We start from the raw sequence: 286,165 nt of genomic DNA, 5'->3' as shown, positions 1-286,165 counted from the left end.
ACTGAGTGTGTCTGCATCAGCGCAGACATGTCTGGGGGGTTTCTTTCTGTTTGCCCGGGTGTGTCTGTGAGCATTTTTCTTGGTGTGTATGTGTGGGTGCCTTTGTGTACTGACATCTGTGTATCCTGTGTGTGTTTGTGTCTCACTGTCTTAATGAGTATTTGGCTGTTTACCCCCACATTTCTGTAACACATGTCCTATAGGCATGTGCGTGGGGGGGGGGGGGATGTGTGACATTTCCATCAACTCCAGACCTGTAGATCTAATCAGATACTCAATGCGCCATCTTGGATGTCTGATGAACATGTCAAATCCAATGTGTCCAAAACACATCGAAGGCAATGAGCTCTTCATTGCCTCCTGCTCCAGAACTGGTCCTCCCTCTGGCTTTCAGATCTGGGGCACGGCAACTGTATCTTTCCAGATGCTCAGAGTAAAAACTTCATTGCCATCCTTGACTCCTTTTATTTCTTCCTGAATGCAACTGGTTGGCGTATTCTGTCCAATTTACTTTTCAGTGTACCCCGGAGCCACCACTTCTCATCACCACTATCACCATGGTGGGCCCAGCTACCACTGTCTCTCCCTCCACTGTACCGTCCCCTCACTAGCTTCCATCCTAACCCCCCAAAGTCTTATCTTACCACAGAAACTAAGGGATCCTCTTAGACCATCTCATTCTCCTGCTGAAAACACCCAGTGGTTCCCCTCTCTTTTCCAAGTCAGAGTCCTCGCAATGGCCTCTCCTCTGTGACCTCTCTGTGGTACATCTCCTGTTCCTCCCAAATCTCACTCTTCTGTAGCCACACTCCCCTCCTTGATTTTTATTTTTCAGAAACTGTGGAAACATGGAAATGTCCCCCAAAGTAACGAATCCCTGGAACCTGTGTGCCTTATATGGCAAAATAGATTTTGCCAATGTGATTAAATTTTTTTTAAAGATTCTATTTATTTATTTGACAGACAGAGATCACAAGTAGGCAGAGAGGCAGGCAGAGAGAGAGGAGGAAGCAGGCTCCCTGCTGAGCAGAGAGCCCGATTCGGGGCTCGATCCCAGGACGCTGAGATCATGACCTGAACCGAAGGCAGAGGCTTTAACCCACTGAGCCACCCAGGCGCCCCACCAATGTGATTAAATTTTTGAGATTGAAAGATTACCCCAGATTATCTGAGTGGGCCCTAAATGCAACTGCAAGTGTCCTTATAAGATAGAGATAGAAACAGGTCACAGAAAGGAAGGAGAAGACAATGTGACCATGGAGAAGAAATTGAAATGATGTGGCCAAAGCCAAGGAATTCCCACAGCCACCAGCAGCTGGAAGGAATGAAAACCAGATTGTCCCCTTCCTCAGGAGGGAGCACAGCCCTGAAAACACCTTGATTTCAGGCCAGTGAATATGATTTTAGACTCCTGGCCTCCAGAATTTTGAGATTAAATGTGCATTTTCAGCCAGCAGGTTTGTGGTGATTTGTTTCATGGCCTCAGAAATGAGTAGGGACCCCAGTCACACCCCACCTCAGGGCCTTTGTTCATGCTGCTCACTCTGCCTGTGTCCCCGTCCCTCCAAACATCTCTGCCAGTTCCACCACTTCCCAGGTCCTCACTCAAATCCCTGCAGCCATGCCATTCAGATCACCATGTTCCCACACATACCTGTCTTCCTTACACTCTACTTTTTTCCTTAGCACTTACAATGTGATTTACTATGAATCTCTTCTTGTTCACTTGTTTTTAGTCTGCCTCCCATTTCTGGAATGTGAGCTCTATAAGGCAGGATTTTAGCCTCATCTTTCCATCTTTAATTGTCCATTGCTTCAGACTGTGTCTGGCACTTAGCAATGGTAATGTCAAGAGTCTTTACTATAAGACAGTCGATTTTCAGAAGGGGAAACCGAGACACAGAGAAATTAAATAATTTGATCGAGGTCAGTCAGGAAACCCAGGCCGTGGGGCTGTACCATTTCACCCCCACTGCCCAAGCAAGTAACTTAGCATCCTGTCTCTAGTGCAGGATAATCTCTCTGCCTTCACAGCTGTACCCTCTGCCATGCCCTGAGACTGTGCCACACCAGGCACATGCATGCCCCTAAATTCTATTGTGTCTTTGGGGGGTACAAGAGCTGGACTCCAGGAAGTCTTCAGGAGCCACTGATCATGAAGAAACTGGGGACTGTCCACCATACCTTGAAGGGACAGTTGATAGAAACATGGATATCAAGAGCGTTTTGGACGAAGTCTCCGATGGGAATGAGGAACAGCTATTGAAAATTGGAGGAAAGTTTATCCTTGATATGAAGTGGCAAAGAACTTGCTCAAATTGTGTTTTAGTGTTTTGCAAAAAGTAGAACTTGTAATTGATGCACCTGAACGTTTGGTTGAGATTTCTAAGCAAAGTGCTAAAGGCACGGCTGTCTTTCTCCTTTTGCTGCTTTTGATAAAACGCAGGAGAGAGAGAAACTAAAAAAGGAATTGGTAAGCAAAATGTAATCAGAACTGAAGATCTGGGAAAAATCTGAGCCTGTCCATTTTGCAGAAAATAAGAGGGAAATAAGTCAACAAGATGGCAGACGGGAATCTCCAGGCCCTCACTCCCCCATGGAGACACTGAGCGAGCAAATCCGTGAATCTAGAGAAGTCTAGAGACCAGTTATGAACCTGCCACCGTGCTTCCTGAATCTACTGGTTCCTTTTTTAGCACTTCTGGAGAGCCTTTATCCATTTTCTTGTTGAATGTTGCCTCTCTTCTATTCTCTCAGTTCTTTCTTCGCAGAAACTCAATTTTGCCAGACTGTGACATTTTAGCTTTCACATCACTTTTCTGTTTGACTTAATTTTTCCTTTCCTCTGTGCATTAAATGCAATGCTGATGACTGGAACCTTAAGAAGCAGTCACAGCCCAACCCGGCCCCCACCGGAAAAAGACTACCCCGAAGAAGTGACACATACAGGCTGTTCAAGGACCACAGGTTTCTGGAGGACTTGGGAAATTCATGCTGGAGCTTTCTCACCGATAAAGCAGAATCCTTTCCCCTGCCCTTCCCTCCCCTTCCAAATTTCCTAGGCTGCACATGGTGGTGGTGCTTGTTTTTAAAAACTCTCATCCACAAAAACTTAGATGTTGCAAAAAAAAAAAATTAAAAAGTAAAATGGGCCAAGGACTTGAATAGACATGTTTCCAGAGAAGATACACAAATAACCAATAATCACAGTAAAAGATACTCAGTGTCCTTAATCATTAGGGAAATGCAAATCAAAACCATGAGATTTCCCTTCACAATTCATAACACTAGAATAGTATAAAAGAAAAAATGGAAAATAATAAGTATTGGTAAGGTTGTAGAGAAATGGGTACCCTCATACATTGCTGCTGGTAGCTAATGAGGAAAACAGTTTGACCACTCCTCAAACGTTAAACACAGAATTACCATAGGACCTAGTGGTTCCTTTTCTGAGAGTACACCCAAAAGGATTCAAAACAGATGTCCAAAAATAAAATTAAAAAACAGGTGTGGGGGCGCCTGGGTGGCTCAGTGGGTTAAAGCCTCTGCCTTTGGCTCAGGTCATGATCCCAGAGTCCTGGGATCGAGCCCCAAATCGGGCTCTCTGCTCAGCAGGGAGCCTGCTTCCTCCTCTCTCTCTGCCTGCCTCTCTCCCTACTTGTGATCTCTGTCAAATAAATAAAATATTTTTTTAAAAATAAAAATAAAAAACAGGTGTCCAAGCTAGAATGTTCACACAAATGTTCATAGCAGTACTGTTCCCCATGGCCAAAAGCTGAAGACAACCCAAATGTATATCAGCTGATGAAGGAATAAGCAAATGGTCCTATATCCATAAAATGGAATATTATTAAGCCATAAAAGAGAGTTGTTATATATCCTAGAAAATAGATCAACCTTGAAAAAATGCTAGTGAGAGAAGCAGACATAAAAGGGTACATACTGTATGATATCCAGAATAGGCAAACCCATCAGGACAGAAAGCATATTAGTAGTTTCCAGGCACTGGGGGGTGGGAATGATGGGGAAGAAGTGCCAAATGGGTGGTGGGTTTTATTCTGTGGGTAATGTCAATGTTCTGGAACTAGGTGGTGGTGATGGGGGCACAGCATTGTGAATGCATCAAATACCACTGATTGTACACCTTAAAATGGTTAACATAGATTCCTAGGATCAATGGCAGAGTAGGGAGATCCTAAGCGCACCTTGTCCCACGACACACCTAGACAACCACCACGTAAGTATAACACAGAAGAGAGCTGAAGACGGGCAAAACAGACTTTCCACAATTAATCACAGACAGGAGACCACCTCAAAAAGGAGATATGGTCAGGAGCCACAAACAAGAGGGACACTACAGAGTAGGGTGAGTGAGAGAGACCCCACGGCAGGTAACCCCCAGACACCACAGACCTGCACTGGGAAGAGAAGTACCCACAACATTTGACTTTGAAACCCAGTGGGGCTTAACTTTACTAAGGGTTTTTTTTTTTTTTTAAGATTTTTTATTTTATTTATTTGACAGAGAGAGAGATCACAAGTAGGCAGAGAGGCAGGCAGAGAGAGAGGAGGAAGCAGGCTCCCATGCGGGGCTCGATCCCAGGACCACTGAGCCGAAGGCAGCGGCTTAATCCACTGAGCCACCCAGGCGCCCCTACTAAGGGTTTTTATAATCAGCAGGGCTTAACTCCTGGTACTTTAAAAATCAGCAGACTGGGCTTTGGGAGGGCTGGAGGGCATAGGAAACAGTCCCTACCCTTAAAGAGACGCATAACAAACAACGCCTCTGAGATAAAGCAGTTAGTAAAGGGCCTGGGGTATAATTGGAGGAGTTTTGTACAAATCCCAGAATGTGTGCTGGAGAGGCAGGGATCTGTAGGAGACTTCTCAAAGAACAAAAGGGCTGGCAGTCGCCTTTTCTTTGCCAGTTACCTTTTCTCCGCCTCTTCTCTCAGGGTAGGTAGGCAGACACCTGCAGGAACCAGCAGGAAGACTTTGCTAACACTGTGCGCCCCGCCCCACATTCTCCTCTGAATCTGCCCCCATCCAGCCCATGCCACTTGGCTGCAGTGCCTCCGAAATGGCTCCTGCCACATCACCGCCTGCAAGCAGTTGGGGAAAGGAGCAGCACCACTCCAGAGTGACTCCTGCCCTGGGGAGAGGGGAAGGTGTGTAGTTACACGCCGGTTTAATTATAGCCCCAACATACAGACTGAAGGCGGACATCTGACCCACCAGCCCTGCCCACCGGTGAAAACCTCTCAGGGGCAGCACAGATGGGCTGAGGGCAGGCATAGAGTCTGACTGCTTATATCACCAAATTTCAAACCATGGCCTGAGACGGGACACTTAACAGCACGGGGACCAAACCTGGCCACAACAGGCAAAGTGGAAACTGTAGGCAGCTGGACTGAAGGCAAATGCAGCTCAGCCACAGTGAACACAATGGACATAGGAGATACCCCTGAAGTGCCAGGTTCTAGTGGACAGGAAACATTGCACCCCAGAGCACTGGAAGATGACTTCTTCATAAGCCCACTACTTCCAAGATCAGAAGACACAGTTGACTTTCCTGATACCCATAGACAAACACAACATTGGACAAAATGAAAAGACAGAGAAATACGTCCCAAATGAAAGAACAGGGCAAACCACAGCAAAAGACCCAAATGAAATGGACATGAATAATATAAAGTAAATAAATAAATAAAATCAGTCAAGAAATTCACAAAATAAAAGGATGAAATTATGCATTCATACACATAAAATATTGAGGGTAAATTTAGTGTTTTTAGAATAGGTTCAAACTTAAGCGACCATCAACTTAATATAGACTGTTACATGCATAAGATATTATATAAAATCTAATCATATACAAACCTAATTATATACAACCTAATAGTAACCATAAATCAACAAACTGTAATAGGTAAGCACAAAAATTAGAAGAAAGAATTCCAAGCAGATCACTAAAGAAAGTCATAAAAACACAAGGGAAGAGAGCAAGAGAAGAAAGAAACAGAAGAACTACAAACACAATGATAAAACAAGTAACAAAGTGGTACCAAGCACATACTTCTCAATAATCAGTTTGAGCGACAGTGGACTAAATGCTCCGATCAACACGTATAATGTGACTGAACGGATGAAGAAGCAAGATGCGTCCATACACTGTCTAATAAGAAACTCCCTGTAGACCTAAAGACACAGGCCTGTGAAAGTGAAGGGATGGAGAAGATTTACCACACCATTAAAAGTGAAAAGAAAACTGAAGTAGCAATACTTAGATAAAATAGACTTTAAAACAAAGACCGTGACAAGAGACAAAGAAGGACACTACACAATGACAAAGGGAACAATCCAGCAAGAGAATATAACAATTGTAAATATTTAGGCATCCAACAGGGAAGCACCTAAATGCATAAACCAGCTATTATCAGACACAAAGGAAGAAACTGACAATATTGCGTTACTAGCAGAGGACTTTAGCACCCCACCTACATTAACAGATAGATCATGCAGACAGAAAGTCAACAAGGAAACAGTGGATTTGAATGATACCTTGGGCCAGATGGATCTAATATATATTCATAATATTCCATCCAAAGAGAGCAGAATACACCTGCTGAGGGCAGCTACCCTAGACACCGGCTTTTTGCTGTGCTTTACTCTAAACTCCAAGCTCCTGTGCCTTGGTGTGACCACCCTTCTGGGACAAAACTCCACCAGCCCCAGTGTGGCAAGACACCGCCACCCCCTGCAGTGGATAAGTGCAAGTCTGCACCATGCCACATCCCTAAAGATTGGAGTTTTGAGGGGTGCCTGGGTGGCTCAGTCATTAAATGTCTGCCTTTGGCTCAGGTCATGATCCCAGGATCTTGGAATCAAGCCCCACACTGGGCTCCCTGCTCTGTGAGAAGCCACTTCTCCTTCTCCCACTCCTTGTGCTTGTGTTCCCCCTCTTGTAGTCTCTCTCTGTCAAATAAATAAAATCATATATATATATATATATATATATATATATATATATAACGAGCAACTATACACCAGCAAATTTGACAATCTGAAAGAAATTTATGTGTTCCTAGAGACATATAAACTACCAAAACTGAACCAGGAAGAAAGCATGAACAGTCCCATAACCAGTAAGGAGTTTGAAGCAGTCATCAAAAATCTCCCAAAAAACAGGAGCCTAGGGCCAGATGGCCTCTTAGAGGAATTCTACCAAACATTTAAAGAAGAATTAGTACGTATTCTCCTGAAATAGAAATGGAAGGAAAACTTCCAAACTCATTTTATGAGGCCAGTATTACCTGATCCCAAAACCAGACAAAGACCCAATCAAAAAGGAGAATTACAGACCAATATCCCTGATGAACATGGATGCAAAAATTCTCACCAAAATATAAGCCAATAGGACCCAACACTATATTAAAAGTATTATTCACCATGACCAAGTGGGATTTATTGCTGTGCTGCAAGTTTGGTTCAACATCCACAAATCAATCAATGTGATCCAATACATTAATAGAAGAAAGAACATGGGGCACCTCAGTGGCTCAGATGTTAAACCTTCAGCTCGGGTCATGATTGCAGGCTCCTGGGATTGAGTCCTGCATCGGGATCCCTGCTCAGTGGGAAGCCTGCTTCTCTCTCTCCCTCTCCTACTCTCCCTGCTTCTGTTCCCTCTCGTGCTGTGTCTCTGTCACATAAATAAATAAAATATTTAAAAAGAAAAGAACAAAGAACAAGAACCATATGATACTCTCAATAGATGCTAAAACATTTGACAAAGTACAGCATCCTTTCTTGATCAAAACTCTTCACAGTGTAGGGATAGAGGGTACATACCTCAATATCATCAAAGCCATCTATGAAAATCCCACAGTGAATATCATTCTCAATGGGGAAAAACTGAGAGCTTTTCTGCTAAGGTCGGGAACACAGCAAGGATGTCCATTATCACCACTGCTACTCAACATAGTACTAGAAGTCCTAGCCTCAGCAACCAGACAACAAAAAGAAATAAAAGGCGTCCGAATCAGCAAAGAAGAAATCAAACTCTCACTCTTTCCAGATGATATGATACTCTATGTGGAAAACCCAGAAGACTCCATTCCAAAACTGCTAGAACTCATCCAGGAATTCAATAAAGTGTCAGGATATAAAATCAATGCACAGAAATCAGTTGCATTTCTATACACCAACAGCAAGACAGGAGAAAGAAATTAAGGAGTCAATCAAATTTACAATTACACCCAAAACCATAAGATACCTAGGAATAAACCTAACCAAAGAGGCAAAGAATATGGACTCAGAAAACTATAAAGTACTCATGGAAGAAATTGAGGAAGACACAAAGAAATGGAAAAACGTTCCATGCTCATGGATTGGAAAAACAATTGTGAAAATGTCTATGCTACCTAGAGAAATCTATATGTTTAATGCAATCCTTATCAAAATACCATCAACTTTTTTCAAAGAAATGGAACAAATAATCTTAAAATTTATATGGAACCAGAAAAGACCCCAAATAGCCAGAGGAATGTTGAAAAAGAAAACCAAAGTTGGTGGCTTCACAATTCCAGACTTAAAGCTCTATTACAATGCTGTAATCGTCAAGACAGTATGTTACTGGCACAAAAACAGACACACAGATCAAGGGAACAGAATAGAGAGTCCAGAAATGGACCCTCAACTCTATGATCAACTAATCTTTGATAAAGCAGGAAAGAATGTCCAATGGAAAAAAGACAGTCTCTTCGACAAATGGTGTTGGGAAAATTGGACAGCCACATGCAGAAGGTAGAAACTGAACCATTTCCTTACACCACACAAAAAATAGACTCAAAATGGGTGAAAGACCTCAGTGTGAGACAGGAATCTATCAAAAATCCTTGAGGAGAACGCAGGCAGCAACCTTTTTGACCTCAGCCACAACAACTTCCTAGAAACATCACCAAAGGCAAGGGAAGTAAGGGCAAAAAGGAACTATTGGGACTTCATCAAAATCAAAAGCTTTTTGCACACCAAAGGAAACAGTCAACAAAACCAAAAGACAGCTGACAGAATCGGAAAAGATATTTATTTGCAAATGACTTATCAGATAAAGGGTTAGTGTCCAAAACCTATAAAGAACTTATCAAACTCGGGGCACCTGGGTGGCTCAGTTGGTTAAGCGACAGCCTCCAGCTCAGGTCATGATCCTGGAGTCCTGGGATCAAGTCCTGCATCAGGCTCCCAGCTCCACCGGGAGTCTGCTTCTCCCTCTGACCTTCTCCTCACTCATGTTCTCTCTCTCTCTCTCTCGCTGTCTCTCTCTCAAATAAATAAAATATTAAAAAAATAAAATATCTAAAAAAAAAAGAACTTATCAAACTCAACACCCAAAGAACAAATAATCCAATCAAGAAATGGACAGAAGAGGGGCGCCTGGGTGGCTCAGTGGGTTAAAGCCTCTGCTTTCAGCTCAGGTCATGATCTCAGGGTTCTGGGATCGAGCCCCGCATCGGGCTCTCTGCTCTGCGGACAGCCTGCTTCCTCCTCTCTCTCTCTGCTTGCCTCTCTGCCTCCTTGTGATCTCTGTCTGTCAAATAAATAAATTAAATCTTTAAAAAAAAAAAAAGAAATGGACAGAAGACATGAACAGACATTTCTGCAAAAAAGACATCCAAATGGCCAAAAGACACATGAAAAAGTGCTTCGCATCAGGGAAATACAAATCAAAACCACAGTGAGATACCACCTCACACCAGTCAGAATGGCTAAAATTAACAAGTCAGGAAACAACAGATGCTGGTGATGATGCAGAGAAAGGGGAACCCTCCTACACTGTTGGTGGGAGTGCAAGCTGGTCCAGCCACTCTGGAAAACAGCACGGAGGTTCCTCAAAAAGTTGAAAATAGAGCTACCCCACGACCCAGCAATCGCACTACTGGGTATTTACCCTAAAGATACAAATGTAGTGATCCGAAGGGACACGTGCACCCGAATGTTTCTAGCAGCAATGTCCACAATAGCCAAACCATGGAAAGAACCTAGATGTCCATCAACATATGAATGGATAAAGAAGATGTGTTTTATATATATACAATTCCATTAAAAAACACACACACAGATTCTTGCCGTTTGCAACAGTGTGGATGGAACTAGAGTGCATTATGCTGAGTGAAATAAGTCAATCAAAGGAAAACAATTATCATATGATATCTCTGATATGAGGAATTTGAGAGGCAAGGTGGGGGTGGGGGGAAGGGAGGGAAAAAAATGAAACAAGATGGGACCAGGGAGGGAGACAAACCATAAGAGACTCTTAATCTCAGGAAACAAACTGAGGGCTGCTGGGGCAGGGGAGGGTAATAGGGTGGCTGTGAAAATGATGGACGTGGGGGAGGGTCTGTGCTATGGTGAGTGCTGTGAAGTGTGTAAGCCTGACGATTCACAGACCTGTGCCCCTGAAATAAATAATACATTATATGTTGTTAAAAAATAAAACAAACACTTAAAAGGCAACCTACCCAAAGAGAAAAAAAATATCTTCAAATCGTGTGAGAAGAGGCTCATCTCCAAAATATACAAAACACTCTTTCAAATCCAAACAAAAACTCAACAAAAACAAGGGAGAATATGTGAATAGATACGTTCCAAAGGTGGCAACCATCTGGCCAACAGACACAGAAAAAGCTGTTCAACATTACTAATCGTCATTAGGGAAACATAAAACCATAATCAGCTACCACCTCGCAGCTGTTGGAACAGCAATCATCCCAGAAACAGACACCAGGTGTGGTCAAAGGCATGCAGACGTTGGGACCCTGTGCACTGTTGGTGGGAATGGAAACTGGAGCAGCCACTGCAACGAACACTATGGAGGTTCCTAAAAAAATAAATACAACTACCACATGACCCAGTAATTGCTCTACTGAGTATTTATTTGGAGAACACAAAAACACTCCCTCAAAAAGAGAGATGCACTCCCACGTTCACGGCAGCATTATTCACAATAACCAGACTGGAAACACAGACCTCGGGAGCATCACGCTAAGTCACTTAGTGGTGGGGCGCCTGGGTGGCTCAGTGGGTTAAGCCGCTGCCTTCGGCTCAGGTCATGATCCCAGGGTCCTGGGATCAAGCTCCACATCAGGCTCTCTGCTCCGTGGGGAGCCTGCTTCCCCCTCCTTTCTCTGCCTGCCTCTCTGCCTACTGTGATCTCTCTCTGTCAAATTAATTAATTAATTAATTAATTAATTCTTTAAAAAAAAGAATACTGACATGGTCACATAGAGGTCTGGGTCTCCATAACCAGACACACTGGTTCAGAGGAGGATGAACACAACCTTTTCCCAGGAAGCAAAGCCCAGACCCTCAGGGATCCTGACACACCTCATGGGGGATGAGCTCCTTTGCTCCGTGGAGCTGTCCGAGGGCAGAGGGTGCAGGCACCCTCCGGGCCCATTCTGTTTCTTCACGAATTCCCCAGTTCAAGTCACAAGTGATTCACCCGGTCAGGTTTCAGAGCCCAGGATGGGCCGCCAGGTGAGCGCCCCCTCATGGAAGGCTAACGGGCTCGTGGGGCTTGTGCTCCACCTCGAGCACAATAAGCCACTCCCCGAGCTCCTGAACAACCCACACTCCCCCTCAGCTTCCCCCTCACAAAGGGCACCACCCCGTTACAGCTCTGAGCCTGTGCTTCACTTTAAAAATAATTTCTTTTTTTAAGGTTTTATTTATTTATTTGACAGAGAGAGACACCGTGAGAGAGGGAACACAGCAGGGGGAGTGGGAGAGGGAGAAGCAGGCTCCCGGCTGAGCAGAGAGCCCCACGTGGGGCTCGATCCCAGGAGCCTGGGATCATGACCTGAGCCAAAGGCAGATGCTGAACAACTTAGCCACCCAGGCGCACCTCAAAAATAATTTCTAATATCAGAAAGCGGTTCATGGAAGAGAAAAGCATGAACACCCACAAAGGATTCTTGGACTATTTCAGAAGACTGTTTTCCCATTGTTTAATTAAAACAGGGAAGAAAAGCTTTGCGCAGTGGCAGTATTGTAGCCAATGAGGTTTATCCGAGGCGTGATTATTGCTAATTGAAAACAGGGAAGAAAAACACACAGATCGCCCCTTCCACTAGCAGGTCTGATTCACTCCAGTGATTGAAAAAGAGCAGGAAGTAAAAGAGGAACAGATGTTCTGACGACCCGTCATTCCCACCATCTAACTTTTGAAATGTCACCCACACGCAAGCACAAACCAGCGTCTCAGGCTGGCAGCTCGGAGAGGTCTGAACCAGAGTGACAGGGACAGATGATGAGATTGTGTATGTTGGGTGAGGCTGGTGGCCCAGAAGAAGGTGCTCTGGCAGCTCTCCACCTGTGCCTCACCTGTCCTCAGCCAGGAACTACCTGTCACAACTGTCACACGGGGGACACACAGCCACCCCTGGGGCCAGCCCTGCCCAAAGCCTCCCGCAGAATGCACTCTGCTCTCCTCTCCTCAGGCACCCCTGCCAGCTCTCCCCAGACCTGGAGCTCCCCTGTCTGCCGCAAAGCTCCAGGATCCACCCCTTCCAAAATTACACTGGCCCAAGGCTTTCATGAGCGGCGGAAGGCTCCCTCCTGAATGGTGAACGCATCCTTTCCTCTTCTGCCCTATTTCTCTGCACTCACCTTCCTCCCTGGGCAAATTGCAAGCGGCTCATCAATGGAGCGCGAACGTGCTCTGAGATCTGAACCTCTCACTGCAGCTCTCCGAGGACTCCTCGTGCAATCAGAAACCAGCGCAGCCCACCCCGGGGTGTTTGAAAACTATCATCTACAGAACAGGAAAGTGGAAAACGCTCCCTTTCTACCTCGCTCTTCATGAAGCACAACATGGTCTTTTCTTCATGGACTTCAATTCCGGTTCGTTTCCACGCAGTGTTCATTCCTTTGCTTCAGGGGAAGGATTTTGTGATTCCTCCCCTGCAGACAACAGGCAGGGCTCATCGCAAGTGCCCTCCCCGCAGCCGCCACCCAGTTACCCTTCCCCCCATGCACCTGCCCTCCAGCAACCCTCGGTTTGTGCTCTAAGGTTCAGTCTACCTCCTCATGTGCCTGTCGTCCTTCCCCCACTATGTTCATCTGTGTTCTCTCTGAAGCTCCAGCGGAGGGAAGTCAGTGGGTTTTTGTCTTTCCTTACAGATTTTGCTTAGTTTAACCACTCTAGGTCCATCTGCATCCTTGCAGAGGGTAAGGTTTCATTCTTTGGGAATCTGGGTCCTGTTCCGTTGTGTATCCGTCTCCCACATCTTTCTCCATTCACCAGTGAACGGACACTGGGACTCCCTCCACAGTTTCACTATTGTTGTTCATGCTGCTATAAACACCGTGGTGCTGGGACCCCACTGAATGTGCATTTTTGTGTCCTTTGGGTAAATACCTAGGAGTGCGATTGCTGGATCCTAGGGTTGTTCGATTCTTAGCTTTTGGGGGAACCACCACACTCGGTTCCAGGGCGGCTGCAGCAGCCGACAGGCCCGCCAACAGTGCAGGAGGGTTCCGCTTTATGCACAACATTACCTGCCAGCAATTCCCTAAGGAGGGAGTGGAAAAACCTGTGGGGTAACCTGACTCATGCAGCGACAGGCAAGCAGTTCCAGAAATTCACCCCAGGGTTCCTGAGGCCAAGCCTCTTAAAGCCACCGGCATGTTTCTATCCAGGAAAATTCCCAAACACTCTCCTGACTTCACCACCCATGAAACTACAGAATAAATACAGCATGTCCAGATATCTAGATGATCCACTGAGTGAAACTAGAAAGTTAAGCTTAACTTTTAAATCATAAAATGTTCCTTGGAATTATTTTGAATTTCCCCTCTGCCCTCATTGTAACTGTCTGGACGAAAAGACTGATCAGTTAGGAAAATCACCTCTGACAAATGACAAGACACCATCCAAGTCTCTATCTGACCACAAACAGCCACCTAACTCTAGATGCCCGCCACGCCACCACAGCCTCAGTCCAATGGAATAAACACTGTTAGATGAGGAACACATTCTATGTTAAAAACATACGCACGGTAAATCTCATCTTCTCCTTCTAATCAAAGTGATTGCCTAGGAAAGAGATGATCCAAGTACCTTTGTAAGCCAGAAGTGAACAGAGAAAATGGGATCCCCTGCCATGTGCTCCCTGCAGGGAAACTCAGGAACTCCGACATTGCTCTAGATTGCTGACAGCTGCTTCAGCTGTCTTTGTGGCTCCACTAGAGACAAGAGAAAAGCCCACGAGGTTTGGGGTTAAAGAGAAGTTTTACCTCCCGTCCTGACATGGATGTGACATTGCACCCAACATACCTGCTGCTTCTCTGAAGGCTGACGTCCTGGGACAAGCTGCATGACTGACTCAGAGGCTGATTTCAAAACCGGGTCTCGTGGAGCCAGAGTGGGGAAGTGTTGTCAGGCGGGGATAAGAAGGCACCTTCGACCTAAGGCCGGCACACCCGCTCCAGCTCCGGGGAGAAGGGGAGACACGTGCTGGTTTCTTAAGTACTAATTAGCTTCATTCTAAAGTCCACCATTGTCCTCTTTGGAGAAGCGAAGTTACTCTTCCAAATGACCACCTGAACTCATCTGTTCCTCATGCAACTAGAGTGGGGTCTGCTTTCCTCCAGCTTCCAGGCCCCCACTTGGAGGACGCTCCTGCAGGTTCCTGACGGCCCATTAACACCATCCCAGCGGACAAGGGGCAGGACGCTAAAATTGGGGCTTGTTAGCGCCACACCTGTGCCTGGGGGACAGGAACCAGGAAGACCCTAGGCACGACCCTGACAGCCCATTACCACCAACCCCGAGGACAGGACGCAAAGTGCTGAAGCTGGGGAACTACTCTGGGGCTTGTTAGTGCCACACCTGTGCGGGGGTGTGGGGGAACAGGAGACACCCAGCTGAGCTCAGGGTGCCGAGGTCCATTACCTGCACTGTGCCAGGGGACAGGAGGCACCCCACTGAAGTTGGGGACTGTGTGCTGTCTTTACATGCACTCTTCCTAGGGAACACGGGAAACTCTGAAATGTCCGCAGCCCATCCCACAAGAACTTGGGTGAGCCGGGGCCCTGGAGCTCACGGGTCTGGGAGATACCGCCAGTTGACGGACATGGGGCAGAAGAGGGGGACAAAGGGAAAAAGAAAACCCATCTGGGTCCCCACGATGAACTCGCTTCATGCGCCCTTTGCGGACCCTACACTCAGGAGCCCCACCTGGGTGCACAGCCAGAACTTACCAACTTAGGATCTCCGCCCAGGATCTCTCCCACAGCCCCATCACCTGCCCCACCTCTGCATCCTGGGGCGCTCCGGGTCCGCCCACAGAGGACGTAACTCCACCCCCATGTGCTGAATCCCTCGGGGAGGGTGGTGCCCTGAGCCCATCGGATGCCGCGCCTGCCTGTGGGCGATCCGCCCTTACACCTGCACCTCCCTGCTTTTGCCCGGACTCCCGGAGGCTGCGCCTCTTCCTCCCTCGAACACCTGGCTCAGCGGGGCAGGCATGGGCCGGTCGTGGGCAGGGCCCCTCTCCCCCAGACATCTGGCTCCTTCCGGGACCCGTCTGGCTGCAGACCACCCGCAGAGCCCTGCCCCGTCCCTTCTTGCACCAGCCTTGCCTCCGGAGCTGTTCCTGGCTCCTGGCAAGGTCCGCTGCTCTCAGACCTTCCCAGGCTTGAGCTTTAGGAAATGCAATGGTTTCCCACATTTTCAAGGCAATTTTAAGATCCAAAAAGTAATGCTCTAAGGGGGAGGAGCTTCACCTTCTCGTCTCACCTATGGAGTGAATAGTGTTTCTCAGACCTTCTGAGCATCCTTCTAGGATGAGCCCATTTGTGCTGGAACATATACACACAGGCTTGGTTCTGCAGAGGAGCTCCAGGATGAATCAGAACAACCGCCCTTCCGTGCTGTTCGAGGTGTGAACCAGGAATATTGATTTTTCACTTAAAAAGAAAACATATTGCTATTGTCAACACTAAAGGAAAAAACCCTTTTAAACATTTTAGAGAGAAAGGAAGAGAGTTTTATTCAAACCCACATCAAGACAGCTGCCTGGGGGGCTCAATGGGTTAAGCCTCTGCCTTCAGCTCAGGTCATGATCTCAGGGTCCTGAAATCCCAGCCCCGCATCCGGCTCTCTGATCAGCAGGGAGCCTGCTTCCTCCTCTCTCTCCCTCTGCTTGCCTCTCTGCTTACTTGTGATCTCTCTCTGTCAAATAAATAAATAAAATCTTAAAAGAATAAAAATAAAGAAAAATACTACCAAGAAATCAAAATGATGCCTACAGAAGGTTACCTATTCTGTGGTCAGTGAGGTAACAGGTGTTCACAGAAGCTGGATTCCTCCCTTTCTCCTGCCCAAATCTCTGAAACACACAGATAATTTACATTCAGAATTTTAAGGGGCGTCTGGGTGGCTCAGTGGGTTAAAGCCTCTGCCTTTCAGCTCGGGTCATGATCTCAGGGTCCTGGGATCGAGCCCCGCATCGGGCTCTCTGCTCAGCAGGGAGCCTGCTTCTCTGCCTGCTTGTGATCTCTGACTGTCAAATATAAATAAATAAATAAATAAAATCTTTAAAAAAAGAAAAATAAATTTTAAAAAATTCAGAATTTTAGAACTTCCTGACATCTTAGAGATGTCTGGCACCATTCCCTTGGACTAAAGAATAAAACAGTAGCTCATTGTCACAACACTAATTGAAACATGAAGCCGCTCTAAAGCTTGGATATACTGTCTTAGATCTTTCCCTGCAGATTTTGACTAATATAAGTCAGAGCCATACCATTTAAACACTATGATGGTTGGGAAGTAAGTAATCATAGGTAAGGGAATGTTTAGCAATATTTACAAGCATTGTCTCACTTTGTAAAAGAGACTGAGCTGAGTGGTTTGTTTTTTTTTTTTTAAGATTTTATTTATTTGCCCGAGAGAGTACACACAAACCGGCAGAGAGGCAGGCAGAGGCAGCGAGAGAAACAGGCTCCCTGCCAAGCAAGAAGCCCAATGCGGGACTCGATCCCAGGACCCTGGGATCATGACCTGAGCCAAAGGCAGCAGCTTAACCAACTGAGCCACCCAGGCATCCCTGAGCTGAGTGTTTTTAAATACTATTTCAGACCTGTTTTACAGCACACTCTGAACATGCCAGAGCCTGAACCAACTTTTAAAAGATAGTTCTTTCAGTAATTTAATATCAGAAAAATATTATAATGTCTCTATTCCTAGGGATCTTTGCGTATCTTACTTGGAGTTCCTCCACTCCTAATGATCATGAGGGCAGAGGTAAAAAGGCAGGCTGAATTCATTCCATTTGGCCACACGAGAAAGTCTGAGACTTGAGATATTTCCAGACTGAGAAGACCAGAGATGAGAGGGAAATAGTACCGTGTATGGAACAGCAGGGATTTGGAGCCAGCTTGGGGATCCCACTTGGGTTTCTGACACTCAAATCCTCTGTGACTCAAATCATCTCTGAGCCCCTGTCTAGCCATCTAGAAAATGTGACTCATAATATCTACATCGTAGTTTGGACATTTAAGAGGGAGAATTCCACAAAGAACCGGTGTGATGGCTCTCAGGAGCAGGTGCTCAGGAAGCCATGATTACTATGGGATCCACTTCTTTTCCAGAACAAAGAACACATGTTGAATCTATATTTCTAATAGATGACTCACAAGATGATTTTTTAAACCTTAAGGAAGGTCAAGAAGCTGTAATTGTGTCATATTTCACTCAGAAATCATGCTGTTGGACTGGTGAAGACAATACAATAGCACCGTCATCACTAGGAGTGGGGAGCTTCCAATTTCAAAATAGCCATGTTGTCCCTCTTAGCTCAGGGCCACCAAAAAGGGCAGCCGCAGCTGGGGGAGACCACAGGCCAAGGCTGCCAGGTGGAGCTTTTCCTCTATGGTCAGGAACAAGACAAGAATGTCCACCATCACCATTGTTATTTAACACAGTACTGGAAGTCCTAGCTCAGCATCATACAACAAAAAGAAATTAAAGGCATCTGAATCAGCAAGGAAGCAGTCAAATTTTCACTATTCACAGATGACAAGATACTCTGTATAGAAAACCCAAAAGACTGCACCAAAAAATTAGTAGAACTGATACGTGAATTCAGTAAAGTTGCCAGATACAAAATAAATGTATAGAATCTGTTGCCTCCCTATACACCAATAATGAAGAAGCAAAAAGAGAAATCAAAGAATCAAACCCGTTTACAACTGCACTAAAAACCAAAGATACATGGGAATAAACCTAACCAATGAGGCAAAGGTTCTGTACTCAGAAAGCTACAGAACACTCATGAAAGAAACTGAGGAAGACACCAAGAAATGGAAAAATGTTCCAAGCTCATGGATGGAAGAACAAATATTGTGAAAATGTCTATGCTACCTAAAGCATTCGACACATTCAGTGCAATCCCTATCAAAATACCATCAACTCTTTTCACAGAGCTGGAACAAATAATCCTAAAATTCGTATGGAACTAGAAAAGACCCCGAATAGCCAAAGGAATGTTGAAAAAGAAAACCAAAGCTGATGGCATCACAATTCCGGACTTCAAGCTCTATTACAAAGCTGTCATCATCAAGACCGCATGGAACTGGCACAGAAACAGACACATAGATCAATGGAACAGAATAGAGAGCCCAGAAATGGGCCCTCAACTCTTGGGTCAACTAATCTTCGACAAAGCAGCAAAGAATATCCAGTGGAAAAAAAGACAGTCTCTTCAACAAATGGTGTTGAGAAAACTAGACAGCCACACCCAGAAGAATAAAACCAGACTGCTTTCTTACACCATTCAGAAAAGAAAATTCAAAATGAATGAAAGATGTAAACATGAGACAGGAATCCATCAAAATCCTAGAGGAGGACTCAAGCCGCAACCTCTGTGACCTTGGCCACAGCAACTTCTTGCTAGACGCATCACCAAAGGCAAGGGAAACAAAGGCAAAAATGAACTACTGGGACTTCATCAAGATAAAAAGCTTTTGCCCTGCAAAGGAGACAGTCAACAAAACCAAAAGACAACACATGGAATGGGAGAAGATATTTGCAAATGTCTTATCACATAAAGGTCTAGTATCCAAATTCTGTAAAGAACTTATCAAATTCAACACCCAAAGAACAAATAATTCAGTCAAGAAGTGGGCAGAAGACATGAACATTTTTCTCAAAGAAGATATACAGAAGTCCAATAGACACATGAAAAAATGCTCAGCATCACTCAGGAAAATACAAATCAAAACCACAATGAGATACCACCTCACCCCAGTCAGAATGGCTACAATTAACAAGTCAGAAAATGACAGATGTTGGCAAGAATGTGGAGAAAGGGGAACATGCTTACGCTGTTGGTGGGAATGCAAGCTGGTGCAGCCACTCTGGAAAACAGTATGGAGGTTCCTCAAAAAGATGAAAATAGAGCTATCCTATGACCCAGCAATTGCACTACTGGGTATTTACCCCAAAGTTACAAATGCAGTGATCCAAGGGGGCACCTGCACCCCAATGTTTATAACAGCAGTGTCCACAATAGCCAAACTATGGAAAGAGTCCAGATGTCCATCAACAGATGAATAGATAAAGAAGATGTGGTGTGTGTGTGTGTGTATAATATACATAAATAAATATTATAATTATAAATTATATATTATAATTTATATATAATTTATAATTATATACTATAATTTATATATTAGATATAAATTATAAATAAATATATAATATATAAATAATATATTATATATATAATGGAATACTACTCAGCCATCAAAAAATGAAAGCTTGCCATTTGCAATGACATGGATGGAACGAGAGGGTATTATGCTAAGCAACATAAGTTAATCAGAGAAAGACAATTATCATATGATCTCATTCATATGTGGAATTTAAGAAACAAAACAGGATCATAGGGTAAGAGAGGAAAAAAATAAAACAAGACAAAAATCAGAGAGGGAGACAAACCATAAGAGACTCTTATCACAGGAAACAAACTGAGGGTTGCTGGAGGGGTGGGGGTGGGTAACTGGGTGATGGACATTAAGGAGGACATGTGATGTAATGAGCACTAATGAATTACTGACCTCCCCCTCTGAAACCAAAATACATTATATGTTAGGTAATTAAATTTAAATTGAAAAAAATAAAAAAGTAATAAAAATAATAAAAACTAAAAAGCCAGCACTTAGAAAAAGAGGAATTCAGTAAAATTTCAGGATACAAAGTGAACATACATAAAACAAATATGTTTCTATACACTTACAACAAAACAAACAAAAAATAAAGAAAACAGTCCCATTTACAACATCAAAAACAATGAAAAAGTTAGAAATAAATCTAACCAAGGAAGTGAAAGATCTGTATGCTGAAAACTGTAAGACTGTGATGAAAGAAACTGAAGAAGACAGGAACAAATGGAAAGATAGCCCATGTTCATAGATTGGAAGAATTAATACTGTTCAGTTATTTATATGAACCAAAGCCATCTCCAGATTCAATGCAATCCCTGCCAAAATTTCACTGGCATTTTCACAGAAATAGGAAAAAACAATTCTAAAATTTGAAGTCACAAAAGACCTAAAGAGTCATAGCAATCCTGAGAATGAAGACTAAAATCAGGGGCACCATGCTTTTTTATCTCAAACTATGCTAAAAACTACTGTAATCAAAATGGTATGGCACTGGCATGAAAACAGACACATAGACAACAAAACAGAACTGAAAGCCCAGAAATAAATCCTTATATATATGACCAACTAATATTTGACAAGGAACCAAGAATATACCTTGGGGAAAAGAGAGTCTCTTCAATAAATGGTGCTAAAAAACTGGACATCCGCAATGTAAAAGAATGAAACTGAACCCCTGTCTTACACCACTCACTATTTGAACCATTTATATTTAAAGTGATTACTGATAGGATTGAGTTTAAATCTATAGCTTTGCTATTTATTTCCCATTTGTCCCATCCCTTTTTTATTTCTTTATTCCTTTTTCTGCCTAATTTTGAATTATTTTTACAATTCGGTTTTTTGTCCCATATTCATTTAATTTTTAATGACTTTGAAGTGGTTTTATTTAGGGGCACCTGGGTGGCTCAGTCAGTTAAGTGTCCAACTCTTGATTTTGGCTCTGGTCATAATCTCCGTATCATGAGACAGAGCCCTGAGTGGAGCATGGAGTCTACTTAAGATTCTCTCTCTCCCTCTCCCTCTGCCTTCCCCCCATATGCATGTGCACATGCTCTCTCTCTCTCAAAAAGAAATTAAAATTAAAAATAATAAAGTGGTTTTATTTATAATATACATCTTTAACTTATCACAATCAACATTCATGTAATATTATATCCCTTCATATATAAGATCTAAAAATACCATAAGAACAGTGGCATCTATTTCTTCTCCCCCTTGACATCTGTGCTCTGTCTGATACATTCTATTTCTACATGTGTTATCCATCCCAATATTAATTATTATTCTATTCTTTTAAAGAGTCAATTCTATTCTAAATAGAATTTAATGTAAGAAAAATTTTAATGTATTAAAACATATAATGTTTTAATGTAAGAAAAACTATTATAGAAGTATTATACTCTGGGGCGCCTGGGTGGCTCAGTGGGTTAAAGCCTCTGCCTTTCACTCAGGTCATGATCCCAGGGTCCTGGGATCAAGCCCCGCATCGGGCTCTCTGCTTGGCAGGGAGCCTGCTTCCTCCTCTCTCTCTCTCTCTCTGCCTGCCTCTCTCCATACTTGTGATCTCTATCTGTCAAATAAATAAATAAAATCTTCCAAAAAAAATTAAAAAAAAAGAAGTATTATACTCTGTGTGTATATATGATATATAACAACAGATTATATATAATTATATATATTATAAATATACAGAAATAAACATATCTTTTGGAAAGTCTTCTTTACTCTGAGGTTATAGAAATATTCTTCTATAATTTTCCTAAGACTTTTTCTAAGACTTAGAATTTATCTGAGAGAGAGAGAGAGAAAGAGTGAGCATAAGCAAGGGGAAGGGCAGAGGGAGAGGGGAAGCAGACTCCCCATAAGCAGGGAACCCGACATGGGACTCAATCCCAGGACCCTGGGATCATGACCTGAGCAGAAGGGAGACACAACCAACTAAGCCACCAAGGTGCCCCTTTTCTAAGACCTCGATGGGATTTTTCTGTCTCACCTTTTAAATATGTAAGTCTTTCAGTTATCTAAACTTAATTTTGAAGAAAGTTAAAAGAGATCCAACAGTTCTATTTCCCCAAATATTCAATCAATTGATCCAACACCATTTCATTTCTGAAATAATCCTGATTTCATTTATTTGCAAGTTACCTTCATCATAAAACCCATGCTTATGTCTGGCCTTCCTTTGAGAGTCCATTTATCTGCCTGTGATGTGTATTCTATAGGGCTTGCCACCCCTAATTGCTCTACTTTTTAAAAATTTTGTTCAGCTAGTCTTGTTTATTTTTCCAAATAAAAATGCCATCTAAATAAGCAACTTAACTGTAGTTTTTGAGCTCAGCTTCTCTTATTCAACATAATACCCTCGAGATTCTTCCATACCGTTGCACACACCAATAGTCTGCGCCCTTTGTTGCTGACTAGTATTCAATGTGTGCGTGTGGCACACTTTATCTATTCCCCAGTTGAAGGACACTTAGATTGTTTCCGATTTTGATAAACTGAAATCTGAACAAAGCTACTACCAACATTTCAGGTTTTTATGTAAAGATAAAGTTTATTTTTCTTGAGTGTACACTTGGAGAGAAGTTTCCAGATCATATGGCAAACGTAAGGTCAATTTTATAAGAATAAAGTACTCTTTGGTTTGCCTCCCTCTATGATAAGGTAGGTAAAACATTATAGACCTTATGTCAATGATACCTCAGTAAAAAAGAATTTTTAAAAAATACTTTTTTTCTTCAAAAAGTATCCTCTTGGTATTTTCATTAAGATTACAATAAACTGGGGAGCCTGGGTGGCTCAGTGGATTAAAGCCTCTGCCTTCGGCTCAGGTCATGATCCCAAGGTCCTGGGGTTGAGCCCCACATCGGGCTCTCTGCTCAGCAGGGAGCCTGCTTCCCCCTCTCTCTGTCTACTTGTGATCTCTGTCAAATAAATAAATAAAACAAAATAAAATAAAAAAGATTACAATAAACTGCGGTGCCTGAGGTGCCTGGGTGGCTCAGTGTGTTAAGCCTCTGCCTTTGGCTCAGGTCATGATCTCAGGGTCCTGGGATCGAGTCCCGCATCGGGCTCTCTGCTCAGCCGGGAGCCTGCTTCCTCCTCTCTCTCTCTCTCTGCCTGCCTCTCTGCCTACTTGTGATCTCTCTCTGTGAGTCAAATAAATAAATAAAATCTTTTTTTAAAAAGATATGCATTAAATTGACTGCTGTTTTTAGGGAGAAATGACATTTTTATGCTGTTGAACATTCCCATTCAATAGTCTTTTCATTTATTTAAATTCTGTGTATATTGGTCCCTTAGGAGGAACTTAGAGTTTTTCCTTCCTTCTTTTCTTTTCTTTCTTTCTTTCTTTCAGGGTTTTATTTATTTGACAGAGAGAGAGAGAGACAGCAAGAGAGGGAACACAAGCAGGGGGAGTGGGACAGGGAGAAGCAGAACTCCCACTGAGCAGGGAGCCTGATGCAGGGCTCAATCCCAGGACCCTGGGATCATGACCCGAGCTGAAGGCAGATGCCTAATGACTGAGCCACCCAGGCACCCCTACAGTTTTTTCAATATTCATTAATTCAACAAATATTTAGTGAGACCCAATTCTGTGCCTTGAAAATTAGTACTGGGTTTCAAGATTTAAATTTGGAAATTGTAGATATCACTAAGAAAGAAACTTAGCTTGTCCCGAGTTCATACACTAAGAAAGTGTATGTAGAAAAGAGATACAAAGAAAGTGATCCCTAATATAAGACACAAATAACCAAAAAAGAAGCTGAGAAAGATCCCCCAGTAGGGTAGAGAAAAACCAACAGACTATGACATCATGAAAGTCAAAAGAGAGTGGTGAGAGGGAGGGAGAGGGAGAGAGAGAGAGAGATCAGTCATGACAAACGGATAACTAACTTTTGAAACTACAGCAATTGAATCATTAGTCCACATTAATCCACAGAGAAAGGCTTGGCAGGCCCATCTTCATTTCCTAAATATTTGGTCATTTTGTTCAATGCCACTTAAAAAAAAAATCCATTCTTTCTCCATGATTCAATAAGCTGTCACTATCATATCTTAAACTATCTTTGAGTCTATTTATTTAAAAAAAAAAAGATTTTATTTGAGAGAGAGAGAAAGCACAAGACGGGGGAGGGTCAGAGGGAGAAGGAGACTGCCTGCTGAGTGGGGAGCCCTATGCAGAGTTCAATCCTGGAACTCCAGGATCATAACCTGAGCCAAAGGCAGACACTTAACTGACTGAGCCACCCAGGTGCCCCTCTTTGAGTCTATCTATGTGTTTTCTATCAAATGACCATCTATTTCTCTACTAAAAACTAGACTATTTATTTCTGCTTTATGCATAAATTTATTTCTGCATCAGTCATAAATATATACCTATGTTATAAGACCTAGTGAGAAAGGTCCTGCTTATAATTCTTATTTTTCTAAATTTCCTTGCTTGATTTCAATTCAAGAATGTATTCTTTTAAATTGATCTTCATTAGAATACAGATTAATTTAGATGAATTTGGGACTAGTTGACATTCTATTATTACTATTATTATTATTCTGTTCAATTAGCCAACATGTAGTACATCATTAATTTTTTGTTTTGTTTTGTTTTAAGATTTTATCTATTTGACAGAGAGAGTGTGAGCACAAGCAGGGGGAGCCGCAGGCAGAGGGAGAGGAAGAAGCAGGATCCCTCCTCAGCGCGGAGACCTGCACGGGGCTCCCCACTGCCCCAGATTAGGACCTAAGCCAAAGGCAGAGGCTTAGTAGACTGAGCCACCTAGCGCCCCCATCATTAGTTTTGGATGTAGTGCTCAACAATTCATTAGTTGCATATAACACCCAGTGCTCATCATCAGCACACGTGCCTTCCTTAATACCCATCACCCGGTTACTCCCTCCCCCCACCCCCTCCCTACTGTAACCCTCAGTTTGGTTCCCGGAGCCCAGAGTCTCATGGTTTGCCTCCCTCTCTGATTTCTTCCCATTCAGTTTTCCCTCCCTCCCCCTATGGTCCTCCACTCTATTCCTTATGTCCCACATACGAGTAAAACCATATGATAATGGTCTTTCTCTGCTCAACTTATTTCACTTAACATAATCCCCTCCAGTTTCATTTCTACAGTGTTGATTCATCCCATATAAATATATGATTTAGCCCTCTATCAATTCAAATTTTATTTTGTACTTATCAATAAAATTTTAGATCTTTACTATCACCTGAACCCTTAATAGTGAGTCTGGTGGACTTGGTAGGCATAAAATCCGGGTGTAAAATGAGCCAACAAGTAAATTAAGATGCTTAAGTTCAACCATTAGGCCAGAGACAAGCCAGAACTCAAACCCTTGGCCTCTTAGCATGTCCCAAGTTCAACACCGTCAGTGTGACCTTACGGTGCTTGCACGGCCCAGGAAGGCAGAGAGAGGTCACCTGCTATGCTGCTGTTTTGTGAGTCTCGCTGGATCCGAGCACTGCTCTAGTCTCCAGGAAATAAAGGTAAAACCTATCCTTTGCCTTATAGCTTCCTAAATATAATTATAATTAATTAATATATATATAATATATATTATATATTATATTATATTATTTATATTATATTATATTATTATATATATTATATATATTAATATATATATATAATAAATATAATTGCTGGTTCGATGCTTTTGGGGCTCAGAAGGTTCATGACACTTGCCCCAGGTGACATCCTGCAAGTAATATTTAAGAGCCTGAGCTCACCACGACGGCAGCATTCCCTCCAGGTTAGTTTCTTTCATCCACTCCCTTTCTCCCTTCCTCCTGAGCAGGATTGCATGGGGGGCCCTCGTTCCACTGGCAGAACCCAGGAGCAGCAGTGGAACTGGGTGTTTCAACAGAAAAGCTGGCCTCGGGGCGCCTGGGTGGCTCAGTGGGTTAAGCCTTTGCCTTCAGTTAGGGTCATGATCTCGGGGTCCTGGGATCGAGCCCCGCATCGGGCTCTCTGCTCAGCAGGGAGCCTGCTTCCCTTCCTCTCTCTGCCTGCCTCTGCCTACTTGTGATCTCTCTCTCTCTCTCTCTGTCAAATAAATAAATTAAATATTTAAAAAAAAAAAAAGGCCGGGTTCCTCAGAAGACATCCACCTAAGAAGCATAAAAGGGCAGCTGCCCCTCTGAGACAGAGAGGCTTGTGATAAGCCTCCTCGGGTTATGATGTTCGAGTCCACCCTCTAGTGACCAAGGTGAAATTTAAGGGGCTAAACACTCTGAGACTGGGCAAGCACCGGACTCAGCCACAGGCTACGTGGGCAACATTCTGACCCATCCAGAGTGGTGAATCCTGGGGTTACATACGTGTCATTTAGTCTGCACACAGAATCCCCTTTACAGATGACAGACTCGCTGGAGAAAGACGAATCCACTCACACCCACTCCTGATTCGGCCCAACTCCAGTCCCCACGCTCTCGATGACCGTGTGTGTCACCCGCCTCAGCCATGTCCCGGGACCCCCTGCCAGGCCTCACATGCTCTCGGCAGAGCACACACACATGGGGCACGCCGAGCTAAGCTGCAGTTACTTTATTACAGCGAGCCTGAGAGAGACTGCCAGAGGTGAGGACCGGTGTCGGGATTCCAGCTTCACGTGTGAAGAACAGAGCAGGGGACAGAGCCCAGACTGGGCATCCGGGGCAAAGATTCATCTCCCCAAAGAGGCCACGGCATCCTTCAGCGGGGCCACAGCATTCTTCAGTGGGGCCATGGCTTCCGAGAGGCACTGCTTGCTGGTGGTAATGGTAGCCTGGGAGAGAGTAAGACGAGGGGGGACGGAAGACCTGAGCACCAGGCAGAGTGATCCGCCCCCCCAGGATCACCCCGCTGTCCCTCCTGGTGACTCAGCTCCAGCCCCAGCAAGAGCATCCGGCCCCCAGACCGACGGCTGGAGAGGGAACTGCTATCTGTCAGAACGCGATGAAGAGGACTCCCCTGTCGCCCACACACAGATGTCAGGAGGGAGTCTGAACCCCCGGTGGGGGCTCAGAGAGGCCAGAGGTTCAGGAGGCTGTGATGGAGGCTGGGCCTGAGCGAGGAGCAAGGGGGCTGAGGCTGGGTTGATGTCTCCTGCCCCTGATGCGCATCTGGCAGGTGTGGGGGGGTGGCGGGTGGGGGTGCGGATGTCGCGGTGAGCGGTCTGCTGGGCCCTGTGTGCCTCTGCGAGCCCAACACACTCTGCTTCTTCACAAACCTCGCCTTTGACAATCGGCACTTTGGGGAAGACCGAGTAAGACACAGACTGATCCAAATCTACCTAACGGTGCAACCAGAACAATGACAGGGAAAGACCGCTCTCCGGGGCTGCGCTGACCAGCCCTGGGGAGCGGCTGCCTCAGGGGCCCAGGCACCAAAGAACGAGGGCCCCTCCCAGCTTCAGGCCCCGAGATGATGCAGATGGAAGCGGGACTCGGAGCCAAAGAGCAGCCATCAAGGAGGGCAGTAAACCGGGCCAAAAACCAGAAGCCTCCCAAGGCCAGGGGGCCCCTTCCTGAGAGGAGAGTCTAAGGGCAGGCTTGGGTTTCAACATTCCAGGAACAGAGCTGAGCGCGCTCCCACCGCTGCGGGAGCTGAAGGAAGGACCTTTACCTTCCTGCCTGGGGTGGCTCAGACCTTAATCGGCGTCACTGGGTTCGAGCCCCGCATCCAGCTCTCTGCTCAGCGGGAAGCCTGCTTCTCCCTCTCCTACTCCCCCTGCTTGTGTTCCCTCTCTGGCTGTCTCTCTCTCTGTCAAATAAATAAAGAAAATCTTCAAAAAATCAAATCAAATCACATCCAATCCTACTCCTGTAGTGCTGGCTCCTGTAAAGCAGGAAAAAAAAAAATCACATGCGTCGACACACTTTCTGTGTCACACGGATATCAGTGCCTGATTTTCCAGCTGCGTGTGAATTGGCGCGAAGGTGACACGTGTGGCAGAAGAGGCTGGTGTGCAGGCGGCAGGCGGCTGCGTGTTCTGTGTGCCGTAGGGCGGAGCAGCGTTTCAAGCATCATAGCTCTTGTCCATCCTGCGGCCCCTGACTGCGCCGTCTGTCTGTCTGTGCGACTGTGCGCTGTTAAAATACGTTGCTGCTGTCACGGGTGGGGGTGGGGGTGGGGAAGGGCCGGTAAATTACCATGACAATCAAATCCAAGAACTTGGCCTCCGGTCCCTTCTCATTGTAGCAATCCTGGATTTTTTCTAAGGCTTTTTTTTCTGGTTCAGTAGCACCGACTGGATCAAGGCTCAAGTCCAGCAGAGTCTTCTCTCCAAGGGCCAGGGCACCAAAGGCAGTATAAAAAATGGGGCAAGATTTCACTGAAGACACAAACAGAAAACACCTCAATGAAAGAATCACCAGGGTAGGAAGCTCCTGTTTCCCCACTCCCAGGACTGCTTACATCCCAGATGGAGAAACCAAGACAGTCTCAGCAGAAGGGAACAGCGTTAGGGGCCCTGACTGTAGCCTCGAGATGTACCAGCCCACCTGCTTCTGACCTCCCATAAGCCCCACTACCCCCAACGAACTATCCCCTACTTTGTGCACAACTAAGGACCTAAGGACCCCTCCATCTCCAAACCTCTCCCTCCACTCTGTGACTAGAAACCTCAGGGGGGCTTATGCAGGACTCCTGGGCAATGACCTCCCAGCTGCCCCCTCACTTTGTCCCTAGAAGCTACTTGGAAATCACCATAGGGGGTGAAGGAGTGAGATAGAGCGGGACAAGGATCAGGAAGGCCATCTGTCCCTCTTTCCTACTCTCACCCATCTTGATGCCCAGCTCCTGGGTCACCAGCAAGGCCAGCACAAGCAGCGTCCCCTTCATAGTGTCAGCCGCCAGAATGTTCTGCTCAGGGCAGCGTTTCTGAGGCTTTATAAACTACTAGCTCCCTGAGCCTCGCCCAGATCCCTCCTAGGTGTTCCAAGGGCCTGTGGGCAGGACCTGGCACGTGTGGCTCCCTCAGCCCTTGGGCTGAAAGCCTCCTGGAGAGGATGTGGTTTTTTCCTTTGCCAAAGACCAACTAGAGCTGACATTTCCAAGTGACTCCATCCCGAGCCAACTGCTCTGTTGTCCCAACCCCAACATAGACCCTTGTAGCCTGCAACTTGTTCCCCCAACCTATCCTGGCTTCGGGTGCAGTACACTCCCAATCACATGAGGTGTCAAGGACAAGTCTATGCCACTACAGGTTGACAAAAGATCAGCCAGCCTGACCTGTGCCTACATCGAAGTCCTGCAGATATGTATGGGGTGCTGAGCCCAACCAGACCCTCTTGACCACCTTCAGTGCTGCAGGCTCTGGACCGAGCCCCCAGGCTGCATGGGCACCATTCTTGGGCCCTGAAGTACTCCCTACCAGGGAAGTCTCAGGACTCCTGGCCATGCAGGGCTCCTCAAGGGCTGATAACACTCCCAACGTCTCCCAATGTCTCCTGTTCCGTTCTTGCCCTTAAAGGAGCAAATTCCTGGGCACCTTCTGGACTCCCAGTGGGTCCAGCCTTGGCCCTGTCTCATCCCCTTCATAGGTGAACCTGGTCCCAAGAGGAGCTTGGGCTTAATAGCCCATCCAGAAACATCGGTGAGTAGTTTTGGAGGTGTGCAGCTTGTCGCCCGTACCCACTGCAGGCTGGAGCTCTACAACCAGAGGGGGCGCACCATCGGCTTAAACTCCCTCAAGAGTTAAACTCAACCTTCTACTCTAGCAAAGGGGTTTATTGGCACAAACAAGGCGAGACAGTCCATGAAAATTCTAGAAGGAAAGCTCCCAGGGACCAAATCTGGAACAATTTAAGCAATCACAGAAATGACATAGTATTAGATGAAAACCCAAAGTATAAAATCGTATCTGTGAGTCCGTACTGATATAAATAAATGATTTAATAAACAAGTAATGAAGAAGACATAGATATTCCTCACCGAAGCATTCCAAATAGTACACATAGATACTCTCTCTCCAGGAACCAGAGCTCATTGCCCCGTCCTCCTTGTGAGCGGGCTAGACTTAGTTACTCACTTCTAGAGAGTAGGGAAAGGAGGAAACCATGCAGAAACCTAGCAAACCCAACATGCGTCAAACGATCAAGGCCAACACCACCAGCGGTGAGACATACTGATGTCACATAGCCACATGTGATGTGACATATGGCCCTTGCCCTCCTTGATGTCTCCTTCAAAACCCCAGGTCTGAACCCCAATCCAAATTAGAAGAAATACAGCAGCCAAGTCAGTTTGGTGGACATTCTCTAACACCTGGCCCGTCTTCAAGACCATCACGGCCACGACAAACAAGGGAAGACTGAGAAATTGTCACAGATCAGGAGAGAGTGGGGAGACATGACAATCAATGCTGTGTTTAGGATGTGGGTTGGATTCTAGAACACAGAGAGGACATTAATGGACAAACTGGTGGAATCCAAATAAAGTTGGGAGTTTAGTCAGTAGTGGTATGCCAATGTCACCTTCTTGGTTTCGACCAATCTTTGCAGCTTTTCTGTAAGTCTAGAATTACTCCGGATAAAAATGAATAATAAACAAAGTTTAATGAGAAAAAAAAAATGAATAATAAAATAAAAAAAACCACTTGCATTAGTAAGGGATGGCATATACTGCAAGACCTTGTCCAGAAAGTTCCCCCAACCTCAGCAAATGTCCCTGCCTCCGGAGAGATCTCAGATGGTTTTGTGGCACCCGGTGGGCTTGGACAGACATCAGCATCCTGTGTTACTCCAGCACCCCAAACTCGCTTCATCGTCTCCCAGAGCTGGGGAGAACTTGAAGGAAGCACGTAGTGAAGGACAGAAGACCCTGCCCGGGTGTCCCCACCACACTGAAATTCGGTCCGGCAAGCATGTCCGCTCGGGGGCCTGTGGTGCTCACCTTCCCAGACGGGTGCCCAAGAACCTGAGGGACATCTGCAATGGCCTGAGCCTCTCGTGAGATGCCCTCACGAGAGCATCTCGTGCATGGCCTCTGGACATCGGGACTGGAGCGGTTCCATGGCAGCCACCTGACAGGGGGAGCTCGGGACTCAACACCCTCTTCGCCAAGAGCGGTTGCCGGATGTGAATCCTGTTTGGCATAAGGCTCTGACTGGGTCAAAAAACGCGTGCTCTCCCTTCAGCTCTGGGCTCTAGTAACCCTCTTCTGACCGGATGACTCAGAGTAAAGAAAGGCCAGGCAGGCACTGCCAGCAAGCGAGCCCAAGGAAAACCGTTCTTGGTGGTCAGCTCTGCAGAAATAGGGGATTCCTTGAGTTCCGCTAGCGAACATTCGTTAAACACCCGCTATGTGTCCCTGTCCGGGGGACGCAGCACCACACGCAGCTGAGCGCCCCCTTTCCCGGAGCTCGTTATACATCGGAGAGGAAGTGAAAGACAATTGATGAGTGCCAGGGAGAGCCAGGGAGAGAGATGAAGTCGGGGAGGGCAGCGGGGCAGGGGCCGGGCTCTAAGGGGTCAGGCCCGTGGCAAAGTCTCGCTGATATGGTGGCATTTGAAGAGACCTGAGCCATCAGGCCACGCATCATGTTCTTGGAGGAGGAGCCTTGCAGGCAGCGGGGGCAGCTCGAGCCAAGGCCCTGCTGCGGGGGTACAATCTAGAACACAAAGCAGCCAGCCACGGGCCCCGTCCAGAAGCAGCAGGGCGACCAGGGAGCGGGGAGAAGGGCAGGGAAAGGCCGGGGCCTACAAGTCACACAGGGACTGTAGGCCGGAGAAGCAGCCTGGCTTTTCCTCGCTTGCACCTCTGGAGACAGAGCGGTGTGGACCGTGTGGAGAAGTTCAAGAGAAAAGGCTGGTGGGGGGATGCTGTTTCTGAGGCAGACTGAGGCGCTGCCAGAGAAACCAGGTGACAGGGCTTGGTCAGCATGGAGGGGAGGATTGGGGGCTCCAGATACAGACTCCAAGGACTGGCTCAGGGGAGACTACTGAGCAGGTCAAGGACAGAGACGATGCTGCAGGCAGGGCTTCCTCGCTGTGAGACCATTAGCTAAGCACTGGGCTTCCTGAAGAATCCCTCGGCTCTGACCAAACTGTCTCTAAGGTCACAGGTAATGAGAGGCTGACATCGGCCATCAATCCGGAGGCCCGATTTGGGAGACTTCTGCTCCTTTTCCCAGTCAACCTAGGAAATTGCAATTCTGAAACCCCTGGTGTCAGCTGACATTTGGACAGAACCCTCAGATGGGGAAGGGAGGCCAAGTTCTTGTCCTTTGTTGACTCAGGGACTTAGGATGTCGCCTACACATACATCTTCTCCCTCCATGGCCCCCGGGCAAGTCCACGCTGCAGCCAGGAGAGGCCTAGCAGGGCCTCCTGGGAGAGGACGGCCCTGCTCCTCCGTGGACATAAAAGGGCTCCAGGCGGGGGAGGGAGCAGCTGCCACCCACACCATGAAGCCGGCTGGTGCTCTCCTGCTTCTCTGCGCTGCCTTGCTCCTGACCTCCGGCGGAGGTGGGCGCCTAGGGCCCCAGGTTCTCCAGGGGTTCTGATACCTTCCCAGGGCAGTTCTGAGCCTGCTGGGGGAGGCAAGGAGGAATGTGCCAGGGAAGGCCTTTCAACAGAGTGTCAGCTTGTCTTTGTGTTCCAGATTGTAACATTTGCTCGTCTGTGGAGCACGATGTCACCCTGTTCATCACGGGCACCCCTGACGAGTATGTCCAGCAAGTGGCCCAGTACCAAAATGATTCTGCAATTTTGGAAAATGCCAGAAGCCTGAAGGAGTGCGTGGACGCGAAGTTCACAGAAGAGGACAAGATGAATACTATCAGTGTGCTGGTGGGTCCAGCTCTATGTGTCCGTCTCCCTGGCGCCTATCTGGGGGTCTGCTCAGGGTGGCGGGGGGCACCCAGTTTTCTTCTCCACCATGGCCCTTCCCTGGGAATCCAGAAAGAGAAAAGCTTCATGAATGGGGAAGCGGAGAGGATGGTATGGGAAAGAGTCAGCCCAGCCCTGGGGCTTTCCGGCCCGCCTTGGCTGCTCAGTGCTGCCCAGCCACCAGTCCGGGAGCTGGCAGGCCCTCCCGTGTCCTTGGCATTGCCCGGCCTCGGTGTCAGGCCCTCAGGGCTGGCCTCCCTGACTCCAGTCTCTCCAGCCTGTGAGCCTGGACCTTTAAACTGTTAGCACGGGGTCCTTCCTGTCTCCCAACATGGGTTCCTTTACTTAAACTCCTCAAGTTCCCTATTCCTTCCCCCCTAAAACCTTCATATTTCCTCGTTCCCGGGGTCCCAGAGTGCCATTCCATGCCTCACATGCCAGGAGAGCAGGGGGAGGGGGCGAGGAGGGGAGGGAAGGGGGAGACGGAAGGGGAGAAGACAGCTCCAAAAGCCCCCTCCGGCCCTTCCCAGGTGAGAGGCCCCAAGTGGAAAATCACAGTGAATCCTCTCTCCGCTGTCCCAAGAGGGGGAAAAAGCTTCGAGCCACAAGGGTCCCGGGGCAGAAGGTGGAAGCAGAACTGGAGACCCCCAGGGGCCCGTAGGTGCACCTGAGCCTGCCAGGACCTTCTCAGCTGCCTCTTCCCATTCCATCCCACCCCAGATCCCTCTGCTTCACTCTGCTCCACTGGAGGAAGCTTCTAGGCACACCTGGGGTTCTCTCGTGGTGCAGGAGGTGGGGGGAATCCACCTTGGCCTGCCCGGGTCGAAGCCGTCCTCCAAACAACGCCGCAGGCTGCTGCCTGGGGAGTGTCCAGTGCACCTCCGGGAGGGCTCCGGGGCTCTCGTACCCCTTGAGGCCTCACCAGGTTTCCTGCCTTTCTCTCTGCAGAATAAAATATACTCCAGTCCTTTGTGTTAACGGAGCCATCTCTGCCAGGAGCCCCACGGATGTCCCTTAACTGATCACCGACTCAGTAACCTCAGCGGCCCGCCCCGTCCAGGGGTCTGATTAGAGGATTCCAGCAATAAAAGCCTTGCAATTTACGGCAGCACTTGCTCCTTGGGCTGGGCTTTGGGGATGGAGGGCTGTCACCTCGGGGACCTCCAGGGCGCCTTCCAGCTGCGACTAGATTGGAACGCTGCCCACGTTCTTCCCCTACGGAATGCCACAGGTGGGGGCGCGGGTAACAGTAACTGGGACAGCCAGAGAGTCTGAGCACTTCTGTGCCCCAAGACGCACAGGTGGCAGAGGCCACCTTGCCCCGAGTGACCCCGGCTCCTGGTCTACAGCCCGCCCCTCTGACCCCCAGGGTCTGGCTGGGGGCTGCTTCTGAGATGGAAAACTGTCCCTGTGCTCGCAAGCAGAGCCTAGGGGACACCAGCAGGTTGCGGGACACAGACTCTTCCCGTCACCCTCGCACCGGTGACTCAGGCTGCGTATCCCACCCCTCCGCCATTCTACACATGTCAAAGCTCTTGGGCTTTCCTCAGGAGAGCTGGGCTCTGCGGGAGAGGAGCTGGAGGGGGCTCCCAGTGTTAGGGACAGAGATTCACCCTGGCCGCAGCGAGGGCAGGGGGTGACGGCGCCCCCTCCACAGGTGAGACGATGACGAGTGATGGGCACTTTGCTCTCACTGAGACACAATCAGTGTCTCGACTGTCGCTGCGTCACAGAAGCCCCTGGGCATGGCTGCCCCACGAAGCATCTCGATGCTGCCCGTGTGCCCTACCTTCTCCCAGCCTGGGGAACCTTCTCTAATCTGAGACCAGGGTCAAGACTCAAGTGCAGGGGCGCCTGGGTGGTTCAGTGGGTGAAGCGTCTGCCTTCAGCTCAGGGTCCTGGGATGAGTCCCACCTCGGGCTCCCCGCTCAGCGGGGAGTCTGCTTCTCCCCCTGCCCCTCCGCTCACTTGTGCGCGCACATGCTCTCTCTCTCTCATATAAATAAATAAAATCTTTAAAAAAGTCAAGTTCGGGTGCCCTTCGAAATCCTGTTCTGTCTGACAACCAAATCTCAGTGGCTTGAAGGGTAAATGTCAGAAACTGGAGTTTCTCAATCTCTGACTCTCAGATCATAAACCTTGACTCTGAGATCATAAAAGCCCCACTTTTGCAGAGTCTGACCGAAATTCACCTTAAACTGAGGCAGATCACCGGCTCCCGGACACCTCTTCCCTCCGCAAGCACCTGCGCCCTCCCTCACCCGGCGCCGGCCGGTCCCACCCCCAGGAGCTGCTGACCCTCCCCAGGCCCGCTCTGAGAGCATGAAGGAGTTTATGCCCACAGGGCGACCCTCACACAACAACGACCCCAGCCTCCTTGACATCTGGGGGGTCAGCGCTGGGGTGAACCCCACCCCTCTGATAAGGTGCCCGGTGGTCTCGAGTCCCAGCTGCCCACGCAGGTGGCTTTTCTCACTTTCCTTTTGGACTTCCCTGAGCTCCTCCCTGAGATCACCTCCCAGATAAACCGCCCGCCCCCAAGTCCTTGCGTCTGGGTCTCCTTCGGTGGCAACACAAACTGACACAGAGCGGCCTACACCCAGCTTCCTGATGGAGAAGGAAAGGCGACCAAGTACAAGAGTGGAAGACGTTTGGTGAAGGCGGCAAGAGGAAAAGACTGGAAAGGAGCGTCTTCCTTACCGAGGCCGTGAGGGGCCAGGCCAGACTACAGTCTTTCAAGAGAGACGCCGAAGGCACAAGAACAAATCAGAAGGCCATCTAACCCGTTGTGGTCGAGGTGCCCAGGAAAAAAATTAAAGCAAGGCCCGAGGTTCCCGGGGAAGGCCCAGACTAAGACAGACCCTGAAAGCAGGCCCGGAGGAAGAAGGTAAAAGGGGCTGCAGGCTGGTCATTGACGTCCAGGGAGACACTGCACGACTGTGCGGTGCGGGGCACGGCGTGCTCACCGCACAAGCACAGGCTCACAAAACCCCGCACCTCTCAGTAAACGCCGTGAAGTGGGGGGGAAAAACAGTGAAAAATACATTTCTGGTTCTCTTTCCCTTCTCAAAATGCCATGAGAAAGATAGTAAAAGTATTTAAAAGTATAAGGCCAGGTGGACAAAAGGCACCATACAGGGCATATCGCCAGGAGGTTGAACGTAGCCTGTTTTCAGAGAATCCGGTGCCTGGGGGGCTCAGTCGGTTAAACGTCTGACTTTTGATTTTGGCTCAGGTCATGACCTTCGCGTCGTGAGATCGAGCCCCGTGTCAGGCTCCGTGTGGGGCATGGAGCCTGCTTAGATTCTCTCTCTCCTGCTGCCCCTCTCCACCCCCACATGTTTTCTCTCTCTCTTAAAAAAAAAATTTTTTTAATTAAAAATAACATGTTTTCAGAGAACAGAAAGCAGAGAAGATATGCTAACTCCAGGCAGAGAAAGTCACATCTACTAAGTAAAGGAAAAGCCAGTTTTTCCTACAGAATTCCAAAGAGGTTTGGGCTTCCGAGGCACTGGACAGAGCAGTGGGTAAGAGTAAATAAAGCTGCAAAACCAGAAGGAGGCCAGGGGTGGGAAATTTCTATGTGGAACCACTGAAATCTCTAATCTCACGCCCCCATCTGTTTCATGCACAGAACACCTGCATCGAGGTATACAGTGTCCAAGAAGGAAGCTGGAGAGACAGTATGATGTCATGGTTAAGAGTGTGGACACTGGAGCCACACTTCACCTGTTCAAAATTGCTTGCATTCGAAAGATCAGTTAGAAAAGGACCACCAGGGGCGCCTGGGTGGCTCAGTGGGTTAAAGCCTCTGCCTTTGGCTCAGGTCATGATCTCAGAGTCCTGGGATCGAGCCCCACATCGGGCTCTCTGCTCAGCAGGGAGCCTGCTTCTTCCTCTTTCTCTCTGCCTACTTGTGATCTCTCTCTGTCAAATAAATAAAATCTTGGGGGAAAAAAAACCAGAAACAGACTTATAGATACAGAAAAGAAAACTGAAGTGTTACCAGAGGAAAGGGGGTTGTGAAGACGGATGAAATAGGTGAGGGAGACTGAGAGGTACAATCTTCCAGTTATAAAATAGATAAGACATGGGGATATGATGTACAGCGTAGGAATACAGTCAGTAACATTATAACTTTGTCTGGTGACAGAGTGACTAGATTCGTCGTGGTGGCCATTTTGGAATGTAAATCAGTACTGAATCACTACATTGTACACCAGCAGGTAATACGATATTGGGTGTCAATTATTCTTCAATTTTAAAAAATGGAGGGGAATAAAAGGATAGATTTTCATGTGTGATCAAAATTAAGTTGTTATCAGTTTATTTTTTTTTAAAGATTTTATTTATTTGACATAGAGAGAGACAACCAGAAAGGGAACACAAGGAGGGGGAGTGGGAGAGGGAGAAGCAGGGAACTCGATGTGGGGCTTGATCCCAGGACCCTGGGATCATATGATCTGAGCCAAAGGCAGATGCTTAATGACTGAGCCACCCAGGCGCCCTGAGTTGTTATCAGTTTAAAACAGACTCTTATATCATTAAGAAGTTTTATGTAATTCTCATGGGGACCACTAAGCAAAAATCTACAGTAGTTACATGAATGAGAGACAGAAAGGGATCAAAGCATACCACTGCGAAAAATCGTCAGTTCACATAGGAAAACAGTAAAAGAGGAAGAAAGGAAAGGAACAAAGAACTACAAAACAGACAAAACAACTAATAAGGGGCGACTGGGTGGCTCAGTTGGTTAAATGTCTGACTCTTGTTTTCAGCACAGGTCACGGTCTCTCGGGTCCTGAGATGGAGCCCTGCAACAGGCTCCATGCTCAGCCAGGAGTCTGCCTGAGATGCTCTCTCTCCCCTCCCCCCACTTGCACACATGCACACATGCATGCTCTTTCTCTCTAAAATAAAATAACTTAAAAAAAAAACAATAAGATGGCATCAGTAAATCTTGACTTACTCATAATTACTTCAAATGTAAGTAAGTTAAATTCTCTAATCAAAAGGCATTCGGTGGCTGAATGAATTTTTTAAAAAAAGGTACAACTAGAGGAGCACCTGGGAGGCTTAGTCCGCTAAGTGTCTGACTTCAGCTCAAGTCATGATCCCAGGATCCTGAGATCGAGGCCCACCTCAGGCTCCTTGGTCAGCAGAGAGCTGCTTCTCCACTCTGCCTGCCTCTCCCCCTGCTTGTGCTCTCTTGCTCTCTCTCTCTCTCTGATAAATAAAATCTTTTTTAAAGATTTTTTAAAAAATTTATTTGACAAAGAGAGAGAGAGATCACAAGTAGGCAGAGAGGCAGGCAGAGAGAGAGGGGGAAGCAGGCTCCCCGCTGAGCAGAGAGCACGATTCGGGGCTCAATTCCAGGACCCTGAGATCATGACCTGAGCTGAAGTCAGAGTTTAACCCACTGAGCCACCCAGGTGCCCCAGATAAATAAAATCTTAAAAAAAAAACAAAACTGTCATTAAGAGACAAAGAAGGCCAGCATATAATGATAAAAGTGTCAATTTTATCAGGAAGATTTAACAATTGTAAATACATATGCACCCAACATCAGAGCATCTAAATGTATTAAGCAGATACTAGCAGCTCTGAAAAGAGAAATAAGCAACAATACCATAATAGCAGGGAACTTCAATACTCAACTAGATCATCTAGGTAGAAAATCAATAAAGGAACATTGGACTTGAACCGTACTTTAGACCAAATGGACCTAACAGGCAATATAGGACATTCCATCCAACCAGAAGAATACACATTCTTCCCAAGCACACACAGAACATTCTCCAAGATAGATCATACGTTAGGTCACACAATAAATCTTTGCAAATTTAAGAAAACTGAAATCATACCAAGTATCTTTTCTAACCACAACTGTATGAAACCAGAAATTGATAACAGGAGGAAAGCTGGAAAATTCACAGTTATGTATGTGTAAATTACATAACCACTTCTGAACAACCAAAGGGCCAAGGATGAAATCATAAGGAAAGTAAAAAGGTATCTTGAAACAAGTGAAAATAGAAACCCAACACACCAAAACGTGAGATACAGCAAAAGCAGTTCTAAGTGAGAAGTGTATAGCAATAAACACTTACATTAAGGAAAAAGAAAGATCTTGGGGTTCCTGGGTAACTCAGTCGGTCAAGCATCTGCCTTTGGCTCAGGTCACGATCCCGGGGTCCTGGGATCAAGCTCTGAATTTGGGGGGGGTGTCCCTCCTGAGCAGGGAGTTTGCTTCTCCCTCTCTCTGCCCCTCCCCCCTGTTCCTGCTCGTTCTCTCTCTCTCTCTCTCTCTCTCTCTCTCCCTCAAATAAATGCCAGAGGGAGAAGCAGGCTCCCTGCTAAATAGGGAGCCCAATGCAGGACTCGACCCCAGGACCCTGGGATCATGACCTGAACAAAAGGCAGATACTTAACCCACTGAGCCACCCAGGTGTCCTAAATAAATAAAATCTTAAAAAAGAAAGATCTCAAACGATCTAACTTTACACCTAAAGGAATTAGAAAAAGAACTACTGATGTCTTTGATAACCTTGATATCAAAGTGAGCAGAAGGAAGGAAATAAAGATCAGAGCAGAAATAAATGAACTAGGAACCAAAGAGAAAAAAAAAAAAATCCATGAAAGTAAGAGCTGGACTTCTGAAACCGTAAACAAAGCTGACACACCTTCGGCTCGAGCAGCACCAGGTCTCCTGTGCTGAACTGGTCCGCAGACCAGGTTGAAGCCGAGCCCGGGCGATCAGGACGGTCCCGGGCAACAGGCCACCTTTGCCAGCACGCTGGGAGTGTTGCTCTCCTGCTTATCTTTCCTTATTGCCAGGTGGCCATCAACTGAGAAGCAGGATTGGAAGTGGGGCTTCTCCATCCCAGGGTTCCATTACATAACCTGAAACAAGATGGAGGGTGTGAGGGGCTGTCCCACTTCACTTCCCCGCCCCCCCATCCCTAACAACACACAAAGCGACTACGCCTGGATTTTTCCAACTTTTCTTTCCTCAAAGTCTTTCTCCGCCCTATGACACAAAAGTTGCCACTGAGTAGCATTCCAGCAGAGGGGCTGTTTTCTTTCCTACTCCCTCTCCCCCAGCATAAAGATATATTTTAAACCTTAAACTAAAGCAAATAAGAAAAAAAGAGAAAGACTCAAAATCAGAAATAAAAGAAACAAACTCTTAATATCATATTCAACGGTGAAAAGCTAAGTGCTTTTCTTCTGAGATCCGGAACGAGACAAGGATGCCCCCTCTTGTCACTTTTATTCAACATGGTATTTAAAGTCCCAGCTGGAGTGATCAGGCAAGAAAAAGGAGTAATAGGCATCCAAAGAAGAAAGAAGTCTTTCTTTCTTCCTTGGATAGTCTGTCACTATTTGCAGAAGACATATTACATACAGGAAACCCTATACAGTCCAGCAAAACACACAAAAAGTTGCAGGATACAAAAGAAATGTACCAAATCTGTTGTGTTTCTAATTAAATTAGGAAATTCATTTATAATCGTATCCAAAGGAATAAGATACTTAGGAATAAAGTTGACCAAAGTAATGAAAGACCTGCACACTGAAAACCAAAAGAAATTAAAGAAAACACAAGCAAGGGGCACCTGGGTGGCTCAGTGGGTTAAAGCCTCTGCCTTTGGCTCAGGTCATGACCCAGGGGCCTGGAATGGAGTCCCACGTCGGGCTCTCTGCTCAGCAGGGAGCCTGCTTCCTCCTCTCTCTCTCGGCCCGCCTCTCTGCCTATTTGTGATCTCTGTCTGTCAAATAAATAAATAAAATCTTAAAAAATAAAAAAGACTGGCCACAAGTTGGTATCTAGTCATTAAAAAAAAAGAAAAAGAAAGAAAGAAAACACAAGTAAATGGAAAGCTACCCTATGTTCAGAAGAATATCGTGAAAATGTCCATTCTACCCAACACTGTCAACATACATTCAGTCCTGGACTGGCAGCTGTGGCATGGCCTTGGGGGCTGATGAGGCAACAGAGGTCACAGTGTCGGCTCAACCTGGCCTTTTGGGGAGCAGCTGCCCCCCCAGAGCAAAGTCCCTCCATGTGTTTTATTTTCAGGTGCCATGAGCTCCACGGTGTACCCAGGTGAACAATGGAACAGCCGAGTTAGCTGGAAAACAACCCCAAGTGACGTCCGTTAATTTGGAAGTTAAAGCTATTCCTGACATATCTAAAAAATATGAAATCAGTTCCCACCTTTCTATTTTTCAAGAATTCTCAGAAAATTGACCGATTCAATGATGCACATATCCCAGAGTTGGCAAAAAAAAGTTCAGGGACATGCATCTAGGAGGTTTCCTTTTTTTTCCCCTAATTTTTTAAAAAAGATTTTATTTATTTGACAGAGACAGAGAGAGAAAGAGAGAGAGCACACAAGCAGGGGCGCAGGAGGCAGAGGGAGAGGCAGACTCCCTGCTGAGCAGGAAGCCTAATGCGGGGCTCGACCCCAGGACCCAGAGATCATGACCTGAGCCAGAGACAGACACATAACTGACTGAGCCATCCAGGTGCCCCGACGTGGTTCCTTTCCACCCAGTAGTAATGAGCATCCTATGGACCTCAACCTGTGCCTGGAGAAATTCACCCCTACTGCTCCTCACATGTTTGTTTGTTTTTTAAAGACTTTATTTATTTATTTGACAGGCAGAAATCACAAGCCGGCAGAGCGGCAGGCAGAGAAAGAGGGGAAAGCAGGCTCCCTGCTGAGCAGAGAGCCGGATTCGGGGCTCGATAATGACCTGAGCGGAAGGCAGAGGCTTAACCCACTGAGCCACCCAGGCGCCCCTCACATGTTGTTTACGAAAGGAACTCTTCAAGGATCCATGCTCTGGTTTCAGCAAGCAGATGGGAGAAATTCTCAACAAGCATAATTTTTGGTTTAGCAGTTTTGATATCATCTCAGATGAAGAAGTTCATCGGGGCCTCAAAACTTATTCCAACGGGCACACCTGCCCCCACCTCTGTTTCTGAAAAGCTCATAGGAGGACTTGATTGAATTAAGGAGCTAGAAGCATCTGGAGAACTAGATACAATTTGCCCCCAAGCCACCAAATTAGAGGAAAGGCTCAAAGTACTAACAAATACAGCTTTTTTTTTTTTGTAAAGATTTTATTTATTTATTTGACAGAGAGAGACACATCGAGAGAGGGAACAGAGCAGAGGGAGTGGGAGAGGGAGAAGCAGGATCCCCGCGGAGCAGGGATGTGGGTGCCACTTACAAATTCTGGAAATACTAAATAGTATGGGTGTCTGATATGAGGTATTTGCTATATTGGAGGATGAAGAATTTCGACAATTCAAAGCTCGCTCAAATTGGCCAATAGCCCCTCAGCTGTGGAAGGGGAGCTTGTCAAATTGTCAAAAACAAACAAACAGACAAACCTGAAAGAAGATGGTGCATTGCTGCCTATACGGAAAGAAGAAAATTAGTCGATATTAAACTTGGCCCCCAACTGTTACAAAAAATATTTAATTACGGTGGAACCATTCGTGACTTAGTCTTCAGAAACGGACTAGCAGTAGAAAAATGCTTCTCACCATTACACTTAGTGTAGTTCCAAAAGTTGCACTAAATAAATGTAGGGTTTTTTTTTTTTAAAGATTTTATTTATTTGACAGACAGAGATCACAAGTAGGCAGAAAGGCAGGCAGAGAAGGGGGGCGGGGAGCAGGCTCCCCGCGGAGCAGAGAGCCCGATGCGGGGCTGGATCCCAGAACCCCGGGATCATGACCTGAGCCAAAGGCAGAGGCTTTAACCCACTGAACCACCCAGGCGCCCCTAGGTTTCTTTTTTCACCAAAACCAGAATGCAATAAACATCTTCAAATTCAATGTAATTAATAAGTAATTAAATCCTAGCCCCTATCAAAATTCCAATGGTTTGTTTCACAAAAATAGAGAAAGCAATCCTAAAATTCAATCAGAAGCACAAGGGACCTGAGCAGCCAAAGCAATCGTGAGAAAGAAGAAAGCTGGAGGTCGCACGGCCTGATTGATTTCAAACTGTACTACAAAGCTGTAGGGATCAAAACAGTACGGCACCGGCGTATATGCAGACATATAGATCAGTGGGGCCGGACTGAAGGCCGAGAAATAAACCCATGCACATTCAGTCAACTAACACTTAACAAGGGAGCTGTGAACACTCAGTGGGGAAAAGACAGTCTCCTCAATCAGTAGTCTTGGAAAAACTGGATATTTACATGCAAAAGAATGAAACTGGGTGCCTATTACACCACTCACAAAAATTAACTCGAAATGCATTAAAGACTTAAATGTAAGACCTGAGAGCATAAAACTTCTAGAAGAAAACACAGATGTTACAGAACACTCAATGCGCAATGCAGGAGAGAGAGAAAAGAAAAAAAGAAAAAGAAAAGTGCTGTAGTCCCGAATTTGAGTTGGAAGTATCGGTACAGGGACGTCTGGGTGGCTCGGTCGGTTAAGTGTCTGCTTTCAGCTCAGGTTGTGATCCCCGAAGTGTTCTGGGATGGAGCCCCGTGTGCCCCCTCTACCTGCCGCTCCCCTTGCTTGTGCTCTCTCTCTCTTGCTCTCTCTCTGACAAATAAATAAATAAAATCTTTAATAAAAAAGGAAGTATCAGTATAAACTCATGATGTATTTTATCCTTTAAAATATGTGACATATGGGGCGCCTGGGTGGCTCAGTGGGTTAAGCCGCTGCCTTCGGCTCAGGTCATGATCTCAGGGTCTTGGGATCGAGTCCCGCATCGGGCTCTCTTCTCAGCAGGGAGCCTGCTTCCTCCTCCCTCTCTGCCTGCCTCTCTGCCTACTTGTGATCTCTGTCAAATAAATAAATAAAATCTTTGAAAAAAAATACGTGACATAGGGGCACCTGGGTGGCTCAGTCATTAACTGTCTGCCTTTAGCTCAGGTCATGATCCCAGGGTCCTGGGATCGAGCCCCACATTGGGTTCCCTGCTCTGGGGGAAGCCTGCTTCTCCCTCTCTCATTCCCCCTGCTTGTGTTCCCTCTCTCACTGTCTCTCTCCCTTTGTCAAATTAATAAATAAAATCTTTTTAAAAAAGATTATATTTATTTGATAGAGAGTGAGAGATCACAAGTAAGCAGAGAGGCAGGCAGGGGTGGGGTGGGGCTGGGAAGTGGGCTCCCCGCTGAGCAGAGAGCCTGATGTAGGGCTCAATCCCACTACCGCAAGATCACGACCCGAGCCGAAGACAGAGGCTTAACCCAGTGAGCCACCCAGGCACCCCAATAAATAAAACTTTTAAACAAAAATACGTGACACAGATGAATTCATATACAATATAGATTAGATGTAACACGTTAGAGGCAAAACAGAAGGTGAGTAAAAGTGCAAGACGATAGTCTTGAATCTGGATTAGATGTAAATTGTTACAACTACTTTGGAAAATGATTCCACAATATCTAGGAACAGGGAATATCACACATACCATATGACTCACTGGCATATGTGCTAGAGAAATTCTTAAATAGATAAAGCAAGATCAGAGTTATAATAATGCACACGGATATGCTCTCTACAGGATCTATCAACTAGAAACGACCCAAATAGCCACCAGCGGTATGATGTGCGGTGTCCGTCAGTGGAAGATTATCCAGCAATCCGCATGAATGACTCCAGCCACACACAAACACATGAATGAATCTTTAAAATGTAAGACTGGGGTTGCCTGAGTGGCTCAGCGGGTTAAAGCCTCTGGCTTCAGCTCAGGTCATGATCCCAGAGTCCTAGCATCGAGCCCCACTTCAGGCTCTCTGCTCAGCAGGGAGCCTGCTTCCCTTCCTCTCTCTCTGCCTGCCTCTCTGCCTGCTTGTGATCTCTGTCTGTCAAATAAATAAATAAAATCTTAATAAATAAATAAAATAAAATGTAAGACTGAGCGGAATTAAGCACAGAAAACAGCACAGAGGCTGACTGGATTAATATAAGACCGTCCCCAAGCATTCAGTGCCAGACAATAATTTAAGGACACCTGGTGGCAAAACGATATGGAAAAGTACAGGGGTAAGGAACACATGAGTCAGACGTGTGGCTATACCTGAGAGCATTACAGGGGGATGTCTGGAGCGGGGCGCGGGGCGCAGGCGGGAGTCAAACCATTCTATTTCTCAAGCTAGAAAATACATCCATGGGCATGTTCTTTTCTTTACATTGTACATATATGTTTTCTAGCCTCAGTGTACATGATCTATTTCTCAATATGAAATGGAAAAAGATATGGAAAATATGACTCCAAGTTAAACCTTGAGAGCAGCACAGAATGAGGGAGACTGGCAAACATGCTCAAACAAGGGGGATCTCGAACATGCTTAGGGGCCCCTCTCTCGGTGACAGTGGCCAGGACACATGGACTAGGGCAGACCAGTGAGTTTCTGTTCGAGGAGGAGAGAATGTGAGACCACATTTGCTCTTGATGAAGACCTGGGGAAGGATCCTGCCCCTGCCCTGAGCAGGATGGAGAAGGAAGAGGACCAGGACCAGACAAAGGGGGCTCAGCGCTGCCCCGAGGCCAGCCCCTGCAGTGCAAAAGGAGGGGTAGAGATGCAGAATGGAGACTCGAGAGGACTTGCACGGAGGGCTGCTCCGAGGGCCCTGGCCCTGGAGACCCACCTCCCACATGGACATGGTCCCGGCAGTGAGGGGCAGAAGGTCCGCAGCCGGCTCGGCGGTTCCTGCCAAGGAAGGAGCTGACTTGAGTCAGGAACCCTGCTGTGACCTCAGAGCCAGACACTGTCTCCTGGAACAGCAAATCAGGAGCCTAGGGGTCTTTGCACTTCCTGATGTTTCCGGGTCTCCAGGTGGTGGGTCCTCTCCCCGGCAGGCGGTCCCAGCTGTGCAGGGGCAGGTCTCAAGGACACAAGGTGGGCCCACGCGTGCAAAGTCACACCCAGCGTCACTGAAGGGACACGGACATTGTCCCACATAGGGACCCACATACAAACCGCAGGCATGCCTTACCCTGCAGTTCGCTCAGCTAAGTGGGACCAGTAACTCGCCTTTTTCTCAGGCTGTTGGCACCTTCCCCACGTGTCATGGTGGCTAGGGGATGATGACTCTTCGAGACACACCATCCTGGCGAGGACCAATAAATAACTCGTCTCCTTAATGAGCCCCTTCCTCAGGGGTCTCTCCTGGCTCCCCCTGGAGCTGGCAGCTCCCAGGTGGTGGTGATGCGATCCGCTCCCGGGACTGGCGGCACACGGACTCCCAAAGCTGGCTTGCTCAGTGCTGTGGGGACCTCCAGCCCCTGCATCCTTCAGGACCCAGAGCCACTACCATGGTCCAGTCTGCCCCGGGGGCACCCCAGCCTCTAGGACTGCCGCCTCCCCGTCTTTGGCTACTGCCCCATCCGCCAGACAGCGCTCACTCACGCTTACTGAGCACTTATTAAGCACCTATTAGTGTTCTCAGCTTTATGTGTACTGCCCCATTCACTTCACCAGTATCTCGGGAGTCAGATGCCGGACACGGGGCTGGCGACCACAGTCTCAGACCCTGTCGCTTTGGAGAGTGAGGTCTGGGGGTAAGACGACCTGGGAATGCCCTTGGTGGGGGGGAGGTGGGTACAGGCTTTTACAGACACGGGCAGGGAGCTTCAGACAAGCCCTCGCATACTTCAAGAACTCTCCCTGCCCGGAGCCTCCTTCACCTGCCGCACCTCTTCCCAACATCCCAACACACCTGCGAGAGCTGGCTGCTTTGGATGCTTCCCCTTGCTTCCAGCCTCAGCTCAATGGGCTCTGACCTACTTGTGCCCCATGGCTGCCCTGCAACAGCTTTATCCAGGTCACGGCGATCTCCATCTTTCCAAAGCCCCCGCTGCAGACCCTGCCCTTTCTGCAAGGCTTCTGCGGTGCCACCCTCCCTCCCTAGCCCGCCAGCCCCCCTCAACTAGCCAGCGCTGCTCCATCCCCCTCGCCAGGAGTCAGATGTGGGCCCTTCCCTTTTCTGTCTCACCCTCCCTCCCTCCCTGTGATCTCAGCTTTCGAACCCCTCTCAGTCACCAGCCCTGACTTCCTCCCTGAGCTCCAAACTTAGATATCCAACCGCCTGCTCCACGCGACAGAGTGAGGTCTGTCCTCTGCCTCCATATGGCAAAGCAGAATTTTCCATTTACACGCCCACACGGAACCTGTTCTACCACATCTTCCCCCTCCACGGAAGGGGTACCGACCCAGGTGTTCAGTCCAAAACCCAGTGAGTCATTCTTTCTTTCCCCATTCAGACCAAATATGACCGTCTTTAAATAAGTTTTTGTTATTTTGTTTTTTAAAGAAGACAGAGGGGCATCCGGCTGGCTCAGGCAGGAGACCACACAGCTCTTGATCTCTCGGGGTCGTGAGTTTGAGCCCCACGTTGAGTGTAGAGATGACTTAAAAATATAGTCTTTAGGGCGCCTGGATGGCTGTCAGTTAAGCCTCTGCCTTCGGCCCAGGTCATGCTCCCAGGGTCCTGGGATCGAGCCCCACATCAGGCTCTCTGCTCAGCTCTCCTCTTCTTCCTCTCCCTCTGCCTGCCACCCTGCCTACTTGCTATCTCTCTGTCAAATTTAAAAAAAAAAACAAACAACAAAAAAAACTTAAAAAAAATACAATCTTTATAAGTAAATAAATAAAAAAGAAGAGAAAGAAGGAAAAAGAAGGGGACAGGGAGGAAGGGAGGAAAGGGGGCTCCCCCTCACAGCTAAATGCAACCTTTCCCCCCTGACCCCTAGCCTCAAGATCCCGTCATCCCCACCCCGGGCTCCCCTAGGACCCCAGGACCCCTCATCCACACAAGTGGTTCCTGACCCCCATCCATGACAGGGTGGACCCCCCCTGCTCCCAGTCCACGTGGTACTGGCCTGGTCAGTCTGTGTCCTCCCAGACACAGCCTTCTTGGCCAGCGGGCCTCCCTCCACTCCCCACAAGGTCTGTTCCCCACATCGGAGGAAGACCCCCTCCCCAGGGTCATGGTCCACCGCCAGCGTGGTGGGGGTGGCAGGAGAGAGACCCCCTCTGGCGACATGGACAGCAGCTTGGGGCTGAAACCTACCCCAGGCCGAGGGCCTGGTGGAAGAGGCCGGCCAATCCTCCCAGCGCTGCTGGCCCCGGGTGGAAGAGGTTGTTTCCCAGACAATCTTGGACTGAAGGAGGCTGAGTAAACCCTGCGCCTGGGGAAAAGCCCCTCCTGGGCTCCAGCCCCAGCCTGAGGGTCCACAAGGCTGACCGAGGATGGGCACGGGTGGCCCGGGCGCCGTCCCAGACAAGTGAGCTGGCTGCATCACACCGGTGCCTGGGCCAGATGCGCGGCTGGTAGGTTCGGGCCCGTAAGACAGTCACGCGCTCCGTGGGCCGGGCAGGTGTGTGTGGCAGGCGGGTGTGGAGAGGATGTGCCTGGGCGTGGGACAGCAGGAGTGACAGGCGAGCGTGGGGCAGGCATGCCCGCAGTGCTGCTGGCCGCTTCCCTGCCAAGTCCAGATGTTTCAGGACCACAGTCCTTCCAGCCCAAAGGGGTCGGGGGGCCCATGTCCTCTGCAGGACAGGAAAAGGCCAACTGTGACACCCCCCACCCCCACCCCCAGGCTCCAGGAGGGCAGCCCAGCAGTGTGCTCAGGGCCAGAAAAAAAAGATGGGCAGGGAAAAGGCACCTGCCCCATCCAGCTGCGTCCCTCTCAGGTTCTCCAGGTTCCCTGGGACCCCACACCCTTCCTGGGCTCCGTCTCCAGGAACCAGGCACCTGGCCAGTACCCATTGCCTCAGGATGATCCTGCGACCCCCTAGGAGACACCGTCACACACAATCCCTCCCCAGACGGTTCTGGAGGAGCCCCCCACCTCTCCCAGGCCCCATCGGCCCCTTCTTTCTCTGAGCCCCCCACCTCGGCCCAAGCATGCACTGGGGTCTCCCAGCCAGGGACCCCACACACACACCCACTCAGGGTGCGCAAAGCCTTAACACTCACACACCCTGAAGGGAGATGTCCTCCAGGGCAGCTCTGGGTGGAAGGTCACTGGCGAACCCCCAGACCTGCCCTCAGATCCCAACCCACAGCCCTGCTGGAGCTCCTGCAGGTCGAGCCTCCTCCTACCCCCACAGCTGCCGCAGCCCTCTCCTCTCCTGGGGAGCACCTGCTAACTAGAGGGGAGGGGGGGTTGGTGTGGGAGCAGCTGGTGGTGAGCAGAGCCCCACACATCTCTGCTTCTCCCCGTTAGCGCCGCAGACTGGCCCACGGACCCCACATCGTTGCTTGTCCCACGTTTCTCTCCAGAATTCTGCTCCTGTGGGTTCCCATGCCCTGCCCCTCCCAGGTCCTGTGAACACTGCTCCAGCTGCCCACCCCTTCTAGCCCCTCCAGAGCAAGAACACAGAAGGCACTCAAGTTCATTTGCAGCTCAGCCCACTCTCATCTTTGTTTCCTGGCCAGAGAGCGGCAGGAAGCACTGCCCAGGAGGGCTCAGCACCATCCCCTGCTACCCTAGGACTGGGAAGGCACCCCTAGCCCACAACCCACTCCCAGAGCCCTCCTAGAATCCACCATCCCAGACGCACACACACCCCAGAGCCTACAGCCAAATACAGGACTTAGGCCTTTTCTGTTTGTGAGCTGGGCCTCCACGGGGTCTCCGAGGCTGAGAACCCATGAAATCACCTGGCTCTGGGGGCACCCCACTTTGTAGGAAGGGTGGGGAAAGGACACCAGGTTCTGTTGTCCTTAATTCAATCTCCCTCCCTTTCTATCTCTGCCTCTTGCTCATTGTCTCTCAATATCTCAATATCTCTCCCTACCATTCTCTCCCTCTGTCATACGATGTCTCTCTCTCACCATCTGTCCTGATCAGTCTCTCAGGCTCTCTCTCAAATGTGCACTCGCTCACGTCTTTCTCAGTATCTCAAGGACTCTCTCTCTCACACACACACACACACACACAGACACACATACACGCACGCACACAGAGCAGGGGACCCAGCACTCAAAGGTCTGCTCTAGGCATGAGGACTGAACCGGGGCCCCAGCACAGAGGCACACGTGGGAGTGTACCCCCGGGACACCCCTGCACACACGTGATGTGCAGCGTGTACAGCATCAGTGTGAACCCCCACTCTTGGGTCTTTACATCCCACCTGTGGCTCCTCCACTGGGCAACTAAGGCTGCCCTTGGCCTTGCAAACCAATGGGTAGTGGGGTCCTGAGTTGAGACCCTAAAGGCCAGAGCAGCATGGAGACAAGAGTGAACGGCCAGATCCCAGCCTGGAGAGCTCACTGTCTAGTGAGGGGACAGACATCAACATGACACATAAAGTACAACGGTGGCCAAAGGCACAGTTGGTGCCACCAGGTGCCAACATCCGGGGAGACATCCTAGGGGCAGGTGGGTCTGGCACCCAGGGCTGGATGGTCATGGGCCATCTGCCTAGGTCAGAGTCTGGCTCTCATACTGCTCCCTCAGTCTCAACAACCATCAGGTCTGCACAACTCCTGAAAACAGACTGGAAGATGCTGCTTTTGGAAAATAAGCTTGGAGAGCAGGGACCCCAAATTCTGGGTTTTCAGTGACGTGTAATGCTTGGAAGCCTGGTTTATTCCTGTGGCTGAGAGCTGAAGGAGTTAACCAGAAAGGAAAGTGTTGAGCAGAGAGTGGATCCAGGTAGAGGGAACAGCCTGTGCAAAGGCTCTGTGGTAAGGGACAGTGGCGGTCACAAGTCCTGACTGAGGCAATACAGAGCCCTGGAGCCCACAGTGGTGGTCACGAGTCCTGACTGAGGCGATACAGAACCCTGGAGCCCAGAGAAAAAGAGCCAAATATGGCCAGAGATGAGGCCACTGCCCCCTAGGGTCACGCATTCCCTTGCTCCTGACTTGCCACAAGGCACAGCCTATGAACTCAGAGTGGGGCTCCTCACTGTAATGACTCAGGCCGGCTGGATAAGGGAAGCATGGTACCCAGGCTGCAGAGGTGTGCGAAACAATGGCCACCTCCACAGCACACACAAAGGAAGAGAAAGGAGCAGGGCTGAGTTTACAGCAAGGAGAAAGCAAGGGCAAAGCAGCTCTGACATCAGAAGCAAAAAAGAGGGCAACCACAAGAAAGCTTTGCAGTAACTGGGCTGGAAAGCAAGAGTCCAGCTCAAGAGTCAGAGAAAGCTAGAAACGTTCCTGAAATGTACTCTCTCTTGCCCCGTTGAGATCACCGCCTCCGAGAAGGCACCCCATCTTGTCGAAGTCCCCTTCTCAGAAAACACCCACTTCCCCCATCCCAGGACAACCTCTGCGTTGAAATAAATACTTGGTCAATGCCAAACTACCCGCGTATTTGCCGCCTCCGCCCACCAGGGGGCCCCCCAGCTCCAGGCCTCAGCCCAGCTGGCCCCCAGGGGCCGCCGCTTCCTCTTCAAAGAATCCCAAAAGGCAATCTGAAGCAAAGACAACGTTCTGATTCCTACAGCCTTGCTTCCAGGGCTGTGACCCTACAAGCAAAGAGACCATATATAATAGGAGAGGCCAAGAGCAGTAGCCAGGAGCAGGTCATTCCGGGTCTCACCCGAACCTCGCTGGCATTTCAGGCACAAATGGACTTAAGTCAAAATATCCCACTGATGGTTTATCATGACTCAGGGTCTCTTGCCGCAGGGACCACCCACGGGTGCAAATCCAACATTAGTCACCGCTGAGAGGTCCCAGCTTCCCAGTGCTGATGTGTCTTTCAGAGAAAGAAAATCAATCTGCATTTTCCCAAACCACATTTCATTAGGTCCCTGCCCTTCAGACATGGACACAGACAAAACGCCACATTATTCCGAATTCTGAAAAGCAAAAAATATTTTGAGATTTTAGAAGGATTTATACAAAAATAGTTAAAATACGACGTTTTTACCGCCTGAAAACTAGCTGTCTGATCTCCAAATAGACACTTGTGCGTTTCTTGTCATTTTTCTAAGAAATAACAACCGTGGGCCAAGTTTTTAGAAGAAAACTATATTCTTTTAAAGAAAATGAAAACATTCTCAGAGGAAAAACTTAATTTAAGTCAAATCATACGCTTTTGTCGTGGAGCCTGATACGCAGCGCTTTCCTGCAACAGGTGTTCGCCCCTGCCACGCGGACAGGGCGCCCCCTCGTGGTCTCTCTTGACCCAGAGCCCTGCGGCTGGAATTTGCGTGAGAAGGTTCTTTTCCCAAGGCTGAAGGAGGGCGAGCGGAGGGGGTCGGAGGGAGGGGCGGTCCACAAGCCAGGAGCCAGGGATGCGGAGACCCGGGCGGGATGGTGGCTGAAATCACCCATAGAATCCCGGTGACCAAATGCCACTGTGGCCAAAGGCAGGGCTCCTTTGCAGCCCCCACTCACCAAAGGTGTCATTCTTCACCCCCTCCTGTGACCCCACCCGCAGAGGACAGCCTTCCCACCCACCAAAGGCTCTTACGAGACACGCAAACACGCGGGCCCCCCGCCAAACCCCGCCTGCCAGCCCACCCCTGCCCCCCAGGGGCGGTCTGAGCTGGGGACCCCCTTCTGAACCCGGAAACGGGGAGGGGCGGTCCTGCGCCCCGCGCCCCTGCACTTGGTCTGGGAGCCTGCCCGAGGCCACGGGGCTCAGGGGCCTGGGAACGGAAAGCTGGCGTGGGGTGTGGGGGGGGGGGGGGCGGGCCGGGCAGGAAGAAAGGAAGCGGCCAGAGGAGGCACAGACGGTGAATAAATAGAAGCAGCTCCGCCGCGGGGCCGGCCCCTCGACGGCAGCTCGGGGGGGGGCTCGGGGGTGGGGGTAGGGCGGCAGCCGCGCGCGGGGACGCGGAGCTCGTACACTGACCTGGTCACCCATCCCGCCCGGGCGCGCGCTCTCACACACGCACGCACACGCACACGCACGCACGCGCGGCCCCCGCGGGGCTCCCCCACCCCCTCAGAGCTCCGTGACGTGCACGGCAGGTGAGGGAAGGGGGCCGGGCCGGAGGCGCCGCAGGTGGCAGCGGCGGCACAGCAGGTGGCCCTCCAGGGGGTAGCAGCGGCGTCCGTCCTCCCCGCTCAGCTGCAGCCCGCAGTCCTAGGGAAGAACACAGCCCCGATCCCGGAGTAAGTAAGCGGGGCACGGGAGGGCACAGGAGGGTAACGGGGCGGGGCGGATCTCTGGGGCCCCCGTGCGACTTCCGAAGGACTTGGGCTTTGATTGAGTTGGGGGATCTGGGGCCGTGTCGGCCCCAGCCGACCGGAGATGCCTCTCAGTCTTCCAAAGGAGGCAGCGAGGAGGGCGGTTGCCAGACATCCCTCTGGAATCTGCTGGATTCTGCGGGAGGGCTGGGCCGTCCACGCGGGTATCAGCCCAGAAATGTGATGATGGCTTTTAACAACAACCAACCGATTGGGGCGCTGGGGAGGCTCGGTCGGTTGAGCCTCTGACTTGATTTTCGCTGAGGTCCTGATCTCAGGGTGGTTAGATCCAGCCCAACATCTGCTCGTCCCTCTCCCTCTGCTCCCCAACCTCCTGCTCACTCTCTCTCTAAAATAAATAAAATCTTAAAAACAACAAACAACCGGTTATGTCTCCCAGGCAGTGCAGATAACTGGAAAAGAGAAGGGGACCCAGAGCTGAGCCACAGAGGCTCCCACACCAAGCGGAAAGAGGAGGAAGACTCGAGCCGAAGGGATTTGAGGGGAAAATAAAAGGAAAGCCAAAATTAGATGGTCCCAAGGGCACAGTGAAGAGAGTCAGGGAGGGAGGGTCGGCATGCAGAAAGCCACTGAGAGGTCAGGACAATGACAACTGAGAAGTGTCTCCTGGATCCCACCACATAGGGCTCATTGGTGACTGGGGGGTCGGGGACAGGGGCCAGGTATCCGACCGCAGCACCCTAAGAGATGGAGGAGAAAAATCAGGAGAGATCCAGTACACAAGGAGTTGTGCTTTCTGTCCCATGCCTTACCATTTGACCTCTATGGTATACTTTATAGGCGAACTGCCTCTGTTTAGCAAGTTGTGAGATTCTTACTGGACCGCCATAAATTTAGGCTGGCAGGAAGCAGAAATGGTAGCGTGGGGAGTGCGCTGTCAGGACTGGGGCAGGGCCGACTGCCCAGCTTCTTCCTTCCTCTGCCCCCAGCCCACGGAGACCCCTTCCATCACACTCTCATCACATCCAGGGCTAACCTGCTTTGACACTTGTTCCCTGAAGGCCCTGAGACCAACACCTGCTGTCCTGCTCCACACGAGTCACATCCCAGGAATCGCCCTGTCCTGCCATCAGGCCCTGCTGCTAACTGCCACATGCCGGAGAGGGGCCAGGCAAGAGGGCCCCGACACCCTTGCTCCTGGCCAAGGGTCTCCCTGGGGGCAGTAGCCCCGAGGCTCTGGCTGCATATCACCTGCCACTCGCCTTGTTCGTTGGCTCTCAGCATCGACCCTCCCTGTGCTTAGTGGTCCCAGCGGGATCCCATGGTCCTCAGGAAGCAGACTGGATCCCCTGGTACTGTCAGAGAGGACACCGAGGCCCTTCTGTAGGCCATGCCTGCTCCTGCTCCTCCTTCCCTGGTCCCCCAGCAGGATTCTAGTTCCCATTGGGCCAGCCACCCCAACCAAGGCCACCTGGGTCCAAGCAGACCCCTGACAGCTACTGAAGATTTCTCACAGACACACCCTCCTGCTTTGCACTGGGGCCCTAAACCCAACATGCTTTTCTCGGTTTTTCTCCTACCTCCGTTCACTCATTCTCAGCCTCTCCGTATGGCTGCTTTGCCTCCATGCACCCCCTAAATGTTGGTGTTCCTTAGGCTATCCTGAACCCCCACTCCTACCCCCACGCCTCTCCCTAGAAAACTTCATTCACTCCCCTGGCTTCAGCTTCAAGTTCATGATGGGACTCAGGCATCCAGCCATGACAGTAACAAGGACTGACTCTCCCATCCTACCTTTAACAATGAAAAACCAGGTCAAAGATAAGGAACACTGATTGTCAGACCTAGGATGACTGACAAGGGAGGTGAGTGATCTCTGAGAGAAGGCAGATTCATGAGGTGAAGCCTACAACTGCCCCAAGTTACTACCTGAAGAAACTGTCCATGCTGCCCAAAGAGGGCCCACTGGTCTCCTTGCCCTGGGAGTCTGGGGATGCCAAGGCAATGAGAAACCACAGGGCAGAGTATCAGAGAGGAAAGAGAGCGATGTGTGCTCATGACTCCCAAATTCCTGCGCCTACAGCCAGAGTCTTTGAACTCCAGCACGTCTAGCTGCCCCAAAGGACATCTCCACTCAGGTGTCCCCAGTGTACTAAGAGAGCAACTCTCCCTTCCACCTCCCACCCTCGCTCTCTCCTGGGGTCCTCATGGACACCTCCTAACCCCTAGACTGGCACGTCCAGTCATGGCCCAAGTCCAGTCCCTTCTAAAGCCTGACCATCACACAACTCAGTGCTCTACCCTGAACCCAGGACCACAGCCTTGACACCACCAGCCTCTGTCCTCCCCACAGAACCCCAGCCCCACGCCTTCTTCCTCAATTCATTCTCTGCCCAGCATAGAGAACCCTTTTCAAAGTGCTCACACCACTGTGTCATCCTTCTCGAGCATTCTCCACCTCGGGATAAGTCCACACACCTTAGCCAGCATAGCCCTATGTCCCCCGCTCCTGCCAACTTCTCGTGACTCCTTCACCCATAAGCACGTTCCACTTCCACTGCCTGGAAGCCTCGCGGACTCCTTGGATAACTCATTCATTCTGCAAACCTTAGCTCGGGCCTCACTTTCTCCAGAATGCCTTCCCTGATTCTCCAAGGCCTCCTATGCCCTCCGACCAGTCACCCCGATGGCAATACTGACCCTATCCGGATACTGCCCGAGCCCTCACCGCCGCCCTAAGAGTGGAGACACCTGATTTTTACTCTCTGCACAACCCCAGCATCCCCCATACCGCAAATCTTCAGTAAATATGTGACTGGATGGGAAACAGGGGCTGAGAACATATTGGGGAGAAGGGAGAGGGCTCCCTGGGGAGGGCAGGGCGAAGGGAGCGGAACCATAGAGGAGGAGGCCGCCCACAGAACCTGAGTGACAAGGAGCTCCAGGTGGAGAGGGGGGCCGCCCCAGCCACCAGCATTCCTGGGGGGCGGGGAGGGGGGGCTGTGCTCACCTCACAGTGGTAACACTCCACGTGGTAGTCTCTGTCCATGGACACCACCCGGATGGTGGTCTCACAGCCCTGAAGGATGAGACAGGGTTTGCACGCAATCAGCGCCCCAGGGTTTGAGGGGCGCACGCCTACCCAACGCGGGCCAGCCCAGCAGACGTGTGTCCGCACCCACGTGAGCCCTGACTGCTGTTTCCGTGGGCAGGACCGAGGCAGCGGGGACACACGTCCAGACATCCTGGTGCAGCTCTGCCCACAACACGCACATGTGTCCACGAGGGCGGTCACAGGGGCAGTCACAGGGGCGTCAGGGTGCACACATGCGTCCTTCTCTGTTCTTTGCGGTCAGGGAGGACCGTGGCCCAGCCTACTGCTCCGGGCACAGTGGCCTGGGGCAGAACCAGCAGGCGTGGGAGCCACAAGGCCAAGAGAGCACTTCCCCACCCAGGACTACGTCCTCCTCGCGCCTGCTATGCCCGCCGCTTCGGCCTGCACAGCTAACAGACCCCGGGAGCCTTCTGTCATGGGCCATGGAGCCCAGGGTCACCATTCCTCTCTGACTCGTGTAGGGACACCTGGGCACTGGTGGGCACAGCACAGCCCTAGGCCCTGAGGGATGTGGGGCAGGGGCATCTGCTCATCCCTCCCAAGATCGGGGCCAACCCCAGCGGAACCAGGCCAAGGCCGGACTGGGCCAGGCACCTGGTCGTCACCCCATGAGTGGCTCCTACCTGTGCAGGAAGGATAGGACGAGCGCAGGAGGCACATTTTGGCGCAAAAACCCTGGAGGGATAAAGGAAACCAGAAGGGACCAGCTGAGTGGCCAAAGGCCAAGGTCACTGAGGCAGACCTACCCAGAGCATCAGGACCCCTTTCCTTGTGTGGACACACTGGGCTGGGCGCGGCCTCTCTGGTGACTTCTTGGCCTTTTATCTGGCTCCCCAACTCACATCTGCCCATCACCTCCTCCAGGATGGCTTCAGGTTCTCCCTACCCTCTTCCTCATGCTCCCTGTGAGTTCCCTGTCCCCTCATGTCCAGGTTTGGGCCTCCCCTCGCTAGGACCCCTGTGAAGCCTGGCTCCATACTGAGTCCAAGGGATCTGCACAGGGCACCCACCCAGTGCAAGGCAGTAGCACGGGACCAGAGCTCAGAGGGCTGAGCTCAGAGGGCTGGGCCTGGAGCCCCAGCAGGGGACAATGGATTGGCTGCTCATGTGGATACCCCCGACAGGCAGGGAAAGGACAGCCGCAGAGAATCCAAGCCCCTATCCGGAGCAGAAGGGGCCTCGCCTGCCCCTGGGAGTGGAGGGACAGATGTGGGCGGGGCAACCAAGGAGTCCCACCCCCTTCTAGGGGGAGAGGGAACAGGCAGGCAAAGGCCGAGAGAGCAGAGAGAGGAAAGAGACGGGGAAAGAGAAGGCTGGTAGCGGGGTCATCCCGGAGAGGGCTCGAGGCAGAGATCCAAGCCTTGCCCCAGCCACTGCGTGCACAAAGGGAAGCTGCAAGTGGCCAGGCCAAGAATGGAGGGCATACGGACAGGCCAGTTGGAAAACTGCTTCTGGGGTGGCAGGAGACACAGCGAGAGTCCCACCTGCCCCCCCAGCGCTGGCTACTCACGTATGATAGTCCCTGACGCAGTAGATGTTGTTCTCCACGTCCACGGTGAAGGGCACCCCGTCCAGGCACTCGTTGCACACCGAGCACCGGAAACAGCCTGGGTGGTAGGACTTCCCCAGGGCCTGCAGGATCTGGGGGTGGGAGGCACTGAAGGGTCAGTGCAGACGGAAGGCTCAGCACAGCCCCCGGAAGAGGCTCCGGCTCTGAGCCCTTGGCAGGTCTGCAACGGGGCATGGGTGGGTCCTAAGACCACCCGTGGCAGAGGGGCTCCAGGAGGCTGGGGGAGGTTCTCACCATCTCCATGATGAGGTGTCCGCACACGCTACACTTGTCAGCTGTTTGCTGGAACCCCGAGTACTGAGAGGGGACAGAGGATCCAGAATGTCCCGTGACAAAGGGGCCCTCGCCGCCCAGCCAGCACCTGCCTCCTGGCCCCAGGTCTCCACATGGAGCAGGAGGGTCACCTCCCCTGCTCTCACCCACGGCGGCCGGGACCGGCTCTGACTCACCAGGAAGTCCTCCTGGCAGTAGACTTTCTCACCCACGTTGTAGAACGCCTTCCCTCGAAGTCGTCTGCCTGCAAGGACAAGGATCGAGAAGGGCGTCCCTGGGCCGCTGGAACCCGGGGAGGGAGCCCCTGCTTCCATTTCTCAGGATTCTTCTCCGACCGATGAGAAGCAGATTATGGACAAATTTTAACATTTCCTTTTAATATTAGGTTACTACTGTGCTAATAATAAATATTTTTTAAACAATTAAACATAACAGATTGACAAGATTATGATGAGGGTGTCTGAGCAAATATATGAAGGGAGTGTTTTTCAAATGTAAACTGTTCAGGTTAATTTTTAAAAATACATTTGTTTCAGGGATGCCTGGGCAGTGCAGTTGTGGACTCCTGGGTTTGGCTCAGGTCGTGAGATCGAGCCCCAGGTCAGGCTCCATGTTCAGCAGAGTCTGCTTGAGAGTCTCTCTGCCCTTTCCCCGGGGTCTCTGTCTTTGTCTCCGTCTCTCTCTCCCTCTCTAAAATAAATCAATAAATCTCGTGAAAAATGTAAAAAAAAAAGATTCACTTTAGTGGGACTGGAGCAGATGTTCCAGAATGCTGTGTCATCGTCTGTGAACATCAAGACAACTCTTACCAGGTACGAAGGCCCTAGTGAAAGAGGGGTCCTGTCAAAGCAGGGGCCCTAACAGACCTGGCAATGCCGTTAGAGGCATCCCATCAGAGTCGGGAGAAAGACCACAGTGCCTGACCAGGAACAGGAGCGAGCCTCCTCGCCTGAAAAAGGGCACCTGAGAGAAACCGTCAGCGGACACCAGACATCAGGGTCGAACATGACATGCTCTTCCCCTGGGGATTCAGCACTGGACTAGAGGCCTAAGCAGTGCAATAAGGCAAGGCAAAAAAATTTTTTAAAAATTGGGGTGCCTGGGTGGCTCAGTGGATTAAAGCCCCTGCCTTCGGCTCCGGTCATGATCCCAGGGTCCTGGGATCAAACCCTGCATCAGGCTCTCTGCTCAGCAGGAAGCCTGCTTCCCCCTCTCTCTCTGCCTGCCTCTCTGCCTACTGGTGATCTCTGTCTGTCAAATAAATAAATAAATAAATAATAAAATAAAAATAAAAATTTAAAAAATAAAAAATTGGAAAGGAAAAAGTAAAACTGTCTTTAATCAGGATATGATTATGTTACATAGAAAATTGTAAGGAATCGACCCAAAAAAACCCCACTAGAGGATACCTGGGTGGCCCAGTCGGTTAAGTGTCTGTCTGCCTTCAGCTCAGGTCATGCTCCTGAGATTCTGGGATCGAGTCCCAGCACTGGGCTCCTTGTTCAGCATAGAGCCTGCTTCTCTCCCTGCTTGTGCTCGCTCTCCCTCTCTCTCTCTGACAAACAAATAAAATCTTAAAAAACAAAAAACCCTACTAGAACAAATAAATGAGTGTATCAGGGTTCTAGGATAGGTAGTCAGAAGGTGAAAACCAACTATCTTTGTATATTTGGCTAACAAATGACTGGAAAATGAAGTTTTAAAACTGCATTCATAATAGCAACCCCAAACCCTGAAAAATACTGAGGGGGTACATTTAATAAAAGACGGCTGTGACCCTCACCACGCCACACCAGACTTGGCTGAGAGAAATTCGGAAGATCTCTGTAAAGAGCATGCTGTACCACTGCGGGAGGGCCGCTCCCCGCTGGGGCTCTCGCATTTCTGCCCACCGTACAGGGGACCGGCAGCATTCATTCTGAATTACCTCCCCGAGGACATCTGTGAAACACACTGCTTAGAAGCCAGATAGCTTCTTGCCCTCTGCAGTGGAAAGCAGGTGTGTCTGCTGTCCAGTGCAATACCCATAATGTGCTCCTCGGAAGCAAGGGTCTGAGAGCTTTGCTGAAAGCCCATTATAAAACATCGGGTTCCCTCAGTTCAGGGTTCCCTAGCCTTGACGTACCCACGTGGGCCCCTCTGCATCACCCCTGTGGGCCTCGAGGGCATACGCAAAAGGATTCAAACGTGAAGCTCATTCCGTCTGCGGGGCTGCGAGCCTCTGCCCCAGGAGGCTCTGTCTTCAGTCAGCATCAGCCCAACAGTGGCCGATGAACATGTCAGCTTGCAAGTGGGGAGAAAAATCTCAGTCCCTGACAATCTTCATGGCTTCGGATGTTCTGCTATCATTCTCCCCAAACTGACCTAGACATGCAATGCCCCTCAATCAAGATCCCAGTACTGTTACTTGTTTTGTGGAAACTGACATGCCGATTCTATTCCGTTTGTTTTTCTTCGTACAAACCCTTGTGCTGAGGGCTGACTTCCAATTCTAAAATTTATATAAAGACACAAAGAACCTAGGATAATAGCCCAATAATCGTTCAAAAGATCAAGAGGCCTGGAAGACTGACACTACCTATCTTAAGACTTCAAGTCATCAGGACAGCATAACACAGGGGTTAGGAAAGACGGAAAAATCAGCAAAACAGAACAGAGTGCAAAAATAGTCCCATAAATATTTCAGCAAACACACATGTGGGAAAGCGAAGTCTTTTCAGCAGATAGTGCTGTGACAACTGGAGGAAAAAAATGAAATATGGAACAAAAATGAAACTCAATTCCTAACCTCACACTATACACAAAAGTATAGTATGGGGGGGCGCCTGGGTGGCTTAGTCAGGTAAGATCTCGGGGTCTTCTTTTTTTTAATTAAAGATTTTATTTATTTATTTATTTAACAGAGAAATCACAAGTAGGCAGAGAGGCAGGCAGGGGAGGTGGGGGGAGGAGAAGCAGACCCCCAACCGAGCAGAGAGACCAAAGCCAGGCTCGATTCCAGGACCCTGAGGTCATGACCTGAGCCGAAGGCAGAGGCTTTAACCCACTGAGCCACCCAGGCGCCCCATGATCTTGGGGTCTTGAGAACGAGCACCACGCCAGGCTCTGCTCAGCGGAGTCTGCTTCTCCCTCTCCCTCTGCCACATCCTCCTCCCCAGCTCTCTCTCTCTCACACACACTCTTTCTTGCTCTCAAATGAATAAATAAAATCTTTAAAAAAAAAAAAAAGTATAGGGGCACCTGGGTGGTTCAGTCAGTTAAGCATCTGCCTTCAGCTCAGGTCATGATTCCAAGGTCCTGGGTTCAAGCCCCACATCAGGCTCCTTGCTCAGTGGGGGGCCTGCCTCTCCCTCTGCCTGTCGCTCCCCTTCTTTGTGCGCTCTCTCTCACAAATGAATAAATAAAATCTTTTTAAAATAAAAAAATAAAAAGGAAGAAAATAGGGTGGTGCCTGGGTGGCTCAGTCAGTTGTGTCCGACTCTTTTTTTTTCTTTTGAAGATTTTATTTATTTATTTAACACAGAGAGACACAGCGAGTGAGAGAGAACACAAGCAGGCAAGTCAGGGAGGGAGAAGCTGAGCAGGGAGCCCGATATGGGGCTTGATCCCACGACCCTGAGACCATAATCTGAGCTGAAGACAGGTGCTTACTGACTGAGCCACCCAGGCGCCCCTGTGTCTGACTCTTAATCTCAGCTCAGGTCTTTCTCTCAGGGTCGTGAGTTCAACCCCCACACTGGGCTCCATGTTGGGTCTGGAGCCTACATAAAAAAAAAAAAGTACTATGAGAAAATATTCACAAAACATACATCTGAAAAGAACTTGTACTCAGGATATACATATTCTTTTTTTTTTTTTTAATATTTTTATTTATTTGACAGACAGAGGTCACAAGTAGGCAGACAGAGAGAGAAGGAGGGGAAGCAGGCTCCCCACTGAGCAGAGAGCCCGATGCAGGACTCGATCCCAGGACCCTGGGATCATGACCTGAGCCGAAGGCAGAGGCTTTAACCCACTGAGCCACCCAGGTGCCCCAGGATATACATATTCTTACAACTAAGTAATAAAAGACTTAAAGTAACTTTCAATTCAATAGCTGAGCCAAAGACCTGAACAGACTTCATAAAAGAAGATATAAATGGCCAAGAAGCAGACAAAGAGCTCCTCAACCTTATTTGTCATCAGGGAAACACAAATTAAAACCACAAGATATCACTTCACATCCATCGGAATGGCTAAAATTAAAAAGACAAAAATACCAATTGTTGGCAAACATGTAGAATAACCAAGTCTCTAACATTTCTAGTGGGAGTATGAAAATGGCACAACCCCTCTGGAAAACGTTGGCAGTCTCTTATGAAGTTAAACATACACTTAGCCTCTGACCCAGAAATTCCACTCCTTGGAATTTACCCGAGAGAGAAATGAAAACATTTGTCCACAAATGACCTGTACGGGAATGTTCAGAGCACAATCTGTCAGTGTGCGAATGTACCACAAGTTACATACACAAGAAAATCCTATTCAGCAGTAGAAAGGAGTGAGCTAATATGTGGGTTAGGGGCGCCTGGCTGGCGACTCTTGATCTTGGGGTTGTAAGTTTAAGCCCCACGTTGGGTGTAGAGATTACTTAAAAATAAAATAAAATCTGGAGGGGCGCCTGGGTGTCTCAGTCGTTAACCATCTGCCTTCGGCTCAGGTCCTCATTCCAGGGTCCTTCTCCCTCTCCCTGCTGCTCCCCCTAATTGGGCTCTCTGTCTGTCCAATAAATAAATAAAATCTTTAAAATAAACAAATAAATAAAATCTTTGAAAAATGACATGGTGGGGGGTGGGGCGCCTGGATGGCTCAATCGGTTAAGCGTCTGCTTTCAGCTCAGGTTAGGATCCCAGGCTCCTGGGATCGAGCCCCACATTGGGCTCCCTGGTCAGCGGAGAGCCTGCTTCTCCTTCTCCCTCTGCCTGCCACTCTGCCTACTTGTGCCCTATCTCTCTGTCAAATAAATAAAATCTTTAGAAAAAAAAAAAAAAAAAGACAGGGATTTTTTAAAAATAATTAAATGTTTAGCAAAAAATAAAAAAAATCAGCCATAAAATAGTATATAATATATGACTTCATTTATATGAAGTTCTAGAAGAGACAAAACTAATCCGTGGTGGTAGAAATCAGAACACTGATCAGGCAGGTGTGATGGGAAACACTGGGCATCAGCTAAAAAAGGGCAGGACTAGAGTTTCCAGGGTGTTCAAATTTCTCTGTATCCTTGTTAGGGGTGTGAGATACAAAAAGTACACACGAATCCAAAGTCTTTGAACTACACACTTTAGATCTGTAAATGGAACCCAGTTACACACACACACAAAGATAAACCGGAAACATCGTGCCAGAGTAAAGAAGTGCTCCAAGACCGATGGAGGCTTGCCAAAAGGGCACACAGACCAACTTGAAGGAACCTCTTCTGGCCAAATTTGAGCATCAAAGAGAGTGAGGGCTGTATTGCAAAACATGGTGTATGTGAATAAAAGTCCGTGAGTAAAAAAATGCTCGTAAAAGAAAAACAATTTTCCCCCTCTTCAAGTTTAAAACTTCCCTTACTAAAGTTTTAAAATACTCCTTGGAGAGGCACCTGGGTGGCTCAGTGAGTTAAGCTTCTGCCTTTGGCTCAGGTCATGATCTCAGGTCCTGGGATCGAGCCCTGCATCGGGCTCTCTGCTCAGCAGGGAGCCTGCTTCTCCTCTCTCTCTGCCTGCCTCTCTGTCTACTTGTGATCTCTCTCTGTCCAATAAATAAATAAAACCTTAAAAAATAAATAAATAAATAAAATAAAATTCTCCTTGGGGAAATCCTCCTCCACACAGCCCTCAACCGATTCCCACGGACACACTTCCACAATCAAAAATGATGCAAACATGGGAAGAGACAAGGTATCATGACCAAGAGTGAGAAGAAACAATGAATAATTGAAGTAGGACTTCAAAGACATCAGACATTGGGATTATTAGATACAGAATATGTGTATTTAACATACTTGCAAAATAAAAACAGATGTCCAAAACCCGAGACTACAAAGACTTCTTGGACAGGATGTTAGAAGCGATAACTGAAAACAAACAAAGATAAATTGGACTTCCCTAAGAATCGCTCTTCAGCAGAAGATGTCATTAAGAAGGTAATAAAGCAAGAATAGGTTAGGAAGGGGTGCCTGGGTGGCTCAGTGGGTTAAGCCTCTGCTCAGGTCATGATCTCAGGGTCCTGGGATCGAGCCCCGCATCGGGCTCTCTGCTCAGCCGGGAGCCTGTTTCTCTTCCCCCTCTCTCTCTGCCTGCCTCTCTGCCTGTTTGTGATCACTCTCTGTCAAATAAAAAAATTAAATAAATAAAATAAAATACCACACCACCCTCACTAGAATGGCTGAAGACTGGTGACGCTACATGCTGGCAGGAATAAGGAAAAACTGGAATTCTAATACATTGCCAATGGCATAAAAAATTGCTTCGTCTACTATGGTAAACTGCTTAGTAGCATATATTAACGTAACTCCAGGACCCAGAAACTCCATTGCTAGAAAAATAAGTACAGGACCGGTTGGCTGGCTCAGTCAGTAGAGCATGTGGCTCTTGATGTCAGGGTTGTGAGTTCGAGCCCCATGTTGGGTGTAGAGATAGCTTAAAAATAAAATCCTTGAAAGAAAGAAAAAGAAAGAAAAAAAGAATATAAAGATCCATCAATGGACATAGACACAATACGACAGTTTTATTTACAATCACCAAATTATGGGAACAGCTTAAAAGTCACGTGCTGATGCCTGGAAGGGGCATAAGGTAATCTTCTGGAGTGATGGAAATGTTCTACACTTGACCCGAATGGTGATTACACGGGCACACAGGCAGGTACAAATGTATCAAGCTGTAACACACTCAAGATTAATATGTTTTACACTCTTCATGTATTTTCAATCTTGATAAAAAGCAAGACACTATCAAAGTTGAGGCAGATTTGAAAAAAGGACCAAAGAAGATTTCTAGAAATTAAAAAAAAAAAATCCAATCAATGAAATGAAAAACTCAAACAAAGAGTTCAACAGGAGAATTAACACAGCTGAAGAGAAAAAAAAAAATGAGTGATCTGGATTCTAGCTTCCAAAAGACGGATCTGAGGAAATTAAACAGAATGGGAGACAGAGAAATGGATGATATGAGAGGAAGAAATTAAGAGACACAATAGAGGGTGCCTGGGTGCCTCAGTCGGTTAAGCATCTGCCTTCAGCTCCCTGCATTGGGTTCCCTGCTTTCCCTCTGCGCCCGCCCACCCTCACTGCTCAAGCTGGCTCTCTCTCAAATAAATACACAAAATCTTTAAAAATGGGACACTTGGGTGGCTCAGTTGGTTAAGCGTCTGCCCTCAGCTCAGGTCATGACTCCAGGATCCTGGGATCAAGTCCCACATCAGGCTTTTTGCTCAGCAGAGTGTCTGATTCTCCCTCTGCCTGACGCCCGCCCACTCTCTCTCTCTCTCTGACAAATAAATAATAAAATCTTAAAAAAAAAAAAGACACAATAGAATGAGAAAGTCTAATATTCTCCATTTGAATTCTAGAAGTAAATAATAAAGAGAATGGGAGAGAAGCAATTTTTGAAAATGAAATAGCTGAGATTTTCCCCAAATTGATAAAAGACCTGAATCTTCAGGGACACCTAGGTGGCTTAGACAGTAAAGCCTCTGCCTTTGGCTCGGGTCATGATCTCAGGGTCCTGGGACTGAACCCCAAGTCAGGCTCCCTGCTCAGTGGGGAGTCTGCTTCTCCCTCTTCCTCTGCCTCTCTCCCTCTGTCCATCTCCCCAACTCATGCCCCCCCTCAAATACATACATACATACATATATACCGGAATCTTCAGATCTGGTAGTCAAAATGAATCCCAAAGAGGACAAATAAAAGAAAACCCACACTTAGACACATCAGAGTCAAACTATAAAAGAACACTTTAAATTATCAGTACTTTTTTTCTAATTGATATGAGAAAGTATTTTAAATATCCTGGAAGGTATGCATGTTTTACCACATGCTTCATGGTATCTTTTTATTTTTTTAAGTTTTTTTTTTAAATTTTATTTATCCATTTGACAGAGAGAGATCACAAGTAGGCAGAGAAGCAGGCAGAGAGAGGAGGAAGCAGGCTCCCTGCTGAGCAGAGAGCCCAATGCGGGGCTCGATCCCAGGACCCTGGGATCATGACCTGAGCTGAAGGCAGAGGCTTTGACCCACTGAACCACCCAGGTGCCCCATTTCATGGTATCTTTTAATAAACAGGGTTTTTTAATTCTGATGTAGTCAAATTTTTCAATCCCTTCCTTTACATTTGGCTTTTTTTCTATGAAAAAAAAAAAAAGAACAAAAACTTCCTTACCAGAAGGCTAGTAAAAATAAGCTATCTTTTCTTAAAACTGTCAAGTTTTTCTTTATACATTTAAGTCTCTGATCCAGCTGGATTTGATTTGATTTTTTCAGATGGATCACCAACTTTCCCAAAACCATCTACAATGCCATCTATATCACCTATCAAGTGTTCACACAGATATGGGTCTGTTTCTGGACTCTCCATTTGGTTCCCCTGGTCTGACTATCCCTGCACCAATACCATATGAAATTAATCAGTATGGGTGCCTGGATAGCTCAGTTGGTTAAGCAACTGCCTTCAACTCAAGTTATGATCCTGGAGTCCTAGGATGGAGTCCCACGTCAGGCTCCCTAATTGATGGGGAGCCTGCTTCTCTCTCTGATCCTCCCCCTTCTCATGTTCTCCCTCTCTCGCTCACTCTATCTCTCAAATAAATAAATAAAATCTTAAAAAAGAAAGAAAGAAATCAATGACAACACATACTGAGACCTGACAGTGGAAGTTTCCCCAACTTGCTCTCTTTCAAAATCATCTTGACTATTCTTAGCCTTTTTGCTCTTCCATTTGAATTTTAGAATTAGCTTGTCAAATTCATAAAAGCCTGATTAACTGTAACTGCAATGCATTATAGATCAATTTGGAAAAAACCAACATCTCTACACTATTGAATACTCATCCATGAATATGGTATATTTTATTTTTCTTGTCTTATTGCAATGACTAGGACCTCTAGTACAACGCTGAATAGAAGACATGACTGCGGGTAGTCTTTTCCTCATTTAAAGGTCTTTTCCTCATTTAAAGGTCCATTTTTCTCTAATTTCACCATTGAGTATGATATTTGCATAGACTTTTTTTTTTTTAGATTTTATTTATTTATTTGACAGAGAGAGAGATCACAAGTAGGCAGAGAGGCAGGCAGAGAGAAGGGGGGAAGCAGGCTCCCTGCTGAGCAGAGAGCCCGATGCGGGACTCGATCCCAGGACCCTGGGATCATGACCTGAGCTGAAGGCAGAGGCTTTAACCCACTGAACCACCCAGGCGCCCTGCATAGACTTTTTTTTAAAGATTTTATTTATTTATTTATTTGACAGAGAAAGATCACAAGTAGGCAGAGAGGCAGGCAGAGACAGAGGGGGAAGCAGGCTCCCTGATAAGCAGAGAGCCCAATGTGGGGCTTGATCCCAGGACCCTGGGATCATGACCTGAGCCGAAGGCAGAGGCTTAACCCACTGAGCCACCCAGGCGCCCCTGCATAGATTTTTAGTAAACAACTTTTGTCAGGTTTAGAAAGTTCCCTTTTATTCCTAGTTTGCTAAGGATTTGCATCATGAATCAATGTTAAATTTTACCAATTGCTTTTTCTATACCTAGTGAAATGAATGTTCAGCTTTTCTCCTTTAATTAACAAAGTGAATTACATAATGAATTTTTATAAAGTAGACTCTACACCCAGTGTAGGGCTTAAACTCATGACCCTGAGATCAAGAAGCACATACTCCAGGTGCCTGGGTGGCTTCAGCTCATTACGTGAGCTGAAGACTGATGCCAGTCTTCAGGAAATGATTCCAGGGTCCTAAGATTAAGCCCTGCATTGGGCTCCCGGCTCAATAGGGAGTCTGCTTCTCCCTCTTCCTCCCCCTGCTCATGCTCTCTCTTACTTGCTTTCTCTTTCTCAAATAAGTAAAATCTTAAAAAAAAAAAAAAAAAAAAAAAGAGTTGTGTGCTCTACTGACTAAACCAACCAGGCGCCCCTACATTAATGATTTTTTTAATATGAATCCACCCTAGTATTCTTCAAATAAACTCACCTTGGACATAATGTATTATCTTGATTATACACTGGTGAATTCAGTTCTGGAGGAAATAAGAGGGGGATAAAATAAATAGTACCAAAAAAAAAAAAGAAAAGAAAGAAATTCCCAGAACTGAAGGGGCAAATGTCTAGTCCAAGAGGGCTCTGTGTGTGCCCAGCACAACCACAATAGTTAAAACCCTGTAACAAATATAAATAAAATGTCCCAAGTCAGGCTGCTGCTGTCTTGTACAAGTTCAGAAGCACCACTGCATTGCATCTACGTAAATGGTGTCCCTGGAACCATGCAGTACATGGCTGTTTCCAGACACCATTATAGCTGGGTTTTGTGCAACACGACATTCTTCCTCCGCAGAGCTTCTCAAAGGAAACCTGGATTGATCTCTCTCTCTCTCTCTCTCTCTCTCTCACACACACACACACACACACACACACACACACACACACGAATCCGGATGGCATCAAAATGTAGAAGCAACAGCGGCTGTTGGAAGATAAAACCATGACTTCAAAATGCTGAGTGAGGAGTGCCTGGCTGGCTCCGTCCTCGGGGAGTAGGACTCTTGATCTAAGGGTTGTAGGCTCAAGCCCCATGTTGGATGTAGAAATTACTTAAAAATAAAATCTTAAAAAAAAAAAAACGCTGAGTGAAAATTGTTTCAAATTTGGAAATCTGTTCCCAATCTAGAAAGTATGAGGGTAGAGTAAAGGCATTTTAGACACAGCAGAATTCAGAACGGTCCTCCCAGGTGCCTTTTCTTAGGTAACGATAGAAAATCTTGGTAGGCAATGTTTTACGCTTTGATTCCTTGCTTCTCCAAGTTTTTCAGTCTCCAACCTTACCTCAGACAACCTGGTTCACTTAAGGGAAACCCAGATCACTCCCATTATCCATGGATGGTCTTGATTAGCATAAAAACAACTCCTCTTCCCTTATTACGGTCTTATTCAGAGACTCAGGCATGTCGGTCAATCAATCATAGCCCTCCCACCACCCAAGAACTCGGTTCAGGAATGGATGTGTGAGATGCTTTGGACAATGACATACAAGGAAATATTTGCTATGCTCGCTTGTTCTTTCTTTCTTTCTCTCCTTCCTTCCTTTCTTTATTTTTCTCTTTCTCTCTCGCTTTCTCTTTCTTTCTCTCTCTCTTTCTCTTTCTCTCTCTCTTCCTCTCTCTCTTTCTCTCTTTCTCTCTCTCTCTCTTTCTCTCCTTTCTCTCCTTTCTTTCTTTCTTTCTTTCAAGATTTTATTTGTCAGCGAGACAGCACACAAGCAAAGCAAGGGGAGAGGCAGGCGGAGGGAGAAGCAGGCTCCCTGCTGAGCAAGGAGCAAGATCCCAGGACCCCAGGATCATGAGCTGAGCTGAAGGCAGATGCTTAACCAACTAAGCCACTCAGGCATCCCTGCTATGTACTTTCTGGAAAAGAGGTTTCCAAAAGCATGACCGGAAGAGATGCCCCTTCTTCCTCCAGATTAGTGGGGTGCCAATGGATGTCTCAAGCTGCCTCAGACATCTCACCACCATAAGAGAAGTTGCCCCAAGGAAAAAGCCAAACCCAAGGAAAACCCAGCAAAGCTACTCAAAGGGCTTGAGCCACCAGATCAATCCCAACCTGAAGCTAGCTCTACTGAGCCAAAAAATATTCTTTGAGTTTAAGCCTTCTCAGCAGCTTCTCTGTCATCCCCAGCTAAAAGCTTCCAGAAAAGAGTGGATTCAATGCAGAGTATACATGGGAAGACACGGAGTGGGGAATCTACAGGGGTCCAGAGGGCAACCAATTCAGACAGACAAGACTCCCCATGGAAATTCAGTAGGATGCCTTATATAATGGAGCCTCCAGGGAGAGGGGCAGAAAGTGAAGATATGATGAAACAAACTAATACGGGGGGGGGGGGGGAGGTTAAAAAGGGAAAAAAAAAAACCCAGGAAAAGTAAAAGACTGGGGGGGGGGGGGCGGGAAGAGAGATGTAATCACAGTATAATTCTAGGCTCTGCAGTGAATTTTTAAACAAAGTAACATAAACCTGGTTTACTGACTTAACCGCAGTGTCTGATGGGAGGACACTGAGAAAACGGAAGGAAGAAAAACGGACAGTGTTCTTCATCTGTCATAGCAAAAGTAAGGCTAAAAAGAACACATCCCTGCTTGCGTTAAATAAGTAAATAAATAAATAAATAAATAAATAAATAAATAAAATCTTTAAAATTAAAAAAAAAAGGACAGTGTATGCTTGTTACAGATACGAAGGTGTCTACTAGATTCTAAACATTGCTAAAACAAACACCATGGGGAATGGGACCAGGAGTGGAAAGGTGACTGGTTTTTTTGCTCTTGCAAAAATAGCTTCTCAGGACTAGCTACTTAACACTGTGCATGTATCACACCTCTATAAAATAAAATATTAAAATGCTTCCTGTAAATAAATGAGAGACATTTGCTTGGGGGCTAAGCCTGAAGGAACGGTAGGAGAATTCTGAGGGCGGCTTTATTAGGTTGGTTGGATGATAGCCATTTTTTTTTTCCTTTTTGAACTTTGTCTTGGTTAAATTTTAACATTTATATTTACACTGTGTGTCAAATTGGGGGAAAAAATATATGACAGGAAAAGAAATTTCAGCCCCACACCCAGGCAGCCAGGAGAAGTCAATAGCCTGGCATGGGACGGAGACCCCAAGGCCAAGGTAGGGGGCGGGGGGCTGCAGCTTTCCCTGCGGTCAGCAAAAGGCTCTCCTGCCTGGTTCCACACCTCACCCCCTGACCCCCGCCCGGCAGAGGCCTGGAGGTAAGGAGGTTACAACTCAGCCTCCTCCACACCCCACTGGGGCCAGGGCTGAACAGTCCACGTGCAGGGGACTCAGGCGCCAGGGGGCCCGCGGCACAGGAGGGCCGAGGAAGAGGTCACCTACCACAGGAGTCGCAGGTGAAGCAGTCCGTGTGATACAAGCTGCCCATTGCCTGGCAAGCCTGCCTTGCTCCGTAGATGCCCAGCCCACACTTGATGCAAATGCCTGTGGGAAGAGAGGCAGGAGAGAGCCGAGGTTAGCACCGGCACGGTCCTGATGCTGCCTGACCTCGGGTGAATGCACTTCCCAAGGCCTCCGTCGCTCAGTTATTAATGGCTGACGTGGGAACCATATGGAGCATCCTGGGGTTTGCGCCTGGGGTTGTCTGAGGATTCAAAGAGGCAAGCAGAGAAACTGGCACCAAGTCAGGGCTCCCCAACACCGTCCTTGCCAGTAAGATGTTAATGACACGCCGGACGCTTGGGCGGCCCGGTCGCTTCAGTGTCTGACTCCTGGTTTTGGTTCAAGTCGAGATCTCAGGGTGGTGAGATCGAGCCCCACCTTGGGCTCCAGGCTCGGTGCAGAGTCTGCTGGAGATTCTCCCTCAGCCTCTGCCCCTGCCTCTGTCCCGCCCCCCAACTCGCAGTGCGCATGCGCTCCAGCTCTCTCAAGAAACAATCTTTAAAAAAATATTGACAAAAAATATATATTAATGACATTTTTTTTATAAACAGACTTTATTTATTTATCTGGGAGAGAGAGAGGGAGCACTAGCAGCGGGGAGGGGAGCAGCAGAGGGAAAGGGAGAAGCAGGCTCCCCGCGGAGCAGGGAGCCGGACGCAGGGCTGGCTCGATCCCAGCACCCTGGGATCATGGGGGATCTGAAGGCAGATGCTTCACCGACTGAGCCACCCAGGCGCCCCTGTTAATGACATGTTTATACCAGAAAGTCATTCTGAGCCTCCTCACCAGTGAGCTGTTCCTGGACTGACAGAAAATCCTTTCTGCCATCTCTGGGCCAGAAAGAATAAAGCGCACTTGGGCACAACCAGGGCAGGGTCGCTGAGCCTCCCCAGCCACGCTTTCCTCCTCCGGAGCAGAAGGGGCGTCTGTTCTCTTGTTCGACCAGCACGTGGACACTGCTGGCTGCCCCCATGCCCCACCGCTGAGGTTCTAGAGATTCTGCCACGCACCAAGGAAGTCCCCAGCCTCGGAGCCTCTGAGCCCACAGAGGGGTCAGCCGACAGCAGGTAAATAAGTGCTATGGAGGAAAACACGGCTGGCTAAGTATCTGTCAGTGTGTGTCTTAAATAGGATGACGACGGAGAAGGCCCCAGTGCCAGGGTGACAACTGAGCTAAGTCTAGCAGAAAGTGGGAGGAAGGTGCCGTGCAGGCATCTGGGATCACTGGGTGGAATCCGGACGACCCCCAGCAGGACAGCGCCCAGCAGGTGGGGAAGGGGAGGTAAGGGAAAGGGTGACCAGCAATGCCAGGGACTCAGAACGCAAGGGGGGGGGGAGCCCAGAAACCCCCTTCAGTTACCCAGGGTCTCCCATACCCCTCAGGACAGGAAGATGGGCTCCACTGGCCCTCTGGACCCTATGTCTGCTGGCTGCTCCAGGACATTCTGCCCTCCCCCTCTCCCTCCTGCCTTCTTCCAGATCTCTCTCATCAGCATTTAACCGTGGGGGAGCCTCTCCCCCATCAGCACTACATGTCAAGAAAGCTCAGTCCACACTCAGCGGGCTCCTGACTGTGCAGACCTCCAGGCTTCCCGTCTTGATCCTGCTATCGAGGTGGACCAGCTCCTCCTTTTCCATTTCCAGGATCGGACCCACACCCACATCTCCCGTCCCAGCCCTAGTGGGAGCGCCCTGCCTCAGCCTCCCCAGGGGAGGGAAGGCCAGCTCTGATGCCCTCAAAACCAGGCAGGAACGCCAAGGCGGCGGATGGGGACCCAGGTGAATGGAGAACAGAGCCTCGGCTGTGGATGGCTACTGGGTGGGAACGCAGGGCCAGAGCTGCTAAAGAGGCCAAATTTTCAAAAGAAGCTAGAAATCTACATTTGTATGTGACATCTTTCCACACTGAAGTGAATTACTAACTTACATGTTTTGAAAATGCGGATGTCAAACACACTAGGCCCGCAAGGTTTCCGCACACAGCGGTTCCTGGGCTCCCTGGGGTCCTACCCACCGCAACACCTCACCCCTCCCGAGGGCTCCGGGTGCTCTGTCCCAGCCCTGACCTCTCTCCTGAGTCATGGATCCACCTCCCAGCTGGTCCCAGACTACTATGGAGCTGGTGGATTTCTCGTAAAACCGGTCTCGCCTCTGGGTCCCCGCTGGGGAAACAGCACTGGCACGCGGCTGGGTTTCGGGGTGACATCCAGGTGTCCCCTCCCTTTGTCATCCCCCAACGCTGAATCTCAGCTCCTCTGCTACCTAATTTCCACTTCATTCCTTCCTCTCACTGCCACTAGCCTGATTCAGCATCACCAATTCTCATCCCAAAGGCCATTTCAAAAGCGTCCTCAAGACCTGGCCCCCAACGGTCCCTCCCGCAAACCGCTGCTAGACTCCTCTTTCTAAAGTGAAAATGACCCACGACTCCCCCTTACTCTTGAGTCCATCAAGTTCGAACACCTGACCTTGTCCCCCTCCTAAGTGACCAGAATCCACAGTGAAGAGTGAAAGTCAGTTGCCCATGGGAACCAGGACCCGAGGCGGGGCAACAGGGGAGGCTAATGACTTTGAACGATTCATTTTTACTTCCGTTTGCTTTGTTTTCTAAATATGTGCTTGCATCACTTCAATAAAAAGACACTGAAGAAAGAGAACCAGGAGCACGGAGTCCACACAAAATTCAGGGGGTACAGCATTTCGGAGAGTGGACTCCACCTCTGGGATGAACAGGGAGAGGCCAAGGCCTGGCAAACAGCGGCTGGGCTGGGGCGTCACAGGGTCCTCCTGTGCAAGAGTCGGCTCAGTCCCGTGATGGGGGGACAGACAGCGGAGGGGCGACGGCAGGCGGGTGAGCAAAGGCGATGCTGAGCAGATGCTGGGATGGGAAGAGGTGGGAGTGCCAGAGGGTCTGCGACCAAACTGGGGTGGGTGGGTGGGCTTCTTCCTTGCCTCTTTTCTTTCATTTTCCTTTCTTTTCTTTTTCACGGAAGACCCTTGTATATACTTATTAACCAAAGCAAAAGGGCCAGTGGAAAGAGGAAAGCCAAAGATGGAGGAGGTGGGGGTTGGAGGTGAAATGACCATGGTCCTCAGATCTGGACGTGGACTTGACACCCTGAGGGTAACAGGCAGCCTCCAACTGCTGACCTCAATTTTCACAGCAAAGTCAAAAGCGAGCCCAGGAACCGGAGGGACAGGAACGTTGTTGAAGGAATCAAAGAGGGAACAGACCAAGGCTTAGGAAGACGGGTGGTGCCCAGAAGATCACAGGAGTTCAAGACCATCACCCCACCCCACCCCTTATAGCAGCAAAAAAGGGTGCTGTGGCATGGACTCAGAGTCAAGGTTCTGCAGGGCAGAGGGGGTCCGGAACCCGAGGTACTAGTGAGACCAGGTGGCAGTGAGCACTGAAGACCGCCAAAACCAAGCAAAAACAGGGTGGGGCCCTGGGAGGAGGGGGCTCGAGAGAAGGGAGAGAAGTCACCAAAGTTAGAAGTTCTGGGGGGGGGGGAAGGTTCCAGAAGCCTGAGGCTGTTGGCCGGTTAAGGGCAGAGGAACTTGGTGAGGAGAGATGGGAGCGTTCCAAAGATGTCAATGAACGGAGAGAGGGACCAGGAGGTCAGCAATTGTCAGGGCCAAGGGGGGGTGGGGGGGAGATAGCCCAGAAAGGAACAAGCACACTGAGGTTGTGGAATATCGGACATCTCTTGGAGCTCATGCTACCTGCCGACTTCCTTTTGCAGAACTTTGCATTATTCGAGCTCAACTGTATGAAACTGCTACTTTTTATAGCTCCAAGAACTCAAATTTATTAGCACTAAGTTATCAGCAATATGTATGCGGCAGTATGCAGTAGCTGCCCAAATTCTTATAAATTAGGAAAATGTTACCTGGATCTGGCTTCTCTTGGGGGAAAAAAAAGATCTACCATCCCTCACCTCCCACTCCTCGGCCGCTCGGTGGCTCCTTTAGCAAGGATGACCTACCAGCTTCAGCCCTTCCTTCCCTCTCCCATTACGAGCTTGGGGCCGGCCACCTCAGCTTCACACAAAGACCCCTCCAGCAGCCGCCCTGGGCCCTGTAGTGCAGGGGGACAGGAGACAAGCAGTCCTCCAGCAGAGAGCACTGGAGTCGTCCTCTTCAGAACACCACCGCACCTTTGGCTCCTGGCATCTGCCTGGCAGGAGAGGCAACAGCTTCCCAACCCATCTCTGCGCTCCCAGGCCACCAGACGGCAGCCGCAAGACCTACCTACCAACCCACACATTTCTCACCCCAACGCTCCCGGATGAGCCTGCAACCCTCCCGCGGGAGCCCCCTCGCAAAGACAGACAGACCCTGTGGCGCAGACATTCCCCTGAACACCTGAGCCCTCCCCGGAGGCAGCCCCGGGCGCAGAGTGGAACAATGCCCATTCTCACTCGCCTCCCTTGGCCCGCATTCTTCTGTCCGCCTGGAATGCCCCCATCTAGCCTGTCACAAACAGCTTCCTCCTCCCTCAAGATCCAGTTCCGGGCGGTCCTGAGCTGCTGGCTGGAATGAATGCACGAAAGATACAAACCCACGGGCAGCCTCTGTCCCGCTCCGCGTGATAACCACTCCCACCCCCGCCAAAGCCAGGGGCCTCCGCCTTCCCGCTTACTTATCAGTAAGGCGGGGAGGGATCTCGAACCTAAAGAAGAGACCTACAAGTTATCTAAAGAACTAGGTAGGCAGGGAGGGGCCAGGGTCAGACTGGGAATGCAGGCTGTCAGAGACTGGTGGGCTTTGCAAACGCAGCGCAGCAGGATTCCCAGCCCATACACGCAGCACAGCCCAGAGCGAAGACAGCCCAGTGTCACCGGCTTGGTCCCCTTACACCTCGGGGTGGGCTTCCCCTCCCTCACACACTCTGCCCCCAGTCACTGCCATTACCAAAGCTTCGGGTCAGGAGGGTCCGGTGGTACCTGGCTCAGCCCACCTCCTTGCTCCTGTCCACTCCCCACACTGCTGGGAGCTACGGGAACACCAGTACCGCGGGCTCCTACACGGCCCGGGCTGCCCAGCCGGTCACAAAGCACCGCGAGCAGAGGCAAGCGCTGAGGATGAAGAAATGATCCGAAAACGGCTTATTCCGCCTACTGACCTGACTTACTCTCCAAGTGAAGAACAGTGAGGGCATCAACTCACTTTGCTAGAACCCCTTCCCCGGCCGGAGATCCACGGGCGAAGTCGCTGCTCTAAGTAAACCTCGGACCCCGCGGGGCGCACTCACACCCCCTGTTGCCCAGCACCACCACCGCCGCCCCGCCACGGGAGCCACGCTTCTCCCGGCGCTGCGCACCCCGACGACCGCGGGGGGCTCGGGACCGCGCGGCCGAGCTCGCTCACCGAAGTAGTCCCGCGCCGTGCGCGCCTCCAGCGCCCGCTCCAGCTCGCGGGTCAGCGCCTCCAGCCGCCGCTCCGCCGCGCTCGGGCCGCCCTCTCGGGCCGCGGGCAGCGGCAGCGAAGGCAGAGGGAAGGGGGCCGGCCCCGCGGGCTCCGGGGAACGAGCCGGCGCGGGGCCGGCGGCGGGCAGCAGCAGGTCGGCGTAGGCGCCGGCCGAGCCGCGGGAGCCGAGACTGGACACGCTGGAGCGGGCGCTGCCCACCGACGGCGGCCCGGGGCCGGGGCGCGGGTCCGAGCGGCCGGAGCGCGGGCTACCGTGGCGCTGATCGTAGCCCAGGCTGATGCCGCTGGAGCGGGCGCTGCCGCCGCCGCCGCCGTCGGAGCCCGCCAGGCTGGCCCGCGGGCTGCCCGCGGGCTGCGCGCTGAGCTCGGGGGCCGCCGCGCGCCGCGGGCCTCGCTCCCCACGGCTCAGTCCGTCCGCCCCGGCCTCGGGGCCGCCGCCGCCGCCCTTCCCTCTGCGGCCCAGCGCCTGCGCCGCCTCGTCTCCCGGCCCGGGCCGCGGCCCCCGCCGACCCCGGCCTGGAGAGTCGCCGCCCGGCTCCAGCTCCCGCAGGGCCAGCCCGGCCAGGAGCAGGGCCGCCTCGTCCGCGGCCGCCCGGGAGCGCTGCATGGCCCGGCCCGCCGGCCCTGGCGCGTCACCTCCGCCTCCGCTTCCCGCCGCCGCTCCGGCCGCGCCGCCGCATCGTCCGCCCCAAGCCCGGAGCCCGCCCCGGGACCCCTGGGCGCGGGGCGGGGCTGGGCCGGCGCCGGGCCGGGGTCGCTCGGCCGGCCACGCGCGGTCCGGGGGCCGCGGCGCTCCGCTGAGTGGCGCGCGCGGCGGAGGAATGCGCGCTCCGAGGCGCCGGGCCGCGCCCCCTCCTCCCGGCGGGCGCGCGGGGGGCGGAGGGACTCCTTTGTGGGGGCAGGAATGCGAGGAAGGAGACGGCGCTGCGGCCTCTGGAATGCGGGGGGAGTGGCGGCGGCGGCGGCGGAGCGGCGGGGGCGCTCTTGCTCGGAGCTTGGAGGGGTGCGGAGGCCGGGCTGGGACGCCGGGGCGTGCAGCCGGGAGCTGGCCGCGGGGGCCGGAGCGGCGGCTGTGGCGCCGCGGACAGAGGCGGGCGCGGCCGGGCGCCGGGGCCGTCGGGCCTCTGGAAAGGCCCGGGATTCCCACGGGCTGAGCTGGAGGCAGCTCCCCCAGCCCCGGGCCGGAGTAAGAAATACGAGCAGTCGACACACGGTTCCCACATCCTCCCATCTTACTAACCAGCGCCGCCAGCGTTTCGGGCGCAGGGCCGGCCTAGTTCAGCCCGGGCCAGAAGTGCTGCTCCCGCTTCAGGACCCAGGAGGACCCTGCGCGTCTCGTGCGGATGCGCCCCCCAGGACCTCGAGTGACCCCTCGACCACCACCACCTGCCCCCGCCACAGCCCGTCTGGGAGCCATGTGGGTGCGCATCGGTCCGCAGGGGTGGACTGGTGGGGAAGGCGCCAAGAGCTGGAAGCTGGGGTTGGTTGGCGACTGGTCCTCCCGCCCGGTCGCTGTGCGCAGGCCAGGCCGGAAGCAGGCCTCAGGCTAAGCCAGCGGACCGGTGAGCCCCAGATGTGGCCACCCCGACAGGCAATCAGGAAGAGCTGCGAGGACACCCCCTTTTTCCAGCACCTGCCTTCAGCGGCTTGGGTGAGGCATCAGGGAGGCTCCAGAAAGCCCTTACCTTCCCCCAGGTATTGGGACACCATGGTGGGGCCTTGGGGACCACACTGGGAGAGAGGGGCGGCGGGGAGGTAACTAGGGCTTTGTCTCCCCAAAACGCAAGCAATAAAGTCCGTGCGTATTTCACACAGCCTGTTGGGAAAAGCAAACCATTATCTGTCATGACCTGGCGGATTCAGGAAAACGACTTGCGTGGAAGAGTTTCCTCTTTTGCAGGCACCTCCTTTCTGCTCAAAGAATTTCAGGACACGTTGACAGTGTCTCAGGGCGCAGGGATCCTGAATAGGGGGAGGACCTGTGGCCTCAACATTGCTGAGGAGGCCGCAGTGGCCCATTCTCAGTTAGCCTTGGAGCGGTGTCTCACCAGGAAACTCCTTCCCAGCGCCTCTCAGATCTCGCAGAATTCCAACCCACCACCCAGCGGAGCTCAGAGTGCGGGGGGCAGGCACAGGTGGATGCAAGCGTTTGGGGGAAGCAAATACCCAGAGGAGCCATCCCCTGAGAAATGATCTCCACTCGGAGAGAAGAAAAGCAAATGAAGATCAACAATGAAATATCACATTTCACTGACCACATTATCTAATATTTTAAAATGGAAATATTGGCAAGACCGTGGTGAAACTGGCACATGTTTTGCTGGTTCGAGTGTAAATGGGTATGTCCTGTCAGGAAGAGCAGTTTGGGGGTATTAACAGCGTCAGAAACAGACAAAAACACTCTGACTACACGGCAGTGTTCTGGAGAAGTAATCCAAACTGCAGATAATGAGGCGAGTACGAATGTGTTTATTGTATTATTTCTGTAATCTCTACAGTCCTAGAATGTCTAGCCTCCTGAAGAGGACCTCTCTGCCCTCCAAGGTAGTTCTTAAATAACTGTTTCATCCCCACCTGCCCAATTAGAACCTTGAACAACCAGGGTCTGTTGGAGTCAGCTATGTAACAATATATAGGGTCAGCTAAAACACATTGCTTACCCTAGTGGTAATTAACTAGTTACTCACAAAGACCCCCCAACAGAAAAAACCCAAAAGATTTGCTTTCTCACTCCCCAACCTCTGCTGATGCCTTCTCGCTCCTCCACTGGCGGAGGGATGTTCTCTGTGTTCACCTCTCTCCCTGGGTTTTTTCTTCCTCCATCCAGTGGGGTGCAGATAGGTGTTTAACAACCAGTGCTCATGGGGGGAGAACTGTACCAAGCAGGAGTCCTGATTTATAGCATTTAGCAATCCTACCATGGTGGATTTCAAACCACCAACATGGATTACTGCAGACAGTGGGAAAGAGAGAGGTACGACCAGCTCTCGGAAGCCAGTGTGAGCTGGCTCTAGCTACTGTGGGTTATGCTGCTGAAGTTTCACAACGGAATTGTGGGGACTCTAGTGCTAGCATCCTTTCAGCCACAATCTTCCCATTGCCTGGGGAGAGGGACACACTCAGGAGGCTGGAACGGGACACAGTCAGTCTAGTCTCACACCAAGTCCTAAATCATAGCCTTTTCCTTCTAATTCTCTAGAGGCCAATGCTACCCAGACAGTCTACATTAATGGTGATTCAAAGATTTCCCCTCCTCTCTCTCCTTGTGATCTGGCTTTCATCAGACCCCCTTACCTGTCTGTAGTTTCTTTATTGTCTGGACCCCAATTACTGATACGAGTCAGGAGTTTTCCTAGTCTTGGGACACGCCCATGCCAATCAAGTGTGGCTGTTTAACTTGCGTTCCTAGGGAAGAGGGATGGCAATCAGCCTAATGCCATGTCGTGGAGTTTCTGGGACCCACTCTTCTTTCTCTCCCTCAACCTGCAGCAATCTTTACCCCTATAAAATAGTACTTCCTGGGGAGAGCAGCGCGAAGTCTTTCACCTGAAGCCCACTGGTACATCTCCCAGTCCAGCTCCTAAGGGCCAGTCTCCCCACACCCAGCACCAGACCCAAGGTGTGTTCTCTCTGATGGTCCTCTACTGGCAGGACATCCAGGAGCTGTGCCCAAAGGGATTTTTCCATCTTCTTTGAGGCCCAACTCTTTCATCCAGATTGAGTCTACCAAACTCCCCTGGTCCTGGTATCCCCCTTTGCCCTCTTCAGGGGCACAGAAGGGTCAAAGCATCGACAGCTAAAGCCATGGACAGGCTTGGTTCCCCAATCTAAGAATTAGGGTTAAGACCAGATAATTACAGCTTGCTTCCTTCATAAGGATGGGCACCTTAAAAGGACCTTCACTTTCTTCCCCTGAAACCTTATCCTGCATCCAGGAAAGGGAATTTATACACAACCTTTGTATGTGGCAAACACCCCAGCAGTTCCATGGGGTGGGATGTTTGGGAATGCTGATTTCTACAATTTTGTTACCACATTTTTGAGCAGGAGGTTGGTGTTCATGACTTTTAGTGCTGTTGGAAGCTGACACTGGGACCAACTGGGAAGCTGGGCGACACACAGGATACCCAATCCCACCACCTCTTGCTGCCGTAGGTAAGAAGTTTCTGTGAACACCAGCCCTTAGTGTCTTATTGCTTTCAAAGGTTTCTTCCCAGGCTGACAAGGTTGGCACGGTTAAGAAGTGTAGTAGCATGGTGCAGAGTAGGGATGCAACACACGTCTACAGAACAAGTGAATGACAGTGTACACAATGCCTACGTTTTTTTGAGATTGACCTGAGAATCAATGTGAATTGTTGGTGGATTTTCAAAAAAGATTTAATTATTCATTTGAGAAACAGCACAAGCAGGGGGAGAGGCACAGGGCGAGGGAGCAGCAGACTCCCCACTGAGCTGGGACCCCAATGTGGGACCCAATCCCAGGACCTGGAGATCATGACCTGAGCTGAAGGCAGACACTCAACATTCTGAGCCACCCAGGTGCCAGGTGCCCAGGTGGATTTCTTTTTAAGATTGATCGATTGATTGATTGATGAGAGAGAAAGCACAAGCAGGCAGAAGCAGAGGGAAAAACAGGCTGCCCGCTGAGCAAGGAGCCCAATGCAGGACTCAGTCCCAGGATACTGGGATCATGACCTGAGCCAAAGGCAGGCGCTTAACCGACTAAGCTACCTAGGTGTCCCGCCTGGGTGAATTTCTAAAGTAAAAGCCTGAGGAACTTCTTGGAGCATCTGAACAGTCTAGTAAAAAATTTCTCAGTCTTTCCTTATATGTCATCCCTTGTGAAGATTTAAATTTTTAAAAAAATTTTATTTGACAGAGAGAGATCACAAGGAGGCAGAGCAGCAGGCAGAGAGAGAGGGGGAAGCAGGCTCCCTGCTGAGCAGAGAGCCTGATGTGGGGCTCGATCCCAGGACCCTGGAATCATGACCTGAGCCGAAAACAGAGGCTTAACCCACTGAGCCACCCAGGTGCCCCAAGATTTAAATTTTTTAAAGCTGAAATCAGTTAGCATAACCCTCAAAATATTATTTTACCAGGAAAACATATCTTCGGCATATAGTCAAACTCCAGAGCATCACTGTAGTCCTCTAGTTCAACTCAGATGATCTTTTTATTGAGGACAGTTAAAAAATTTCTCAAACTTTTGGCTGGAATTTATTTTAAATTAGATGCGGGGGGGGGGGGGAGTTCCCTGTGTGCAGGATGCAAATAATGTATTCCCAGTATGAAAGGGTCTATAAAAATACTTCTCTAAATATATCCTCCTGCAAATGGTCAAATGGAGATTCCAGGAGGCCTTCACCCCCTCCCCAAGTCACAGTGACTAGAAACATCTGTCATTTTTTCTTCCCTGACTTCTTTGGGTTTTCTTTTACTTACTTTGTAAGTTTCTATTTTCTGTGCATTACAAAAGGCTAGTAGGAAGCTTAAATTTGCCCATGTCCCTTGGCCACAGAGCAAGTCCACTTAGACATGTGTGCCACCCATGGGCAATTTCCAGGAAGAGGAACATCCATTATGAACCAAATGTTTTCTGGAACTTCTAAGTGAACCATGAATCTACTGGGAGCAACTTGGCTCTCTTCTTAGTTCTCTGGAGGCTCAAATGAAAGAGAATTCTTCCTAAGTCACAGCCTAGCAACAAGGATGAACAAAGCCAACTTCATCCATGTTAGACCCAGGAATCACTGCAACACTTTTTCATGCCAACTTACATTTTTAATAATCTTTATTGCCTTTCTGATTTAAATCATAGCATATATTCATTACAAAACTTGAAAGTCACATAGGCACAGAGGGAAAATACAAGACTATATCTGTATCTATCTCCACTATTATGAAAGTTTTCAGAGAAAAGTTGGATCATACAATGAACAACATATATGGGCTCCACCTAGATTCAATTAATGTTAATTTTATCTTTTTCTTCCTGTATTGTGTGTTTTGCTGAGTCATTTAAAAATTGTTGTGAAGCTTCATCCCTAATATTCTAAGAGTAAAGACACTGGCATACCTAAGTACAAGGACATTATCATACCTAAGAAAATACTTCCGTTATCACTTTATCCCATTTCCCAGTTTCCAATTACCTCAAGAACTGCCAGTCATGTTTTACACTTGAGAACATCCCACACTCTGTACTTGTCTGTTTCCCCCTAATGTTGCTTAGCTTGTTCCTTTACGCACCCACCCCCCCTTCCTGTCAGCTAGAGATTGGGTCTAGCTGCTGCATTAGACATTGTGGTGAACATGTTTTTTCCTTGGTGCTGTAAGTCTTCATCTCATCTCATTCGGAAACACACATCAGGTTGTCGCTGATGCCAGGTTTGAGTGCGTGATTAGTGGTGACAGATCAGTCCATTATCAAAGGTTGATTTTTTTTTCCTTCTGCGAGTTATCTGTACACAACATTTAAGCACTGTCAAGATTCTGTTCCTTAGGGTGCCTGGGTGGCTCAGTGGGTTAAGCCGCTGCCTTCGGCTCAGGTCATGATCTCAGGGTCCTCGGATGGAGTCCCACATCCGGCTCTCTGCTCAGCAGGGAGCCTGCTTCCCTCTCTCTCTGCTTGCCTCTCTACCTGTGATCTCTGTCAAATAAATAAATAAAATCTTAAAAGAAAAAAAGATTCTGTTCCTCAACAGCCTTTTTCTGAAGGTTCTGGCATCCACTGATGTCTGCCTGATTGATGACTTAAGTGGTCAGGCTCTATATTAAAACACTGAATCCTCTCTTACAGGCCAAGGGTATGCAGACTCATCTTTGGGACAACAGACAGGTAAACTTGAGTCAGCAGACTGTTCCCATTAAGGCAGGAAGACGGTTTGTCAGACTGTATTTCAGGGTAGAGCTGCTGGGCAAAGGCTCCTGATGAGCTCTGCATGTGGCTCCACAACTGAGAAGACAACTCACACTGGAAAACCACAAATACCAGCCCGCATTTAAAAAGTGTGTCCACGCTCCAGGAGTGTGCAGGCTGCTTGGATCGGCTTAGTCTACTTGGGCAAGACCCACGTATCAGACCTGACTTGCTGATAAACCCGGATTTTATAAAAGCAGGTAGAAAATGGACAGAACCTGCTGGAAAAGGTAGTAATAGAGTTGTTGCAGAGATAAAAACCATTGGTCTGCCAAAACAGAAATCTATCTCTGCAGATCAAATTGGCACTTACTCCCATAAATGGAAAAAAATAAACATACAAAATGCTGGAAATGACTGACAATTGAGTCTAAAAGGGTAGGGTGAGGTTTTAGGAATGGAATTTCTAAACTGAACATGATCACCAGTGACCAACCAATTAACTGCAACATTTCTGAGGTGGAATTCCAGAATAATTCATTATTGTCTGTTACATGGTTTTGTAATTTTGAGATCTTTTTTCTGGAAGAAAATGGGAACATCTAAAAATCTAAAGGCAAAGTGAACCTCATAGGCTCATATAGTTGTAGGTGGGGATTCAGCTCCCTCAGTGCTGTATTGGAGGCTGGAAGTCAGTCCATCCTGCAGATATCAGGCGGCATGCTCCTGAGGGCTGAGTCTTGTTCAACATGATTTTTCTGAAGGCTTTGCTTACATGCTGAATTTACAAATGATACAAAACAAGAAGCAAAAGTTAATAAGCTAGGTGGCAGAGTAAGAATGAAACAGAATGGAGCAAAATTTAATGAGTTGACAATTTGGAATTTAATTGACTATAGCCCAAACCACCAAAGGATGAGGGTATCAAATGGGGGTTAAACAGCTTCAGGGGTTTCTGTTATCTGAAAACTCAAGGCACATCTGTGTGAGGAGAGTACCCTAAGGGCCAAGGCCCTCTGAGGTCCAAGGCAGAGACATGGGTGCTGATCCATCCAGGACTGTTCTGGCCACTTCTGTAGGCTGGAGTTGGGCCCTAAATGGTACACTCGAGAAGGGACTCTGATGCACCGGGGGTGGGGGTGGGGAGGGGCAACCCAGAGAAGACTGCAGAATGAAGACTCCCCCCTGCTCCGGAATCTCAAATCCAAGGTTCTAAGTTCCTGGGGCTGGGCAAAGATCACTTACTGTTCTCAACAGAAGGCCTGTTGTTTACAACCAAACTTAAAAAGTAACAATGCCATGAAAAGTTTTATTTTAGAAAGTACTTATCTGTGGCAAACAGTGGAGATCATTTAACCTTCACATCCACTATGAGTGAACTCTTTAGAAGGAAAGGGTTTAGCATGACCGCAGTAATATATAACCCGGGATGGCCGCAGAAACGTGAACTTTGCAGGCGTGTGTAACAAGTATGCAGATGCCATTTATTTGGTCCATAAGTACAGTATAGTCGTATTTGAGTTCTACAAAACATCAAATATAAATAACCTGAAACTGTAACAATACACAAAAACTGGCTTCTTACACAGACATACCAGGCGGTACAAGCTGAAAACTTGAGTAAATTAACATTGTTTTACATTAATATACATAGTGCCAGTTAACATTTAAAAACACATTTCAATGCATAGCACTTGATACTTCTTTGAATCTGTTTCAGTCAGTTAAGAGTATGAAAATGGTTAGATCTAGGCTAAAAATAATTCTTCTTCTAACCAAAAATAAAGGCGTAGTATTTATAACCAGGTATCAACTTTACTAAACCACAATATTTTAAAACTGGTAAATGATACCTAAGGGTATTTACATTAAAAAGGCAACATGCACTGTGTTGTTTCATCTGATGACTGGTTATGCACACACTTTGTTCAAAGGGCTTTAAAACTATATTCCTACTTTCAATACAGCATACCGCAATGTTTCTAATTGTTCTAGCAAAATGAATGCTTTCAAAGGGAGAAGAATCATCTTCAAGTCACTGGTGTCGATTTTTCCCTTTGGAACAAAGGACATAACAAATAACCTGGTTCTGCCCAGATGACCTACTGCAGTAAGAGGGTTCTGTTTAGAGGCATTTCTGTTCAATCTAATGCTATAACATCATCGAGCTCTTCTGTCTGTTCTGTGCGGGACCTCTTTGCACTGATATTCTCCTTTTCATCTAATTTCCTCTTGCGACTTCTCTCTTCTTCACTGATGTCAGCATTATTTGAAGGACCTTCTTCATCTGAATCAACTATGAGCACATCATCTTGCTCTTGCGCTTATTTCAGGAAAAAAAAAAAGGAAAAAAATGGTTAAAAGTGTGGGAGTTACTAGTGATTCACTAATATTTTATGAAAGTGAAGAGCTGGCATTTCTAATATATACCAAACTTAAGAATGTTAGGCTACCTTCATGGAACCTTCACTTTATACATTACACATTTCTGTAGTCTTGTGGGTTTTTAAAAAGATTTTATTTATTTGACACAGAGAGAGATCACAAGTAGGCAAGGGGGGGGAGGGGGAAGCAGGCTCCCTGCTAAGCAGAGAGCCCAATGTGGGACTCAATCCGAGGACCCTGGGATCATGACCTGTGCTGAAGGCAGAGGCTTAACCCACTGAGCCACCCAGGCGCCCCCACATTACTGTAGTTTTAATGTTTTCTGTAACAAGCACCAATCTGTTTTCTAATTGAAACAAAAAACTGTAACAAGCATTATAGAACTCAAATTCTTATAGCTCTTTGTTTCTATTTCTCCAACAGAAAAGGGGAGGGTGCATATCCTAATACTGGTAGTGATGGTAATAATAATAAAACAACGACAACAACAACATATATATAGCACTTACAATGTGCCAGGAACTGTTCTGAGCATTTTGCATATAACAACTCATTTAATCATCACAACAACCCTATAAAGAAGATAACATTATTATCCGTTTTCCAGAAAAGGAAACTGACCTACAGAGATTGACTTGCCCAAGGTCACACAATAGCAGAGGATAAGGCCGGGATTCAAATCCACGCAGTGGGCTCTACCATACATGCTCATAACCTTACACCACAGCTGGTTTCATGTACCACCCCCAACGCACCCATCATGCCCACGCCAAAGCAAAGGCAGAGTACCTACCTATCTTACTCGTTGCTAAAAAGCCTCCCAAACCGACCCACAGTAAGGGATCAAACAATACACATTTTGAATTATGACTTTTTAAAAACTACCATAGTCCCTTTCTCTTTTCTATTTTGGGGGGGGGGAGGTCATGAACCCATGGCTCATAAGTGGACCACACTCTAGCTAGTCTCAAAGTCCATCTTTAAAATTCTCTGAAAATTTAAGAATCAAGAACAATCATATTCCAAAGAATATCAAAGACACATGGTTAAAGAAATGGAAACATAGTAAAAAAGTTGGTAACTTTTAGTTTCCTAAGTAAAGAATGAAGGAAGGGGGGCTGTTTTGGGACATGGGTAGGCAGGAAACATCCGAATCTGAGCACACAGTAAAGCATCAAGCACTAGCACAGAAACCCAGGGAAACAGAGCCTCTGATGCACTTTACCAAAGTTATAATGGTTCCGAGAAAACTGTGAAATGCTAAAATCCTATACTTTTTTTAAAAATGATTTTATTTATATATTTGACAGAGAAAGATCACAAGTAGGCAGAGAGGCAGGCAGAGAGAGAGGGGGAAGCAGGCTCCCTGCTGAGCAGAGAGCCTGATGCAGGGCTCAATCCTAGGACCCTGAGATCATAACCTGAGCCAAAGGCAGAGGCTTAACCCAGTGAGCCACCCAGGCGCCCGAAAAATCCTATACTTAGAGCATCTGTTCACTCCAAATAGGTGCATTGATTTGTTTCCCCTAAATACAACAGGCACCCCAAATCCAAAACTACTGCTACAAAGAATGAAGCGTCCTCATGAACTAGCAAATTCATTGACATTTCCAATTGTAAAAACCCACTAACAAAAAAGAACAGTTCCTATTTTCCATAGAATTTCCCATTCTTAAATGTCTTCAGGGTTCCCATATTCAGAGCTCCGTTAAAACAATGCCAAATCAATACACACCTCCAAGAGTCCTATGGATTTCTGTTTTATGGTCAAATTCATCAAATTAACCACAGTTCATTTCTACGTAGCAGCTTGCTCGGTGGGTAATTAACAAAGCGCTGGCTGACTGTGACCATGACTCACCAGTGGACGTGGAAGGCTGAGCTCCATCATCACTGCCATTGGTTATGCTCTTGGCAGCATCTTCAGCTTGTTTGGGCCCCACTTTTTCTGGGGCATCACCAACAACTTCAAATTCAACATCCTTCCCTAGGTCCTCACTGTAAAAGAACACCACACTGTAAAACTGTACCACATGACTATTTACAATAGCAAAGGCACACCAGAGAGACACTGCTCCCCAGAGCTCTAAGTGCATGTACTATGTACACAGCAAATAGATCCTGATTTTCAAAGAGCTAATAAAATTAAAATAAGACTGCACATAAATTTTTGTGATAATTCAAATGGTCAATACCACTACCCCTTCAAATCAAGGAAAAGGTCTTTAAAAAAATTATCAAAAAAAGTATGACACAACTTTCACTGCTAGAGCAGAAAATGGACTTCAAAACTCTGACCCAATCTAGCTCTTAGGCATTATTTCTTCAGCTACCATGTTTAAAGATTCTACACACTCTGCTCTTGACCAGAGCCATCTGGTGTTTTAGGAATAGGATGGTTCCTATGGACTCTGGGTTTCCCCCAGTCTTTACCAGCAGCACCCTGCTTTTGTAATGAGGTCCCAAAAACATGTATGAAAGTTTAATGCATGAAAGTCAAGCAAAAGACTTACATGTTATAAGGGGGTTTCTGTTCCCAGAGAGCTAAAAAATATGATAAAAAAACCCTAATTATGCCTCCTCTTCAGATACCATCTGATGCATTTCCATTTTATTGTACATGTCCTTCCATTGTCTTCTCTTCTACAACGGAACACAAGCACACCACTGGCATCCAATGGTGTCTGAAGCCAAAGATGACTCCCTAGCAATACCTATCTTTGACTCAATTGTCTAACTCTGGGAAACGCGTACTTATTACTAAGTCACATTCAGTCTTTCCTGTCATTCTATGCTTTTTATAAACCAACCAAGTACTACAATGTGATATTCTCCCAAAAAACTACATAAGCTTCAAGTTCACAGAGAGATGGCAATATTGGCAAAACAACTGGATGCTGATGGCAACTCCCTTCACGTTTGTTTGCTGGGATGGTACCCGAAAGTCCCAAGTCAGGGTGTAGCTGAGGTGTATCGGTGGAAGCAGTGCACCAAAATGCCCCTGACTCAACAGCTAATCATACCCAGGTGGAGGACCATCTGTCCTCTGTTATATACGTGCAAATACTCCGTAACGCAAGCACAAGAATGCTTTTTATAAAAATGGGCAGGACATTAAATCAAATAAAAAGAAAAAAATACATGATTCAAAAATCTCTATAGGATAATTTTTAAATGTCTTGGTATTGTTATACATCACAAATGAAATATTTGTCTACTGGGAGAAAGAGTTTTCTTTCTTCTAATGAATCTTTTAAACATTGAAGTTTTTATTTTAGTTCAGTTATCAAAAAGAATTCACCCTCATTTCTAACTCTTTAAATGCCTGGATTTCTACCTTTTCTAGATCTTTCTGATCAGACACTATGGTGAGTTACCCTTAAATATTTTTTGCCTATTCCTTTTGTTTCTGAATTCCCAAATTCTTCTGTAGGTGAAGCCTCAGGGAACTTAGTAGCCAACTCAAGTAAATACACTTCATGGCTTCAAATGAACAGTAGGGCTTAAGGTAAGAAAATATTTTTTCTCCAATTCAAGTTTTTATATTCACATAATATCTTAGACTTAAAATATTAATAGTTCCTACCTATGAAGGATGTTGATCAATAAAGTGTAGTCCTGAAGGAAGTCGTCTGCTTGAAGCCGGCTCCCATTTCTAATTCCAAATTCTGACAGCTTTTTGTGATTATTAGCTAAGAAATTGGAAAGGAATTTAGATACTTCAGTTATATATTCCACGGAGCAGTCATAGTAGTTTAAAAAAGATTAAACCCCTACTATAAGCTGAATCAGGTCACTCCCTCAAAGTCATATGTTGGAGCCCTAACCCCAGCATACGTCACTGTACTTGGAGACAGTACTTTTTAAAGAGGTGATTAAGATATAATGAGGCTGTTAGGGTAGGTTCTAAATCAACCTAACCAGAATCCTTGTAATAAGCCTCTCAAGAGAAAACGAGCCTGTGGACATTTTGAATGACTCACAGCTGCCAGAATTATGAGAAAACAAATGTTTTTCTTTCTTTTTTTCTTTAAGATTTTATTTGATGAAGAGGGAGATCACAAGTAGGCAGAGAGAGGCAGGCGGAGAGAGAGGAGGAAGCAGACTCCCTCATTGAGCAGAGAGCCCGATGCGGGGCTCGATCCCAGGACTCTGAGAACATGACCTGAGCTGAAAGCAAAGGCTTAACCTACTGAACCACCCAGGCACCCCAAGAAAATAAATTTCTGTTACTTAAGTCACCCTGTGTATTCTGGAATGGTGGACCTACCAAACTAATCCACTAAAATATTCGGCACTTAAGAAATTCAACTCTGAATGAAGAATATTCAACTACTAAAACTGGTTAAAAAGAACCAAACTGTGAGAAGTTCTGGCAACATTCTCCCATTCACAGCAAATTAATTTAGAATCCTGGCGGGGCTAAAGAACAAATTACAGTTGTTCAAAATATGTTTTACTTGCAAAGAGGTTATTCAGGCCAACTTCAACAAACTACTTTTCAGCAAATTCTATAATTCAGAAAATGAGAAAACTTTGTTGATTTGAAAGATTTTCCATTTTCAACTTTTCTCAATGACGAGCCTCTGGGACCTCCCAGAAATAATCCCTCCAATCTAGCTTTAGCTTCCATGTGTCACTTCTGCTTCATGCAGCACAGTGGCTAACATCCAATGGCACTCAATAAGCCTTTGCCACATGGACTGTAAATACTCCGACGAAGAACAATTCCTCCAACCAAACTTCTGATGTCACCACCACCTCCTCCCTATTTCTGAGTCTTTCTGCCTTAATTATCCTCGCTCTCCTGCACATTCAAATGCTCTTCTCTTGACCTGAAAAAGCACTCAAGTATCACTTACAAAACCAAGTGCTTCCTCACTTGGCTCCCAGTTTCACCCCGTCTTCATGACAGATTGCGCTTTATTGAGTATTTGCTCCACGAGGGGCACAGAATGCATAAACCCTATTGACCTATGTAGTGCCTGGCACATACTAACTAAAGTCCATTTTATTTATTTATTTAACATTTATTTATTTACTTATTTGACAGAGAGGTCACAAATAGGCAGAGAGAGGATGGGAAGCAGGCTCGCCACTGAGCAGAGAGCCCGATGAGGGGCTCGATCCCAGGACCCTGAGACCAGGACCCAAGCCGATGGCAGAGACTTAACCCACTGAGCAACCAGGCGCCCCAGTAGATTCCATTTTAAATTCTAGTTATTGGGCGCCTGGGTGGCTCAGTAGGTTGAGAGACTGCCTTTGGCTTGGTTCATGATCCTGGAGTTCCGGGATCGAGTCCCACATCAGGCTCCCTGCTCAGCAGGGAGTCTGCTTCGCCCACTGACCTTTCTCCTCTCATGCTCTCTCAAATAAATAAATAAAATCTAAAATAAATAAATAAATTCTAACTATAATTAAATTTATGTGACTTTTCTATATTATCTAATTATAGCTATTTCTTTGTTGGGTTTTTATGATTTCTTTTGTTGCTTATGAGGAAAATGGGTAGAAAGGATCCTCCCAGGGTGCCTGGATGGTTCAATTAGTTAAAAGCAACTGCCTCCAGCTCCGGTCATGGTCCTGGAGTCCTGGGATCGAGTCCCATATTGGGTTCTCTGCTCAGCAGGGAGTCTGCTTCTCCTGCTGACCTCTCTCCTCTCATGCTCTCTCTCAAATAAATAAATAAAATCTTAAAAAAAAAAAAAAAACAAAAAAAAAGAAAGGATCCTCCCTTCTTGACCCTGAAACCCAGAAACTACAGACAGTTTCTAATTCTCTTACAGATTTCTTCCTTTCTTTCTTTTTTTAAGTAAACTCTATGTCCTATGTGGGGCTCAAACTCACAACCCAGAAATTGAGAGCTGCATGTTCTACTGACTAAGCCACCGGGATGCCCCTATAGATTTCTTATTTTAACTTTTTAGTCTAGCTGGAATGCCTTTACAGAATGATAGTTCTTACCCAGACTTCCATCCTTAAGCCCTTTCACACATTGTCCACTCACTACAAACTCCTCAGACCCAACATGTTTGAAAGAGAAATAGTTACCGTGCATTCATTCTATCCTGGCCAATTAGCATCATCTCTAATTCAGACTCCTGGGGACAATCCTGTATCACCCCAACAATGCTACTTTTCCTCACCTGGCCCATGAGCTCTGACTCCCAACCTCAACTACGTCATCTGCTAATGCCTCAGTAAACATCCTTCACTACCCCATTTTTTTCTTCCTAAAGAGCTCCCTGCTTCCTCTTTCACATGCTTAACTCCCCCTCTGCAGACTATGACAGAAAGTAATGTATTACTTCCTTGATTATAATCCCTGGTGAGAGCAGGGCTCTGGAGGAAGAGGACGACAAACACATGTTTGTCGCATGTATGGCACAGAAATCCCTCTTGCTGTGCCAGCATTGGCAACCCCGCAGAATACCACTTTCCAGTGAAACAAGTAACTGGCCGTGCCAAAAGCCTTTTATGTTTGTAAAGGCTGCTGATTCTGCCCAAGGACAGATACTGCCTTCTCTACCCAGAGGACCTTTCCATCTTTAAGACTCGGCCCAGAAGTCCTCTCTCCCGTGACCCTTCTCTCTTCACAAGGCTGTAACTCCTACTTTACACACTCTGTTCCTATCATTATTTCTCAGGTTATAGTAAATTCACTTGTTGATCACCTCTCCTCTCCTTCCAGGCTGTCAAGTACTGCAAAACAGGGACCGCTGCCTTACTTACTCTTGAATTATAAATACCTAAGACTATACCTGTAACACAGGACTCCGAACAAATGCTCGCACCCTTAACAGCACATATATTTTGCAGAAAAGGGCCAGAGATTTAAGCCACAGAGATTCTTGACCACTTTCCATTTTTAAAGTCCTAGCATTTGAAAGAGCTGGCCAGAACCACAGAACCAAGGAGAGAATGTATAGTCATGGATAAACTGTGTGTGTTATGAAGATAACTGGCTAAAATGGGGCTTAAATATTCAACTAGGTTCTTAAAATAGACTACCTATCCAAAACATAGCCTTGAATTATTCATGACTTAGTAGCGCAAACATTTTCTTGACAAAAAACAATAGTCAAGAATCCCGACACTAGGTTTTAATGTAAAGGCTTGACATTTGGGGCACCTGGGTGGCTCAGATGGTTGGACGTCTACCTTCGGCTCAGGTCACGATCCCGGGGTTCGGGGATCAAGCCCCGCATTGGGCTCCCTGCTCAGCAGAGAGCCTGCTTCACCCTTTCCCTTGGCTGCTCCCCCTGCTTGTGCTCTATCGCTCTCCTCTGTCCAATGAATAAATAAAATCTTAAAAAAAAAAAAGAGCTTGACTTTTTTTTTTTCCTTAAGATTTTATTTATTTATTTGACAGAGATCACAAGTAGGCAGAGAGGCAGGCAGAGAGAGAGGAGGAAATCAGGCTCCCTGCTGAGCAGAGAGCCCAATGCGGGTCTCGATTCCAGGACCCCGGGATCATGACCTGAGTCGAAGGCAGAGGCTTTAACCCACTGAGCCACCCAAGGCGCCCCAGAGCTTGATATTTGAATAACCTCATCAAGATCTGGCAAAGTGTCCTATATAAGTGAGTGGCCAATGAAAAAATGTGTGAATAAATGTCAAGTATTTGGTGAAAAGAGTGACTCCAGATTTTGAAAGTAATGGTATACTGACAAAAGTAGGGATGTGGCAAAATCAACTAAAATGGAAGCCCAAAGAGATGAGCTGCCAAAGTGACCAAAGAGGTATGGGAACATTTAAGTCTAACCAGACTGACTACTGCAGTCTGAAGGGAACATAACCATAGCCAATTCTAAGAAAGCTTAAAAAGAATCACATGTGGGGCGCCTGGGTGGCTCAGTCGTTAAGCGTCTGCCTTCAGCTCAGGTTATGATCCCAGGATCCTGGAATCGAGCCCCACATTGGGCTCTCTGCTTGGCAGGAAGCCTGCTTCTCCCTCTCCCACTCCCCATTTGTGTTCCCTTTCTCGCTGTGTCTCTCTCCGTCAAATAAATAAAATCTTAAAAAAAAAAAAAAGAATCAAATGCATTGTACTTTGTACAACAAATATATCAACAAAAAAGATGACATGCTTGAACTTCTTAAAAAGATTCATTTCGGGGTGCCTGGGTGGCTCAGTGGGTTAAAGCCTCTGCCTTCAGCTCAGATCATGATCCCAGGGTCCTGGGATCGAGCCCCGCATCAGGCTCTCTGCTCAGCAGGGAGCCTGCTTCCCCATCTCTCTCTCTCTGCCTGCATCTCTGCCTACTTGTGATCTCTCTCTGTCAAATAAATAAATAAAATCTTTTAAAAAAAAAAGATTCATTTTGTTTATTTTAGAGGGAGACACAGTGTACAAGTGGGAGGGGCAGAGGGAGAGAAAATCCCAGTGGACTCTGTGCTGAGCACACAGGCTGAGGCGGAGCTCAAACCCACAAACCTCGATCATGGCCTAAGCCCAAACCAATGGTTGGATGGTTAACCAACTGTACCACCCAAGCGCTCTGACCTGCTTGAACTTTTGAAAAGGAAAGCCTAGAAAGCCAAAAGTGGGCGCTGATTTTTTCAGCACTACTTTCTGCTCTACAGCAGGCTATCAAGGCTTCTTTCTCTACTCCTGGATGAAACACTTCATAGCCTTAAATTACCCTTCCTACCCTAACAGTCAGGGCAATCTTCTCATTACTACTTTAACTCCCAGGATCCATGATACAGGCAAGGTGGTTCCTTGTTAGTGGACAAGAGCATCAGGGTCACTATAAACCCAACTATTCACTGGGTTCTTGAGAAACAGCCCCTGAGATACCCTGACAACATGGGAGCCCCAAACCTGGAACTGTGGTGATCCCAGCAAGGCAGTGCCACCTAGGGAGCACACTTCCACGACCAAATATTGCCCCTTCAGCTGTGATACTGAATAACATGTATGGTAAATGGGCAAACTAATGTTATGTTTTCATGGATATAGTTTCCACCCAAACGAGGGAGTGAATAAACACGATGTATGATACCTTCTGTCTCTCCTTCTTCTGAAGATATTAGGATTGTTCCTTTCCCATCTTCAATTTGGACATCTGGTGCTACCATAGCAAATTTTTCTTTCACTATCTATAAGAAAAAAAGATTCAAAATATTAATATATATAGCTAAAGACCATTAAAAAAAAAAACCCAGACATTTTTCCATAAAGGCTCTTATTTTCCCTTCCATTGGAAAGGAGCAAAGCTGTTCTTTAAGAAATGTCAGGGTATGCAGGAAAGCACTGGAAATTCACCAAATTACTCCATACCCATGTTGCCCACCTTCCACCCCCATGTAGAACCACTGATAAAGTTCAGATAGAACTTCCTCCAAACGGGAGACTGACAACTCTTGATTGGCTCTTAGTACTTTGTCCTTCCCTACAGATCAGACTGAGCTAGACACTTGGAATATTTCATCTTAGTCTCTACACCAATCCTGTATTTGCAGATGTTTTGTAGATGGAAAACTTATCATAAAACTGATTCTCGGATAGTTTTCCTCTTCCCAAGTTCCATCTCTTTTTCAATTCCAAGATGGATCAGGAGTAACAGTAATCTGTCAAACCCTAGCTGCTCTTAAACATAACAGAGGAATTCTTTAAAAGTCTCATTATCCTACAAATAGTGGGCTTGCCTTTAAGCTCAAGAATGACTACATACCAACTATAATTATTTCCTAAGAAAGCAGGCGGGGCAATCACCCTCTGCTGGCCAGTATACCAAACCCTGCTGCTCCTCCATCGAAACATAAGCTCAAATCAGTGTGCCCTATGCAATCAGTTCTGGGAGAAAATCTATTTCTCCCTCTTAAGCAGTCTGGGCCACAAGAATCTATCACCCCCATGTCATATAAATATGAAACATGACGATGGGGATTAACAGAGAGCCATCTGAAGTGATCCCAAAAGTGAGAAGTGGAACCCATGTGGGCCATTTATAGAGAAACTAATCTAAACTAATTTAGAAGGAACCTAAGGACCAGACCACATCCTAAACCTCCATTTCCTTCACTCCAGAGATCTATTACTGGTGAATCCAAATCCACAAATGCAGCATGTCGTAAGAGGTCAACTGAACACACTAGAATCAGGACCATCACCAGACCGTTTAAGGATACTGACTGTCAGGAAACACAAAAATTACACACTATCTGGGAACAAACTGATACAGCTTGCCAACAAACTATCGCCTCTGTAACCACCTGTGGTGCATATTCCATCCAAATTCATCTATTCCTTTCTGGGATGTGAGGCACATACTCTGGAACCACAGACTGAAAAACCAGTAGGAACCCAGATAGTAAAGCAACCTAGAGTATCAGAGCAACGCACTTTAGTAGTCACAATCTTTCAGAATCATTACGTGGCTTTTAGTTTGTTAACACACTAATACTATCAAGCAGAAGGGAACCTAGGTTACAAACCCTGTGGAAGAGAACCAGCCCCAGCACTTACCTTATCCTGTAATGTGAGAACAGTCACTTTGTGGACGTTCAGCCGAACAGTCACCTCTGGTTTGCTGGCACATACATAACAATTAGGGTTAGGACGATCCAGTGCACAAGGCACAAGAAGCTTCTTTCTTGGGTTTGGTTGTTTATTCAAAAAAATCTTTGGAAGAGAAAAAATACAAGCAGAATACACAAATCTGAGTTATGATTTTATATACCATACAACCTAACATCTACCATCTTCTTTACTGTACAGTCAATAAAAAAAACGACTTAAATATTCCCTTTTAGATCGGAAAAAATGGAAGAAAAATCATGGCCTTTAAAAAAAAAGACTTTATTTATTTGACAGAGAGAGATCACAAGTAGACAGAGAGGCAGGCGGGGTGGGGGGGGGCGGCGGGGAGAAGCAGACTCCCTGCTGAGCAGAGAGCCCGATGCTGGGACTCATCCCAGGACCCTGAGATCATGACCTGAGCTGAAGGCAGAGGCTTTGACCTACTCAGGCACCCCAAATCATGGCCTTCTTAATAAGAGCCTGATCTTTCAACTTTCTTTTCTAACTGGCTACCATGTGAAAGGCTGTGCTTACTGAAAAGAAATCTTGTACTAACAACTAAACTATTCTGCAAACTAATTTAGCAAAAGTAAGGGCCTAGCTGTACTCATCCCTGGTATCACTAAAACAGTTTTTGGGTGTCTTCCTAGTGATTGTTCTTATCAATAATGAAGCCAACTTCTCAAAAGCAACACACTTATTTCTCCAATTAAGGATAATGCTTTCACAGATGTACGGAAGCAACATGCTGCCTTTCTTTTCAAGTTGTCTATGATTACGACATAAACATTTATTAATTACGAGAAAAAATAATGTACTTCAGGCAGTATTAGCACCTATTTACCATTTCCCTGGTACCCACACAAAAACTAAAAGCCAATGCAAATTTTTTAAAACAGCACTATAAAAGAAAAAAAAAAAGAATGAAATTTTTAAAAAGGAACCAACCTCATATTACTACATAGTTTGGCAAACACTAGCAAGATTAATACAAAGAAATGTCAGATGGATGCTGGAAGCAAATACACAAATTCTCATTTCTTGATGACCTTGTTAAGTGTGGTTCTGCTAAGATGACTTAATTCTAAAGAGGAACCCTACGGAGTCCCCAGTTTTAATGAAGTAAATCCTGTGCGAGGAAGTAAGTGCTGGGGGGAGGGCTCCTGTACCAGTACTGCTAGTAGTTACTGCTAGCAGAGCCAGAGGCAGGGTTCAATGGGAGAACAGATTTGATCTGAGGTTTCCCTGGGAAGGTAACTGTGCTAAGGGAAATCAACAGTCAGGAAAACAAATGCTAACACCATTAACATGCAGGCTAAATTGTTACTCCATCCTAAAATCCACTATATAAGTGGGAACCAAAAAAACCATACATAAACGTCATTAACCCAAGAGAAGGACAAAGCTAAGTAAGCAAACAAGAAGGATGCTACAGGAAACAAACATTTTAATAAATTTGACAAACAATACTGTTTGTGAGCTCAAAGGGATGCATACTGTAGCCAAGGACAACTCAGGCTACTATAAATTAGAAATCAGAAAGAAGTTTAAAAAAAAAAAAAAATGACAGCCGAGGCACCTGAGTGGCTCAGTGGGTTAAAGCCTCTGCTTTTGGCTCAGGTCATGATCTCAGGGTCCTAGGATCGAGCCCCGCATTGGGCTCTCTGCTCAGCAGGGAGCCTGCTTCCTCCTCTCTCTCTCTCTGCCTACTTGCGATCTCTGTCAAATAAATAAAATCTTTTAAAAAAATGAAAGCCAAAAAAAAATTTAAACAGCAAATCAAATGAAGATGACAGACTGGCAATGATTCTATAGTCCTTCACCCCAAAATTTCATGAAAACAAAAGGGTTTTGTTGTTTAAAGTAGGCTCCAAGCCCAGCATCAAGCCCAATGTGGGGCTTGAACTCACAACCCTAAGATCAAGACCTGAGCCAAGCCACCCACAGATGCCCCAACAATGTTAAGATATAAGATAGTTTCAGAGTTTATCAATAATGGCACTGAAAAGTAGGAGTACCATTGCAGAGGAGGTAGTTACTGGTCATTTCAACATTGTAGTACAAAGGAGAACCTAAACAAGACTAAAAGTAGTGGCTACAATTTTTCTAAGAAAGTTTTTTGAATTACTAAGCTGGCAAGAATTCAGTAAAACTGCAAATGTTAGAAGCAAACTAGCTTGACTAGCTTGACTAACTCACACAAAAATGAGAGGCAAATGTTTTCCTTTTTGCTGTAATTTCCAGGAAGCTTACTTACACATAAACTTACAAGGTAACTGGAACAATGGTTTTCCCACTGCTTTAATCAATTTTATTGCTTTAACTTTTTAAATGATGTTTGTTTTTTAAAGATTTTATTTTACACAGAGAGAGAGAGCGCACTTAAGTGCTTAAGCAGGAAGTAATGGCAGAGGAAGAGGGAGAAGCAGGCTCCTCACTGACCAAGGAGCTCGATCCCAGGACTCTAGGATCATGACCTGAGGTGAAGGCAGAGGCTTAACCAACTGAGCCACTCAGGTTCCCCTTAAATGATCTGTTTAATGTGCCTTTTGTAAGTTACTTTTCTCCCCCCCCTTGAAGTATAGTCTATTTTTTTTTGTTTTTAAAGATTTTATTTATTTGACAGAGCGAGAGATCACAAGTAGGGAAAGAGGCAGGCAGAGGGGAGGAAGCAGGCTCCCCGCGGAGCAGAGAGCCCAATGCGGGGCTCGATCCCAGGACCCTGAGATCATGACCTGAGCCGAAGGCAGCGGCTTAATCCACTGAGCCACCCAGGTGCCCCAGACTACTATTTTTAAAAATATTTTATTTATTCATTTGAGAGAGAGCATGAGACAGAGAGTATAAGTGGGGGTGGGGGCAGGTGGGGTGCAGAGGCAGGGGGAGAAGCAGGCTTCCTGCTGAGCAGGGAGCCGATGTGGAACTCGATCCCAGGATCCTGGGATCATGACCTGAGCTGCAGACAGATGCTCAACCTACTAAGCCACCCAGGTACCCTAGACTACTATTAAAAAGAGGCTAAAGAGGGGCCCCTGGCTGACTCAGTTGGCAGAACATGTGACTCTTGACCTCACGGTCAAGAATTCAAGGCCCACACTGAGCACAGAACTTACTTAAATAATAATAATAGTTAAAAAAAAAAAAAAGAGGTTGCATAGAAAAGCAAATAGAATACTCACTGTTCTACATTGGTCTATTTTTCCTGATAAAATCTTCAATCCTTCCAATACTATTAACCCAGCAATCACTGCATTAGTGGTAGCGATAGCAGGAATAATGTTGCCTGCCATTGCTGAAAAACAAAGATGAATATGTTTAACTGTTAAAAAAGAGTAACTTAGAATTTTAGGTAGTACAACTAAAGTATATATTGACTCACATTTTATATCAAATCTGCTCTTCATATTCATACTGAAAATATGCATCCTGAGGTTCGCAGCAGAGGTGACAAAGTCCATTGCAGATGGGTCATCCTGCCAACAATTCAAGCAATTTAAAAAGTCTTCCCACAAACTTACTAATTTACTTAGTGTCACCTTCAGAACAGTACTTTCACATGTTTTGTAACACTGCAGACAGTAATCAGAACAAGAAATGGCCTTGAGGAAGAAGCCAAGGTCTCATTATCAACTTCCTGGATCCAGGACTGTAGCCTGACAAGAATGCCAAGACCCAACAGGCCTCTAGGAACTCACTCCTGCTTAAACAAATGCAGTGGACACTAAGTGTATAGACCGGAACACCAATTCCATTCACGGACGGTGGCAACCCTCTCCTGGGCCCATGTGTCTGTAATGGAGGTTGTTTGCTAACAGCAAAGAGATAAAGGCTTTTTAGAGAAAAGGGCTTCATTAAAGACTCAAACATTTGGACTACACCTTTTGGTCTTCCTTCTCCAAATTCCCTTCAGATACACCACGCTTCTGTACTTGCAGTTTCTTCTCACATGTGGCAATACAACAGAAGTCTTCCCTGACCATTTCTATTCTTCCTGAGATTATCTCTTGGTTGCTTTAGATTTCAGCAACGTTTCCTGCTTCACTAAGAACATACTATTCTAGCCTGTAATTCAAAAGCACCAAAGTACAGAAGAAAAAGCACTGACAGGATGTGAGTTCTCTATATACTTACTGGCTGGGTGGCTAGCCTAAGACAAATGAAATTCCTTAAATCTGTAATTCCTTAACTAGTAAGTAGGGAAAACCATATAAATATTTCACAATGTTGTGACGAGGATTAAGTATGAATATTTAACAGTACCCAACAGTGTACATCAGGTACTTCCCTAGGCAACTGGTTCACCATATCCATTAGATGTAGATTTTAATCAGAGGATAACAACTCCCAGTTTCAGTTTCATTATCTAGCCCCTGTGTATGAATGAAAACATACCAAATCACTATTATAACAACAATGAAAATATGTATTTATTAAGTAATCTTTATACAACATAAACCCAAAGGCTGTTTACAAGAATCCCCACCCCAAAATATAAATTTACTCACTCTATTTTTTATTAAAAAAAAAATTTTTTTTCTTTATTAGATATTTAATTTATTCATTTGAGAGAGAGAGAGAGAGAGCAGAAGCAGGGGGAGAGGCAGAGAGAGAAACAGACTCTCCACTGAGTGGAGAGCCCAATGCGCGACTCAATCCCTGGACCCTGAGACCATGACCCGAGCCAAAGGCAGACGCTTAACCGTCTGAGCCACCCAGGCATCCCCTCACTCTATTTTAGATGTCTAATTCAATCACAGTTTCAAAATTATCAGCTTAGTAAAACTGACCAAACTCTTCCCCTTACATCTCATGGCAAATTCCCCTTACATCTCATGGCAAATCTCTACCATCATAGGAACATATAAACTTTATCACAGCTAAATCACTTGTAGACATAGAAAACACTGATTACAATTAAAAATAAGATTAATTCATTAAATTTCAAAATATGACATCTAACCACAAAATACTATTAAATATTATTTTAACTTGTAAGAATAATTACATTTTTGTATTTAGAGGTCTCAGGCCTTTCACTATTTCAATAAATGGGCAATTTTATTACTTTCAAGGTTAAATCAGGCCAATGAGCTGTTGTCTCCAAAAGGATTTTATGACTTCTATTAACAAATCTGTATTACACAAGAAAGTTTTTTAAGGCAGTGAAACATTTTCTCCAATAAATTCACAGTATTTCTCTAGTCCAATTATATTCTCCAAACATAATTATAAACCACAAATCCATACCCAGAATCTAAAATGAAGTTCTATATTACTTGAATTCACGAACAGAAAATTCATAGTTCAATGTAGTAATGAGAAGTGAGAACATCTAAGCAAAATCAACCTTATGTCTTCAAATTCTGGTAGAATAAAATTCACGTACAGAAAATTCATAGTTCAATGTAGTAATGAGAAGTGAGATCATCCAAGCAAAATCAACCTTATGTCCTCAAATTCTCGTAGAATAAATGATATCCAAAAAATTACTAGTTTCTGGTTATAGTTCAAGAACAAAAATATGCATGTGATATAGAATTGCCACAAATTTTCAAAACAAACCTTGTCCCATATGAGCTCAGCTCCATCCCCTTTTTCTGCTAAATTAACTCTCAAAGTCTCAATGCTCTTGGAAAAAAGACATGCATAGCTCTTTACATCTAGAACCTGCTGGTCTTTCAGACCTAACTGCGGTTCATTTTGTTGATCTGATGCATTGGTTTCTTCTCCTAAGGGAAAAAAAATATTAGAAATTTCACTATTAAACATCATTTCTCTATTTTACTTTAAAACTCAATGCTTAATAAGAAAATAAAAATGAAAAAAATTCCATTAAAATAATTATCAGGAAACTACAAATATTTGTGCAAGAAAATTGCTAATAGTGACGAAGGTCATAAAATCATTGGAGAATTCAAAGATACAATGTCAGTAAGATGATAAGCATTATGGCCAGCACACAGCACTCAGTAAGTGGAAGCTATAAGAACCATACCTAAATTTAGTCCATGAAGTCAAATACTCTTTATTGTAGAGAACTGCTCCAAACTGATACTTGTAATCTCCTGGGACCCTTTAAGTTTCAATGGGCTGACCACATTGAACTGAATGTGCTGTGCATATATTAATTACAATGTAACATAGATAAGGCACAGACAATGTGTGGAAGGGACAGTAGGATAAGGATAAGGAAGAATTTACTACTACAATAGTTTTTCTCACATTTAAAATTATAAGTATGTCCCTAACTTAAATCTTTTTTTTTTTTTTTTTAAGATTTTATTTTATTTATTTGACAGAGAGAGAGATCACAAGTAGGCAGAGAGGCAGGCAGAGAGAGAGAGGAGGAAGCAGGCTCCCTGCTGAGCAGAGAGCCCGATGCGGGGCTCAGTCCCAGGACCCTGGGATCATGACCTGAGCCGAAGGCAGCGGCTTTAACCCCCTGAGCCACCCAGGCGCCCCTATGTGCATGTATTCTTATCACAACACTATTTGAGGGAAAATATGAAACAAAGGATAACCAGTAAGGGACTAATTAAATAATACTGACTGGAAAGAGCAAGTAAGATTATATAAATGTGTATGATTCCATTGATGTAATTGATGTAAAGTGCATAAATAACTGCCCTTTTTTCTGTGCATAGCTGATTATCAAGACATTCCCTAAATGTTAATAGTGGCTATTTCTCTAGGTGACAAGATTTCTAGCACCTTCCTTCTCCACATGTTTATGAAATTCTTACCATGAAATTCAGGGTTATTTAAAGATTTTTGGTGAGAGAATTTCCAATTTAGGTATCCAAAAGACTAAAATGTATTTAAGTTTATTTATTTATTTAAGCAATCTCTACACTGAAAGTAGGCCTTGAACTCACGACCCTGAGGTCAACAGCCATATGCTCTTCTAACAAATCCAGCCAGGCACCCCATAAAATGTTTTCTTTACCTTGACTTTGTACTTCAGCCCAGTCCAACGGAACTGGAGGTTTCCTTTTCCGCCACAGTTTGTCCATTGTCAACAGATACCGGATATCATCTTTAAAAAGCTTAAAAAAGTAAAAACAAAAAAAATAAACAAAAAGATAAAATCCCACAAATCCTACAGTCCCTATGCTGATAAAACATAAAATTTCACTGCTGATTTACTATAAATATTACACCATAAAATCTTCTGATTTAAAGACATGTCCTGTACCAGTAGACTAACAATCTCTAAAAGAATAACCCACAAAACGTAAACCTTTTATTAAAAATGTTACACAGAACATCTGTATCTGAAACAGTGAAAGTAGAAATGCTGAGAAAAACGGAGTAAAGGATCCCTGAATAGTGCTCATGGTCCCTGCCCTTCTAAGTCACCACCCCAAAGCATACCTAAAGTTCCAAAGATCAATCTGAACCAAAATCATGCCAATCAAGAAGGTAAGTAAGCATATATCAGTTCCACAAGAATTGAGTAAAATCAGAGCCTAGAGATACCAGTTAGCAATATCGTCAAGTTCATGGGTATAGCAATAAAGCATAAACATTTTATTTTATTTATCTGAGAGAGCATGAGAGAGAGAGCATGAGCAAGGAGGAGGGGCAGAGGGAGAAGCAGGCTTCCCGAGCTGGGAGCCCGACACGGGACGTGATTCCAGGACTCTGGGATCATGAAGGCAGATGCTTAACCAACTGAACCATCCAGGCACCACAAGCATACACCCGTTAAAAGTACTGCTCTCAAAACCAGGATTTAACCACCTGTAACATCTTTGAAATGTGGTCTGCCCCCTCAAAAAGCCCAAAACCAAAACAATTTCTTTTTCAAAAGCGTTATGGGGTGGCTGGGTGGCTCAGTCAGTTAAATGTCCAACTCTTGATTTCAGTTCAGGTCATGATCTCAGGGTCATGAGATCGAGCCCCAAGTCAAGCTCTGTTCTGGAGTGGAGCCTGCTCAAGATAAAAACATGTTGTAAGCATTATTATATGTAGCTGAGAAAATCAAGTGCACTATCCTATTATAGAATTTCAGATGATTTTAGTATATTTTCTTCGTCCTCAGCTGTATTTTCTACTGTCGGTTTATGTAGTCAATACACTTATTTTATGTATCAGCTATGAACCTAAATTTTGCTTAATAAAAAAATTCAGGACCATTTTTTTTATTTTTATTAAAGATTTTTATTTATTTATTTATTTGACAGACAGAGATCACAAGTAGGCAGAGACTCGGGCAGAGAGAGAGAGAGGAGGAAGCAGGCTCCCCGCAGAGCAGACAGCCCAATGTGGGGCTTGATCCCAGGACCATGACCTGAGCTGAACGCAGAGACTTTAACCCACTGAGCCACCCAGGCGCCCAGTACCTTTTATTTACCTTCTTTTTTAAAAAGATTTTGTTTGTTTTAAAAAGAGAGTGAGAGTCTCGAGCATGAGTGGGGGAGGGGTAGAAAGAGAGAGAAAATCTCAAGCAGATACCCCAAGGAGCCCAGTGCCCAATGCAGGGCTCAATACCACGATCCAGAGATCATGACCTGAGCTGAAATCAAGAGTCAGCTTCTTAATCGACTGAGCCACCCAGGTGTCCCCAAAATTCGAACTATTTCTAATCAAAATATATTCAATTCAATCAATATTTATGAAGCATCCTTAAATATTTGGAAAACCAGTCAAATATACAAATAGAATATAAGTTTAGTGTGAATATCATATAGCTTTGAGTACTAACAGGAACTTTGTTCTGAGGAATACGGAAAAAGTTCAAGGAGAGGGTAACATCTGAAATGGATACATAGGTAAAGAAATGACTTCAGTATGATTTGGGCAACAAATGCAGTTAGACATATTTTACAGAGGATCTTAAGCGCCTGGCTAAAAAGTCCACCAGGCAATGGAGAATTAGTGTGGTTTTTGATGCACAAGCTCCATGCCCTTTATCCAATTATTAAATACTGGGAATCCCTCAGAGCTCTGTACTAAACAAACCATCTTCATGCTCTTTTCTCTTAGGCCTACAAATTCATCTAAACTTCTCTGCTTGCCTTTAGGATTACCTGTCCTTACTCTAATATCCTACAGGAATCTCAAATTGATTCTATTGCCTTATTCCATCCTCTAATCCCTACACAACACACCTGCTTCCTCTTACCTACCTCAGAGAATGGTACCTTGCTCATTTCTTGCCCAGCAGAAAACCAGATATTGTTCCTGCTCCTCACCATAAACATCCTAAGTCTTTCTTTCTTTCTTTTTTTTTTTTTAAGATTTTATTTATTTGCCAGAGAGAGATCACAAACAGGCAGAGAGGCAGGCAGAGAGAGAGAGAGGGAAGGAAGCAGGCTCCCTGCCAAGCAGAGAGCCCAATGTGGGACTAGAGCCCAGGACCCCGAGATCATGACCTGACCTGAAGGCAGAGGCATAATCCACTGAGCCACCCAGGCACCCAGTTTTTCTTTTTAAAAAAGATTTTATTTGCTTACTTCAGAGAGAGAGAGAGAGCAAGCACACCTGAGCATGGAGGGGCAGGGGAGATCAGATCTTACACAGATTCCCCACTGAGCATGGAGCCAAATGTGGGGCTCAATCTCACAACCCTGAGAACATGACCTGAGCCAAAATCAAGAGTTGGACACTTGGGGTTCCTGGGTGGCTTAGGTGGTTAGGCAGCTGCCTTTGGCCCAGGTCGTGATCCCAAGGTGCTGGGATCAAGCCCCGCATCGTGCTCCTTGCTCAGCAGGAGCCTCCTTCTCTCTCTCTCCCTCCCTCTGCCTTCAGCTACTCCTGCCTGTTCTGTCAAATAAATAAATTAAAAATCTTAAAAAAAAAAAGGGAGGGGAGAATGCCTGGGTAGCTCAGTTGGTTAAGTATCTGCCTCAAGCTCAGGTCATGATCCCAGTATCCTGGGATCAAGTCTACATCAGGCTCCCTTCTCAATGGGGAGCCTGCCTCGCCCTCTGACTGCTGCTTCCCCTGCTTCTGCGCTTTTTCACAAATGATTTTTTTTCTTAAAAAAAAAAAAAAAAAAAGAAGAGTAAGAGTTGGACACTTAATCAACTGAGCTACCCAGTGCCTTAAACGCATCTACTTTTTCTCTACCCTACACTGGGCATGCAGATAGGTTGTATTTCAGATTATTCTAGCATTGTACAACTTCAGAAGGCACCATCCCATACTGATTACAACAGGAATATTAGGTTCTAGAATGGTGTACAGCATACCCTCTATATCTGATTCTACAGACCATCTTTTAATGGATTTCCATTGCCTTGGTATAGCATCTTTGTCATGACCTAAAAAGTCTTGCCTGATGTAGCCTCAGGTTGTGTTTCTAGTCCTCTTCCCACTCTCCCCTTTGATGGGAATTATTTCAGTTTTCTGACCTGAGACCTTCTTTGTATATGCAGCATTCTTATCCCCACCCCAATTCTTTAAAGTCTTTGGTTGAAATGTCATTTCCTCTAGAACGAGGTTCTTTTGAACCCTCATACTAGATCCAATAACAATGTCTAATAACAATGTTAAGTCTACTTAGTATTAAAATCCTAATCTTGATCTTAATGCCGTAACACTCTGAATTTGATATTACTTGTTCCATGTTTGACTTTTCCTCTAAACTACGAGTCACCTACAAAGAGCTGGGACCCTATTTTCTATCTTATTCATTGCTATATCTCCTGTCAGAGTGGTGACCAGCACATAGCAGATGCTTAGGTCTACTGAACAGACTGGAGATGTGCTTCAGATAATGCTGGCATTCAAATGTTGCTCAGATTAGAATGGGAAGAGGAATATGGACACAAGTTTGGAAAATACTTTCACTATCCATAACAGAACTAAGTACATTTTTTTTTTAAAAGATTTTATTTATTTATTTGACAGAGAGATCACAAGTAGGCAGAGAGGCAGGCAGAGAGAGAGAGAGGGAAGCAGGCTCCCCGCTGAGCAGAGAGCCCGATGCGGGACTCGATCCCAGGACCCTGAGATCATGACCTGGGCCGTAGGCAGCGGCTTAACCCACTGAGCCACCCAGGCGCCCCCAGAACTAAGTACATTTTAAGCATAACCAAAATCTGTTTTCTAAAGAAAAGACTATAACAAGGCAATAAATGCAACAGGTTTTAAGAGTCAACCTGTGACATCTCCTTCACTAAGGAAAAGAGAGGAAACATAAACTGGAGGGAGTAGTAGGCCATTTGCTTAGGACATTGGGACCTATGCATGTTGGAAAGCAGACAGGAGCCACACAAAAAAAATCAAGAGAGCAGAGAGAAAATACTGTTTGAAAACTAAGGTATAAAAAAATTAAGTTGGCTGGGGCGCCTGGGTGGCTCAGTGGGTTAAAGCCTCTGCCTTCGGCTCGGGTGTGATCCCAAGGTCCTGGGATCCAGCCCCATGTCGGGCTCTCTGCTCAGCAGGGAGCCTGCTTCCCCTCCTCTCTCTCTGCCTGCCTCTCTGCCTACTTGTGATCTCTCTCTGCCAAATAAATAAATAAAATCTTTAAAAAAAATTAAATTGGTAAAATATGGTGATAAAGAAAAAAATTTAAAAGCAGCAAGAAAAAAAGATAGTAGCTTACAAAGGAAACCCTTTAAGGCCAGCAGGAGATTTTTCAGGAGAAACTTTTCAAGCCAGAAGGCAATTACATGATATATTCCAAGAGCTGAATGGGAGAAACCTGTGGCCAAGAATACTTTATCCAGCAAAGCTATTATTTGGAATAGGAGATTAAAAACTTTCCCAAATAAAAAAAAGTTCATGACCATTAAACAAGCCCTGCAAGAAATATTACAGGTAACTCCATGAGTGGAAAGGAGAGACCAAAAGTGGCAGTAGGAAAGTAGTAAACACAAAAGCAGTAAGAATGAATATTTCTGTAAACAGTCAGTCAAGGAACTCACAAAATAAAAGGATGTAAAGCATGACAACAGGTTATACTTTTGGAGGTGTGGAGGCATAAAGAATGGGTTCAAACGTTAACAACCATCAACTTAATACAGACTGTTATATGGAGAAGAGGTTATAATACAAACTTAACGGCAAGTACATACCAAAACCACTAGTAAATATCCAAAGAATAATGAGACAGAAATCCAAATGTATTACTAAAGAAAACCAGCAAGCCATGAATGAGAGAAAGACAAAAACGGATTGGAGAAAATCGTTAGCAACAACCACAAAAAATGAGAAACACACTTGATGGAATGAGCGGCAGGATGGAAGAAGCAGAGGAATGAATTAGAGACCTAAAAGACAGGGTAATGGAAAGTATTCAAGTTGAACAAAAAAGAGAAAAAAGAATTATGCAAAATGGGACAGACTTAGGGAACTGAGTGACTCTACCAAACATAACTAAAATTAGTATTACCAGGAGAAGAGAAAGGGGGACAGAAAACTGATTTGAAGAAATAGCTGAAAACTTCTCTAATCTGGGGAAGGAAACAAATATTCAGGATCCAGCGGGCACAGAGACCCCATTAAAATTAACAAAAGCAGGGCCCCTGGGCGGCTCAGTAGGTCAAAGCCTCTGCCTTCAGCTCAGGTCATGATCCCAGCGTCTTGGGATCGAGTCCCGCATCAGGCTCTCTGCTTGGCAGGGAACCTGCTTCCCCACTCCCCCTACTTGTGATCTCTGTCAAAAAAAATTTTAAAAATTACAAAATTAAAAAATAAAATTAAAAAAAAATCAACAAAAGCAGACAATCACCAAAACATACTATAATTAAACTGGCAAAACAGAGTGATAAAGAAAAAATTTTTAAAAGGTACAGGGGGCACCTGGCTGGCTCAGTCAGTACAGCATGTGACTCTCAATTTTAGTTTTGAGTTCAAGCCCCACATTCAGCATGGAGCCTACTAAGAAAGAGTAAGGTACAAGGGGAAAGAAAAAGTAGAATTGACCTTTACTTAAAAAGATTTCTCTCGGGGCGCCTGGGTGGCTCTGTGGGTTAAAGCCTCTGCCTTCGGCTCAGGTCATGATCCCAGCGTCCTGGGATCCAGCCCCACATCGGGCTCTCTGCTCAGCAGGGAGCCTGCTTCCTCCTCTCTCTGCATGCCTCTCTGCCTACTTGCGATCTCTATCAAATAAATAAATAAAATCTTTAAAAAAAAAAAAAAAGATTTCTCTCAAATAGCAGGGGGGAGTCTGCACAAAGTGCAACCTTCTCTTGACAGGTACATTTTGTCCAATGGTTTCACACCTGTTTAATAAATCCTTAAGGTCATCTGCTCAATCAGGCAGTTCAAGTAAAGCTGAGAAATCTTCAAGTGTCCAATTACGATAAACTTACTAGGGAGTAAGGCAAAAGAAGTTAAAAAGACTTTTAAACATAGAAGTGAAGACATAGCTGGACTGTAATTAGATAGAGCCCATTAATACAATCTTGTAGATTTCTCTAGAAATATTCAGCATGCAAGTAATACATACATACAGAATGCATATTAATGAAGAGGGATTCAACCAAGAATGAGAGGATTAGGAATTCAAGAGTAATTCAGTACATGTCAAACTCCCAAGAGATCTGAGCAGGAAAGGGATATAAGAGAAGACGAGAAACAGCAGGAACCAAAGGAAAACCAAGAAGTTCAGTGTAAGTGAGGGAGGGAAGGAAAGCCAACCAAGAGTGTATAAGTGGGCCCCTCTATTTTAATTCCTATGAAGATGCTATATTGATTTAGCCTGAGTGCTAGAATTCTAAAACCTAGGGGCGCCTGCACAGCTCAGCTGGTTAGTAAGCCACTGCCTTGGCCCTGGGATCAAGTCCCACATGGGCTCCCTGCTTAAGAGGGAAGTCTGCTTCTCCCCATCCCCTGGCTCATGCTCTCTCTCCTCCTCATTCTCTCTTTCAAATCTTTAAAATTCCAAAACCTGCTTATCCTGATGACATTAATCAACTTATTAAGACAGGATTAGACATAAAAAGCATGTGTTTCATGTACTATTTAAAAAAAAACAGAATAATCAATCTATCCATAATTATAAAGAAAGTAAATATAACCTTGGTAAAAAGTTTAACTGGATCATATCCAGTTGATTTAGCCCATTCCTTAGTGGAAATACGTTTAATGTCACCATCTTCATTAGATGCTCTGGCTCTGGCTTCAGCTTCCATTGGTTCCCCTACAAAACAAACACCATTTCATTCTCAGCTATAATAAATGTAGAACTAAGCTCTCATCTACCTTCAGGGGGAAAAAAGAGTCATTCATGGAAGTCACCTGCACAAGACACATTCAGAGTTCAAAAATAAATAATAATATGCTCATCATCTTTTTCTACCTCAGTTTCTGAAGGCCATGTGTAAAACAGTTCAAAATATGGACCTATAATCAGATCTGGAAACAACTCTCTGCTCTATTTAGTATATCTGTGAAATTTCTGCATCTTGTCCTCACCAGTAAATGGAACCACTCACTTTTTTAAAACATTGTTTTAAAGATGAAATAACCCATCTTAAACACATAATATATTGTCTAACACAAAACAGCAATTATTTTTTTCTCCTCTTATGCTACTAATATTAAGTTAGCAAAATAAAGGCAGTCCTCATTAAATAAGAGAACAGATCCCAGTCTACTCACAGGAAGCTTCAGGGTCAGCTCTGTCAGGGGACACTTCTTGATCAGCATCTTCTTCCCCAAACAACTGGCTACAATATAAGTAATAAATATTTATGTTCAACAAAATATTCTGAACAAATACTTACTTTTCCTACTTTCCCTCAAAACAACTAATTTAGAATATTCCAAATCCTTAGGAGGAATGAGGAATAAACAATTGGCAGGCTAAATTTCTGTATACCTATATTCATTCCTATCATCTAGGCTCTGAAATTCCTATGTTAAAATCTTTGATCAAGACAGGTGAGGGGTGTCTGCGTGGCTCAGTGGGTTAAAAAGCCTCTGCCTTCGGCTCGGGTCATGATCTCTGGGTCCTGGGGTTGAGCCCCACATCGGGCTCTCTGCTTGGCAGGGAGCCTGCTCCCTCCCACCCCCTGCCCGCCTCTCTGCCTACTTGTGATCTCTGTCAAATAAATAAATAAAATCTTTAAAAAAAAAAAAAAAAAAAAAAAAAAGACATAGGTGAGCAGCTTTTTCATTTTACTTGGACAACATTCTAATGCCAGAACGACACTTGTGAAGTACACCTGCAGCTAGCTCTTAAAAAAACATTATTATACATCTGCTATGTGCTGGATGCTCATCTAGGTTTAAGAATAAGCAGTGAGAGGCGCTTGGGTGGCTCAGTGGGTTAAAGCCTCTGCCTTCGGCTCAGGTCATGATACCAGGGTCCTGGGATCGAGCCCCACATTTGGCTCTCTGCTCAGCGGGAAGCCTGTTTCCTCCTCTCTCTCTCTCTCTCTGCTTGCCTCTCTGCCTACTTGTGATCTCTATCTGTCAAAATAAATAAATAATAAAATCTTTAAAAAAAAAAAAAAGAATAAGCAGTGAGTTAAGATGTTTTTTCCATGGTAATGTATCTCTTCACTACTAAAAGGCCTTCAGAAACAATGTATTAAGCAGGAATTCTCTTTTGTTAATCCAGTCATCCTAAAAACTATTTAATAACACTTATAGGAATATAATGTTCCACCTTTCCTAAAGTACTTGACATACAAGTACTTTTAAGTACTTTTCAAAGGAATCCTTTGAAGTTTAAAAAAAAAAAAAAGGAAAAGCTATCATCTCAAAGCTTCTCAAAACTCCTAATATACCGTACAAGAAAATGCCCACTTGTTTCCCAAAGTCACTGTACCATTTTTCACCCCCCACAAAGGCATGTAAGAGCTCCTATCCATTCACTTCCTCTCCAGACCTAACGTTTGGCCAAATTACTGAGTATAAAACAGTATCTTGTGATTTTATTATTAACTTTCCATGTTAGTCATGAAGTTAAACATTTCTTCATTTGCTTATTACCTACATGGGTTTCCCTCTAAGTGAAAAAATGCCTGTTCATATTATTTTGTCAGGCTATTTTTTTTTTAATTTTATTTATTTATTTGACAGAGAGAGAGGTCACAAGTAGGCAGGGAGGCAGGCAAAGAGAGAGGGAGAAACAGGCTCCCCACTGAGCAGAGAGCCCGACGTGGGGCTCGATCCCAGGATCCCGAGATCATGACCCGAGCCGAAGGCAGAGGCTTAAACCAATGAGCCACCCAGGCGCCCCAAGCTGTCTATTTTTTTTTAAAGGTTTTATTTATTTGACAAAGAGAGAGAGAAAGAGAGAGAGATATCACAAGTAGACAGAGAAGCAGGCAGAGAGAGGAGGATGCAGGCTCCCTGCCGAGCAGAGAGCCTGATGCGGGGCTCAATCCCAGGACCCTGAGATCATGACCTGAGCCGAAGGCAGGGGCTTAACCCACTGAGCCACCCAGGTGCCCCCAGGCTATTTCTTGATGAATATATTCTAAGATCATAATTTATTTCATTTTTTAAAGATTTTATGTATTTATTTGACAGAGAGGGTCACAGCGAGAGAGGAACAGAAGCAGGGGGAGTGGGAGAAGGACAAACAGGCTTCCCGCAGAGGAGGGAGCCCGATAAGGGGGCTTGATCCCAGGACCCTGGGATCATGACCTGAACCAAAAGCTGAGGCTTAACGTATGAGTCACCCAGGCACCCCTAAGATCAAAATTTTTTAGTTGACTTTATGTTGCAAATATTTTCTCATAATGTCTTTTGACAAAAGTATATAATTAATTTGAATGCATCAACCCTTTCTTTTACGGTTAGCACTCAGATCTTGGTTTCCAATGCCATCCTTCAATAAAAGGTATCAGGGCTCCTTGGAGAACGGTCTGATTCTATGGCAGGAAATAACATAATGAGCCTGGAACATCTAGTACCAGAAAGCAAGGAACTGCTCCCCAAACACCTCCACCCACGTTGATGGCAGCATGACTAAAAGCATAGAGCTAACATGTCTAAAAGCATAGAGCTAACAGAAAGAGCTCCCAGTGGCCAAAGCTAGAACAATCTAAGCAACAAAATATACTACTGGACTTAACCCAAAGTATAAAATATATTCAATATGAATGCATGCGGATATAAATGATGACTATGTCAACAGATGGGTGAGAAGAGACAAACCTTCTAGGCAGAAAACTCTTAATACTCAGCCCTCAAGGAAATAGAACACAGCTCCCATTCCTTAGGTGTGAGTTGCACAATGACTTCCCTGCAAAGTGCATGGTACAGTATAGAAGCGGGAAGGTGCGGAGAGTAACTATCCTGAAGAAACCTGACAAGCACTACCTTAGTTAAGTGACCAAGGCCAACACTAACAGTTATAAATCATGTCAGTAACATATTTACTCTTCATATGATGTGATGAAAATGGCAATTTATCAACCTCTGTGATTTCCCTCCTAATAGCTCATAATAACAGCGTTAACATGTATTATCATCTCAGTATTTCTATAAATTTGAAACTGTAACTGTTAAAAAAAAAAAGTTTGCCAAATAATCTGCAAAGTGTATTTTTCTTCCCTAAAGATTTTATTTATTCATTTGACAGAGATCACAAGTAGGCAGAGAGGAAGGCAAAGAGAGAGGAGGAAGCAGGCTCTCCGCTGAGCAGAGAGCCTGATGCGAGGCTCAATCCCAGGACCCTGAGATCATGACCTGAGCCAAAGGCAGAGGCTTAACCCACTGAGCCACCTATGCGCCCCCAAAGTATATATTTTTTAAAAAAAGATGTTTTATTTATTTGAAAGAGAGAGATTAGAAGTAGGCAGAGAGGCAGGCAGAGTGAGAGGGGGAAGCAGGCTCTCCACTAAGCAGAGCCTGATGCGGGGATAGATCCCAGGACCGAGACCATGACCTGAGCTGAGCACAGAGGCTTAACCCACTGAGCCACACAGGTGCCCTACAAAGTGTATTTTTTATGAAATTTCATTGTTATACCATTGTATGTGTACTTTTCTGAGTGCATGTACATTATATCTTAATCAAAAAATAAAGAAAACCAATGTTTGTTGCAGGTTTTTAAATATCTTTTGCCAGGTTGATAAAATGTTCCTATTTTATTAAGAATTTTTGGGACATCTTGGTGGCACAATTAGTTGGGTGTCTGCCTTCGGCTTGGGTCCTGATCCCAGGGTCCTGGGATCAAGTCCCACATCCAGCTCCTTGCTCTGTGGGGATCCTGCTTTTCCCTCCCTTTGTCACTATCCCTGCTTGTGCTCTCTCTCGCCAGCAATTAAAAAAAAAAAGAAGAATTTTTGTCATGAGGGGTGCCTGGGTGGCTCAATCGGTTATATGTCCGACTCTTGATTTCCACTCAGGGTCATAATCTCAGAGTCATGAGACTGAGCCACTCGGGCTCTGAAAAACCATGGGGAATCTGTTTCTCTCCTTTTACCCCTCTGCTCCTTCCCACATTCTAACAGGGCTAAGCATGCACATGTGTGCTCTCTCAAATAAATAAATTATTTTTAAAAAATTTTTAAAAAAGTCTTGAAATTCTCCTTTTATCCCGTAACGGCCTTAAGTGGTTCGTGATAAGAGACACAACAGCACCAAAAGAAGTACAACCTAAGACGTATTCAGGTTTTAAAAAATGTCTCCAGGACAATTTACTTAACATTATAATGATACAGTACTTGCAAGTTTAGTAGAAATCACCAGTAAATTCACATGGTACATGATTCAGAATTTAAACCACTTATTAAATTCCCCTAAGATATAGTACTATTCAGGCTTTCTTACTTCTTTTTAAGTCAGGTTTTTTTCCCCCCCAAAATGAATTTACCCAGAAGCGTCTGGGTGACACAGTCAGTTAAGGATCCAACTCTTGAGTTTCAATTCAGGTTGTGATTTCATGAGTCATGAGATCAGCCCCTTATCTAGCTCTGCATTACAGCACAGAGTCTGCTTGAGATTCTCTCCCTCTCCCTGTATTCTCTCTAAAATAAAGTAAATATAAAAAGAATTTATCCAGATCATTAAAAATTTCTGTATACAGGAACCATCTTTTTATTATCATCCTTTTGTTCTTTACTATCATTTAAATCTGTGCTGAGATTACATTCCCCATTTAGTTATTTCTCTCTCCTTTTCATGACTGAACTCAACGAAGTACTTTTTTCTTCTTATCTCATTACATCCTTCCCATTTATTTCCTGAGTTTATCCTCTTTCTATTTAAGTTGGGTCCTTAGCTTGTTAATGCCCATCTTTCTTCATGTGTGTAAGCCTACAACTTTTCTTCCAACTGCCACATTCCATGCATCCAAGTTTCACATGCAATATTTTCATTATCATTACAAAGTATTTTTAACTTTCATGATTTACTTTTTAACCAATGAATTACTTCTAAGTATGTTTTTATAGTTCCAAATGCACAGATTTGAATTCACTTAGTTATATGTCTATCTCCAGTATCAGGCTTCCTAAATCTAAGTAGTCCATGGAATATAACAGACATGTATACAATGCTGGCAGACTTGAGCCCAAGAAATATTACAAGATGGGCGCCTGGGTGGCTCAGTGGGTTAAGCCTCTGCCCGAGGCTAAGGTCATGGGATCGTGGTCTGCATTGGGCTCTCTGCTCAGCAAGGAACCTGCTTCCCTGTGTCTCTCTCTGCCTGCCTCTCTCCCTATTATTTCTTTGTCAAATAAATAAATAAATCTTTAAAAAAATATATTACAAGAAAGTTAACGGAAAGTCTCTTTGCCATATTTAAAAAAATATTCCTCGGGGCGCCTGGTGGCTCAGTGGGTTGCGCCTCTGCCTTCAGCTCAGGTCATGATCTCAGGGTCCTGGGATCGAGCCCCGCCTCGGGCTCTCTGCTCAGCAGGGAGCCTGCCTCCCTGCCCTTCTCTGCCTGCCTCTCTGCCTACTTGTGATCTCTCTCTCTGTCAAATAAATAAATAAAATCTTTTTTTAAATAAATAAAATAAAAAATATTGCTTCTAAGTATACTCTAAGATATATAAATGAAAATGACCTCATTTCCCATCATGAGTACTGAAAAAAACACCAGGAAATATATACACTCTTACTTGAACAAATACTTTGCCCAAACGATGCAATGAATAGGTTCAGAAGGTGTGTTACGAATTGTACAGCCAGGAAAAGTTCTTTGGGTAGGTTTGGGATGACATTCATAACACTCAGTTACACCCTGCAAAGTCAGAATACGAGAGAAGTATTTATCCCATGATGGTGGTTTCTCAACATTATAAAATAATATCATCATAAATATTCATTCTCCTACATTCTAACTGTCAAGGAAATTTTATAATATCAGTGACTCCAAAATCCTTACATTATAAACAAGGAACTATAACAAAAGTGAACTCAATCTATCACACTGACAGCTAATTCTAAGCCAGGATTCCTGACTCCTGGCCCAGTAAACAACACTTACAACAAGCCAAAAACAAAAAACAAAACCAAACCACACTGCACGTGAGTATCAAATACAAGAAGTTTACCTTATAATCACACTAAACAAAAGAAAAACTACTAGATAAACAACAGCTTTCTAACCAATTCTCTCAAAGGTGTGGACCCCAGTTATTTAATTATCATTCATAGTCTTACCTTATAATCCCCTAAAAATTAAGAAAACTAAAAGTAGTAATTTCAAGAACCACCTAGATACACAGAAAAATCCTAGATATTACCAAACAAAATACTCTTCATTTTGTTGAGCTAGGGTTACATTTTAATTTGCAACATAAGAAATCCTTGAGGCACCTAAGAAAATTTTTCAAAACCATCAAATGAACATTCCTCATTTCAGCAATTCTTAACCTCAGTCTTAATACATGCTAGTACCTTAGGATCAGGTTAACGAATGTCTTTCTAATAATGGCTAAAGAACCAAAACCTGCCAATTGTTTTAATATAAATGGCAGGAGATCCAGGATTTTCTCCACAATACCATTTCTGGTGTCCTTTCAGTAAACCTTCTTGGGGGCAGCCATCCCTCAAATCACAGTGAAAAAGAAAACTACTGCTGTGACCTATGAACAGACTCTGCAGGACTCCACTGATCTAACTGAATTTAATACACATATTTGTAACAGTCTTTATAAAAGGATACTAAATAATCTTCCAAGAGTACTATTTATCAGCTAAAACAAAAGCAGCAGAGCCACAATTTCCAACATGGGTAAACTGCCAAATAACGGACAAAAGTCGCAAATTTTAAGTGGAGTTTAATTCGACTTTTGGTTTCAAAACCTGCAAAATGACTCTTCAAATGTATCTGGTTTAATTTCCTGAAGAACCAAAAGAATAAAGATCACAATGCTGAATATTATGAAACTGGGTTATGAGTCCACAGGTCCTCATTTGCTCTATTATTCTCTAGTTTCTTCTAACCACTTAAAGTATTTCACAACTACACCAAAAATTTTCAAAGTATTCTTCAGGTCTATTAAGTCCATACTTTAGATAATAAGTAGCGTTGCAAAAGGCTGTTTTATCATCCATCAACTACAGCATGACATGTAGTCTCATCGCTATAAAGAATTTAAAAAGGCAATGTTATTATGCTTACCATTCTAGTAATTTTAATATATAAGCTATAGAAGCCAAGTAGCACAGAGTTAAAAACAAAAATAAAAAAACACTATATTCTTTGTATTACCTTTATAGTATCTAAGTTTTATCAGAGCATAAAAATCCCCACATTTTGGATGCTGACCAGACCGTATCATATAAATTCGAAGTTTATGTCTTCCCTCCTTAAGGTCCCAAATAAATATCTGGGAAGTAAAAAAAAAAAAAACAAAAAAAAACTTACTTTACCTTTTTGATGGTAGTTACTTGCCCAAGGTAACCAGCAGTTCCACTCTCAATAAGAGGTACATCAGCTGCCAGACACATCCTATTAACATGGTTGCGGGCAGCTGGAAGAAAAATACTAGTTAGCAGGCGTTTATGGTGGGGGGGGGGGATCAGTTACTTCAATTAGGATAACATTTACCCAAACTATTTTTTTAAATTTGTTATGCAATTTTCTTATAGCTATGACCAGAGTAATAAAACTGTTACCCTTAAGAGACATTCACTAGCAACATTCCAAACATAAGGAATTTATAACACAAATTTACTCTATTGATGTGCCTACTCTATTAATCTTGGTTACAACATTGTTTCGATGTGTTCTGAGTCCTTACTATTATTCTAATAAAATATCAGGTAACAGGGGTGCCTGGGTGGCTCAGTGGGTTAAAGCCTCTGCCTTCAGCTCAGTTCATGATCCCAGGGTCCTGGGATCGAGCCCCGCATCAGGCTCTCTGCTCAGCAGGGAGCTTGCTTCCCTTCCTCTCTCTGCCTGCCTCTTTGCCTACCTGTGATCTCTGTCTGTCAAATAAATAAATAAAATCTTAAAAAAAAAAAATATCAGGTAACACATGGAAGTGGATGGAGAATGTGGAATATCAACTTTGAACTGTTAAGGCAGTTTAAGGCAAGGGAAATAAAGAGTCTAGTTAAAAGTCATTCTGGGGCGCCTGGGTAGCTCAGCCGGTTGAGTACCCGACTCTTGACTTTGGCTCAGGTGATCTCAGCCTCGTGTGAGTAGACTCTTTGGGCTCCATGCTCAGCGCAGGGACGCTTGAGATTTTCTCTTTCTCTGGCCCTCCCCCCTCATTCATGTGCACTCTCTCAAATAAATAAAATCTTACCCAAAAAAAGTAATTCTGACCATTTCTCATGCTACTTTGTGTTTTTTTGGTATTTCTGGCTCAAAATGGTTACAAACCACCCCACAAATGTTTTACATGTAGCACAATGACTGGCTATAAAACACTTGACTAAAGAAACATTACCTCCTATTGTGGAAAGCTTTAAATGGTCTAAAATATGTACATCTAAACAGAATCCAGTCTGTTCTCTTATAGTACCACCTATACCTAAAATCAGGATCCACGGCATCTATACTAACTTTGACATCCTCTTGCCCCAGTCTTAAAACAGTGGTTTTACAGCCTTGATCACACTTTAGAATCATGTGGGAAACTGAAAAAATGTGATGATCAGGCGCCATTCTGAGAGTCTGACTTAACTGGTCTTGAGATGAGATGAGATGTAAGATACAGGCACTGATATTTCTTAGATCTCCATGTAAACGAAGGAAGTCACACTGTGCTTAAGTGATGGGATACTCTGAAACAAGCACACACCCACATACCATATGTAGTCACCCTCTTTAGCGATTTTAACAACTTCTATGTTCACACGTTTTGATGGAACAGCCGCGTATATGATAGCTAAATTCCTGCCTGAAACCAGTTCTAGTTAGAATTACAATCAACTGGCAAATTTTAAACCTAACCTTATTTCCCTCTAGATGTAACTCATAAGGAATACTTTAAACACTAAAAGTGGAAATGGCCTTATTGGGGGGGAAGGGGAATACTTAGGAATTAAATGTATTAAAATAATCTCACCTCTGTTATCTAAAGCATTCATAACCAATATAAATTGTCGAAAAAATTCCACATTATAGTCAGGGCTACAAAACAAAACAAAACAAGTGTCACCAAAACAACTGGCCTTACACCTGATCTTCACAGCAGAATACAGGGTCCTAAAAAGTATATTAAAATAACAGTGCAAAAATAATTGATGTTAGGGGTCTGTATCATATAATAGGTTTGACTTCTTCAAAACTCTATAGCAGATTTCAAAGAAATCATTTCCCCTTAATCCCTGTGACTAGACATGCTTTTTGCTCAGCAATCTAGGGCCCAAGACCAAGATCTCACACTGGCAGGAAGATGGCATGACTTCACCAGTCCCACCAGGCCTAACCCAGGCAGTCTGGGAATATACAAAAAACACATTCCCAGGATCTGCCTGGCCTCTAGCTTCACCTCACATGGTCAGGATCAGGCAGGGTTCAGGCCTCTAGGGTCCCTGCTTTTAGCAGCACTGGGAAAGCAACACAGGGTAAGGGGGTTATAGAACCACAGGAAGGTTTGCAGAGCAAACATCCAGAAATTTAAAAAACAAACAAACAAACAAACAAACAAAACTGGAGATACAAATTTCTTGGAAAAGTCTAAGACTTTCTCTAACTCCAGACTTTAAACAATAAGTTATTATTTCTAATATCATTTACTTATAAGTTAGAAAACTATAAAGGGTAATTTAGACCCAGGTTTCCTTTGTTTCAACACTTCCAAAATTACATATTTACTCTAGCTTTACTGAGATCAGGGCATATTTATGAACGGTGAAAACTATGGCCCTGTCACAATTCCTAGTCTTATATTACAGAAGTCACAGTCCAAATAAACAAATTATTTTGGGAAGGAACCTTTTAAACTGAAAAAGCCCAGAGCTGAAATCAATCAGAATGAGACCAATATATTTAGAAGTCTGAATCATCACATATAAAGATTTTTCATAGTTTATCTTTATTTAAAGCAAAAATATAAGGCCTTTATAAGTTTCCAAGTAACTTATTTAAAGTATTAAAATATCTTACCTCTTACCTAACTCATTTAAATCACATATATAATCTGTTAATAAAACTCAACTTATTATGTGGGCACAACTACCACATTTTAATTTTTTCAGAAAAATCATTTTTCTTTTCTAAGTTTTTATGTAAATTTCAGTTAGTTAGCATACAGTATAATATTAGTTATGCAGTGATTCAACACTTATATACAACACCTGGTGCTCATCGCAAGTGCCCTCCTTAATCCCCATCACGTATTTTACCCACCCACACTCAAGGAACCTCCCCTCTGATAACCATCAGTTTGTTCTCTATAGTTAGGAGGGGAAAATCATTTTTAAAAAGCAGAAAGATGGGGTGCCTGGGTGGCTCAGTCGTTAAGCGTCTGCCTTTGGCTCAGGCCATGTTCCCAGGGTCCTGGGCATAGAGCCCCACATTGGGTTCCCCTGCTTCTCCCTCTCCCACTTCCTCTGCTTGTGTTTCCTCTCTCCCTGTCTCTCTCTTCCAAATAAGTAAAATCTTAAAAAAAAAAAAAAAGCAGAATGACTTCAAACTCCTGTATCTGGCTAATAAAAATACCTAATGCTCTCAAAGTTTAATTCACAACAAACACAATTTTGCAACATAATAATTAGAACATACTTCATGATGCTGTCATGGTAGGCTATGATATTAGCTTTTGGGTAAAACTGCAGTACACTTTCTTTGGCAACCTGGAAAAACAAACAACACTAAATTATTAATCTACTAAATAGCTACAACATTTCTCTCTGTATTTCAAGTTTATTTATGGCACACAACACTTTCATTTCACCTACTTAATATCCTATTTATATTAAAAACTAAAGAAATATAAAAATGTGACAAAACTTCATTAAGATTAAGATACACACATAATTATAAAATAACAGGAGAGCTGGCCCCTTCCTTTATACACATCTACATGAATGGCAAGCTTCAACAAAAATATAAAATGCAGTAACTAAGTGTGATTCATTCATTCATTCAACATTTACTGAGTATCTTCTATGTGCCAGGATCTGCATGAAGCACTTGGTGAGCCAAAGTGACACTAATCAATGTGGATAAACAAAACTACAAACTATGATAAATCACACCTAGAAAAAGTAGAAGCTATAGGGTGCCTTGCTGGCTCAGTCGGAAGAGCATGCTACTCTTGATCTCACCTCGTGGTTGTGAGTTTGAGCTCTGCACTGGGTGTGGAGATTACTTTTAAATAAGTTAAAAAAAAATTTTTAAAGACAAGAAAAAGCAGAAGTTGTTTTAAGAGGAAGGTCTGACTTAGTCTACAAGGTTTATTCAGATTGTATCCCTAGAGAAGAAGGCCAAAATTTGAAAACTAAAAGGAGAAAAGGGGGGGAGTTTGCCAAAAAGGTTGGGAGAAAAGCAAAGTGAAAAGATGCTTTAGGACCCTGAATCAAGATAGAACATTCAAGGAACTAAAGAAAGGTCAAGGTGGCTAGAACCTCAGGGAAGGCCACCCTTTTAGAAAAAGAGTAACAAGAGCATATAGGCTGTAGCTTCTCTCACCCTCATATATATAGGGCAGTCAACCTCTAGGGAACACTGGAACAATGCTCATCCTAAGAAACAATCAGAAACTTAAATATGAATGGGACACCATTTACAGTATTGGGTAGAGCACATCTATTTATTTCCTCAGCAGACCAAAACAGGAGGGTTTAGTCTTTCATCTTTTACATCTTTATTCTTCACAATCTCTCAAATATTGGGTATATTCTCCTCCTACTGAATATATTGAGAATGTGTGTGTATAGAGTGTATTCTCCCGCCTACTGAAGAGTCCCAATTAATCTGATATCATAAAAAAAAATCCCTCAAAGTGCAGAAATATTAATGAATAAACAGAAACAGCATAAGAAAAATAAAGTTACCTGGGCCTTTGATCTTCCAACATGTTTCTTTTGAAACAAAAACTGCCTGTTGAGGTTGCTGACATCGATAGTATCCAGATCAATCTACAAGTGCATAAACTCCAGATAAACCACAAGTTTTCTGGTATGTTTGAGCAATATCATTATCCTCAGTATCCATAACCCAAAACTTTTGCTATTTGTTACATTAGCAGAAAAAAATGTTTTTCATTTTCAACCAGTAATACCAAAATTATTAAGCTAATAAAAATAATTTAACACATATTTTAAAAAACTTGGGATTTAATTTCAGAGATTAGTTTCTCAAAAATATTTTAGAAAGGGGGCGCCTGGGTGGCTCAGTGGGTTAAGACTCTCTGCCGCTCAGGTCATGATCTCAGGGTCCTGGGATCAAGCCCCAAATTGGGCTCTCAGCCCCGCGGGGAGCCTGCTTCCCCCCTCTGCCTGCCTCCCTCCCTGTCAAATAAATAAAATCTTTAAAAAAATTTTTTTTAGGAAGGACCCATTTTTTGTTGTTGTTTAATCATCCTGAGAAGTATGTCTGGAAATTCCTTAGATGGCATAAAATTATGTGTCTGTTGAAAATACATACATAATTCATTTATCTACCAATCTAATTATTCTTTCAAGTCCATTACATTAGATTCAACTGTGACTTGTTTTTCTTAAAGATACCTGGCAGCGTTACTGAATTTTTGCTACTTTAGTTCAAGTCTTCATCTACATACAACTCCATTTACAATTATTATTACCTAAGGGCCGTTAAAGGAAATGTCTACATGAGGTTTAAAAAGTGTCACATTTTAAGTTTTATCTAATTGCTGCTTTAAAATAAACATAAGGGAAGAAAATAATAATGACTTTCATTCCATTTCAATACACTTATATGATGAGTAATTGAACATTCTAATTGTGAAACATCTTAACAGTTTTGATTATAATTCTGGAAAATATTATGTAACCACCTAAACAGTTTCTATTTGTACTTTCCACATTTATTACAAAAACTGAATCAAATAAAAAAGAGTCAGCATTTATTTTTCAGGTGCCCAATCCACTGTCTCCTCTATCACAAAACTGTTCTTTTAAACATGCAGCAGTAGTTACCAGCTAAGGCACAATCACATCCTGGATCTGCAGTACAGACCTGGATGGGAAGACTAACCTTTTAACAGTCAAAAAAAAAAAAAAAAAAAAAAAAAGTGTGAATTTTCCCCTCTCCTCAGTCACTCATTTATTAGCTCAGTCTGCCACTTCCACTTTTTTTCCATTTCGTGCTTCCATTATGCTTTAAGACAATTTAAACTCACATCCACACTCCAAACATCCTCAATCTCTAAAGTTTAACAGAAATGATTTAAAATTACAGCCACTGTACGTGAGTGCAAAAGTTAAAATCCTCACCGACATCTTTAACGACATGAGTGAGGGTGTCTATGGAGATAACAATGACAGTCACGCAGATCGTACCCACAACAGAGGAGCGCGAGTCCCAAAGGAGTCCTGCCACTTGCTTCGTGACCCAAATAAGTTACTAAAACCCTTCTAAACCTCACTCTTCTTCTCATCTGTTAAAAAAAAGTGGGATGAAAATGGCGTTTGCAACCTTATGGAGATAGCGAAGATTAGATGCGTTAATGCAAGTTAACCGCTCAAAACTGCGCCGGGCTCGGGACAAGCGCTCACGACGTATTGGCTCCTATTACCGCCACCCTCTGCTCTGGACCAGTATTTCTGAGTTAAGGGAGACCGCCGAAATGAAGTCACAACATCCACGAGACTCAAACAATCACGTCCTGCCTCCTACTACAGCTGGGGAACTGCTCTGAAGCGAAAACACACGAGGCCGCTTCCACAGCTCAGAGCCGCCACAAATTGGCGCTGCCAGGGAGGCAGGGGGCGGCCGCGCGGCGCGACGCCCGGAAGACCCCAACCCGCGGCCTCTCTGGCGTCCGGAGCGGACCGGGCGTGCAGCGAGGCCGGCTCAGGCCCCGCCGAGGAGCGCCCTCTCCGCAGGCAGCCACAACCCTGGGTCTTCCCGGCCTGCTGCCGCCTCCCCCGCCCCCTCAACTCTGGTCCCGACCTGCGGAGCCCGAGACCCCGGCCCCGGCAAGACCGCCCGCCATTCAGCCCGCGCGCACGCCTGGCCCTCACCAGGTCGATGTGGGAGAAGCCGGTGAGCACAAGGTTCTTGAGGAGCTCGCAGCCGATGCCGCCTGCGCCCACCACCAGGACCCGGCCCCCGGCCACGGCCTCGGCCAGCTCCCGAGGCAGTCCCCGCGACAGTGCCATGGCGGGACGACCACGAGCAGCGGCGGAGGCGGAGGCGCGAGAACTGAGCCGCGGCCGGAAGCAGGTGGGGGAAGGGCGGCCCAGCTTCCGTTCCTGCGCACTACGGCCGCCAGTTGGCGCCGAGCGGGCGACGCCCGGGACCTGAGTAGTGGACGTTCTGGGCCCGGTGGGGCTTTGCGCGAAGGATCTCGCACACCTCCCGCTCTACTCCAGTCCCGTCGTGTTTTTCACAGACGCGCAGAAGCGCGGTCTGGCTTTAGGAAACCTGAGGGCCACCTTTTAGCCTGGGGTTTGAACTAACGCCTTAGAAGACACACGCCCCAGTATGTAAAGAGCTCTTACAGATTAAGAAGAAAACAAATGTCACCCGAACAACAAATATAGGCCAAGGATGTGAAGAGGCACTCACAGAGAAAATGAACAATATGATCAATAAATATAAAATTTAATCGAAGAAATGTAAAATAGTACTTAAAAATTTTTCACTTATGAAGCCAGCGAAAGAAAAAGTGTCACATTCCCTGTGGTCAAGACATAGGAAATCAAACACTCCTCATAGCTAGAAGTAAGGATTCTAAAGCAAAGCTTTTCTAGAGGGTGCTAAAATAACAGAAGCATATTTTTAAAATTTTATTTGGGCAAAAATTGATTCGAATTGGGCAGCATTCAATCTAGGTGATGAAAATCTCTGAGGAGCTGTTTAAAATGAAAGACTTTCATGGCTAGAAGGGAGAAGCAGCAAGGAAATCATATAGAAGTGTGTTGGTTATTGCAAGGTTACTTTCCTTTAGGGGATTATCAGGTAGATTACCTTTTTAAATGTTTTAATTTAAATTTTAACTTAAAAGTTTAAATACTTATTTAAGTAATCTCTGCACACAACGTGGGGCTCAAACTCACAACCTTGAGATCAAGAGTCGCACACTCTCCTGAATGAGCCAGTCAGGCACCCCTGATCAGGCAATTCCTGACTGACTGGTTTAAGAGTCCATTTCTGGGACAGCCCTAACTGTAATTAAGTCTCTGCTTGGTGACGTGAGGCTTAGCCTAAGCAACTGCATTTTGGGCTTGTCCTTTTTATTTTTTTAAACAAGTGTTAATTTGGAAATAATCAAAAGTTGTATTAATAATATATAACAATATATTAACAATATAATGTTAAAAGATACAAAACTATTTGTATGACTAAATTTTATAAAAACAAAAATATATTAAAAAGCAGGAAGAAAACCACAGTTAATATTTTTGTGTATCTATGTGTGATGAAATTGTGGATAATTTTTCTTTTTTAGGCTTTTCTGTATTTCCAGATGCTCATGCTCCTCAAAGAAAATGCTAATTCTAAAATGAGAAAAAATTATTCCAAATACTAAAAAGAAAGATTATTATGTAGTGTGATAGAGGTGCTTGAAAAAAGAAACAAAAGGCTAAAAATGGAGTCACTTGTGCTAAACCGAGTTAATAGCTAACCTAGCTGCAGTTTCAGCCTTTCCCAGGAGTGGAATTTTGAACCAATCAGTCTGGAATTTCCGGTCTGGACTAGTGATATAATCTGCCGATAAGACCCTTCTAAGCATAGGTAACCTTGCCTGAAATAATCTCTTCTAACTTCCTGTCCCACCATCCTTCGGCTAATAAATACCTCCCATTTTGAACACCTCAGAACTCCTTTCTACCTGCTAGACCGATGTGGTCAGAATCATGAATCGTTGAATAAAGCCAGTTAGATCTTCAAACTCAATCAGTTGAATTTCGTTTTTTAACATGCTAAATATTGCTACAACAGCAATCATATTACAGTATGTAAATGTGTGAAGGTAACATACTGCACACTTTAAATTTACACAATGTTTTATGTCAGATATATTCAGTAAGAAAAAAATTTAAGAGCGAAAAGGTAAAGATAGAAAAACCGAGGAAAATGGTTTTGACATCTGTGGTCTTTCTCATCTGCTTGGTTCACCAACCACACACCAAGCTGGTCGGGTTTCTGAGGAATACTCAGGACGTGCGCTGTCCTGAGGTATGAGTGCAGGAGGTGCCAGAGTGCTCCCTGGTGGGGGGATGAGGTGGGGGGTAAGCACCCCTGCACAGTGGGCTGCTGATGCTCTTTCCCCACCTAGGGCTGACTTTTACACAGACCCCATCCTGGCAGTTAAATCTAAAGGCGGCCTTTTCCAGGATGCTGACTTTAATTATCCCTCTGGACACTCACCCAATCGGAGGCACCTTCCTTGGCTTCTCTCCTGCCTCCCTCCTCTTCCCCTAGGCGGGGCTGGGTTTATTTACCTAATCCTGAGGGCCTTCACTTTTCTTTGTGGATTTGCCCGCATGAGTGTGAATATACAGTGTAAAATGCTTGCCCACCTTAACAAATTCAAATAGGATCCCACTGCAGGAAGTGAAAGCTCAAAGCCCCATTCATACCTAATCCTACTCCTGGGCCCTTGATGGCCTGTGTGTGTGTGTGTGTGTGTGTGCGCGCGTGTTTAGTAATCTCTACGCCCAAGGTGGGTGCAACTCACAACCCCAAGACTCACACACCCAAGTGCACTCCTTTGTCTTTTTTTTTGTTTTTAAGATTTTATTTATTTATCCGACAGACAGAGATCACAAGTAGGCAGAGAGGCAGACAGAGAGAGAGGGGGAAGCAGGCTCCCCGCTGAGCAGAAAGCCCAATGCTGGGCTCAGTCCCAGGACCCCGAGATCATGACCTGAGCCAAAGGCAGAGACTTAACCCACGGAGCCACCCAGGCGCCCTTCCCCTTTGTCTTTCTTGATCTATGTCTCCTACATAACAATATGCAGTTTTTCATTCATTCATTCATGCACTCAATTCTTTCCTTTGTATTTAAGTACTCTCTATACCCTAGGTGGGGCTTGACCTCAAGTTCTTCTGACTGAGCCAGCCAGAGGCCCCTGCAGCTTTACATCTGAAGGGTTTCACACTGGACTTTTCTCATTATCCTGTTTCCCTGACAATATGTTACAACCTTACCTGTCTTTGCCTGATAACTTCCTGTGACTGGTTCCGTGCACCCCACAACATCTATCTTCAGCTGAAGGTGGTATTTGAGGTAATAGTTTGGGCCATTTCAAGTTTTACTCAGTTTTGCTGGGTATCTCCCATCTATACAGGAGGTATACCTCTACTTCTGTTTGTCTCCTGTCAATCTGTCTTTTCTTACGGGGGGGGGGGGTGTCAGCTAAGTATCTAAAGGGTAAAGAGAAAATTGCTCCCCTACATCCCTAAAGCCTCACTGACCAGCAAGTTCGGGTTGTACACAGTCACTTTCCCCCAGGTGCTCCTGGAGGCATGATCACATGGTGTTCCCACCAGTGTTATTTGCCAGAGTAGCAGATCAAACTGTTTATAGCAGGTCCCTCACCAATGCAGGTAAGCAGGAAGTCTGTACACAGCTAGTGGGCATGTGTTCATACTGCTGTCAAAGTGTAGCAGAATAGAAGGAGTTGACACAAAAACCAAAAGGAGAAAGGGGAGATTGGAAAAGTGACCACCTGGAAGGAGGGACAATGTCCAGAACAGAGGAAGGGCCCCTTTTCTGTGATACTGCAGGGGCAGAAGGTGGGATGGGGTTAGAGTGGGATCGTGGGTAGGGAGAACACCGGACAGGTCTGAACAGCTAGTGTGGCAGGGTGGGAGCCTTAAGAAGCTGGGGTCAGTCGAGTGATTCAATCAGCATCCAGGGACTGCAACAGAGCACAGCCAAGTACAGCTGCCCCTGGCTCTTCCGTGGCTCTCCCTCCTATAAAGCCCCCTAGATTGCCTGTGCAGGGAACACCCACCTTCGGGGCTGGAGAGGAGCCACATTCTGAGCTGTCACTGTGGAGACAAGCACCTGACCCTGGAAAGGTAGACCAGCCCACAGCCAGAAGTTTCTAAATCTCACCGCAGCCCCAGCACAGGTGCCATAAAGCACAAAGGACCGCCCCTACAACAAAGAGTTAATAATCTGTGAGTCGAAATGAAGCAAAAGTACACAAACCTGGAGACATTAAAATTTGTTTTAATTTATATAAATAAAAGGAAATGCTCTACTTAAATAATGATTCATCTGGGTCTTCTTGTATAATACAAAGTTCTTCCATGGGAGTCTGATGATTTTGAGGCCAGCAACTCTTCTCACATGTGTAAATCAGAACTGTTCCAAATTCTACAGAAAGACCTGAAAGACAAAACATATTCAGGATTCTAACAAAGAGGAAATGTTAGAAGATACACTCAGTATTTGAAGGTTTGCTTACTCTAGAGCAAGACTACCTGAGTTTAAATCCCAGCTCTACCACCTGAGTATGGGACTTCACCGATCTGTAATGACGACTGTATTCATCATGATGATTAGACTGTTGTGAAGAGGGGCTTCTGGGTGACTCAGCTGGGTGTCTGCCTTCAGCTCAGGTCATGACCCCAGGGTCCTGCGACCAAGCCCCACATCTGGCTCCCTGCCCAGCAGGGAGTCCGCTTCTCCTTCTCTCTCTGCCCTTGTCCCTACTTGTGCTTGCGCTCTCTCTCTTTCAAATAAATGAATAAAATCTTTTTTTTTTTTTTATTTTATTTATTTGACAGACAGAGATCACAAGTAGGCAGAGAGGCAGACAGAGAGAAAGGAAGGGAAGCAGACTCCCTGCCAAGCAGAGAGCCCGATGCGGGGCTCGATCCCAGGACCCTGGGATCATGACCTGAGCCGAAGGCAGAGGCTTTAACCCACTGAGCCACCCAGGTGCCCCGATAAATGAATAAAATCTTAAAAAAGAAAAAGATTGGGGGTGCCTGGGTGGCTCAGTGGGTTAAGCCTCTGCCTTTGGCTCAGGTCATGATCTCAGGGTCCTGGGATCCAGCCCCACATTGGGTTCTCTGCTCAGCAGGGAGCCTGCTTCCCCCTCTCTGCCTGCCTCTGCCTACTTGTGATCTCTCTGTCAAATAAATAAATAAAATCTTAAAAAAAAAAAAAAAAGATTGTTGTGAGGAGGATTAAATAAAGTAGTGCACATAAGATACTTGGAACAGAGCCCAGCACATCTTAAGTGCTCAATGTAAAACAAAGAGGTTAAGCAACGAGAAGATAATAGAAGGAAAGAGAATGATGATGCAATATCAGTGTAGCTGGTGTTGCTACAGGAGTGATTTTACCCGATAAGCTGAAAAAATAATTAGGAACAGCAAAACCTGTGTTCACTACCTTCCAGCCACATTCTTCCCCACAGAAAGTGACCACCGATGACGAAAAGCAGATTTAACGGGAAGATATACTTTAAAGTCTTTATTATAACTGTCTACGATACTGTACACTGAAAATCAGGTTTGTTTGTTTTTTTTTTTTCTTTTTTTATTTGACAGAGAGAGCACACAGGCAGGGGGAGCAGCAGGCAGAAGGGGAAGCAGGATCCCCACAGAGCAGGGAGTCTGAAGCGGGACTCCCTCCCAGGACCCTGGAATCATGACCAGAGCCAAAGGCAGGCACTTGCTTAATAAACTGAGCCACCCAGGTACCCCTCACTGAAAATCTGTGATGGGGTTGGGGGACCACCTGGGTGACTCAGTTGGTTAAGCATCTAACTCTTGATATCAGCTCAGGTCTTGATTACAGGATTGCTGAGTTCAAGCCCCTTGTTGGATCGATGCTGGGCATTGAGCCTACTTAAAAAATAATGGGGGGGATACCTGGGTGACTCACTCAGTTAAGCACCCAACTCTTGATTTGAGCTCAAGTCATAATCTCAGGGTCCTGAGATCAAGCCCTGTATCAGGCCCCAAGCTTGGCTCGGAGTCTGCTTGAGGTTTTCCCCCTGCTTACATTCTCTCTCTAAAATAAACAAACAAGGGGCGCCTGGGTGGCTCAGTGGGTTAAGTCGCTGCCTTCGGCTCGGGCCCTGATCTCAGGGTCCTGGGATCGAGTCCCGCATCGGGCTCTCTGCTCAGCAGGGAGCCTGCTTTCCTCTCTCTCTCTCTCTGCCTGCCTCTCTATCTACTTGTGATCTCTCTCTGTCAAATAAATAAATAAAATCTTTAAAAAATAATAATAAAAAAAATAAAATAAACAAACAAAATCTTTTTTTTAAATAATTTTTTAAAAGATTTTATTTATTTATTTGACAGACAAATCATAAGGAGGCAGAGAGGCAGGCATAGAGACGGAAGCAGACTCCCTGCTGAGCAGAGAGCCCAGTCTGGGGCTCGATCCCAGGACCCTGAGACCATGACCTGAGCCGAAGGCAGAGGCATTAACCCACTGAGCCACCCAGGTGCCCCAGGTAAACAAAATCTTAAAAGAAAAAAATTTCACGGGGCTCCTGGCTGGCTCCGTCAGTGGGTCGGGCATGTGACTCTTGACCTCGGGATCATGAGTTCGAGCCCCAAGTTGGGTGTAGAGCTTGCTTACTTACTTACATACATAAGTACTCCACTAAGAGAACACACTACATCCAAAAAGGATTCTCTCTCTCTCTCACACACACACACAGTCCTAAGAGCTTACAGAAATTTGTCAATGGACAGAGCTGTGAAGAATAACACCAAGAAAACATGCTCAACAAGAACTGCTGATTTCAGGGATGCCTGGGTTTCTCAGTTGGTTGGATGACTGCCTTCGGCTCAGGTCATGATCCTGGAGTCCCGGGATCGAGTCCCGCATCGGGCTCCCAGCTCCACGGGAAGTCTGCTTCTCCCTCTGACCTTCTCCTAGCTCGTGCTCTCTCTCACTGTCTCTCTCCCAAATAAATAAATAAAATCTTTAAAAAGAAAAGAACTGCTGATTTCAGAATGGGAAAACGGGAGTCAACAGGAGGGGCTGGAGAACTGGTTTGGAGCCCAAAGGAAAAAACCCTTTGAAAGGAAAATGCAGGCAGGGATAATGGAAAGAAAAGCATCAAAGACAGAACTAACAAAGCCAAATTAGAGCTGATTTGGGAGAGATAAGAAGGCTGGAGTCTGGGAGCTGGTAGCCACCAGGGTAGGAAAAAAGGAAGGGGCGAGAAATCAGATGGAACAAAATACCAAGTAGCAGAGTCCGTGCTGCCTGAGCCCAGGGGCCTGGCACAGCAGAAGGGCAAAGGAGGGGTAGGACAAAGAAGAAGCCATGTGGAGGTCAAAACAGCCCCAATACGCATCTAAGGAAAAACATCAGAAGCCACAAGGAACAGAAAAGAAAGGTGAAACCTAATTACAGGCAGAAAGGAAAGGCTCGAGAGAATCGCCCTGAACAGAGGGAAAGAGGAAAGATGTGAGCACAGGAGAGGAGAAAGGTGACCAAAGCAACTGCTACTGCTCCCGTAGAAAAGCTACAAACGCAACAGAAAAAAATATTCAGAAATTTGAAGGGAAAAAAAAAATAAAGCAAAACTAAATGGAGGTCCGAAAATCCACCCTGTCCCAGGATGAAAGGATTATGGAACAATGCAAGGGCAAGACATATTAATTCAAAGACTGGACTTCACGAATAAAGAGAAATCTACAGGTGCTAGCATAAATGTTAGTTATAAAGTGGGGAGGTGGGGAGGTGGGGAGGTGGAATCAGGCCACCCTCAGATTTCATTCAAAGTCTAAAGATATCAATATAAAGGATCTTAGGGATTTGGAGAAAAACGTACTTCTCTGTGAGACAGGGCCACTGGGAGAGGACAGGAGAGCCAGAAGGACTCTCACTGTGAGGCCATGATAGCACTGGGGCTACCACCGTTGGGAGGAAAGAAAATGGGATCTCAGGATTTTATACACGGGTTGTTCTTCAATGCAAAAGCAGACATTCTGAAGTAAGAATAACAGCTATAAACCCTCCTTAAGGCTATCACTTGACAAACTGTAGCTACCAGACAAGAATCAAAATAAAAGATTCAGGAATGGAAAAGCTCACGGAAAAGAATGGTGTGTGCATGCAAACCATTGAAACAGGGAAAAAAAGCTTATTAGCTGTGACAATCACGGTGAAAGAGTACAGACTTATAACCTCAAAGCAGTACAAATATAAAAATAGGGCACATGGCTGACCCCTAATCTTGGGGTTAAAAATTCAAACCCTACAATGGGCGCAGAGATTACTTGAAGAAATAAAAAAAATCTTTTTTTGTTTTTAAGATTTTATTTATTTATTTGACAGATAGAGATCACAAGTAGGCAGAGAGGCAGGCACAGAGAGAGGAGGAGGCAGGCTCCCTGCGGAGCAGAGAGCCCGATGCAGGTCTGCATCCCAAGACCCAGCGATCACAACCTGAGCTGAAGGCAGAGGCCTAACCCACTGAGCCACCCAGGTGCCCCAATTAAAAAAATCTTAAAAAAAAAACTAAAATATTTGGAGGTGGAGCAGGGCATAAGCTTCCTTATTATAGAAAAAAGCCAAATACATATGATCTAAAATTGAAAAATGGAATGAGGGGCGCCTGCGTGGCTCAGTCATTAAGCGTCTGCCTTGGGCTCAGGTCATGATCCCAGAGTCCTGGGATCAAGCCCCACATCAGGCTCCCTGCTCCGGAAGCCTGCTTCTCCCTCCCCCACTCCCCCTGCTAGTGTTCCCTTTCTTGCTGTATCTGTCTCTATCAAATAAATAAATAAAACCTAAAAAAAAAAAAAAAAAAGAAAGAGAAATGGAATGAGTGTAATGCTCTTAGCTTCAGAAGGATCTTTTAGCAACTAGGTAAAAGAACCCATTGCCTACAGTACAGCAACTGCTTCACATACATTTTTCTTTATGTTGAATTTGCACACATTTCTTCCAATATTCTTAATTAGAACATACTGAATTTTCCTGTTGGTAGAAATTTTTTTCCTAGGGGCGCCAGGGTGCCTCAGTCAGTTAAGCGTCTGCCTTCGCTCACATTATGATCTCAGGGTCCTGGGATCGCGCCCACATGGGGCTCCCTGCTCTGTGGGGACCCTGCTTCTCCATCTCTCTCTGCCTACAGTTCCCCCTGCTTGTGCTCACTCACTCTTTGTCAAGTAAATAAGTAAAATCTTTAAAAAAAAAAAATTTTTTTTCCCAGCTATCTATCTAAACGTTCTGTCTGTATTAATGTCAAGAATGATGACTAGAATGATGTCGACAAATGGTGATTTCCAGGATTCACCAGACATTTATACAAAATCTCCAACATGACATTTGGGGATCAGAAAAATTACAGGAGAGGTGCCTGGCTGACTCAGTCTAATGGAGGATGCAACTCTTTTTTTTTTAAGATTGTATTTATTTCATTGACACAGAGAGAGAAAGATCACAAGAGGGCAGAGAGGCAGGCGGGGGTGGGGGGGTGGGGGGGGAAGGAGGCTCCCTGCTGAGCAGAGAGCCCGATATGGGGCTCGATCCCAGGACCCTGAGATTATGACCTCAGCCCAAGGCAGAGGCTTAACCCACTGTGCCACCAAGGTGCTCCAAGAGCATGTAACTCTTGATCTTGGGTTGTAGGTTCAAGTTCCACGCTGGGTTTAGAGATTACTTAAAAATAAAATCTTAAAAAAAAAAAATTGCAGAAAATAGACACAAGAGTAACAAGTGAAAACTTAAAAAAAAAAACAAACACCAAAAAACAGACCACTTTTTCTTCCTTTTTTTTTTGTAAGTAGGCTCCATGCCCAGCATGGAGCCCAAGGTAGGACTTGTACTCACGACCCTGAGATCAAGACCGGAGCTAAGATCAAGAGTAGAACCCTTAACTAACTGAGCTATCCAGATATCCCTAAACCACTTCTTAAAGATTATAAAAGAACTCATCAAACAAAATGAAACAAAAAGGTGGTATGGAAAAGTTCCAGAGAACAAGGAAGAGCTTTTAGAAACTAAAAATAGAACAGCCAAACCAAATTCAAAAGAAGGGTTAGAAGACAGAACTAACAAAGATGTCAAGTTAAACAGAAGCACTCTATGCTTCATACACTGTATGATTCCATTTTTTTTTTTTTTCTGTATGATTCCATTTGTGTGAAGTTCCAGAGCAGGCAAAATTCTTTTTTTTTTTTTTTTTTTTTTAAAGATTTTATTTATTTATTTGACAGAGAGAGATCACAAGTAGGCAGAGAGGCAAGCAGAGAGAGTGAGAGGGAAGCAGGCTCCCTGCCGAGCAGAGAGGCCGATGCGGGACTCGATCCCAGGACCCTGAGACCATGACCTGAGCCGAAGGCAGTGGCCCAAACCACTGAGCCACCCAGGCGCCCCAAAATTCTTTTTTTTTTTAAGATTTTATTTATTTGACAGATGGAGATCACAGAGAAGCAGGCAGAGAGAGAGGAGGAAGCAGGCTCCACACTAAGCAGAGAGAGAGCCCAATGCGCGGCTCGATCCCAGCACCCTGGGATCATGACCTGAGCCAAAGGCAGAGGCTTTAACCCACTGAGCCACCCAGGCGCCCTGAGCAGGCAAAATTCTTAAGGGGACAGGGGAGAGTGATAAGCCTAGAGAGGGAAGGAGGCCCAAGGGACTTTCTGACCATGCGAACACTCCCCATCTTACTCTGGGAGGTGATTACAAGAGTGTATTTATGTAAAAGTTCATCAAGCTGTAGGCTTCAGACTGGTGTACTTTACTGTGTGCTTTCTTTTTACTTTTTTTAAAAAAGATTTTATTTATTTACTTGGCAGAGAGAGAGACAGCAAGAGAGGGAACACAAGCAGAGAGAGTGGAGAGGGAGAAGCAGGAGGCCCGACATGGGACTCGATCCCAGGACTTTGGGATCATGACCAGAGCTGAATGCAGACGCCCAACGACTGAGCCACCCAGGCGCCCCTGTGCGCTTCCTTTTTAAAAAGGAAGTAGATGGCAAGGATTTCCTGAATATGAAACGAAAAGCACAGGCAACAGAAGTAAAAATAGACAAATTGGACTGTATCAAAATTAAAAACTTCGGTGCACCAAAGGACACAATTAATAGTAAAAAGGCAACCTACAAAACGGAAGAAAACATTTGTAAAAATCACACCTAAAGAGGGGTTCATATCTAGAATATAAAAAGAACTCTTACAACTCAACAACAAGTCAAATAACCTGACTATAAAATGAACAGTAAGACTTGAGCAGACACTTCTCCTAAAATGATATGTAAAATGGCTAACAAGCCATTCATATGAAAAATGCTCAACATCATTAATCATTAGGGAAATGCAAATCGTAATGGATACCATGTCACATCCATTAGGATGGTTACTATTAAAAACAAAAACCGGGGCACTTGGGTGGCTCAGTGGGTTAAATCTCTGCCTTCGGCTCGGGTCATGATCTCAGGGTCCTGGGATTGAGCCCCGCATCAGGCTCTCTGCTCAGTGTGGAGGCTGCTTCCCCCCATCTCTCTCTGTCTGCCTCTCTAACTACTTGTGATCTCTGTCAAATAAATAAATAAAATCTTTAAAAAAAAATAAAAACAAAAAACAAAACAAAACCAAAAAACAAGTGTTGGTGAAGATGTGGAGAAATTGAAATTCTTGTGCACTGTTGATTGGGAATATAAAATGGTGCAGCCACTATGAAAAATGTTACGGTGGCTCCTCAAAGAACTAAAAATAGAATTACTATAAGATCTAGCAATTCTGCTTCGGGTATACATAGTCACAAGAACAGAAAGCAGGATCTTAAAGAAAGATTTGTGCACCCATAATCATAGCAATAATATTCACAATGGCCCAAGAAGCAGGAGCAACCCAAGTATTCAATAAATGAACAAAATGTGATAGATCCATACTACAGAGTATTAGCTTTAAAAGGAAGGAAATTCTGACACACGGTACGACATGGATGAACTTCACTTATGCTAAGTGAAATAAGGCAGTCTCAAAGGACAAATACTATGATTCCACTTCTATGAGGTATCTAAAGTAGTCAAATTCATAGAACCAGAAAGTATAACTGGTCCCCAGGGGTTGAGGAGAGGGGGACATGGCGAGTTGTTAATGGTTATAGAGTTGCAGTTTTGCAAGAGGAAGAAGTTCTGGAGAATGGCTGCATAACAACGTAAATAAGCTAAACGTTACTAAATTGCACTTACAAATGGTTAAGCCGTTAAATTTTATGTTATATATATTTACCACAACTAAAAAGACAAAGTACAAAGTTGAAGAAAACTGGAAAGTGAAATAAAAATCAGAACAAAAAAGAACAGAACCAAAGCAAGTTCCCATAAAGGCACTACAAAAAAAAAAAAAAAAAAGGGAAGAAAATCATCAAAGTTGAAGGACATGAGTTTCTGAACTCAAAACACCTACCAAGTACTCAGCACAATATATACAATTTCAAAATAACAAGGATAAAGTGAAGATTCTGAAAGTGACCTGGAAGTAAGAGTTCCCATTCAAAGGACTAACAGTCAGAATGGGACTGCTTTCTATAGCAACACTGGATGCTAAAAGAATGAGGTAGTATCAGGGCCTCTCGCTGGCTTAGTAGGTGGAGCATGTGATTTCTGATCCTGGGGTTCTAAGTTCAAACCCCATGTTGGGTGTAGAGAATACTTAAATATAAAACCTAAAAATGAATGAATGAATGAAGTAATATCTTTAAAATTTTGAAAAAAATTATTAATGTCTTAGGATTCCATATCTGACTAGTATTGTGAACATAAACATACAAGTATATTTTAGGACCCATAAGACACTTTAGTCTCTATATCCCATGATCCCATCTCAGGAAATTACTAGAGAAAGTGCTATATCAAAACTGAAGGATAGGGGAGCGCCTGGGCGCAGAGGGTTAAGCCTCTGCCTTTGAATCAGGTCATATCCCAGGGTCCTGGGATTGAGCCCCCCATCTGGCTCTCTGCTCAGCAGGGAGCCTGCTTCCCCCTCCCTCTGCCTGCCTCTCTGCCTACTTGTGATCTCTGTCAAATAAATAGATAAAAACTTTAAAAGAGGGGCGCCTGGGTGGCTCAGTGGATTAAGCCGCTGCCTTCGGCTCAGGTCATGATCTCAGGGTCCTGGGATCGAGCCCCGCATCGGGCTCTCTGCTCCGCAGGGAGCCTGCTTCCTCCTCTCTCTCTGCCTGCCTCTCTGCCTACTTGTGATCTCTCTCTCTGTCAAATAAATAAATAAAATCTTAAAAAAAAAAAAAAACTTTAAAAGAAAAAAAAAACTGAAAGGATAAACTGAGAAAGAAGATAAGAGTTCTAGTTAACAGGGGGACCCACTCGGAAGACGGGCAGGGGATACTCAAATAAAGGTGACCCAGGATGACAGCAATGCTAGAAGTATGGAAGGCCTAGAGCTCAGACTAGCTCAGGAGAACTAGGCACACGGGACAGGTCTTCAGGGAAACATGGAGCCAGGTAATCTGGAGTTCAATTTGTGAGGAAAATAACACTGAGAACCTTCAGGAGGGTGTGAAGAGAACTGGCCATAATAATGAAACAGGTAAGGGCGCCTGGGTGGCTCAGTAGGTTAAAGCCTCTTCCTTCGGCCCAGGTCATGATCCCAGGGTCCTGGGATCGAGCCCCTCATCGGGCTCTCTGCTCAGCGGGGAGCCTGCTTCCTCCTCTATCTCTCTCTGCCTGCCTGTCTGCCTACCTGCGATCTCTGTCAAATTAAAAAAAAAAAAAATCTTTAAAAAGAAAAAAAAAAGGTATCTAAATGAATGTTACACTACCACACACACAAAAATCACCTAAATACAAAAAAGAAAGAAAACAGTCACTCATGGAAGAATTAATTGAGAAACAAAAATATCATAAGATATACAGGAAATAAATAGCTATATGGCAGAAGCAAATCCTTCTTTATCACTAACCACATTAAATGTAAATGGATTAAGTCCTATTAAAAAAAGGTACTGGCAGGGCGCCTGGATGGCTCAGTGGGTTGAGCCGCTGCCTTCGGCTCAGGTCATGATCTCAGGGTCCTGGGATTGAGTCCTGCATCCGGCTCTCTGCTCGGCAGGGAGCCTGCTTCCTCCTCTCTCTCTGCCTGCCTCTCTGCCTGCTTGTGATCTTTCTCTGTCAAATAAATAAATAAAATCTTTAAAAAAAAAAAAAAGGTACTGGCAAAAAAAAAAGGGTACTGGCAGATTGGATATAACAAAAATAAAACAAGATCCACCTAGACACCATCTACTAGAGATTCTCTAGATACAGGGACAAAACAGGAATGAAACAAAAGAATAGAAATATATATTCTAAGAAAATACTATAACAATTATAAACATGTATATTTCTACATGTAGAGGCCCAAAATGTATGAAGCAAAAACTGACACAACTGAAGGGAGAAACAGACAGTGCTACAATAATAGCTGACTTCATACCCCACTTATAGTAACCACACACAACCACACACAAGATCAATAAGGAAACAAAGGACTTGACGAGCCTATAAATCAATTAGCACCAACAAGCACATACCAAAAAAAGAAGAAGAGGCACATAGAGAACACTGCACTTAACTATAGCAGTAAACACACTCTTCTCAAGTGCACATAGAATACTGTCTGGGAGACACCATACGTTAGGCAATAGAGTGAGCCTCAGTAAATTAGAAAGACTGAAATCATACGAAGTTATCTTTTCCAATCACAATGATATGAAACTAGAAGTAAGTAATAAAAAGAAAACTGGAGGGGCGCCTGGGTGGCTCAGTGGGTTGGGGCCTCTGCCTTCGGCTCAGGTCATGATTCCCGGGTCCTGGGATCAAGCCCCGCATCGGGCTCTCTGCTTGGTGGGGAGCCTGCTTCCCTTCCTCTCTCTCTGCCTGCCTCTCTGCGTACGTGTGATCTCTGTCTGTCATATAAATAAATTAAATCTTAAAAAAAAAAAAAAGATTTACCCTGAAAAGAAATAAAATAAAGGGCGCCTAGGTGGCTCAGTGGGTTAAAACCCCTGCCTTCAGCTCAGGTCATGATCCCAGGGTCCTGGGATCGAGCCCCTTATCGGGCTCTCTGCTCCTCGGGGAGCCTCCTTCCTCCTCTCTCTCTGGCTGCCTCTCTGCCTACTTGTGATTTCTGTCTGTCAAATAAATAAAATCTATTAAAAAAAATTAAAAAGTAAAAAATTTTAAAAAAAGATTTATACACTATGATCCAGTAAGATTTATCCCAACATGGAAAAGTGGTTAAATATACAATAATCAAAAATTGATGTAATAACACATTAGTAAAATGAACAGAACTGCATGATCATCTCAAGTGATGCAGACAAAGCAACTGACAAAAATCAATACCCTGGGCGCCTGGGTGGCTCAGTGGGTTAAGCCGCTGCCTTCGGCTCAGGTCATGATCTCGGGGTCCTGGGATCGAGTCCCGCATCGGGCTCTCTGCTCAGCAGGGAGCCTGCTTCCCTCTCTCTCTCTCTGCCTGCCTCTCTATCTACTTGTGATCTCGCTCTGTCAAATAAATAAATAAAATCTTTAAAAAAAAAAATACCCTGTAGTGATGAAAATAACTCCATAAACAGAAGGGAAATTCTTTAATCAGGAACAAGATAAGGATGCCCACTCTTGCTACTTCTAATTAACACAGAAGTTTTAGACAGAAGAATTAAGGAAAAAGGAAAAAAAAGAAAAAACAGGCAAAATTGGAAAGAAAGAAATAAAATGATCACTGTTGCAGATGATTTTATCTTCTATGTAGAAAAAAACCTAACCATCCACACAAAAAAATTGGGTTTCATGTATTTTTCCTATTATGTCTATATTCTCCTTCGAAATCTCTGCTTTAGCCTTTCCTTCTTTCTTTGTTTTTGCTGCCTTTGGTTTGTTGATTGGTTTTTTTTTTCAAGTTACTTGCAATATATGTTAGGTCACTGATTTGAGATCTATCTTTGTTTTTTTTAACATATGTGTTTTCAGCTCTAAGTTTTTCTTTGAGCACTGCTTTAAGCACTGCTTTCACTGCCTCTCATAAATACATTCAGCAAAGTTGCAGGACCAACAATCAGTCCGAAAAAAAATTAAAAAAAACAAAATACTTGGAATAAATTTAACCAAGGAGACAAAAGACTTGTACACTGAAAATATAAAACACTACTAAAGGAAACTAAAGGCACAAATAAATGGAAAGACATCCACGTTGGTGAACTGGAAGGATGAATATTGTTAATATAACAGCTCAGTCAGAAGAGTATGCAACTCTCAATCTCCAGATTATGAGTTCAAGCCCTACACCAGGGGTAGAGATTACTAAATAAATAAATAAATAAATGCACGGGTGCCTTGGGTGGCTTGGATGGTTGAGCATCCAACTCTAAGTTTCAGTTCAGGTCATGATCTTAGGGTTGCGACTAAGCCCTGCTCTATGCCCAATGCGTAGCCTGAACTCACGAGCAAGATCAACAGTCACATGCTCTACCAAGGGGACCAGCAAGGTCCTCCTGTTACCTTTATTACAAAAAACTTTTTATTTTTGTTTAAAAAGATCACATAATAATGCTAAAATAATAACTATAATCACGTAAAAGTTGTTTTTTAAAAATTTTTAAGAGATTTAATTATTTATTTTAGAAAGAGAGAGCACGTGAGCATGAGCAGGGGGAGAGGCAGAAGGAGAAGCAATCTCCCCACTGAGCACAGAGCCGAACCCAAGACTTGATTCCAGGACCCTGAGATCATGGCCAGAGCCAAAGGCAGATGCTTAACCAACTGAGCCACCCAGGTGCCCCATAAAAGTTATTTTTTAAAAGAGCACCTGCGTGGATTAGTCCTTGAGCGCCTGCCTTCAGCTCAGGTCATCATCCCAGGGTTCTGGGATCAAATCCCGCACTGGGCTCCCAGCTCAGCAGGAAGCCTGCTTCTTCCTCTCCCACTCCCTCTGCTTGTGTTTCCTCTCACTGTTTCTCTGTCAAATAAATAAATAAATATCTTTAAAAAAAAAGAGTTTTAACCATAAGAGACTATGGACTCTGAAAAACAACCTGAGGGTTTTGAAGGGTCAGGGGTGGGAGGTTGGGGCAACCTGAGGGTTTTGAAGGGTCAGGGGTGGGAGGTTGGGGGAACAGGTGGTGGGTAATGGGGAGGGCACGTTTTGCATGGAGCACTGGGTGTTGTGCAAAAAGAATGAATACTGTTACGCTGAAAAAATAAATAAAATGAGAAAAAAAAAAAAAAAAAAAGAGTTTTTTTTACATTTTTAAAGTAAGCCCTATGCCGAACAGGAGGCTTAAACTCACGATCCCAAGATCAAGGTTCACATGCTCTTCCAACTGAGCCAGCCAGGCGCCCCTGTAAAAGTTATTTCCCACCCCCAGTTGCTTTGTTTTTAAATAATAAATTTTGTCTATAACACCATGCTATTTTTTGGTTTTTGTTTTTAAATAAACTCTACCCCCAATGTGGGACTTGAACTCACAGCCCTGAGATTAAGAGTCACATGCTGCGGGGCGCCTGGGTGGCTCAGTGGGTTAAAGCCTCTGCCTTTGGCTCAGGTCATGATCCCGGGGTCCTGGGATCGAGCCTCGCATCGGGTTCTCTGCTCGACAGGGAGCCTGCTTCCTCCTCTCTCTTTGCCTGCCTCTCTGCCTACTTGTGATCTCTGTCTGTCAAATAAATAAATAAAATCTTAAAAAAAAAAAAAAAGTCACATGCTACACCAACCTAATCAGCCAGGGGCTTCTGCTATGAAAATAATTTTAAGGATAGAAAACTGCTTGCCCTTAAACCAACAAACTGGTATCAGTGTTTGTGTCGGATTGGTTGGATTATAAATTTTCCAAAATTTTTCTAACATGCTTATATTTTATAAGTAAACAAATATGAAATGATAGCCTTTCCTTTTAAAATAATTCCTTATTAGTGCAATAAATCCACAACCTCAATTCATAAAGGACTTATTACCTAAATCAGTGCTTCTGAGCATGCTGACCAGTGCTGGCATAAGCTGAAACTCAAACGTCCTTCGGACTCCACAGTGACTGCAGGCTGGGAGCTCAGTGACTTCTGACGTAGGAGAGGTCAAAAAAAGTGGTTCTCCACTCCAGGAATACCTAAAGCCAGGAAACAAAGAACTCTGAAGGAGGACAACACATAAGTCACATTTCAACATGAGACTGTGCTTTGCAAACTTTGCTTCCTTCTTGCAGAGTACCAGGAGCAAAACCAGACAGCAAAGAAAATCCAAAGGCCCAAAACCTAGCAGCAAGCCTGTAGAGCTCAGCAAGATATCTGAAGTCTTGTCAATGTGTGGTTCAAAGTCTGGATGAAGGCACTAAAGCCAATGTTGAACTGTATCTAACCACAACTGCAACCAAGCCCAGGCTTGGTTTGAGCCAACCACAGAGTAAGCAGACCTGGATCTCCACACTACTGGCCTTACAGAAGGAGGGCCATGCCCTTCTAAGGAGTAAATATTTACTTCAGTATCTACTGTTCTTCAATATATAACGGCAAACAATAAAAAGAAATTAGATATACATGAAAACAGAAAATTAATTAACTGAGAGAGAGAGCATGTGTAAGCTGGGGGGTTGGTGCACGGAGGGCAGAGCAAGACAGAGAGAGAGAACCAGAACCCTAAGCAGGCTCCACACTCAGCACAGAGCCCGATGCAGGTTTCGGTCTCATGATCTGAGTTAAAATCCATAGTCACGCACTTAACTGAGCCACCCAGGTGCCCCAAGAGCGGCAGAAAAATTTAATCCACCAAGACAGTCAAATACAGGAATACCCACTGGGGCGCCCAGGTGGCTCAGTGGGTTAGGCCTCTGCTTTCAGCTCAAGTCATGATCTCGGGTCCTAGGATCAAGTTCCTCATAGGGCTCCCTGCTCAGTGGGGAGCCTACTATTCCCTCTGCCTGCCCCTCCTGCTTGTGTGCTCTCTCAAATAAACAAATAAGATCTTTAAAAAAAAAAAAAAATACCCATAGACAAGATGATGGCATTATCAGAAAGAGACTTAAAATATCAGTGGAAGGGGGACAAAACAAGTAATAAAATATCAATAATAAACATAAAAAAATAAATAAATATATAAAAGAATCTAGCAGAAAAGGTAGACATGCATAGACAGGGAAGTTAGCATAGAAATGGAAACTAAGGGGCGCCTGGGTGGCTCAGTGGTTTAAGCCTCTGCCTTCGGCTCAGGGTCCTGGGATCCTGGGTCCCAGGGTCCTGGGATCGAGTCCCGCATCGGGCTCTCTGCTTGGCGGGGAGCCTGCTTCCTCCTCTCTCTCTCTCTGCCTGTCTCTCTGCCTACTTGTGATCTCTCTCTGTCAAATAAAGAAATAAAATCTTAAAAAAAAAAAAAGAAATGGAAACTAAGAGATTGACAGAGAAATGCTAGAAATGAAAAATGCTGTAGCAGAATAAAGAACTTCATTCAGTAAAAGTTAACAGCAGGTAGAAAACAAGAACAACAAAAATCTGTGAATCTGAGGAAAATAGAAATATACAAAATTAAATAAAAGGTGAAAATAATTTTTAAAAAAACAGGGTCTTTAAAAACCATGGGACAATTTCAAATTGTGTGTCTAATCACACAAGTTAACTGGAGTCCCAGAAAAAGGAAAAAGGACAGAAGAAATATTTGAAGAGATAATGGCCAACATTTTTCCAAAATTCACGAATAGACATCAACACAAAATCCAAAAAGTTCACCAAATCCCAAGCAGGATATATTAAGACATATAGTCACTTAGGTATATAATAGTTTAATTACATAAATGTAACAGAAGAACAACAATAAGAATTACAGCTAATTTCTTTTTTTTTTAAAGATTTTATTTATTTATGGGGATCCTGGGTGGCTCAGTCGTTAAGCATCTGCCTTTGGCTCAGGTCATGATCCCAGGGTGCTGGGATCGAGCCCCACATCGGGCTCCCTGCTCAGTGGGGAGCCTGATTCCCTCTCTCTCTCTGCCTGCTGCTCTGCCTACTTGTGATCTCTCTGCCAAATAAATACATAAAATCTTTAAAAATTAAAAAAAAAAAAGAAACAAAAGAGAGCTAGTGTGGCTATACGGACAGGAGACCAAATATACTCCAAGGATGGAGTATCACCAGAAATAAATAGGAACACTTACTTATAACAAAATCGATTCACCAGATAAATAAGCCTACAAATGGATACATCTTAAAACAGTACCAAAATGCGTGAGACAAACTCTGACAGAATTAAAAGGAAAAAAAGACATATTCACAATTATAGCTGAAGGTTTCGTTACTCCTTCCTCTGTAACTGATAAGCAAGACAAAAGTGATCAGTAATAGAAACTGGTGTTGCAATAACTGGATATTCAGACCAAAAAAGAACCTTGACCTTCATACATTATACACAAAAACTAACTCAGTGAATCACAGACCTAAATGTAAAAACTAAAACCAAAAACTCCTATAAGAAAACACAGGAAATCGGGGCACCTGGGTGGCTCAGTGGGTGCCTTTGGCTCAGGTCGTGATCCCAGGGTCTTGGGATCGAGTCCCACATCGGGTTCTCTGCTCAGCAGGGAGCCTGCTTCCCCTTCTCTGCCTGCCTCTGCCTACTTGTGATCTCTCTGTCAAATAAATAAATAAAATCTTAAATAAATTAATTAATTAAATAAAATGAAAACACAGGAAATCAAACACAACAAATTCTGTTACCTTTGGTTAGACAGAAATTCCTGAGAAAATAAAAAGTTGAGGCTTCCTGGGTGGCTCAGTGGATTAAGCCTCTGCCTTTGGCTCAGGTCATGATTCTGGAGTCCTAGGATGAGCCCCACATTGGGCTCCCTGCTCAGCGGGGTGTCTGCTTCTCCCTCTGTCCCTCCCCCTGCTCCTGCGTCTCTTTTTTCTCAAATAAATAAATACAATCTTAAAAAAAAATTTTTTTTTCCCAAAGATTTAATTTATTTATTTGACAGACAGAGATCACAAGTAGTCAGAGAGGCAGGCAGAGAGGAGGTGGGGGAAGCAGGCTCCCTGCCGAGCAGAGAGCCCGATGCGGGACTCGATCCCAGGACCCTGGGATCATGACCTGAGCTGAAGGCAGACGCTTAACCCACTGAGCCACCCAGGCGCCCCTTAAAAAAAAAATCTTAAGAAAAAAAACAACAAAGCTCTCAAGGTACTGAAAAAATATTATAGAGATTACTCAAGAAAAAAAAATCATACAAGGGGCACATGAGTGGCTCAGTGGGTTAACTGCTTTCAGATCAGGTCATGATCTCAGATTCCTGGGACTGAGCTCCGAGTAGGGCTCCATGCTCAGTGGGAAGCCTGTTTCTCCCTCTCCCTCTGATGCCCGCCCCCCCGCTTGTGTTGTCTTGCTACCAAATAAATTTAAAAAAAAAAATCACACTATATGATCCAAATTATGGGTTTTTTTTTTTTTTTTTTTTAAGCTTTTAAGTAATCTCTATAGTCAATGTAGGACTAGAACTCACAACCCTGAGATCAAGTGTTGCATGCTCTACTGACTGAGCCATCCAGGTGTCCCCCAAATTTTATTTTTTAAAAAATATACAATTCCTGGGGCGCCTGGGTGGCACAGTCAGTTAAGCACCCAACTCTTGGTTTCAGCTCAGGTCAGATCTGAGGGTCATGAGCTTGAGCCCCACAGTGGGCTTAGTACTCAGCATGGAGTCTGCTTGGGATTCTCTCTCCCTTTCTCTGCCCCTCCTGCTCATGCTCTCTCTCTAAAATAATTAAGTCTTTAAAAAACAAACAAAAAAACCCACACAGGGACGCCTGGGTGGCTCAGTCGGTTAAGCTGCTGTCTATGACTTAGGTCATGATCCCAGGGTCTGGGGATCGAGTCCTACATGGGGCTCCTTGCACAGCAGGGAGCCTGCTTCTCTCTCCGCCTGCCTGCCACTCTGCCTGCTTGTACGCACGGGCGTGCTTGCTATCTCTCTCTCTGACAAATAAATAAATAAATAAAATCTTAAAAAATAAACAAAAAACAAAAAACAAACAAACAAAAACCCTATACAAGCCCCACCCACGTGCATGCATCCAAATGCATAAAAAATAAGTGAACATAATACACTAAAATCTTAGCCTCTTGGTTTGTGGAATATTAGATTTTGGTTTTCTCATTTATTTTCCAGCATTTTCCAAGCTAACATGTACTGCTGTTATAGTCAAGAAAAACAATAAAAGAAAAAGTGCCTCTACCTCAAAATCTGCTCCTGACAAGCAGCAATTCTCTTCATGAATTTGTAAAATACCTTATCTCCACTTTTAATTATGGTCTTCTCATATTTTTCATCGCCATTACTAGGAATACTAAAAAAAGAAAAGCAGAAAACACTTTTGAGTGTCTATATCCAGAGAATTATGATATTTAGAAGAGCAAAGAAGATAATGTAGAAATCATAAATTTAAGTGGGACCTGGGTGGCACAGTCAGTCAAATGTCAGACTTGGTTTCGGCTAAGGTCGTGGTCTCAGGGTTGTGGGACTGAGCCCCATGTCATTCTCCGAGGTCAGCTCAGAATCTGACTAGGATTCTCTCTCTCCCTCTGCCCCTCCCAACCCTATCCTGCTCACTCTAAAATAAAGAAATCTTTTTAAAAAAATCATAAATTTAGGGTGCTTGGGCGCCTCAGTCGGTTGAGTGTCTGCCTTCGGCTCAGGTCATGATCCCAGTGTCCTGGGACCGAGCCCTGCATCAGGGACCCTGCTTTTCCCTCTCCCTCTGCCGCTCCCACGTTTGTGCTGCCTCTCTCGGTCAAATAAATAGACAAAATCTTTACAAAAATTAAAATAAAAATAAATAAAAATAAAAAATCATAAATTTATTTTTTTGTTGTTTTTTTAAAGATTTTACTTATGAGAGAGAAAGAGAGAGGGTGTGCGCATGAGCAGGAGGAAGGAGAAGAGGGAGAAGCAGGCTTCCTGCTGAGCAAGGAGCCCTATGTGGGACTTGATCCCAGGACTCTGGGGTCATGATCCGTGCCGAAGGCAGCCACTTAACCGACTGAGCCACCCAGGTGCCCCCCAAAATCATAAATTTAATACCTTCTATTATCTGGCAGTAATCCCCTACCCACCAGTCTCCCAAGCCCTGCTCCCTAGCCATTTTCAACTCTGGGATAATTATTTGCAGTTTTAAAAGTCCTTATGCTCATTGACTATCTCCATTTCTTTCCCCATTATGGATTATTTTTAACTCAGTCTGTAAGCAGCCCAACTTTATTCTGAAATGCTTACAAAAGAAACAGCTCTGGTAAAGAACCAGGTTATGTCTCCAAATACCCAACCGTAATTCTTCTATAACAGCAAAAATGATTATTCTTACTTCTTTAAAGGGCTTTGATTTATAAAGCCTTTCAAGACCTACTCTCTTGGGGCACCATGAGATCCTGGGATCGAGCCCCACATCGGGCTCTCTGTTCAGCGGGGAGCCTGCTTCCCCCTCTCTCTCTGCCTGCCTCTCTGCCTACTTGTGATTTCTGTCAAAAAAATAAATAAAATCTTAAAAAAAAAACAACCCACCAAACCTACTGTCTCACTGATTCCTAAAACCATCTGATGACACAGACAACAGAGATATCAACATGACTCTCATTTCACTGGTGAGAGCTGAGGCTCCGGGAGGGTCTTTGACATCCCAGGCCAGTTCCTGAGCGGGTGGCTCAGTGGGTTAAGCCGCTGCCTTCGGCTCAGGTCATGATCTCGGGGTCCTGGGATCGAGTCCCACATCGGGCTCTCTGCTCAGCGGAGAGCCTGCTTCCCTTCTTCTCTCTCTGCCTGCCTCTCTTGTGATTTCTCTCTGTCAAATAAATAAATAAACAAAAACAAAAACAAAAAAAAAACAAATGGCATTTTGCTAACTTACTTGTCTGAGCTAATCATTTAAAAAAGAAAAGAAAGGGGGCGCCTGGGTGGCTCAGTGGATTAAGCCGCTGCCTTCAGCTCAGGTCATGATCTCAGGGTCCTGGGATCGAGCCCCGCATCAGGCTCTCTGCTCCGCAGGGAGCCTGCTTCCTCCTCTCTCTCTGCCTGTCTCTCTGCCTACTTGTGATCTCTCTTTGTCAAATAAATAAATAAAATCTTAAAAAAAAAAAAAAAAGAAAAGAAAGAGACAGTAAACATGTTCTTCTGTAAAAGCTGTCAGCCCTAACTTCCTTGCTCATCTTTTGGAGGGTACTTAGAGCAGTGTTTTCCAGCTAACCCAACAGTGGCTCATAAGATTGCCTTGTCTCTGTTTCCCTTTCTCATCCAAGAGGAACAAAGCAGAAAGGTCCTACACAGACAAGTTCTGCTTGAAAATGTTTCCCCAAGTACTAGAATCAAACCAAAGGGTACCTACTGTGGCGGCTTCCTGATCAAGTCCCCTCTCACACTCAGCAGCACACATTCTCACCTTTGGGAAAGCAACTGTTCCATATCCACTCCTTCCTTCTGCTGATATTCCCTCAGAAGACTATGAGCGTGATCCAGACTGACAACGTCCCCGTAATCGTCCTCATCGACAACACAGATATAGTACGGCAGGAACTGTGGTGCCACAGAAGGCAAGGCCATCTCTTCCCCAGGAGAAACAGGAGGAGCAGCGCCCATGACGGTATCCTGCAGGTGGAGATCTTGGAGCTGGGCAGTACAATCTGTGTCCTCGGCACTGCTGGAATCATTTCCAAAATGCAAGGTAAGCTGTGGTGGCAGCGCCTCCTCACTGTCACTCCCCCAGTCATCTGCACCTTCGCACCAATCCTCAGCTGCAAGGCCGTTTTCCTGTTTCTAGAAGAATATCCAGTGAATGAAGCCCAAGCACATTTGGGTGATCTCACCTATCCCCTTGGCTTGAGCTATCCATTCCCTCACCTTCCCGAGGGAGACGTCACGCAGCACCTTCCCCTCTTGCACACTCTGACTCAACTTCCTGGACCCCATACACTCAAAGCATGTTGGAGGTAACAAAAATTCTCTTCCCTTTCCAGGGGCAGCATGGCCAATGTGGGAGAGTGATTTCTTCAACCATCTATTCCAAACCCTTTCAGTTGTGCTTCATGTATTACAGAAGCTAGCAGGAGAAAACTACATTTCCCAGACTCCTTAGCAGCTAGGGTTTCAGATATGATCAAAGGCAGGCTACTCAGGTCTACTGGGGAAACACAAACTTGAAACAGAATGAGGCGGAAAGAGAGGTCACCAAGCAAAAGTCTGTAGATGGATACAAAGCAAGGATTTGGAGCCAAAAGATCTGACAAGGGCAGCTTCCAGTTTGCCAGACGACATCTCAGCTTTCCGACTGCAGGTGTCGCACATGGTATAAGGGGTGGTTGACAGGCCAGTTCTGAGGTGTGGTTCTGGAAGTCATTCCTGGAGTGGCCCCCTCCAATCTATCCAGGGTTAATAAAAACCCAATTCTGTCTAGGCTTTAAAAAGTCAGTGCTTTTCTATTATCTGCAACCCAACGCTGACGTATATAAGCAGATACCACATCTTCATCTCTTCATTCCTGGTACTGCTAGTACCAGGCCTGGCACACGTTTAGAGCTCGGAGTAAACATAAGCGCACATTTACAGGCAAAACGAGACTGAATTTTGTTCTACAGCTACCAACTTGTCCATCTTTTGGATTCAATAAATTCAGACCTTTTTCTCATTGTCTGTTATTTCCACATACACATTATCACAGGAACTGTGTTTACTATAAACACATATACTTCGCACACAATCACATACACGTATACATCCATACTTGGTCCCAAACAGAAACATCAGCGAGTCATGTGCCTCAAGGCCTTCAAGGTATATTAAAAGAAAAAACGAACAAAATCTTAAGGAGAGCATTTCACAGTTCAGGAAAGTCTAAAAACCATTCCAACGTACTTAAAAAGACCACGGCTGAAAGTTTATCTTAAAGGATATTCTAGAAAACACTCTCAAGTCACAGCAAGTCGTAATATGCTAATAACAACTGGTTTACCTGAGTGTCCTGCGCCTCCCTCTCTCGCATCTGCAGACACTGGGAACGGAACACCTTCCAGCTTCAGGGTAAAGATAAATGGCAGTAAGGCTCCAATGCTGACCACCAGCCAGCTGGCCAGCCCTATCCCGTATGGCCCGTGCGGACCCCCAGCTCTCGCCCATTCATAAAATTCCGAGGCAGCTCGGAACTTCCCCGCCTACCTGCGCGCCCCGCCGCTGCCGCACCTCGGGAGGGGGCAGGCGAACACGTGCAGTAGCCGGTGAAACGGGGAGCCTTCCAGGGGGCAGTACACCTGCACGACCAGGGCAAGAGGCTGCCTGCAACGTTCACACACTGGCCTCGGCGCTGCTACCGCCGGCAGGGCGTCCTGAGGGCAAGGGAAGCGCTCAAAATTCCGGCTCTGCTCATGGACCTCACCCACTCCCTCACCCCGTTGCCTTCACCAGCACCCGCCGATCCCGGCCGCGGCGATCCACTCACCGGAAGGCCGCCTAGCTTGCTAGCAGTCCAGGCGCCCGGCCCCGTTGGGCGGCCATGCACTGCAGTGTCCCGAAGCCCGAGCAGCACGGGCTTCTGAAAAGCCGCCATGACGACGAGGCACCCACGTGGAAAGGCGAACTACGGCGACCGAGACGGGACGCCTCTCCGCGCACGCGCACCGGCTTCACCTCCGAGACGGCCCCGCCCCCTTAAGATCCTTCCGAGGATTAGGTCCCCTGAGCTGCGCCGGTAGCTGGCTGCTGTTGCGGGCTCAAGATCCGGAAGCCCCAGACATAGGTGCCTCCGAATGCTCTTGAGGTAGGAAGAACGCACCATCTGGTATGAAGTAGTCTTGCCAAAAGATTTTACCTAAGTGGAATAATAGTAATGTTAAGACAAAAAAAAGTAATTTTTACAGGTACACGTTGAAATGTTTATACATTATGGAGTGGGCCACGAGTTGACAACTGTTGAGATTTGGCGTCAGACACATAGAGATCTATTATACTACTTGACTTTTATGTGTTTGGAATTTTCTGTAAGGGAAAAAATTTTCTTTTTAATGCCTGTGGCACAACCTAGGTGAATTTTGAAAACATCATGCTAAGTGAAAGAAGCCAGACACAAAAGTCCAAGTTCTGGAAAAGTGTACCTCAAAGAAAGAGATCAGATCAATTGTTGCCAGGGTTTGGGTTCATGGGGTTTGACCACAAAGGGGTGCCAGAAATCTCCCTCTTCAGATAATGAAAATTCTGTGTATCTCACGTGTGGTGGTTGTATTTGTCAGAACTCAAAACTGCACCCCCAAAAAAGGTACATTTTTCTGTATGTAAATTTTACCTCAACCCGATTTTTTTTTCCGATTTTTTTTTTAAAGATTTCATTTATTTATTTGACAGAGATTACAAGTAGGCAAAGAGGCAGACAGAGAGAGAGAGGAGGAAGCAGGGTCCCTGCTGTGCAGAAAGCCCTATGCAGGGCTGGATCCCAGGACCCGGGGATCATGACCTGAGCAAAAGGCAGAGGATTTTTACCACTGAGCCACCCAGGCGCCCAACCTCAACCTGATTTTTTAAAAAACACAGAATGCGGAGCATCTGGGTGGTTAAAGCAGAGGCTTTAACCCACTGAGCCACCCAGGCACCCCAAGGACTGACATTTTTAAGCAGGACATAAATGCCTTATATGTTCGACTCCAGCCCCAGCACAGACCTGGAGACGAAACCACTTTGCTACTGGTTTATCATTGCCAATCTGCTTTAAAAGCTTTAGAAAGCACTGTGAAGTCTGACCTTGGTCTAGTCAGAGGCTGGATGACTTGGCAGATATTTGTTACTTTAGCTAAGTTTCCCAGGGTATATATTCCGGTTATGGCAAAAAGAGAGAGACTTCGGGGTGCCTGGGTGGCTCAGTGGGTTAAAGCCTCTGCCTTTGGCTCAGGTCATGATCCCAGGGTCCTGGGATCGAGCCCTGCATCGGGCTCTCTGCTCAGCGGGGAGCCTGCTTCCTCCTCTCTCTGCCTGCCTCTCTGCCTACTTGTAATCTCTGTCTGTCAAATAAATAAATAAAATCTTTTTTTTTTAAAAGAAAGAGAGACTTCAAAACTGGCATTCTTGCTACACAGCAAGACATCTTCCAGCCGTTAATGAGCTTTCTCCATCATCAGTCACCTGTTCACATAACACTACTGACTACAGCCCCTTGTTCAAAGTGTGATCACAGCATGAAGGCTTATTACTTAAGATGAATTTTCGAGATGTTAATTGCTGCCCCATTCTGGAATTCCAGAAGCAATTTAACATCAAATTTGATACTAACATTATTTTGGTGTCCTTGGAACAGTGTTAACAAGATGCTGTGATGTATGTGTGATTGGAAGCAATCCACTTAATGATTTTATAGGGTTTGGACTTCCCTGACAGACTCACATATAAATCAAGGTGATATTTATGTGTGTGTATATGTAATCTCTGCCTCCTGACCTGGGGCTCGAACTCACAACCCAGAGAGCAATGGTGGCTTGCTCCACGGACTGAGCCTGCCAGGTGCTCCTTGTTTGTATTTATCTGAGCAAGTACAGAATGAAGACGTTGAAGGCTGCTTGAATCTCACGTTGAAGAGCTGTTCATGGCGGTTTTTATGTACCAACTTAACTAGGCTAGGAGGTGCCCAAATACCTGGTAAAGTGTTATTTCTGGGATTGTCTGTGATGGTGTTACCAGAAAAGGACAGCATTTCCATCAGTAGACTGAGTGACAAAGCTCTGCCCTTTCCAGTGTGGGTGGGCATCACCCAGTCTTTGGAGGACCCTAAGAGGACAAAAAGGCAGGGGAAGGGTGAATTCTCTTAGTGAGCTGGGACATCCATCTTCTCCTGCCCTCAGACATCAGATCCTGGTTCTCAGGCCTTCAGACTCAGACTGAAAGCTACCTGTTCCGGTTTCCCTGGTTCTCCAGCTTGTGAATATCATATCGTGGGACTTCTCAGCCTCTGTAATCACGTTTGCCAATTCTCATGATACATCTCCTCACGTCTATCTATATCCTACTGGTTATGTTTCTCTGGAGAACCCTGAATAATACACTGTTCAGGAACTCACAACCACTGGCCGCCAGAGGACAAGCGGAGGCCACAAGGGAGGATAGTGGTGGTGAAGGGGGGAAGAGAGCAAGGCGGGGCCAAGGGACCTGTGGCCAACTGACCCATGCAAGTTCCTCCTGCATAAAGCAAGACAGGAGACATGGCAGCTGGCTAGAGGAGCAGTGGTCCCACTCCTAACAGATCCTTCATGTGAAGCCAAGTTAGCCTGAGGGGCTCTGCCACCTGGAATTTTTCTCTCTCTAGACTTTTTTTGTGCTTGCTTTTTTGGAATAGAGATGCCTCCAATGGGAAAAGACCTTCACTTTTCATCAGCTACATTAAGAAAGCAGGTGGGTTGGGGCACCTCAGTGGTGCAGTTGGTTAAGCATCCAAGACTCTTGGTTTTGGTTCAGGCTATGATCTCAGGGTCATGAGGTCGAGTCCTGTGTTGGGCTCCATGCTCAGCACAGAGGCTGCTTGAGTTTCTCTCCCTCCCTCCGGCTCCTGCTCTCTTTCTCTCTAAAATTTTTAAAAAAAAGAAGGGCGTCTGGGTGGCTCAGTGGGTTGAGCCTCTGCCTTCAGCTCAGGTCGTGATCCTAGGGTCCTGAATGGGGCTCTCTGCTCAGCAGGGAGCCTGCTTCCTTTCCTCTCTCTCTGCCTGCCTCTCTGCCTACTTGTAATCTCTGTATGTCAAATAAATACATAAAATCTTTTAAATAAATAAAAATCTTTGAAAAAAAAAATTAAATGTAGTAAAGAAAGGAAGTGGGTTGCCAGGAGCCTCGACAGGGCCTAATGGTCAAAAAACATCTTTAGATCACATCTACTGAAATGAGAAGTGGGCATTCACTTTTGGAATTTAAAAAAAAGGCAAAACAAACAATAGAGAAGTGCTAAGAATTTCTGAGTATTATTTTATGCAGACACTGGCACCTGCATGGTCACACTTTCTGTAATTAGGACATTCCTCCATTTGAACCTTCCTCGGTGCGGTCTGCCTTCTCTTTATGGGAGCAAAAATACAAATCCTGGCTTTCCTTGAGGAAGGCACATGACTGAGCCAGAGTACAACGCAGAAGTGGGTGACCCAGGAGAGACTGGGGTGAAGACAACTGTGATGACAGGGTGGAGGGTAGCAGGGCTTTGGGAAAGGGGAGCAGTCTTCCTGTCCAGACTATGTTGTGATCCCTAGGGTGTAGATCCCGGAAGCTCAGCCTCTAGTCTGCCTGTCAGTTCAGCTCATCAACATTTTAAAATAAAATTCCCCTTCTACCTAGTTGGCCAAAAATAATTATTTGACATCTTGAATAGAAAATAAAACGGCGCTGGGTGGCTCAGTGGGTTAAGCCTCTGCCTTTAGCTCAGGTCATGATCTCAGGGTCCTGGGATCAAGTCCCGCATCGGGCTCTCTGCTCGGCAGGGAGCCTGCTTCCTCCTCTCTCTCTCTGCCTGCCTCTCTGCCTACTTCTGATCTCTCTGTCAAATAAATTAAAAAAAGGAAAAGAAAAGGGTGATTTGTTAAAAATCCTTTTTTTCAACGTCTGTCTTATAAAAGGAAAGAATTACCCAAGAATCTGGCCAGAAGATGAGCGTCACCCTTGATCAGGACTGGGTATTCACCCAAAATGGACATAATCTCATGCAGGTTCTTAGAACTACCCAGTGAACAGAAGGATGCAATTCCTGCGAAGTCACAGAGGTGAGGAGGAGACAAAGGAGACAAAGCTTCTTGCTTCCAGAAGCCAAGCTGCCCCCTGTGACTCCGATGTGCCCCACCCCCTCCACTCTCTTCTCAAGGGACCGTCCTCCACTCTGGACCTACTCACCACTGAACAGTCAAGACTCAATCAAGGAAGGCACAGCACTCCTACCAGGCACCTAACTCCTGGGTAGCGCACCACTTCTGCAGATGAGAAGAGGCTGAGCCCACAACCTCCTTTGTGGCATCTTTATTTTTCTATCTGGTACATGAACAAAGTGAACGTGGTCAGAAAAGTCAGCTGCACTGAAACACTCGAGCCGATGGTAAAACAGAGGGCGCGTGGACAGGGAAGGGCGGGGTGGCAGTTCCAGATCAGCTTCCCCCAGAGGGCTTGTGCGCCAAGCCCACGACCAGAGGCTGCTCTGGGCAGGACTGTGCAGTGCATCTCTGGTGAGGAGGGACAAGAAGGACCAGTCACAATAGGGACTGCAGGCGGGCACGAGTTTATTGGCTTCTGGCCTCACGCTCCTGCTTGATGAAGTTGATTAGCCCATTGGTGGAAGAGTCGTGAGAGGTCACTGGGCTACTGCCGTCAAGCTCAGGCTCGATTTTCTTGGCCAGCTGCTTCCCTAGCTCCACCCTGCCAGGACAAGGAGAAAGAATGGTAAGAGGAAGGGTCCAGCTTCGCAAGCGAAATCCACAAGCCAACCCACAGGCATTCTCCACCCTCCCCTTGAGCAGCAGCAACTCACCCCCACTGGTCAAAGCTGTTGATGTCCCAGATGATACCCTGAACGAAGATCTTGTGCTCGTACATGGCTGCAGAGGTGGCAGATGGGGCACATTAGAGCTCAACCGACTTTATCCAACCCACCCCAGGCCAGGACCTCCCGCGCTCACTCACCAATCAAGGCTCCCAGAATGAATGGCGTGAGCTTGGTGAACACAATGGAGTTGGTTGGGCGATTTCCTTCAAAGACCTTTACAAAACACCCGGGAATGTCCCCTGGTTAGTTATGACCCCAAATCCTCCAGGGATGTGCATTCTGCCCCACAGGTTGGGATATGCCTATCTGTAAGGACAGTCCCTCCTACTGGGTAGGACAAGCCAGGCACACAGAATCCCTACCCAGACCCCACAACTTGATCCTTCTGGCTCCAGGAAGCCAACCAAAGCCCACTTCAGGAGAGGTGCTGACCTTGTGTGGCAACAGCTTCTCCAAGGCCTCTGGACTCTTCCCCGCGGCCTGCAGCTCCTTCCGGGCCTCCTCTGTCGACTTCCCCTTCATCAGGGCCTCTGTCTGGGCCAAAAAGTTGGCCAGGAGGATCTGACAAGAGACACACCCAGTTCCACTTGGAAGTCCTGCCCGAGCTACAGGCAGACGGGCAAGACTGCCTGGCACTTCCCCGGTGGGGTTAGTCCCAGCCCCCAGTGTAGAGCTCAAGTGGAGCAAGTGGGGGATGGCAGGGCACATCTGATGACACAGCAAAGTAAGTGACAACAGTGACTGCCCTTTAAGGGATACACGTGACTTGCCAAGGACCCTACTAAGAACTTAGCAATATCTATCTTTTTTTTTTTTTAAAGATTTATTTATTTATTTGAGAGAGAGACAGAAAGACAATCCCAAACAGAATCCCTGCTGAGCACAGAGCCTGACTCAGGGCTCCATCTCACAACCCCAAGATCATGACCTGAATTAAAACCAAGAGTCAGGGGCGCCTGGGTGGCTCAGGGGGTTAAGCCTCTGCCTTCGGCTCAGGTCGTGATCTCAGGGTCCTGGGATCGAGCCCCCCATCGACCTCTCTGCTCAGCAGGGAGCCTGCTTCCCCCGACCCCGCCTGCCTCTCTGCCTACTTGTGATCTCTCTCTCTGTCAAATAAATAACTAAAATCTTAAAAACAAAAAAACAAACAAAAACAAAAACCAAACAAAAAAAAACCCCCAAGAGTCAGATGTCCAATTGACCAAGCTCCCCAGGCACCACAGCCACATCTGTCTTATGGTTTTCCCATCTGCTTCTGTGGTAAGCATGATCTTGGCTCCATGACCTTTGCCCCCTCCCTGCTGTTACACCTGTATGGGTCATATTACATGACAGATGGAATGAAGGTAGCAGACCTTGTCACAGGGAGAGATGGGCCCACTGTAATCATATGGGCTCTTAGAAGTAGAAGCCTGAAGACAAATGAGTCAGTCAGAGAGAGGCAAGAGAAGGGGCAGGACAGAATCGAGGCTGGAGCAGGACTCAACCCACCACTGCTGGCTCTGAGATGGACAGCACCACAGGCCAAGGCGGCTTCTCGAAGCTGAGAATGACCCCCAGCTGCCGTCAAGGAAACTGGACCTTGTTCCTGCCCTGAGCAGACACCCAGCAGAGCCTGCTAGACTTCAGACCCATGAAAACCAAGATAAAAACTGGGTGTTGTTCTAAGCCACGAAGTCTGTGTAATTTATTATGGCAAGAATAGGAAACTCGCTAACTGCCAACCAATGCAGCAGCTCCTAAGTAGCCTGGGTGTAAGGTGAGCCTGAGAAAGTGTGAGGAGAGGCTGGACGGGGCTCTTACCTTGTGGTGCAAACCCTTCCTTATCGGGTGCTGGGTCTGGACTGGGATGAGGAAGTCACAAGGTATCATCTTGGTACCTGTAAAAGGCACAGTGGTCACCCCAAGTGCCAAGCCCAGTCCGCGGGAGCCACCCAAGGGAGAGGCCTCTGCTGGGCCTTTCACGTGCACAACAGCACCCCTGCCCAGGCCAGAGGGTCCGTACCTTGGTGGATGAGCTGGTAGAAGGCATGCTGGCCATTGGTCCCTGGCTCCCCCCACAAAATGGGGCCCGTTTGGTGGTCCACGCGAGTGCCGGACTTGGTGATGTACTTCCCGTTGGACTCCATGTCACCCTGGACAGAAACCCAGCCCTCTAGCTGCAGGTCTTGCTTTTCTTCCTGCACGGTACCCCAGTCCTGCCCAGGCTACACTACGTGTAGCTTCCCAGCCCTGTGTGGTGTCCCCAGGCAGTACCCCTGTATCTCCCCTCCCTCGTGAGGACACAGGCTCACAGCTTTCCGGCTTAGACCCTGCAGGAAGGAGCCATGACCAGGACGGGAGGCGGGTATGGAGGTCTGAGAAAGACCTCCCTAAGAGCAGAAATCGGTCACAGTTTCCTTAACAGATGTTTTTTTTTTTTTTTTTGTAGTTTATTTATTTAAGTATCTCTGCATCCCACGTGGGGCTTGAACTCATGGCCCCAAGATCAAGAGTCGCATGCTCTTCTGACCGAATCGGCCAGGTGGCCCTCTTTTTGAGGTGACAGACCTCAAAGGCTGCACACCCTGGACTCCTGCCAGCCTTTCTCTCTCTTTTTTTTAACACATTTTTAAGAAAGTTTTTTTTTTTAAGACTTTTTAAAAAATTTATTTGACAGAGATCACAAGTAGGCAGGGAGGCACGTAGAGAGAAAGAGGGAGAGAGAAGGAAGCAGGCTCCCTGCTGAGCAAAGAGCCCGATGCCGAAGGCAGAGGCTTTAACCCACTGAGCCACCCAGGCACCCCTAGCCTTTCTCTTAAGACATCAGTTAAAGAGGGCCACCATGTCTTAAGAGAAAGGCTGGCAGGAGTCTAAGGTCTGCAGCCTTTGACATCTGTCACCTCAACTAGATACTGGGCCGCCTCTTTAATCAGCTTCAGGTATTGGCCAAAGTCTGCTGTGCCTGCCCAAGGGCTGCAGGGCAAAAACCAGGTTCATGCTAAACAAACCGGGGACAGATGTAGAAGGACTGCCTAGAACAGAATCTGGACCAGGAGAGGGGCTGCTCAGTCCCCAGGGGTTCTGGAGACTTGGCGGGGAGCAGAGGGCCATGAGTAGCCCAAAGGGGCATCACAGACTGGGTGTGAACTTGCTTTCCTGGAGAGGCAAAGGCAGTACCAGCCACAGGGGTCCCTGCCGGTGGTCCCACCCTCTGGCAGGCACCCAGCGTGATGGCCAAGAAAGCAATGACCCAGGGGAGATGCGCACTTTCTGACTGGCCACCACGATAACCAGTCATATCCTGCCGTGGTGGTCGGATTTGGCCAACACTGAGATCAGAACTCAAGTGGGCTTTGGCTGTGCCCGAGGGCAGCTGGGGGAAAAAGCCACCGGACAGGCCAGAATCTGGGCCCCTGGGCCTCCCAGGCCTCCCATAGGTGGGCCCCAAGGCCTGGCCTGGCAGCAGGTACCTGCTGGAAGTAGGCCGCAAAGCGGTGCAGATACTGATCATAGGGCAGCATGGCCTGCGTCTCGCACCCAAAGCAGTTGATGTACCAGATGCCCAGCATGGCCAGGATGACAGGGGCATTCTTCTCCAGGGGTGTCGTACGGAAGTGCTGGTCCTGCAACCAGAGCAGGGCGGGTGGGAGCTGAGCAGCTGCCCAGGAGGGAAGGAAGGAGCCGGACCAACCAGACGTCTCTGGCGGAGAACACAAGCCTCAGCACTTACCATCCAGTGAGCCCCCGAGAGCAGCTGCTCGAAGTTGTCAAATCCTGCAACACAAAAGCAGCGTCAACAGAAATGGTCATGCCCAGTGCCCTCGTGGCAGTGGACACAGCTTCTTCTGGAACCAAGGAAAAGCTGACGTGCAGCCAGAAGAAACAGGACCTGGGAAGACTCGAGCCCACAGAAAGCCTCTCTAACCAGAGTCAGCCTTGAGCGCAAAGGCCGATCTAACTTCACCGACCACTGGAAATAGCAGTCATGAGGGCTAGAGAAAAAGGCCAATCTGCCAACCCCAGAGAAAAGTCAGGCCTGCCCACCTGACCTGAAAGAATTTTCCAGCCAATGGGGGAGAGCCCAGTGGCTTGTGGGGTCAGAAGGGTGTTCAGCGACATGAGATCCCCATCCCTGACTGCAGACTACAACCTGGTCCCCCGTCATGACAGACACACACTCACCCACATGCAGTGCGATGGAGAGTCCAATGGCTGACCACAGCGAATAGCGTCCTCCTACCCACTAGGAGAGATAGGAAAAGATGCTGAGGAAAGGTTGGCACACCCCGCCCCCCTCCCTCCTGCCACGAAACTTGCCCCGAGAGCAAAGCTCTTCCACAGGTGCAGCACGGAGGGCCTGGGCCCAACCCACCTCTGGGAAGCAAGACAGCAGGCAGGCGCTGGCAATTCTTTGTGCTGACCAACAGGGCAGACTACATGGGACTGATCAGAGCCACAGGACTCAACTGAAGACCTTACCATGGCTGGCCCTGTCTCCTCAGACAAAGACAGACCCGTACCTCACACCTGCACCAGGCCCGGCCTCCTCCTCACACAGACAGACCCAGGACCTCATACCCGCGCCAGGCCCAGGCTCCTCCTCAAACACACAAACCCAGGGCCTCATACCTGTGGCAGGCCCAGGCTCCTCCTCTGACAGACAGACAGACCCAGGGCCTCATACCCGTGCCAGGCCCAGGCTCCTCCTCCTCCTCTGACAGACAGACAGACAGACAGACAGACCCAGGGCCTCATACCTGCACCATGCCCGGGCTCCTCCTCTGATAGACAGACCGACCCAGTGCCTCATACCTGTGCCAGGCCTGGCCTCCTCCTCAGACAGACCGACCCAGTGCTTCATACCTGCACCAGGTCTGACGTCCTCCTCAGACAGACAGATAGACCTGTGCCAGGCCTGGCCGCCTCCTCCTCAGACAGACCGATTGACCCAGTGCTTCGTACCTGCACCAGGCCTGGCTTCCTCCTCAGACAGACACACCCAGTGCCTCACAGCTGCACCAGGCCTGGCCTCCTCTTCAGACCGACCGACCAACCCAGCATCTCATACCTGCACCAGGCCCGGCCTGCGCCTCAGACCCAGCGCCTCATACCTGGTACCAGGCCCGGTTTCCTCAGACACAGACCCAGCGCTTCATACCTGTGCCAGGACCAGTTTCCTCAGAAACAGACCCAGTGCTTCCATACCTGGTACCAGGCCCCCCTTCCTCAGAACCAAAAGACCAGCATCTCGTACCTTGCCAGGTCCAGTCCCCTCAGACACAGATAGATCCAGTGCTTCATACCTGTGCCAAAACGTCTTCAAATACTGACAGACCCAGTACTTCATACCTGTGTGTGCTTGTGCCTCGTGGACACTGACAGAACTGGTGCCTCATACTTGTGCCAAGCCCCACCTCCTCACACACACACAGATCTAGTTCCTCAAAGCTGTATCCAGCCTCTCTAGACACGGACAGACCCAGCATCTTGTACCTGTGACTAGCCCACCTACCTGGATGCTAACAGGTCAGGATCTACCTGTGCCTGGCCCGGCCTGCCCTCCTTGGGCAGTACAGACCCAGTACCTCATACCTGTGCCAGGCTCTACATCCTCAGACTAATCGACCCAATGCCCCATACCTGTGCCCAAGCACATTTCCTCAAGCAATGAAAGATCCAGCACCTTGTACCTGGGTCTTGGCCGTGCCTCCTCAGATACTAATAAATCTGGGTTTGGCCTTGCCCCAGCCAGACCCATTGCCTCCCCGACAGTGACAGGCCCAGGGCTCATACCTGAGAGGTCTTCTCAGCCTCAGCCCCAAGACCTACCTAGTCACACTTGCAGACTCCACCCTGTATCACCTAAGTCCCCAGAAATCCATTCCCATCTTTCTAACAGCTTTTTATGGACCACCTACCACATTCCCAGCACAGGCAATGGAAGCAGCCCTTGAGGGCTCCCCCGAGATGTAAATATAATAAGCATGCCAATAAATGTGAAATGAAATGCAAGTGCTTGGGAAAATGTAAATATAGCAGTGAAATCATTATAAAAGCAATTTGAGGAGTGCATGAGCTTGGATCCAAAGAGCGAGCAGGCATTACCCAGGGAAGCACTGAGGAGGGGAAGCATTCCAACAGCCAGTACGGCATATACCAAAGTCCTGTGGCAAGAGCAGCCTTTCTCAACAGTGAAGAGAATTAAGCCCCACAGGAAATACTTTCAATGCTTCATTTCTCCATTCTCCCAAGGATGGTCCAAGGCTAGCACCCTCCTGGAAGCAAGGAAGAGATGCTAATTATGACATCCACCGAATGCCTTGGGGCATGAGAGCTTAATTCTCTACTGGAGGCCTGTTGAGACAGGTTGGGCAAGAGGAACCACAGCACATTCTAGATGAAGGAAGGGGTGGGAGCAGGAGGGTGGAAGCTGAGAGGCAGTGCTAGGGGATGAAGCATGGAGCCCCAGTGGTGATCGGGAACACGATTCTACCCTCGATAGGGAGGGCAGAGGACTGATTCAGAAGATCAGACAGGATGAATTGAAAGTGTGCCCCAGAGGTTTCTGGCTTGGGTAATGAGATGAATGGTGGGGCCCTTCACCTGGAAAGAGTCCAGGTTCAGGGGAACCTTACCAGACACAGTCCCAGAAGCCACACCATGGCTGACACAGGCTCTTGGATCTCACCAAACAGGCTCAGTTCTAGAAGTTGGACTGCCAAGCTGTGGATTTTGGCTGCCCCAGGTCATCAGACCTCACTTTTGGGAGCTCAGCAATGGCATCATCTGACCTGAGCCTCTGAGACCTCCTCCTCCAGACACCATCTCTAGAACTCACTTTACCTGCAGGGGCCCCTTTCAGATTGCATCTCACAGACGTAGCTCCTCATCGGTTTGGAATCCTGTCCCTCCCCTGCCCCAGCCCTCACTTTAACTAACCAGTTATAATCTACTTTCTTCCCACCTGAGTAATTCAGACCCTATGCCAGTCGGACTCCAATGGTACAGACCACACCTCGGCCTGGCTACAGATCCTCGGGTCTCTGCGATACTGTGAGCTCTGCCCATCATGTGTGAGCAGGGTACCGAGAACAGGTTCAAGGCACCGCATCTGTCCTACGTGACCCTAAGTGTTCCTGAGATCTCCCCAGGCCGATGACTCTGGCTTTCCCCTGCGGAGAGCCCGTGCCTGATCCTACCACCAAGGCCCCCACCTGCACCTGACCTGCATTCTCAGGCCTCACCAACCACACCAGTTCCTAGGCCAGAGCAGGCCTACCCATTTCGCCTAACAAGCCCAGGGATGCCAACTTGTTCCTGAACCCAGGGCCAAGAACCCGTCTAAGATCACCTTTATATACCTCTGTCCATGGCTTTACATCCGCGGACTCATGACAACACCAAACACGGATGGATGGATGCAATGGCTTCGCCTGCAAGCTCAGCTCTGCCTGTCTGGGTCCTCTTCCAAGGTGCACCCTGCAGGGTCACAGCCCCGCCGGAGCCAGGCTCCACCAGCTGTCCTCTGTCTCTGCCTGACCCCAGCTCCTCACATCTCAACGCCCAACTCGGACTCCTCACACCTTCCTGAGAGAGCAGCTCTGTCTACACAGGCCTGACCTCAACTCCCCCAGGCCTAACCTGAAAAACCCGGCTCTCTATCCTTGTCGGACTAGCCCTTCACATCCTGCAGACCACAGCTGACCACCAACAGCTCACCTACGAGCCTCAGCTCATTGGACACAAAGATCTCTGCAGACCTGTGCCCTAGAGAACGGCCCAACCCCAACAGCGCGAGATGGGTTTCTCCCTCCCCGTGACAGAGCCGTGCTCTCCAAGCCTCCCTTCTAATTCTAAGACCTGGGTCCATAAAAGTGAGCCAGAACCGTGTTCCAAAGACTTCAGTGACAAGACCCAGGTGGCTCTCTCCCACTCCAAGGTCACTGCCTGAGAGCGCCATGGCCACCTACTCATGTCTAACTTAGGGCTCGCAGACCTCCCCGAGCCCCACAGGGACTCGCCTGTGACCACTGAGCTCACCTAGGTTTCACCTTCCTTCTTCAGGCGTCACCCTGAAGATCCAAGGGTACATACCCTTGCCCAAATCCAATAGCTGAAAGTCTACCTACGTCACCGACCTCCTCAGACCACGCCTGGCAGGCCAGCTCAGCCCATCTAGGCTGGACCTTAGTTCCTCAGTTCAACCCCAACTCTTCAGGGCTTCTCAAGACATTACACTTGGCAGATGGGCTCTGCCCTCCTGCCTGTGACCCTGGGTCCTCTCAGACCACACGTGGCAAGCCGTATCTGTATACCTGATGCGCCCCAGTCCTCCCACTGCAGCTAGTGAGCCAGCTCTGCCTACCCTGTGTGTATGTTCTGGGCTCCTTACACTGCACCAATGGGCCAGCTCTGCCTATCTGTGCTTGACCCTGCTTCTCACACTTTGCCTAGCAAGCCGAATCTGCCTACCTGTGCTGGACCCCAGTTCCTCAGACTTCATCCCATAGACTGGTTCGACCTGCGACCTTGGCCTCTACCTGTGCTTGACCATACCACCTACCTGTGCTTGACCCTGGCTCCTCAGACCTTGCCTAGCAAGTTAGATTGACCTACCTGTGCTTGACCTTGGCTCCTCAGGCTTCACTTGACAGACCAGTTCTACCTACCTATGCTTAACCTTGGCCCCTTAGATCACACATGGCAGTCAGTTCTACCTACCTGTGCTTGCCCCTGGCTCCTCAGACTTCACCTGGAGGGCCAGTCTGCCTACCTATGTTTGGCCCCAGTTCCTCAGACTTCACCTCATAGGCTGGTTCGACCTACCTGTGCTTGACCTTGGCCCCTCAGATCATACCTGGCAATCCTATTCTACCTACCTGAGCTTGACCCCAGATCCTCAGACCTTACCTGGTGGACCAGCTCTGCCTACCTGGACTTCATCCTGGTACCTCAGACCTCACCTAAGCAAGCCTAATCTGCCTACCTTTGCTTGATTCCACTTTCGCAGACCTCACCTGGCAGGCCAGTTCTACCTAGCTGTGCTTGATTCCAGTTCCTCAGACTTTACCTGATAGGCTAGTTCTACCTGCCTATTCTTGACCTTGGCCCCTCATACCATACCTGGAATGCCAGTTCTACCTACCTGTGCTTGACCCTAGCTCCTCACATCATACATGGCAGGCCAGTTCTACCTACCTGTGCTTGACTTTGGCTCCTCAGACCTCACCTGGCAGGCCAGTTCTACCTACCTGTGCTTGACCTTGGCTCCTCAGACCTTACCTGGCAGGCCCGTTCTACCTACCTGTGCTTGACCCTGGTTCCTCAGACCACACCTAGCAAACCAAGTCTGCCTACCTGTGCTTGATTCAAGTTCCTCAGACTTCACCAGACAGGCTAGTTCTACCTACCTATGCTTAACCTTGGCCCCTCAGATCATACCCGGCACACCAGTTCTACCTCACCTGTGCTTAACCTTGGCTCCTCAGACCACATTTGGTGGGCCAGCTCTGCCTACATATGCTTGACCCTGGTTCTTCAGACCTCACCTGGCAGGCCAGTTGTACCTACCTGTGCTTGACCTTGGCCCATCAGATCATACCTGGCAGGCCAGTTGTACCTACCTGTGCTTGACCTTGGCTCCTCAGACCATACCTGGCAGGTCAGTTGTACCTACCTGTGCTTGACCTTGGCCCATCAGACCATACCTGGCAGGTCAGTTGTACCTACCTGTGCTTGACCTTGGCCCATCAGATCATACCTGGCAGGTCAGTTGTACCTACCTGTGCTTGACCTTGGCCCATCAGATCATACCTGGCAGGTCAGTTGTACCTACCTGTGCTTGACCCTGGCCCATCAGATCATACCTGGCAGGTCAGTTGTACCTACCTGTGCTTGACCTTGGCTCCTCAGACCACACTTGGTGAGCCAGTTGTACCTACCTGTGCTTGACTCTGGCTCCTCCAACCATACCTGGCAGGCCAGTTCTACCTACCTGTGCTTGATTTTGGCCCATCAGATCATACCAGGCAAGCCAATTCTACCTACCTGTGCTTGACCTTGACTCCTCAGACCACACTTGATGAGCCAACTCTTGCCCTACCTGTGCTTGACCCTGGCTCCTCAGACCATAACTGACAGGCCCATTCTACCTACCTGTGCTTGACCCTGGCTCCTCAGACCATAACTGACAGGCCCATTCTACCTACCTGTACTTGACCTTGGCTCCTCAGACCATACCTGGCAGGCCAGTTCTACTTACCTTGCTTGGCCTTGGTTCTTTAGATCTTACCTGGAAGCCCAGTTCTATCTACCTGTGCTTGACCTTGGCCCCACAGATCATACCTGGCAGGCCAGCTCTACCTACCTGTCCCTTGGTTCTTCAAACATTACCTGGCAGGCCAGTTCTACCTACCTGTGCTTGACCCTGGTTCCTCAGACCTCACCTATCAAATCAAATCTGCCCACCTGTGCTTGATTCCACTTCCTCAAGACTTCACCTGATAGACTAGTTCTACCTACCTATGCTTGACGCTGGCCCCTCAGATCATACCTGGCAGTCCTGTTTTACCTACCTGTGCTTGACCTTGGTTCTTCAGACCTTACCTGGCAGCCCAGTTCTACCTGCCTGAGCTTGACCTTGGCTCTTCAGACCACACTTGGTATGCCAGCTCTACCTACCTTGACTCATCAGACCTTCCTGGCAGGCCAGCTCTGCCTAACTGTGCTTGACCTTGGCTCCTCCAACCATATCTGGCAGGCCAGGTCTACCTACCTGTACTTGACCTTGACTCTTCAGATCTTATCTGGTGAGCCAGTTTTACCCACCTGTGCTTGACCCTAGCTCCTCAGACCATATTTGGTGGCCCAGTTCCCTGGTACCTCAGACCTCACCTAGCAAGCCAAATCTACCTACCTGGGCTTGACTCCCAGTTCCTCAGACTTCACCTGATAGGCTAATTCTACCTACCTGTGTTTGACCCTGGTTCCTCAGACTTCACCTGGCAGGCCAGCTCTGCCTACCTGTGTGCTTGACCTTGGTTCTTCAGACCTCACATGGTGTTAGTTCTACCTACCCATGCTTGACCCTGGGTCCTCAGACCATACCTGATGGGCCAGTTCTGCCTACCTGTGCTTGACCCTGGCTCCTGAGACCTCACCTAGCAAACTAAATCTACCTACCTGGGCTCGACACCAATTCCTGAGACTTTACCTGATAGGCCAGTTCTACCTACCTATACTTGACCTTGGCTCCTCATACCGTATCTGGCATGCCAGTTCTACCTACCTGTGCTTGATCCTAGTTCCTCAAACCTCACCTGATGGGCCAATTCTCCCTACCTGTGCTTGACCCTGGGTCCTCAGACCTCACCTGGCAGGTCAGATCTACCTACATGTGCTTGCTTGTGGCTCCTGACACTTACAACCCTTAGGCTACCTCTGCCTACCTGTACCTCCTCTCAGTTGTTTACATCTAAGACATTCGGTTCTTACCTGGACTCAGCCGGGACTTTTTAGATCTCAGTGGAGAGACCTAGCATTATGAACCTGCCCTGATCTTGGTGGCACAGACCTTACCTGACAAACCCTGCTGTACTCACTTGTGCTGAACTCCTATGGCCAGTCCCAAGGATACAAACCCTTGCCAGATACAGACTCCGCAGACCTCACCTGAGACACTCAATCTCACATAGCTGTACCTGACCACAAACTCATCAACTTTGTGAGAGCTCTACAAGACAGGCGGAAGTGCAGTTCTGTCTGCCTATTTTGACCTGAACCTGGGAGATCCAGATTGAGTCACCTGCACTCAATCCTGGCTCCTGAGATCACAGCTGAGAGACCAAGCCCTATCCTCCTGATGTCCCTTCATCACTGAGAGATCATCTAAGAGATAGAGTTCTTTCTAGATAAGCCTAACATGGCCTCTATAGGCCTTACCTGACAGATCTGGTCTACCTACCTGTACCTAAATTCAATAGCGAGACAGAGTTGAATGATACCAACCATGGCTCTTCAGGTCAACCTACCTTTGCTTGCCCGTGGTTTCACAGATGTTACCTGAAAAACTCAGCTCTGCCCACCTACGCTTGATCCCAGCTCCTCAGTTCAGAAAACAATCCAGGGCCCGACCTCAGCAATTCAGACCCTACCTGTTCAAGACTCCAAAAGTACAAACCTGAATCTCACCTCCCCTCTCAAGGCCCACTGGACAGACCTGTTCTACATACCTGAGCCAGACCCAGAACTCATACACCTTCCAGATGCATGCAGCTCCCCACCCCTCTGCCTGACTCCAGCTTTTGTTTAGCCCAGAGGACCCAGGACCACCTCCAGGATCATCAACCGGTGGATCACCAGAACCGCTAGATGTCACCTGAGGACACAGTTCTCACCTGGACCCATCAGGCATTTCTAGTCCTCACTTGTCAGACTCAACCATGTCTGACTTCGTCGACTCTGGTGTCCTTACCTGAGCTACCCACTTCTTTTTTTTTGGTTTTTTTTTTAAGATTTTATTTATTTATTTGACAGACAGAGATGACAAGCAGGCAGAGAGGCAGGCAGAGAAAGAGGAGGAAGCCGGCTCCCTGCTGAGCAGAGAGCCCAATGCGGGCTCGATCCCAGCACCCTGGGATCATGACCCAAGCTGAAGGCAGAGGCTTTAACCCACTGAGCCACCCAGGTGCCCAAGCTACCCACTTCTACCTTTATGTGCCTCATCTGGGCTCCTTAGGCCTTCCTAAGAAACCTAGTTACACATATCTTGTCTGATTCCAGCTCCTGCGACCTCAGACGGACAAGGTTCCCTGGGCAGATTCCACCGTACAAACCTAACCTGAAAGGACCCTTTCCTCAGACCAGATTGCTCTTGGCTGCCTACCTCAGCCTGAGGGAAAACCGGTGAGACCCTCTTGTCCCTGAGAGACTTGGGCCTCACACACCTCACCCTGCAGATGTGGTTCTCTAGGCCTTTATCTACCACGAGTCTCTCAGACTACACCTTACCAACGGAACTCCTGTCTGTTCGTCATCTGCCCCAACTCCCCATTCCTTACCTTTCACAATTCAGTATATTCCTACCTTTCACTCCTCTGGGCCCCTTGAGCTCCCCCCACCCCCGACAAAACCCAGTGCCAGGACCCTGGGCTGGTTCCAGGTCCTCAGAGGCCTCTGCAACCCCTGAGCTCTGCTCATCACATTTGGTCAGGTTGCCAAGAGCCAGGTAGCTGACGCGGCTCAGGGCACTTACCTAGGTTTGCCTAATTCTGAGTTTTAATCATCTCATTTGAGTGATCAGACACCCATCACCTGATACTCACTTTGCAGAACCAGTCGGACAGACCCCAATGCATATACCTGTCCCATGCCAGGGACTTCAGCTCACAGATCCAGGTGAAAGTACCTGTATGTGACTCTCGCTCCGCAGACCTTACTCGATAGAACCATCTTGAAATACCTGTGTCTTCCAGAATTCGCAGACCTCATCAGCACCTTTACCTATCCTGGCTTCTCTTCAGACCCCACCAGCCAAAGTTAGCTCTCCCAATACATACTAACTCTGGCTGAGCCCTGAGAAACCCCACTGTTTACCACCGTATCTCTGCGTGATCCTAACATGGAGCTCACCCATGACTGACCCTAACTGACCAGGCCTCACCACTTAGATGTCCCCCTACCAGAATGGCCTCTTCTGAATCTTACCTTAGAGCCAATACAATATCCCTAGGTCTGTCCTGACCCTCTATTTTGCCTAAGAGATACCAGCTCCAGAAGTTTCACCCATCCCTGGCTCCTCAAATGTCGCCTTCTTGACTCAATATACATCCTTAGAGACCCAGGCAGGTCCCTTCTTCCGGCCACTGTGTATGTGGTTTGCCTGGCCTGGCCCAAGAGGCCTTCACTGTGTCCCCCTTGGCCATTCATGCCTCACTACCCGGCCCCAGCCCCACGTTTGTGTGCCCAACTGTCATTCCCTGGCCTTACCTGGGAGGTACCTCGCCCTGAGCCGCACCCCAATCACCTCTACATGCCGGGAAGTTACAGGCAGTGAAAACCCACACAGGGGTTTGGCTAGCAGGTGCCCCTTTTGTCCCTGACCACCACCTGTTGAGGCTCCAGATCCCAGAGAAGAGGTAGCAGGTGCCTCCCCTACTTTATCAGACATGCAACATTTGCTAGAAGCTGCCCGATCTCTCTCGACTGGGCTTCCTCATCTGAGCCACAGGATGCAGAAAATGCTTTGAGTGACTTCTCAATTCTTCCAAGGATGGTACATAATTAGTCCCATTCTAGAAAGAAGTTAACTCATTACACACAACAGACGCCTCAGGACATTATGGCTTGATGTTCTCCCAGACTCCAAGGCCTCTAGAGTTTTCAAGGGAGAAAACTGTGGATGCTACCACCAAGCAAATAGCTTCCAGTCTAAAGGCCTGGAAACTGACCCCACCCCCACCCTCCTATGGGAAAATCCCCAACCAGAAAATGCCCTCCTTGGTGCGCCTGCCAGTCATGTGTTAGAACAGCGCCCCCTGCATTCATAGTGCCCACACTGCACCCTGCATCCCACAGCGGGAACCCTTTCCCCAGGGCAATGTGCAAGCCAGCCGGGCAAGGCAAGGTGCCCCTCCCCACTAGCTGCCTGGCACCAGCGGCCTCCCACCTCCTCTCCCCCCCCCCCCCCGCCCCCAGCAGGGATGAGTCCGTGACCCCCTACTGCTAGACTCCCCAGCACGGTTTGTGCTGCAAGCTGCCTGACAAGGGCCCAGGCAGGGCCCAGGCCTGGCGCCTCCTCTCTGCCACCTTCCAGCTGTTCCTGTACCTCCTGACTGGGCCTGCCTGGTCACACCCCCTGCCTCACCCTGCCCTGTGGCCTTTAGAGACCGAGGCTGCAAGTGTGGAGAAAGGTCATCACTGAGAATAACTCACAACCTCAGTTTAGTGAAGGGGGGCAGGGGTGGCTCCGGTTACCCCCCAGTGGGTGCTGCTGGCAGATGCCCCAGGGAGTGTTAGCCTGGCCGGGCAAGCTCAGCCCTCCCCGGTGGAAGTGGAGCCCTCCTCGGTGGAAGTGGAGCCCTCCTCCCGACGGGGTTGCTCCTGCCCCCACAAGCCTCCCTGAGGGCCTCTCAGCCCTTCCCAGAGCCAGACATGCAGCAGGTGCTCAGTAAATGTTGACCTGACCTCACAAGCCCCTCATCTGTGCCACGGTGGTCATGCCTTGACCCAGGACACATAATTCACCCAGCACAAGGATGTGCCTTTACTTACATCCCAGAACTCGAACATGTTTTGAAGGTCAATCCCAAACTCCTTCACTTTGGACTAAAAAGGGGCAAAGGGAGAGAAGGAAGAAAACCTATGTTAGCTGGATGAGAACAGGAGCTCCAGGGTGCCAGGTGTCCTGCTGTCCGCCGCCAGACGGATGGACGGTTGGAGGGGGCGGGGCTGGAGCGGCCTTTCAGTCCAGGCCAGGAACCAGCAGCGGCCACCCCCAGAACTGCCGAGGCCAGCTCCCATGTGGCACCACCTGTGGCCTGGTGCCTGTGAAGCCCTCCAGCTGAGCGAGGCTGCCCGGCCCATGCATGGGCCCGGCCCCACACATCATCCTGCAAGAGCCGCTGCCTAGACCTGTTCGGGTACAGGCACTGACCCATCCGGGACAGACTGGAACTGCGCCAAGGGCCAGAGCCCGAGCAGAGTGGGGCCCACATCCGAGGCCAGGTGTCCCCCAGCCAGGACCCCTGTCCAGTCCTTCTGATATCAGGGATGGGGACTCTGCCGCAGGAAGCCTTGAGGAGATAACCCACGCTACCCCGTGGGTGCTCTGCCCCTGGGCAGACAGGGTTGGCGACCCCTTCTACTGCCCAGCATGAGCTCGGCCAGCAGTAGGCACACAGCAGTGCTGCGGTGAGCCAGCCTGAACATGTCCCCCTGCCTCCCCACCATGGGCATGTCAGCACTGGAGGCAGGGGTGGGGGTCGGACAAGAGTGGGGGACGAGGTGGGAGGGAGCAGTCGGGACAACTGGAGGGTGGTTCCAGCTCTGCCACAGCCGTGGACCAGCAAGTGCTCACCTGGTTTGTTACTGCTGGCACTCAGCTCCGCCCTGCCCCCACAACTCCGGCCCACACCTCTCACAGCCTCAAGCTGGGCGGACTGGGGCAACATTCTCATCCCAGCACCACTGACTCAGGCAGTCGCTGCACCAAAATCCTTCACTGGGGCTTAACCTCCAAATGCAAGAAATGGGATGTACCCCCCATCCCTACTCCACACATCCCATGTGGGGAGAGGCCAAAGGGCGTCATGTGTGTGGAGAGTTCTGGACATCAGTCAGGGCTTGGAGGTGGACACAGCCAACCAGATGCCTCTCCGGAGCTACAGAGATTTGATGGAAACGGAGGAAGCAAAAGGGATGGTTTGCAGCTCATATCCCTCACAAGCAACTGGCCCTTCTATCCCATTAGCTGAGCCAAGACCCCCAGACCCGTGAATGACAGCTGGACTTGAGTATTCCGACAGGCCGTGACCTTGACGTGACCTGGGCCCTCCCAGGGAAGGAAGTCTGGGAGGCCACAAGGGCACTTACCGTGTTGGTAGACAGGGCAACAAAGTGCTTCGCAACTGCAGAAGGCTACAAGAGACAGAGCCGGGTTACACCAGACCCATCCCAGGGGGCCACCCGAAGGAAGTAAGCCACCCGTCTCTGCAGAAACCAAGGCCCTGGGTGGGACAGACTATTTCATCTTTGGCTCTGAGGCTGTCAGAGGAGCCCCATGTCAAGGGCAAGAGGACAGAAGAGTCAGAGGCCCATCCTTCCGCACAGGCATCCGAGGCCCAGGTTCCCTCCCCTGTAAAGTGGGTGTGGCCAGGAGCAGAGAGGATCCTCCTGGGGCCAAGGGACCTTGAAGTGCCTTCAGCTAGTTCCAGCAGGTTCTAGCACATCTGACAAGTCTCGGACTGGAAAAGCCCAATGTCTAAACTGGAAAAAGCAGGCACCAAGCAGGCTGCCTCCTGCTGCCAACTTTGGGAGAAACGTGGCAACAGCATCAGACAGGGCTGCCTAGGTGGATGGGCCAGCCCACCCTGTCCTTCCCAGCGCACGCACTGCCCACCTCCCACCCCAACACTCACGTCCTTGGCCGACAGGAGAAACCACTCCTTCGCCGTCTCTGCATTCGTAATGGTCTCCTGGGTGGTAAAGGTCTGCGGCCAGAAAGTAGAGCAGTCAATTCCCAGCTCAGGCTCTGTGTGGCCTACAGTCAGGGCCCAGAGGCCATGTGGGTGCCCAGTGGTCACAGCAGTGACAGTCACCCCACATAACCTCTACCCACCTGTCCACAAAGCCACAGCGAGTGGCTGGGTCTGGGGTAGGGGCCTAGAAGGAGTAGTACCATCGTCCTGGGGTTCCAGGACTTCACAAGCCGAGGAAAACAACAAATAGCAGACAAAACCCTTACGGTATTTGGGCGTGGCTTTGGGATCAGAAAGGAGCAGACGTTAAGCACCAAGGTCTCAAAAGACAAGAATAGTCCCAGGCTGGGCACAGATCCCAGAAAGCAAACGCATGTGGCCTTAAGATGAAGGTTCTGACTAGTTCAGGCTTCCATCAAGAAACTGTGTTTGCCACCTGCCAAGAACAGTCTGAGGGCAGCAAGGTTGACTCGATCCACAAAGCACAGTGAGTCGGAACACTGGCAAAGCCTCCATCCTCCACCACCACCCCCCGCACAAGGCTGGGGAGCCAAGCCAGGACCCAGGCCCATACCTTGGAGGCAATGATGAACAGGGACGACTCAGGATTCAGGGTGGCCAGAGTTTTGGCAATGTGGGTCCCGTCGATGTTGGAGACAAACCAAACCCGGGGACCACCTGAAGAGTACGGCTTAAGGGCTTCGGTCACCATGAGGGGTCCCTGCGAGGAGGGCAGCGTCAGAAAACAAGATTCCATAGCCCACAGAGACGGGGAAGCCAGGTCTCACCCTGGAAAAACCAAGGCTCTGGGTGGGCCCCCTCACCCTGTCCCCAGGGAAGCCTCCTCACCAGGTCAGAGCCGCCAATGCCGATGTTAATGACGTCCGTGATGGGCTTGCCCGAGTACCCCTTCCATTCACCACTGCGGACGCGCTGGCATAGAACGGGGGAGATGCGTTCAGCCCCAAGCCCCAAGGACACACTGGTGCTCAAAAACATCCTCAGAGCTCAGGCCCAACGTCCAGGTGCTCACTGGGGCCTACAGAGACCACACTGGCAGCTCCCTGCCATACTCAGCCCCAGCTAAACCCTATTTCGTCATCAGCAAAGTGGGAGACACCCCCAACTCTCAGAATTTGCAAAACAAGGGCAAACTCTCAGCAGAACCTAATGAATTACAGACTGAGAAATGTGGAATGCCAACTACTGGGACTGGTCTCTGCCAGGGACAGGACTACCAGACAGGCAGCCAGCCTCCTGGTACTTACAATAAAATCCAAGAATAGAGAAATAAACTAAAGGTAGAACTTCCGAACAAACAAAGCAAGCCAGGAATTGCTGGGTTTAGAAATTCCCAACTTCTCCAGGCAAGAACAGATGCTAAAATTAAGAGATGGCTCCTTGGGGCGCCTGGGTGGCTCAGTGGGTTAAGCTTCTGCCTTCAGCTCAGGTCCTGGTCTCAGGGTCCTGGGATCGAGTCCTGTGTCGGGCTCTCTGCTCGGCGGGGAGCCTGCTTCCCCCTCTCTCTCTGCCTGCCTCTCTGCCTACTTGTGATCTCTGTCTGTCAAATAAATAAAATCTTAAAAAAAAAAAAAAAAAGCGATGGCTCCTTGGCAAAGATCAAAGGCAGGACACTCTAACAAAAAGCACAATATGAAGGGGAAGCAGAGGGTGTCGTTTTAAGACCTTCCCTTGTCTGGACCTCCAAAAGGCCTAAGGTGGTAACACAGAAAACATTTTGGTCAAAGAGAAGGCTTCTAAGAAAATCTGGTCTCAAAAACAATGGTAGAAAAGGCTTCGTCTTGAAGAAACGTGGAAGTACGGCTTTTGCCTGATAGACTGAACCTCCCTCACCCCAGTAAGCTTCATAGGAGACCTACAAAGCTGTTAAAATAACTGCACTCGGCACCTGGGTGGCTCAGTGGGTTAAAGCCTCTGCCTTCAGCTCAGGTCATGATCCCAGGGTCCTGGGATCGAGCCCTACATCCGGCTCTCTGCTCAGCAGGGAGCCTGCTTCCTCCTCCTCCTCTCTCTCTGCCTGCTTCTCTGCCTACTTGTGATCTCCGTCTGTCAAATAAATAAATAAAATCTTTAAAAAAAATAAAATAAGATAAAATAAAATAACTGAACTGTCAGAAATGCTACCAGCTTGGGGCGCCTGGGTGGCTCAATGGGTTAAGCCGCTGCCTTCGGCTCAGGTCATGATCTCAGGGTCCTGGGATCGAGTCCCGCATCGGGCTCTCTGCTCAGCAGGGAGCCTGCTTCCCTCTCTCTCTGCCTGCCTCTCTATCTACTTGTGATCTCTCTCTCTCAAATAAATAAATAAAATCTTTAAAAAAAAAAAAAAAAAAAAAGAAATGCTACCAGCTTGAACTGAAAGGGATAGAGACATTACGAAAGGAAAAGGGGGTGTTTGGATAACCGCATTTCCATGGGCAGTCAGCAGAGGTACACACACAAATTACCCTGCAGATAACGAGTAAAGGAGGGCAAAGTTAAAAACCTTGAGAAATGATTCTGAGGCCTTGAGTCCTAACCGAGCAATTGCCAACATATATCCTATTAGATTTCAGAATTATTCAGACCAATGACTCCTGTGTGCCTCCCACATTCCCCCTCTTTTTGAAAAGGAATTTTCCTGGGGCGCCTGGGTGGCTCAGTGGATTGAGCCGCTGCCTTCCGCTCAGGTCATGATCTCGGGGTCCTGGGATCGAGCCTCGCGTCGGGCTCTCTGCTCCGCGGGGAGCCTGCTTCCCTCTCTCTGCCTGCCTTTCTGCCTACTTGTGATCTCTCTCTGTCAAATAAATAAAATAAAATCTTTAAAAAAAAAAAAAGGAATTTTCCTATATCCATTACTCCATGCCTACCTCATGTATGTTGAGTGTGTGATGTGTAAATAGTTTAATTCACGGGTCTCAAATAAAAACGAAGCGTGTCTGCACTGTATCAAAAGAAATGCAGGAACTCCTATAGCTGTTCCTAATTTACATGACGAGGTTCTCGACTTCGGGCTGATACTGTAATCGGATATGTATGGCCTTAGGAGAAGGTGAGAATATTCTCCATGTGGAAGGAACATGAATCACTGGGAGCCTGAAGGCAGACTATGCAACCAACTTCCAAGATGGTTCCCAATGGTCCTCACCTCTTGACATTACATTGATGTCTTTGCGCTGTCCCCTCCTACTTTGCTCAGTGGTGACTTTTACAACCAACAGGTATTACAGAAATGACAGATATAATTTCTGATGCTACCTCAAGGAAATAAAGGACCCTGAGGCACTCTGCCTTGCCAAGCTCTCTTGGATCACTCATTTGGGGAAATCAGATGTCTTGTGATAAGGATACTCAGCCTGTAGAGAGGTACACAAGGTAAGGAACCGAAGCTTCCCAAAAGCTAGAGTGTCATCTTGGTAGTAGATCCTTCGGGTTCCACCCATCAAGCCCTCAGAGGAGTGCTAACCTTGGCCAACATCTTGTCTACAACCTTATGAGACCAGAACCAGCCAGCATAGCCACCGCCAATCCTGGTTCATAAAAATGTTGATTGTTGTTGACAGACGCCAAGTTTTGGAGCCATTTATGATATACCAATAGAAAACGAGTATGTATATCTTCCCCTAAACCAGTAACACCAAGCAGCTTCCCCCCCTCCAATAAGGCTATCAATGGCCATAGGAAATTTTCCATCAATACAGAAATAAAGTCGCTCAGCTTCTCAACCCTTAACCTCACCATTAAAGTTTCATTACAATAAAGCATCCCAGAGAAGAAAATCGTACGTCTTTAATAGGATCCACACACCCTTTATTAGACCGGATGGGGTTTTACAACACGTGCCAGTTCTGCAACTTCCACTTTCAACTTCACAGCAGATCCCGCGCAGCGCAGTGTAACCACAGCCCCCTCCTACCTGCTGGTGCCCCAAACAGAAAATCTTTTAAAAATTTTTATTTAAGGGGTGCCTGGGTGGCTTAGTGGGTTAAAGCCTCTGCCTTCGGCTCAGGTCATGATCCCAGGGTCCTGGGATTGAGTCCCGCATCGGGCTCTCTGCTCCGCAGGGAGCCTGCTTCCTCTCCGCCTGCCTCTCTGCCTACTTGTGATCTCTCTCTCTCTCTTTCTCTGTCAAATAAATAAATAAAATTTTTAAAAAATATTTTAAAAAAAGGGGCACCTGGGTGGCTCAGTGGGTTAAAGCCTCTGCCTTTGGCTCAGGTCATGATCCCAGGGTCCTGGGATTGAGCCCCGCATCGGGCTCTCTGCTCTGCAGGGAGCCTGCTTCCTCCTCTCTGCCTGCCTGCCTCTCTGCCTACTTGTGATCTCTGTCTGTCAAATAAATAAATAAAATAAAATCTTTAATTAAATTGGTGCCCGGGTGGCTCAGTGGGTTAAAGCCTCTGCCTTCAGCTCAGGTCATGATCCCAGGGTCCTAGGATTAAGCCCCGCAGCAGACTCCCTGCTCAGCGGGGAGCCTGCTTTTCCCTCTCCCTCTGCCTGCTGCTCCTCCTGCTTGCGTGCTGTCTCAAACAAATAAATAAAATCTTTAAAATAAATAAATAGGGGCACCTGGGTGGCTCAGTGGTTTAAGCCGCTGCCTTCGGCTCGGGTCATGATCTCAGGTTCCTGTGATTGAGTCCCGCATCGGGCTCTCTGCTCAGCAGGGAGCCTGCTTCCCTCTCACTCTTTCTGCCTGCCTCTCTGCCTACTTGTGATCTCTGTCAAAAAAATAAATAAAATCTTTAAAAAAAAAAATTTTTTTTTAAATAAATAAATAAAAAGAAATAAAGATTTTATGTGTAAGTAATCTCTACACCCGATGTGGGGCTTGAACTCACGACCCTGAGATCAAGAGTCACATGCTCCACTGACTGAGCCGGCCAGGCTCCCCAGACTCAGGTGGTTTTTGATTTTTGCCACTACAATCTAGATTGTGGTGAACATCCTCAATCCAGCCTTGGTGAACTTCTAAAAGCACAGCCACGCCGGGTGTTCCTTATGTGGAAATGCTGCCACTTGGTAGCATTCTTTTGAACTATAAATACCCGTTCGTCTGAGTCAGGTATCCCACAGCCAGCTGTAAGGGAGGGCTTTCCTGGAAATAGCTTCCCAGACAGCCAGGACCATGCTCTCCATACAGCAGACCCGAGCTCGCCCATGCTCACTGGACAGAGCAGCAGGCTTCCAACACAGATCAGCTCTACCACTCCCCACCAATGGCTGAGAAGGCCCTTCCCTACACCCAAAGCCCATCACAGGTACCCACCACCACTAAGGAACATTCCGGAATCCAGATTTGCAATAGGCTGCTAACCCTTTCTCACCCTCGGACATCCCATTCACTTGGCTATCAGGCTTCCAGGATGAATGACGACATCACTTCTGCCATCTGAGGTCTGAAGTGCCTTTGAGCCAAAGCAATCGGACTTTGACCAGTCAGTAGCAGGGGCTGCTGGTCTCAGCGATAAGCTGACCAGAGCCCAGATTATCAGTCCCACTCCCAGAGCACACATGGCCACTTGTACCATGCAAACACAGGCACACCTCATCCCGGTACCTCAGGCTTGAAGGTGGCCACTAACCCTTGCAGAATTGCCCCTAGGACAGACACTGCGGTAACAGGGGTTGACGTGGGGAAATATCTAGCTGGTCTCTGAGGCAATCTCTACTCCCCCATCCCTCAACAGGAGAAGAGAGCACAGTTATGAGCATCGACACAGACGCAGGGACATTTCTTATTTATAAGTACAAATAAGCCGCAGAAGAGTACGTAAAAAGGAACCCATGTGTGTGAACGCGAGAATGCGTAAGCATGTGTGTTTCGAAGAGGAGGAGACAGATGCACACATCCACAGCAGACGCACAGGAAGCTTCCAGAAGAGCTCACAGGAAACGTTACAAACACGGGGGAATGGCCAAGCAAATGTTAAAATATTGATTTTTATCTAGTTCTAGCCTAGAGAAGGAGGGCATATCACCATAAAGAGATTCAAAAGAGCAAGTCTCTCTTCTTCTAACTATCCCACCCCTCAGGGACCTCGCTTTTCTCTCCCCATCTCTGCGCTGGCGGGACTGTCACCAGGAGCCCACTGGTGCCTAGAGTTCAGCGAGGAGACTGTTCTGCAGCGACTGGTGGTGGGTTCCCTCACCACAGGGGCAGGGACATTCCCTCAGAACACGGGCCGATGGTCATCTCCAAGCAGAGTGGAGGGGTGGCCCATCAAGGCCCGCAGATTCCCAGTCCCATGCATGCGCACATGCCCAAGGGCATGTCCAGCGCAGGCTTGGCTTACCTGACAGAAAGACTTCATCTTCTCCAGGACCCTGTTGACCTCTGGCATCACATCCTTGCCATCCACCAGAATGGGTGTGTTTGACCGGTTTCGCAAGGCCACGTGCAGCACTGCCCGTTCCTGGGGACAGCAGTCAGTGTGTGAAAAACCCCAGCCCAGGGTAGCCACGCCAGGCATGCTGGGGAACGGTGCAACATGGTCCAGGAGTCGGCTCAGCCCTTTCCCTGCTGGACATGCAGGCCCCAAGGTCTACTGACAGTCACAAGGGGAGGGAGATCAGGAGAAGCCCAGGGCAAGCCCAGAGGGCCCCTAGCAGTTCAGGGCATGAAAAGCCAGGAAGAGGAACAGAGTGAGCACAGGCAGAGAGAATAGAATGGGGACCACACAGCAATAAACAGCTTCAGAGGACGTGGGCTCATTAAGGCTAATCTCATCGTCTCCGTGAGAGTACATGGTGTCTTTGCTGGCACCTTCTAAAAAGTATTCCCAGCCCCTTGGATGTGGAGCAAAACAGGCAACTCAAAAATGTCCCTTGCCAAGCAGCCCCATTACACACACTAACTGCCAGAAACAAAAGGAACTGTAGGCTTGTGACAGGTGCCAAGAAGCTGGCCTATTTGTGTGAAAGCAACAGTCCCATCAAGCTGAAGCTGGTAGCGGAGTCCTTAAAGGAAACGGATCTAAAGACTCCAGGTGGGCAGGAAAGGGATGGTGGCTGGACTCCAAACCAAGGAGAGGCGCATTAAGGTGGAAGACTTCAAACCACTCTGCCCTCACCCTGCCCAACCTCACTCCTGTCCCCTCTTCCATTGGAAAATGAACTCCTCCAGGAAGCCCTCTGTGACTGCACCTCCCTCAGCCTAGCCCAGGGGCAAGATAAGTGGAGTCTGAAACCTCTGTCTCTTACAGATATGATGTCTTGGATGAGTGATCTGCCCTCTGATCATCAGCTTCCTAGAGTGTGAAAGGAGGATGTTACCCCTGTGAGGAAGGGACTTGGAGCACTCAGTGGTTACTATGCCTCCAGGCTGCCACAGCAACTCAGGAACAAGGCCCACAAGGCCTGGCCTTATCGCGGCTTCTTACTGACGCCTACCACGGAGGAAGTTGAGCTTATGCCCTAAGATTCCTCTTTTCACTAAAGAAACTTGCAGCAAAGAGACCAGAGTTAAGCTCGCTGAGGATACCTCGAGAAGCCAGACCCCTGCAGGCCTGACACCTGCTTTCACTAGGCAGATACCAGGAGCCACTCCACGCTCACCAGATCCAGACGGCCAGTCCCGGGGAAGAGGCACCCCACGGCCCTGCAACCCATTCTAGGAAACAGGCTTTCGTGCCCCTTGTTAAGCAAAAACATTGCTTAAGAGGAGAGATGAAGACACAGTGGGATGCCATCAGTCAGATGAACCCCAGAGGGAAGGAAGAGGCCCTGAAGGGTGTGTAGCGCCTGCTGCCCATAGGCCAGCTCACCTCTGTGAAGTTGATCTTCTCGCCGCTGAACATGCGATCCCGGGCAGCCTCCACGCCCCTGGACTTGGCCTGAGAAGAGAAGATGCTAAGGCCTGATCCCATTCACATCGGCAACCAAGAGCCCAAGCCACCAAGTTCTGGCCTCGCTGCTGCCCCCAGTGGAGCTGACAGATAGCTGCAGCCTGGTGTTCACCCCCACTGCCTGTGAAGGGTCTGCTCCGACACCTGATGCCTGGCCCTGGGCCCCCTGGGATGCTGCTCAGAACCTGAGCCAGGGAAGCAGGAGCTCAGAGCTGTAGGTCGACACAGAGGCAGTGACCGAGATCCACGGAGAGAAGGAAATAAAGCTGCTCAAGGATCTGGGGGCTCCCAGGAGCTCAGCTCAGTTGCCAAGCCATGGGTCACGAGCCAAGCCCCCCACACCAGAACATTACCAGGTCCACCAGCATCTGCATCACGGTGTCGGTCACTAGGTTCTTTGAGTAATCCACCAGAATATGCCCATGGCTGGTGTTCAGGTTCAAGCTGCAAAAAGATGGCAGAAGCCAGTGACCACACCCCAGTTCTCCCCAGCCTATTCCTGACCAGAGCTGCATCCAGAAAAAAACATCCTCCCCGAGCCACACCCCAGACAAGCCTCAGCTGCCCAGCATAGCGGTGGTGTCTGTTACCTGCAGCAGCAGCAGCACAGTGAAAGGGCAGCCATTCACACAGAAGGAAGGTGTAGACCCTTCCTGAAGAGTCATTCCACCGCTCAAACAGCGAAGACAAACCGCTGCGTGCACCGCCCCTGCCTAGCCAGGAGAGTGACCATTCCCTCCGAGAGCTTCCACGCTGCGACTCTCTCAGGGAAGGACTCAGAACGCAGGGCAGACCATGGCGGCTTCCAGTCTGGAACCCCAGACGTCCCCTCCCCCCCCCACCCACCTGCACCACACACCAGAACGCCCCGAGATTCCTGCTCCCCAAGATTTCCTCCAACAGACTCCTTTCCATTTCCTGGCCATTCACAGGTCTCCGCACCGAGCCTCTTTTGCAGAAATCATGCCCGCACATCTCCACCCTTCCTCCGCGGCTCCATGCAAACCCCCCAAGCCTGTCCATCCTCATCACACCCCGCGGATGTCCCCCACCCGTTCTGGGCCAGGAGCGGGGGGAAGGGGACAGCCCCTTCCCCGCTTGCTGCGTCACCGAAGGCCCCTGCGCACAACTGCGAAAGGAGTCTCTTCTCAAATGGCAGGGGCTGGGGTGGGGGCGGGGGCGACAGGAGGTGGATAAAGAGATGCCCCTGCAAAGACGCAGCCGCGGAGGGACCTGCTTCTCATGACTAAGCAGCTCGGTTCCGACACCTCCAGCGAGCCCGCGAGCCCCCCAAGAACCTCCTTCAAGGAGGCGTCAAGGACAAACGGAGGCCTGGGCCCGGGCCCCGATCCGCGGCCGGGGGCGGCCAAGGACCCCCGGGACGGACAAGGACCGCCGGCCGGGCCGTGCCCGCCCCGGGCCTGCACACCTGACCCCGGGCGCCCGGAGCCAGCTCCCGCCCGTCCGCGCCCGCCTGTGGCCCCGCGCGCGTACCTGAAGTGGCTGAAGCGTTCCTTGTCCCCCTCGAAAAGGCGGCGCAAGTTGAGGTCAGAGCCGTGCTCGCGGTACCATTTCTGCAGCTTCTGGAACTGCGGATTCTGGGTGAACGCGGCCATGGCGACAGCAATCGGGTGCACGGGCTTGGACGAGCTCCGAGGAGGAAGAGGGGGCGGGCGGCACGGCTAGCGGAGGCCGGGTGCGCGCAGCGGCCTTTATGGCGCAGGCGCAGCGCCAGCCCCGCCCCGGTCCCCGCCTCGCCCCGCCCCGCCGCTGTCCGCGCCCTCGGGGCGACCTTGGCAGCATCTGAGGCTCTGGGGCCTTAGCTTGTCTCTGCCTGCAACAGGTCAGCCACTTGGCCTGCCAGCCTATGCATGGAAGTGACTGGGGTAAAGAGGCCGAGCTCCTCATGCCCCTGCCAGCGCCCTTCGTCCATTCATTCATTCATTCATTCAGCACCTTCCACATCTCTGATCGTGTTCCAGGTGTTGAGGACACAAAGTGATACATAAAATATAGAGGGGGGTGGGGGTCAGAGGCTGGTAAGGGTGCTAGGAAGTGGGGTTGCAGTTTTTAAGAGAATGGCCAAGGGAAATGACTTAGTGAGGTGACTTTTTGAGCAAAAACCTGAAGGTGGAGAAGTCAGCCATTTAGATGTTGGGAGTGGGGGCGGGTGTTCAGGCAAAGGGAAGAACAACTGGAAATTTCCCCTACGAAGATGCTTTGGTGTTTCAGAAGCAGAAAGCAGAAGGAGGCATGTGTGGCTGGAGTAGAGTGAATGAAGGAACGAGACAGGAGTTGAGGTCAGAGAGAGAAGGAAAGCAACAAAACCACATAGAATTTGTAAGTCCAGATTGCCTGGGTGGCTCAGTAGGTTTAGTGTCTGCCTTTTTTTTTTTTTTTTTTTAGATTTTTATTTATTTATTGGACAGAGAGAGATCACAAGTAGGCAGAGAGGCAGGCAGAGAGAGAGAGAGGGAAGCAGGCTCCCTGCCGAGCAGAGAGCCCGATGCGGGACTCGATCGCAGGACCCTCAGATCACGACCCGAGCCGAAGGCAGCGGCTTAAACCACTGAGCCACCCAGGCACCCTAGTGTCTGCCTTTTGCTCACAGTCCTGGGATCCAGCCCCATGATGTATTCCCTGCTCAGCGAGGAGCCTGGTTCTCCCTCTCCCTCTGCCTGCTGCTTCTGACCCCGCTTGTGCTGTGTGTGTGTGTGTGTGTGTATCAAATAACTAAGTAAAATCTTAAAAAACACAAAAACAGACTTATAAGTCCTTGTGAAAATTTTGGTTTTCTGAGAGAAATCGGAAGCCATCAAAGGGTTCTAAGAGTGGAAGGACATCATTTAACAAGCTTTACAAAGGATCAGACCCACAATGTAGCAGGAATGGAAGAAAGGACCATAGATAGGAGGCTACTGCCTCAAAGCAGGCCAGGGATGAAGGTGACTTGAGTTGAGGTAGTAGAAGTGATCTAGACACACTGAGTGAGGAACTGACAGAAAAAGACCAAAGTCACATCCAGTTTTTAACACAAATCCCTGGAAAAATGGAATTGTCTTCACATCTAGGAGAGATGAAAGCTTGGGGTGGGGGGAAGACCCCAAGCTCTGTTAGACATCTAAGTATAGGTGTCACGTTGGGTATTTTTGACTGGAGGACGGGGAGAGAAGGTTCGAGCTGGAGGAAAAACTTGGGAGTCATCAGTGGATGGATTGATTTGAAGTCATGAGCCTAGGTGAGAGTCCAAATGACACAGTATGGATGGCCACAGAGAAGAGGTCCAGGAACTGGGCACCCAAACTGAGCTTCTCCATTGCCTGCTTCCTCCAGAGAGCCAGCCATCTGGGAATGAACCATGTCCCACTGCTGCCCCAGTCACCCCGCCCCCCCCCCCAACTCCATGCAGTCCCTGCCTCCTCCAACCTCTGCAAATGGCTTTTCCCTTCCTGCTCAGGAATATCTGGGGTCCTAAAGATACAGAAGGAAAATGGGGAAAAGCTGAAGACTGAAGAAATGAGTGGTCAACAGGACTTTACAGGGAGCCACCCTGTCCACACGGGCCCTTACTTACCCAGAGTTTTGGGCCAATTGTCAACTCTGAGATGTAACTGAACTTCCCTCACTCAGCACACCCCTGACAGCACTGAATGGCATCTGTTCTCCTGGAGTCCCTGAGAAATACTCCAACCAGCATTTCCCACGCAAGCCAGGAACTTGTCTACACAGCACTCCCACCCCTAAATCCCGTGTTTCATAACCTTATCCAAAAGGAAGGCCCGTCTCAGTAGCCACGACCCCCTCATCACTTGCCCTGTGATTCCTCAGATGGCCCTAGCCCAACCGTAGCCACTGATTGCCTTCTTCTAGTAGGCTCTTTCTGGTGACCACAGTGGATGTCTGTTGTCTTTATCCAAAACCACTGCATCCCAGTCCTGTGTCTCTTCTTTGCCTCCTCAGTTGCATCAGAGAAGAGCCCATGACCTAAGCCAGCCAAAGCAGTGTCCGTGGGAGAAACTCAGTTTTGTGTAGTGTTAAGCTGCCCCTTCTGAAAGAGTAGACCTGAGGATCATCTGAAGGAAAACAATGCAGAAAGTCACCCCCGGAGCGATGCCAGAGTCAACCTCACAGGGCCCAAGTTCCTGGTTGCCAGGCCACCTGTCTGTAGCTGGAACATAAGTCAGTAATTTCCCTTCATGTTGATGTTGTTGGGGCTGGGCTGTCATTTACAACTACGTCTTTCCAAAGGTTTTCTGTGTATTTACCTAACCACTGCCACGCTGCTTCTCTAATTGTCATCTCTTGGCCACTTGATCCCCACAGGTGCTGCTTTGGTTACGGAAGAAGAGGCTGGCCATAAGGCCTGATGATTGCCTTTTTGAAGGCTTCACCTTGTTTGACATTCTCTGATATATACATACCTTCGGCACTTTGGGCTCTCTGATTCTCAGCAGGTTTAACTACTCCAGATTTCCCAATAATATTTAAAGTCTGACATTGTGCTTTGAAAACCCAGTTACGTGCATTCTTTTAAAATTTATTTTTGCAAGACACACACACACACACACACACACACACACACACACACACACGAGCAGGGATTTGGAGGGTGGAGTGGGGGAGGTGAGCAGAGTTGGAACTTGATCCCAGGACCCTGGGATCCTGACCTCAGCCAAAGGCAGATGCTTAACCAACTGACCCACCCAGGCGCGCCCTATATTTTCTGTATTAGCAGAAAACAATATTGCTCTCTGGAGGGCCAGAAGTCACAGCTGCTAAAGAGAGAAAACAATTAGGAAGAGACAAAGAAGATCATTATTACTTGAAGGTCATTCATTAACCAACTACTAGCATTGTTACTACTTCCGCCCTGTTATCCTGCTGTCCTCCCCATTAAACAGGCAGGTTAAGAAATCTGAAAACGGCCACCCTATTGCTAAGTGGAGAATCAATCTAAGGTTACCTGATTTCTGAGCCCTGTTCTTTACCACAACCCTGTCTTGCTTGCCACTTTCTGGCAATTCCCCATCATCCCAGTTCTGTTTTAACCTCAATTAGGCCTCAATGATTTTTAATTCCAGTCGACAGGGTAGAATTTTACAAGTGGGAAAGGCCAAGAAGAGCATCTCAAAAAGAAAAGACAGCAGCTTAATCATAGGCAACAAACTGAGGGTTGCTCAGGGGAGGGGGAGGGATGGACACTGGGGAGGGTTGTGTTGTAACCAGCACTGGGTATTACATAAGACTGATGAATCACAGACCTGTACCCCTGAAACAAATAATACATTATATATAAATTAACGGAATTTAAATAAAATAAAAAGGACAGTAGCACGGAAAAAGTCAGAGAAGTAGGAAAATCCAACCACTGCACTGCGTTAACACCGGTCCCTCTATACCGTTTCTAAGGATTTGTGTAGGGCAACGGGGAGAAACCCTCCAGGAAAACCGCGGTGAGCGGGACAGTTACTGGAGCGTGAGGTTAGCATCCCAGATCAAATCTCAAGGGATGGTTTGGGATTTGGAGTTTGGAAATTTTTCAGTGTAATTTTATGTTATCACAAAAGTAAAACCCTACTGTTTTCCACCACCATGATCACCATCGCCACATATGTGCCAAGCCCTGTCTACAACTACTTAGACTACAGGGTTCAGATACCTGAGGATCCTGTGGCAGTGATGCTTGGAGGGATGGAATAAGCCACAACCCAAAGAAAACCTGGTTGCTTGGAAAACCTGTTGGGTCCCACTGAATATTTGCGGAACTAGCACTTAGAGAGCCTGCGACCAGCGAGCAAGCAGAGTTGCAAACAGGAGCCCCGTTCTGTAAATGGGGAAACTGAGGCATGGGCATTCAGTTAAGTCAGGCCTTCATTCGGGACAGGATTCAGGCAGAATCTGGAGATTCTGGAGATTCATCCGCTAAGGTCGGAGACAGTGCGGGGGGGGGGGGGGAAGGAGGGGCAGTTCTGAGGCTGAGCTGAAGTAGCCCGCAGGAGGTCGGGCGCGGGGCGATGCACGCGGAGGGATTTCCGCCAGCTGTTCCGCGGAAGCGCACCCACCGGGATGCTGAGTCATGGTGACCTGGCGAGGCCTGGGAACTGCGCCTCCAAGGAGGTGCCCGGAGATCCTTGCGCACAAGCCACTCTCGGGAGAGGCGGTGCGCACGCTCCTCTGTGCAGGCGAGACGGGATCCGCGCAGTTTGGAGGCGGCGGCGCGCACGCGTCTGCGTGTGGGCTGGCACGTACCGGGTGCACGTGTGCGCATGTCCTCGCGCCGGGTGGGGAGCGGGATGCAGGGAGCGCTAGCAAACATCTCCGTCCGCACGTCTGAAATGGACATGCGCGCGCACGTCCGCAAAGTCCAAGTAGGGTGGATATGCGCATGCGTACGCGAGCAGAAACGCGAGTGGGGTCACCGGCGCCCCCCGCAGGCGGCGAGCTCATGCTGCGTCACGGTGTTTGCCTGCGCGATAGATTGTTGCTTTGGGATGTCGCCCCAGATTTTCCCTGTGACTCCATTGTTACCGTTGCTTGAAAAAAATTACTTAGGGTTTCCACGAGAATAGAAAACTGCATAGTTACTAAAAAGCTGCATAATCCTGCCTGCAGTTGCCAATGTCAATCTCGTTTCACAGATGGTACAAACTCTGGCATCGTGTATTATTCTTCTAGTTTGATTTGAGAGCTAATTCTAAGTCGTTATTATTTTTTGGCATTAGAATTTGCTCAGTAATTTGCTCATCAACACCTCGTTTGGTCTGGCTCCTCTGGAACTGTTTCACGCTGTTCTGCACTCTGGCCATGTGGCCACGAACAAGACTTGTTCCTTTCTCTTACGAGGCCTTCGTTCTAGTGAGAGGGTCAAAGGCAGACTCGATTCCAGGGGAGCGCTAAGTGCTATAATGAAAAACAAAGCGAGTAGAGGCTGGGCTCCCATCCAAAAGAGAACAGATGGAGGCAGAAGCAGGGAGCACTGTGGGAGCAGCAGGCAGGTGGGCACTGGGGAAGGGGCACTGAAGTTGGCAGAAGTGTATGGGAAACCCTAAGACCAGAGAGGGAGAGGCAGGAGCCAAGTGAGGACCAGGCTGTTCCGTAGCATATGTGTAAGAACATGATGGAATCCAAATGTGCTTGTAGATAGACTTACAGAACCTGCCAGTTGAGGAGAGTAAAGGAAAGAATTAAGAATGTCTTGTAAGATTTCTGCCAGAGCGGTTGGGTGAGTGGATGGTGGCACTTCCTCAGAAGTATGGGAAAGATGGGGTTGTGAAGACTGAGTTTTAAAAGCAGAGACGGGATTTTCTTTTCAGCACTGGCTCCTAGCAAGGGCCTTGCCCCTAGGTGACTTTAGATGTTGCAAGGAACATGACCTCCTAAAACAATCCTTCCTCCTCACTGAAGCCCACATCCTGAACCCAGTCCCAGTACTAGCCACATGCAGTCCCCCCACCACACTTACAGAGGCCTGAGTCCAGCCAGCCTCCCCTTGTGGAGTCAGAAGGCCAACTGTGGGTAATACTTCCGGGAGCCTGTCCCCGGATGTTCCTCAGCATATGTAGCCGGGAGGCAGCCAGTCATGTTTTTCTTTGACATGGCTTTTTGGCACTTGAGGAGCTGGCCATTGGAAGGGTTTATTTCCTCTGTGCCTCCAGATCAGGAAGCAGGCCACAACAGTGGCCACACAATGCACAAAGGACCATCCCCTCAGAGTGCCACGGCTGGCATGCCGTATTTCAGCAACACTCCTTGAGCGGGATGCCCTACTTTGCCAGGGTCCCCCAGGTGACAAAGGAAGGGTCACCAGCCTCCCAAGGTCGCTCTTGCAGCTCAGATGTAACAACTGTTCAGGTTTCCACTCAACCATCAGGCATGTAGCCAGGCCCCGGGACTCCTCTTGTCTCCACCACTGCTGTGAATCGAAGTCAGTGAACAGCACCACGGACTGGTGTTGAAGAGGAACATGCTTGAATAAAAGGCTAGCATTTTAATATGCACTTCTAGTGTATTTCCTAGCACACTCATGCAATGTAGCTGTTACTAAGCAGCCTTGTCCTGGGGTGCACTTAGAAGGCTCTGGGTCTTGGTTCCCATACCCAGCTTCTGGGCATTTCAGCAGAAAGAAGCCTGAGCGGTACTTACACTGGTAGGTTATAGATTAATGCTCATATCCATTTTCCTGAGTTCATGAAAAAAGTTTTGATCAAATAATGTCTTGCTCTAAGTGAAAAGAAGTTGAAATTCTCCTGTAACCCATCCTCCCTTTGTGGTTCTCACTGAACAAGCTTTCCTTGTGCTGAGCAGGATGATATCATCCAATGGGACTATCCTTGTCCCTGAAAGGTATGGTCTCTTTGCCAGATATGGGGTCCCTGGCAGAGCAGGGGGAGAGCTCATCCCTGGGTCCACTCCTTGGAAAGGCTGGCTAGGCGGTTCATAGTGCCCAGGGTTGGTGGAAGGTGGGTGTTGGCAGGCCACAACCCAAGGAGAGAACCTGCATCCTTCCAGGTGGTCTCCTTCACCATGACATTGGCTCTGTCCCTACAGAAGCCTCTTCCAGCAATTGGCCTTAGGGAAGCCGAATGGAGAGGTGTAGTAGGTCATCTGCTTCCTGCTCACCCACCCCAGCTCATCTTAATATTCCCGGTGGTCTTTCCTCTCGCGAGGTCTCAGAACCAGGGGCTGGGCTGACCTAAAAAGCAATGCTGGTGTCCCTTTTCAAAGTCATGAGCCAGGCAGGGCTTCTCATGTGTCTGCTGCAGTTCATTTCAAACAGAGATACAAAGTATTATTAAATGTATATTTTTAATAAAGCCAATAGTTATTTTACTTATAGGAGCTTTAAAAGTAAGATACAAAATGTAGAGTTCCAGTTTGGAAGCGTTGTAACTATTCACACGATGTCCTGCTGATGCCCGAGCAAGGCAGTCACGCCCGGCCACGCAAAGGACACACACACTCACACACGCACACACATGCGCTTTGGCAAGACCCCTCTGCCGAGCGCAGCACCTGGAATTACCAGTGTTCAGAGCAAGGCGGTGCCGAGAACACAGCACCTACAAGGAGACCACACAAACAGCTTCACACAGCCTCACAGCCCACGGAGATGCGATTACAAAACGTCCCACTTTATGGAGAAAAACAGACCAGAGAGTGACAATGTAGCAGTGTCAAGGTCACCTGCACTGGGGCGTCAAGGGCTGACCTCTGTCCAGGGTGAGGTCTTTGGGGAGGCACTATTAAAACAAGAGTACTTCAGTATAATCGAACTTGAAAATACAAGGTACTGTGACCACGTTACGGAAGGAAAACAGAAAACTACCTTACAAGGAAAACAGCCACGAACACGCTCAGACGGATACACACTGGGACAGCGAACAGAGACAAGAGCCACGCAGGGTTGGTGCAAAGCACGTGCCTGGAGAAGTCTATGTACAAAATAGTTCTCTGTAAACATGGTGAGGTGAATGTTTGGAAGCCACGGTGAAAGGATCAGAAGTACAGGCAGCAACGGCATCCCCACACAGCACAAAGACGACACCCGAGGCCTGCAAACAGCCTGGCAACACAGTACTAAAAATTCAGATGGCTGGGCTCAGACACCCCAGGGGGCCTCTATCATTAGTGTGTATACATACATATACATATATATTTTTTCTTTTTGGTATTTTTAAATATAAATTTACTTATATCCGTAGAAAAATGAGAACATAAATGTGTTATTACAATCTCTGCTGGAAAAGCTTATATGGAGTTAGAAAGAATAAACCATTTATTAGTAGTTAACATATATATTAAAATGGTTTAATGATTTAAGAAAATATAAAAAAAAATATTAATACTGTCCAACTTTCATACCAGAAAATATTATGAATTTTTCTCAATTAGACTTTTTCAAAGATGAAATATGAAAAATTTAAATAAGTTTTATATAAAGAACTTCTGTAACCTCAATTAATATACAGCGGGATATGTCTACTCTGTAGAGATATATGTATCATTATTTCTCAATTTAAGCACCATTCAATTCTTCTGGATCCATTCTGGCTGGAAAATATCCCTAAATCCACAGGATGTTACCTCTTTAATGGCACATGTCAACTGAAAATGAGGTGGTTTTTTGTTCTTGTTTTTTTTTTTTTTAAAGAAAAGACTTTAAATTAATTCCTATCTACATCTTAATTGGTTTGTCTTGAGCCAGCTCACAAATGTTACTGCAAGTTCAAGTGCAGGTGTCTCTGTGCAGCCTCTTGACCACAACCCCAAGTTTGGAGACTGTGTCAAAGCCTCTGGCCACGTGTGGATCTGAGGGCAGCAGGTGCAATGTTATCCCGCATACGGACAGCAACCAGCTGGCTCATCTCCATGCACCATCAGGAATATGTCTCTCAAACGATCCTGGTTTTGTAAATCCAGTCAGGACTGCACCCCTGGGGTGCTGCTTGGGGTGGCGAGGGGCTGGCTGCCCACCCACAGAAAAAACAGGTGATTGCTTCCAATCACAAGTATTCTATACTCTGCCCGTTTTGTGTAAGCTTAAATAAAGATAGTGTTGAACAAACATCCAGCCTCTATATTTGTTACCTTAAAATATTCAATGCGTTTTAGGCGGGAGATGTTTTAACTAAAAACCTATATGAAAAATAGCTATAAAATACAGTGATTGATGTGGTCATCACTCAACGTGTTAAGGAGGAGGAGGGGGAGGGTTTCAGAAGAATGGTCAGTTTTGCTCTCACCCTTCAGGCCTGAGGCCTTCCCAATACACACAGTGGGACTACAAACTTGAGAGCTGTGTTTCTCAAAGTGTGGCCTATGGCCCACCTGCATCAGAATTACTGGGGGAGCTTATAGCTCAAAGATCCCCCAGCATCTCCCTGAGGGTCAGAAAGCTGTTTCCAGCTGGCCCTCCAGGGCTCTGATGCCTCCAAAGTTTGAGAAGCCAGGCCTTAAAGGCTTGGAGCTGCCAACTACCCACATCCCCAGGGATCCCTGCCTGGGACAGGGGTGCACTGGTCCTCTGGGGGGGCTGGTGCCAGCTAGTCAGCCCTGCGGGGGGGACGCTGACCCCAACAGCTCTGGGCAAGGCAGGCAGGCTGGCCCTGGGTCAGTACTGGGGCAAGTAGGCCGGCCGGCGCTCAGCCTTCCCGGGGAAGGCCTTGAAGCCCTTGGGTGCTGCCTTGTGTGCTGGTGGGGGTGGGGGCTGCGGTGGGGTCTGCACATAGGTAAAGGAGGCGGCGCTGCAGTCGCTGGTCGCGGCCCACACTGGCGACTGCAGCATCTGCATCGTGTCGTTCCACTGGCTGCCGGGGCTGGCAACTGCGTAGAGTGGGGTGCTCGGGTTGGGCAGTGTGCTGGGCAGCGGGGCCGGGTGCTGCCAGGGCGCTTTGGGGGGCCACGTTTTGGTTTTGTTATCCTGAGAGACAGAAGAGGGTTCTTAGTGGCATTTCTGGCAATTCATCATCTTTTCCCACCTCCCCAGGTCTCTGGTCCTTATCCCCACCTGGGAGACAGGGGAGGAGCCCCTCACCCTCCCCACAGCCCTGGAGCAGCACCGTCCAGCTGAACTTGCAGTGATAGAAATGTTCTGTGTCTGTGTCGTTCGATGCAGTAGACACTCCCCGCATGTGGCCAGTGCTACTAAGGAACTCAATTTGTATTTATATCGGATCCATTCCAATTTAAATAGCCAAATGTAGCTACCGGCTATCACAGTGGACAGCACAACCCCAGGGGCTCCTCTACATCTGGCTCTGAGTCAGGTGAGATGGTTAATCATGGGCAAAAAAGTTGTTCACCACAAAGAACCCGTCTTTGAAGCCGTCTTGAAACTTAAGCTTTGGAACCTCGCTCATGGTCTATACCCCACACAGCTGGCCCTCCGTGGCCAGAGCAGGGCCCATGGTACCTGGTTCACGTCCTCCACTGTGGTAAGAAGAGGCGGTGAGGGGAGCGTGCTGGTCTCTTGCTCTCCACTGCTGTGTTTCCTGAAAGAACCAAGAGCTCAGTGCAGTGGGCGCCTGGCTTGCGGCCCTGCTGACCTTGACACGATGGCCACCTGGTTCTGGGTGCTGGTTCTAGGTGGGGAGACCCGGGGTCCACTGCTCGCAGGGGATTGGGTGGGTGGGCAGTGAATGGAGCACTCCCAGGAGGCCTCTGGGCTTGGGGTGGGGGGCTGCTCTTCCAGCAGTTTTGAGTCTGCTGGATCTGGCTTCTGTTAATGTAGTCAATGGATACTGTTTACCATGCCCTAGGGAAGTGGGACTTAAAAGACTGTCAGTTTTAACTACAAACGTGAAAAATTTCTGTTATAATGTTGAACAAAAAAGGGAGGATGGAGCAAGCTCAAAGCCAAGTAAATCAGTCTTCCGTGCTCCCACCTGCAGACAGCGGTCTCTACGGAGGTCATGCTCCTGGTGGCTTCCTTGACGTCTCATTGGCCTCTCAGAGTTCCCTTGTCTAATGCAGACATCTTAAATGCTAAATGCTTAAATGAGGGGCTCAATCCTGCTCCTCCGGTCTCAGCTCCTCGGCACCTCCTTTCAGACAGATGCTCCAGCCAACACCTCACATATCATCCCTGATTCTTCTCTCTCACACACACCCCAGTGCCAGTCTCTCACCAGCTGCTCCCTCATTGTGTTCGGCTGTCTGCTCATCAGAGGCCTCCCTGACTCCTATATATATCCTATATATATACATATGTGTGTGTGTGTGTGTGTCTGTGTGTATATTTTTTTCTTTTTTTAAGTAGGCTCCACGTCCAGTGTGGAGCCCAATGTAGAGCCTGAACTCAAGACTCTTGAGATTAAGAGCTGAGAGCAAGAGTCTGAGGCTTAACCGACTGAGCCACCCTGGCGCCCACCATATTTTTCATCATAGCAACTGACTGAACCTAACATGTTTGGTTTTTTCTTTCCTTTTTCCTTTTCCCTCCCCTCCCCTTTTAAGATTTTATTTATTTATTTGACAGAGAGAGATCACAAGTAGGCAGAGAGGCAGGTAGAGAGAGAGGGGGAAGCAGGCTCCCCGCCGAGCAGAGAGCCCGACATGGGGCTCGATCCCAGGACCCTGGGATCATGACCCGAGCTGAAAGCAGAGGCCTTAACCCACTGAGCCACCCAGGCACCCCATCCCTTCCCTTCTTATTTTTATTTTTTGACTAGTCACGATGCCCAACGAGGGGCTTGAACTCATGACCCTGACACCAGGAGTCTCATGCTCTACCAAATGAGCCAGTCAAGCACCCCTACTTTCAAAAACTTCTTAGACCTGAATATACTCTATTATGTTTTCTTTTCAACTTTGATGAAGAAACTAAGGAACAGAGAGGGCCAGGTCCTTGTTTGGAGTTGCAAAGCCTATTGGTGAGTCCTGATTAGAACCTGGTCATCCTGGTCCTGCCCCTCCCACAGAAAGGGCTGCCTCTTGTAAGGCTCAGACCAGTATCCAGACCCATCTCCAGGACCCTCCCTTGCCTCCTACTGGTATTTCTGGCTCCTACTTGCATGAAACTCTTCTGCCAGTGAAGCCTCAACCCAATGTTAGCTCACCTGGGCTACAAGCAAGCCCACAGGGAGCCTGGGCTACAGCGAGGCTGTGCTAACAGAGGCCCTCTGCCTCTCTCACACCAGGCTAACTGAGAGCCATGGCGTTCCTGAGCTTTCCAGAGGAATGAGCTGGGGAACATATTCATGTGCCCCTCTATCCTTTGCTTTTAAAGATCTCTTCATACCTTCTCTGTTTGACAGCAGCCACAAGGTCAGGCCCTGAAAACATGGAGAACAAACTGTCCCCGTTGGCGGAGGATGTCTCATCACTTGAGCTGGCGGAGTCCCCCTGAGCACCAGACCAGCCGCTGTGCAGGCCATCCCTGAAAGCCAGAGAGAGAAGCTGGTCCCGGGCCTCCTTAGCCAGCCTGGACACCAGCCGGATATGCCCGAGGCTTTCCCCACTACCCCGCACTCATCTAACAACCAGATCGAGGTCTCTTGTCTCCCCTTCTAAAAACCCGAGCTTTCCTTCCTGTCCCTTATTTCAAAAGTAACATGTACTCTTCGCTGCCCTGTATTCTTCTTGGAAGCCTTTGGTTTGCATGTGAAATTCATGTTAGAGCAAAAAGCTGAAATGGTCTTTAGCTGTCCAGATTTATTAACTGCGTGGCAGTAAGAGACATGCAAATCCACAGTTCTCTGGATACACTGGTATCTGAACCATACACATTTGCTTTTTGGAGTTTACAAGATTTGCATTCCATGAATGGCCTGGGGTTCACAACCATGCCCATTTCAGCACAGAGACTGTGTGAAACATTCAGTGACCTCACAAACACCATCAGGTAAGGTCCTGGTTCCGGGCAGTAGAGTACGTGCTGAAAACCACCAATTTCTACCAATTGTGTGTTCACAGGGTCATATCATGGCACTCGGCATCTTTGGGTCTGTCACAAAACTCGGACCACCTGAAGATCTGACCAGATGGGCTTGGAGTTGAGTTGTCTGATAAGAGTGCAGAGGGCCCCTGGGGATCCCCAGGCCCCAAACTCAGCTTCCCTCCACCCCCAGCACTCACCCTTCTGTGAAGAACTCTGGGAAAGGCCAGGTCCGATGGGCATCATCCATGGGGGGCCAGTGGCCCCGGGGGTGGCCTGGGCGGCGGCCATGTTGCACTTGCCGCTTCTGCTGCATTGCCTGGCTCACTCCTGCCACGTAGCGAGCAAATTCGGGGTCCGAACCCACTGTGTTAAGACAAAGGGGAAGAGAAGGGTTAGGGACACACTGGCCTCTTGTTTCCTTCCCTGCTGCCCCCCACACACAGTGAAACGTGGGGAAGTGCTGCCAGGCTGGTGGCCCCAAGAGCTGCAGGACTGGGGCTTTCAGCCGGACATCTGACCTGGGGGACAGGGTGTGCATAGGGACTGTCAAGAAGGGTTAGGCCTAGGGCAGAGGCGGGCTGAGTGGGACCAAAAGACAGAACAAAAAAGGATCCATGGTTAAAGTTTAAAGATAAATACCTGATACTTAACAACGTTCCCATGTCTGGTGCTACCTACATGACAACTTAGAAAATCACAGGATTGAAGTCTTTAGCAAACTAGTAACCTTAAAGCTGTCAAAGCATCAGTGTCATTGCCACTTGGCCCAATCTGAATCCAGGATTTCCCAGATATTGGATGGCAGACCTACTCACTCTGTGTGACGACAGTGAGTAATGAATGAGATGCAAGTTCAGAATTTTAGAGGCATTAAGAGGTGACTAGAGGGGCGCCTGGGTGACTCAGTCAGTTAAGCGTTTGCCTTTGGCTCAAAGGGTCCTGGGATTGAGCCCCCCATCGGGCTCCCTGCTTAGTGGGGAATCGCCTTCTCGCTCTCCCACTCACCCTGCCTGTGTTCCCTCTCTCTTTCTCTCTGTGTCAAATAAATAAATAAAATCTTTAAAAAAAAAAAAAAAAAAAAGGTGACTCGAAACATACTGGCCAGAGCTGAGTAAGGATGGGAGGAAAAAACAGCATAGAGGACACTGAGAGAAAAAGCCAAACAAGAAGATACGGCGGGGGGTGGGGGTGCTCGTGAGGGGGCGCCTGGGTGGCTCAGTTGGTTAAGCGTCTGCCTTCAGTTCAGGTCATGATCCTGGGGTCCTGGGATCCAGCCCTGTGTCAGGCTCCCTGCTCAGCAGGAGGCCTGCTTCTCCCTCTCCTCCCCGCTCATGCTCTCTCTGGCTATCTCTCTCTCTCTCTCCCAAATAAATAAATCTTAATAAAAAAAAAAAAAAGATATGGCAGGAAGGTATCTATGGTTCACAAGCTGAATATGACTCAGCAGTGTATACTTAAAGCTTCAAGCTGGGAAAGATACTAGGGCAAAATCTCATTCTTAGCTCATCCTCAGGGCACTGCCATAGGACTGCTGGTCAGAATGCGCACTGCACAAAGATGCCCACAACAAGGGAGGGGAGGGGCTGGGCTGAAATGAAAGCCCCCTTCACAGTGAGTCAAGCTATGCCTCCAGGGGCTAAGTGTGCCCTGTCTGGAAGAGGCACTCTGTGAGAGAACTGGCCTTGCCCAAGATGGGGCCTTCTGTGATTTCATCTATCCAGAGGAGTGCCCTTCCTTCATTTGGGGAAAGGGCAGTGCAGATCTTATACCCTCAGGGCGGGGTCTGCAGGAAGGTCCATTAAGGACCTGCAGATCAGAAAGGACAGGCAGAAGATGAAGCTAATAGTATTTGTAGCTTAAAGACATAGAGGCCATCCAGGACTCAACAAAGGTCAAAAACGGTAAAATTCTGCCAAATAGTGTTTATACTCTGGACTTAATTTACATGACTATTAAAAGACGTACAGACTGTCTAAGAGCAGTTGAAAAAAATGCCCCGTGCAGCACTGCGCCCACCCGTCAATGGCAGCCAGGTGGGGCCTGCTTTTCCGGAGCGGGGTGGAACCATGGGCCCCCTATGCCCCGGGGTCCAAGGTTGCCCACATCTACCAGAGAATAAGAAAGCGTGAGCAGCAGTATGAAGGATTTTTAGATGACCTAAGGAAACATTTCTTTCCATTAGTAGCTAATGCTGGGCTGTTTGAGCAGGGAATTCCTCTTCTGCTGGTTATTTATATAAATATTTGCTATAGTTATTCATATATTTTACAATATTCTTTTTTTTTAAATTTTATTTATTTGACAGACAGAGATCACAAGCAGGCAGAGAAGCAGGCAGAGAGAGAGGAGGAAGCAGGCTCCCTGCGGAGCTGGGAGCCCAATGTGGGGCTCGATGCCAGGACCCTGGGATCATGACCTAAGCTGAAGGCAGAGGCTTTAACCCACTGAGCCACCCAGGCTCCTTACAGTATTCACCTTAAATGGAATATATTTTCCACCTGTATACCTTCTGCTACATTACAGAGTAATGCATTTCTATGTATTTATCTTGTAACCACCCACCTTAACAGATTCGCTAATTCATTTTTTTAAAATTAAGGAGTCTTGTTGGGTTTTTTCCCCCCTCCAATTCTATTGCCAACAAAGAGATGTGCTTTTCAGTGTATCTTTTTTTCTAAAGCTTATTACACATGTCTGGCTGTATTTGCTAGAAAGTCCAAGACAAAGCTACACGCTATTGGCAGTAACAGTTGCTACTCTGTCTGGGTCTTGATTTAAACTGGAATGATTCTGTTTCACTATACAGAGGAATTCTTGTTCCTGGCTTTTGGTAGACAGTCTTTTTAATATTCAAGAAATTTCTTTCTTTCTTTCTTTCTTTTTTAAAGGAATTTCCTTCTATTCCGGTCTTACTTGGAGGTTTTTCTTTCTTCTTTGTTTTTTCTTTTTTTTAATCACTGGTGGCTTTTATCAAATGTCTTTATAACTTCTATTGTTGTGTGACCTCTCATGCAGTGGGGTGACACCATGGGTTACTGAGCAGCAGCAGAGTCCTTCCACTGTCCCACCTGCCTACAGCGGTGGTAGTAACAGAGAACTGCCTTCCCATCATGGCTCCGTCATCCTGCCTCTATCCACACTCATAAAGAGAGGACTACGGTTTGCTTTCTAAATTACCCTTATGAAGTTTTTATGGGAAAATCATGTTGGCTTCATAATTACTGTCCTAATTTCTTCCACTGAAACAGATCTAGGCAGGTTTTCCACTTCTTGGCACAATTTTGGTGATGTGTATTTTATTAGGAAAGAAGTCATTTTTCCATTCAGTTTTCAAATATGTTGTCATTGAGTCGTACGTAGTAACGTCTTAAACTTCTTTCAATCTCTCCTATTTCTGAAATGACATCTTCTTTCTCTTTCTTTTTTTAAGATTTTATTTATTTTTAAAATGTATTTATTTGTCAGAGAGAGAGAGAGGGAGAGAGAGGGCAAAAGCAGGGGGAGCAGCAGGCAGAGGCAGAGGGAAAATCGGACTCCCTGATGAGCAAGGAGCTCAATGCAGGACTTGATCTAGGACGCCAGGATTATGACCAGAGCCGAAAGCAGACGCTTAACCAACTGAGCCATCCAGGCACCCCTCCTTTCTCTTTCCTAATCTTGTTTCTCTTTGCTCTTATCTTACTGAGACTTACAATAAATTGGCTTATCTATTCTGCTGGCCTTCAAGAGACCTTTTTAGATTTTATTTATAATTTCCACGATATTTTTCTTCTAAATTCAATTAATCTTGGCTTTTCTCCTTAATGACTTCTTCCTCTTAGTTTATTTTTGTCTATTTCTAAGTTCTTGTTCTAAATTTTGTGAGATAACTCTGGTGGTATTTTCACACTGTTGAGGCCAGGAGAAGCCATATTCTCTGAAGGCAGGAGGATGCTCTACCACCTTTCATAGGTCCTAGCGTTTAAGCAAAGAAGAATCATAGACCAGGTTATGTAATCAGGAAAAGAGCAGCTCACAAAGGGCCTGATGCTTTGGCTCCCACGAATAGGAGGGCCCAGACAGAAGGCCACTTCAACTTTGGGACGTGGAGCCATTCGAGGAACTTCTCTTGGCCTTGATCCCAGTCTCTGCACAGAGAGAAAACTAGTGGTCCTTACCTTCCTAGTCTCATTCTCACCAAGGCTGCCGACCTTTGCTGGATGTGTCCCATACTTGCCATCCAACAGTGAGAAAAGGTCTTTAAAGGAAAATTAGCAGTTCACTTGCCCCTACAAGTAAGGCTGTACTAGATGGGCCCTATGAAGTTCCAGTGATCACATTTCTGTGAAAACCCCAAGGTCAGGGGCGCCTGGGTGGCTCAGTGGGTTAAAGCCTCTGCTTTCGGCTCAGGTCATGATCCCAGGGTCCTGGGATCCAGCCCCACATCAGGTTCTCTGCTCAGCAGGGAGCCTGCTTCCTCCCCTCTCTCTCTGCCTGCCTCTCTGCCTACTTGATAAATAAATTTAAAAAAAATCTTTTTTTTTTTTTTAAAGATTTTATTCGTCTATTTGACAGAGAGAGAGAGATCACAAGTAGGCAGAGAGGCAGGCAGAGAGAGAGGAGGAAGCAGGCTCCCGGCGGAGCAGAGAGCCCGATGCGGGGCTCGATCCCAGGACCCTGAGATCATGACCTGAGCCGAAGGCAGCGGCTTAATCCACTGAGCCACCCAGGCGAAAAAAAATCTTAAAAAAACAAAACAAAACCCAAGGTCGGCACAGGGCGGGGGTAGTCCACATACCTGCAGGATCAAAGGGCAGAATCTCTCCCAACATCCCAAAGACGCCATCACTTTGGTCACGGTTTGGCCAGGTGTTATTTCTAGGTCCCTGCGGCTTCTGCCCCAAAACCTCCGACATCACATTATCCATATAGCTGCTCACCAGACCCAAGCTGTACAAGTCAGAACTGAGATCAGATATGCCAGGCCACTGGCCAAGAGGAGACAGACCTGCTCCGACTGGCTGGGCGGGCTGCTGGGCTGAGCCAGGCACCCATTTCCCAGGGGCCCGAGGCTGGGGAGGGGGCTGCTGAGGTCCAATGGGCTGGAGCAGGTGTTGGTAGTACTGGACCTGGGGTTGTTGCTGCTTTGGGGATGGCTGCTGAGGTGCCAGGCCGGGCTGAGGGGTCAGAGGGGCGTGGGCTCCAGCCTGGGGTGGCCGCGGTGGAGGGGGCACTGGCAGTGGTGGCTGCTGCGGTGGCATGGCTCCTGCCTTCTGTTCAGTCACCATGGCTGTGGCAGCAGAATTACGCCTTGTCACCAATGGGGAGCCCTGATGTGACTGGCCCATGTTAAAGCCCGAGAGAAAATCGATCACCTCCTGCATTTCCTGATCGGTTGGTAAGTTCATGCCCTTCTCGTCCTTGCCATCATCCCCTGGCAAGAAGTTGTCACGTCTCTCCAGGAGAAAACCATTGGCCATCTGATTACTGGAATTCTGCGCTGACTGTGAAGGGTCTGTAGTCCTAGGGAAATTGCCAATGTTCAAAATGCTTTGTAACCTTGAATCAATATTGCTGGGCATTTTGGCCTTCTCTTCCGAACACCCAGCTATGAAGAGGTTTTTGGAAGGGGTATTTGGGATGGAATAATTTGTGCTGCTGCTGGAGCTGGTGCATGAAGCTTTCTTGGTGAACCGGGATGTCAGCTTGGAGAACGTCTTCTGCAGGCCGCCTGAGGATTTGTTCCCGTTCCCAGAAGGCAGGTCAGCCTGATTCCCAAAATCGCAGATCTCCCTTTGAAGCTGGATCTGTATGCAGGGTAAAGCTTGTTCCCTATTTCAACAGAAACATATTAAAAATTTAAAAAAGACAAAATACAAAATGGATCTCTTTGCATTTAAAAAAGACTTTAAGGACAAAAACAGTCTCTCTAGTTGCCTGGTGTCATGTTCACCTGTTTTATAGAGAAATAAAATGAACACGCCAGACTTTTAAGTGTACATAAGACTGATCCAGCAGAGGGACGTGGGTAGGGGTAGGGCAGTGGGCAGAACTCAGTGACACCATGCAGCACTGCTGTCCTTGGAAGGAACTTACAGACAGTGCCAAGAACAGACGCCTGTTACTTCCAGGGTTTCCCGAGAACTTTCCTAGTACCGTAAGAGAGCCCCAGAGATGGAAAGGGTGTGGGGCTGAAGCAGGCGACGGCTGCTGTGACCTGGGACAAGCCACCGCAGTGTTCCGGGCCTTGGCACTTGTGAGTTCAGAAAGGGGTCCCACGGCTGGATGTTCAAGGTCCCTACCATTCTGAAGTTCATAATTCCCAGAGATGGTCTTGTGACTGTCAGCTGCTTTCAGATAAGAAATAAATTTCATGTAGCATATTAAGTAAATTTTCTACACATTTCTCTGGTCTTCGTTCATGAGGAGAATATGAGTTGGGCTAAAATCCTTTTGATGGACTTACTCTCAAATGGTAAAACCAATGAAGGCAAACATGTTAAGTAACCGAGGAATCTTGATAAAAGGCAGAGAACAATGCTTGGTACGAATGCAACTTACCAGTAAGTTCGAAATGATTCCAAATTTAAGTGAACAAAAAGTTCTCTTTCTTGCCTTACTTCCTCACAAAGGATCAGTTAGTTATGTGACCGTGCGGGAGACTGTACGCGGGCACACTGTCCCTCACTATGGGCCCGAATGTGAGCTACTTCAGGTGATCAGCAGGGACACCCACCTCCCTGCCCTCCAGCGGCTGAGGTCCAGCACGGCCGTGTAGAGCACGTCCACCAGCCCCAGGGTCTTCTCAGGATCGAGGCTTCTCTGCAGCAGGGACATGGTAGCGGGGTCTTCCTTCAGGCACCTAGGCAGGAGGCAGGCCGCGTCAGTCTGGGCAGCACTGCTCTAAAAAAGGGTCCCAAGTGGGCTTCGTACAAAAGGCTACAATGTTTACATGCTTTTAGCACCAAATGAAAATTCAGTAATTAAAGACCAGTTAGAGAATGACAAGGTTAACACTGGAACTTTCTGCTGTGCAACGGGAGGAGAAAACCACATGGGCTGCGACACCCTAGATTTCTAATTCTCTCGAGTCTGCTTGGTAGAAGAGAAGGGTTCAGTGGAGGGGCTACATTCTGGGGGCCCTGATGCCCTCTTACTGTCCACACTGGCTCTGCCCTTGACTTTTTGTCATACTGTGTTCAGATTCTGGGATCTGACACCCTTTCCAAAACACCCCTGTCCCCAAGAAACTAAAGGTCAAAGGAGGGACAAACCTGGACTCACTGCAAACTTCAGGTAAGCAGCAAACATGGCCTTCCCACATGAGTGAATGTTTTCCCTTTCCAAGCTGACCGCTTCAGCCTGCATCCCCTCTCCTCCGAGATCGGCCATCCCTGCCGCTTCTCCCCTTTGTCCCCATCACAACCCTCATGTCACCAAGAGGAGATCTGGTCCCTCTCCTTACCACTAATCCATCCCCTCGAGTGCCTGTGCCCCTCCAGTCATGGTCAAGGTGGAAGACAAGGCCTGCTCTGCCACTGGCTGACTCTCCAGTCGAGCACTGAATGCTCTGTACCCTCCTGCTTTCCTGAGGACCCCGGCTCACCTAATCCCCCGGCCCCATGACATTCACCTGGGCCAACAAACTGGCCTCACAGACCAGCTTCTTTCTCTCAGCCCCACATTCCCCTCCAGATACTGCCAAGTTCCCTACTCCCCCTTTTAGCAAAACACTTTGTCTCCTCCTCTTCCTGACCTCCTAGTCTCCCCTCACCCCACTCCTGCTGGGCTTTGGTCCCCATAACTCCACTAGAATAGCTTTTATCAAACACCTTTGATCTCGCCAGTGTCAGAAGTCAATTACCGGTCTCTATCTTACTCATCTCTCAGCAACTTGTGCAATGCTTCTTTCCTCCCGGAGCACTATCATCGGTAGCTCAGTGACCCCAGACTTGCTCAGCTTTCCTCCCACCTGGCTGGCAAGCTCCTTCCTGGTCTCCTCTGCTGACTCCTCCTGCTCTGCTTCCCCAACCTCGGTACGGTGGCGTGTCCTAGGCTTTGTTCTTTCTCCCCACAACGCTGCATCTCATCCTGCAGCTGTACAGACCATCTTCCACAAAAGACTCAAATTTCCTTCACCAGCCGGCCCCCTCCTTCCGAACCCCACTCTCCTGAATTTAACTGCACACTTGACATCTCTTGGGTACATCTAACAGGCAGCTTGGTCAGCACAAGTGCTTCCTCTCCTCTCCATCAAAAACTACTCTGAAACCTATACACTTCCTCTGTAGTACACAACACAGCCATCTCCCCCAAACCTACACATCATCTCTGGCTACCTGCAACCCATGCCAGTCCACCAGCAAACCAAGCACTTCTCGCCACCTCTTTTATTATAGCTCTACTCCAAGAAACCACCAGCATCTGTGTCTCAGGACCAACCTCCCAGCTGGTCTCCTCTCCCCTACTGCTGTCCCTCCCAGCCCACCCTCCACACAGAGCCAGAGTGAACCAGTCGCGCCAATCAGAACACATCACTTCCCTGTTTAAAACCCTCCAGCAGCATCCCGCCAGGACTGAAATAAAATCTAAACAACCCTTGGGGGTTTCTGTGACCTTATCCTTCCTGTCTCTCTGACCACACCTCTCTCCACTGTCACCTCCATGATCCTTGTCCCAGTCACAGGCCTTGGCTTGCTCCCTGAATATGATGGATTTGCCCACATCTCAGGACCTTTGCTTTTGCTGCTTCTGCCCAGCCTTCTCTCCTGAGAGCTGCTTCCCACCATTCAGGTCCACAGTGCCCATTCAGGGTACCTCCACCAAGAGGCCTCTTCTGAGAGGCAGAACCAGGAAGATGTTGTCTGTCTGCTGCTAGGCACTCTGGCAGATAAGTGGTAAAGTCGACAACTTACAAAGCCATCTAAGAAGGCAGCAGCACTCCCCAGCATGACTGAGGCTTGCGAAGAAATAGGTCTCTGAGGATATGAGCCAGCCAGCCTCAGCAACACTGCGAAAGGCAAGCTCTGCCAGTGCCCAACCAGACCCTGGACTCCTGGGAGAGAATCTTGGCCGGTGGACCTGGCCAGGGTTCATGTACCCGAGTCTCTCAGCCTGGAATTCCTGATTATTAGGACATCTTTGCTCTGTGCTCCCAAGCCACTCCTGGCTGTGATTTGGCTGGTCACATATGTTTGCCCACTAGGAGAGCATTTGCTGGTCATGCGGAAAGAAGTACTATACTTGCTGGGGAGAATAATTTTTCTTTCTGAAAATCAACAAATCGGCACTTTTATTAATTCATCAGTCCTGAGAGTTGATGGATAGAATCCCCTTAAGAGACTAAACCCATTCTTTTGGCAAATCACTACACTTGCTTAAAACCCTCTACCTGGGGGTGCCTGGGTGGCTCAGTGGGTTAAAGCCTCTGCCTTCAGCTCAGGTCATGGTCCCAGGGTCCTGGGATCGAGCCCTGCATTTGGGCTGTCTGCTCAGCAGGGAGCCTGCTTCCTCCTCTCTCTGCTTGCCTCTCTGACTACTTGTGATCTCTGTCTAATAAATAAATAAATCTTAAAAAAAAAAACAAAAAAACCAAAAAACCCTCTACCTGTTCTTAGAAAATCCAAGTCCCTTGGGGACCCTGCAAGTCCTGGCTTCTGTGAGTCTCTCTCTTCACGACCACCCACCACACCTCCAACCATGCCAGTTCACTCCTCAGAAATCCTTTCCCCATCTGCTCTCTGCATGGCCAGCTCCTTTCCAATGTCTTATCTTCAAGAAAGGACCCTTCATGACTGACCTCATCCCAAACAGCCTCCCCTCCCCAGTACCACCCCTGTTATTCTCTATCATATGACATTATTCTGCTCCTAGCCCCTCAAACATGTGCCAGGGTTTGAACTGAAGTCTTATGCTTGCTAGCTGTCCCCTTACCGTCCCTCCCATTACAAAGTCGACTCTACTAGGGACAGAGAGCCCATTTGTCTTGCTCATACTTAAATTCCCAGAGCCCAGGCAGTGTCTGCCACATAGAAGGTATTTAGTAAGTATTTGTTGAAAGAAAGAATGGATGGACTAAAATAAGACAGTTAAAAAATCTAAATAAGGTATTACTTAATTTGGAAAAAAAACATCTGGCAATGGGACACTCCATTTTATTAAACGCAAAGCATATAATAAATTCTTGACTGCCTTTGCTAACTATTTCATTTTTCCGAAGGTGGAGTAAAGCAATCACTTCTTTTGGCATTCTTCTCAACAAGCACATAGTTTATACTTAGAAAGAAACAAAAATACGTATTTTGAAAGCTTTGTACTTTTACCAAAAGCAACCACCAGAGGGAGCCTCTCCAAGAAATTATAGTCTATAAGGTCTTTCGTGGGGGTTCAATGAATTACAAAGAATGAATTACTCTCAATGAATTACTCATGATACATGGAGAGTTCTGGAAGTAAATTACAGTGTTCACCATTTTAGTACTAGTCATTTATATTCACTCAATTATTCAAAAGTTCAAACTATTTTCTCTAAAATGAGAATCCTGGTTAAGTTTAATATTTTTCAGTAAGAACCTGAGTTGGAAAACAAATTAAGAATTCAGGGACACTTGGGGCACCTGGGTGGCTCAGGGTTAAGCCTCTGCCTTCAGCTCAGGTCATCTCAGGATCGCAGGCTCCATGTTGGACACTCTGCTCAGCAGGGAGCCTGCTTCCCCCCTCTCTCTGCCTGCCTCTCTGCCTACTTGTGATCTCTGTCAAATAAATAAAATAAAATCTTAAAAGAAAAAAAAAGAATTCAGGGACACAAAAATCTTACAGAAAAGTGAGCTTTTGGTTTGTTTTTTGATTGGAATGAAGAAATGTATATAAATTAACAATATGTCATCTCAATAATCAAATAAAAAACTTAGTGGGGGAGGAAACTGAAAGAAGGGAGGTTTGGGGACATGATGTAAACTTCTCACCCTCACCTCATATATCAACAAGTCCTAAGACTTTGGCAGAGTCTATCACTGGACCCTCACATTTCAAGGAGAAATGGTTTAAATAAAACTCGAATGTATGACCCAGCTACCATCCTGGTCCGTACAGGCACCAAGCGTGCCATCACGCCTTACTCCCTCTCTCTTTCTTCCTACCAGAATGTTTCAAAATTTTTCTATATGGTTAAATACTCATTCATATCATAATCTTTTTTTTTTTAAAGATTTTATTTATTTATTTGACACAGAGAGATCACAAGTAGGCAGAGAGACAGGCAGAGAAGGGGGAGGGAAGCAGGCTCCCCGCTGAGCAGAGAGCCCGATGTGGGGCTCGGTCCCAGGACCCTGAGACCATGACCTGAGCCGAAGGCAGAGGCTTAACCCTCTGAGACACCCAGGCGCCCCTCATATCATAATCTTATTAACAGAAGTCTTCCAACACTTTCAACAGCTCAGTTTTTGCTATTTATTAATAAAGTTATGATGCTGCTCTGTTAGTTGGATCTATGCACATCACAAGCATAAATCCCCAGAGGCAGAACTGTAGAACTCCTGAGGTCAGATTTCTTATTTTAGGTTTCTGATACACTGAACTGCCCTCCAGAAAAGCTGTGTGATTTACCCACCTCCTGTGCCTGTTTTTGCACAGTCTGGCCAAAACCTTTATATTTTTATTTTTTAAAAAAATTATTTATTATTCTAAAACAATTTAATAACATCTGGGCAAAATGACATCATATTGTTTCTTTACTCACCTAATCAGGTGAGGTTACACATTTTCTTCATCTATTTGTTGATAGCTGTGTTGTTTACATTATTTTTTGGCTACCTATTCATGCACCTTGCCCATTTTCTTACTCCTTTGTAGGAACTTCTGTTTTAATAAACTAAGAAGTGGGGCGCCTGGGTGGCTCAGGGGGTTAAAGCCTCTGCTTTCAGCTCAGGTCATGATCCCAGGGTCCTGGGATCGAGCGCTGCATCGGGCTCTCTGCTCGGCGGGGAGCCTGCTTCCTCCTCTCTCTCTCTCTGCCTGCCTCTCTGACCACTTGTCATCTCTGTCTGTCAAATAAATAAATAAAATCTTTAAAAAATGAATAAATAAAATAAACTAAGAAGAATACTTTATCTATTGTAAATTTATACATGTAATTAAATGATAAAAAATAAAAATGGCTCAGTCTGTCCCCACACTTCTAATGGCACGAGCTCAAGATCATTAGGGTTGTTACTGGAACAAAGGAGGAGAAGGGATTCTATGTTCCATGCTCAGCTTTAGAGAAATACTGGTGACTCAGGGAGAATGAGGTACTCTGTTCAAAAGCTGTGGACCCGGTAATAAAGAGAAGATAATATTGGTCATTATGATCAATGAGTACATAACATTTTACTTATATTATTGGTCAAAAAGACTATTTTTCAGACATCTTGGCTTTCTTCTCATGGACTGATAACCACTGCCCGTGTACCCGCCCAAGCAGCAAGACCTGACATGCCGCCTAACATGGGGTTTGTCCAAAACAAAGCGATCTTTTCAAAGATGTGTACACTTCAATCAGAGCCTAGGCTTGTGTTAATAGAAGAGTCACGTTACCATGTGGACGGGACTTGAACCACAATTCTGGAGCCCTCTAAACTGATCTGGGGGGCATATGCTTCTTTATTTTCAATCTGTGCTGTGTCAACTACCACCTAAGAGAGAGAAAGAAAAAACAACAATCAGCTTTCCGAGAGGCAAACAGATCACAAACAAATCTAATACATGAGCCTACTGATGTGAGTGACTCTGGCAAGGCGGTCATGCAGAGGCCACTCCAGAGCCCCAGGAAGACAAGCACAAGTAATAAAGATGACTGAAGACAGTTATACGTCAATGAGCAGAAACCAAATTCTGGGTGTAGGATATACTGGACTTTGTAAGGACTTTCAGTACTTTTTCCAAACCATAAATATGTTAATTAGGGATTATTCTGTTTCCTTTATTTTAGTATTGTTTTTTTTTTTACTTTATGCACTTGAAAGAAGTAAAACCATCATTAAAAATCTAACCACAGCTTCAGAAAAGTCCATTTATAGTGACTGAATACAAGCTAGAAGTGGATGAAGTTTTTTTTAATGGATCATTTTATCCTCAGTCATCAATAAAAACAGAGTTAGTTCAGAAAGGTAAAGATGATTCTCTCACTGATTTCTTCTTTTCTTGCCTTTTTTTTTTTTTTTTTAAAGAGAGAGAGAGAAAGAGAATGCATGAGCAGGGGGTAGGTAATAAGGGGCAGAGGGAGAGAGAGAAGCCCAAACAGGCTCCATACCCAGCATGGAGCCTTACATGGGGCTGGATCTCACAACCTTGAGATCATGACTTGAGGCAAAATCAAGAGTCAGAGGCTCAACTGACCGAGCCAATCAGATGCCCCAGTGATTTTTTTCTTATTTGGAATAGAGTCTTTAACATTACACATTACACAGATGATGTAGTAGCCTAGGTAGAGATTTCGACAAATGATGAATATATTTTCAAATAACTAAAAGAATTTAAGAAAATAAGCATAAAGCACTTTAAAAATAAATCTGTTATGGGGCACCTGGCTGGCTTAGTCGGTGGAGCATCCGACTCTTGATCTCAGGGTCATGAGTTCAAGCCCCACATTGAGTATAGAGATTACTTAAAAATAAATAAATAAATCTGTTATATTGCCAAAGTCATGCAAAGCTGCTTATTTTGATTCCAAATTCAGCCTCTAATGGAGCTGATTTCCACTGCTGCAAACAGAATTCCCAGAGCTGGTCTGCAATGTCCTTTGGAAAAGACTTCCTGTCCAAGTAATAGCCATTGTTAGACCAGGCAGGTGTTTCCTCTCTCCACCCATCTCCAGAGTCATAATCTAAAGGTTCTTTGTCAATCGCACACAAAGGTGCCCTGGGAGCAAGGAGTAAGGAACTGGAAGAAGTTTCTGCTCTCTCAATAACATGGAACTGGTTTTTTTTGTTGTTGTTGTTGTTGTTTTTTTAACCTACAGTGTTTTCCCAGAACAGTCTGTGTCCTTCTGCATTACTTTACTCACTCCTTTTTGAAGAACTTATGCCATGGTTCTCCTAGTTTCAGCTAAAATGACCTCTGGGAATATGGATCAATTTCCTAGAGGCAGTAGGCTCTCACATATTTCAGCAGGGGGATCTCCAGCTTACTCCTTACTCCTTCTCTTAGGGGTTCCTGTAGTAAGAACTAGAACCTAAAGGAAGCATAAGTCACCTCGCCCTATCCAAGGCAGCGCCCCTCTGAGCTAGGACACCTGAGCCCTCACCCACGTGAAACAAGAGGACAGCATCCTCCCCACGGCTCCATTCAAGAATGAAGTAGGAATTAAAGTAAGTAACAGTTCTTTAAACTTTCTTAATCTCGAATTAGTCTGCTTTAACCTCTGACTAAAATGCTGTATCTTGGGGCGCCGGGATGGCTCAGTGGGTTAAGCCTCTGCCTTTGGCTCAGGTCATGATCTCAGGGTCCCGGGATCAAGTCCTGCATCGGGCTCTCTGCTCAGCGGGGAGCCTGCTCCCCCCACTCTCTCCACCTACTTGAGATCTCTGTCCATCAAATAAATAAATACAATCTTTAAAAAAAATAATAAAATGCTGTATCTTTTCAAAAAGTAGCCATTTAATTCTAGAAAGTAGAATCAAGTATGTAAGATTATATGGGTCTCAGATGTCAAACAAAAAGCTAAATGGTGATTTCAGATGCTGATTTCCTGATCCCGCCCAACTCTGGCAAAAGCTACTCTTCTCTCCAAAGGTGAAAGGACTAAACTTACTTCATGGCCAAGAAGGAGAGAAACAGAGCTGGGATACAAAGTGACTGGTTGGGGGACAACTCACACCATGGCGGTTTCTCAGAGGAGGTGGTATTTGAGCTGACATCAGGAAGCTAAGGAGTAAGTCACATAAAGACTAGAGAGGAGGAGTCTCGGGTAAAAGGAGCAGCCAAGTGCGAATGCCTGAGACAGGAAGAACCTGGCACATTTGAGACATCCACTGTCACTCCAGGGTAGGCGAGCCAGGTAAAGAGGCCCTCCCTGTCAAATCATTACGGATGCTGTTTTCTTTAAAATGAGGAAAACCTGCAACATCATTTTGGAGCTAGGATCCTGGCAAATACATACCATCAATCTATAAAGGGAAACAAAAGGGCTTTTTAATGCTGCTGTTCCTTTACCTTCTCCACATGGTCTGCACCCCGCAGGATGAACTTTCAAAATGATTCAGTATTTACACACCTGTGCCCACACCACGTGCCCCATGCTGGACACACGGCTCCCGGCTCTCTCTTCCCTGCATCCCACACGACCACTCACCAGTCCAGCCTGGCCAAAGAGCAGCTGCACGGCAGTCTTGCAGGCGCCCCGCCACGTGGACGGGCACACCTGGTTCAGTACTTCGGTCACAGGAAGCTCATCCCTGGGTGTGATTCCATTGTAGCAGCCCGCCTCCTTGATCAGCTGTAACATCGTATGCTACGGATTGAGAAGATGAGAGCTCACCGACCAAGATAAAGCTGTGCAAGATTTTCAAATGTGTCGAAATGAATTGACAGGTACACAGCAGTCCTCCAGAAAAATGACACGTCATTTTCGTGTCTCAAGCAATTGTCATCAGATACCCTCAGAGAATACGGATACACGTGCATTAATATGTACATGTGATTTCTATACTAACACAAAATACAGCATCATATAGCCATTTGCTGATGCAAATTGGTGAGGAATTTGGAAATTCTGAATCCCTCTAAATAAGGAGACAAAATCATCTGGTAAAAACAAATACCAATGAAAACCTCAACTTTATTTTGTATGACCAAGTGGTCAGGTATGCAGGCTCTGGAAACAGACTGCATAACCTCAAATTCCAGTCTCCTCCTTTCTGGCTGTGTGAGCTCATGCCTTAGTTCCTCTAGCCGTCAAACAGAACAGAGCAGCACCCACCTCAGGGAACTTTAAACGAGACCGTGCACGTGAACCCTTGGTGCCATGCCTGGCACACAGGACGGCCCACGAACAGTCATAGTCACTACAGTAGTAAGACAAGACTTCTTATTTAATTCGCAGAAGTCCACTAAAACATTAAGCATAAACAGTATTGTATAATGTACTTTCAAAACATTTCATGTTAAACATTTAACCTAACTATGAATAAAACCTGGCAAATGTCTCATTAAGGTAAGTCACCACAGTCTGCTTTTAGACACCAATTTACTAATACCTCCTGCCTTGACTTCAGTTTTGTTTTTTAATATCTATTTTTTAAATAGATAAAAGGTGTCCCGGGGCACCTGGGTGGCTCAGTGGGTTGAGCCGCTGCCTTCGGCTCAGGTCATGATCTCAGGGTCCTGGGATCGAGCCCCGCATCGGGCTCTCTGCTCGGCGGGGAGCCTGCTTCCCTCTCTCTCTCTGTCTGCCTCTCTGCCTACTTGTGATCTCTCTCTGTCAAATAAATAAATAAAATATTAAAAAAAAAAAAAAAGATAAAAGGTGTCCCTGAAGAACTGTTTCCACGTTCACACCCGGTTGCTGAAACCCCATGGAAAGCTACCGTCTTAAGTTTCAGGTTGTCGGCGGCCGATTCGTTGAAGGAGACGCCCTTCAGGAAGTGTGATCCTATCTGTACGGGGACGGTGGGAAGCTCACACTGCATGGGCTGTGGGGGGGTCTGCCGCCGCCCTGTCTGCTGTGCCTCAGCCTCGCTGCAGCAGCCCTGTGAGAGGTTTGGAGAGGAGAGGGGAGAAAGAGGAGAGGGGACCCATGGCACACCAGCCCCAGACACCAGGCTCGCTTGGGGTGGCGGATCTGCCACCCCAGAGCTCCCTAGAGCAAGCAGAGAGGAAAGCATACCTGTAAACTGGCTTCAATTGCCTTTGGATTCAGGTGGAAACCAGCTTTCATTGCATATTCACAGTGGCCTAAACTTTCCAGAGCTATTTTATAAGCCTGCAAAGAAATTGTTTTGTGAAGAATCAAGATTATATAGCAGATCATAAAATGACAACGTCCAGTGACAACAGAAATGTAAAAGTTCTGTAGTTAATTAAAAGGCTTCGGGCCAACTACCATCTTACTATTCTTTCCAATTGGCTCAACATCCTAACTTGAACTCCCTCCCGTGTTCCTGCCCTCAGATAACTATGTGCCAGTTCTAAAACACTGACCTGCAAAGCACTGTCGATCTTCACGTTCAGTTCTTTGAGCTGGTGCTCAGGAATTGGCGCGCTCTGAGAACAGAAGAGCTGCTGAACCTCGATGCCTGCCAGGCGGCCGTCACAGCCTCTTTCCCTCAGTCTGGATGTCGCCTGCAACAAGAAACAGTGGCTGGTAGGTGACAGAGAATGTGAAAGGCATGAGCAATATTTAGAGAACAAGAAACAAAAAATCAAACACAACTAAGTTAAAGTGAAAAACTCTCTAAGCGTGAGAGGTACACCAGACATTCTGGATTGTCTGTATTACCAGGTGAGAAGCCAGAAATTTAGGAAGACAAAATCAAGCATCTTGAAGTGAGAGCAAAGCAGGGCACCTGGGTTGCTCAGTGGGTTAAGCCTCTGCCTTTGGCTGGGGTCATGATCTCAGGGTCCTGGGATCAAGCCCTGCATCAGGCTCTCTGCTCAGCGGGGAGCCTGCTTCCCCCTCTTTCTGCCTGCCTCTCTGCCTACTTGTGATTTCTCTCTCTGTGTCAAATAAATAACTAAAATCTTAAAAAAAAAAAAAAAAAGAGAGAGAGAAAGCAAAGCTGACACAGCACCACTTGACTTAAGAAACCCTGGAAAGAAGACGTACCCATCTGCTATTAATTTTGTTTTGCATGTCAAACCATCACATTTTTTAATTTCTCTGCTTTAAAATACAGAGAGGCTAGAATATTGGCACTTGGATTTTCCAGAAAAATAGTAATAAAAAAGAACATGTAAGGTTAGGTGCTCCTCTACACCAAAGTAAAAAGTCATGCCAACACAGGACAGGAAAAAAAGGTACATCAGAATGTTAAATCTGCACCAAAAAAATTAAAAACTTATTGTTTGGTCATTCAGTATTTATGAAGAGTACATAATCAAGACAGAGAAACAAGAAACAAGAAAAAAATGAATCAATGTCTTGCTGTGATGAAATGCAAGTTACCTATCCATGTGGGTCAGGACCAAAGAGTACAGAAAAAAATATATTTAATTTCTTAGATGGAAGGAAGAATTCAGAATGAACTGTCCTTCAATTTTTCCATGCCCATTTTTGTTGCAACAATATTTGTGCAACAAATGACAGTTTTTAACAGCTGCTTTTTGTTCTTCTTTTGTTCTTCCAGCGTAGGAGTTGTAATATTTACCAAAATTTCAGTATGGTAATTAGCATCTACAATGCTATAAAGTTCCCAAAGCTCCAAAAATGACCTATGACTACCATTTCATCCAGTCCCTGAACCCTAACAGTCCACAGTTTAAGAGCATCTGACTCTCTTTCTAAGACTCTTTCACTTAACTATTTAACCCACGAGGTCCTGTGTTGGGTGTCACTGGATAGGCAGTCAAGCCCACAGCCTGGTCCCTACCATCCTGGAGCTGATAGCCTCAGGGGCCAAACTAAAACATATAAGACATTTAAAATGGAGGAAAACCCCAGATACTGAGACATCAGCATTTCAGTTATGAGTTCACAGAGGAGGAGGCGGTCAGCAGAAGTGTGGGATGGATGAGCAGACATGTCAGCGAAGAAGTCAGAACCCAGTGAGCAAAGGCGGCAGTGGCCACAGATAAGGTTACTGAGCAAGGCAGGAACCAGACTGTGGGACGAGGCAGGTCAAGGTGAAGGGTCTATACTTTACCCTAAGGAAACAGCAACACCATCCACTTTTCTTTTTAATACATTTTTTAAAAAAGATTTTTATTTATTTATTTGACAGGCAGAGATCACAAGTAGGCAGAGCAGCAGGCAGAGAGTGAGGAGGAAGCAGGCTCCCTGCTGAGCAGAGAGCCTGATGCTGGGCACGATCTCAGGACCCTGAGCTCATGACCCAAGCTGAAGGCAGAGGCTTTAACCCACTGAGCCACCCAGGCGTGCCAACACCATCCACTTCTAAATGGAGAGTGATGAAGGATGATAAGACAGGGAGGAGAGAAGGGAGTTCATTTACTGCAGGTGTCAGGGAAGAGTAGTGATTCCCTAAAAGAGGGGAGTGACAGAAAGGGACAGATCTGGGATAATACTTTGGGGGTGGGACCTTCAGGCTAATGGATTGGATGCAGATATGATGCAAAGACAGGAAGGCAAGTCTCAAGTTTTTTAGCATGAAAGACCCAGTGTGGGATGGCAGCACTTGCTAGCATGGGGAAAATTTGGGGAGCACCAGAGGTGTGGGGAAAGCTAAGACTGAGCCATAAGGATACCTGAGGTAAGCAACAGCTGAATACAGGAGCCTGGAGTTCCTGTATTCCAGCGACCAGAAGTGGACTGGTCACACATACTTGAGGGCCCCCGGCACACAGGCAGTTTTTAAAGTCCAAGGCTAGATGGCAACCCTATAGGAGGAAGGGGGCTCAGAACTGAGCCTTGAGAAACATACATTCATAAGTTGTGTTGAAGAGGGGAAGCTAGCGAAGTAGATGGAGAGGATGGCCCAGGAGGTTAACGCCTGGTTCAGGGATACCACAGGAAGAAAGGGTCTCCAAGGGCCCATGTTGCCATGAGGGCTGGATGGAGCCAGACGGTTCCCTGGATTTGGCCACACAGAAGGCCCCAGTGACCCTGAGAAGAGAAAGCCTGTTCTTGTGCAGGAACGGAAGCCAGATTTCAGTGAGCGGAATGATGCCATTTATATACAGTTTTGTACTGTGCAAAATAATTACTAATGTTCTCCATAGATACATGCATACAGAGTAAAAATACAAAAGTATACATAGGACTCACAAACTCTTAATTCAAAAGAGGCTATCACTACAAAGGAAGGGATGTGAGTAAGACAGTAAAAAGGTACAAAGGGAACTCAGCTGCATTTGTAAATAATATTTTTTTCTGTTAAAAATAACAGGCATGAAAGGGGCACCTGTTTGACTCAGTAGAGCACGTGACTCTTAATCTCGGGTTTGTGAGGTCAAGCCCCACGTTGGGCACGGAGCTTACTTAAAAACAAGTAAACAAAAGGCACGAAGCAGCAACTGGCAAAGTTAAGATTCACTTGATGAAGCTAAAGGAAGACAGAGGGTAAATGGGACATTTCCAAAATGTTGGAAGTGTTTCATAATAATCTTTTTTAAAATGACTCAAAGGTGTGGTGGACAATTCTTCCAAGAAGTTGGCTGTGAAAAGAGCAGAGAAACAGGGCAGGACATCTCTGGATACCAAAGAGTATTAAAGTGCCTACAAGAAATGCGCTGTCACTGCCCACACCCCACCTGGCCACCTGGCCAAGCACGGACCCTTGCAGCCAGCTCTGGCCCGTCTTTCCAGACTGAGGCTCTGGCCTTTTCTCCCTGGTCCCTCTTCCTTGAAGCTCTGCTGCACTGCTCCTGGTTGGAGACAGGGCCTTTTCTCCGGGCTCCTGTACATCTCCATCACAGCTCTTTCATCCCGTTTTTGTAGGCCTTTCCTCTTGGAGGCTAGGAGTGGAAGCCGTCACCCAGGTGCCTGGTCCACGCCCGGCACCCAGCGGGCCCCTTCACAGAAGCATTCACCATCAAATGAAGGAAAGAGGGAATGATAACATTTAAAACTAACACCTCTAAATGAAACACTGCTTTTAGGAACCAACAGGCAAAGGTCGTCTGGAGCCTCCGCTATTTGAACACAGGACACCCATCTCCCCCAAGTCAGGGTTACCTCGGCAGCGCCCCGCCAGGAGCGCACAGCTTCCTCCAACTCGGGCGTGTGGCTCACGCCGGATAAGCCGCCGCCGCCGCTGTTCTTCTTCTCTGGCACAACCACCTCAGCAAAGCAGGAGTGAGCCACGGGCTGGACCTTCTGTAAGGCCTGGGTCAAAAACTGGAAATGGACCTGCACCACTGTCAAGAAACATCGCCCCAACACCTGTGAAAACAAGAGAGTCGGGGGGGGGTATCGTGTGGGTCGCCACCGCATGAGCATAGCACCATTAACGTCAGGGTGACCAGGAGGTAACAGAACCCGGAAATGTGAAATGACAGCAAGTTTGACAGTCACCCTGCTTCAGCACAATCTTTGTTCTCACGTCTGCACCTGGGTGCCTCATGTCTACAAGCCAAAATGTTGCAACCGAATAGCAAAGCCCAAGTTCCAAATGGGCCTTCTCAGTTCCCACCACCCCTCACTTCTGTTCTCCACTCCCCTCAGGTGGACTCTGGCTCACCCTAACCCTGGCTGTCTTTGGGCTCCTAACGAACAAGAACCCACAGTTCCAATTATGTGTACACAGGATTCAGAAGGCACAGTAAAAGCCATGCGAATGAAAATCTGAAAGGTCAGTTTGACCATAAGAATTCTCTTAGAAATGGAATCCAAAGATACAAGTTATTTTGGTAACAGTGTTATTAACATAGCTGTATGTCATAATTCCAGTCTTAGGAAACAAAGAAACAAAGCTGACAGACCAGTCTTCTAGGAGTCAACAAAATGTACTGGATGACTCTATTTGTCACAACAGTCGAAACTCACTCTCCTGATACCTATCAGTAGTTAGTTGGTTGATGGAGCTGTCCATCAGCAGATACTATACACAGGGGCGTCTGGGTGGCTCAGTCAGTTAAGCGTCTGCCTTTGGCTCATGATCCTGGTGTCCTGGGATGGAGCCTCGCACAGGGAATCCTTGCTCAGCTGAGTCTGCTTCTCCTTCTCCCTCTGTTCCTCCCTGCTCTTGTGCTCTCTCTCTCCTGCTCAGCTACATCAATAAAATCTTTTTAAAAAATACTATAGACATAACACTATGCTAATATATACTGTTACTATGTAACTATAACAATTTATATGCCAAAAATACTATATACCATTAATATTTTAAGATATAAATGTGCAGTGCCACCCTTAGCAATGGCCAAAACTATTCTCTGATTTTTTTTAAGATTTTATTTATTTGAGAGAGAGAGAGAGAGAGCAAGCGAGCACACAAGCAAGGGGAGTGACAAGCAGAGGGAGAAGGAGAAGCAGGCTTCCGCTAAGCAAAGCAACTTGAGCAGAGAACTTCCAGATTACTGACAAGTTCTCTTAAATTTTTAGTTGTTTTGACCATACTAAATTTGACAACAATAACAAAACTACCTGCAACTCTTTTATCATGTTCCATAACATTCACCATATTTTCCATGGAGGGTCTATCATATTTCATTGGTTCACACAGTAGATTACTTACTCAAGAAATTACTTTATTGAGTTTGCAATGTATTCAAGTGGTAGGAGCACAGCTGAGAGGGCCCGCTTGCTGCTGGCACTCGGTGCACTGCCTTGGGGAGGTGGGAAAGGTTGGGGAACTGTTTCCATTGCCTTTACAAGGAATTAAAATCTGACCCCAGTGCCCACCCTCTGGCCCAGTCCTGTCCCCTGAAGGACCTAAAAGTAAGACTCGAGTTGGGCCTTCTCACCTCCCAGCACACATTTTAGATGCTGTCCTTTTCCATCGCCACTGGTCAGAGCTCTGCTTCCTGGAGAAAGTCAGGCAAGTTTCAGTGGTAACATTTGTTCACTCTGATTCTCCCCTGTGGAAGTCACCAGGGCCAAACTAAAACAAATAAACTCACACAAATCTCACACCAAAGCATCAGCCTTCTATGGAGAACAGTTAGATTCTGAACTCCCACCCAAACCTCCTGGGTTTCCACTCATACCTGCCTCAAAGCTCCCCCCCATGAATGATCTATGCCAGCTGGAGCAGGGTGAGGGACACAGAGGAAGCATCCTAGCAACCCAGAGTCACGTGACAGAAACAGACTGAACAGCATATATTTCGTATTGTACGTAGCAGCAGCTGGCCTTCACAGAACACTCCATGTGTACTTCGCCTATGCTAAAGGTCTACCATGGAGCACCTCATTTCATCCTCAGAACAAAGGTATGAAGTCATTCCCATTTTACAAACAGTAAGACTGAGGCACAGGGGACCATTGTTACATGTTCGGCCTTGGATGAGTCATTTAATTTAAATTTCTTCCCTGTAAAAAAGGAATGATGAGAACCAGAGCTGAGCAATCTCTCCCGACCCTTCTTCCCGCCCTTCCTCAGGACAGATGCAGCATCAGTCCCAATTACAGCTGCAACAAAATATCTTGAGAGAGGACACAGCTCAACCTCCAGCCTGCCTCTACCCATCTCCTGTCACAGTCCAGATTTCCTCCTGTAACAGACCCCACCAGCCTCCACCCAGACCTGGGCCAGTCCTTGGGGCTTCCTGACCAACCTGGAAGGAAATACAGACTCTAACGCTGTGAATTCGAAAGCATGCGACCTCAGGACCGTGGGCAGGTATTTTGTCCTTCGCATGGAGAGCACTGCCTGGACTGTGGGATTCAGGAAACGGGTGAGTGGGGAGGTCAGAGACTCTGGAGTTTAATATATGTGCTGCCGAAGCGAGCACGAGACTCTGGAGTTTAAAATGTCAGCGGACAGACACCTGCGGCTCTAACAGCAGCTTCCGTTTATTGAGTGCTTAACCCATACCAAGCACTTTACTTGCAGGGAAGAAACTCTGGGTAAGAGAAATGTACCCATTTTACAGATGGTAACACTGAAGCTTCGAGAAAGAAGCCTGCTCCAATGCCATGTAGGTGATAGGAGGTGGAGCAGAGACCTGACGCCAGATATGTTCAACTCCAAAAGCTGTGTTCCTAACCACCAGGCCACTGTCTCCCTAGGATATGATCCAGGATGCAGCCACAATAGTGGTGGCTCCTAAGAAGAGGGGAGAAGCCCTGTGCTTCTCCCACATGGTGTCAGGACCCAGGGTGGGAACGGAGACTGAGAGGCATGGCTCCATCTTCTCTGGCTGTAGAAAAGGGATTGGGACAAAAGTTTCAAGCGGGATAGCCTGTGGCACTCCTAGATAGCAGGAGTCTCTTTAATGATTCCCACAGCAGAGAGCAGCTGCTGAGACTGGCTGGAAACAGCAATTTGAAACAGGGAGAGGGTGCAAGGGGCTTGGGAGAAAGAGCAACTTCTCCCACCTACTGAGGAATTCCAAATCCAAAAACATCTGTTCAGTTCTTCAGCACATCAGTCTCATTTAAGAATTATGAATAAAGCAAGTGGAATTAATTGACATTTGCATTTTTAAAAGATTAATCTAGGGGTGCCTGGCTGGCTCTGTCGGAGAAGCGTGAGACGCTAGATCTCAGGGTCGTGAGTTTGAGCCCCAGGTTGGGCATAGAGATTACTTAAATAAATAAAACGTTAAAAAAAAAAAAAAAAAGATTATTCTATCCAAAGCATCCCAAGTTGATGGAATTTCAGACAATTTCAGACTTCTGCATTAAAAGAAACCTTTCAGTGTGACTTAAATTCCCCATCAAGGCCCAATTCGTGAACAGAGACCATCAGTGACCTTGCCCCTCTTGCTTCTCAATGTCCATGGAGCATTCTGGATATAATCAGCCTTTAAGGACCTACCAAAAGGAAACCTTGTTTTCTGGAACTCCCTGATGGCGGCGGGAAAGGGTAGGAGTTCATGTTCTCACATCCATGTACACATACCACATCTGCTGCTAAGGGTGTTGTGCTGATGGACAGAACGAGAAAACCTTTTCTTTTTGGTGATGTTTACATTTTACTAATTAAAGCAGATTTTAGTTTAAGGTCACCCTATTTTGAATCCTAAAAGGCCACGCTTTCTACACCCCCACTGATGCTGACGATCAATGGAACTCTACCTTCCTAGACATATTTCAAAATTTGGTTTTAGTTACGACTGCTCGAGGCCAAGCAAGGCCTGACTCAGCCCTGAACACACGCCTGTGTTGGGATGATGGAATACCCAAATCTACTGCATCTCCCAACATGCCTTGTGATTTTCACATTAAAACACACAGTGTCTCACCCGGTTCATTTCCTACCCAACCTCACTTAACAATCTGTCTTTCTCACATCCCCGGAGTGAAGAACAAATAAAACTGTCACAAACACCTCCCTGTCAAACATTTCCAGGAATTCTAACATTTATTTCTGATCAGTTTAAAAGTCTAGAGTGAATGAAATGGAGTCGATCTGGATTGGCCGTTTTTATTAGAAATTCCAAAGTCATTCAATCATTTCTTTCTCTGCAATATTTACTTTTACCTTAAACACAACAGTTGGTTCCAAGTATCCTCAACCTTGCTCTTTTGTTCATATGATAATTCCAGAGTTATTACATAATGATCTAACCAATAGAGCAGAATGTGATATAGAGACCTAAATGTGTCTCCAGAGAAATAGAGAATGCAGTGGACCATGGCCAGGCTACGGAAAGTGCTCTGCAAAGATTAGATTACAGTATAAAAATGTAAAAAACAAACCTACTGAAACTATGTATAGTCTGACCTAAAACCAATTACAGTTGAGTGTTTAAATATTTAAAAATTTTAAAACAGGCAACTAACAAAACAACAAAGATCTCTTTGCAGTCAGTATTAACCTAGAGCAAGCTGCCATGCTATATATAGGAGAGAGAACGAGGAAAGGGAAAAAAAGCTAATGCATGCCCAAGGGTGGTTGAACCAACACCAAATGCTAATTATTCACACAAGATTTTATATATATTCTGCCTCTGGACACACTGCCCTTGCCTGCTGGTGAAAATATCAACAGAGACAGTTTCAGAACTCCTACTTCATGGGCTGAGCACTCTGGTGCACAAACTCTTTTACAACAGTAATACATAATCACTGCAAACAAATTAGGGGAAAAATATATCAGCTAAATAAAAATCTACTAAATATCACTAAATAGATATAACCACTGATTACATGTTTCCTCTACAGCCTACATTTGTACCTATAGATGGATTATTTTTTTTGCAAAAACTAGATTATATTTATATACTCTCTTTTATAGCCTGCTTTCCAAAAGAAAATACATCAACAATTTAATACGATGCCAACACACATAGGAAGTTTTATATTTTAGCTACATTGCTATAAATCTTTTTTTTAAAGATTTTATTTATTTATTTGAGAGAGAGAGAGAATGAGAGAAAGAGAGAGAGAGAGAGAAAGCATGAGAAGGGGGAGGGTCAGAGGGTCCTCCTGAACAGGGAGCCTGATGCAGGACTCAGTCCTGGGACTCCAGGATCACGACCTGAACCAAAGGCAGTTGCTTAACCAACTGTACATTGCTATCCCCAGGCACCATACATTGCTATAAATCTTAACATAACTAATAAGGATAATTATAAAATGTCACTCAGGACATGAAAACGTGAAAGGCTACTCAAGGTAACTAAGTCCACATTAATTATGGTAAACAAAGGACTCTGCTCTTCTGGTAGTTTTTCCCATTGAAAATGCAAGTTTCCTCCATAAATAAAGCAAAGTAATATTATGGGTTTTTACAGGCAGAGATAAAATATATTTAAGTTACCCAGATAAGCTTATGGCCTGGGAGCCTATCAGAATTCAGAAAATTCTTTTTGTTGATCGGAGTGTATTTTTCTTTAAAAGTTAACACTTCAGGGGTGCCTGGGTGGCTAAGCATCTGACTTTAGCTCAGGTCAGATCCCAGGGTCCTGGGATCGAATCCCGCATCGGGCTCCCTGCTCAGCGGGGAGCCCATTTCTCCTTATTTCTGCCACTCTCCCTGCTTGTGCACACACTCCCCCCCACCCTCAACAAATAAACAAATAGAATCTTTAAGAAAAAAAGTTGTCACTTCAATCAAGAAGAAAATATTATCACTAGGACATCTGAGTGGTTAAGGCACTGACTTAAGAAGAAAATACTAGGGGTGCCTGGATGGCTCAGTGGGTTAAAGCCTCTGCCTTCCGCTCAGGTCATGGTCTCAGGGTCCTGGAATCCAGCCCTGCATTGGGCTCTCTGCTCAGCAGGGAGCCTGCTTCCTCCTTCTCTCTCTGCCTGCCTCTCTGCCTGCCTGTGATCTCTGTCTGTCAAATAAATAAATAAAATCTTTAAAAAAAAAAAAAAAAGAAGAAGAAGAAGAAGAAAATACTAAACTATCTCAACTGGAGGCACCTGGGGGGCTCAGTCGGTTAAGGACTCGACTCTTGGTTTCAGCTCGGGTCAGGATTTTGGGGTTCTGGGTCGGGCTCTGCGCTCAGTGTGGAGTCTGCTTGAGATTCTCTCTCCTCCCTCTGTCCCCCTTGCTCATGCTGTCTCTCTCTCTCAAATAAATAAATCTTAAAAAAAAAAAAAAAAACTCAAAACAACCCTATCTCAATGGAAGAAATGATTAAAAAGACAAATGGGGAACTCACAAGTGGAAATCCACTCCATCAACATCATCTCCACTGTACAACACTGAGCAGAAGCGCTCCGCATCCTAGGTGATGTGGCAGGCCAGGCCTCCTCTGTGCTCATTGACTGAGCTGGCGTTCACATTGCCCGTGTGACTGACAGGCTCTGTCATGCACGTGGTATTCCTACTCGTGAGCGCTGTGGCAAGTCTTGGGCTGAGGTGGGGAAGGGAGTCTTCCACCTCCTTCCAGCAGCATCTGAGACAGGGGGCCCCTCCCCCCCTTCCTGAAACACCTGCTTCTCTTGGCTTCCAAGATACTGCACTTGCTCTATCTCTACCTCACTCTCCAGCGGCTCCCGGGTTACCTCTTCCCTCTAAATACTGGAGTGCCCCAGGGCTCACTCGTCCTTCGATTCTCCCTCTGGTTCCCTAGTTATATTCACTCCCTTGATGACGTGGTCCAGTTTTACAGCTTTAAATACCATCTGTTGACTCAACTGTTCCCAAGTTCCTATCTCCTGTCTGGACCTCAGCCTTGAACTCCAAATCTGTATATCCGACTGTCTACTTGACATTGCCCCTGGGAGGTCTAACAGGCACTGCAGACCCATTATTCCAACCTACTCTGGCCCCATTTCAGTAAAGGGCACGACCAGTGGTCCAGGTGCTCATGTGGTAAATCCCGGAGTCATCGTCGACCCCTCTCTCTCTCATGCACACACAGTGTCCCATAGTGCTACGTTCAAATAAAACTGCTAGAATATCAATCAGCCTTAAAAAGGAGGGAAGCGCTGACACTTACTGCAGCATAGGTGAGCCTTAAAGACATAAAGGTAAATGAGAGCAGCCAGGACAGAGAGACAAATACTGTACATGCCTCCGATACGAGGTACCGAGAACAGGCGAACTGATAGAGACAGAAGGTAGAAAAAAGGTGGTTTCCTGGGGTTGGGAGGAGGGTGGAATGGAGGGTATTGCTTAAAGGAGCAGGGTTTCAGCTTGGGAAGATGAGGACGTTCTGGAGATGGATGGCGCTGAGGGCTGCAGGCCAGTGTGAATACACCTAATGCCTCTGAGCCATACACTGAAAAACGAGTCCAACCGCTTCCAGTCACCTCCTCTGCTAGCATTCTGTTCCGAGCTATGACCATTACTATAATAGCCTCTTAACTGATCTTCCTGTCCCACTCAATTAGGATTAGGTCTGTCTATACACAACAACAACACATGCAGTGGCTTAAGCAAGAGTGATGTTTACTTCTTTCTTTTTTCTAAGGTAAAAAATAAACCTAGGGTTCGGCCGTCCAGAGCCGGGATGGGGACTCCCGGGTACCACACGGAAACTTTCTGCTCTGCATCCTTTTACCAGGCTGACATTCTTCACCGCCTCATAGGTCAAAGGGCTAAATGACCTTCGGCCATCCGCCTGCATCCTAGAGAGCAGCAAGCTGGGGCAGCAGACTCATCCCAAACCTTTAGTTACATCTTCACAGACCAGAACTTATTCAAGTGACCCCTGGATGTAAGGAAGGCTGGGAGTATACTCCCTTTTCCGGGCACAGTATGCCTGAAAACAAAACAAAACAAAACAGAAACAAACCTGGAGTTCTGTTGCTAAGGAAGAAGGGGGAGACTGGATTTTGGGAGGCAACCAGCAGCATCTCCTCTCTCCCCTAGAGTCTACTTTCCACACAGGAAACGCATTATTATAAAACAGAAATCAGGTTACTGCACTCCCCTACTCAAAATTGTCCAGTGGCTTTTCACTGCGATCAGAGGAAAATCCACAGTCTTCGTTCTGTCCTCCAATACCCTGCATGATCTGGGCCCTGACTGTTCTCTGAGCTCAGCTCCTATCCTCCCCTCACCCTGCTTTCTTCCTGTTCCTCAGAAATTCTGAGCACAGCTCCTGCCTCATGTCTTGGCACAAGCCAGTTCCCACCACCTCAGGGTTTCTCCGCATCAACATTATTGACATTTGGAGCCGGAGATGTCACTGTTGTGGCGGGGGAGAGGGGGTTCCTACTCGAGGCTGTGCATTGTCAGCAGCATCCCTGGTCTTGTAGAGATGCCAGCAGCACTGGCGGGAGGTGCAGTAACCACAGCCTCTCGGATCATACTGTTTGGAATACGTTTTCAAATCTTCACTGTTTTTCTTGTTAAAGCGAAAAGAGGGCAACCTCTTCCTCCTAGGATGACTTCTGAGAGACGAAGAGCTGCAGGAAAGCACGAATGGGGCAGCAGAGGGGAGCTTTTGAACAGCCACACTTCTGTTCCGTTGCAGGACTGAAATACAACCTGACAGGCTATGAGGAGAGAAACACCAAGATTCTGCCTTCTCCAAATAAATTTGAACTGAAAATCAGACCAATCGAAGAGCTTTGTGCTCCTGCAAACTTATGTCTTCATGAGCTGGGGCCTGAGTCTGGTTACCTACTGTTCTATACTTCCTGCAAGAAACACCATCCCACCATGGGTGTACGTGTGTGGGATAGGAAGGTTGGGACACTGGTCAGAAGCAGAGGGGGAGGGGCGCCTGGGTGGCTCAGTGGGTTGAGCCTCTGCCTTCGGCTTGGGTCATGATCTCGGGGTCCTGGAATGGAACCCTGCATCGGGCTCTCTGCTCAGCGGGGAGCCTGCTTCCCTCTCTCTCTCTGCCTGCCTCTCTGCCTACTTGTGATCTCTGTCTGTCAAATAAATAAATAAAATCTTAAAAACAAACAAAAAAAAGCAGAGAGGGAAACCGAGGTCTTCAGAGATCGCAAAAATTTGTCCTCCAAATATACAGTGAGTCAGTAAAATTCTAACTTCCTAGCACGCAAGTTCAAACCTGCTCCTTCAAACCATTCTGGGCCCTCTGGGGTTAACAGTCAAGTTCTTCTCAATGAGGAAGACTCCTCTTACCCTATCCCTAGCATGGAAAAAACTGGGGAATGTCATTTTTGTGACAACTGAAAATAATTCCAGACACTGCCAAGTGTCCTCTGAGGGACAGCCCACCCTGACCCAGTGGCGAATGAACTAATGCTCTATCTGGAGCATACTTGCCCCTGGAATTCACACGGCTGTGGCTCTCGCAAACTTTGCTCAAGAGTCCCATCCTTTCCTCTTTCTCTCTCTTCCCTTATCCTTCATTTTGCTTCACAGCAACCCCCACTACCTGACATTACCTTTGCACGTGTTTTGTTGTTGTTGTTGTTGTTTTGGGTTTTTGTGCCTATTTTCCCACCTAGAGGCTAAGCTGGATGAAGGCAGGATCTTTGTTTTGCTCTCCGTTGTGTTCTCAGTGCCTGGTGCACAGTAGACAATCCCTCCTGTGTATTTGCTGAAGAAGCAGTTGCTACTCTCCACATAAAAGTGCCAAGTCAAGGGGCACCTGGGTGGCTCAGTCTGTTGAGCGTCCGACTCTTGATTTCAGCTCAGGTCATGATGATCTCGGGGTTCTGGGATCGAGCCTTGTGTTGGGCTCTGTGCTCGGTGCAGTCTGGTTGAGGTTTTGCTCTCTCTCCCTCTTCCCCTGCTCACATGCACTTTCTATCTCTCAAATAAATAAATAAATATTAAAAAAAAAAAAAAAAAAAAGCCAAGCCAAGCCAGGAACAGCATGGTGACTACAGGGCTGAGGGCATCAAAAATGCCAGTATGTTTGCGCAAATGACAGTTGATTCTTTCCCCCCAAACTCTTCCTGCTTTCTTTCCCTGGACAGCTCTTCTGCCACCAGCCCCCAGACACCAGCTGCAAACCCTGAGATGACTTTAAGGGTGACAACACCAACGGGCACAGGGGAGATCACAACTACCGTGGAGAAAGGAAGTCTACACACCACGCAAGGCTTTCCTGTAAGCAAAACACTCATGAAAGAACAATCAGGTATAACATTTGTTATACCTGTACTATTATTCTTTCAAACTAAGAGCCAGTATGTAACGAAGAGGTATTCTGTTTAGAGATATGCATAAGGGAATAAAAAGATGTATTTTCCCTGTATGTTTCTGTGTGCATATCTATTTGCTGTTATCTGCATCGACACATTAAGACTATGAGCCACCCAGGCGCCCCCAGCCTGGAGCACTTTGGACTGTCCTCACTCATCTCTGCCAGCTCGCAGCCAGCTCTTGGGTATTTCCTCCAGGAAGGGGGGTGGCAGCAGCTAGGTGAAGAGGAAAGCCGACCAAGGGACTGAGGCCTTCTCCAGGGGCTGGTGAGGCCTCAGGAGGGGTCCTGCAGTGAACAGGAACTCATGGGGGTTCCTTCACATCAGGCTCTTTCTACTCTTCTGGCTCTGGGTATGTGAGCATTAGCTGGAGGGCCAGGGTATGCAGTCTCACAGAGGAATGGACACGGCAAGTGAGTGCACGGGTCTGAGGCAGTGGAGGGGCAGAAGACACAAGCCCTGTCTAGGCTGGTCCCAGGATTGCAGGCAAATGTCATTCAACACACATTCAGAATCTTGATTTGTAAAGACAAGGGAGGCTGCCAAAACAGGCTATTATCTAATCCTGTGAGATCTCACAACCTGACCAGTAACCATAAACATTTACAGTAAAGAATAATTCAAGAAACCTAGTTCTATGTAAAATTACACTCCATGAACTCCTTTGTTTCTGTCTCCTTCTAATTAACCCACCAAACCTAGTACTTCCCTTACGGCCACTCAAATCTTTTTTTTTTTTTTTTTAAAGATTTTATTTATTTATTTGACAGAGAGATCACAAGTAGATAGAGAGGCAGGCAGAGCGAGAGAGAGAGGGAAGCAGGCTCCCTGCTTGAGCAGAGAGCCGGATGTGGGACTCGATCCCAGAACCCTGAGATCATGACCTGAGCCGAAGGCAGCGGCTTAACCCACTGAGCCACCCAGGCGCCCATGGCCACTCAAATCTTTTTAGCAAATATGAAATTTTAAGTCTTCTCCTCCTAAAGGAAAGCAACATTGCCATTTCAGTCACCAAAACTAGGAGCACTCCTACCTGCTTGTTGAGGTCCTGCCTGGGGAATGGGGTGGGTTCTCTGTTCCCATTTTCTTCCTAGATTCACTTTTATTTTCTTCATTTTTCTGAAATATACCTGCTTTTCTTTTCATCACTACAACTTACTCAATAATACTTCCTGTGATATTGTGATTTACAGCAAGAAATACCTATTTCAGTCTTCTTCCAAGGTTCCTGGCACAGAGCTAAAACCCTTGGGATTTTCTGTGTGATAAAAGAGATAAAGTGTGGGGTGCCTGGGTGGTTCATTGGTTAAGCATCTGCCTTTGACTCCGGCCCTGATTCCAGGGTCCTGGGATCGAGCCGCGCATCGAGCCCTGGCATTGAGCCCTGGCACCGAGCCCCAGCATCGGGCTCCCTGCTGGGCAGGAAGGCTGCTTCTCCCTCTCCCACTCCCCCTGCTTGTGTTCCTTCTCGCATAATAAATAAATAAATAAATAAATAAATAAATAAATAAATAATCGAATAAATAAAATCTTTAAAAAAAAAAAAAAGAGCAATAAAATGTGTTTTGTTATTCATAACAAGCCTCTTTAAACCAGACCTGAGTTTATGTCAATGAGGTGACTTTTGAGAAAAGCCCCTAAGAAAGGGCGCTAGTTGTCAGGGGAACCAACTACCAATTAGAGATTTAGAACTTTCAGCCCCCACCCCTTTGAGAACGGGAGAGGTTAGAGGTCCAATCATTCATCAATGGCCAACGATCAAATCAATCACAGCCATAGAATGAAGCCTCGAGAAAGCCCAAAAGAGGGTTCAGAGGACTTCTGGGTGGGTGACCACACGGAGATGCGAGGACAGCCCTGTATCTGGAAGGCACAGAAGCTGCTGCCCCTTCCCATATACCTTGCCCTACGCATCTCTTTTACCTGGCTGTTCCTGAGTCATATTCTTTTATAATTCAGTAAGGAAAGTGTTTTTCTGAGTTCTGTGAGCTGCTTTAGCAAATTAAGGGAACCCATGGTGGGGGTCATGAGATGCTCTGCTTTATAGCCACTTGGTAAGAAGCACGGGTAATAAACACCCTGGCCTTGAAATTGGTGTCTAAAGGTGAGGAGGACACTCCTTTGGGACTGAGCCCTTAAACTGTGGGGTTTGATCCTAGCTTCAGGGAAACAGCGTCAAAACAGACCCAGAACTGCCTGGCATGAGAACCACCCCTACTCCCCATCACACATTCCGCGATCAGAAGCGCCAGAAGTGGACTATTCTGTGAGTAGACAGAAAACAGAAGAGTCTTCCTAAACACTCCGAGTTCTGTTACAAGACCATTTCATATGCACAAATCCTCCACGGGACGGAATCACTTACGGGGTATTCCTGATACACTCCTCCTAAAAAAGTTTCTAGCACCCTTTTTTTAAACTTGGAAAATATCCAAACACAAAAGGAGTATAACAAACTCTCATATGCCAATCAAAAAGCTTCAATAACCACTAACATTTGCCATGTTTTTTTTTTTCACCCTTCTCCCCAACACCACCTTTTATTGCTGGAATTTTTTTTTTTTAAGAGTTTATTTATTTATTTGACAGAGATCACAAGTAGGCAGAGAGGCAGGCAGAGAGAGAGAGAGGAGGAAGCAGGCTCCCCACTGAGCAGAGAGCCTGATGCGTGGCTCCATCCCAGGACCCTGGGATCATGACCTGAGCCAAAGGCAGAGGCTTTAACCCACTGAGCCACCCAGGCGCCCCTGGAATGTTTTGAAGCAAATCCCAATCAATCAAGACCTAGTACATGTTCAAACTTCCCAAATTATTTTTTTTTAAAGATTTTATTTATTTATTTGACAGACAGAGATCACAAGTAGGCAGAGAGGCAGGCAGAGAGAGGAGGAAGCAGGCTCCCCACTGAACAGAGAGCCTGATGCGTGGCTCCATCCCAGGACCCTGGGATCATGACCTGAGCTGAAGACAGAGGCTTTAACCCCCCCAAGCCACTCAGGCACCCCCCCAAATTATTTTTTAAAATGTATTTTTTTTTAAATGTACTTTTGTTTGTTTGAATTTCAATCCCCCAAAGCTCATCTTATTTGGTTGTCATATCTCTTTATACCTATACATATATTTTTTTTAATATTTATTTTTTTAAGTAATCTCTACATCCAACATGGGGCTTAAATTTATGACCTTGAGATTGAATCGCATGCTCTTCTGACTGAGCCAGCCAGGCACCCCTGGTTGTCATATCTCTTAACTCTGTTTTTAGATGCCTTCTACTGCATTCTCTCTCTCTCTTTTTTTTTTTCCTCATGCTACTTGACTTTATTAAATAAATCAGGTCAACTGCCTATAGAATCTGCTACATTCTGATTTGTCTAATGGCTTCCTGTGGTATTCTATGATTTGCTCCACTACACCCCTTACTTCATTAAGACTGGGAATTTGTTCTAGAGGATCAATGAGATTATTTCAGGTCCCCTCCCACCCTGGGGAGAGGGGAGAAATAGAAGAATATACTATGGGGTACTGTGTGGTTCTTAGGATTCATGATCAACTAACTGGTGTCCTCACTTTCCGTGATGCTGAGGTGGACCAATGATTTGGGTGGAAAACGCCTGATTTTTCCCTTATGAAGTTCCCCAATGAAATTTTTTTCCCTGATCCCTAATGTTAATTTTTTTTATAAACTTTTTTTTTTTAAGATTTTATTTATTTATTTGTCAGAGAGAGAAAGATCACAAGTAGGCAGAGGCAGAGGGAGAAGCAGGCTCCCTGCCGAGCAAGGAGCCCGATATGGGACTCAATCCCAGGACGCAGGATCATGACCCGAGCACTTAACCAACTGAGCCACCCAGGCGTCCCCCTAATGTTAATTTTTTTATTAACATGTATTACTTGCCCCAGGGGTGCAGGTCTGTGAATCATTAGGCTTACACATTTCACAGCACTCACCATAGCACATACCCTCCCCAATGTCCATAACCCAGCCAACCTATCCCTCCCTCTAACCCCAGCAACCCTCAATTTGTTTCCTGAGATTAAGAGTCTCTTATGGTTTGTCTCTCTCCATATCCCATCTTGTTTCCCAAATGGCCTTTTGTCAACCGGTTTTATCCTCCATGGTTGACCACTTGCCTGAGTCAGTTAATTCATTAGTGTGCAAAATGGTCATTTTCCTAATTGTAGCATTCCTTCTACACAGAAGAATACTGTTTCTTTTAAATAGAAGAAACTTCCCCCATCCATTAGGGCTATTTGGTTACCCTGAAAAACAGTTGTACTAGAGAACAGGAAATTTGCTTAATTCCTTATTTTTCTTTTAATTAGCAATTTTCAGAATAATGAAGTGGTTGCACAGTTGTCTTGGCCAGTCAAAATCAAAGGATCCAGTGCCTCCAGAGTGGCAGATGCCCTCTGGTCGCAGTGGCTTCCACCCACACAGAATGGGCTGGGCAGGCAGTAAATCTTGTTGTTCTACAACGAAGTTTACAAAATCACACAAATTCCAACTGTTAAATTATAGGTTCTTCTAAAGGCTAAAATCTGAAGACAATTTAGATAATAGAAGAGCTACCACAATAAAAGAATAAGCCAAAAAAAGTGGCTAGAAATTACCAACAGCCTGAAAACTACAACTATATAAGCTTTTTATGAAGTGAACTTCAGTTTCTGATTAATAACAACCTGGATTTTCATTTGGCACTTCCAGTTAGGAAATATTTACTCCACAATCTATTATGGAAGATCTACGAGTCAAAACAAGAAAGAAAGAAGTAACAATGAATTTTACCTTTAGGCAAAAAAAAAAAGGAACATGCTAATTTAATTCCATTCAGGTTAATGAAAATCATATTTTGAATCTGTCCCTAATACTTTCCATTACTGTTGCTCTACAGTATTTCTGGCATATATCTACCCAAAATAAATTATTTGGTTCTTATGAATTAAGGTTCTTTTTTTTTTTTTTTAAAGATTTTATTCATTTATTTGACAGAGAGAGAGATCACAAGTAGGCAGAGAGGCAGGCAGAGAGAGAGGAGGAAGCAGTCTCCCTGCAGAGCAGAGAGCCCGATGCGGGGCTCGATCCCAGGACCCTGAGATCATGACCTGAGCCAAAGGCAGCGGCTCAATCCACTGAGCCACCCAGGCGCCCCATGAATTAAGGTTCTTAAAAGTGGTCACAAATCAGTTATTTCAAACAGATTCTTGGGTAATCAATCACAAGGTACACAAAAGACATCTGTCAGTGTGTCAAACTGGAAGCCAAGGTTCAACTACATGAAGATTTGATTTAAACTCTGCCTGCCCATTTATAAGGTGATGATACTTGAAACGCCACTGAAATTGCTAGAACATATAAAATAGAGTCCCCTTAAAGAACTACAACTCCTGGGATCCCTATAGCTGCCCTGGGCTTCTGGAAGGCAAAGCAATTGCCCAGAGGGCCATACCCTTCCAACCCTGAGGCCCCAGCGTGAGACCAGAGCCTGGAGCAGTCAGGGGGTGAAGGAGGCCAGGGGGAGAAGTGACTGGTGAGATTGAGAAGTGACAGCAACACTCACTGCACAGGGATCCTGTCCTGCTGTCCGCCCTCCACAAAGGCTGAGCCCACCCCCAGTACTCTCCCTTTTGCGGCTTCAGCCACAACAGATCCTCTCCGCTCTCTAAACACTCAGTTCATCCGGCCTCAGAAAGTCCGCAGTAGCTCTTTCCTCTGTCTGGGGCTCCTGCTCCTGGTTATCAACAGGGTTTACTCATTGACCTCCTTCAGGTCTTTATTAAAAAACAGAAACAAGGAGTTCCAGAGGAGTCTCTCCTGCTAAGCCCCACATCAGCAAACCAAGACTTAACACTTAACCGAACTGCAATTTCAGCCTCCCCCAGGAAAGAAACCTGTAACCTGTCAACTGGAATGACCTAGTCAGGTAATCGGCTGGAGAGATGCCTTCCCTTTCCTACAGGAAGGTGGTCTTCACCAAACCAATCCACTCTGCTTGAAACTTTCTTTTCCTGATTTTTGCCTATAAAGGCCTTTTATTCTGAACAGCTCTTTGGAACTCCTTTCTCTCTGCAGATGGGATGCTGCCTGACTCACGAACAGCTGAAAAGAGCCAATAAAATCTTTAATATTTACTCAGTTGAATTTTGTTTTTTAACAATTCAAATGTCACCTGAGTGATGCCTTTTCCTTTTCTTTCTTTTTTTTTTTTTAAGATTTTACCTATTTATTTGATAGAGAGAGACAGTGGAACACAAGCAGGGGGAATGGGAGAGGGAGAAGCAGGCCTCCTGCGGAGCAGGGAGCCGGATGTGGGGCTCAATCCCAGGACTCTGGGATCATGACCTGAGACGAAGGCAGCCACCCAACGACAGCCACCCAGGTACCCTGAGTGACGCCTTTTCTAATCCCCTTATCTAAGACTGTAGTCCTCTTTCATCTACTGGAAGGGAGGAATTTCCATCTTGCTCACTACCATATCCTTTGTACCTGGGACAGTACCTGGTACAAATAAAGTGTGCAATGACTATCTGTGGAATGAAGGCAAGGATCACGAGCCAGTCTGATTTTTTTACTTACATTTCTACTGAAAGAGAATTTCATTTAAGACAAGTGGCAGATGCTTGTGAAAAGAGGTAGACATTTGTGACTTTCTAATGAATAGAAAACCACGCTACAGGGCTGTCTATACTGCTTTCATATAAACTACATGGTTTAACTGAAAAGGATAACAGATTTCTCTACAAATGATACTGAGGTAGATAAAAATCAAAGAGAAATCAGCCACTCAATTTAGCTAGCCTGGCATTTTACAGGAACACTGGAATTAACAATCACCTAACAACAACCAGTGGAAATGCTCCTAGACTCAGAGAAAAGACAGCAGGTCCAATGCAGCCTACTTCTAAAAAAAATGTGTGGGTGGGGTACTCAAAGCTTTGTATAGAGAACGAATTCAGTATGGGAAACCATATTTTTCCTGAATTCACATTCTGGCTGGACTGACAGTTTGAGCTTATACAAAGGAATCCCCATGAAGCAATTAATTGTGATCACATTTCCTATTTTGACAAAAATCCCAGTTCATATACAAATAAACTGTGTATTTTTTGTGAAGATTTATTTATTTTTTAGAGAGAGAGAGAGATCAAGCAAGCGGATAGGTAGAGGGGCAGAGGGAAAGGGAGAATCTCCAGCAGATTCCATGCTGAGAGTGAAGCCCGAAGTGGGGCTTGATCCCAGAACCCCAAGATCATGAGCCAAGCAGAAACCAAGACTCAGACGCTTCATTGACTGCACCACCCAGATGCCCCCATATATTGTCTATAAATCCAGAGTAGGACAAATCCTACCTAAACTGTCACCTGGCTTACCCAAAGGTTCTTGGTTACTCCAAGTGTATTTGCTGGATACCCCACTCCCTACTCCGATGTCCCATTCTAGGCACAAGGCAAATAGCAATGACTATTGGTAAATGAGGTCCCCTTGGCTTTTACGATGAAAAGGCCCTGGCAGTTCCTACATTAGGCAGGAAATACTGCTGCTGCTTTACAAGGGAGGCACCTACTTCAAGAACCAGGAAAGAAATGAGCAGAGCAAATGTTCTGGGAGTGGTAACTTTTTCCACCTAAAAGGGTTTCAATTACAAGAATAACTTGCGGGGCAGCTGGGTGGCTCAGTGGGTTAAGCCGCTGCCTTCGGCTCAGGTCATGATCTCAGGGTCCTGGGATCGAGTCCCGCATCGGGCTCTCTGCTCAGCAGGGAGCCTGCTTCCTTCTCTCTCTCTCTGCCTGCCTCTCTGCCTACTTGTGATCTCTCTCTGTCAAATAAATAAATAAAATCTTTAAAAAAAAAAAAAATTAAAAAAAAAAAAAAAAGAATAACTTGCTGGGGGGCCTGGGTGGCTCAGGAAGTTAGACATCTGACTCTTGATTTCAGCTGAGGTCATGAACTCAGGGTCGTGAGACTGAACCCTGCCTTCAGCTCTGGGTTCAGCATGGAGTCTGCTTGAGATTCTCGCCTCTTTCTGCCCCACCCTCACCACTCTGCACTAGTGCCCTCTCACTTAAAAAAAAATAAATAAATAACTTGCCCAACATCTCTCTCTGATGTTGGGTTTATACATAATTGTGCTCTGTACTTCAAAGAAGGGCTCACAGCACTTTCAAGCCATGTTGGAAGCAATAAGAATGTTGATGGCAACTAACTGGGTACAGCCTTTCAGACACACTAACCACATCAGGTTATCACAAGAACTTGGACAGTGGGTGGCAATTCCATTTTATTTAATTTTAATTTTTATTTAATTTAATATTTTTAAAAAGATTTTACTTATTTATTTGAGAGAGCGAGAGAGCGCGTGCACAAGCAGGAGTGGCAGAGGAAGAGGGAGGAGCAGGCTCTCCGCTAAGCAGGGAGCTCTATGTTAGGCTGGATCCCAGAACCCTGGGATCATGACCTAAGCCAATGGCAGATACTTAGCCGACTGAGCCACCCGCGTACCTGATTTTATTTTATTTCTTAAATATTATTTTTTTAAAGTAATATCTACCCCCATCATGGGGCTCGAACCCACAATCCCAAGATCAAGAGTCTTATGCTCTTCCAACTGAGACAGCCAGGAGCCCTGATAATTCCATCTTATAGATGGGCAAAGTGAGGCTTAGAGATGTCGGGAGATTTGCTCAAGGCCAGACAGAAGGTAAGAAGTATAGAGTCATTTTCTAAACCCAGATCTTCTGACTCCATGTCCTGTAACAGTGTCACAGGTGCCCATTACCCAGTGAAACACCATGGTCACAGCTCATCTCTCTGAGAGTTTAATTTTAACAGTGAGATTGTGAGGGTGAAGCAGGAGGGTAAGGGGCAAAGTCACTGACAAGTACAGACAAGACAGGATCCATGTACACTTGCCTTCCCCAGAACATGGAGTGAGCAACAGGAATTCCTAGAGATATACACTGGGATTGATAAGCACATCCCAAACCTGGCAGTAAGTAATAAGGGAACATGAAAAGCATCTTTGGCCCCTCCCCCACCAGAGGTGGGCCAGTAGGATCAGTGCTTTCTTTTAGGTTTAAAATGGTCAAGCATTTGAGGGGCACTTGGGTGGCTCAGCTGGTTAAACGTCTACCTTTGGTTGGGGGTTGAGCCCCATGTCAGGCTCCCTGCTCAGCAGGGAGTCTGCTTCTCCCTCTCCCTCTGCCACTCCCCTCTGCTCTGCTCTTTCTCTTTCTCTCTCTAATAAACACATAAAATCTTTTAAAAAAGGGTGGGGGTTCACGTATTTGAACACTGAGTTCAGGGCTTTCCTCAGTCACAGCCCTGGACTAATAAGCTCCTCAGCAGAGGTCCGTACCTAGCCAGTCAAGTTCAGCATTGTTAGGCCCAGGGCCCTTCTGATAAAACCCTAAAAAAACCAACAAGGAAAAACTCAAATGGCCAGCCATTCCATCTGAACTGGTGAATATTCTAAGAGTGAGACCCTTATTGGCCCATGGCAGCACATAAATTCCAGAAACAACAAACACTGCTTTGTGGAAAAGGCAAGCAGGCCTATACTTGGCAATCACAATTTAGAATTTACTTATAAGTCAGCTGTTTGAAACTCAGAATACACCCATAGATTCTAAAACCCATCAACAGCACTTAGTTTCCAGTCTAGCCTCCAAAGCCTGTTTAGCCTATTATGTACAAAAACATGGTAGTATTCCAGCTATCCTAATCGCATTTCAATGGCGAAAGCCAAGTCAAAGTTCCAAACCACATCAATTAGAAATATTTCTCCTTCTCAGTTTAAGTGGTCCATGCTGGTCTCAAGAAAGCAGAAGGGCCAAGAGAGGGGCAACTTCAGCCCAGTGGCTTCCTAAACCCCCAGTCCTCAGGGTCAGTTCATCCTGCTTTAGTGGTCCCAACGTGGGGAACGAGGGTGCTGACCGGGGGGGCAGGGCTAGAGCACAAAGGGCCATGCATGTTTAGCTCTGTCTCCACCAGCACCTGGAGGCATGGCCTGAAAAAGAGCTCAGCGATGTTCAGGTTTAAAATAAAAGCATTTGACCTTATTTTTCAAACTACTCTTGCTTGAAATTTTAAATAAAACTGAAGTGCTGATGTCACAACAGGACAAGAGCTGTTAACAGGCTGGGTCTAATAGCGTATAACCCCTTCTGAGAGGGCAGAGTCCCTAACTGCTGTCTTGCTACATCTCTGCAAAGCAGCAGGCAGGCACGCTGGTGGCTGACCAATGCAGTCCTTTCTGTAAAGCAAACAGAAGTGAAAGCGGTCCACTTGTGCATGCGCACGTGTGTATCCAGACGGTAGTCTGGGATGGCACATGCCGGCCAGCTAACGGTTGCCACTTCTGGGAAACAGAAAGGGATGGGAAAGTAAATCGGCAGTTTTGGGAAAAAGGACAAGATGGGAGAGAAAGTCAGCAGTTTCACGTTTCACCCTTTGAATTTCTTTTGAGAAGTACATTAAAAAAAAAAATTTGGCTTTATGTATGTTTTATGTGTGTTAACTCCAAAAACACTTTACACAAGCCATTTTAAACACACTTCAAAATGGTAATTCTCTAAATACAAAATGTGGTAATAGAAATAATCAGAAATTTAAAATATACTTGGGATGGGGTGCCTGGGTGGCTCAGTGGGTTAAAGCCTCTGCCTTCGGCTCAGGTCATGATCCCAGGGTCCTGGGATCAAGCCCCACATCGGGCTCTCTGCTCCACGGGGAGCCTGCTTCCTCCTCTCTCTCTGCCTGCCTCTCTGCCTAGTTGCGATTTCTCTCTGTCAAGTAAATAAAATATTTAAAAAATAATAAAATTTAAAAATATATACTTGGGATAGATTCAAAACAGAATGACCCAATGAGGCTATTTATACATTTCTACCAGCAGGGTCAGCAAACAACAGCCCATGGGCCAAATCCAGTTCAACAGACAGGTCCACAAGGTAAGACTGGTTTTTACTTTTTTTTTTTTTAAGATTTTTAAAATTTATTTATTTGACAGAGAGACATCACAGAGAGAGGAGGAAGCAGGCTCCCCGTTGAGCAGAGAGTGGGATGGGATGTGGGGCTGGATCCCAGGACCCTGGGATCATGACCTGAACAGAAGGCAGAGGCTTTAACCCACTGAGCCACCCAGGTGCCGTTGGTTTTTACGTTTTTAAAGGGTTATTTAAAAAAAAGAAGAGGGCGCCTGGGTGGCTCAGTGGGTTAAGCCACTGCTTTCGGCTCAGGTCATGATCTCAGGGTCCTGGGATCGAGTCCCACATCAGGCTCTCTGCTCAGCAGGGAGCCTGTTTCCCTCTCTCTCTCTGACTACCTCTCTGCCTACTTGTGATCTCTCTCTGTCAAATAAATAGATAAAAATCTTTAAAAAAAAGAAGAAGAAGAAGAAGAAGATGTGACGGAGACCACATGTGGTCCACAATTCCTAGAATTTACTATTTGCTCTAAACAGAAAAAGTTTGATGATCCCCAATTTACACCAATAATACTGTGTCTTTTCAAGTACGGTTCTTTTTTTTTTTTTTTTTAAAGCAGGCTGTGCCCAGCACTGGGCTTGAACTCATGACCTTGGGATGGAGAACTACATGTTCTATTGACTGAGCCAACCAGGTGCCCCTCAAATATAGTTCTAAATTCTCTTGGAAATACCTTCAAAATCACTTTTAAACATGATAAAAATTAGTCATATTACTTAACAGCTTACCGATTCCGCCCCTTAAACCCACAGCAGTATAAATTAGCTTGCTTAGCTACCCAGGCCATCAGAATTGGCTCAGACGTGATTTCCTAAAATCAAATTCAGCCCCAGGATGGGAAAGAGACATTCTCTCTCCTAGCATCCAGGAACTTAACCTCTGATGTGCTGCTAAAATGTACAAGGACTCAAGATATCAAACTCAGAAGAACTCTCTGAGAAGATAACAATGATTTTTAAAATTTAGCAGTTACACCAGTGACACTAATCTAGCAGCAGATTAGTTGGCAGTTGAATAAATGATTTCCTAAATGAAGGAAGGAAAAAGTTCAACTTTATTCTGAACGAAATCTATATTCTAATCTTACATTCTAACCTAGAGCCCTGAAAGAGGGAGGATATTTCATTTTGACTATGAAAGACCCTAAGAAATATACTGAGGAAGAATCAGATTCAACCAAATGGGAACAACTGTGAATGCAGAACTGGAAAAATAATTTACCCTGTAAACACGTGTGAACTTTCTACATTAAACCAGTGGTTCTAGAGAATGCCAATTCACAAAGCTCATAATCATATTTCGAAATCTCAGTCCCCGCTAGATACTATTTGGAAATAAAGTTTCACTTTCAAAATGTAAAGAACATAAAGTACAGGCTGATTTGCTTGTTTGTTTCACAGTCTTTGAACTTACTCTACTTGAGTGGAGAGCAATTCAGAACGTGGCATGCACCCATTTCTCACCAAGGACAGAGTAACAACAGAAAGAAGATGGAGATCATTGTTATGGTCATTTGGGAAGCCATGAAGATGGCACTCTCACTTACCTCTGGGACACACTGTCCTAACCAAGTATCACAGACAAGTATCACAGACAAGATACTCTACCTCAATGTCCTGGAGGCTGAACTCCTTCTGGTCTGTAAAGTTTGCGGCCCCGGCACTGAGTTCCATCAGCATCTTGGCGATCTCGGGCTTTATGGCGGAAGTCAGCCGACTGGCCGCTTCCATGACGTGCTCCTGCACGTCTTTAAGCTGCATGGCGGCCTTAGAGTAGTGCGAGTTCCTGAACACAGTGCTGAAGAGATCCGTGAGGAAGGTGCTGGCCCGGCAGAAGACGTTGAGGGCGTCCAGGTACTTGGAGATGCCCTGCTGGATGTCGGCAATGGGAGTGGAGTGGGGCACGGCATGGTGGCAGCTGCCTGCGGCGGTCAGACTGCCCAGGGGGGCCGCGGGGGCCGCCGACGCCAGGGGAGCACTCAGCGCTCGGCCCAGCTCAGGCAGCGGGTACTGCTGGTGCTGCTGCACCTTCTGCTTGGACCCGCCAAGCAGGAAGCGCCGCTTGTAGTCCATTTTACTGTCCTGGGCACTGCAGCAATACATGCGGGAGCGGGAGCTGTCCCAGGGACCGCGGGTGGGGCAGGGTTCGGATTCCTCTTTTTCCCCCCGAGACCGTAGCTAGGTATAAAAATAGTGGAGTTCTGCAAATCTAAGTTTTGAAAAAGGCATTTCCATGAGGCAGGAGCCCATGTGATCCAACGTCGGTGGGAGAACAACAGGTTTATATGATGAATGTTTTCAGGGTAAGTGGGAGGACCTCTGACCAAAAAATAAAAGTGTGTCCGAAATGCTGTGTAAGAACGGTTAGCATTCCACTCTCTTAATAAAAAGATATGCTTGCGGAAAAAAATGTTTACCTAACATTGCTTTGCAAAAGAATATTTCGATACTTGTATTTACAATGGCAGAAAAATAACTTAACTTTAAAAAATGTAATATAATGTATCTTCAGTATACCAGAAAAATTAGAGCCCCAAAACCCACAAGCTGATCAACAGCGATTTAAAAAGCAGTACGGTGACTTCACGAGAAGTCCTTGGGAGGGAAGATGAAACGCTGCGTTAGTTTGACAGAGCCCGCCTGCCAAATCCATTCACCCGCAGATCTTCTCAATGCGAAAAATTTCCAAATTTCCTTTACTATTGTTTGAAAACAAGTGTTTTTCCTAAAAATGCCATTTGTTATTCTAAGTCTTCTCCTCCTTTCCTTCTGTTTGCTGAGGTAGCAGTTTCCTTGTAACAGTAATAAGAGGTGCTTCCGAGACTGGGCTGGCCCTCAGTTGTAAAGTCTGAAGTAAGAATGCGCAGATGTATTTGTAAGGCCTCTAAGTCATTTCCTGTGTGGGGGGGGGAATAAGATAAAGTTAAGAAAATTACAGGATGAGGAGTAATTCTGAAACATTAACCCCTGAAATGCTACAATCCACAAAGGTGAGCTTCAAGTGAGAAATCATCTGTAACCTTACCAAAGCAGGTAAGACAGTGAGAGTCCAACTACGACATGACGGCTACTAGAAAATTCCTCAAGCTGTACAAAAATAGTGCAACGAGAAAGGTCTGATTCCACACCAACCACTCCAAAGCTGAGGCGAGCGGGGCCTGGACCCGAGTTTGTGTTCGGCATACACCCTTGATTCCTCCTCAAAGAGCTCATAAATCCCCAAGAGGCTCAAGAGAGCACCCAGATCGTGGGGAGGGGTGCCAACAACGATAGCTCTCCCAACACTTTAAGGACTAGAACAGAGAGGAAGAAATCGGGAAGTTGTGATAAAGGAAATGTTACTCTGAGGGAGGCCTTAGGATAGGTTTTGACAAGTGCAAAAGGGATGGGTGGGGCTCCCCAGGTCAAAGGACCAACATAGATGGCAAGGCCCTGAAGCAGGATGGCATGGGGCCTGCTCAGGACTCCCAGCTCAGCCAAAGTGCTGCCCACGGACAGAGCCTGCAGTGAGTGGCTTACAGGAGGTCTGCAGGCAGGATTCTCCTCACCCTCACCCTGGTTCCTTCTGGATGTCCAAAGAGAAAGAAGCCTGGCAGGGTGTGCTGGTTCCTACCCCCAGGGGTAGCTCCTGTGGAACCCCTGGCTCTGGACAGGTGCCAGGAGCAACATCTGGACAGCTCTAGTTATAGCTGGCGATACCTCCCACAGTGGAGTAGTGGGGTTCTTCTCACAGAACTCCTGTCAGGATTCCCACTTGCCTGAACTCTCTGTATTCCCAAACATAACAAGAGTTCAACTGTGTTTTACTCAGTGTTATATTTAGTCTACATTGAACTTCAAACCACGTGATAGCTGAATATAGTCTGGCCTACTTATTGACAACTAGGTTTTCTTCCCTTCCACCTTCCTTTTTGATAAAAAAAAAAAAAAATGCAAGTCACACGTTGTCACCCATCATGGCCGACTACCACGCCTCTATAATCGCACAAGGAACCCAGGAAAGCAGGGGGGTTAAAAGAGCAAGATGGGAGAGATACAAACACATACTCTAAAAGTGTGGCAACCCTAACCCAGTGAGCATGGAAATGCAACTCAGCGGGCTGCCATCGGCAGTTCTGCACTCAAGGGACCCTTGACTCATAAGAATTTCATCAACTTTTTGTGAAACAACATATCAAAAGGCTACTTGTAAGAAATCTGTTCCCAAAAGGTCTTTTTTCAAATTTATGACAATAACAAAATCTTCTCTACCCCTACCCAAATGCTGTACTATAATCAATGTAGCTTTACAAACTCTGCTGTACAACAAAAGACCTCAACAGGAGCGGGGCTCATACAGAAAGTGTGAAGTCCGTGAAAGAACACCATTGCCTTGAGCTGGCTAGCATGAGAATCTGGAGCGGTCCTGAGGAACACTCTTTCTTCTTTCTGTGTTGCACGCTGCTGCCTCTGGCCCTGACAGTCCACTCCCACCGCTCTGTTAGCTGGTCCTAAAAGGCTGAGTAAGACCCACATACTGACCTAATTTTTAAAAATGCAGCATAACATTATACTTTTCTTCCTTTTACATATTTCCAAAATTTATGTGAATGAAACTTATAATGCTTAAGAATACACTATGTCACCAAATTCACTTACAAATTCAAAATCAAAATCTGAATCACCTTTTTTTTTTGAAGTTTTTTTTTTTATTATTCATTTATTTGACAGACAGATCACAAGTAGGCAGAGAGGCAGGCAGAGAGAGAGAGAGAGAGGGGGGAAGCAGGCTCCCCGCCGAGCAGAGAGCCAGATGCTGCCGGCCTTGATCCCAGGACCCTGAGATCATGACCTGAGCCGAAGGCAGAGGCTTAACCCACTGAGCCACCCAGGCGCCCTGAACCAACTTTTTTTATTGGAAATGGGCAAACTGATCCTAAAATTCATACGGAAATGCAAGGGATCCAGGATGGCCAAAATGTATACCAGAAAAAAAATATGCCGGAGGATTCACAGCTCCTGATTAGAAAACCTACTACAAAGCTATAATAATCAGTGGTGTACTGCATCATGAAAGATACACAAATCAAGAAATATAAATGAGAGTCCAGGATATACCATACAATTATGGTCAACTGATTTTAGACAAAGATGCCAAAACCACTCAGTGGGTAAAGAATTGTTTTTCAATAAATGGTGTTAGAAAAACTAGATATCCACATGCAAAAAATGAATATGGACCCCTACCTATATCACATGCAAAACTTAACTCAAAATGAATCAGACTTAAAAGAAAGAACTCAGGGCACCTGGGTGGCTCAGTGGGTTAAGCCTCTGCCTTCGGCTCAGGTCATGATCTCAGGGTCCTGGGATTGAGTCCCGCATCGGGCTCTCTGCTCCGCAGGGAGCCTGCTTCCTCTTCTCTCTCTCTCTGCCTGCCTCTGCCTACTTGTGATCTCTGTCTGTCAAATAAATAAATAAAATATTAAAAAGAAAAAAATAAAGAAAGAACTCAAACTACAAGACTCAGAAGAAAACACAGGTGAAAAATCTTTGTGCTCTTGGATTAGGCAATGGTTTCTTAGATAGGGCATCTGAAGTACAAACAAAAATAGGTGAATTGAACTTCATCAAAATTAAAAATATTTTGGGGTGCCTGGGTGGCTCAGTTGCTTGGGCATCTGAGTTTAGCTCAGGTCATGATCTTATGGTCCCGGGATGGAGCCCTATGGCAGGCTCCATGCTCAGCAGAAGTCTGCTTGGCCCTCTGTCCCTCGCCCTGCTCATCCTCTTTCTCTAAAAATAAATAAATAAAATCTTTTTTAAAAAATTAAAAATATAAAAAAAAAATTAAAAACATTTTGTGCATCAAAGTATACTATCAAGGGGAAGGGGCAAATTATAGTATAGACAAAAATATTTGAAAACCTGGGGTACCTGGGTGACTCAGTCAGTTAAGCATGGGACTCTTGGTTTTGGCTCAGGTCATGATCTCAGGGTCCTGGGATTGAGCCCCGCACTGAGCTCTGCACTCAGTGGGGAGCCTGCTCAAGATTCTCTCTCTCTCCCTCTCCCCCTGCTAGCACACGTGCACATGCTCTTGCTCTTTCTCTCAAATAAATAAATCTTTTAAAAATATATTGGAAAACCATACAACTATTCAAGTTCTAGTACCCAGAGTACACAAATTCAATTCAACAGAATAACTTAATTAAGGGGCACCTGGGTGGCTTAGCCGCCTAAGTGTCTGACTCTTGGTTTCAGGTCAAGTCATAACCTCAGGGTCCTGAGGTTGAGCCCTGCATTAAACTCCATGCTTAGCAGGGATTCTGCTTGAGATTTTCTTCCTCTCCCTCTCTCTGCCCCTCTCCTGCCTGAATGTTCTCTCCCTCTCTTCCTCCAAAATAAATAAATAAAGCTTAAAAGCAAATGAAAAGATGCACAACAGGGTTGGTCATCAAGAAAATACAAATCAGTGCTCGCTTTGGCAACACATACACTAAAATTGGAAGAAAATATAAATCAAAACCATTTCATACATGCTAGGATAGCTGTAATAAAGACAAAACAAACAAAAAAAAAAACAAATAAATGTGGGCAATAATGTGGAGAAACTGGAACTCTTCGTACATTGCTGGTAGGAATGTGAAATGATGCAGCCACTGCGAAAAGCAGTTCGGCAGTTCCTCAAAATGTTCAAGAGAGTTGGCATATGACTCCAAAATTCCACTCCTAAGTATGTACCCAAGAAACCTGAAAACATAGGTTCACATAAAAACTTGTACATAACAACTAAATACAATCATAAATGAAAAACTTGCACATGAATGTCCATATTATTATTCATAGTAGCCAAAAAATGCAAACAACCCAAATATCTATCAACTGATAAATGGATAAAAAAAATGTGGTATAGTCATACAGCATTATTCAGCCATAAAAAGGAATGAAGTACTGATTAATGCTACACTGTAGATGAACCTTGAAAATACATGGTAAATGAAAGAAGCCAGACACAGAAGGCCATATAATGTGAGACTCCACTGACATCAAACCTTCAGATAAAGCAAAACCACAGAGTCAGATAAAAGTAGATTAATGACTGCCATGAGGAGAGGAAAGGAATGGGGAATGACCGCTAGTTAACACAGAGTTTCTTCTTGGGGTGATATGGATGTTCTGGAATCAGATGGTGGTGATGGTCATACAATTTTGTTAATACACAAAAACCCACTGAATTTCACACTTTAAAACAGTAATTTTTTTTAAAAAAATTTTATCTATTTGAGAGAGTGAGCAGGCACACAAGTCGGTGGGGGGTGGGGGCAGTGAGGAGCAGAAGGAGAGGGAGAAGCAAACTCCCTGCTGAGCAAGGAGCCCAACGTGGGGCTCGATCCCAGGACACTGGGATCATGACCTGAGCCAAAGGCAGATGCTTAACTGACTGAGCTACTCAGGAGCCCCAAAATGGTAAATTTTATGGCATGTGTATTATGTATCAATAAAAAAAGAGAAATAGGAAAACATATATACTACTGGCCTCCAGAAATGTTTTAGAATAGATGAACAAAAGTCTGATATGCTATTTCTGAAAAATGACCCACTGGTTACTGGGCAGATCTGCAGCACTGTGGGTAGCTATTGACTAACCAAGGTGGTGATTATCTACATGTTTACTTGGAGGTAAAATATCAAACATTGTTAGTATAATCTGTGTACTTTCCTACGTTATTCTTCAGTAAAAAAAAAAAAAAAAAAAAAAAGGAAAGAACAAAGAGTTAACTAGCAAAGAAAGGAGGGAAGCTTGGGTTGGGAAACTGTCATTGCAAGTGGAGTGGCACTGGGGTGGGAGGAGGGGAAGACCTGGGAGGGAGCAAGACAGAGATTACCAAATGGCCAGTCTCAATCAAACCTCCTTCCTTCTTTTCAATAAAGCAGTGGGGCCAAGAATATGTGCACCCCACTACTCTGAAATGTATGCGCTTACATGACTAACTTGGGATATAAGAAAAAGTCCTAGATTAAAAGCTTTGGCAAACTAAGATTCAGACCTAATCCAAACTGCAATTTCACTATTAGGAAGAGAACAACAGATTCATGAAAATAAAAGCCTGAAAAGGAAGGGGAGAGGAATGGTGTCATTAAAAATGGCAGAGTAAATACCTCCAAAAATTCTCTTCTCCAAAAAAAAACAGTAAGAAAACTGGCAAAAATGTGGGGCGCCTGGGTGACTCAGTTGTTACAAGTCTGCCTTCAGCTTAGGTCTTGATCCCAGGGTTCCGGGATCAGCCTTGCATTGGGTTCCCTGCTCAGCAGGAGGCCCGCTTCTCCCTCTTCCACTCCCCTTGTGTTCCCTCTCTCACTGTGTCTCTCTCTGTCAAATAAATCTTTAAAAATCAAATTAAAAAGTCAAGCAAAATCTTAAAAAGAAAAAAAAAAAGAAAGAAAGAAAGAAAAGAAAACTGACAAAAATGGTCAGAACCAACTTTTTCCAAACTCTGGAAATTAGCAGACTTGCAACAATTTGGAGGAATATTTATTCTAGAAAAAGAGTTGAATTTCAGTAACAATAGTGAGCTTTATAGCATTTTAACTTGACCTAGTTCTATTCCCTGTTCTCTAACTCTGCCATAGCCCTGAAAACTACCAGTGGCATTTGCAGTGAAAACCAGAAGGCAGGCAGCCACCAGAGGGAGAACTGGGCTAGAGGGCCTTCAAAATTTCATTCCCAGGAAATTATCATTATTTGACCTATCTGGTGGCTCCCTGGAAGATCCCACTTCTCTATTTGAATGGACATGGAACTCACCTGAAGAGGGGAGAAAATCTGCTTTCCAGAGTTCCCCCATTATATCATTTAAAATGTTCAATTTTCGGGGCACCTGGGTGGCTCAGTCATTAAGCGCCTGCCTTCGGCTCAGGTCGTGATCCCAGGATCCTGGGATGGAGTGCAGCATTGAGCTCCCTGCTCGGCGGGAAGCCTGCTTCTCCCTCTCCCACTCCCCCTGCCTGTGTTCTCTCTCTTGCTCTCTCTCTGTCAAATAAATAAATAAAATCTTAAAAAAAAAAAAAAATAAAATGTTCATTTTTCAAGTAAAATTCACAAGACTAGCAAAGAAACAACAAAGTATGGCCCACACACAGGAAAGCAAACGATAGAAACAATTCCTGAGGAAGTCGGATTTACTAGACAAAGACTTAAAATCAACTATTTAAAAATACATTGAAAGAACATATGTAAATACACGTAGCAGATGTAGAAGAACTAAAAGAAAGTATGACAGTGCGGTCTCAGTTAATACAGAATACTAATAAGATAAAAATTGTATTTTAAAAAAATAGAACCAGGGCGCCTGGGTGGCTCAGTGGGTTAAAGCCTCAGCCTTTGGCTCAGGTCATGGTCCCAGGGTCCTGGGATCGAGCCCCGCATCGGGCTCTCTGCTCAGCAAGGAGCCTGCTTTCCTTCCTCTCTCTCTGCCTGCCTCTCTGCCTACTTGTGCTCTCTGTCAAATAAATAAATAAATAAAATCTTTTGGGGCGCCTGGGTGGCTCAGTGGGTTAAAGCCTCTGCCTTCGGCTCAGGTCATGATCCCAGGGTCCTGGGATCGAGCTCCGCATCGGGCTCTCTGCTCCGCAGGGAACCTGCTTCCTCCTCTCTCTCTGCTTGCCTCTCTGCCTAGTTGTGATTTCTCTCTGTCAAATAAATAAAATATTTAAAAAAATAAAATAAAATAAATAGAACCAAATAGAAATTCTGGAGTTGAAAAATATAACTGAAATTAAAAAATACACTAAGTGGTTCAACAGCAGAGCTCAGCAGGAGTCAGCAAACTTGAAGAGAAATCGAGTTTACTCAGTTTAAGGAGCACAAAGAAAGAATGAAGAAAAAAGAAAAGAGCCTCAGAGACCTGTGGGGGTGCTGTCAGGCATATAACAGGACTCCCAGGGGAGAAAAAGCACAATCACTGAACTCTACCTCTGAAACTAATAATACATTATTACATGTTAATTAATTCAATTTAAATAACATAAAAATTTTTAAAGAGTACAGAAAGAATATTTGAAGAAATAATGGCTAAAAGCTTCTCAAATTTGATGAAATTTGGTTGCATTATAGCTGCTTTATCTAAAATAATCACTTCAGGGACACCTGGGTGACTCAGTGGTTAAGCGTCTGCCTTCAGCTCAGGTCGTGATCCCAAGGTCCTGGGTTCTAGCCCCGCATCGGGCTCCCTGCTCAGTGGGAAGCCTGCTTCTCCCTCTCCCACTCCACCTGCTTGTGTTCCCTCTCACTGTGTCTCCCTTTCTGTCAAATAAATAAATAATCTTTAAAAAAAAAATCACTTCAAACAAAAAGACGATAACAAGTATTAGCAAGGATGTGGAGAAACTGGGACCCTCATAACTTGCTAGAAGACTGTAAAATGGGATAACACTTTTTTTAAAAAATTTATTTATTTATTTGAGAGACAGAGATCGCAAGTAGGCAGAGAGGCAGGCAGAGAGAGAGAGGGAAACAGGTTCCCCGCTGAGCAGAGAGCCTGATATCGGGCTCGATCCCAGGACCCTGGGATCATGACCTGAGCCGAAGGCAGAAGCTTTAACCCACTGAGCCACCCAGGCGCCCCTGGGATAACACTTTTGAAAAACAGTTTGGCAGTTCCTCAAAATGTTAAATGTAGTGTTACCACATGACCCAGCAATTCCATTCCTATGTACATACTCAACAGAAATGAAAAATACACGTCCACATAAAAACCTGTACATAAATGTTCATAGGAACATTGTTCTTAGTAGCCAAAACACACAAACAATGCCAATGTCTACCCATTGGTGAACAGATGTGGTGTATGTGTTTGTATCACATACATGTAAAGGAACGAAGTACTGCTACAAACTAAAATGATGAACCTTGAAAACACTGTGTAAGTGAAGAAGCCAGATCCAAGAAGGCACATATATGACCCCACTGATATGGAATGTCCGGAACAGGCAAATCCTGAGACAGAAAGCAGATCACTGCTAACGGCTACAGGGTTTCTTTTTGGGCTGAGGACAGAGTTCTGAAGTTAGCCTGGGATGGCTGCGCAACTCTGAAAATACTAAAACATATGAACTGTATCTCAACAGAGGTATTATCTTAAAAAATATTTCATCTTTCATTGCCATTTTCCTTATGTAACTTCTCATTTAACAGCAAAAGGTACATAATAAAGAACAAGTCTCCCAGGGCCACCTTTAATGCCAGCCTTAGTCTCCTGTTCCTACTTCATGAGAAAGCTGCTAACCAGAATCTAGAAATGTCACTGCCAAAAAGGCCTACAAGGACCCCCTAATCTAAGCCCAGCAATTTACAGATGATGGGGATGGTCCCATGAAACAAGCGGCCCAACCTAACAGACATCACTCTCGTTCCCATGAAGCTCAGTGGGGGTCTGGCAGCCCATCTTCAACTTGTGACATGACTGGAACTTGTGTTTCCCAGTCACCTCAGCACAAAACAAGAAACCCATACCTACTCTTGACTGCTTCCCACTAGAAGGGACACACATCACTTCCCCTCATGGCCCTCTGGCCAGACTTAGTCACACGGTACCAAGGTAAGGACAAGAGCCCGGCAGTGATGGCAATTCTGATCCCACATGGGAGAAGCTGTTAACATGTAATGCAGAGTCTGCGCAGTTGCTTTCCACAAGCCAGGAGATTCTGAACGTGGGCTGCTCCAGGCCACGGTTCTTTGCTGTCAGTATGTATGCACTGCGGGGAGTAGTAGGTTGTGTGGCGGGAAAGGCCAGAGATTCTTTCGAGAAACAGAGGAGAAAACACTCCTAGTCAAACACATATCCAAAACACTAAAGCTTCCACTCCATGAAGTTTTGGAATTGGAGCTGCAGTGAAGAACCACCTGCCCTCCATTCTCCCCATGCTTCAGCAAAAACCTGTATATAAGGTAAGTGCTTCTAATGAGACCACTTAAGTCCCATAGTCTAGAGGGGTTCTTCCACAGGCAGAGAGAACATGCGAGCCCCTTAAGAAGATGAAAACTGGTTTTTACTTATTCTTAACAGATCTGTTTGCTCCTGTGCTGATCTTTGCTGTAATAAAACTAGACCATGTTGAAGTTAAGGAAATATCATGGAATTGAAATACCATTCAAGTTCTATCATTTTCAAATGGGATTCTGCCAAGAAATACTAAGCAGAAAAGGTGGTGACATCTATTTTAAGGAGCTGTCTTCATGGCAGTGATCATCACCCCTGACAAAATTGTCGAAAGCTGGGTGATAGGTACATGAGATTCATCGTATCATTTGCTCTATGTTGTGTATGACTGAACATTTCCATAATAAAAAGTTTTTAATGGGGCGCCTGGGTGGATCAGTTGGTTAAGCGACTGCCTTTGGCTCAGGTCATGATCCTGGAGTCCCGGGATCGAGTCCCACTTCGGGCTCCCTGCTCGGCAGGGGCTCTGCTTCTCCTGCTGACCTTTCTCCTCTCATGCTCGTTCTCTCTCTCAAGTAAAATAAAATCTTTAAAAAAAATTTCTTTAAATGCACACAAACAGGCACAGAAGCACCTGGACTTATCCCTATCCCTTTTGTTATTTTTTTTACACAGATTCTTCCCAATGCTTAATGTTTTCCTAATGCTTTCCCCCCACATTTATCGGCCTGAAGGGCTAAAATATGTTCAATCCATTTAAGGACATTTCTGTATTTTCTTTTTTTTTTAAAGATTTTATTTATTTATTTGACAGACAGAGATCACAGTAGGCAGAGAGGCAGGCAGAAAGAGAGAGGGAGGAAGCAGGCTCCCTGCTGAGCAGAGAGCCCGATACGGGGCTCGATCCCAGGACCCTGGAATCATGACCTGAGCTGAATGCAGAGGCTTTAACCCACTGAGCCACCCAGGCACCCCCACTTCTGTATTTTCTTAAAAAGAATTTTCACTCGGAAAATATTCATCATGTATGGATCCATTATTCATATACACTGTGGAATCCATATACATTGTGAGGACCCCAGAAGTTAGCTGTAGCCAAGACTTGTAAGATTTAAGTACTTTATTCATAAGTTTTAATGCTGCCTGAAGAGTCACAAACGCAGAGCTAAAAAGGACAATTTAGGAGATAAGTCACATTTTCCCAACACCACAGTAGTTCGCTAAAATTCTTAATAGATTAAAACTGAAGTCAGACCTGATTATGTCATTTAAAACATTCCTTTCTGCAACCCAAATCATCAGCAATCCAATTTCACACAATAACAAAGAACACGCTTGAAACTAGATAAAGATTAAGTATAAAAGGGTTTTCTTCCACCCATAACTGACAAGATATAAAAAGTGGTCTGGTCAGCCTAAGAAAATCTGAAAAGCTTCCCTTTATAGAGAGTACTGCGGACAAGAGAGTGACCCTGGGGGCCGACTAACTGGGTGGGATCCTGGCTCTGCCACTTACCAGCTATGTGACCTTGGGCAAGTTCTTTAACCTCTCTGTGCCTCAGTTTCATCGTCTGTAAAATGGGGATAATAACAGTAACTACTGTTATTGAGTTCAATGAGTTTATACACATAAAGCACGTAGGATAATATCTGGCATATACTGAGCACTGAGTATTTGATGATCTTGTTATTATCATTCCCGCACAATAAGTGAAAGTAAACAAGCCTTGTTAGCCCTGCTTATCTGGAAAAGAGTATAGACAAAGGTCCTGTAAAGTCACCCAATCCCTGAACTGAGTAGAAAACTATGTATCCTAGGGTAGGAGGCATCACATATTTCAATGATGTGATAGCTATGATTTGTGAACACAGAGAACAATTTTAAATCCATTTCAGGCATTAAGCCAACAGAGAAAATGGGAATGAAGAGCAGTCCTATTGTCTGCAACAGGACGGCACAAAGTAGCTTCATTTCAGGATGACAGGCTAAAGAAATAGGCACATGTACTTACCTTCCCACTGGCCCTAAATCCTGAAGACCTAACAGTAAAGACATTCACAAGGGAATCACAACATAACAGTAATGAGAAGGGCCGAGGGACAGTCTTTTTAAACGCTGCCTACTTTCTGGAAGAGAAAGCAGAGGGAATTATATGATACGACAGACCACAGCAGAGCCAGACACTTCCCAGAACATGCAGAGCCAAAGGCAGGCAGAGAGGCAGAGCCCTTTTTCCTGGAGGAGCTGGATCAATGCCCAGCTCTGAGTCAGCAGGTACAGAAATCAGGAGTGGGAAATAGGTTCATCAACCTGATCTCCTCCACACTTCTCACTCCTGGTCATTCACTCAACCAACTCTTACCAAGACAAAAGGCTGTTGGAAAAACAAGAACCTTTTCTCAATTACCTATATCATCAAACCACTTCTTCACTGATAAGGATCACCAGATAGTAGGGAAAAAAACCCTAAAAAACCAAAAGACAATATAGGACACCTAAGATGAAAAGCAGATCAGACTCCAGAAGAAACATATATTTTAGGTCCCTGAAAAGAAATTCCAACTGGTATCCTTAGAGAGATATAAGATAATGCATCCTTAAAACAAAAGCAAGCAAACATAAAGGAAGCAGGAATCAAGAAAGAATTCTTAAAAATAAGAATTCTGATTGCTAAGGTAAAAAAGAAGGGAAAAAATAAAATGATAGTGGAATAGGGGGTACACATTTGCTTATATATTTTGAAGCAAGCAATGGAAGAATAAATCAAAAACCAATAAAAATGTTACCTATATGGTATAGAGAAGAACAAAGGCAAGGAAGAAAGCCATGATTCTTTCAATCTGCCTTGCTATATAGTTTTATCTTTAGAACCAGGTAAATATTTTATACAATTAAAAGACAAAAGTAAGTAAAAAAGAAAGCAATCCCTAAAAATAAAAAGCAGACAAATGAACCTAAACTATCAAATTGGTGGCATAACCACACAGAGAAGGATTACTTGAAGTTTTTTTAAAGATTTTATTTATTTATTTGACAGAGACACAGTGAGAGAGGGAACACAAGCAGGGCGGGGGGAGTGGGAGAGGGAGAAGCAGGCTCCCCACTGAGCAGGGAGCCCCATGCAGGGACAGATCCCAGGGCCCAGGGACCACACATGAGCCAAAGGCAGACGCTTAACGACTGTGCTACCCAGGCGCCCCTACTTGAAGTTTCAAGTGTTTTTTTTTTTACTATAACTCTCTGGTGTTATTGTCAACAAAGGAGAACAGACACAAATACAAAATCAAAGAAAGAAAAATCCTTCAAATCTTCATCTACATTTGAAATATCAGTCTGAAATCATGATTTACCTTTTAATTTCTTTGTACATCTTTACTTTACGGAAAAGACCTAGAAAGAGTCAAACCCCAGTTGTAATGAATGTCCCTAATACTATTTCCACCAAAATATCAGAGCTCCTTATAGAAATGGCTGATTCTAGATCTGGGGTCAGAAACAAAAAAGATGAGCCAGGAATTTTTATAAGGTAAGAAAGCAAGGAATCCCTCTAATCTGCCTTGTGTCAAAAGGACTCAGTCAACCTGAAGAATAAGCTGTATTAATGACTGACAATGGGACAATTTAAGCATACAAACGAAACAAAAAACCTCCCCTGGAGCAAAAATCATTAAATACATAAAAATTAATGAGTTTGGGGGCGCCTGGGTGGCTCCACTGGTTAAGCATCCGACTCTTGTTTTCCGCTCAGTCTGATCTCAGGGATCTCAGAGGTCATGGGATTGAGCCCTGTACTGGGCTCTGCTCTGTGGGTGACTGCTTGGATATTTTCTCCCTCTGTCCCTCCCCCACACGGTACTCTCTCTCAAATAAATAAAACCTTTAAAAAAAATTAATGAGTTTGGACTTGGCAATAATGTCCTGGATAAAACACCAAAGCACAGGGAACGCCTGGGTGGCTCAGTCGGTTAAGCAACTGCCTTTGACTCAGGTCATGATCCCAGGGGTTCTGGAATCGAGTCCTACATCAGACTCCTTGCTCAGCGGGGAGCCTACTTTTCCCTCTGCCTGCAGCTGCCCCTGCTTGGTGCTCTCTTTCTGACAAATAAATAAATAAATAAATAAATCTTTAAACAGACAAACCAACCACCAAAGCACAGGCAACAAAAGAAAAAAAAACAGGCAAACTGGACTTCCTCAAAATTATAACTTTTGCAGATCAAAGGACACTACCAATAGAGTGAAAAGGCAACACACAGAATCGGAGAAGATATATGTAAATCGTACCTTTGGAAAGGGATTAATATCCAGAATATAGAAAGAACTACATACAACTCAAAAACAAACAAACAAACAAATCTAATTTTTAAATAGGTGAAGGGCTTCATAGACATTTGTCCAAAGAAACTGATAAACACATGAAAAGATGCTCAGCATCACTAATCATCAGAGAACTGCAGGTCAAAACCACAAAGAGACACTACAACACATTCATAGGATGGATATTAAAAACAAAAACAAAAACACAGAAAATAAAATGTTGGCAAGAATGTGGAAAAACTGGAACCCTGAGCATCACTGGTGAGCATATAAAATGGCACTGCCACTGTGGAAAATAGGACAGTCCTTCAAAAATTTAGATACAGGGGCGCCTGGGTGGCTCAGTGGGTTAAAGCCTCTGCCTTCGGCTCAGGTCATAATTCCAGGGTCCTGGGATCGAGCCCCGCATCCGGCTCCCTGCTCTGCAGGGAGCCTGTTTCCTCCTCTCTCTCTGCCTGCCTCTCTGCCTAGTTGTGACTTCTCTCTGTTAAATAAATAAAATATTAAAAAAAATTTTTTTTTAATTTAGATATATAATTACCATATGATCTAACAATTTCACTTCTCAATATATACACAAAGAACTGAAAGCAAAAACTTGAACAGGTATCTGTATAGCAGTGTTCATTGTAGCATTATGCATAACACCCAGAAGGTGGAAATAAGACAGATGTCCATCAATGGTGAATGGATAAACAAAATGTGGTACAACCATAAAGCAATGTATTTTTAAACCTAAAAAGGACAGACATTCCGATACATGGTTCAACGTGGTGGCGGTATTGGTGGTCTTAAGAAGGCAGAGATCATGGTCTCTACTTCCAAAGTCACAGCCAGGTAACAGGATCATTAAGCACCCTGTTTCTCAAGCTCAGGTGGAGAGTGAAGAGTACAGGTGCGGGGAGAGTTCTGGCTGCTTCTCTGGGGGAACCTGTCCTTCATCTTTTCCATCTGTTTATAACCTCTTTTGCTATGTGCATGAACATGTGTGCACGAATACACACACACACCTCATTTCTCTAGTCAAATATGTTCATCTGTTCTTTCAGTTTGGGGTTTTGCAACTTAATTGACCTTGCCAAAATTAATGATCAAGTGTAGATGAACCTTTCAAAAATGATAGATAAATGGCTGATAAGCACACGAAAAGATGCGTGGTATCGCTAGCTGTCAGGGAAATGCAAGTGAGAACCATAAGATACCACTAGCCACTGGGATGGCTTCATTAAAAAAGAGACACAAGGGGCGCCTGGGTGGCTCAGTGGTTTAAGCTGCTGCCTTCAGCTCAGGTCATGATCTCAGGGTCCTGGGATCGAGTCCCGCATCGGGCTCTCTGCTTGGCAGGGAGCCTGCTTCCTCCTCTCTCTGTCTCTCTGCCTGCCTCTCTCCCTACTTGTGATCTCTATCTGTCAAATAAATAAATAAAATCTTAAAAAAAAAAAGAGACACAACACCAAATGGGGAGGATGTGGAGAAACTGCCTGCGGGAATACAGTCTGGCAGAACTTCAAAAGGTTAAACATAGAAGTACCAGATAACCAAGCATTTCCACACCAAGGTATGGTTATTTTTTTTTAATATCTTATTTGACAGAAAGAGAGAGATCACAAGTAGGCAGAGAAGCAGGCAGAGAGAGAGAGGGGGAAGCAGGCTCCTCGCTGAGCAGAGCACCTGATGCCAGGCTCGATCCCAGGACCCTGGGATTGTGACCTGAGCCAAAGGCAGAGGCTTAACCCACTGAGCAACCCAGGCAGCCCAAGAGGTGTGGTATTTCAAGAGAAATGAAAAACATGTCCACACAAAAACCTGTGTATGAAGTTTATTATTCATAACTGCTTAAAAAAAAAGTGGAAACAACCCAAATAGTCTATCAACTGATGAATGAATAAACTAGATGTAGGAGAGCCATGCAATGGAATATTATTCAGGCATAAAAAAGGAGAGAAGCACTGATCCATGCTACAACATGTATGAGCCTTGGAGACACTATGCCGGGGAAAGAAGCCAGACACAAAAGGCCACATACTACATATGATTCCATTAATAAGAAATGTCCAGGACAGGCAAACCCATTGAAATAGAAAGTAGGTGAATGTCTGCCTGGAGCTGGGGTGGATGAGAAGAATGGGAATGACTGCTAATGTATACAGGGTTTCCTTCTGGAGTGATAAAGATGTCCTCAAATTGATTGTAGTGGTGGCTGCAGAATTCTGAATATCCTAAAAGGCACTGAATCACATACTTTAGATAGATGAATTGTATGGCATGTGAGTTATGTTTCAATAAAGCTGTTAAAAAAAAATAAAAGATGAACCACTCCATAAACAATTCCCTCTTCAGAGGAAAAAAACAGAAAATTTTTTCTTCCCTCCAGTCCGTAACGATGTAAATCTAAATCTACCCTTGATAATACGGAGACGCCACAGGAAATTCTTTAGAGAGATTAGTGAAGTTATTGTCTGTGAAGTTCAAAGCCCAACCATTTCCATGTTTTTTGTCAGTTCAGAATGACACGAGCCATATTTAGAAATGCACTCCAGAAAAATGCTTTGAAGAATTTTATTCTCAACATTCATGAATTTAAAATATCTATTCAGGCAAGAGAAAATGCCTGAAAGATTTAGTTCTTTGTTCTCTTAGTCCTAGGACTCTACTTTTTTGGCTCCCTTTATAAGAATATGTTATCACACTAAAAAGAGTGAGACAATTTTGTATGGGAAGATGCTTGTTGTCCTAGCTCTCCTCCCACCCCTCTGGCCGTTCTCAGTTGCCACTGGGAGCCCCTCCTCCTTTGACCTGAAGCACCGTGGTTCCCCAGAGCTCCATGTTGTGCCTTGTCTGTTTCTATGATCAACATGGTCTCCCCGGGAGGATCCCCAAGTCCATCTCTCTAGCCCAGATTTTTCTCCTGTGCTCCACATCCCAAATATACAACAGCCAACTGGACAGGCCCCGAGTCAAGTGCCCATTACCAATGCTGTCCAGGCTCTCACTGTTCCTTTCCTGTCTTGGTGGACAGCATTACCATCTACCTACTTGATCTACCATCTGCCTGTAAACCAGAAACCTGGCAGTCACCTCTATTCCTCACTCTCTTTACAGCCACTTAGTCATTTAATCATACCCCTCCTGCCTCCTTAATAGCTCTCCAGTCTTTTCCCTTGTCTCTACCTTCACTGCCAATATAAAGTTTATTTTTTTTTTTAATTTATTTGACAGACAGAGATCACAAGTAGGCAGGGAGGCAGGCAGAGAGAGAGAGAGAGAAGGAAGCAGGCTCCCTGCTGAGCAGAGAGCCCGATGTGAGGCTGGATGACCTGAGCCGAAGGCAGAGGCTTTAACCCACTGAGCCACCCAGGCGCCCCCAATCTAAAGTTTAGATCTTCTTTTCCTCTTGCTGGAATTACAAGACGAGCCTCCTGAGTGATATTCCAAACTCCTGGACTGCTCCCTTCTGGTTTCTGTGTGACTGTTCTAGAGCCAATGTAATCACCTGCTCTCCTACTTCACATGTGTTACGGCTCTCCACTACCCTTCTCAACTGTCTTCCCCCACCCCTCTGCCCACTACTGCCCAGTTCTTGCTGCTGCCGTCTTCCCACTCACTGTCTACATGCTCAGTTCCCTTTGCCTGGCAAGTTCTCCAGGTTTATTTTCACTTGATCCTCCTGGATGTCTGACCTAGAAATCATCTCCTTTGAGACACCACCTTGGCAAAAAGTGAGCTAGGAGCCCCTCTGTGTGCTACCAGAATACCCTGTCTTTAGCCCCGTCTTTGCAGAGTCGTGGCTGTACTGCAACGTACTGTATCACGCCACCAGTTTCCGTGTTTCCCCATCACCTCCAGCCCTCGTGATCGCCAAGCTCATTCAAGATGGTCAAGGGCTTATTAAGCACACTATAAACATTCAACAGGTATTTGTTGAATGATTGGCGCATTCGCAGTATTTATTTAATGCTTTTTGTTGTTGTTGTTGTTGTTTTTACAGCACTCATAGAGTCAGTGTTGCCGTCCACAGAAGCGGCAGTTAAGTGCTAGAAATAAGCCTCTGCCAAATAAACAAAAATAAATAATAAATAAAGTGACTGACGATTTGCCATGTTCGCGAGAGTACTCCTCAACAAAACAGACTGCTCCGACAGACTGGCCGACAGACAACCTGTCAAGCATTAAATTGAGCTTCAGAGACCTAAGCTCACTTAATCCTTGCTAGAACCCTAAAATAAAAACAGCTAACATTAACCAAATGGGTATTCGGGGCCAGGCTCTGTGCTGTGCCCTTCATGTATTATCTAATTTAATTCTCATAATGACCCTGTGAGGTAGGTAAAGCATCTAGAGAGGTTAAGTGAGTTTTTCAAGTTTTTGCCACTGGCCGAGATGGAAGTCAGCAACAGAACTGGGTTTGGGGCCTGGTAATCTGAGGCTGCGCTCTCCACCACACTATTCCATCTCTGTCAAATACCTAGACCTTGGCGTTCTGTTTATCACTCTTAGAGGAGATGGCTGAAAGCTATAGTCTTCTTGGAATTGACTGGAAGTTGCGCTGGAGTGATGGAAAGTAAAGTGATCTCTGTTTAGGAGATCATACCCATACCTATTGCTGATGACACCCAAATTCAACTCTTTGGTCAAGATGTCTCCCGGTCAGGACCAGACTCATGAGTCATCTCCTCAGGTCCTTCAGGTCCATCCCTTTCCATCCCATCCATTCAATCCTGCCGATTCTGTTCACCCTGTCTATGGCAACTGCTCCGAGAATGTGAGCTACTGTTACTGTTACACTCTAGATGCCTTTCATTTTCTCCTTTATATACACAGTGTTCAGCTTCCCAGGAAATAGCCTTCTGGAACAAGCAAGATCAAGACTGAGAGAAAATGCTTTCTATGGGGACCAGAAGCCAAGCTGTCAGATGCTCAGGCCCCAGTTCTTTCAGTGGAAGCACACAGAAGGGGAGATATACTTCACAGCTGGCTGATAGACAACAGCAAAATCTAACTGGCAAACCAAAAATGTATGAGAATGTTAGATATTGGAATAGAAACGAACAAATGGCTCCAAACCCAATGAACCAAACATTCTTTTTTATTCCAATTTACAAAATTAGAAGTCAGCCATCAATCCTTTAACACAGTGGTTCGCAACAAGTAGAGGAGAGGATCCTTCACACACACCCAGCTCAGGGGACATCTGGCAGTGTCTGGAAACACTTTTTGGTTGTCACAACTGGGGGAATAGGGGAGTGCTAGTGGGTAGAGGCCAGAAAAGCTGTTAACTATGCTACCATGCACAGGACAGCTCCCTCGTTCATCCAAAGCCAAAGAATTATCCACCCCAAGATATTAATAGTGCCACTAGAGAAACTCTGCTAAACAAATGCTTCAAGCACCTTCTATGTTCAAGTTACCTAATGTATAAAAGGTTACTTCTTTCCGAGAAGATGATAAAAACTTCTCCCTAAGCGAAGCTCCTGCAAGTCCACAGTATGATAAGAGTTATCATGGGAAAAGAAAAGGGTAAATGCTAAATAGTGGTTTAGAAAACAAATGCCATGAGTTCAGAGGAAGGAGAGTACCACGAAGGCTAAGGCCCTCTTCAAAGATCTCAGAGCGCAGAGAGGGCCCCTAGAGCCAGGGCTCCCACCTTGGAGGACCAGAACCCACCTTTCCAGCCTGACTTAGAACAGGTCCCTTCACCTTTTGCTACTGCCAAACTGTTCACCCACAACAGCAGCTGGGCCACAAGGCTACGATGTCCCACTCCTACTGTTACAATAGAGAAAAGCTCTCACCTACTACTTCACCAAAGCGCTGCCCTGCAACTGAGCAGCATCCCACTCCACCAAGGGTGAGGAGGACATGTCATCATCTCAACCCAATCACAAAACCATGTTCTTATGATTCCTACAGGAAGGAGGCAGTGAAAAGACTAAGGAGGAAAATGTTTTAAATGGCTCCGGCCCTTGTCCTCTGCCACCTAAAATCAGTGCTTAGCAGCCAGTCAGGAGCTGCCTCACTTCCTGTAGTTGGTTGGTAAAAATAGGAAGTGGGGGAGGAAGTTCACAAAGCAGAAACAAAAGTAATCACTGCCTTGCTTCCTGAGCACAAATCACCGAGTAAGGACGGTATCATTAAAACATCAAAATGGAACGGCGCATGGAGAGCCAAAGCCAGAGGAAAGGAAGTGACACTTCTGGGTCCACCAGGCCCAGATGACTTCCACACCCAGAGACTGCCCCCAAAGAAAAATATGTGCAAAACTGAACACCAGCCCATTAGACAGAAACAGTTCCCAAGAAATTAATACCAAGCATGTTAATTTAAAGAATCGTGCAAAAACTCCAGAAACATTAAAGTTCTATCAGAGTAAAAAATGTCAATGAAAAAGCTTTAAGGAGGCCAAGATTATTATCTTTTTTTCTGTTCAAGAAATGACTACTAAAACTGCTGTTAATGCAAAACAAAAACTTACTGAATAACTGATCAGTTGACCAAAAAAAAAAAAAAAAAAAAAAAAACCTACTAAATAAAAATTCTGATCAACGTTCGAATCTACCATAGTTCAAATGAAGATGTTTCTATACGCATCCTCCAGCAACACAGTCAACCCTGAGAGTGGTCCCTGAATGCTCTGGAATGCTCAGGGCACCCAGGATGCAGAGGGAGGGCCCTCCAGGAGCTTCTGGTCTAATGCGGGAACAAACTGCCCCCACACGGTGACATCTGACCACCTCTTGTCCTGACACTTGCTCTGTAACATTTATCACCACAGAATAGGACATTCCTCTATAATAACAAAGGAAGATAATAGTGGATCCGAAAACCTTTTTTTTTTTTTAAGTTTTTACTTATTTATTTGTCAGAGAGAGAGACAGAGAGAGAGCACAAGCAGGGGGAGCAACAGGCAGAGGGAGAAGCAGGCTGCTTGCTCAACAAGGAGCCCAATGTGGGGCTCAATCCCAGGACCTCAGGACCCGAGCTGAAGGCAGATGATCAATGATTGAGTCACCCAGGCACCCTGACTGAAAAGCTTTTTTATTCAGTCAGCTACAAACAAGTGATAATTTAATTTAAGTAAAAGAAAAAAATTTTCTAACCATAAAGTCAACAGAGTTGAAATTTAGTCTCAAAATAGAACAGGTTTTTTGGTGTTTTTTTTTTAAGATTTTATTTATTTATTTGTTAGAGAGAGAGAGAGGGAGAGGCACAAGTAGGCAGAGCAGCAGGAGAAGGAGAAGCAGGCTCCCCGCTGAGGAAGGAGCCCGATGTGGGACTCGATATGGGACTCGATCCCAGGACCCTGGGTTCTGACCTAAGTAAAAGGCAGATGCTTAACTGACTGAGCCACTCAGGCGTCCCTCTTTTGTACATTTAAAAACCTTTATGACTCCTATTTCCTGGTGAACTCCAAACCCACCAAAATCCTCTGGCTTTATGGAACCGTCTTGGGTTAAAATGTGAAAATATGTGTAGCTTAGAATTGAATAAACACAGTTCAGGGGGCAAATATGCATCAAGCTCAGAGAAATGTTGTGAAACAGGTAAGATGCAGAACAATGTGTATATGGGCCCATTTGTGTAAAAAAACAAAGGAGAGAGATAGAGAGAGATACACCTCAGCTGAAGGCAGACACTTAACCAACTGAGCCATCCAGGCAACCCCGAAATAGCACAAGTTGGGGGAAAAAAAATGGCCAAGTGTGTTAACAGTCATACAGATGAAGGGTAATTTTGTTTAAATTAAGGGTATTTTGGGGGTGAGGAGAGAAAGAGGAAGATCAAAGTCTAGTTTATTTTTTAAATAGCATATAAATAAGTAGAAAAGTAAGTGAAATGGATGGTAATCACGATATATTCAGTTTCATGCCAAGAAAAGTGGTGAACATTTAGTGGGAGGAAAAGAATCCATTGCCGGTCCTGCTGAGCGCAGATCTAGCTATTTGTTGAATTTTCTGGTGATAAATCAACCTGCTGTATTCTAAGACTTGTGTTCAGATTTCTTATAAAATCAAAAGAGTAATCCAAAACCGACTGCCTTTACAACAAAACAAATATTACAACTTTTCAAAGAAATTTTATTAGAGGAACACTCTGAGCCAAAACACTTTATTAAATAAAAATCTTCAGAAGAAGCTAACGGGAGGCGGGGGGCAGTTGACATAGTCTTGCCAAAGAAAGGTTTATCTACAAATGACTATCACATATCACCAAAGGATAAATGAATTCGGTTCTAAAGCTTCTGAAAAAGTCTGCTCAGGTAAAACCAGGTTTCTGATGAACTAAAATGGTGTTGGACCATTAGAAGTTTTCCCATCCAATACAGCCAAGCACGATGAACACACTCACAGCAACAAATTGTGATGCTGATAGAAATTCGGGTATAAATTAAGGAGAATAACTTGAAGTAAATTCTTTTTTTTTTTTTTAACTGAAGTATAGTCGACTGAGAAAAATCATTTTTTAAAAGCCACAAGCATTGATGTAATTTTTTCAAACCCAAATTGTTAAAACATTCCAAAAAATCTACATCTATTAAAAACCACGAGTTTATTTTTGTTAGTATGTTACAGCATGAAAAGGCACTGATCCACTCAGCTCTGTTTGAGCCTAGTTTTAGCCTTCATTACCCAAAAAAGTTTCCAAACATAAAAGCAAGTTGAACTAATGAAAACTAATGTATCCAACAGAAAGTTATTTAAGAAAACTTAATTGTGCTACTCATTTTTAACAATTTGCACTATGGCACCTGTCCAAAATTCATCTCGAATGGGGAAAAACAAGTATTTATCAAGAAGATTATATACAAATGGGTAAATCAAACTGTAATGTATAAATTATTTCTCCTACTATGGAGAGGAATGATATAAACCTTAGATGCATGCACTTGAGATTTGGGACCATTTCTGAAAATTTAAGGCACCCTTGAAAAATCTGATCAATGGATAATTAGCAGCTCCTGCCACTAGGCTGGGAACACTGACTCCAATTCTGCACACCCAGCAAGGCTTCCCATCTCTCAGAAAGAACAGCAAGTTAGAGTCAAGGCAAGGGAGCCCGATCTTCCTCATAAACGTCCCAGCAGGTCAGGTATGGAGCAGTGAGGACATTCAAGAAGCCTCCTCCCCAGCACCCCGCCCCCCCATTCCCCAGGCAGGGAGGATAGCCCTACAGAGCAGGCCTGCAGCGGCTTACCATCATCTGACATTGAGGCTCTGCCGATTCTCCACACCATGAGCCTTCACATACTCAGGCATCTACTGAGGTCCTACTATGTACACGACACTGCTCCACGCACTGGGGGTACAGGGGTGAATGAAATAGACACAATTCCTGCTCTCCGGGAGCTTACAACCTCATGGGAGAAAAAGCTCCTGCTTTTGCCATGTAGGTCAGATGCTACACAGTAAGTGGGGCGCCTGGGTGGCTCAGTCAGGTAAGCATCTGCCTTTGGCTCAGTCGTGATCTCAGGATCCTGGGCTCAAGCCCCACATCAGGCTCCCTGCTCCACGGGGAGCCTGCTTCTCCCTCTTCCCCTGCCTGCTGCTTGCCCTGCTGGTGCTCAGGTGCACACACTGTCTCTCTGGCAAATAAATAAATAAATAAAATCTTGAAGAAGAAAAAAAAGAAAAGGTGCTACACAGTATCAAGACATTTCCTGGAAACAGGCACTGACAAAGTGCAGTAGTCATGGGTACGGGTTTGGGAGTCAGACTGACCTAGATACGAATCCCAATTCTCAGTAATTATCAGTTACGAGAATGGCACTTATTAACTCTATGCCTCTGTTTCTCTGAACTCTGTGCCTCAGTTTCCTCAGTACAGTGGTGAGGCTTAAGCCCATAAACCATAGCATTTGGCACACCTTGAGTCTCACTCAGAAACTGGAGCTATCTGCTCTGAAAGAAGCTGGACACTAGTCAGAGAAAAGCATTTTCTCTTCTAATGAAATACTTCATGCCAGCCCACCATTAGTGGGGGGAAAAACCAAACTCTTCCTCCTCAAAATACCACACAGCTACCAAGTTTTTAAAAAATATTACTTACCTTACTGCTGTTCTGGCCCCAACTCTCAAGGTCCTGGCAACAAAGTAAAAGGAGGGTTGTCCTGTGTGAGGGGAAGGAGGTCATGGCTCCTCCCATTTCCCTGCCGGCCACTCCCTCCTGTGTCAGCCCCAAGCTGAAGGAAGACCGCCAAGGACAAGGCTCAAAGCTATTGTGGTGGCATTCTCTGCGACCTTGAGACCCAGGCGTGGGATAGGTTGTTGGGAACTGAGGAGAGGTTACTCTCCCCTCGCCTCCCCTGCCTAGGTTACCACAGCCTGCAGCACTCAGGTCTGGGAGCCGAGCCAGCTTCCCTCTGCCTCTGTTCCCAGGCAAACGCATCCACCTCTGGGAACTGGGGGTGGGGTGAGGGAAGACTCAGGTAGTCCCACGTTCCCAGTCATAAATGCCACCTCACTGGCACCTAATCCCAAAATTATTCCTAATAAGAAAATTAGATTTTTTCCCAGGTAATCTCTAGCTCGAATTCTGCACTCGAAAGCTATCCCATTAAGGGGTGCCTGGGTGGCTCAGTGGGTTAAGCCTCTGCCTTCAGATCAGGTCATAATTTCAGAGTCCTGGGATCAAGCCCCACATAGAGCTCTCTGCTCAGTGGGGAGCCTGCTTCCCGCCCCCCCCAAATAAACAACAACAACAACAACAAATCTTTAAAAAAAAAAACAACTATCCCATTAAGACTCTTTGCAATTGCCAATTTGAAAAAGCACAGATTGGACAGTGACCCAGACACAAGAAACAGAGGCAAAACAGTTAAAAAAAAAAAAAAAAGGTGATACCATCTAGGAATGGATCCTAGCAACAGACTCAGTAAATGTAGAGGCAGAGATCAGAGATACTCATGGGCAGCACGGTCTGCAAGCACCACCTGGAAGTGACCCACAGGTGCTGCATTAAGGGACTCATTAAGTAAATTACACAGGGACATCTCCTGGCCATTTCAAAGATCAAAGTCCAGCTACCACATCTCATTAAGCCTAAGATGTCATTATAAATCACATCATTATTTTATACAGGTTAAGGAAAACTGCCATATAACGATGACCTGTCATCACAAGCTAGATCCCAATTTCGGGCTCCCCTCAGGCTCTTTCCTGTCTCATTTCTCCATCTGTCTGGGGCACACATCACCCTTGGAACAGTCCCTGGGTGCCCTTTTCTCCCTTTTCACTTTTTGTAGAAGTTACCCACATTTAAGATTCAGTGTTTGGATGAAACCATCCTGGGCCCCTTCAGTCCCCACGGAGTCTGTCCCGAGCCCCTGCAGCCCCCACTGCCTCTGCTCATCACTAGCTTCGTATGCCTCCCTCTCCCACAGAACTGTCAGTGCAGGGCGACAGGCTGCCCTCTTCGCGCGCACTGTGGTGCCCAGCACCTGGCCATAATAACGCCGGTCGGGAATTGGTCTAAGAACTTCACAAATATTAAGTCATTAACATCCCGCTATAACTCCAGGAGGGAGCTCGTGTTACCGCCCCCATTTTCAGAGAGGTAAAAGGAGGTAAGTTGGGTGACTTAAAGATGAACGACCAATAAGTGGCAGAGACAGAAACCAAACCCAAGCAGTCTGGATAAAGTCCTTGTTCTTAGTGCCTGTGCTACCCCCTCTCTAAATGACTACTACATACATGGCTAACACTTAAAATTTTGTTTTTATTAACTTTGAATTGAAAATATAGGAGCGCCTGGGTGGCTCAGTGGGTTAAGCCTCTGCCTTTGGCTCGGGTCATGATCTCAGGGTCTTGGGATCGAGCCCCGCATCGGGCTCTCTGCTTGGTGGGGAGCCTGCTTCTCCCTCTCTGCCTGCTTCTCTGCCTACTTGTGATTTCTCTGTCAAATAAATAAAATAAAATCTTTTAAAAAAAAAGAAAATATAATACACATATACAGTGAAAAGAAAATCGTCCTGTACAAAAGGGTATGCAAGACAAAGCTAGGTCAGCCTAACAGCCTAGATTTCTGGGGCCTCATCCCAAAGGCACCCACTGTTTCTTTCCTATCATTCCAGAATTTTTTTTCTACACTTAGAAACCTATTTCATGTTTATTTCTCTCTCTCTCTTGTTTTTTTACACAAATGGGACCATATACACATTGTTCTGCATCTTACCTGTTTCACAACATTTCTCTGAGCTTGATGCATATCTGCTCCTGGACTGTGTTTATTCAATTCTAAGCTACACATATTTTCACATTTTAATCCAAGACGGTTCCATAAAGTCAGAGGATATTGGTGGGCTTGGAGTTCATCAGGAAATAGGAGTCATAAAGCCTTTTAAATATACAAAAGAGGGACGTCTGAGTGGCTCAGTCAGTTAAGCATCTGCCTTTGGCTCAGGTCAGATCCCAGGGTTCTGGGATTGAGTCCCATATTGGGATTCTTGCCCTGCAGGGAGCCTGCTTCTCCTTCTGCCTGCTGCTCTCTCTGACAAATAAACTCTTTGAAAAAATAAAATTTAAAAAAATGCACAAAAGATATTAAGTGTTAACCTTGCAACAGTGTGCAGGCTGAGTCACCAGGCAGAGAGACCTATCAGCTGACACTGGGCACATCACTTCTCCTGTAACGTAAGCACCTGCATCACAAGGTTGTTGTGAAGACGGAACAAGGTAATATACACAAAGCACTTGGCACCAAACCTGGCTAGCACAGTGTGTGGGAGGGATTAACATCACACCTGACACACTGTTATGCCCAATAAGTTACATATTGTCATCAATAATTTCTTCAAGAGCTGACCCCGCCTTTCTCTCCAATCTCATTTTCCTCCACTTCCATATTCATACCTGTCCACCCTTTACCCTAAAGCTCCTTCAGCTCACACACCTCCTGCTTGCTCCCCTACTCCTTTGTACCTGTCATGGCCTCTCCCCTTACTGTGGTGCTGTACTAACCTTCTCCCAGTGTACTCAGCTTAAGCCTGTCCTTCTCCAGGAAATTCCTAGTAATAGGTGGATTCTCCGGATGAGCAGTCTGGGCAGAATGTATCTGTCATGACTTCCCCTCTGATTCTCAGCTTTGTCAATGTACCCAGGAGCAAGCAGGTACAGGGTAACTGAGTCAAGCTGCCTAAACTCAAAGACGGCTATATACTAACCAGAAGACCAGTTACTATGTTTATAAATATAAATGTTTATAAATATTGGTGAGGGCTAATTTTTTTTTAAAGATTTTATTTATTTGACAGACAGAGATCACAAGTAGGCAGAGAAGCAGGCAGAGAGAGAGAGGAGGAAGCAGGCTCCCCGCGGGGCTCGATCCCAGGACGCTGGGATCATGACCCAAGCTGAAAGCAGAGGCTTTAACCCACTGAGCCACCCAGTCGCCCCTGATGAGGGCTCATATTTACTGAGCACTTAGCAGGTGCCAGGCAACAAAGAGGAAGGTACTACCATTCTCCCCATTCTATAGAGGGGCAAACAACGAGATTAGCCAGCACCCCAAGACGAGGATCTAATCTGAGCGGTTTGGATATGGAGCTCGCAACCATTCATGTTCTCTCCTTGGCTGGGAGCGTGGAAGCAAAGCAAGGAAAAGATTCTCCTGCCTAGAAAGGCATCAACAGAGATGTACCCATCTGTCTGGCGGTGCAGAGGCTCACTGGAGGACTGCACACAGCTCCTCTGGCCAGGGCCCCCAGGCAGTGCTACAGACATATCACCCAATTCCTCTCTTGGACCCGTCACCCCAATTTCCACAGACACCATCCCAACCCTCTCCTAGAAATGCAGTCTTTTCTTCTGAGGATACAAAATTAAGTTTAAGCATTCTGGCTACGAACACATTCCAATCATGCCTTCTTGGGGTTACAGCCGGGTCATTTTGGTTGAACTTAAAGTTTTCCCGAAATTCTCCAAACTACACTTAAAAAATCTCTCTTGGTTTGTATCTTCTCTATAGACAGCACTTTTATTCCCGTGTCATTCTCAGATGATCACTGATTCATTCAACAAATACTTGATTGTTCCCAGAATAGTGTGTTCCAGGTCCTGGAGCAGTGAACAGACAAGATCTCTGAAACCTGGGGGAACTCATTACATGTCCCCCATTTCTAGGCACTTATGATACTTTATGGCCATTGCTTTTTTGGCCTTCTTGTTCAGACTGTGTCTTTCAGCTCTGTATTTTAATTTTCCACTACACTAACTAGCCCATACTGTAAATACTCCATAAATGTGAGTTAACTAAATTAATGAATAAAATCACTGGGTCTCATCTTTCTCATCCAGGGTGGGACCAGATTATGTCTGAAGTCCCTAATAGCAAAGATACAAAGTCTAAATCAAGTTGCAGGCACAGAAAGCAAATGCATATGCAGCCCAAATCAAGAAGGAAAAGGAGATGGGATAGGTCCTTAGAGTTATGAAGGACAGGCCACCTTGGCAAGCAAGGAAGGGCTCTCTAAGCTGGACAGAATACGGCCTTGAGAACATGACCAGGGTCAGCTGGAGTTAAAGAAATGACATGCAGCACAGTCTGAGTTGGGGTCACTGCACGGAGACGGGAGTGAGGGGGTGAAGTGGTTCTCTGCCTGGAAGTCACATACTGGATGAGTGGAAAGGAGCATGTTTTTTGGAAAAAGAGGTAGAGGCACAAAGCTAGGCCTCGGAAAATGCTCACAGGCAGACGTGGAAAGAGAAACAACAAACTCAAGTGAAAAAGCATAGTCACCAAGTTAAGAAAATGACCACAATAGCCCCAACTCAAGAAGGCCAACCAAAAGAAGACTGACAACAAGAAAATCTGGCTCACCATGCCAAATATTTATGGTCAAGGTCAAGGGAAATGAGTAAGCAGCAGCCACTGCATCTATCAATTGGGCCCCAAGAGCAGTTTTAGTAGAGATAAAGACATTTGAAGCACAACCCCTCACAAGTTCAGGCTCTCTGTGAACTTGACTAAGAGAAGAAGGCATCCTTTTTTTTTTTTTTTCTTTTTCTGTAACTCCAAAGTAGAGTAATTCCTTTTCAAACCAATATTCTCTCTCCACCTAGGAAGCTTATCATTTTCCACAAAGGACAACGTCTCAAGAGGGAAAGAAAGAGAGTAGACACCCAGCCCACGTGATGCCCCAGCCTACTAGCTCTTAGACACAATTATTTTCCTACAGACTTGGAAGACCCGCTTGACATAAAGCTTCTGGTGTATTAGGCTCCAGGATTGAAACAGAATAAACATTTAGTAAGATTTCAGCAGAATCATGTGCAACTTGTTTAAAAAAAAATTTTTTTAAGGATGCTTAAAACATGCTGTCTTCCAAAAATCCAGAGATAATTTTAGATTGAAAAAATCTAGGCTTGCCAAGGGAATCTGAGAGCTTTTCTATCTTGGTCTCCAATGCTAACCTACGTATTCGAGTGCAAAAATAGAGGAAGATTAGAATCTCAAATGCCAGACTGAAAAGTTGCCACAACAAACCTGAACTCTTCATATGGAGTTTGTTATCTTGTCAGCAAGAAAGCAAATGAAACAAGAAACTTTTCACTTTAAAACATAAAAAGAAAAAAAAAACCCTCAAACATGAACTATTTCCTAGACTTGTAAAGGAAAATAACTAAGAAAAAATAAAAGATACTGCGAACTTGAAATTTAAAAAGAGCATACACAAAATCTAAGTATCAATTTTGTGAGTAGTCCCTTATAAACACATACTGAGAACTTTAGATCTAAAATATGACAAAACAGCAGTCAGAGCTGAGTCAATAAAACTGGGTCAACTAACCATTTGGAAAATGTTTCGTATCTTACACCGAGACGAAATTTTAAGTAGAAATTTTTAAGCTGAAAGTTAAAAAAAAAAAAAAAGGCCATGAAATGAGGAGCAAAAATGAGTGAAACTTTTTATAACACCAGGATGGAGAATTTTCCAAACATGTCAGCAAAGGAAACAAATATAACTTATTTTTTAAATGAATGTTACCTTTGACCTCATTTGTAAATTTATGCTAAAACAATCAGAATTATCCTGTGACGAACTAGAAACAATCTGCATGTTCATCCGTAGGGTTTGGTTACATTATGGTCTACGATGGTAAGTATGAAATCTATACAAGTGATAACACAAGTGAAAGAGACTATTTATTGGTATTAACAAAATATTAGCAATGCCTGTCCCTGAGTGTTATGTGGGCGGACGACTGTCATTTGAAAAAGTATTGTCACGATACTTTCTGTGTTCTCTCGAATGTGAGGAGAACGAACAGCTTTTATAATGGGTGTGAAGGGGCGGGAACAAGCTACTTTCAAATTGGGGTCCCCCAACCTGAGTGTTCTAGCAAATTTTGCGAGGAGTATAAACAGAATTCTTATCGTGCCAAGCAGGCATGCTTCTTTCCTCGCACCGCGCGGAGCAGGAAGACACACCCCTGACCCTGCACTCGCCCCACAGGCGTGGGTCCTTCATCCCCGGCCCCAGCCTCGGCCCCGCCGGGTCCCCGCACAGCCACCCCGGGCCGACTGCGCCAGCAGGCTCCGCCGGGCCGGAAAATCGTGTTCCTCGGCTGCCCCGCACGGCGGGGAAGGTGCGCGCAGCCGGCCGGGCAGTCGCCCGGCGGCGTGAGGGCCGCGTCTCCAGCCAGTCCCGGCGGACCCCGGCCGCCCACAGGCCGCCGTGCCTCCGCGGACTGCTCCGCCGGCTTCCGGGAGCGAGTGCCCGCGCCAGCACTACCTCCTCGGCCCCGGCAGCCCGAGGGAGCGACCCCCCGCCTCGCCCGTCCCGCGTCTGCGGGGTCCCCCGGCGCCCCCGGTCCCCAGCACGAGCCGGGAGGCCCCTCCGGGCTTCCGTCCGCCCGGCCAGCGCCCCCAGAGCCCGGCGTCCTCCACAGCGGACGGGCAAGGGGCGGGAGCCCACGGCCCCGCGCCCCGCGGCCCCGAGCGGAGCGGCGCCCCGCGAGCTCGTCCAGTCGCCAGCCCCGACCGCAGCCCACCGGCTACCACCCAGCCCGCCCGCCTGCCCGCACCAGGCAGCGCCAGCTCGCGCCCGCTCCTCACCTGCGACGCGCCCCGGCCCCCAGCGCACCGCCCGGACCGGCTGTGTACACCGGAAGTGACGTCTCCAGGCCGGCCCCGCCCCCGCCCCAGGCGGACGCCGGACTGGCTGCCGACCCAGGGGCTCGAAATCGACCCGCCTGGCGCAAGCCGGGAGGGGGCGGTCCTGAGCTTCCTACCCCAGGCGCCGGCGACCTCCCGGTGGGACCGCGTTAGGGCGGGGGTTGAGGACAGGCAGCCGGATCCCGCAGGGCCACCCCGATCCTCCTCTGTGGCTTGGCCCCTGGGCGGGAGGGGTTCGCTGCGTCCTCACGTATTTATTATTGAAACAGAATACTAAAATACTGAGCGCTTACTGGATGCCGCGTCCTGACGGGCACTACAGGGACCGGGTAATGAACGCTCTCACCCTCACAGGTTTATTCTCTAGTGGAAACACAATAAAATTGTCACGAATACACATGATGAGACAGTGCCAGTTGTGACAAGCGGTAGGAGGGGAAAGTGAAAGAGGGAGGGAGAGAGAGTCCCCTGACCTAGTGTAGGAGGGTTATCAGGGAATTCTTCGCCCACAAAATAGGGCAGGAGATGAGGTCCTAAAGGGAAGAAGGAAGAAAACAACTTGGAGAAGCAGAGAGGAAAGCACGGTTAGGACAGAAGAAACAGCAGGTGTCTTCAATGGCTGTGTGTTCAAGAAACGAGGATAGTAAGATCTTGCCTGAGAGCAATGGGGAACTAGTAAGTTTTAAGCAAGGGGTGATTTTACCATACTTGTGGGCTTAAAGGGATTACTAGGGATACAGCTTCAGGGAGGAACTAGAGAGGGGGAGGCAAGAGTGGACGTAGATTTCTTTACCCATGTTCATAGCAGCATTACTCTTAATAGCCAAAAAGGTGGAAGCAACCCAGATGTCCACAGATGGGTGAGTGGAGAAACAAAATGTGGTCTATCCATCCACAGAACATTATTCAGCTTTGAAAAGGAAGGGGATTCTGACACATGCTACAAATGTATGAACCATGAAGCATTTTGCTAAGTAATGAATAAGTCAATCACAAAAGGACAAATATTCTACAATTCTTCTACAATGCCACTTATATGAGATACCTGGAGGAGGCAAGCTCATAGAGACAGCAAGTAGAAGGTATTTGCCAGAGAATGGGAAGAGGGGGGCATGGGGAGTTTGTATTTCATCTGTATAGTGTCTCAGAGTGCAAAGATGAAAAGTTCTGGAGATGAGTGTAGTGATGATTCACAACCACATCAAAACTATACAGTTAAGATGGTTAAAGTGGTGAATTGTATGTATATTTTAGATAGATGGATAGATAGACAGACAGACAGCAAGAGGCTATTTTGATTATGCAAGCAAAAAATGATTCTCCTTTAGACCAGGGCTTTCAAAGTTTTGTTGTTGTTGTTCTTGAGCGTCTATTAGAAAACAAGTTTGAATATCACCTAGATTTTATTAGTAAATTACATACAAGCATGCCTCATTTTAATATGCTTCCTTTTATTGCAATTTGCAGAAAAAAATATTTTTTACAAATTCAAGATTTGTGGCAACCCTGCTTTGAGCAAGTCTATTGGTGCCATTTTTCCAACAGCATTTGCTCACTTTGTGTCTCTGTGCACATTTTGGTCATTCTCCCAATATTTCAAACTTTTTCATTATTATTTTACTTGTGATGGTTATCTATGATCGGTGATTATGACTCAAAGAAAGCTCAGATGATGGTTAGGACTTTTTAGCAATAAAGTGTGGGCTGGTTTTTTTGTTTGTGGTTTTTAGAGAGAGAGAGAGAACAGGAGGAGAGGAGGAGGAGGAGAAGGAGAGAGGGAGCATCTCAGGTAGTCTCCATGCCCACAACCTGAGATCATAACGTGGGCTGAAATCAAGAATTGGACGCTTAACTGAGCCACCCAGGCACCCCGGCAATAAAGTATTTTTAAATTAAGGTATATACATTTTTCTTAGACATAATGCTATTGCACACCTAATAGACTATAGTTTTATGTAAACATAACTTTTATATGCACTGGAAAAAACAAAAAATTCACTTGACTCACTTTAATGCAATATTAGCTTTATTATGGTGGTCTGGAACCAAATCTGGAATATGTCCAGGTGTGCCCATAGATCCACTAGACTCTTCATATTCTGTTTACATTATGAAACAGAAATAAAGAATTTGAAAAGATTAAAAAGAAAACCGCCTATATAGAAGTTCTACTATTTTCTTCCTGTACTCTACTAGATTGCTTTCTTACCCTAGTGGGTATGTGAACCTCACTTGGAAAGACACTCACAGACTACGGTAGTGGCAGTAGGGAGTAAAGCAGATGAGTGTCGGTGATGAAATGGGTTTGGAGGGTCAGGAAGAGAAGAGAATCCTGGATTTCTTGAGTCTCTGGGATGAACCACTGTTGTGGTGATACTGAGTGCTGGGAAGTTCCTGAAGACCACATTTGGAAGGGTGGAAGATAGAAAGAAGGCCATGAGTTCCGCTGTGAACGTGACATCAAGGACAGTGCCGCAAAGAGGCAACTGCGGACGAGGTTCTCGAGCTTACGAGAATGCTGAAGATGTCCCTGGGGCTTAGGTGGTCATCGAAGCTGTGGGGAGGAGCCAAAGGTGAGTTTAGACTGTGGGGGAGGCTTTTTAGTGATTTTGTTTTATTTTCTTTCAAAGAAGCTCTCTGCCCAACATGGGGCTTGAACTCAGGACCCTGAGATCAAGAGTCTCATGCTCCACCAGCTGAGCCAGGCAGGTGCCTGTTTGGAGATTGGTTTTTTGTTTTTTTTTTTTTAAAGTGGAAGAAATTGAAACATATTTCAGTGTCAGAGAGGAGGATCTAGTTAACACAAAGAGGCTGAGTATACAGTAGAGACCTATGGTCATTTTGTGAGATTCTGAAGAGGCTTGAGAGGGGGTAAGATGCTTTGCAGCAGGGGCATCTGGGTGGCTCAGTCGGTTGAGCATCCGGACTCTTGGTTTCGGCTGGGGTCATGATCTCAGGGTTGTGGGTTCAGGCCCCCATCAGGCTCTGTGCTGCTGGGCATGGAGCCTGCTTGAGATTCTCTTCTCCCTCTGCCCTTCCCGTCCTTTCTCTCTCTCTCTCTCAAAAAAATCGCTTTGCAGCAAAGAGAGAGGGGAGCTCAGGGGCAGAGGAGTGAGGAAGGTCTACAGGCAGATACGTGAGTAGAAGGAGAAATACGGTAGAATTTACAACTTGCGCGGATGAAATATTTCTGGTGGAAAGTCATTAATTCAGAGTTGAGCCCTCCTTCCTAGGAATTGACTTCCCCCAGCAGCCTTCAGGTCAAAGTGAAGAAGGTGGAGTGGGGATTCACCAGGCAGTTGAATACAGGTTGCGGGGCAGGAGGGTTCCTGGCATGTTGGCCTATGGGACCCAAGCTACAAGAGGAGGGATGTGAGAGGGGAGGAGACAGCTGGGTTGGAGGAAGTTTCTCTGGGTTCTGGGCTCACCTGACCTTGGAGGCTCCAGAGAAGGGACCAGGGATGATGGCTGACTTCTATGCGGGCCGAGTGTGGTTCCTGCAGTCCCGAGACAAGCTGGTCTACCATTAGGAGGTCCTCCTAGCTCCTAGGACAGGTCCCAGTGGCCTCCAGTGGCTAGGTAGGGAGGCATGTGGTAAACGTTGGGTGGGACTCGAAAGAGGCTCCCTCTGCATGTGGCACGTTCTGATCCACGTGTTCAGCCACTGAGCCTCACTTCACTCCAAATCTCATAGTCCCAGAGTGATGTGCTGGAAACTCCTTGAGTCTTCCTCCATCCGGGCCCCTCCTATAGACTTCCAGCCAGGACCAGAAGGTTCTAGAAACCCATTCATCCATGCCTGTGGTTCTTCTTTTTTCTTTCCTTTGTTTTCTTTTCATTGAAGTATAATTAACGGACAGTGTTATATTAGTTTTGGGTCATACGTGAAGTTCTTATTTGTGCTCGGTGTGAGCCTTGTCAACCTTGGGGCCCTTCTGGTGGCCTCTGTGGTGCTCTGAGCACCAGACCGTCTTGGAGTTCTCAAGCTTCCCTGAGGACGTTTTGTATCGTGCCCATATCAAGTCTGCTTTGTGAGTACATCTACCGCTGTCATATCCCCCTCCTAGAGGTTTGAACGATTTGTTTTCCTTCATCAAATCCACATGCCTATGGACAAGGAGAGAGAAAACATCCATGTGCCCACTGCACAGGTCTGACACATTTGTCATGTCATGTCACCTCTCCCTTCCAAGCTCCCTTGCACAGGAGTGCCAAGAAAAGAGGTTGGAGCACACAGGGTCTAGAGATGGAGGCCAGGCCCTCCTGGGGTACCCACATCTTCAGGGACAGAAGCTGTGATTCTCCAACTTTGCAGAGAGGTCTGTGATTGGAGCCGGAACACGCACATAGGGATAGGACAGCAGCCTAGAGACCACCAGACCAGCACCTCCATTTGCCACATAGGAGGCCAAGAAGGCACAGTCCGGGAATGGATTCAGATTCTCTCTGAATCCACCTGACCCTCTGTGTATCTGGTCAGAGGTGCTGTTGGTGGGAGCCAGATCCCGTGGCTGGGAGGAGAGCCTCGGAGGTCATCACCGTGGGAAGTGAGATTGAAATTTCAGGAGTTCCTCAGTGACAGAAGACCTCTGCTTTAGGGAGATGGGCCTGAGATGCATTTTGACCTTGGCATGGGATGCCTCTCTTTGCAGAAGAAGAAGAAGAAGAAAAAAAATGGCAGATTCACATTCCTAACGTGAAAGGCTGCTGAATACAGACATCCACACCAAGGGGCCCGGGACGAATGAGAGAACTAATTTTCTTAAGCAGCCACAGTTATTACTGTTGGCTTCTGCATTCTTCGTGGCAGGAGAAGCCAGGGCTCCCAGGCTGGACTTTTCCGTGTTAGTTTTAGTGGGCATGCCTGAAAGAAGAGCCTTCAGGGAAGGGGTTATCCCAGCCAAGTTTGGGGGGTGGGGCAGGGGGCAATGGGGTTCGTTTGGAAACAGGACCTTTTCTCCTCTACCTTACTGGTCTCCCCTGGGCAGAGCATGAAAGCTCTGGACCAGGAGCCTCAGGAAGGGTAGCTGCATTCCAGAATCCACAGGACTGGGGAGCAAGTCTGGAGAGGGCTGGCCAGACGTTCTGGACCAAGAGCAACCGGCTGTCTGCTGGGCATGGAGCGAGGCTGGGGCGAGGCCAGTCTAGTCTAGCTTGAGCGGCATAGCCCAAGCAGGAAAGGGGGTGAGGGCGGCATGAGTCATGTGCTAAAGGGGAAACTTCTCCCCCAGTCTCCAGATTGCCTCCCTGAGGAAGTCATTCCTCACCCCTCCCTTTCCCCTGTGTGTAAGCATCTGAGCATCCTGTTGTCCCTCATTCACTGGCTGGAAATGGTGGTGCTGTGGCCAAGAGGCCCTTGCCGGGCAGAGCCATCTGCTTTTGTCCGCCCACAGCTCTAAGATCCCAGGTTGCTTTTCATTGTTCTGAGGGGCTGGGGCCAACCAGGGTCCTGGGAGATCCCTGATGGGGGTGGGGGGGGGCCAGACTCCAGGAGTCCAGGCCCCTTCCCCTGTTGCCAGGACAGGAGACCTGGTCCCATCTTAGGGAACATGCAAGATATAGGCAGGGCAAGCGGCTGGGGGATCCCCGGGGGCTCTTTGGGGCTGGGTGAAACAGAGGTGTCTGGGTTATGTGGAGGGGTGGAAGGGGGAGCTGCTGGATGGTCTAGGGATGTGCCATCCCAGTGATCAGCTGTGAAGGTCTCACAGTGGAGAGAGATACAGTCCAGGCCCCACAGACTTTCGGGGGGTCCGAGGGCTCATGGGCAGTAAAGGACGGTGTGCTGGGGAGGGAACCAGGCAAGGTTCTGGTACTGGTGAAGCCATAGGTGCTATAGCCTTCAGGTCAAGTATCCTGAAAGCTGGGGACGGCTCCGGTCCATTCCACAGCTGACAGAGCCAAGGCCCTACTCTTCTCAGGTTCCCGTATGTGCACCTGGCCATGGACACTGCCCTCGCTCAGAAGGTCTCTGCTGTGGTTCTGGTCTGGCAAGACGTTCTTCCAAGAACTTCGAGAGAAGAGTTGCGTGGTTGATTCCACGGCCTTGTGGAAAGTTTGGACTTGAACACTCGTTGGAGGTCTGAACAATTAAATTTATGAAAATCCCCTTCAGATGTGTACACCCACCAGGGGCCAGAATGGAGGGGCCTGAGAGACCTTCTCAGGTCCATCTGGTTGAAGAAAGGAGAACTCTGTCCCCTTTCCTGAGGGCGGGTGACTTTTCTTTTGGTTATCAAAACGTAATAACCTCAACTCCTTGTCACGGAAACAAGAGGGGATTTATTAGCCCTAACAAAAAGGGCACTGTGGCCACAGAATGGCGGTCCTTGGCAGGCGTCCTGATGCCCGGGAGTAACTCACAGACTGCTGGCCTGCGGCTGGCCTGCCCCCTCAGACGCAACGGAGAGGAGGGCCTCGGGAGCCGGGGCTTCGTTTCCAAAGTCCTCCAACCTGACGACTCTGACGTTCCTGTCAGGCTCCCCTTAGAGACCTGACGTGTGGTTGCCCCTAGTTACAGTCCAGTTAGGGCTTTTCAAGTGGGTCTTCGATCCTAGCAAGCAGGGGCTGAGAATGGCCACTGGCTGAATTTCTGGTGGCGACGGTGATTTGTGAGACCTTGGCGACTAGCCGCAGAGCCCGGACTCCCTTCCAGAGAGATGTGGGATGATGTGGGTGCTGGAGAGCAGGAGCCCCTAAGCCACAGACAGCTGGTGGCTTCCCACGTGCCATTTGGACAAGCAGGTGTTCTAGCCAGGTCAGAGAGCAGTGGGTGTTTGAGTGATGAGAGGCGAGAGGGGGCTTCCCCCCCACCACCACTCCCACTCGCTCCACAGGGGAGAGATGGGCTCAGGGCCCAGACCTCCAGGCTTCTCCACTGCCGGGCAATGTTGTGCCTAACCTTGACCCTAACCTGCCCAGCTGCCAAGTTCTCTTACCTTCCATTTAGGGGCAAAGCTGTGCAGAAGCAAATCACATTTTTAAGCCAAGTTATTAGAAATATTGGTGTGGGGGGGGGCGCCTGCGTGGCTCAGTGGTTTAAGCCTCTGCCTTCGGCTCAGGTCATGATCTCAGGGTCCTGGGATCGAGCCCCGCATCAGGTTCTCTGCTCAGTGAGGAGCCTGTTTCTCCCTCTCTCTCTGCCTGCCTCTCTGCCTACTTGTGACCTCTCTCTCTGTCAAATAAATAAATAAAATATAAAAAAAAAAGAAATATTGGGGGAGGGGTGCCTCAGTGGGTTAAACCTCAGTGGGTTAAAGCCTCTGCCTTCAGCTCAGGTCATGATCCCAAGATCCTGGGATCGAGCCCTGCATCGGGCTCTCTGCTCAGCAGGGAGCCTGCTTCCCCCTCTCTCTATCTGCCTCTCTGCCTACTTGTGATCTCTGTCTGTCGGATAAATAAATAAAATCTTAAAAAAAAAATATTGGGGGAAAGGCTGAGTGGATACACTACGATGTGGCCTTTGACCTACAGTGATTTCATGACCATGAAACATTGCCTGCCAAGTGCAAAGCAATGAAGAACGATCACTCTACCCCACACCAAATGAGAACTGGTAGGATCTGGTTCTGAGCCAACAGTGAGGACTGAAGAGGGAACCAACAAAAATGAAAGCCACCTTGGGGTCTCTGGGTGGCTCAGTGGTTAAGTGACTGCCTTTGGCTCAGGTCATGATCCCAGGGTCCTGGGATAGAGCCCTGCACAGGGTTCCCTGCTCTGCGGGAGGCCTGCTTCTCTCTCTCCCACTCCCCCTGCTTCTGTTCCCTCTCTCATTGTGTCTCTCTCTGTCAAAGAAATACATAAAATCTTAAAAAAAAAAAAAAAAAATGAAAGCCACCTCTCACTTGCCGTCTCTCTGACCTTTGCACCAGAATCACCAAGGAGACTGGGCTGAGTGAAAGGGAGCCAGGTAGCCCGCAACATAGATGAAGAAACCCTGGAAGTAAAACACCCCCTCGCACAAGCCTATCAGATCAGTAAAAAGAAATGAAATTACCTGTGATCTCAGAAAAGTGGCAATTCAAGCTGATTCCACAACTGCCCAGGTGTGGGCAGATGCCCAGGTAAATCCAAGAGAATCCTGAGCCCAGACGCTGTCACAAGTTTGGCTCCCTCCCAGAACAGGCCTCTGGTGGTGGGGCTCTTCAAAGCATGACCTCATGGGCCTCCTCCTCCAGGAAGCCTGCTCTGAAGTCCCCCGCTGTATACGTTCCCCGTTATGGTATTTATCCAACGAAACTGTTAAGTTTTGCCCTTCCGGGACTGCGAGCTTAAGACAATGCTCGTCTCATACTCAGCTATCTGTCCAGCACTGGGTGCTGCATAGAGCAAGCAGCAGGCACTCACAGAGTGGCTTCCTCATTCAGTCAACACATCTCTGAGCACCTACTATGGGCCAGGCACTGTGCCAGGTACTGGGGATAGAGTGGTGAGTAAGACGAAAGTGATCCTTCCACTCATTCGAGGGGGAAGATGGAGTTGAACAAACAAAATCCATGAAGAGAGACATAACACAAACGTGCAAGCGCGAGAACATGTTGCAGCGGAGAAAAAAACATGCAGGAAGACTTGCAAGGAGAACTTCACACGATCTAGAAGGTCCTGGAAGGCATCCCTGAAAATGTAATGTTTAAACTGGCATTTGAAGAATGAGAAGCAATTACAGCTGACCGTTGAACAGCATGGGTTTGAACTGTGCGGGCCCACTTACAGGTGAATTTTTTTACAACACAGTTCTGGATTTTCTCTCATGATTTTCTTAACGACATTCTTTTCTCTAGCTGTATTGTAAGATTACAGTATATAATACATATAATAACACACAAGCTACGTGTTAATCGGCTATGTTATCGGTAGGGCTTTTAAGGTCAGCAATAGGCTATTAAGTTTTGGGGGAGTCGAAAGTTTTACGTGGATTTTTTACTGTGTGTGTGGGGGGGAGGGGTCAGCACCCGAAACCTCCACCATGTTCAAGGGTCAGCGGCAGCTGGCAGAGACCTCCAGGTGAAAGGAACTGCCTGTACAAGGGCCCCCAAGCAAGGAATGTGGCTCATTGTAGGAACCGAAGAAAGGCTAAAGGAATTCCCCAGGCACTAGATCATACAAGATAGGCTGGGCAGGATGGTTCTTTCTTAAGAGAAACAGGAAGTCACTGGAGAGTTTGATGCAAAGATTTGTTTCCATAGCACTGGTTGGGGGGGGGGGGTGGTTGGTAGGTGGAGAGGCAGAGGCGACGGGAGTTAGCAAGGCTCTCAGGGGCTTGTGTGTGTGGTATCAAAGGGCCAGAGCAATGGAGGGAATCCAAGGTCCCCTTCCATGGATCTTTTATACTGATGTTCAGTTTACATCAAGTACATAGATCTTAAGGGCACAGTTTAAAATTTCACCCATGTATACATACGGCACCCCCCATCGTAATAAAGATAGATACTTTAGGGACACCTGGGTGGCTCAGTTGCTAAGTGTCTGCCTTTGGCTCAGGTCATGAACTCAGGGTCCTGGGATCGAGCCCCGCATTGGGCTCCCTACTCGGCAGGAAGCCTGCTTCTCCCTCCCCCACTCCTTCTGCTTGTGTTCCCTCTCTCGCTGTGTCTGTCATATAAATAAATAAAATCTTAAAAAAAAAAAGTATATATACTTTAGTGGGCCCTGCCTCCCCCAAAGATAACTGCTACTTCATCTCTACCATTATAGATTAGTTTTGCCTGTTTTTGAGTTTCCTGTCCATGAGATCAGGTAGTGGGTTACCCTTTGTGCCTGGCTTCTTTCACTCATCGTGATGCCTGATGATTCATTTATGTAGCGTGGAACAAATTTCGATTTTAATTTTTTCCCACTCTATTCCATTGGTGAACATACCACTACTCATTCTATTGTAAATGAGTTTTATGTAATGTAATGTAAATGTAAATAACAAATGTAAATAACATTTGAGTTATTTCCAGGTATTGGCTATTATGATGACCATGAACAATCCTGTCCGTCTTTTGGTGGACGTAAGCCAACCACAGCTACTGGGCGCGTACCCAACAGTGAAACTGCTGGATGAAAACTACATATATGGGTCACCTGGGTGGCTTAGGCGGTGAAGCATCTGCCTGCAGCTCAGGTCATGATCCCGGGGTCCTGGGATCGAGTCCCACATCGATGAGTCCCACATCTGGATTCTCGCTCAGAAGCAGGGAGCCTGCTTCTCTCCCTCTGCCTACCGCTCCCCCTGCGTGTGTGGTCTCTATCTGACAAGTAAATAAATAAAATCTTAAAAAAAAAACTACAGCAAAAAACCCCCAAAACTACATATATACTTAGCTTTAGTAGACACTACTCATTAGCTCTAAGTGGTTATACCAATTTACACTGCCACCATCAAAGTGTGTCAATCCCAGCTCTTCCATTTCCTCACCAACACTTGACATTCTGGTTTTCAAAAAAGTCTGTCATTTTTGTGGAGGTAGAATGGTATCTCGCTGTGGTTTGCCTTTGCATTTCTTTGATGACAAAATGTCAAGATGTTTTCATATGTTTATTAGATATCTGAATATTCTTATTGTCTGTTCAGGATTCTAAAAAATTGAATTGCTGGTCTTTTAAAAAAATAAAATGGACTAAAAGAATAAATAAAACAGACTTGTAGTACTTTATATATTCCGGGTTATGAGTCCTTTGATGGCTAATATTACAGGATGTGAGTATCTTATCCCAGACTGGAGCTCTCATTTTCACTTCGTTTTGTTAATTTTTACTCTTAATGAAGTTATTTATCAACATTTTTTCTTTTTTATGGTTATCACTTTTTGGTTGGTGTCTTCTTTGCCCAGTCCAAGGTCTTAAAAATATGACCCTATTTTTGTCTTAGAACTGTTCTGTAGTTTGCAGTGTAAAGGTCTTTCACACCTTTTGTTAGATTGCTAGGTATTTGTTTTTTTGGGTAGGGTACTATTATAAATCGTCATATTTTAACTTACCATTTTCTAATTACTTGTGCTTGTTTATAAAAACAAATGATTTAAAAAAAATTTTTTTTAATTTATTTGACAGAGAGAGATCACAAGTAGGAAGAGAGGCAGGCAGAGAGAGAGAGAGAGGAGGAAGCAGGCTCCTGGCTGAGCAGAGAGCCCGACGCGGGACTCGATCCCAGGACCCTGAGATCATGACCTGAGCTGAAGGCAGCGGCTTAAACCACTGAGCCACCCAGGTGCCCCAAAACAAATGATTTTTGTATGTTGATAATTCACTTACTAATTATAGTAGTTAGGATATAGGTTTGGATTTTATACGTATCTCCTCATGTCATGTTACAAATAATGGTTTTCTCTTTTTCCTAATCTTTATACCTTTTTTTTTTTTAAAGATTTTTATTTATTTATTTGTCAGAGAGATTGAGAGAGAGAGAGCGAGCGAGCGCACAACCAGGCAGAGTGGCAGGCAGAGGCAGAAAAAGAAGCAGGTTCCCTGCTGAGCAAGGAGCCCGATGTAGGGCTCAATCCCAGGACCCTGAGATCATGACCTGAGCCAAAGGCAGCAGCTTAACTGACTGAGCCACCCAGGTGTCCCAAGATTTTTATTTTTAAAGATTTTATTTATTTATTTGTCAGAGAGACAGGCACAGCAAGAGAAGGAACACAAGCAGGGGGAGTGAGAGAGGGAGAAACAGGCTTCCTGTGGAGCCAGCAGCCTGATGCGGGGCTCGACCCCAGGATGCTGGGACCATGACCTGAGCTGAAGGCAGACGCTTAACGACTGAGCCACCCAGGCACCCCTCAAGAATTTTTTTTTTTTTTTTAAATCTGACACAGAGAGAGAGATCACAAGTAGGCAAAGAGGCAGGCAGAGAGAGAGGGGGAAGCAGGCTCCCTGCTGAGCAGAGAGCCCGATGTGGGGCTCGATCCCACATCGAGATCGAACATTGAGAGTTCAATGTTTTACCATTACATGTAATATTGCCTAACATTTTTGGTAAATATCCTTTACTAGATTAAGTTTCCATCTATTCCTAATTTGCTGAATTAAAGAAATTTTCGAAAAGCTTAAGACTGTGTGCACGCCATTGGTTTATGGTGGAAGGAGGTAGGGAATCCAATGTGAAAAGATGTCAGGCTGCTCCAGAAGGCACCCTGGGGATCACGCCAGCAACTGCCAGGGGTATTGCCAGCCTTTCCACCAACAATCTGTGTGGGCTCATCCTTGCCAGGTCATCTGTAGCTGGCTGTCCTTTTCTGGTAATTGCTGTGACAGACATGACTTGTGCTAGTATTTGGTTCTATACTTCCCTGCCTCCTTAAGTTAGGTGAGAACAAGGTAAGTTCGAGTTGGGATAATGCAAAAATGAGCATGTCCGACAGCTCCTTTCCATTCCTGGGAAAAGAAAAAGCAGCCATCTTCTGACTGCTAGAGATAGACACTAGGACAGTGGCCCATCTCAGTTCCAGAAGTCTGAAGTCTCCAGGATTTCGTTTTAAAGCCAGTAGCAGCTGGAAGAGAAAAGTAAGCCGGCCCAGACACTAGGTATGTTTTGAGCATAAGCCATCATCTGGGTTGTTGAAAGCTGCAGAACCAACCCACTGAGTCTGGAAACTGAAGAACAGAGAGTCCTCTGACTCCGGGACACATCCAGGGAGATGTTGAAGTATGGTTAAATATGGGTGGGTCCGGCATTTCTTGTTTTCTCAAGACACATGGAGAGAACAGGTCTGAGGGTCTGGTCACTCACAGCTTTAAGATAAGTCCAGTGCAAGGTTAGGCGAGCCTCCGAGGCCTAGTTCCCGTGGGAGCTGAGCTGAATCTCCAGGCTGTCTGGAGCCGTGGCAGTGCTGGACATGGGGACTCACCGCTGGGAAACACAGCTCACCAGAGAACCATAGGTGTGCAGTGGCCTCGCTAGCTCCCAGCCTTGTGCCTTATTGTTAGATCTGTGACTCAGACGCCTAAACCAGGACCGAGGCCTTGGGGAGAGCAGAGGCCCCGCTCAGGGGCTGGCTCTTGTGAGTAGCATGGGTCTGGCTGCCTGACACCACGACCATGTCCGTATCAGACCACACATAGTTGCGGCGATAGAATTTCCAGTAGGACAGTCTCTTGAGGACTTCGCAGCAGAGGCCCTTCTCTGTCATACCTGCTGTCACACCTGATGGGGTATAATTTGATAATCCCCCAAATTCATTCTGGCTGCTGCAGAGAAATGAATTGGGGGAGTGCAGTGTAGACGGAAGGAGACCAGTGAGGAAGTTATTGCAGTAATACACGCAGGACTTGAAGGTGCTTCACGCTGGAGTAGAGGTCAACGGATTTCCGGTTCAAGATGGTAAACTAAGGATAGACCTTGGTAAACCAAGGATAAACCAAGGAAGTGTTTTCTTCTCCTTCTCTTCTTAAAGATTGTATGTATGTATATATTTTTAAAGATGTTATTTATTTGACAGAGGGAGACAGCAAGAGAGGGAACACAAGCAGGGGGAGTGAGAGAGGAGGAAGCAGGCTTCCCGCCGAGCAGGGAGCCCGATGTAGGGCCTGATCCCAGGACCCTGAGTTCATGACCCGAGCTGAAGGCAGATGCATAATGACTGAGCCACCCAGGCGCCCCAAGACTGTATTTATCTGAGAGACTGAGAAAGCACAAGCAGGGGGAGCAGCAGAGGGAGAGGGAAAAGCAGGCTCCCCCCTGAGCAGGGAGCCTGCTTCTCCCTCTCCCTCTCCCTCTGCCTGTCGTTATCCCTGCTTGTGCTTGCTCACTCTCGCAAATAAATAAATACAATCTTAAAAAAAAAAAAAAAAGACTACATTAAAAGGTCATTAAATGAGTAAACTACTATTTGTAATATAAATAGAATCAGGCAGAAAGAAATCTGTGAGGTATTTTTCAACAAATTTCTAGACTGGTTAGAGCATGTGGAGTAAGCATGGTGACCCCAGCTGAGCAGAGGGTGCGGCCACTGGGACCGTGTGCCTGAGGGTGCTGCTGTGTGTGGACGAGCCACCTGGCTGCACGCTGAACGCTTCAGACTCTGAGGCAGCAGGTATGGCAAGAGGGCAAGAGTGAGAAGGAGGCTTGAAGACAGAAAAGCTAATTTTAGGTCTGTCTGTACAATAAGCAGTGAGTAATCTTCTCACTGCGGCAATCCGAATGACCTATAATTAGGGAACAAATTGCTGGGAAAACAAACAAAAGAAAGATTCTTCTCTGCAGTTCTATCTGTGGGATCTGTGAATATCGGCACCTCTGGACAAAGCCTTCTGCAATTCAGAGGTCTCAGGGACAAAGAGCACTCACTACCTTACAGCAAACCCGGCCAGATGACAATTCTGGCCCGAGAAAGAGCTCCTGGCAACAATTTCTGCCTCTTTCTAATGAGACAGAACCGAGAACCCTCAGATACTTGAATAAAGTATGTTACAGGAAGGAAACCAAGACGGACAATCAGTAAGGAAAGAAAACAGGAAAAAAACAAAACAAAACAGACACAGAGGTTGCACTGGAATCTCTTATCTTTGAGTAAGAGGGAGATTTAGTGGAAGAACAGTGTGGGTGGCATTAAAGAAATTACCCAAAAGTGATAAGAGAAAGTGTTAAAGGAAAGACACAAATCTTTAAATCCAGAGTCTACGAATTGTTCAGGGTAACACAGGAATAAAACAAAAATGACCCATACCTAGAGAAGTCATTGTAAAGTTTCTTCTTCCCCTTTAAAAAAAAAAAAAAAGATTTTATTTATTTGACATAGAAAGAGAGAGCATAAGAACAAGCAGGGGGAGCACCAGGCAGAGGG

At 46.5% G+C, this 286,165-nt stretch overlaps 7 protein-coding genes, 1 long non-coding RNA gene and 2 pseudogenes across 12 annotated transcripts; 3 read left to right on the top strand and 7 right to left on the bottom strand.

Moving 5' to 3' along the window:
* Positions 1-12,026: 12,026 nt before the first annotated feature.
* On the top strand, positions 12,027-12,153 carry LOC123931982 (annotated as a pseudogene).
* A 14,751-nt stretch (positions 12,154-26,904) lies between these two features.
* On the bottom strand, positions 26,905-29,063 carry LOC123930525 (major allergen I polypeptide chain 2-like). Its single transcript, XM_045986746.1, has 4 exons — positions 29,003-29,063; positions 28,373-28,554; positions 27,451-27,513; positions 26,905-27,006 (listed from the first exon to the last, which is right to left on the bottom strand). Exons 1-4 carry the CDS (start codon positions 29,061-29,063, stop codon positions 26,905-26,907), a joined length of 408 nt encoding a protein of 135 aa, XP_045842702.1.
* Positions 29,064-30,845: 1,782 nt separating this feature from the next.
* Positions 30,846-33,358, top strand: LOC123930524. Its single transcript, XM_045986745.1, has 2 exons — positions 30,846-32,689; positions 32,826-33,358. Exons 1-2 carry the CDS (start codon positions 32,470-32,472, stop codon positions 33,356-33,358), a joined length of 753 nt encoding a protein of 250 aa, XP_045842701.1. The 5' UTR covers positions 30,846-32,469.
* An 8,508-nt stretch (positions 33,359-41,866) lies between these two features.
* Positions 41,867-42,506, top strand: LOC123930523 (annotated as a pseudogene).
* Positions 42,507-52,017: 9,511 nt separating this feature from the next.
* On the bottom strand, positions 52,018-77,431 carry LOC123931814 (WT1 interacting protein). The gene is made up of 8 exons (XM_045989409.1): positions 76,681-77,431; positions 71,248-71,349; positions 58,300-58,367; positions 58,085-58,147; positions 57,791-57,921; positions 56,904-56,955; positions 56,176-56,244; positions 52,018-53,100 (listed from the first exon to the last, which is right to left on the bottom strand). Exons 1-8 carry the CDS (start codon positions 77,345-77,347, stop codon positions 52,960-52,962), a joined length of 1,293 nt encoding a protein of 430 aa, XP_045845365.1. The 5' UTR covers positions 77,348-77,431; the 3' UTR covers positions 52,018-52,959.
* A 7,633-nt stretch (positions 77,432-85,064) lies between these two features.
* On the bottom strand, positions 85,065-125,199 carry UBA2 (ubiquitin like modifier activating enzyme 2). The gene is made up of 17 exons (XM_045988101.1): positions 124,991-125,199; positions 122,837-122,920; positions 121,563-121,633; positions 119,902-119,966; positions 118,256-118,356; positions 116,497-116,618; positions 111,071-111,138; positions 110,488-110,609; positions 103,461-103,560; positions 102,077-102,243; positions 99,894-99,987; positions 99,694-99,806; positions 96,461-96,616; positions 94,995-95,091; positions 89,573-89,678; positions 87,848-87,984; positions 85,065-85,924 (listed from the first exon to the last, which is right to left on the bottom strand). Exons 1-17 carry the CDS (start codon positions 125,126-125,128, stop codon positions 85,743-85,745), a joined length of 1,923 nt encoding a protein of 640 aa, XP_045844057.1. The 5' UTR covers positions 125,129-125,199; the 3' UTR covers positions 85,065-85,742.
* A 3,317-nt stretch (positions 125,200-128,516) lies between these two features.
* PDCD2L (programmed cell death 2 like) lies at positions 128,517-151,496 on the bottom strand. Of its 3 annotated transcripts, XM_045987022.1 has the most exons (8): positions 151,367-151,496; positions 151,087-151,253; positions 150,884-150,944; positions 149,318-149,691; positions 147,125-147,235; positions 142,868-143,016; positions 129,189-129,315; positions 128,525-129,081 (listed from the first exon to the last, which is right to left on the bottom strand). In XM_045987022.1, the coding sequence occupies exons 1-8, from the start codon at positions 151,472-151,474 to the stop codon at positions 129,036-129,038; spliced, it is 1,143 nt and encodes a 380-aa protein (XP_045842978.1). In that variant the 5' UTR covers positions 151,475-151,496; the 3' UTR covers positions 128,525-129,035. The 3 variants fall into 3 exon arrangements, with proteins under 3 accessions (XP_045842981.1, XP_045842978.1, XP_045842980.1); XM_045987025.1 differs by lacking the exon at positions 147,125-147,235 and having other exon boundaries at positions 128,517-129,081; XM_045987024.1 differs by lacking the exon at positions 128,525-129,081 and having other exon boundaries at positions 129,137-129,315.
* Positions 151,497-155,880: 4,384 nt separating this feature from the next.
* GPI (glucose-6-phosphate isomerase) lies at positions 155,881-183,138 on the bottom strand. The gene is made up of 18 exons (XM_045987021.1): positions 182,928-183,138; positions 181,787-181,877; positions 181,353-181,421; positions 179,883-180,002; positions 174,442-174,525; positions 174,167-174,313; positions 173,533-173,604; positions 172,988-173,032; positions 171,668-171,721; positions 160,580-160,640; positions 160,128-160,171; positions 159,868-160,020; positions 158,421-158,550; positions 158,219-158,295; positions 156,848-156,976; positions 156,553-156,628; positions 156,401-156,467; positions 155,881-156,288 (listed from the first exon to the last, which is right to left on the bottom strand). Exons 1-18 carry the CDS (start codon positions 183,047-183,049, stop codon positions 156,153-156,155), a joined length of 1,677 nt encoding a protein of 558 aa, XP_045842977.1. The 5' UTR covers positions 183,050-183,138; the 3' UTR covers positions 155,881-156,152.
* Positions 164,779-171,661, bottom strand: LOC123930760. The gene is made up of 2 exons (XR_006816138.1): positions 165,063-171,661; positions 164,779-164,918 (listed from the first exon to the last, which is right to left on the bottom strand). It is a non-coding gene; the product is annotated as an uncharacterized LOC123930760 (long non-coding RNA).
* Positions 183,139-190,219: 7,081 nt separating the features above from the next.
* Positions 190,220-271,388, bottom strand: GARRE1 (granule associated Rac and RHOG effector 1). 3 transcript variants are annotated; one of them, XM_045987019.1, is made up of 14 exons: positions 271,347-271,388; positions 239,667-240,954; positions 216,617-216,823; positions 212,965-213,105; positions 212,651-212,746; positions 212,352-212,513; positions 211,118-211,276; positions 208,363-208,460; positions 202,526-202,651; positions 200,588-201,621; positions 196,008-196,173; positions 195,172-195,309; positions 193,345-193,423; positions 190,220-192,852 (listed from the first exon to the last, which is right to left on the bottom strand). In XM_045987019.1, the coding sequence occupies exons 2-14, from the start codon at positions 240,159-240,161 to the stop codon at positions 192,544-192,546; spliced, it is 3,210 nt and encodes a 1,069-aa protein (XP_045842975.1). In that variant the 5' UTR covers positions 240,162-240,954; positions 271,347-271,388; the 3' UTR covers positions 190,220-192,543. The 3 variants fall into 3 exon arrangements, with proteins under 3 accessions (XP_045842975.1, XP_045842976.1, XP_045842973.1); XM_045987020.1 differs by lacking the exon at positions 271,347-271,388 and adding an exon at positions 264,342-264,363; XM_045987017.1 differs by lacking the exon at positions 271,347-271,388 and adding an exon at positions 251,496-251,553.
* Between the last annotated feature and the right edge of the window lie 14,777 nt (positions 271,389-286,165).

This window comes from Meles meles, chromosome 19, assembly GCF_922984935.1.
Source record: "Meles meles chromosome 19, mMelMel3.1 paternal haplotype, whole genome shotgun sequence".
In the NCBI taxonomy this organism is placed as follows: Eukaryota; Metazoa; Chordata; class Mammalia; order Carnivora; family Mustelidae; genus Meles; species Meles meles.
The sequence above is the reverse complement of the archived record's forward strand: the minus strand, read 5'-3'. Positions and strand labels throughout refer to the sequence as shown.

Bases quoted from the DNA above. Each gene is read 5' to 3' on its own strand.
- LOC123930525 (XM_045986746.1), bottom strand. From the start codon at position 29,063: ATGAAGGGGACGCTGCTTGTGCTGGCCTTGCTGGTGACCCAGGAGCTG. The intron at 27,514-28,372 runs GTAATTTACCGG...TTGCACCGTTAG, and splicing joins TCTTGGATTTGATTGTCATG to GTAGATTTGGATCAGTCTGT. The intron at 27,007-27,450 runs GTTTGTGAAGAA...ACTCTCTCCCAG, and splicing joins TGCCGATTGTCAAAGGCGAG to GCTACCATTACCACCAGCAA.
- LOC123930524 (XM_045986745.1), top strand. From the start codon at position 32,470: ATGTCGCCTACACATACATCTTCTCCCTCCATGGCCCCCGGGCAAGTC. The intron at 32,690-32,825 runs GTGGGCGCCTAG...TTTGTGTTCCAG, and splicing joins GCTCCTGACCTCCGGCGGAG to ATTGTAACATTTGCTCGTCT.
- LOC123931814 (XM_045989409.1), bottom strand. From the start codon at position 77,347: ATGCAGCGCTCCCGGGCGGCCGCGGACGAGGCGGCCCTGCTCCTGGCC. The intron at 58,368-71,247 runs GTAGGTGACCTC...TTGTCCTTGCAG, and splicing joins CTTCACCTGCGACTCCTGTG to GCAGACGACTTCGAGGGAAG. The intron at 53,101-56,175 runs GTGAGCACAGCC...GTTCTTCCCTAG, and splicing joins TGGAGTGTTACCACTGTGAG to GACTGCGGGCTGCAGCTGAG.
- UBA2 (XM_045988101.1), bottom strand. From the start codon at position 125,128: ATGGCACTGTCGCGGGGACTGCCTCGGGAGCTGGCCGAGGCCGTGGCC. The intron at 110,610-111,070 runs GTGAGTAGACTG...TTTGTTTTGTAG, and splicing joins AGCTGACCCTGAAGCTTCCT to GGGAACCAATGGAAGCTGAA. The intron at 103,561-110,487 runs GTTATATTTACT...TACTTTTTTAAG, and splicing joins CAGTTAAACTTTTTACCAAG to CTTTTTAAAGATGATATCCG.
- PDCD2L (XM_045987022.1), bottom strand. From the start codon at position 151,474: ATGGCGGCTTTTCAGAAGCCCGTGCTGCTCGGGCTTCGGGACACTGCA. The intron at 143,017-147,124 runs GTAGAGGCACTT...TCCTGGCTTTAG, and splicing joins TGTCAGGAGCAGATTTTGAG to GTATTCCTGGAGTGGAGAAC. The intron at 129,316-142,867 runs GTAATAAGTCCT...TTTGTCTTTCAG, and splicing joins GCTCAGAAGCACTGATTTAG to GTCTTTCTGTAGAATTTGGA.
- GPI (XM_045987021.1), bottom strand. From the start codon at position 183,049: ATGGCCGCGTTCACCCAGAATCCGCAGTTCCAGAAGCTGCAGAAATGG. The intron at 181,422-181,786 runs GTAATGTTCTGG...TTCTCTTCTCAG, and splicing joins TGCAGATGCTGGTGGACCTG to GCCAAGTCCAGGGGCGTGGA. The intron at 156,468-156,552 runs GTGAGTGAGCGC...CCACCTCTGCAG, and splicing joins CATTCTGGGAGCCTTGATTG to CCATGTACGAGCACAAGATC.
- GARRE1 (XM_045987019.1), bottom strand. From the start codon at position 240,161: ATGTATTGCTGCAGTGCCCAGGACAGTAAAATGGACTACAAGCGGCGC. The intron at 211,277-212,351 runs GTAGCTTTCCAT...CTCAATCCGTAG, and splicing joins ACAACCTGAAACTTAAGACG to CATACGATGTTACAGCTGAT. The intron at 208,461-211,117 runs GTGAGTGGTCGT...TCTCTCTCTTAG, and splicing joins TCTTTGGCCAGGCTGGACTG to GTGGTAGTTGACACAGCACA.